This window comes from Ambystoma mexicanum, chromosome 3q (genome assembly GCF_040938575.1).
Source record: "Ambystoma mexicanum isolate Mex_15411 chromosome 3q, UKY_AmexF1_1, whole genome shotgun sequence".
Classification (NCBI taxonomy): domain Eukaryota; kingdom Metazoa; phylum Chordata; class Amphibia; order Caudata; family Ambystomatidae; genus Ambystoma; species Ambystoma mexicanum.
The window spans coordinates 1217666587-1217910379 of NC_090926.1; the positions used below are offsets into that span (position 1 = coordinate 1217666587).

Here is a 243793-nt window from a genome sequence, read left to right on the forward strand (position 1 = left end):
ATTTTCTAATAGTAATCGCATCTGAAATGACAGCGCCTATGCCCGCTGGCACTGAGGTCAGGTCGGCCCGGGCTGCGCTGCACCTGCTCATGTGATACGCGCACAGCAGAGGGCACGTGCAGTTGATTCTCCTCACAAATGCACAGGCGCGACCCACAGGGCCGACTCGGCGGGTCGGCCCGGGCCGAAAAGAAATTCTGCAGCCAGCGGATAGCGAACTCCCCAGGCTGGACTTGGTGTTCGTTACCAATCATTTATTTATGTACCCTTCCCCCAAGAGAGTCCCTATGTCCCCAAGGCCCACTAGAAAGTCTTGGTGTCCTGGTAGGCCAGTCCTGGACTGATAGAAGCTCAGGGGCTACAATCAAAAGGCTAGTTTGCCCGAGGTCCCGATATTAGCATAGCCCCGAATCTTTTCCAGACCTAGCAACACTGAGTCCCACAGAGATCAAAACCCCTGCACCTCAAGTTATCTTCAATCTCTGTATATGAAGCCACATGGGTCACTTCTCAATGATTCAAATATGTCACTTCACCAAAACTCAGACCATACTCAGTTATACCTCAAAGTGAACTGTATTCAAGTTATTTCACACCTTAGGAAATTCCTGACCTCCAACCAAGCGTGGAGGATAAGCAGCTTCATGAAACTTAACCCCACCAAAATGCAATGTATCCTACAAGGCATTTCAGGTCTAGGCCCTGGTAATCGCATACCTCGATGGAAGGAATGCCCAGCTCACTAATGTTCCGGGCCACACACATGCCCCCTTACCCTCTTAGAGCCATTCAGTACACTGCCACATGCCTCATAATGGGAACTAAGAATTGTGACCTTCTCCCCCATCCTAAGAGAATTGCACTGGGTACCCATCAAAGCCAGGAAACTTCAGCACATGAAAGGCAACTGCTTCCCGAACACGAGCCTACCTCGCCACAAAACACGTGAGCTCAGGTGGAGCATGCTCCTTTAGGATCCAGAGCATTACGAAGCTTGACACTAAACCTGCACGCACGCTTACTGGAAGACTATCCCGGTGGCAATCAGGATCACTCCAATGCTCCTGCAGCTCAGCACGGAGCTCCAGACCCTATTTTTCAGTGAATAACTAGGGGTCACTTAGGCCCTGCTATTCCTAGGTATGTGTTTCACCCTTGTAGTAAGGAATTTCCAAAACTACCATAACCTGTAATCTTCCCTTCCACTGATCTCTATTAGCCCCACATTACTGTACAGTGATCTGTTGCTTGCTAACTATGTGTTCGCTATGTAAACCCAAATTCAAATACAGTCTGGCAAAGCAGCTGTCCGTTATCCATGTACTCCTGATGTCTCACCTCATTTATGGCTAAGATCTATATATATATATAAAAGGCTTAGGTATGTTTCCGTACTCAGCTGGTGCAATTTATCAGTGTTAGGTTACCCTCTGATGTCCAAATGGCAAAGTACACCTCTGTGTGCCCTTCCAATTCAACAACAGCTATCATTTTAACAAACAGAATAAGCGTGATTCTACGCGGCCACCTTCACCTTCACCTTCCACTATCGCAAACATTCAGAATAATTTAAAGTTACTACTTTCCACCTCCACTTCTCTTCATACAGGGCATTGTGGTTCCATTGTCAATGAGCAGTTAATTACCGCTCAGCATTTCAGTCTCTAAGGAGCAAAAAACTGTAGGGCGAATGCCTCCTCACGTGTTAAAACTGAAAGTAGGTGCTGCAATTATGCTACTATGCAATCTTATGCCATCACAGGGACTCTGCAATGGAATAGGGTTGACAATTACGTATCTACAAAGACACATTATAGAGGCATGTGTGATTGATGGAACTTAGATACTGTTCTTACGCCGCGCATAACTCTCATTCCATCTGATACAAATATGCCTTTCACATTCAAAAGAAGACAGTTACCTACACGTTTAGCTTTTTCAATGACCATTAATAAGTCCTTCCTGGAAGCGATCGGTGGTGACCATTAATAAGTCACAGGGACCTATCCTGGAAGCGATCAATGGTAATCCCACTCAGTTTAGGGCCCTTAACAGGTAGCGTGTCATGCAGCGGATGGGATGCAGAGTAACTCTTACACCAAATAATCAAACCAATTCAGGCAGATGGCAAAGTTGTTTTACTTTTTTAATATCTATTGTCTAAAACAGGGAGTTACAACGGACATCAACGGACGTCACACAGCAATTCTTGCATATTCCGCTCAACCCAACTTTTTGCATGCAAATCATATACTTTTATAGTGAAAATTCATCATACGTGATGTCATACAACATGGCAAATAAGAAAAACCTACGTGGGGTTGTGGTCGGCTCAAGGGGCACATCTAAGTACACTTTCTATAAGGAGTCGGGTTGTGATTGGGTCTCTACAGTCAGGTGGACAACTCGTGCCCACCTCTAGTACAAGTCAACTTCATATTTATTAGATACACAGTACATCATTGGCTCTCAAATTATAAGGCCTTTTGTTATATGGCCCTCTACAATTGGTGGCACGCGTGTTCCCTTCTGGATCATTTAGCTCACTAGTAACACGTAAGCGAAACCCCAGGTGCCAGGAGGTGGACATGATGTTACCTCCCCACCAAATTAGCCCATCATCTCTCATCACCCATGCCTTCTGCCATGAAGATTGTCTTTGAATTTGGCCTTGCAAAGTATCCTTGCCTCTGAGAATATAAGGGAGTGTGAGCATGCGTCTGGAACTTCATGCCCAACTTCTATTTCACATCCATAGCTCACGTGACAGGAGACCGTAATTTGGCCCATTTTGTAGTATTTAATTGTCTCAAATGAATAAACTTGGCAGTCCTGGTGTTCTTTCTTTGCACCGCAACAAGGGATGATTCAGCTTCTCACGATTACTACCTTCAGGAACAGATAACCAGTTCTTGGCTGCTCCAGCCTTTGACACCAGGCCAGGCAGCCCGTGTCGGTTCTTCCACGATCCCGGCTGCTTCTTTGCTGCTACACAGCCTCAGCTTTTCTCTTCATGGGTTTAAGCGTACTAAAGTTGTGACACTGATGTCCAGCTTCTATATAATGCCGGCTTCGCCTGCAGTCTATTCGCTATGTATAGTTAGCTTCTATGATCACTTAATTTACTTGCGTGGCTGAATCTGTACAGTTATTGAAAGGCTTGCATCTTCTGCAGTGCTCTTCACACGTGCAATCTTCATTTTGCACATGAAAGTTTACTCGATTCTTTACTTCGTCATCAGATTCTTAAGGTCCATACATTCTCACCTTCAGGCGTTCTTCTCAGTGTGTCACGCGCATCTCTTGTGATGTCACCAACTTCTTTTTCTTCCATTCTTCGGGGATACATCAGATAGGGTTTTCTTAGTGGATACCTTTTCTCGTAGACTCTCTGCGGAATAGTCACAGCCACTGTTGTCAAGCATGGCACGACCTCTGGCTTCCAGCATATAGGCGTGAATGGTCAGGACTTTCTGCAGGGCCTCTCGGCTGCTCCTCTACACCACTATTTAAGAAAGGGGACAGAAGTGACCCTATAAATTACTGACCAATATCGACCATTAAGATATGCTAGTACGGCGTATGTTAGGCCGGGAACGGCTAGTTTATGTATAAATGTCTTCCCTGTCACCCGCCTTTCCACAGGAGAAATTGCTTTCACATTTGCCATGGCTGCAGGCAGCCACTCGGCTCCCAGGTGGCTATATAAGGGGGTGCAGAACAACACTGCCGACTTGTGAATATGCAATATGATGTATCGCATATTAGGACTTTTAATAAAGAGCAAGTTGTATATTACCCTATAAAGGCATGATCCATCATTGTATTGCAATTCTGCTCAGCACCGTGAGTGCTTTTTAAGATTGTTCCTCTCTTGTAGAATTCCACCCCCTAAGCTTCTGTGTTCACAGTGAGGGGACTGCAACAAGCATGTAACCCCACCCAAAAACCAAACATGTGCAGTATAGAATAAAAGACTAAGGGCCTCATTACACGGATGGCGGTAAGGATTTACCGGTACCGGTAAATCCTTACCGCCTTACTACGAGGTCCCTTTGCGGGTTGGGGGATTTAACGCCTGCTTTCTGCAGGCGTTAAAAACCAACCCACAAAGGGACCCAGGGAGCTAATTACGGTACCGCAATTTGCGGTACCGTAATTAGCGCCTTCCCCATTCCCATTGAGCCCTATGGGGCAAAAATGGGAATGGGGAAGGGCAATGGTGGAAGGGGGAATTACTGCCCCGCCAACCTTGGAATGGGGCGGTAATTCCCCTTTCAGCCAGGACAGTGCAGTGCTTCGAGCACTTGCCGTTTTGGATGGTGTGCAGCGACTATAACGAATAACAAAATAACGAATCCCGTTACAACAAACCGAGAATAACGAATTCCAAAATAACGAATTTGGGGAAAAAAGGGGTTGGGAGTGGAAATAATGGTTTTGGGTTTGGGGGGAAAGTATTGGAACAAATAAAAGGGGGCTTGGGAGGGGAACCCCCTCCAAAAACAACAAAAAATAAATGTGTTATTTTGGAATTCCTTATTATGGTATTAGTTGTAATGGGATTAGTTATTTTGGATTTGTTAAAATCACATGTAACCGTTTTGGACTACAAGCATTGATGCGCTGAAAGTCTGGAACACAGAAGGTTTATGAATAAACATAACACGATCACACTCCATCATGTTTTATGCTTAAATCCCTCGGGAATCATTTTCAAATATTTTGGAAATACAATACAGATGAAATGAAACAAACTTAAACAAAAAAGGCAAATCTTTACAGCACGCATATTCGGATAATATAACACTAAGTAGCAGCACTTGAGTTTAGATTTAAAGATGCATACAGTAGTTTACCACTGTGATGAGCACATAACGCCAACCAGAGCATTGGCAATAGCAGACCTAGTCGAACAAGGTCAGGAAAGCCTCATATTCCTGAAAGCAATGCATTCACGCCAGGGGCGTAGGAGACATAAAATCTGGGGGGGACAGGGGACTTCTTGGGGACTTTGCTTTATTTATTTATTGCGTTTTAGTCAAAGAACTCGACTTTTTACAAAATTAGAATTAAAATAGCAGTACGTATTAAATTACAAATATCACTGTATAAAACAAGAGAAAAGAAGAAAGGAAAACAGAAGAAAATTAAAGGATGCAGCAGCAAAGAACATGTCTTCGTATGTTGCATTTCTGGATTTTTCATCTGGCTATGAGCTCATGGTAAGAGAGAGTAAATAACTATTACTTCCAGTGGGCCACAGCTAGGACGCCAGCTCTTTAAGAGGCAGATCACCTGTAAGTGGACTCCTGCCAAATAAATGGAAGATTTTAGCGTAAAAGGCAAGTGAAATCACATTGCTTTTCCACTTTGGAAGAGTGTAAATACTTCACGCAATTAGCGATTGCTGGCGGAATTGACAATGGCTTCCTCTGGAGTCCGCCTGCTTTTACCAGGTTTCATTTCCAAGCAGATCCCAGAGGAATTCCTTTCCTTATTTCCAGCATGAGAATCCATGCTGACAGTAAGGCCGCATTTGTCTGGTGGAGCGGGTAATACAGTGAGTCCTGGTGTCTCCACTCGGCTCCCGAACTCCACCCAGAAAATGCACGAAAATCTGGCCAATTAGAAAAAGCGACAGCAATAGTGTTTTCCACCACTTTTTCTGAACCAATTGACCTGGAAAATGCAGTGTTGCATCGGAAGCTGAATGCAGTCACTCTGCCTATTATCCGACCAGAAGATTAAGCTCGTGCATGTAGTACCACAGGAAGAAACTGCTATTGTAAACATATATTTTAATGTGTATGCATAACCAGGTGCAAAGAAAAAATTATTACAAAACATTTCCACTTTCCAGTCAAAACATAGGTACTCGCTTATAAAATACTCCCATTGAGAATTGGACTTACATTTTTGCTCCCTAAAAAATCATTTTACTCCGAACTTTGAAAAAGTAAGGAGTAAAATACTCCCACTTCAACATTTTATATGGAGAACTGAGGGCAGGTAATGGGATACAGAAACATGGGAAACTGACAATATTACAAACACAGTTAGGACACTAAATATGGGCTTAGGGCTATGATATATTTATTTATATGCAGGAGAAGCAATGCTCTTTTGATCACAAAAGAACTTTAAATAGATAAGAAATTATCAGCGAGCTTCTTACAGTGGGGTGATTCTGTAGGATATTCTGACCAGGTTTTGGAGGGGAGTTAATGGAACAGTCACCGGGGACAATACACAAGTTGACATGCATAGATTAAGGAAAACGCGCATTGGACATTTTTAAGTGTAGTGTGACCATGATGGGTGAAGTTCTAGAGTAGAGGCAGAGGAAGTGAGGAGCAGAGGCAGGTTAGAGGCGAGGGAAACATGTTAGCTAGCAGGCAGATAAGAGGTAGGTTAAGAGGGTAACTTGGGGCAGAGGAGGTAGGCTTTCAGTTTTCTGTTGAACAAATCCGTGTGGACTGTTTCTCGGATGTCCGGGGGAAGTGAATTCAATGCAAGTGGAGCAAGAAGAGAGAACGAGCAGAAGTGAGAGGAAGCACAGGGAGGATGAGGAACCACAAGGGTAGTCGAGGAGGCAGAGCAGAGATTACGAGAAGGCTTGTAGAGTTAGGGGAGGGTAGATACAGTGCTGCCTTACCATGGATAGATTTGTGAACCAGGAGAAGATATTTTGTGAATTGAGGGAGTTCAAAGACAGTCCTGGTAGCAAAGTTAATGATCTTGCTGAGGGGACAGAAGGCATAGTTGGGGAGACCAAAGAGGATGCTGGCACAGTAGTCCAGTTTAGAAAAGACAGGAGTGGGTAAGAGCTGATTGGCGGTGTTTAAAGGAAGGAGGTGCCTGATTTTCCTAATATTTAGGAGGTTGGGGCGAGCTGCTGTTCCAGTTTTGAAGATGAAAGTAGAGAAGGTGTGAGAAGGGTCATAAATGATGCTGAGGTTTCTAGCTGAAGAAGAGTAGGGGAGAGTGTCAGGTGGGAACTAGATGGACAGAGAAAGAGATGAGAGAGAGAGAGCTTCTGGCATTGAAGAAGAGCACCTCTGTTTTGTTGGAGTTTAAAACCTGAGAGTGCAAAGCCATCCAATATTTAATGGCAGAGAGACACTTTGAAATGTTGATAGAGAGATCAGAGGAGAGTTCAGGAAAAGAGAAGAAGATTTTGGTGTCATCCAGAAGAAGTTGGTGTGAGAACCCAAAGGAGGAGCTAAGTGCCCCAAGAGCAGAGGAGTGGATTGTAAAGAGGAGCGGACCCAGGACAGAGTTTTGTGGAACACCAACAGAGGAGTGAGTTGAGAGGGTTTGTTGCAGGAGGCAGATAATTGGTGATGTACAAGGTAGGATTAAATCCAGGCAAGGGCTTGATTGCGAATCCCAAGAAGAAAGTGAGTATTAAGTAGATCAGAGTGATCGAAAGTGTCAAAGGCAGCAGACAGGTCAAGGAGGATTAGGATGGAGGATAGGTTGGAGGGCTTAGCAGAGGTGATGAAGTTGGACACATTCATGACAGCAGTTTCCATGCGTTGACAGGAGCAGAAACCTACTTGTAGGGTTTCTCGAAGGTTGTGGATGTCTACGAAATGGTAAGACGGTTGAACCCTTTTGAGCTCTTAAGAGTAGTACGGAAGGAGAGACACAGGGAGAAAGTTAGCCGGTAGGTTCAGGTCAGCCACTTGCTATTTTAGGAGAGGGATGACCGTGGCTGTTTTGGAAAACAGAGGGAAAGCAAGCAGAGTGGAAGGACAGGTTGAAGAGTGCAGCGAGGCCAGAGGCCACTAAAGGGGAAACAGGCTTGACTAGCTGAGGAGCAAGAGGGTCTGATGGGGCACAAAAGGGGTTAGCCTTCATCAGTAGAGATAGCACTTTCTCAGCATTAGTGTGACTAAAGTAGGAGATAGAGGAAGAGGATGATGGTAGGGTAGGCAGAGAGTACAATGTAGTGCAAGGGGTTGTGGGAAAGGTCAGGAGATAATATGTTTAATGATATATTAGAGACTGACAGCTGAACGTAGGAATGGAGTACTGTGGCCGAATGAGACTTGAGTCAGTTGTGGGAGTGGAGGGAAACTCTCTGAAGAGAGAACGGGTTACTGTCCCTTGACGTGTCAGCTGGACTCTATATCCCTGGGAGATTATAATTGTTCTTTTATAACCCGCTTAATATCAGCAAGTAGTTGCTAGGCGCGGGACCATGATTCGGACCTGGTTGCGCTGCATTCTCTTGCTTCTGTTAGAGTACCTACCTGGGGGTCTGCTGGTGGACGTTCCCGGGCCTGGCAGCTATATTCACGGTTCCGGCTGGCCAGGAGGGTTGTTCCTCAACGGGCGATCATGCTCTCTAATCGGAGGAATATGCACACGCCGCGGAGAGCTGCCATCGGCTGCGCAGGCTTGCGTGTCAAGCCTCGTTCTGCCTCGACATGGCCACGGCGCATGCGTGGGTCGGCCTGCGCTTCAAGCCTCGGTTTCATAGCGAGTGCTTCATATAGCGTCCGAGTGCAGGAACAGATCGTGTCTTAACGCGGTTTGTTCCTGACTCGCCGCTGCGCTCTACCTTGTGGTTTTGCTCCAGTTCCTGCTTGTTTTCTTCTTCCCCGTTGGACCTGACCCTCCCTGGTCTGTCCCATCCTTTTGGGTCCGGGATCCCTGTTTGCCTTGGGGTCCTTCCCTGGATTCCTGCCTTGCCTTGGATTCCCTCTGGGTACCATTTTCTCCCTTGGGCTTTTGTCACTCCCTTGGGTCCCTGTTTCTCCCCTGGGCTCCAGTCTCTCCCTTGGGTCCCTGCTTCTCCCTTTGGGTACACGTCACACCCTTGGGTTACAATTGCTCCTTGGGTACCTGCTTCCCCACAGGCCCTTGTCACTCCCTGAGGTCTCTTGTTTGCTGTCTGGCCTGCGACCCCTTATCCTGGCTTGCCAAGCCGGGGTATCAGCTCCTGGTCTGCTGTACCTGCTTCTACCTGTGCCATTTGGATACCAACTACGGGGGGTCATCCCTGCAACTCTTACATGAACTGTGTTTACAACCTGCAAGTTCTGTACAGCGTTCCTACCACTGCCTTCTGAGTGTGTACTAGGAGTCGTCTATTCCTTCAGTCAGCTTCCTTAGACATTTTGGGACCATATACCTTCCTTGTCAGTGCTTGCACTGTCTTGACGTCACGAAAATCCGTAGGGACGTGTTTACTTGGCGTCAGGAGTTGGTCCCCATCCATACCTGTTTTATCAGGACTGGGTGGAGATCGCTTCCTTGCGTCACCTTCTCTTCATTCGACTTCCTGATCAAACAGCCTGGCTTCTCCAGTTCGAACATACAGGTACGCAGCGTTCACGTGACGCCCACCTTAACAGCTTCCAAGACAAATGTGTTGCCCCTGAGCTATCCTTCTGAAAGAATTAAGTCAGGTACTATAACCCTAGACACAAGACTGCCTCTACATGGGGGCCCGAGGAGGGGGGCTGCACCTTACAACAGCCTAGGGAAAAGGTCGACAAAGACTGAGAGATACGTTGATCTGATTGGCGCGTGTTCCTTTGAACATTCACCCAGGATCAATAGCTTGTATAGGCTATCATCCTTGAATTGTACATAAGAGATGTTGTAAGTGCCCAACTACATGGTACTCATTTTATCAGCTGTCTACAGATGAAAGGTATAAAGAGCCCTGCCAGAACTAAAATATATGTTTGTAGGGTCCACAGAGCTCTCTGGAGCTCTACATATATATGAAACCTGAACACATGGATTGGACCCTCTTCATTGGCCCCTAACCTGGTTCTCCCCGACATTCTCTCCTTGCTTGTACAGCGCTCAGTTGCCTGCTCACTAGACTTGCATTATATAAATCCTGTATCTGCATACGTGCATACACACATATGTCAGTGTTCTCTATTGTGTCCCACAGCAGTAATCTGCATGCGAAATACCTGAAGCGCATAACATTTCTAAGCGAGTAATGTAATTGTAATTGGTTATTTATAACGTGCTTAATACCCAGAGGTTTCTAACCGCGGACCCGGGGATCGAACCTGTGTTGCTCCATGTCGTCTTGCTTCCAAGACGAGGCTGTTGCCCCTGAGCTATCCTCCCGAAACCTGGCACACCACTGCCCAGTTTCCTCACCCAACTTCCTCAGCTACACTCTTGTATCATAAAGGTGTGCGGATGCTGAAACAGAGCTCTCACATCCTGTTTGGTCAGTCCTGTTGTTGTTATCAAATGCCATTTTTAATTCATGTGCAGTTTATACATATAGCTAGGCCTACAAGTGCTACAATTTGGCGTTAAGCCCCCGTTCCAAGGGCTGGACGGCAGCGTGAGGGCCGCTAACAAGTGCTCCGTTAGTCCCTGGAACGGAGGCTTAACATCATTAGCATCTCGGGTAACCAAAGCGGTACCCCGGGGTGCTAACAAAAAAACCTGTTTTCAGTCATTGAACGGAATACTGTGCTAAAATGGCCGCCATGGAAAGGGAAGGCGGGTTCCATACGGAGCCCCTCTTCCCTTTCCATAGAGGCCGGTGCTGCTTGTTGTTATACATAATGTCAATAAAATGTGCAGAGCCATAAAAACAAGAACATGTTGTTGAGCCTCAAACAAGAAAATAAGCGCGGTCATCAGCAGACAGGGACAGGTCTGAGCACAGCTCAGATGGGCTCAGAATGGCAAGTTGGGCCCTGCGGAAAATAGGGGGCCGGGGGCCTCATACAACATTCTGTCTACGTTTCTGTAGAGTGCAGTTATTCCACAGAGAGTTGGAAGTGCATAACGCATGTTGTAAGTGCGTGCTGGCCCATGCCAGTCTGACTGAAACAACAGATGCTTCCTTGACGGGAAAGACCAAGTGTTGGAAATAGGTCTAGTTTTCCCGCCGTTGTGCACATGACTCAGCCTGGAATGTTCGGTGACTACGCCACCACCCAACGCCCTGGACTTTCCTTTCGCAGAAGCCACTGGGTCTGGCTGCCCATGTCTTAAGTTCTGGAGGGAGCCGGTTCTCTGGAAATGTTAGCTGGTGATCAGGTTTCCATGGCGTCCTTGTGTACAACAGGATTTCCCCTCATTGGCAGTGCTTCCTTCGTGGGATGCTGGAATTCGGCCACAGGAAAGGACCATGGGCGCAACGCCATTGGGCAAATTGTGCTCCAGCTGCCCCCTAGGGGCTCCCTCCAAAATTCCGGCCCATTTCTGAGGGACCTACTGACTTATGTGCCGTCATGAGCTGAACTAAATGCAGACAATGAGCTGAGTCGAGTCTGCGCAATGACATTCCTTTTCTTATCAGCATTGCCTTTCTGAGGCGTGAATATTTTTTAGACAATAAAACCAGCAATAACACCCAATCTGGTAGGGCGGTTCCGGTGGAAACAGCCCAGAGCCTAAGTTGTGCTCAGGCCTACATGATGGGCCCCGGCGCCGTTACCACCTGAAGCGGCTCGCCGGATTGGGTGTGATTGCTATTAGCACCCCAGGTTTCTGGAAACCTGGGGTGCAGACAGCAATGTAATTTGTATGAATAAACGGGACACACTCAAGGCGTCCTGTTCATTCATACAAAATACTTACCTAAGATGGCCGCTGTGGATCTAGAAGATGGGGGTGGGGAGGGAAGTGAAGAGTTACTGGAGGGGAGTGCATCCTTGCCAACCCTACAGATTTAGGCAGTAGGCTACTGCTTTTTAAGCAGTCCTACTGCGTACAGATTTCAGTGACAGATCCTACTGCTTTTTACAGTGGCAAGTGATTTGTGACGGCATGCAACACATGAATTAGTCTGTCTGTACAGTGGGCTGTTAGGTGATTACTTTGATTTGGCTCAGCCCAATCCACTGACCTGTCAGCTACGTGACTCTGTCCTGCACTCTTGCCAGGACAACCCTTAGGTGAACTACCAGTGAAGGAAAGTGGCAGAGCGTACCACCATCACACAGCATCTGCCTATCAGACTGGGGGGGGTATCGGTCTCCATGTTGCTCAGTTATTCATCTTGCACTGCAGGAATAAATATGTATTGCCCAGGCTGCTGCTACAGAGCAGTGGCCAACGTTGCCTGCCAGCTCTGTGCGATTACCTTCTGTGAAGTTAGGTAACTGAATTTGGTGGTAACTTACCATTCAGAATTATACATTTTTAACATTTGAACATCTTTCCATGATGTGCTGTTTGATAGGTTGTGTATTTTAGAATGCTTCAATGGTGCCAACAATGTATGTTTTGTATTTCCCTGTATGTAATGTCATTGTTATGTGAATTATTATTATTGAAACTTGAAAAATCCTACATCTTTTTGGTCACAGAATTTTGGCAAGTATGGGAGTGTGGGGCGAAGGTGACTAAGCGGGATGCAGACATCAGGTTGCTTGGATGATCGTGTGATTAAGTCCGCATTCCAAGATTGGTTGAACCCCCAGCCCCCGGTTGATAATTAGGCAATAGGCACTGCAATAGGGCATTTCCAACTGACGGGCTCCTGTGCATCTCCAATTAAGTACCACATCTGTATCTGCTTTCAAGTCTATTAAAGTTTGTAAAACAAGAAAGCTGCCTTTTAAACATTAGTTTATACCTATGATGTCCACTTTCTTGACATGTGAAACAAGCATTGGCAAATCCAACAGATTTGGTTTTATGTAAGCATTGGAGAGACATTTTCCGGGCACTACCATGATGGTGCTATTTGGACATATGATGGCAAATGTTGTGAGCTCTTGGGCATATTATGACAGTCCCTGGCAAATGCCTATACAAGAGGTCTAGAGCGTGATCTAAACACACTATTGTGTCATCCTACTCTGCACAACGTAAGAAGCACAGACACCAAAAGGTCTGGAAACTGTGCAGAGGGCAGGGGATCATCCTGAAGCCAGACGGTAGCCCAACGAATGAAAAACCTCCAGGAAGAAACAAGGAGGCAACAACGTAGGAAGAAAACACGCCACATGGACCGGGTTGCTAACAGATCTAAAGGCAATATTGCGTCATCCGACTCTGCAAAACGTAAGAAGCACAGGCACCAAAAGGTGACTGCCCCAGAAATGCAACAAGAGTGATTGTTTGATTCTCTGGACTATCGCGGTGAAAAGCTTCATTGTTGCATTTTTCATTTGTGCTCTGAATTTGGAAAAGGTTAATTGAAAAGGCTCCTCTTAAGAGAAGGCACCTGACAAAATAAACTGGCAAGACACGTTACACGTGCACAAAATTACTGCCCACACGAGGACATAGGTGAAAAACCTTATCAGTGCCCTGAATTTGATAATAACGTCCATTATCAGCCACCAGCAAATGAATAAAGGCATCTTGCACGCCTGAGACAAGGGTTTTCTCCACCAACTGGCGGGTAGAACTGAGAAACACGAGTTCACCAAACTTTGAGGGTTTTCTTACGCCTCACCTCCACTACACTTAAGGTTTTGCAGTCCAAACCCAATAGGCTCAAGAAGAAGGGATGAATATCCCGAAACGCAACAGCCACGAATTGTATAAATGGACTATCATTGTTTACTGTTTTCATGTTTTTTTGTAGACAGTCATTTTGGCTTTTTCACTTCAGATCTGTATGGTGAATTTACTGTGACATTAATTAAAAACTTCCCCCTGTTTTTGGGTTTTTTACAAAATCACTGAGTGTTCAGTCTTACTACTAACTTGATCAGAATATTATTAATTAACTACAACAAATGCATTTAAAATTGCTGAACCATCAATTGATGGACTTATGATAGAGTGCAGGGGACGGGAGGGTTCCTAATTTTGGATCCTCGTCTTTTGTTTCTACTTAAAATGCCTATACAAGACCCAAGCGTACTGACTGTGCCAATGTTTGTTAACAGGATTTCAGGGGAAGGAACAGATGCAAGGAGACACATATTGATTATAAATCAAGTGCCTGAATGGACACGTGGTTGATACATTGATATTATACTGGCAGCTAGTCTATAGTTGCAAATATGCCAATACCTTACAGAAGACTGATTAGAAATAACATAAGCTTTCCCTTAAAAGCACAGAGCAAGCTCATGGAGATCCGAGGGTATGTGTGTTTTAGATGGGGGTGGGTGGCAGGTAGTGGCTGAGAATGGTCATAGGGGACAGAGCATGGCTATGAGTGGTCAATGGGTGGATGAAAATCTAGCAATACCCACAGCATGTGTAACCCCACCTCACATTCCACCTCCATCCAAGCTTCACTTCCTATGGCAATAGTGCCAGTGTATAGGCAATGCCTAAAGGGCCACTTAATTGGCAAATTCTGATTCAGAGCTCTCGGGTTTCCGGGGGCCGTGTGTGAGAAGGCCACCCAGCCTTGTTTGTTCCCTTTGCATTCTGGAACTTGTAGTTTTTCCTTTCCAATTTGAAATTTAGGAAAACTAAAAGTCCCCGAATTCCCAGTAAGAACAGGACTGGTTGGCCTTCTCACACATGCCTACGGGAAACTTGGGAGCTCTGTGATTTGACCTCCTTGCCACTTTAAGAGAGTTAAACATTTGAGCTTGGACTGCAATATGAGTGAGCTAAAACGTGCTTCAAAAGAGCATTTTGATTTACGTTCATCTGCGAAAGAATGGTTAGGGTGATATATTGTGGGTTTTCCACTAACCATTATCCCCTCCCACCCCCATTCCCTTACCTAAAACAGGGCAAAGGCACAATAAAAAAAGTTGCATTAAATATTTAAGGAAAGGTTAGCGGGACTGCAAGGATATGACTTGTGGCCACTCAAAAAGCAGTCCCACAGAAAGGTGTGGGTAGGCCACAGAACGGTGCGCATAGGCCACAGAAAGGTGCGCATAGGCCACAGAAAGGAGCACGTAGGCCACAGAAAGGAGCACGTAGGCTTAGTCAAGCTAGGAATGGAGCGCAAAACACGCAGAAAACACATGTGCATTAAACCATGAAACATACTTGCTAACATGAATCATTCCAATCTGTAGGTGCTTATCCAGTCCTGTTTTTTTCTCTCTGCATTCTGGGGCTTGTAGTTCCACTTCTCCCATTATTAAACCCGGACCACAAGTCCCAGAATGCAAAGAAAACACCAGGGCTGAATAAGCCCCCACAGATTGGAACGGGTCAAGCTGGCAACTATGCTTTTAATAATCAAGGATGTGGAAGGATCTATCTTTTGAAAGCTGCCACGGTGCAATTGTCCCAGTCAGCACAGTAACAACACTGGTTACTAATGAATAATATCTGTCGAAAATCAGTATTGTTTTTTTTTCTACCCAAATGTTTTGACCAGTAAATACAAAATATATTCAGGTAGAAGGTCAGGCGTGAAGATGACATTTTTATATTTCATTTGATACAGCTTATTAATTGAGAAACAAAAAGGGCCACTTAATACATTGTTATTGTCAATAAAGCGTTATGATGGTCTGCCATAGGCACTGGTACTTTAAAGGTTGTTATAGGCAATCACAAATGACAACCTGTTATTATACCCAGGAAACATATCGGGATCAGCACATTCTAAGGTGGGGGATCGCCTTATAAATAGTTACAACTCTCATACTTCCCCGTGCAGGGCCAACTTAAGGGATGTGGTGGCCTGGGCACAGATGCCTTTCGGAACGCCCCCTCCCAGCCATCCCAAAAAATGAAGGGGAAATGTTCTGATGAGACTCTTCAGGCGGTAGCTTCAGCGACTCTGGCAAGATGAATGAGTTGGGTAATGAGTCAAGCAGACCTTGATAATACGCGTTATGGCGTTCGCTCAGAGAGAGGCGCGGTGGCGTCTAAGGCAGTTTGGTTGGGCGCTCGACTGAAGGAGATCATAAAACAAATTAGTCCACATTCAAAACATTTTATTTCAAACCAGTCGAAAAGGTAACAGCGTTGGTGGTAAGCTTGAAACAAGCATAATCCGGGCCTCCGGGTCTTGACATAGAATTCAGATTTTCAACACTATAGAAAGTCATAATTCTATTAAAGATATAGAGGCAAAAGATTATCCCACCCTGATGATCGTGAACAATGACAAAATGTTATATCTTATGATATGATGCAATTATGTTATACAAATGTTTGTTGTAACACGATAAGCCATCCAATGTGAGAAGATGTCTGAGATGTTTATCTTTCAGGTTCCATGGGGGATAACAGACGGGAACGTAATTTACAGTTTGGAGTTGGATAACAGTTAAGCGTTTACCAGTTGGGACGTAAATGTTGGGAAGACCAGCGATGGAGGACAGTATTCATGGAGGTGGTTATGGAGTATTGGTGTGAAAAGGTCACTTGTTTATTTTAAGGTCCAGTAGCAATGAGAACTACTAAAGACTCTATCTACATTGGGATTTGTAGTTTTTGATGGCTTCATTGTTCGGTTTCTTGGTTATTGCTATGCTGCTTGAGGAGGTTTTGAGAAAGCATAATCCTTTGCCTCTGTGTCTTTAACAGAATTATGCCATTCTATAACATATGTGTTGAAAATCTGAATTTTCTTCGACAGGTGAACGGGCTCACACAATGCACGTGGAACCCTTTCCCCATCATTAAAAATAATGTTGCTCTGATTGCAATAATCGCCTATCCTTCTTAATGTATCAATATTATTGTCCCTTTGACTGTAACCCACCATACAGTGCTCTTTTGCTTCACAGCTAGGTCTGTGCTTTATAAAAACCAGCACAGGAGATGTTAAAGGATAAAGACCAGCGCAGGAGATGTTAAAGGATAAAAACCAGCACAGGAGATGTTAAAGGATAAAGACCAGCGCAGGAGATGTTAAAGGATAACACGGTGAACCGTATAACTGACTCTGGAAGTTTTTCCCTTTACAGTTTGCCTGTGTCACACTACATCCTTCGGTATTTTTGGGTGAAAGTAAGAATGGCACATTTTTTTAAAGCATTTACATATTTTGCACATTAACTCACCAATCTTCCTTACCAGCATATGGTAGTGTGGTTTGAGCTTGAAAAAGCTGCCCTCCTTTGTTGTCAAATAGCAGGGAATTGTTAATCCTGGAAGAGTTTGTGATGTTGGGTCTGCCGTGCCCTCATTTGAAATGAAATGTATAAACTTCTACACTGGTAGGTTTCTTGGTGCCTGCCTCTGGACAGGGAAGCAAAGAGCGGTCAAGAATCAGGAAAAGGCAGCAGCAGAGAAGACAGCGCAAAGAAACACAAAGAACCAAGGGACGGCGCTGAAGGCGAAGACTATCCTGGTTACAGGGGCATCAGAAATGGGAGTCCAGTAAAGGAAGTGTTGAGAGGCCCCGAGATAACAGAGTGGGGAACATTTCACAATGCGTTTGTCCAGAGATCTGGGAGCAAGGTTGTAGAGACGTCAGTGGCATTCAAACGGGAAGCCACTGGAAGGTGAGGGGAATATGCGGCGCGTCACGCAGAGGCGGAAGTGTGATATAAATCATGGGCACATCCTACCACTAGTTCAGTTTGCTTTTTATAGAGCGTACCTTTAGTTCAAAGGCTCAAGACAAGCTGAGCGCTTCTTTCTCCTGAGCCAAATATAGAATCAGTTCGGATGGGACATTTAAACTCAGGTCAAGGCCGGGCATAGACACACACACAGCATCCGGTCTGTGGCTCTGCAGCCTGAGCACCTGAACGACCTGCACACACGTTACTCTTATCAGTGGCAGAGCCTTTCATATGCAGGATGGCACATGTCGCAAAGCACCAGCTACCTCGCAAATCTACGATAGTGAAAGTGAGCAGCACAAAGCGTCCATTTAAAGATTGGTTTATATCCATGGTGTCTACTAGTTTGACATGCAAAAGAAATGAAGTCGCTTTATGTCACTAATTAAAAGTTCTCAACATCAGGAATAACAACGAGCTGGAGGTTGAAAACCAAGAATCTCCATATCTATCTTTGTTTATTACACAACTCCTTTTATTACCTGTCTTAAATCACCGAAAGTAACGTGGCGTTAACTAGATTTGTCAGGTTGGCATTATCTTGCATTCTGGGACTTATAGTTTACCATTCAGGATGTGAAAATGAAAGCCACGGTGATATTCTTTTGGTTTAACATGATGCTATAAGGATTTGCATGTTGTCATGTGGCTTTACTATACAAGTTGTGTGTTTCACAAAGTAAACTCAGTGTGCAGTGTTATTGTAGGCCTTGAAATCCATAATTTAAATATGTGTCCCAGGAAAAGCTTGGAAGGAGTGTGGTCACATTTTCAGAGTAGGTTAAAATCCCATCGTCACTGTGTAGCCAAAATCCTAGTCAATTATTTTATCACACCCTGGCTTCACTGCAAAAATGTGAGTCCTTATTTCAAGTCGTGTGAACTTAATCACATTATTTCAGGAAACAACACCCTTGCAATGGACCAGATGTAATGAGTGGGAAGAAAATAGTGTACACTCGTGCTCCTCTGTTAGTAGACCCCAAATCCGTGGCCTAGAATTTCACTATCGGTGCTTTGGTCCTGCCTCAGTCCTGTAATATAGTCTCAGCACCCAATCAGTCTGCCACACTAATATCGTTGGTACACTAACTGTGGCACAGCCAACATTAATGCTCTCTGCGGTTGCTGCAAGTCACAGAAGTAGCGTGGGCCATGCAGAGTACTACCTCAAAGGATAATGAGGGAAACTCTTTGCTATGTCCTGGCTTAATTGCAGCTGTGAATGTGCTCCAGGTTTAATACACATTTCTTAACCAAGTGTGCCTTCTACACTTTGATTTATATATGTTCCTTGCACTGAGGTCCTGCCTAAACACACATTGCCAAAGTCAGCGTTTTGGCTTGTGCATAGGTATTAGAAAGGCACATGCCAGACACTCCTATGCGTAGATAATCACACCATGTTCCAGCTGCTGCATTTTATGGTCGGGTAGTACCATTATGACAGTGCCTGGCAAATGCATATCCCATGCCTAGACAAAAGCCAAAACTGCTGTCTTTGGCAATGATTGGATTCAATAGAAGTGACTGCAGCAGGTGATTACTGACAACTACAAAGTGCATTGAATTTAAAGGTACAGGTATGGGCTTTCTCAAAGTACCGAATTTCAGTTTTGCTGAATTTCTGTTAGTTACAAATAAAAGTATTAATTAAAAGAAAAGATACAGGGCCTCAACAGGAGTTGGGCGGTACCCCTGCGGTATTACTGCCGGGATACCGCTGGGGCTAATAGCGTTACCGCTAATCACGGGTTTTGCGGAACGGTAATTCCCCATTCCCCATTGGGCCCATTCGGGAATTCCCCATTCCCCCTTGGGCCCAATGGGAAATGTTCGGCGCAACTACCGTCGGCGGTATTACTGCACAGTAATTGTGCCAAAAATCTGCAAATTCCCGGCACATTTACCCCCAGCTAACAGCTGGGGGTAAATGCAGCCAAACCCATGATTTGGCTGACCCTTAAATGTAGTGGTAATAGCATTACCACCGCATTTAAGGGTTACCACCAAACTCGTGATGAGGCTGACAGTAATTAAAAATTAACATTAAACTCTCACCTGTCATAAAAGGATGGAATTCCTGTACTATTCATGTAAGAAAATTAAATGTTTACCTACTGACAATGTATAGAGCCATACACAGATCTCATAATATTATTGTGTTGCCAATCAAAATGTTTAAACTATGTTTGTAATTGAGTGTTTTAGTTTAAATGATGATTCACCGATAACTAGAAACATGTTCTAAAGACATGCGTATCAAAAATTATCTTGCTAAATTTGCATGCCCAGTTGCATCAAAGATTTCCATTTATGAATATATTGTTTTGATATTTATGTCAGGGATGAATCTAATGCCATTAGTTTATTATTCCAGCCAATGCCTAGTCTGGCCAGTATAGAAAAAGATCAATTGAACATTGCAAACCAGAGGACAAGCCCTGACCTGCCCCACCCTGTCCCTCCGTGAAAGGTAGAAAACAGATACTCAGAGAACCGGGTATTAGTCTTACAAGGATTCTTGAACTAGCAATGTCAACCAGGATGGAGTCAGCATTGAAAGCAATTTAAGGTGAAGAAGCCTATGTGGTTGCCAGAGATCAACCAAGATCCTCCCCTAAGGGGGGAGCAGCGAGAGCTGAGAGACCATCTGATTCAAGTAGAATATGTACATACTGCAGTCACACCGCAACTCACACAGGAGATGAGATTACCCTGTGAAGGGTCACACATGTGGAAGATGTGGGCAGATAAACCATTTTGCGAAAGTAGCTAGAGCGCAACTCCTGCCACTTGCATCACGTGGAAAGGATAAACAATGGTAAGCATTCTCAAAATGATGCCAGAAGGTTGTCTTCTTCAGTAAATGTCACAGCTTTGTTGCATGACCAGAGAAAGTGAAGACCTTCTCCACTGGTACACACCCAAGTACGCATTTTCAAATTTGGAGATGTGAAGCCAACATTAAAACATGGATCACAGCCGATAAAAGTGACATTTTAGGTCACGGCAGTGTGTGAAGATACTTTGATAAGCTGTGAAGCAACAGAAGCATTACACATCGTGAACTTTGCATATGTTTTGCATGTTGAAGATGTGAGCCCCCTGATAGAAAGATTCAGCTCGCTCTCTAAAGGGTCTCAAAGGTGAGACAATTCATCTAGATATCAATGAACCTATTCAATCAACTGCCCTTAAACACAGGAGGGGGCCATTGTAATTGAAATTGTTTATTTATACAGCGCTTATACACAGGTGGAGTGCTTCAAATCGCTTCAAGGTGGGAAGGGCTCAGGGAATACAATAATAATTCTTAGGCTTTGAAGTTTCCGAATAATCAGAACGTAAAACAGAAAAACTAGCATACTAGGCCTTACGCCATTTCACCTGCGCAGGATAAAGATCTACCCTTAAATCTCTGTTTGTGAAAGCAGCTCACCCGCAGAGAGTTGGAGGTGGACGAGCTGAGGACTCTAGTTTCAACTGAGAGGAAAGGTGGAAGAGGAAAAAGACATATTGGTAGCCCAAAACATAATAGAGTGGAATGTCCCACACGTTGGGTTTCACCAATAGTGGTGGCCCAAAAATCGAAACAGCCAGGATCAGTGAGGATCTGTGTTGATATGCAACTACCTAACAAGTCAATAAAAAGAGAAAGGCATATAACTCCCACCATAGATGACAATGAGGCAGACTTGCAAGGTATTGCATTCTTCTCAAAAACCTGATCCAAGACCAGGGTTCAAACAATACTATATGGTCAGGATAGACAATGTGCTGAGCAACGCCTTTTATTGTTTTTTTTAATCTTATTTCACATTATTTTCTCAAGAAATTCAAAAATTAGTTTGAGGTCAAAACATTATTTTTTATTAAGTGTTATGATTAAATACGCTGTTTACACTATACACAATTGGAATGCAAAACAATACATTACAGCAATACAATGAATTCATAAAATAATTAAACATTACTTTTCCACAAAATACAGAAGAATTTAAAAAGCTTTAAAGAAATATATGAGTCTGTTATCCAATCCAGTCGATTCACTTAGTAACCCTTTGCAAGATACACATTGCAAAGATCAATTTAAAATTATTCTCTGAATATATAGTTGTCCAAAATTGATCAGAGTTCAAATAATTAAGATCATGAAAAAAACCTTTACTATCAAACCCTATCAAATTCCAAAACCCAGTAAATAAATGTTGCAAAGTTTCTACTTCCGTTTTGCAAATACGACAAAGTCGCTCATCGTAGGAAATCTGTTGCCAGGCATGAGAACATTTGAGAAAATGTAGGTAATTGATCAAACCGTAATTGCATTAATCATCTTCTCACCTTGGGACTGCTAATCATAAAAATGTGTCTAGTATATACAATACAGGAGGATCTCTTGACCAATATCAGCCTATTGTTATTTGTGTCGCATGAATGAGCTTTCTCCTTAATTTCCTTTGATGCACAACCAATATTAATCAGAAAATCAATAGTATATCCAATATTCTCAAAGAAATTCTTTATTTCACCAATTGAAGGTTTTAAAATCCCTATTGGATGATCCAAACTCAATACACTACTAAAACCTGAATACATGGAAGCATCATTATCTTTTTCTGTAAGCATTTTTAAAAGAAATATACTATTGGCTATTTTCTTTTGCATAAGTGTAGTAGTAATCGCTATTTCACTGCAAATTGCTTCTACAGGTGTGGAATTAGATAGCCCATGAGCCATTTTCCATAGTTTGCCCTCCGGTTTATGGAGCCAAGACGTTTCTTTATTTAGACAAAATGTCTAAGCCATATAGGTTACACAGCACTAGGCTAGATTTACACATTTATATCCAACCCTCTACAGAGTAACCAACTCTCTGAGATACAAAACGTTTAATAGCATTCAATTTCCGTAGGAACTTGCAAGTTACTTCTTTAGCCATCTTGGTAGATCCAAGCGAATCAAAAACAGTGACACCCAAAAACGTATATTTTCTTACCACCTCAATCGATTCTGAATTAATCTGCCAATAGAAGTGATGAGCACTTTTTTTTCCAGCTTTAATAATCATAACTTTTGTTTGTTGTTCATCAACGTTTACAAAACTCACAACTGTGCTAACACCCACAGATATAGTGACACTTCCCACAATATTAAAACGCATTTTTCATTATATTGATAACCAGTATACAAAATGTTGACAAATGACACAGGAAAAAACAAAGACATACTTTCTGAGTACTGTGACGAATCGAGAGTATTTGACCTTTCTCCACGGGGGGAGGTGAGCCCGGGCTGCATGTACTAGGACAAGGATCTGTCTCTTTAAGGAGAGGCATACATATGACTGAGATGAGTAGACTGAAAACGGAGAGCATGCCAATGAGAGGCGAATCACATATGTATATATATATATAGAAAAGAGAGAGAGAGAGAGAGAGAGAGAGAGAGAAAGAGAGAGAGAAAGAGAGAGAAAGAGAGAGAGAGAGAGAGAAAGAGAGAGAGAGAGAGAGAGAGAGAGAGAGAGAGAGAGAGAGAGAGAGAGAGAGAGAGAGAGAGAGAGAGAGAGCAGAGCGTTCTCACTGTTAGTATTGTATCACAAGGCTCGGCCAATTTAGAAGCAGCGTTCCAGGAAACTACTTTGGAATTAATCTTTGTGTGCGCTTGTGTTTAAAAAATCTTTTTGTATGGCTGAAGTTCATTAAACTAAATGGACTCAATTTCCCAGCCTCCTTAGCGAGTAGCCATTTAACCCTGAAACAGGCGCATCAGCGCCAGTGCGTCAGGGCCCAGCCGATCTTTGCCAACCTGTGCTGGACCGCTGGTTACTCATCAAGCTCTCCAGCCCTGTCTGCCATCACCTAACAATTAACGTGTTCGTGTAAGTACCTGGCACTCTAATCTGCCTCTATTTTTACTATCCGGGCTCACTGCTTACTCAGACAGTAGAGTATATTGAGACAGACATCTTAACCAGTGCTACACACATACTCTGATCAAACAAGAACCCCTTCTGATTAAGAATATCTTTGCCATGGCTTTAACCGATTTAATTTAGTGTCTAGGTTCACTCTGCACTGCTGCTCTACACCTATTATCTGCCACCGTTCTGGGACTGGCGTGGGGGTGCTAATGATAGACCTTTGTGTTACCATCCCAAGCAATTGCTTTTCCACCTACTTCGGGGGCCTAGGTATGATGCCCCACCTGCTGGGGACACGCAGGCACTAGTACCCACTAAAGCCAATAGGTCAGCCGAGATTCTGAGACGCTACCTAGCAGTGGCATTAGATCCATGCTGCGACAACTCCCCCCGATGGCTGTCCCGAGAGCGCTGCTATAACTATAGCACCACTAGAACCCATACGTGAGGGCTCCCGCAAGATTGAAATGGAGGCTACCTCCAACCCACGCATGATTATACCAGCCAGGACACTGAATCCCCTTTGACGTTTCTAAATGTTGCTCTATTAAAAGGACAGGGTTATACACAGGATGACCCATATCGCTGAGATACCGCCCGACACATCTCAAACACCCACCTCCACCCAACAGAGGAAGATGACTAACAACTGTGTAAATACTGAAAAAAACACCTATGCCAGCAAATATCACAGCTGAGCATGGTCAGGACACTCAATTAAAAAGGGACGAGACTCCAAGGCCCCAGAGGCATAGACAGGGTAGGGCCTGAGCGGGCAAGGCCCACCCAAAATCTAATTGCCCACCCAGCAACGCTGTGTGAGCATTTACAGATGTTAATGTCCTTGCGGTGGGCTCAACTACATGAGCTCCAGGCCCCACTAGTTAGGCAATCCTGGCTACACCTCTCCAAGGCCCAAGACCCCCAAGACTGATAGATCCAATGTCATAAGGGTTGAGAGCACACCAGCCATTAGTCAGGGACACCCCAAATTTCTGAACGACCTACTACTCAACACACGCTCCCTGATGAAACATGCCATGGAAGTGGCAGACTGCGTTTTAAGCAAAACAATTGATATGATGTTTGTCACAGAAACATGGTTACACGAGGTGGCCAGTCCAGGACTGGCCCTGGCAATTCCATCCGGATATCTTATCCTTAGGACAGACTGTAAAACTTGGCAGTGTGAAGGTGTTGCTATTATATACAAGGCCTCAATGAAGATATGTGAAGTGGCCGTCCGGCTTCAAGATCTTGCATATTGAATGGTTGAACAATTATAATACTATGATCAATTTCATTTCGGCCAATCGCCCCGCGCCCCCTTCTACAATACCCGAGTTCCACGTATAATTCTGTGATATGCTGATGTCCCTGCTCAGACCACTATCTAAATGTTTCATCCTGGGCGATCTGAATGTGGGTCTGGGGGACGACTCTGACTCCTCCGCAGCAGCCATTGAGGCTGCTTTAATTGATTTAGGTTTCTCTGAGCAGGTCTGAGGCAGGGCACTGGACTGGATCAAATGCCATCAAGTTGCAGTAAAAAAATGTAGAACCTATTGCATGCCCATGGTCCGATCACTCCTTACTCCACACATTGGTGTTATGTGCACTGCACACCAGAAAAATAAAGTCAAAGCAGAAAGGCTCTGTATCCAGTCAAGAAACACGTGCAGGCGACTGCGGAAGTATAAGCGCCCATTTATTTTAAAACACTGGACAATCTGGCTCAGTTTGAGTCGGCGGTGGAGCTCTCCAAGTTACACCAGAACATGATGCTCCAGGCAGCCGACACTCTCGCTGCAGAGAAAACTAGGCTAGTCAGGGAAAAGAACTCCATCGCCTGGAATTCTCCCGAAATCCATAACCTTCAGATCATTATGCGTAAAGCATTCAATATTTGGAAAAAAAGACAACACAGAGAGGAACAGAAGCAGCTACAATCACGCAGCTGAGGAACATAAGACAGCCATCATGCTGGCCAAGAAAACGATGTGCAACCATAGGCTCGAAAATGGCACCTCTAACATTATAAAGAGCTCTTTAAAGTTCTTAAGAACTAGAAAAGCCATGCCCGGCAGCACCATTTGTCAATAAAAGAAAAGTGAGCGCACATCCATTCAGGATGCGATGGCCATTAAAATTGAAAATATCCAGAAGGATATTGCTAATAAACGTGCTGCATGCATAATACCACGGTTAGACTCGGAGGCGATTGGGACAGGCTGCAACATTCCCGCATTTCAGTTCGGTCAGGTCTCAGAAGTAGAAGTATCAGTAATACTCCAACAACCTAAACCTACTCACAGGGGAGAGGCCTGCCCTGCCATGACCGTGAAGGCATGTACGAAACAGCTCATTCCTATGTGCACCGAATGTATTAATGCCTCGTTCAGGGAAAGCATTGTGCCGCCAGGCATTAAGCAGGCGTGGATTTCGCCGCCCATCAAGGAACCTTCACTAGGTCCTAATGTCCCTTCGAATTACATGCCATTAACAACTCCCCGTTTTTGCTATAAATCCCGGACAAAACAGCCTACATTCACATGCAGGATTTCTTACCCAAATATAACATCTTGGGCCAGAGGCAATCCGGGTTTTGTGTTGCTCATGCTACTGAGTCAGCACTATTGGAGCTGAAAGCTAGCATTCTGCGGAAGTCTGAGAAAGGCGGACCAGCTCTACTGATGCTTCAGAACTTATCAGCGGCTTTCGGCCTGGTTGAACATGAGCAGCTGGCCCCTAGGCTATTACACTCTGCCACTTTAAATCCTTTCTTGCTGGATGCTCAGCCAGAGTATTCAGTGGTAATGTTGAGGCTGAGGATTTCCTGATGGCATGTGGAGTCCCCCAGGGAGCCAGCTTATCCCCTACACTGTTTAATCTCTTCACCAGGCCCCTATTCGAGCTGCTTGATGGGAATAGGGTATCTTACACTAATTAATGACGATATTCAATGCCTTATACCTTTGTCAGGGGGCTACTGCAAAGACTCCAAAACCATCAACTCAGCCTACTCCCTCATCCAGATCTCCAGGATGGAGAACGGCCTTGCTCTGAATGACTCAAAAACAGATTTTATGATTATGGCATAAGGCCAGAGCTGAATAAGCTTAACCCAGACCTTTGCTAATTTCAAGTTTCTGGCTGTTCCTTCAACACCCTCCCCAAAGTCAAGACTCTAGGGTTTTTCCTGGATCAGGAACTAAAAATGAAAGCGCATACCAGTTACCTGATTTCTTCCACCTCATGTTATCTAAAACTCTTATCCCAACTCAGACGATTCCTTACTCATAGTAACTGAGCAACCATTGCCAGAGCTATCAAAGGCGCAAAACTGGATTAGTGTCCAGTTTGTTACAAGGCATTGGCATAGGAGAGCTGGTTTGTCTGCAGACCGTCCAAAATAACACAGTCCGGGTCATAGGGAGCCTACAAAAAAAAAAGGTTGCGTCGCAGATGTCAAGAAGGGCCTACACTGGCTCCCGGTGGCTTCTAGAATTACATTCCGTGTGCTGCCCATCACGCACAAGTGCCTCTATGGAACTAGCCTGGCATACTTATCGGGCAGCCTCCTCTGGCAACCAGCACGCAGAGTGCTTAGATCTAACAACGCCTGTTTTTTGCATGCCTGCAGAACTAAACTGAGTCAGGGGGCCTCATCACGACCCTGGCGCTAAGTGAAAAACGATGGCGGTAAATGGTTACCGCCATCTTTTTCCGCCAGGTCCGATCATGACATGTGACCGTTAACTACGATGCCATTAGCGGCATCGTAGTCAACGCTGCCGCTAACTGCGACAAGGGTCCGCGCCCGCGCCCGCCCACACCGTACTTAGCGCCATGGCGGAAAGTTACGCAAATCCCGACCCAAGCGGACATGCACCTAACGCCATCACCCAGCCCGTTAAGTACCTTACCACCATGGTGCTAACAACGCCATCGCGAACCAACCGTAAAGGGCCATGTTAAGTGAATGCAGCTGCCACAGGTGCACTGAAACAGCACAGGTGAAGGCAATACAGACTCAGGAAGTACAAAAAGAGCCCACCCCACCCCTTCCCACACCCAGACACACTCCACAATGATACCAATTCGAATGGCAATGTTGGGGCTGGAGGACCTGATAGCAATGCATGTGCTACAACAGCAACAACAACAACTACTACAACAGCAACAACACCAGGCAGCACAGAGGAGACGCAGGAGGAGAAGGAGGGCAAGGCAGGCCCAGCAAGCCCCACCTGCACAGCCAGTGCCACCACGCAGGCAGCCCCCAATCCCACGCATCAGAGCCAATCCATTCAACCTCACTGCTGAGCAGATCCACACCCTGTACCGTTTGGACCGGGACACCATCACCGCCATCGTAGACATGACACACAACGACATCGTCAGCATGATAGAAAGTCCAACCGCCATCCCCCCCCTACTGAAGGTAGTGGCTGTACTCCACTTCCTGGCCACAGGCAGCTACCAGCACACAGTGGGGCACCTGCATGGCATATCACAACCATTATTCTCGCAAACACTCATCCAAGTGCTCGATGCCCTCCTCAAGCACACAGACAACCACATCTCATTACCACGGACTGCACAGGAGAGAGCTAACACCAAAGTGGGTTTCCATGCACTAGCCGGCATACCCGGTTGCATTGGTGCCATCGACTGCACCCATGTGGAATTGGTGGTTCCACGTGCCGTGGAGGTACCGTACCGCAACCGGAAACAGTTCCACTCAATCAACGTGCAAATGGTCTGTGACTCCAACAAGATCATCACACATTGCTGTGCCCGATTCCCCGGATCAACCCATGATTCCATGGTCCTGAGGAACTCCACAATACCACGCTACATGGAGCAACATGCAGGCCCAAGATCCTGGCTACTCGGTGAGTCCAATGTAATGGAAGTGGGCAGGTGAATGACGTACCGATGCATACTCCACCTGGCAGAAAGGGGGGGGGGATGCATACTCCACCTGGCAGAAAAGGGGGGGGGGAATGCATACTCCACCTGGATGAAAGGGGGGGGGGATGCATACTCCACCTGGCAGAAAAGGGGGGGGGGAATGCATACTCCACCTGGATGAAAGGGGGGGGGGATGCATACTCCACCTGGCAGAAAAGGGGGGGGGATGCATACTCCACCTGGATGAAAGGGGGGGGGATGCATACTCCACCTGGCAGAAAAGGGGGGGGGGGGATGCATACTCCACCTGGATGAAAGGGGGGGGGATGCATACTCCACCTGGCAGAAAAGGGGGGGGGAATGCATACTCCACCTGGATGAAAGGGGGGGGGATGCATACTCCACCTGGCAGAAAAGGGGGGGGGATGCATACTCCACCTGGATGAAAGGGGGGGGGGGGATGCATACTCCACCTGGCTGAAAGGGGGGGGGGATGCATACTCCACCTGTCTGTGAGTAACACGGAGATCGGAGACAGAGGATGGGCACTTACAATGCACACAACCCCTCTGCATACATTGGGTGATGGCATGCAAAACAGGCCATGGAAGCCATGAGCATATACAGGTAGCATTGTGTGAATAAATTAGGTCATGTAGATGTGAGCCAAATAAACAGTTGGAAGCAAGCCATGATGGAACATCATGTTCCTGATCAGACAACATGACTGACACATACATTCTCGCCTACATACAGGTGATGCTGGCTATCCCCTGAAGAGTTGGCTCCTTACACCAGTCCGGAACCCGCAGAACCAGCACGAGGAGGACTTCAACCGTGCACATACACGTACTCGTGTGGTCATAGAGCAGACATTCGGCCTATTGAAGGCACGGTTCCGAAGCCTCAGTAGGTCTGGTGGGGCACTCCTGTATGGCCATGAGAAGGTGGCAAAGATCGTCATGGCATGTGTAATGCTACACAATATGTGCGTCAGGCAGAATGTGCCCCTGCCCCCTGACGCAGAACTACAACCACCTGACGATGAGGATGAGGAGGGAGCAGATGGGGCGGCACCCCATGGAGGAGGCGATGCACAGGAGGGGCGTGCAATGCGCCAAACTATCATCGACCACTGCTTCTAGCACACATGGCTGGTGTGTGTCATATGGTGACTGCACTTGGGGCACTGTGTGGCACCGGGACATGCACACTGTGGACTGTACACCAATAAAGCACACATGCGCAAAGAAAAAATCAACACACTCTGGGTTTTTTTTCAAGGTAAAAGTGTATTCAAGACATGGAACGTTGTGACCCACCACCTCCCACCTCCCCCCTGCACACACACCCCCCCCCCAACTCCCCCCTTAACTCCCCAACACACCTCCCCGCCACCCCCCTGCACACCCCAACACACCCACTCCCCCCTCCACCCTCCCCCCCCCCTGGAATCCCAACAAAGGTGTGAGTTAGTCTGTGCAGCAGTGTCAGAAGTAGGATTCCTACACTGTCCGGCCACTATTGGCAGCCCCCTCCACTGGCCCCCAGGGCACCCCTGCCTGTGCTGCGGAGGTTCCTCCCCGATCGGCGGATGGGGCTGCTCGGTGTCGAGCTGGCAACCGAGGAGGATCCTGCCTGCTCATTTGGACGCATGGCGCGTATTGTCTGCACAAGGTCAGTGATGGCGTGCCGCACAGCAGCTAGTTCCGCGCAGATGTCCTTTGTGGACGACTCTATAGCTGCCTTCACTGTCTCTGCACATTTCTCCATTGCTGCACATGACCCCCCACATTCAGCAACATGTTCTTCGAGCAGCGAGGAAAGTTGCTGCTGCCGGGTGGCAATCGCCTCCAGAGAATGGTTGGTATTCTGGCCCATGGCTAATGGCAGTGGTATTCCCATTGGGCTGATCTGCCCCTGCAGCGGGGATGGAGTGGCTGGCCAATCGTCATCCTCTGGCTGACCCTGTGTGGCATCCGCATGCGGGCTGCTTAGGGACAGGTAGGGGGAATGAGGGTGGCCTGTGGGGCTTCTGACATCACTCTCCTCAAAGATCCCTGCTTCGCTGTCGGAGGAGGCAGCAATGGCAGCAGTTTCCCCAATTGTGCTGCTTGCAGCAGAGGCTGTGGCTTCTGTGGGCATGATTTGTGTGATGTCTGCTGCTGCTGCTGCTGTACTGCCTGCTGGGGTGGCTGTCTGTGCCCTGTCCTGTTTCCCTTGCATGGATTTTGGCTGCTGTGGGGTTTTCCTCGGGAGGGCAGAGGTGGAGGGTTGTGGTGTTGGCACAGTTGGCCTGGCCCTCTTGGTGGGTGTGGAGGCAGTGGTGTCCTCTTCCTCAAGGTCGGAATTTGAGCCTGTGGTGGGACAGAGGAGGGAGAGTGTTATTGATGGGTCTGCGGACATTGGCCGGGCATTGTGGCGACTGGCATCTTATCAGTTAGTACATGTGGCACATTTCATGCAGGGGAAAAAAGTTGTCTTCCTTTTGTGTGGAAGTAGCATGGAGGTATGTGGGTGGCTGCAGTTAGGGTGTGCATACTGCATGTGTACAGGGTGCAGATCGGATGTATCTGTGGGCAGTCTCCGGCTGATGTGTTGCATTTACACTATGGGCCAACATTGTACTTCACATGAATGGACTTAGGTGAGATTTGCATGCCTTGATTTGAGCCACTTACCTGCATCGCCCGATGTCGGGGCTCCTCTCTCCATTCCTCCTACTCCTTCAATGCTCTGCATTCCGATTGTGGAGGCACAGATTTCCTCCCATGGCTGCAATTTTATAGGGGACTCCGATCCTCCCCCAGTTGCCATTGCCAGGTTCATGTTAGCTGATAGTATGCTCCTGACTCTGAGCCGGAGATCGTCCCACCGCTTGCGGCACTGTTTGACATTGCGGGGTGTTGTTCCCACGGCACTGACCCGCTGAGCTACCAATGCCCATATGGCCTTCTTCTTGGATATGGCCGGTCTTGTCAGTTGGTTGGAGAATACCACTGCAGCGTTCTCCTGGAGGGTCTCCGCTAGCATGGTAAGCTCCTCTCTGGAGAAGCGGTCTTGCCGCTGGCGGTCACAGGCTTTTTTCACAACTTTAGGCATCTTCCTGCAGGTAGAAGGTTGAAGCCGGTATTTGCGGGGTCTCAGGCTCGGATGTCCAGTGGTTTCGGAGGATGGCAATGGATTGTGTTTTTAAAGATGGCCGCCGTGCTCTTTCCCGTTCCGCCGCGGTGACGCTACTTCCGGTTCCGCTTATCTACGGTCAACGCTAATTGCGGTGACCGCTAACTACGGTCACCGCTAGGTACGGCGGTGGTGCACCTTGCCCCGCATACGATGCCGGTAGGTGCCGTTTTGGGGGCACTACCGCCATGGCGCAGTTTACATTACCGCCATGGCGTAATGCTCGTGCGCGATGGGTCGTAATGTGGCGCCCTTTACGCCATCGACCGACGGCGTTAACGTTCATTACGCCATGGCGGTAATGACGGCGGATTACCGCCCGGGTCGTAATGAGGCCCAGGATGTCCCGGGGTCCTTTCCCTGTGCCACACCTGAATGTAGGAATGCCCTGCCACCTGACCTGAGGTCTTGCCGCACCATTACCAAGTTTAAGCGTAGCTTAAAAACACTGCTATTCAAGTAACTACTCTTGCTTCCCGCTGGATACCCGCTTGCATCCCCCAATCTGATCAGTTTGATGGTTTCTGTTTAATGTAGTATGTCTAGTCAGTGCTCCTATATATTTGGGTCTTGTTTCAGCGCTCTATAAATAACAAATAAAATAGAAAATAAAGCGTAAGCAGGGAAAGCCCCATGACAACATGATGCCTGGAGGAGGTGGAGCCGAGGAGAGCCACGGAGCTCGTGACTTTTTTGAGAGAAGTCCTGAACGCCACATAGAAACGCTGGATGCCCGGCGTTTCTGAGCAAAGAGAAACAGAGGAGAAGGGAATCCTCATACCGGTAGTGGCGTGAGCAAAACAACTTAATGGTGGGCTGTGCGCTCATCAAGCAGTGCCGAAACCACCCAGCCGGGGAGTCAACGAGACGTCCTGCTACCTGCACGGATAGTTGGTCAAAACAAGTAAGAGGACCGAGGGCGGGACACAGACAACATTGAGAAGCACGAAATACAGAGCGGAGGAGGAGAACCTGAGTGAGCGCCGAGCCCGGTAAAGTTCCCCTGCAGATACAGAGGTAACGGGGAGAGCGGCAGAACCGGGAGGCCAATGGGGTACTCGTCCCAGGGTAGTTGGCGAGATACTGAATATGCAGCCATTCAAGTGGAACTGTGTTAATGCCATTCAGAGAATAATGAATAAGGCAGAAAGAGAAGACATTAAGAATTGGGCACAAATACCCTGGAAAGAGGGGGGAGTACCCCATGGTTTGAAGTATAGAGTGGAGCAAACCAGAGAAAGAGTTCAATAAAAATTGATGTAAAGTAAAATCAAGTGAACCAAATAAGAGGAGAGATCATCCAGCTGAGCAACCCCAAGAGAGGGGGAAGGTCAAGTCACAAGAAAGCATACTCAACTTAAGAAGGATTGGGGTACAAGAGTCAGGAAGGGATAAAAGCCTACATGAAAGTATAAGAAAGAGGGCTAAAAATGAGTGTAAAAACTGTCTTTAAAGAGGGGATACACAAGTGCATTGTGAGTTGCATGAAATTATACAGAAGGTGGAAAGAGACTGTTTAAAGATATCATACGTAAGTGAACTTTGGAGTAAAGAAGCGAGATTACCATAAGAGACAACCAGCAGAGGGGAGATATTCTCCTGATCTAATTTAGGTTAGTTAAGATAGTGGTCGGGTCAGTTAGGACTAGTGTTGAACCATGGACATATTCCTTTGGGACTTCCTGATGAATGACAAGCACCTTTCATTATTTACATAGGCAGGGATACCCCTCTAGCCATAGGGAAAGATAGGCCTTAACCTTATTATTTTAATACACACCAGTAAAAATCAAGTTTTTCTGGGACTGGTTAAATTTCTGTTCTCTCTCCTATGACATCCCTAATATTGATAGCAGCCTATTTGACAATGTTTTAGACATTGTAAGAGTAGTGTTGATACGCAGTGTTTCGACCTTTATGAGCTACTGGTAGTGTGCTTATTCTCATAGTGTTTCGGACTTCATCAGGACGGTCAAGTTATGAACTCTCCCATAAATGGATTCCTGTTTTTCAATACCTATACAAAAATATGTATAGAGTATGTTTCGACTGCCTACTATAATTCAGTATGAGAAGTCTATCCGAAAGTTATTTAAAATATTTGCTATGTTAATAGCATCCAATCATTTATGAAAATCACTTGTGTGGTATAAGAAAATACCTTTGGCTGTATTCATGAATAGGTATCTATGAATGAGTATTCTCAAATGAATTCTCCAAAACTTTTCATCACTATATGATTCCTACAACAGGGATGAAAGATGTAGTTTAGGTGAAGCGCTCTGAACTGAATACGCAAGTGTTGTGCATTAGTCTGGTTTACGGTGCATCTCTTACGTATTCCCGCTAAGGGTTGTAATTCCCTTAAGTCGTAGAGCTCAAGTTTGCAGATTATTATCAAACCATTTATCAAAGTCATGCCGTAAATGTGTAAAAAATTCTACTGACATGATACGTATCATTCGGGAATATGCAAAACATATTGTTGTTTACTGTTGTGAAAATAAAAAAGGTTTGAAGGGAATATGCAAAACAAACAACGGTTATTCCCGTCACACTAGACGTAGAAGCATTGTATTATTTGTATTTGTATATTAGGTTTATATAGCGCTTTACACCAAAGCGCTGCACATTTTAACAACAGGATACATTTAACAATAACAAAAATAACAGTAACAGTTGAAGCAAATACAATTTTGAATCAGACCAACAAAACAGTATGTAGAGCAATTAGACAGAAGGGAAGGGAGTGGTGGAGTAGAACTGGGAGGAGGAGGGAGGGATGGGAAGGAAGAGGAGGGAGATGGAAGGGGTAAAGGGATGAGGATAGAGTGGAGGGGGAAGTGGAGGGAAATGAATATGGGGGGAAGAGGGTGGGAGGGGGAGGGGAATCATGGCGGGGAATGGAGAAGGAGAGATTTAAGGGACGTGCGGAATGAGAAAAAGGTATAAATAGAGCGGATTGAGAGAGGTAAGGAGTTCTAGTTAAAGTGGAGCTAGGAGTTGGAAAGAGCGGAAACGGGAGGAGGCACAAGGGGAAGGAGGAACAGTGAGGAGGAAGTGGTCAGCAGAGCGAAGAGAGCGAGAGGGAGTGTAGAAAGAGAGAAGGGAAGAGAGATAAGGGGGAGCGAGATCATGGAGAGATTTGAAGACTAAGCAGAGAAAATGAAATTTAAGTTGGGAGTGAAAGGGAAGCCAGCCAAGGGAGGATAGGGAGGCAGAGATGGAGAGAGAAGACGAGAGAGAGTTTGGAAGATGAGGCGGGGGTGGGAGGCCTGGGCTTGAAGAAGGTTAGAGTAGTAGGCGCGTTTAGCCGAGGAGAGGCAAGAGTCATAAAGGGAGTGGTAAGAGAAGTAGGAGGTTTGGTTGGATAGTGAAGGAGATTTGAACCAGAGTCTCTCAAGACGTCGGAGGAGACGTCGCATGGAGAGGAGTTGAGTAGAGAGACACGGTTGAGAGGGTTTCCGGGTTGGACGGAAGAAGGAAATGGGGTGGAGTAGATCGAGTGAGGAGGAGATAGAATAGGAGAGAGTAGAAAGTGCGTCATTGGCCGATAGAGAAGATAAATCTTTGAGAGAGGGGAGAGAGGAAGAGCTAGTTTCGAAAAAGAGGGAGGGATCAAAGCTACAAAGGTCATGTCGTGAGAAGATGGAAGGGGAAGGCTTAGGGGAAGAAGGAAGGGGAAGGGGAGCAAGGGAGATAGACAGGAAGTGTAGAGACTGAAGAGGAGGGTTAGGAAGAGTTAAAGATAAGGTCAAGAGTGGAGCCAGAGGAGTCAGTAGGAGAGGAAGGAAGAGGGGAAAGAAGGTATGAGTCGAGGATGGATGAAAGGGGAGTGGAGTGAGGGGGAGAAGGGATGTGAAGATTAAAGTCGCTGAGGACAGTTAGAGGAGAGGGAGAGATGAGAGAAAGGAGGTGATCAAGGTCATCATAGAAGGAAGAGAGAGGGCCAGGGGGTCGATATATAATTATAAAGGAGATTGGGTGTGGAGAGGAGAAGGATTTGTAAAGAAACTCAAAAGAGGGGAAAGAAGGAAGAGATAGAGAGGAGGGAGGGGAAAGGTATTTGGGGTGGAAAGGGAGACCAATACCTCTGCCACGGCCAGTAGCACGGGGGGATATGAGAGAAGGAGGAAGCATGGACAGTAGTGTTGTGAGGAGGGATCCAGGTTTCAGTAAGGCAAAGGAAATGAAGGTTGAGACAGAGGAACATGTCAAGAACTGCTGCGGTCTTATTGCAGAGGGATCTAGCATTCCAGAGAGCAATGTTGATGAGGGAGGAGGGTTGGACAGTGGGGGGGTAGAGAAGATTAGGACGGTGAGAGGGGGAAGGTGTAGTACTGGAAGAGTGGGGGAGGGGATTAAAGAGGGGAATGGACATGAGGAGGAGGGAGAAGGAGAGTAGGAGAGGACAGGGGAGGCGGAGAGAAGGAAGAGGGAGGGGGGAAGGGTAGAGAGGACGGAGGGGAAGAGATGTGGCCGAAAGCATAACAGGGGGAGAGAAGGCAATGTGGGCCCTTAGTGAAGGCAGAGACCAGGATGGCGGAGGGGTCAATGGATAATCTGCCTGTGGAGGAGGGCAGGGGGTGACCCTGTGGAACTGAGAGGGCTGGTAGGTGCAGGGACCCGGGGTCAGGGAGGCGGACAGATTCAGTGAGGACCGAGGAGCCAACTGTTGAGGGCTGGTTGGCACAGAGGACTGGAGGCCACACTGGGGGGGCCAAGTTGGGATTAGCTGAGGAGGGCACTCTGTGGAGTGGACGCTCAGGGCCGTGGTGGCGGGTGGGCAGTGAGTCAGAGGACCGGAGAGTCGGCAAATGTGGAGGGCTGAGGTAGGCAGAGAGGACCAGAGTGCCCGCAAAGGAACTGTAGAGGACAGCCGAGAAGGGGCCCTCGGTGGCAAGGATGCCCCGGTGCATGGAGGAGGGCGGGCAGAGACTTGGTAGTTTGGAGAGCTGGATGTAGAGGAAGGCTGGAAGGATCAGCTGGAGAGGTGCTTCCTGGGGCTCTCAGTGGAAAGGACACTGCAGCCCGAGGAGAAGGGTGGGCGGTGACTCTGTGGGTAGGGGGGACAGCAGATAAGGAGAGCTGGTGGGAACTGAGGTCAGAGTGCCAGCACAGGAACTGTGCGGGAAGAGTCTGCGATGGGGGATGAGCTGAGATACAGCCGATGAGGGGTCATCAGTAGCAAGCAGCAGATGAGGAGAGCAGGAGGGCACTGAAGTCCAGAGGCCAGCGCAGTTTCAAGCAGTAGAAGTGGAGAGCTGTAGGGCACAGAAGGTAAAGTGTCAGTGCAGGAACTGCGCGGGAGGAGGCTGCGATGGGGTGCAGCTGGTATACAGCCGATGAGGGGCTCTCAGTAGCAAGCAGCAGATGAGGAGAGCAGGAGGGCACTGAAGTCCAGAGTGCAGCGCAGTAGCGAGTGGTAGATGAGGAGAGCTGGTAGGCATTGAAGTCTGGGTGACAGCGCAGGATCTGCGTGGGAAGAGGCTGCGGTGGGTGCTGAGCTGGGGTTCCGCCGATTAGGGGCCCTCAGTGGGAAGGACAACACAGCCGTGAAGAAGGGTGGGTTGTGATGTCTAAGAGCGGGTAATCAGACGTTGAGGAGGACTGGAGGGCTCAGAGGACTGGGGTGCCCGCGTCGGAGCAGAGCGGGAAGAGGCCGCACAGGGGTCCAACTGGTGCCAGCCTTAGTGGAATAGGCTGGCAGAGGCACAGCAGCAGAGACCCGACTGGGTCATGAGGAAGAGGCGGCAGCAGCTCTCGCTGCGGAACGAAGGAGCCACAGACAAGGCAAGATGCACGGCACCGGCCGTAGCATGCAGGGAGCAACAAGCACCGGTCCAAGGTGGAGGGCGGGCTAGCGCCATGGCGGACTCAGAGAACTGAGGCCGAGGAGGTCGCTGTGGGGGGCCGAGCAGCAACCGCAGATGGATCAGACAATCTAGGCAGCAAAACCCAGTCAGGGTTGATGCAGAACATTGAGGTCCGGCTCGAGCAAGGCACACAGTGCGCGCAGCAGCACAGAGGAAGTCCCGGTCCAAGGTGGGGGGCGGGCTGGTGCCACGGCAGACAAGAGGACCAAGGCAGAAGAGGCCGGAGTGCGGGACCAAGCTGGGAACCACAGATGAGAAGTCCGTGAAGGAATGGAGGCGAGGAGCACAGGGGGGGTCCAGGGAAAGTTGTCCAGCACAGTGGTCCATCTGGAGCCAGCCTTAGTGGAATAGGCTGGCAGAGGCACAGCAGCAGAGAACCGACTGGGTCGTGAGGAAGAGGCAGCGGCAGCTCCCGCTGCGTAATGAAGGAGCCACAGACCACGCAAGATGCAGGCAAGATCGTATAAATCCATACCGAAACTGGACTGTTTACATATAATGGGGGATTTCCTAAATCAACGTAGACATTCACACATAGTCCCCAGAGACTTCATTTTGGAGTACATACGATTGGCTATGATAGAAAATGTATTCTTGTTAAAAAAGCAGATATACAACAAGTTAAAGGGGCAAGCATGGGGGCGACCTTTTCCCCAGATGTAACCAACCTCTATATGGCCCACTTTGAAAAAATGTTAATCTATTCTGAAACCAATCCACACAAGAAGTATGTTTCACTGTGGAGGCGTTATATAGACAATGTTTTCATGATATAGCTGGGAGATCAAGCCCAACTAGATGATTTTGACACCATACTGGTGTTGGTGATGTCAGAGGCAAAGCACTTTGAATGATTGGAAAAAGTCCTGGAGAGAATCCAAGTGTTGGGCCTGATGCCTGCTTCACACAGTTTCTACAGAGAAGATTGGAGTTCTTTGGTTTTATTTTTCAAGCAGAGGGCATATCTGCTGATCCCAAATAAAGTGCAGGATACTCATAACTCCCTGGTTCCTACAAATGTATTGGAAGTGAGAAGCTTCCTTGGAATGGCCACTTATTACTACATTTGTCGACCATATCAGAGCTTTTCCGAAATTTGACTAAGAGGTAGAGCCTACGGCAATGAACTCTGATGGAGGAGTCAGCGTTTCAGGAGATAAATGGTGCCCTCGCGCCTGAGGTTACCATTGCATTCTTTACCCAGAGAGACGTTCTGATCTGCTGGTGGATGCTAGTGTTTTTGGACTTGGGCTGGTACTTCTACAAGCTGACCTGAATGGTGACATGACACTGATGGCGCTCAATCGTCTCTGTGATAACCTGGGTATCACCGATCAGGCCCTGGGCTGGCTGACCTCGGTCCTCTCTGATCGACCCTACCAGGTCCTACTTAGGTCCTTCCTTTCCTCTATCTCACTCTCTAGCTCTGGTGTTCCCCAGGGGTCTAACCTCTCTCCCTGGCTGTTCAACCAATACCTGTCATCTCTCGCCCACCACATTGCTGCTCTCAGCTGCAAATTTCAATGCTTTGCGGATGACACTCAGCTTGTTTTCAGGCTCCCCTCTGCCACCTCTTCTCCTTCCCTCATCTCTGACTGTCTGTCTGCTATCCAGGACTGGTGTAACACCAACAATTTCTGCCTTAATGCCAGTAAGACAGATATTCTCCTCATCTGCACACCTGCACCCCCCTTTCCTGTCAATCTCTGGCCAGCCTCCCCTGGCCCTCTTCCTGCTCCCACCTGTGAGGCTAAGAACCTCAGGGTCATCTTCGACCCCACACTCTCCTTTTCTACTCACATATCTGACATCTCTAAGTAGTCAAACTACCAATTGCACCTCCTTAGAGGTATTCTTCCTTTCCTCTCCTTCCCCCAGATGCTCACTGTCTGTAGAGTTCAGGTTCTCTCTAGGCTGGACTACTGGAACAGCCTCTTTCTAAATCTGCCTGGTTCTACTTTCCGCCCACTGCACCTCGTCCAGAACAGGACAGCGAGACTTGTTCTTGGCCTCAAGCCCAGGGTTCGTATCTCTCCAGCACTGAAATCTCTGCATTGGCTCCTAGTGGCTGCAAGGATTAGGTTCAAGGCCTCTGCACTGTCCACAAGGCCTTCTGGTGCCTGGGTCCTCAATACCTCCAACGCTCTCTTCATAAATACATTCCTACTCGAGCTCTTCGCTCCTCCAACTCCCTCAGGGTCAGTCGCTTCTCCAAGCAACGAGTTGGCGGTAGTTTTCGCTCTTCGGCTGAGGCCTCCCTCTGGAACAGACTCCCTGCCTCTTTGAAACTTGAGGATATCCATCTCCAGTTCCGGAAGCACCTCAAGACCTTCCTCTTTGCTTTTGCCTTCTCTCTTCCTCTCCCCTGCTGATTTCTTGTTTGATACTGCACTGGTCACCGGGCTTCCCTCTGATTTCGGGCTCAGGTCCCTGCCCGCCCAGTTGCACACCCGCACTGCCTCCTGGCAACCCTTGCACTTGGGTCTGTATCTGTAACCCTACAGTCGCCCTACCTGCACTTTTGGACACCTGCTGTCTGCACTTACCCTTGCACCTGCCACCTGCACTTCTTGTTATTGTTTTGATCCCATGTACAGTACTGCCCCATCCCCTTTCCACTCGCACCTTTCCCCTCCGCTGAACTTGCACAATCTCAATGTCACTTGGCCTAGTAAGAGCGTTATCTGTCTTCCCACTGGTCCCCCTTCCTTGCCTCACCACGCCTTGAAACACTTGTGTATAGGCGCGTTACAAATGCCATATCATATCATATCATATCATATCCTATCATATCATATCATGTGAACTGGCATTATTGGCTACAGAACAGCTATACTCACACATTGAATGCAAAGCATTGGCTGTTCTGTGGTGTTGTTGCCATTAACATTTAAGAGGAGACCGATCGCGGTGGTTACGAATCACACGCCTCTACTTCCAATCATGTTGGGTGCATAGTTGCCCCCCCATAGCAAGAACGGAGAGGTTGATGCTCGAGCTGCAACACTATGATGAGACACTTTCTTTTCCAGCCTTTGGTGATAATCCTGCAGATTACCCTTCAAGACATCCATCGTCTCACAATGCAGCGTTCAAAATGCGTAAAAAGAGGTTTAGAATGACGTATGCAGAAAATGACATTCCATGTTGTTGGAAGAAATGTCAGCATCCTATTGGGAAGATGAGTGTTTCCAGATCATTGGCCAGGCAATTCGCAGCAGGGATTGGAAAGAAGTCCTTCACTCCGTTGACAAAAGGACACAGGAGGCCAGAGAGACAGGTTTTGACAGAAAGTTTGGTTTCCAAGGCTGGAGGAAAAGGTAGACACCTATGTAAATAAATCCCTGTGGTGTCAGGCAGCGACACTAGAGACGTGGGTGCCTCCTATTCTATCAATAAATAAATTACCAAGGGGGGGTCCTGGGAGTCCCTCTGCCAGATATTAGTCCTGGTTATGAGAGACTTACCCAGAGTCTTTAGCTCACTATCTTTCACAGAGAAGAAATATCCCAACTATATCCGTCTTTGTCCTGCCCTGGGGCAGTCCAGCACCGAAATGCTAGGCAATTCTCCTCTGAACAAGAGTACTAACAGCATCCCCAGACACGTGTTTCAGCCTTGTTGGGCCTCATCACTGAGGTGAAGCTGCGCCTCTCTAAGAACAGTGAGCAAGGGGTCCACGTCTGGATTCCCCTAGTAACCTAGTAAACATGTGTATGGGGTTGCTGTTGGTACTCTTGTTCAGAGGAGAATTGCCTAGCATTTCGGTGCTGGACTGCCCCAGGGCAGGATAAAGACTGATATGTTTTGGAAATCTCTCCTCTGTGAAAGATAGTGAGCTAAAGAATCTGGGTAAGGCTCTCGCAACCAGGACTAATGTCTGGCAGAGAGACTCCCAGGACCCCCCTTGTTAATTTCCTATTCAATCAATGCCAAGAAGCGTTGCTCCTTGGGATCAAGTGAGTGTTGAGTTTGGGTCCACGAGTGTACATAGTCACTTTCTGGTGGTTGACAACCAGTGGTCAAGGTACCCTGGGTTTGAATGAGTATCCTCCACAGTAGCTTATGAGGTTATCCCAGCCCTGGAGAAGATATTAGCGACTTATGGCTATCCTGCAGAGCTACTGTTGGACAATGGTTCCAGATTTCGGTGTGAGAATTTCTGTCAATTTCTAATGGAGAAAAATGACTCCGGTTAGGGCATGAGGAAATGGCGACACTGAGCATTTTATGAGAACCTTGACCAAGGTTATCAGGGTTTCCAAGGGACAGAATCCTAGTCTTGATTGGGCCCTGCACCAGTTCTTGTTGGCCTATCTTTTGACACCTTACTCATCTATGGGAGTTGCACCTGCCAAGGCGATGTTTTGGAGATACCTCCCGAGGCCTCATTCGACCTCATGTTTCTGAAGAAACCAGGAAGATTGATAATGATTTGACTAGGGATGAAAGAGAGCAGGACAACAGGTGTCGGAGGCTGTGCAATCAGAACTTGATACTTGGTGATACCGTGCTGGTGCAGACACGCAGAAAGACATGAAAGTTGACTTTCATGTATGAGCCTTTCCCATTTCGAGTAGGGGACCCAAAAGGGTCCATGATTACTGCATCAGATGGGCAGGATACTGTAACAATGAATTCAGGTTTCTTCAAGAAGCTCCGTGGATCAATCATGTATCTGAAGGCATGGCAATGTCTGATGGAGATGATGACGCAAGCATTGATACGAAGTGCATACGGGCAGAGGGTTCCCCTCTAAGCCTGGCTGGTATTATTATTATTATTATTATTATGGTATTTATTGAGCGCGGACCTAGCTCCGAGAAGCAGCGAAGTGCTTTACAGAGGTACGCAACAATACAGATGCACAACGGAGCGCTTTAAAGAGGTCACAACAGTACAGATATTCAGCTGGGAGTAGGATACAGAGGGACACAGAGGAGGGGTACAGCTGTACAGGGTGGTGGGAAGGAGAGGGGTGGAGTCAGTGAGTTAGGTAGGTAACGTGGGGGGTCACATGATGGCGGTGAGACTCCTTGAAGAGGTGGGTCTCGATTTCTTTTCTGAATTGTAGGAGCATGGGGGCGATTCAGACGCTGATGGGGAGGAGGTTCCATAGTCAGTGTACCACTCCCCGAGGACCACCAAGCCAGGTGATCCTCCCTCACTGGTCCACCCCCAGGAACTGGATCCAATAGCGATGGCGTGTCATGGCCACCTGGATGACAGATCCCCAGGGACTAGCTAGGGAGACACCTTTCTAGTGCATTGGGTCTTTCATGCACAGTGTGAGGCTGAGGGCATCGAGAAGGCTGAAGAGAGCTTCCTTAATCAATTTGGTGGCCTTGTTGTACGGGAGGATGAAGTTGCCTAGGAAGATGATGTTGGCGTGCGTGAGGGACAAGGTGGCTGTTGGACAAAGAATGGCTAAAAATGTCATCCGCGGACAAAAAGAAGAAGGGGGGATGCCTGTATTGGGTAATCTCAGGCCCCGATCTCCTCAAAGAATGTCCAGGCGGACATTTGGGGGATTATGTGTTGGGCCAATAGTTGGCATGAATGGGCGATGGGTCTGTATCACTAATTTGCAAAACTGTAACATGGTGTATTGCTTGTTGTTTTGTTCATTGTTATAGTAAAGCAGGAATGTTATGAGGCATGTGCCTTAAACAGTACGTTGGGGTGTATGTCACCACGCATGTTAGATAAATAGGGGCCGCGCGACTTGCAAGAGCAGTAGTTACCCATTAGCAGGCCCAGCAGACTCTAACAGAGAGGAGAGAATATGACAGAATTTACTGACGATGCTTACAGGACAGGAAGCCATGTTCTGAATAAATTCAAGATGGCGGAGGTGACGAGAGCAGCGACAGCCAGAACATGAGCAAGGAGAGAAAGATAACGAACTGTTCGCCGAAGAATAAGAATTGAAAAAAGAAAGACGAAGTTAGGTAATTAATGTGAGGACTAAGGGAAAGAGAAGGGTGAGTTGGAATCCAAACGTGTTAACAGGGGAGACAGCAGAAGGGGAAGAAGCAGCGAAACAGGACACCTGTAACGGTGCAAACTTTGATAATTCGGCAATACCGAGATCCATTTGAGCCCTTAATTTACCTTAGTTTGTTTGTGCTGCCGCCGGGACTCGAACCGATGCCGTTAGACCCAGGGCAGAGCCAGATACCCGTAACACTACTTCGACATCTGACCAGGGACTCTGGTTAAGATTGCACTCTGCAGGTGCAGCTTTTTAGGTTTAAAGGTCGCATCTTTCATATGTTGCTTGCAACATCATAGGAAGCGCATCTTCCAGGTGTTCAACCACCCTCTCCGCCCACAGTGCTGGTGGGATCCCACAGTAATCCCTTTCCATTTCCAGCCCTGGATTCCTCAGGGATTAACTTCAGGGAGCTGGTGCTCCTCAAAGCGCAAAGAGCTAGCATGCAGGTTTGGAACAAAAAGTCGTGACCTGTGAGGGAATGTGATTAAGGCGAGCCAAAAACTGTCTATGCTCAGCCGAGATCAAGACAGGTACACCATGTAATGTGACTGACTGAGAGGCGCACGTTATTGAAAAGAAAAGGGGGTGGGAGGAGATCTCTGGGGGACAGCACAAAAGAGTGTCAAAAAGATAAGTCGGAGGGGTGGGGGGAGAAACTGAAGTGAGAAGAGCCAGTCGAAAGCACAGTCTTCATTTCCAGAAGGGTAAAACGAGAAAGGCGAATAGAGTGCTGAAGAGTGGCGAAAGCTGGGAGTTGGCCCAGAAGGACGACAACGCCCACAGCTTCGCCGTGATCAGAAACTGTGCGAAGGCAACTCTGTGCAGGGGAGGTGTAACCCTGGAATAAACAAATGATGTGCACAGAAGTGGGGCTGGCTGATGCCATGCACAGCAAGATACCAAGACGATGCCATCAAGGGCTTTACTTCAATACAAATATACAAGCTTGAAAACACATGTGTTTTACAGTCATTACACTCATATTTTTCAGTGTTACCTTCGTGGGAAAATGAGATCGTATGCGCGATGACGTCGTTATGACAAGCTGCATGACATCATGCAGACGCTAATTCCACTCAATGATATTGCGGTCTCTGTCTGCGTAAATTCAGTTTGTGTGAGCATCACCTCTTACCATTGCTTGAAATGGAAACAGAGAGGTACAGGTACTGCGGATCCCAGAGTACCTGCTTACTGTTGACAGGTGCCTGCACTCCTACATTAAAAGTATTGCCCTCCTGCTGAGAAGGGCTGGCACTACGGGGTCATGAGAAGTTTGCTGGTCTGGAATGAACGTGCCACTAATTCCGCTTATCGCAACTTTACTGGTGGGGGTTACCTGACCTACCTCCAGCCAAGAGCTGGAGGTAAATCGGGGCTCCAACCACAAAAAAAACAGCCGTAATACCAGCAATCCCCTCCATGGACTCCTATGGGAAGAAATGGAATGGGGGATTTACCGCCCTTTCTGCCACCTGTAATATCCCGGTAATACCAGTTTATCAGGTGGTGGGAACGGTAATACTGTTTACTCCTAATGGCCCCCTATACCATTCAAATAAAAGAAGTGCAAGAACTCAGGGTGGGCAAGTACCTGCCCACTTAAAGCACTGCCTATTGCAGAGGCTAAACTCCCTTTGACATCCACAGCAAATGCAAGGGAACACGATCACCAGCTGTGTTTATGACAGAAGCCCTCAGCGTTTCATAAAACTCTTTGTTCTACTCAAATTGCGGCAATTTCCGTTTCCCAAAAGCTATCGGCACCTGCCAAACATGAAGAAATATTTTCCCCTTGCACAAGAGGCTGTCACGTGGAATCTCGTGTGATATTGACTCTGGGGGTTCTTATCCCTCTGGCATCCTCATGTCTTCCTGATCACAGTGGAGTACCCCTCCAGTGGAAATACAGGATAGACCGCCGTGCGAAATCTCACCCTTACTTCCACCTTCCACCACACTTGAAGACTAGGCCGCGGTAGCCCCTGGGTTTCCCCAGGTGCGGCTTTGCCGGCCCCTGAATTGTTGTGTTCGACTGTCCTCTACTGAGACTGGTGAAGGTATGAACTGGTTTCCTGCAACTCCGTGAGTGCATAGGATGGACTCCATAGACATTCTCATGAAGGCTGGGAGCCTGCAAACCTGGACTTGCTTAAAATGGCCCAGTCAATGGGCGATGTGAAGTTGTGAACATCCGTACGTGTGGAGTGCTTTATGCGGTGCCAGGAGTTCTCATTGGTGTCTTTCAATGGTCTTAGACCTCACTCACCCAGGTTAATAAAGGGTCCTTTGACAATGCGGGGAATCCCCCTTTGATAATGTGGTGAAACCCCCAACGTGCCACCAACCCTGTCAACCCCAAATATATGCACATGCTAAATGCATGTTTTATGGTTGCAACTGCCAAAGCATAAATGTATGCGAGTGTTGTTTGCACCCATAATCAAAAGTGGTGCTTGTCTTTTGTTTGCCCTTATTGAAAAGGAGGAGTGTAGTGTGTCACCCCTCCTGGGAGCATGGTATCTCCCAGGACTCGAGCTGTCAGTGACCACGTGATGAAAGTAATAAAAGCAATGAGCCACTTCCCGCTCATCAGTCTTGGAAGTAAGTGAACACTGTGTGCTGTGTCGTTATTAGGGCCACGCAGGGCCCTCCGCGAAGACAGTGCCCCGGCCGGGCAGCACTGTCCCTAACTGCGGTCATCCTTGAGGGTAGAGTCCCTGCTGGGCAACTCTGCCGGCAAGTTGCTGGTGGTGGCCTGGGCGCCACCAGGCCATGGAGGAGCCTGTGTGACCATGGGCTGACAGGGTGCCACCCGACCCAATATGTGGGCTGGGTGCCCCCAGCGCTGTCAGCGATCCGGTGATCGGATACCATAGCGTGCCCCCTACGGTCTGCCCCGCTGCATGCCGGGTGATCCCGGCAACTCGGTGTCCTGCTCCGGTACCCCGCAGCAGGACATAACAACCTGCTGCTCTCTCCGTGCCACGTGAAGCAGGTTCAGCAAAAATGGCAAAGGCGTGCTGTGTAAGAAAATGCCCTTGCATCAAACAGGAATACCAAGATTACACGACACATGGAACCTGAAGGCATGGTAGTCGCTTGCGGTAGACGACAGGTCGTCGGGAGACTGTGGGAGTTATAAAATTAGAAGAAGTGAAATTCATGGCTTTTATGGTTTTGTTAAGGTAACGCCCCTCTGGTAAATTATCTTCATGAAATAATACACTTTCATTTAGCTTTATTGGCCACCATCGCCATCTACTGGCGAATCAGGCGCAAAACATGGAGAAAAACACTCGGGAGTCACAGAGACACACACCAAGTGCAGATGGAAAAAGTCATGGGCCGCTGCAGCACTGGTTATAAAACTCAATCATTCCACGGCTCGCAAAATACCTACAATAAACGAGAGTAGGGGTCATCCAAAAAAGGTGAGGCCTGCAAGATCCCGTGCTATAGTGTCCATATTGGGCGAGATGTTAAAGTCAAGTACAACAAAAGCACAAGACGATTTAACAACAACGATGAGCCCAAATCTAACATGGCGGACAGCCACTCCCGCAAAATGGCAGCAAAGACTGTCAGCTCATTATACACAAAAGCGAAAAATACCTCAACCCGAATAACTCCTACGGTATCTCCACAGGGGCAAACTAGACCCCTTAATGGAAAGATGCAGACATTCCTCGAGGAGAAGGAGATTCCTTCCCTACAAGCAGTGCATATCACAATTAAGCACACCTTACCTTACATCAAAGCTCTGTTACCTTTGGCTTTGGCCTCTGGCTCTCCAGAAGCTTTGGACTACATCTCCCATCAACCCGAGTCAGCAAAGTCCACGCCTGAGGGATCGGGGAGTTGCGGCCCAGAACATCTGGATAGATACATGTTGCAGGCCCTTGCCTTACACACACCAAAAGTCAAACAACCTCATTACGAGTGGGAAAGTTGGCAGAAACTTGTTACCGCCAGCTTTACCACTATGCCAAATTACGAGTTGGGGCGCTGCAGTGGAGGATTTGCATCCAGGAAAACCCTGGAGGTAAATCCTCCAACTCACAGCCGAAAAATCGGAGGAATTACCGCAGCAGAAATTCTGCCACAGTAATTCTGGCAAGAAGCCCCATTGGGTCCATTGGACCCAAAATAAATGTGGAATTACACCGCCACCAGCACTTGTAATCCGGCGGATTTACCGCTGCGATACCACCCAACTCTTAATGAGGCCCAAAGATTTCAGAAAGGAAACGCGTTTGCCTGGTTCATGTACTTCCTGAAAGCTTTTGACTCACAGGGCTGTGTCTGAGATGCCTTTCACCTAGAAGGCCTCATCGGATATAGGCCTTTCACAAGGATTTATGATTATGCTACTTATTGAGCGCTGACCTTGCGTCCAGAAGCAACAGAGCGCTCTACAGAGGTACACAACAATACAGATACATAACAGAGCTCTCTAGAGAGGTAACAATAGAACAGATATACAGCGGGGGTAGGATACAGTGGAGCACAAAGGAGGGGTACAGCCGTACTTGGTGGCGGGGAGGAGACGGGAAGGGCGTCTAGCAAGTCAGGTGGCGCGACATGATGGCATAGGTGTTGAGGAGAGATTCCCTGAAGAGGTGGGTCTTGAGTTCTTTTCTGAATTGTAGGAGCGTGGGGGCGAGTCTGATGCTGACAGGGAGGAAGCTCCATAGTCTTTGTTTTTCGGTCCTTTCCTGGTTGCAGCAGCGGATTTCAAGTCTGCAAACATAAACTGCATCCTACGTGCGGATGATCCGGGTCACTGGCACAAGAAGGACCACATTCTTCATTTGAGAAAAACGAACCTTTTTTCAGGCATTTCTCGACCATTGGGAGCTGTTGGACGCTGTGCCTGTGCCGGGAGTAAGCGCTGGGAGTCGTCATCACTCGCGCACCCACAGGCAGCCACAGATTAGCATTCGCTTCCTGGAGGAGGCGGAGCTTTGTGGATCACGTGACCGATCACGTGACATCCTCTGCCACAAAAGCAGAGACAGCGCTGCCGAGCGGCGCATTCTTCATTTGAGAAAAACGAACCTTTTTTCAGGCATTTCTCGACCATTGGGAGCTGTTGGACGCTGTGCCTGTGCCGGGAGTAAGCGCTGGGAGTCGTCATCACTCGCGCACCCACAGGCAGCCACAGATTAGCATTCGCTTCCTGGAGGAGGCGGAGCTTTGTGGATCACGTGACCGATCACGTGACATCCTCTGCCACAAAAGCAGAGACAGCGCTGCCGAGCGGCGCATTCTTCATTTGAGAAAAACGAACCTTTTTTCAGGCATTTCTCGACCATTGGGAGCTGTTGGACGCTGTGCCTGTGCCGGGAGTAAGCGCTGGGAGTCGTCATCACTCGCGCACCCACAGGCAGCCACAGATTAGCATTCGCTTCCTGGAGGAGGCGGAGCTTTGTGGATCACGTGACCGATCACGTGACATCCTCTGCCACAAAAGCAGAGACAGCGCTGCCGAGCGGCGCATTCTTCATTTGAGAAAAACGAACCTTTTTTCAGGCATTTCTCGACCATTGGGAGCTGTTGGACGCTGTGCCTGTGCCGGGAGTAAGCGCTGGGAGTCGTCATCACTCGCGCACCCACAGGCAGCCACAGATTAGCATTCGCTTCCTGGAGGAGGCGGAGCTTTGTGGATCACGTGACCGATCACGTGACATCCTCTGCCACAAAAGCAGAGACAGCGCACCCTCGCGGCGTTGAGCCCGATAGGAGTAGAGGGCGCCGGCTGTTGTGTGGCTGTTCGGTGGCGTGGTGCGCATACCCCTACACCTGACCCCCACTCAAAACAGCTGCCGGGATGAAATCATTCCTTGCGGCTCAAAATAAGTCGGAGACGGGGTTGAGAACAAGGCTGCAGGTAAGGCAAAGACTGGCGTCACTCCCAGGGGTGACTGAGAGTAATGATTATCCCCAAAAATCGCAAATGATGAAACAGACTCGCTTACCATTCTGTAAAAAGCGAAAAAGCGGTTCTGTGGGGGATATTACAGACATGGGGAGTTTTAGCCCCCCTATGAGATCAAAATTAGACACTCTCTTATTAGTACCAAATACGCCGACTCAACCAATGGCCTGTACGGTTCCTTCACTTGATGAGCCAACACCCCAGACAATCGGAGGTCAAGCTCAACCAACAAAACTCAAAAGATCATTAGATCAGGTAAAGGGATGTTCGCACCTTAGTGGGGAGCCAGATGGAAACCACCATTGTGAGAGGGGCACTCCTCCTAATGATTATACTATGAACCCAGCTGAGCCCCATCTCCCACTGGAAGATCGACCAGGGGAGACTTGGGATAATCTAGACAATATGGGACTTGAGGAAATAATCGAAGGACAGATTCCTGAAAGTAACCTAGAGGTGAGAGAGGCGATACTGGGGTCTCCTAGTGAAGAGACCCGCTCTTCGGACGAACTAGGTGAAGACCCGATACAAAGATCAAATCAAACAGGCATTGAACTTGAGGTAAGTATGGAAGGCTCACAAGAGTTTGGGGAAAAGCCATGTATAAGTACTTCCCCTAAACTACCGAGAGAAACAGCAAATAATCTGGAGGTGGAGAGGGAAACACCCAATTACATGAGCAAGGATCCTCAAGTGCTAGAGGACCCTGGAGGTCACTGGGAAGACCATGAAATGGCCCAATGGGAAAAAGCCATCGTCGATCCTACAACTGTCAAGGAGGGGAAAATATCACTACTGAACCCAAGGGGGTCAAATTTAGAAACTTTTGACATTTTTCAACCCTATAGAGAAGATAACTATGCTCCTTTAACTAAGGTCAAAAGCATTCAGAAAACACAAGAGGGAAACCAGGTTGCCCACCAAGACCCAAAACGAAAAAAAGTCACCGAGAGTGGTTGTACATACGGGCACTTTGAAAAGTTATCATTTGAAGTGCCCGTTTGTAATGAGAACTACCCTCCACAAAATTGCCTAGTTAAGCAAGGTCCAATGGAAACGGAAGGGATGACCCCCCCAGGTACTCCAGAGACTAGCAGAAACTTGATGCAATCACCTATAAAATTGACTAACTTAAGCCTGGCAAATAAAATCAAGCATGATATCATGATACTGACGGGGAAAATCGAAAGGGAAAAAAGGAGAAGCTTTTCCCTAATAAATGAGAGGATGGCCGCTCTGGACAGGGATCAAACCAAAGGGGGACCCTGTATGATGGATGACGCGAAGACTACTTTGAACTCCCAGTCACCCACCAATCAACTGCTAGAGACCAACTTCGAGAAAATCAAATCCATTTCAGATAAGAGACATCAAGACCCTAAGGGACAACAAATGGCCAACGATCACAATAGGGCATCGGAAATGACACAGACCTCGATAATGGATGAGATAATGACACCGCCAGCTTTCCTTCAAAAAGATCAAATAATACAACTTATCAGTGAGGCCTGTGCAATCGAGAGAGCTAAGGACAGTGAACATATTCAAAAAGTGGTGATGACCTCATTGAATATTTCGCTGGCTCCTTTTCTGAAACTATATGAAGTCATTAAAGATTCAGTCCAAGAGGTAACCACGACGATTCTGCAAATTAAGGAAACAAATCGGCAAACGGGCCTCTCTCTACAGAATTTAAACTCAAGAGTAGATAAAGAAGCAGAACAAACTCAGACTTGGCAAAATCGTCTGGGTGACTTGGCCAGAAGGGACGCTAGTGATAAATCACTCCTTATGGAAGCAGTATTAGAAGACTGTAAATGGATGAGATCCCAGCACAAACAAAGTAAATTGGACCAGCAAGTTGCAGAACAGCCAAACCGAGGTAACGGGCCAATGAAATTGAAACAAGGAAAAGTCACTAAGCCCATCGAACCAGAACAGCGATGTGGAGATGTAATTCTCATCTCACCGAGCAGTAAGGAGGGCCAAAAACAAGACAAGCCACCCATAAAAGAGCAATTGAACTTTGCTATCTTTGCAGGTACGGATAATAAATCCAAGGAACACCAACCTGAAACCTTGCCTGCAAATAATTTCAAAGAAAAGGGGAAAAAAACCAAAAACGAAACACTTAAACGAAAGGTGAATGGATCAAGAGCTTTCCTGAGGAATCCAAGAACACCACCAAGAAGGGAAAACCCACAGTGTACCAAGAAGCCAAGAAGAGAACTCGTGATGGGTGTCTTGGATTGCATAGAAGCCGAGGGGGAAATTGCGTCGAAAACATCTGTGGGATCAGTAGATGAAAAAATGGAGGACTTGGAACAATCAGCCGTTTTGAGTGATTTAATCGAACTTCTCTCAAATAACAGTGATGAAGAGGGGTGGGGAAACATCACGCCGTCAGAATGGAAAACAATTGACAACTGGGATAGGGACGAGCTAAACTGCCACTTGAAGGACAAGCAGACTGAGAAAAAGGATCGATCTAGTAAACCTAGGGAAGAAACAGAAAAAAGTATGATTTCGCCTTGGTATGATTATGACATGGAAATAGAATATTCGAGGTTTAAAACACTAGAAGAAAAAAGAGAGAGTTGGCGCATAAGGGAAAAACCGTCCACTTTGAACCAAGGAAGCATAATCTAAAACAAAGAAGACAGTAGAGAAAAAGATCGTATGGGCAGTAAGACCAGTAGAAAGTTATTAACTGATAAGCAAACACCCTCCACCAAAGACCACCTTGTGAAACTGGGAACTACATCGAAGGGGCCGAGGAAGGCCCTTTTGAATAGATGCTACGTGATGTCTCTATGCAAACAAACTCCAGCGCTCAGAGCGATTTCAGCTGACGATATAAGAATTGTGGAATTCCCAAAAGAAGGAAGGATGGATCAAGTAATATTACATCTCGTCTCAAAGGAAGTAAAACAAACATTTCTAAAGGCTGAAGATTGCCTTAAACTAAAGGGCTATCGACTGGAGGACGTAGATTGCAGTAGTCAACTGAAGAACCCAAAAGAAACAACAAGGGGCAAAGGGAGACCCAGGGAAGTGGAGAGGGAGGACGGCAATAATAAAAAATATATGGTGAAGGACTATAATAATAAAGGACGAGATATGGAGGAATTGGGGAAAAGGTCCAGAAAACTAAGTGACAAAGTGAAGGTGGTGGAAATAAAGAGTGATACTAAATCTCAGAAAGCAAATTCCACCTTGATGAAGTTCTCAGATGAGAATTTGAAAAACCTGAGATTTACGGTGGACAACTCGGATAACCCAAAGAAGGGTAATTCTACATTGAATAAAAAAGGCCTGAAAGCGAATGAGCGGCCTGAACCAAAGAACACGAGCACCACTAAGAAGAAGCAATAGAGTGAGGAGGCCCGGCAAAGATCGGTCTCTTGTGCCTCATGGAATACCCGAGGCTTTCAACACTTATTTTCTAAGGAAAGTGATTTCCTGGCTGCCTACGATCTAATTTCAATCCAGGAGTCGTGGCTGCGTGAAGCACCTATGTGTGAAGGCTATGAAGTCTACTTTAATCCGGCTAAGAAAGGCCCTAGAGGTAGACCTTATGCAGGCCTCATGGTATTAAAGAAATTGGACTCGTCACTACAAGTTTTGGAACATGTGATCCCAAATCCCTATGTGCAGATATTAACAATCAACCTAAAAGAAGACACTAAGGAGAACTTTGAGAACATGACAAATAAACAACAAAAGAAAAAAATGGCGACGATGACTCTAATCAATACCTATTGGAGTGAAAATATGCCGAACCAGGAAAATTATCTAAAAACCATCATGAATGCAATAGATAAATCTATGATGGAAGACAAAGAACGGCTAATTCTACTGAACGGGGATCTGAATATCAAACTCCTTGACAAGAATGGTAAAATAAGAGATATAGAAAATCTACGAGGTAAAGAAAGTCTCTGGACAAAGGAAATGTCTACTCGTGATATGAGGATGTTAAACAGTCAGACGCAAGGTGATCTAATGGGTGCGAATACATGGCATAGCGGTAAAACAGGGGCCTGTTTAGATTACTGCTTTGTCGGAAACAACACGCTACCCTGGATCAAAACATTTACAATAATCAAACAAGCAAATAGCGATCATAGCCTCTTGAGAACTGAACTAGTATGGAATACTACATTACCACCATCGATGAAAAAATGGAAGGAAACAGAAGTATCCTGGGGAAGAAACCGACGGAGACTTAAAAATCAAGTTATACCGAAGCTGGTAAAAGACTTTAAAGAAGCAGGTAACAAAGGCGATGAGACAGTAGAATATAAATGGCTCCTGGAAGCTTTTGTAGTTAAGTATGATCCAGCAAAAGTGAATAAAATTGAAAGAAAACATGCGTACGATGATTCTGTGGTCACTAAAAGGAAGCAATATAGAGCAGAACTTAAACGTATTAAAAAAGAAAATTCCCCGGTGAAAGAGATTCTCCTGCGGAAATGCCGGCAAACTTATAAAAACTGGCTGCGCTCGACCCGCTTCTTAAGAACTCAAAGAGACGCGGAAAAAATGCTGGCGGCACTATCTACCAACAACTCAAGAAGTACCTGGGACTTAATTAATAATAGAGATCTAAATCAGTCGGCAATTGGTGTAAATCAAGTCTCAGAGGAAGACTGGTATCGGCACTATAATGAACTGTTTAAGGGGAAAACCATGGGTACACCAGCAGAAAAAAGTAATACGAGTTCAGCATGGGATTTCGAGTTTGACAAAGAAGATATACGGATGCTTATTAAAAAGCTCAGCAGCTCCAGGGCAACCGGTCCGGATGGCATTTCCAACAAAAAACTAAAAGAGAACTGCGGAGATTGGACTGATTTGATCTATGCCCTTTTCAAAAGAATAGCAAAAAAAAAGCAAATTCCAACAACATGGACGGAGGCATATATAGTTCCCATCTTCAAAAAAGGGGATCGATCTAACCCCAAAAATTATAGGCCAATAGCCTTGTTAGACTCTATTGGGAAACTCTTTGCGGCCATCCTATTAATGAACCTAAAAAAATGGGCCCCAAGAATCAACATCCTAGATGAAAGACAAACCGCCTTTATAAGCGGGGTGGGGACATCTCTAAACCTGTTCTTGTTAAACCTTTTGAAAGCTAAGGCCTTGAAAGACAATGTAACAACTTATCTGGCTTTCATTGATCTTCAACAGGCATTTGACAGTATCAACAGAGAGCGACTATGGTCGAAATTGAGAAACTGGGGATGCCCGAACGCCCTGTTGGCAGCAATCCAAGCGCTATATACCAATACCTCAATCCAGGTCCAAATTACTACTAATGGAGGGCTATCTAGAAAAATCTATACCACTCGGGGAATCAAACAAGGATGTGCTCTGGCTCCCTTTCTATTTGTTCTCTACATGGCGGATATGAAGACATCCCAAGAAAGGATCCGTGCGTTCCCTCCAAAAGTGAACGGTATGGATGTCCCGTGGATGTTATACGCAGATGATGCAGTATTTGCAGATCAGACCCCTATTGGTCTGCAATGGAGAATTGAAGCTTTCAACAAATATCTGAAAGAAAATGACATGCAAATCAATGTAAAGAAATCAATGATACTGTGCATGAAATCGAGTCGTGGAAAAAAACCTGCAGGGAAACGACAGATATGGATGCTGGATCAAGAGAAACTTGAAGAAGTGGATACTTCCATCTACCTGGGTATTAGGATAAATAAAAATTGCAATGAACAAGCACAATACACCCTTATTCGAGAGAAACTCGCAGCGTTAACTAATCAAGGAATTCTACTGCACTATAAATATGGAAAATTTTCGCTGCAGCCAATTATCACATTTTATAAGCAAAAGGTGGTTGCAGTGTTAACATATGGAGCAGAGGCACTTTTGTCTTTGGGATGGGAAAGTTGGAATCTGTGCGAGGCCTACTTTTGGCGAAGGATCCTACATCTTCCGAATTCATTGCCCTTAGTCCTGATAAGATCGGAACTCAGACTTCAATCTATGGTTTCAATCACGGTGTGGAAATCTCTTTCATTATTTCGGAAGTGTATTTTGGACAATCCGGCACAGCCATTTAATGTTTTAGCAAGACCTGGGCTGCCCAATGAAGATATAATTTTCCAGGAATGGAAGAAGAGATGTGAGGATACCTTAGAACAACTAGGTATCTCACTGGAAATTCTAAAGTGCAATCCTGACAAGGCCAAAAGAATCCTGCGGGAAAAAGACTGGGAGGAAACCCAGGTCACTAAATTAGCAGGAAACTGGGCTCACAACATCGTCTGGGAACGCAAAGCATTAAATATTCTCCCACCATATCTTCAGAAATTTCCATCTAAACATTACAGAGATCTGCTATTACGATGTAGATTAAATATCTGGCATTCCCGAGAGGTTAAGCTGAGAAGAAGGCTCATTGGAAAAGCATCAGCAATCTGCAGGTTCTGCAAAATGAAGGACCAACTTGAATCAGTGCGACACGTGATGCTAACATGCCCGGTTCTGATACCAAAGCGATTAGCGTTTTTGGGCAACTATATAAACAACATCACGATGGAAACAGAAGAAGAATACTGGGAACGCCTTCTAACAGCAGATAAGGTGGGTCGTACTATTGACGCACTAAAGTTTGTCGAATCCCTAAATCTGGACCAGGAAGAAACGGAATTGGAGGAGAAAATAGGAGCCCAAAAGACTACTGGATGCATCTGTTACGATAAAGGGCTTCCATTGGAAGGATAACTAAACCGATTGGAACTCAAATAATACTTTAGAAGAGGAACTTTGAACTCTTGTTTCTCGGACTCCTATTTGAGGCTATTTGAGGCCTGTTAAAGGTTTACCTACGATTAACCAATAAAACAATAAAAAAATAAAAAATAAAAAATAAAAAAAAATAAAAAAATAGGTGTTGAGGAGAGATTCCCTGAAGAGGTGGGTCTTGAGTTCTTTTCTGAATTGTAGGAGCGTGGGGGCGAGTCTGATGCTGACAGGGAGGAAGCTCCATAGTCTTTGTTTTTCGGTCCTTTCCTGGTTGCAGCAGCGGATTTCAAGTCTGCAAACATAAACTGCATCCTACGTGCGGATGATCCGGGTCACTGGCACAAGAAGGACCACAAAGGGTTTGCATCTTGTGGAAATATACAGCAGTTTATGGTGCCTACAAATGAACATAACAAAAAAGTTTGGATTTTGCAACGCCGAAAGCCAGTCGCTTAAACAATAGAATTGCTGTTTGAATGAAGAAATCTACATGGGTAGGAAACATGTGGCTCTCCAGAATATTTGGCATACAACACCCATGACCTCTCAGCATTGACTAGTCTGACTAGGGCTGATGGGAGTTGTATGCCAAAACATCTGGAGAGCCGCTAGTTGCCACAGATCTTCCCATAACTGAGAATCGTTTTAGTGCCTCTGGAAGCTGCCCTTATGCCCTGAAAGCACTGCATGAAAAGGGCCATATTAGGCTATTACAGTATTCTGAGTAACCCATATGCAAGATTCTGGCTAACATCGTTTAACTCGATTATTAAGCTAATTCTCATGAAGTGAGGTCTGAGAATCAGTTCTCAACCTAAACCACAAGTTGGGAAAAAGTATCCAGAGATTATATATTGACTAGCTGTTTAAAGGCATAGAAACTGCTCTCCTGAACTCCCGTGAAGATTTGCTCTCTACCCTTGACTCCAACTCTCCCCCTGTCCTCATTCTCTAATGTAATGTAACAACAACAGCACACAAAACAGTCAGCAGGAAGCCTGTGGCCTGGAGATCAACACGCACCCCCATAAAGAGCAACCAGGGGGATATACGAGGAAAAGAAGACATGACAGTGGGACACCTTTAAAAGCGGAGGCCCAAACAGCACTGGAGGAGGACCCGCAGGAACACTCAGAGCAGGGACGTCATTTCACCAAAATGCCAGGGGTAGCGGAAGTGACATCACAGTGCCACGCCCCCAAGAGTGACATCACATGAAGTGATGTCATTTGACCACACCCCCCACTCATCACAGGAAGTGATGTCATTTGACCATGCCCCACAGGAAGTGATGTCATTTGATCACACCCCCACTCGACATCAAAGGAAGTGGTGTCATTTGACCACGCCCCACAGGAAGTGATGTCATTTGACCACACCCCCACATGACTTCACAGGAACTGGCCTCATAAAGCATTATCCCTCAGTACACTAAGAAAAATATAGTTACGATATCTGTGTGTATAGATCCATACTGTCAAATTACTGTGAATGCAAGCAGACGCCTAAGGCCAAATGACAATATGTTATTGTTTAGCACTTATGCTTAAGCGCTTTTTTATAGAACAAATATTCTTACAATATCACCCAACCTGTGTTGGTACTCATTTATTGACCTCAGAAGGATGAAAGGCTGAGATGGCCTTGCTGGGATTCCAACCTGCAGTTCACACACACATTGCAGCAGCGAGCACTCAACCCACGACATCCCATACTCTGAGCACTTGTTACCTTATACATGCAAACATCCCGAACAGCATACCAGGGAGATGGGAAAGATAGAAACATTACAACAAAGCATTCATTGTGGCACAATGAAGTCAATGGTCACTTGATGTGCTATGGAAGAGGCACACTGCTGTTGACGAGTAACCTCTCTAAAACATAGCAGAAGGACACCCAAGTGCACCTGTATGTGCAGCAGCCAACCCTCTCATTGTGTAATCAAGCACACGAGAGCAATGTAATTACATTTCTGTGCCTTGAAGCTATAGAAATAAATGTGACAAAGCAGGTATACATGCATATGCTTGCACCTTGCCTGTCCAGTAGGATGTGCGTTTCAAATTAGAAATGGAAATTATCGACTAAAAACGAGAGAAGCCGAGCGGAAGATGAGCGCAACAGAAGATATGTTAATCTAGAGATCCTTCTGGCGGCTGCCATGTTGGCTCCGATGGGGATTCATGAGAACAATGCATCAACAGATCAGTTCCTTCAGTCCTCTGTTTATGTTCTCTTTATGAAGAATTACCTTTAGTGGCATAGTTATTTTGTAATTTGGCATGGGAAATGTATGTGTGCACCCCTTTTATCATGCGAAAATCATGGCTTAGAACCTATGTAAACAGTTGTACATGTGATTTTTAATGTGTGTTCTTTTTTTCACACAAAATCGCTTCAGTGAGCTAATGTTGACACTTAAACACCTTTTATTAATTCACCCGCATCCAGAATAGTGGATTACAACTATTAAGTTATTGAATGGCTGAGATGGGTAATGCAACTACGAGCAGAGGAGCCCAGGACATGGTTCAGGGTCCACAATGAATCACAACAAAAGGAGCGGCTCCAGGCCCAGGAGCCGCTCCTTTTGTTGCGATCATTGCATTTGCAACAACTGGCGCCACGCTGGCGCCACAACGTCACTGGATGGGTCCAGGGCCAAAGGCACTGCCAGGTCAGCACGCCCACGTGATTCATTCATCAAAGAAAGGTAACACTTTTGTTTTACCTTTCTTTAATGAATGTATCCGCTGTTTGTCGTGAGGCACGAGCTGGCTGCTGAGCGGGCTGCAGGCTGCAGCCCGCAGGCAAGCCAGCCAGACCTGAGCACACCCGCCCACTTATAGCAGATGGCGGCACTGGCCCCAGGGGCCTTGAATTCTGCCTACAAGCCAGTACGGCCCTGCCTCAAACTGAACATGCCCCCACCCAAGCAAACCCTCACAGGCACCCTGTCTTTTCTCTGGCTTGTGGTGGGAATATTGTAATGCGTTCAGGCCCACAGCACCCAGGTATTATGAAGGGAGGTGCCACTTTGCACGCAGCCTGGATCATTATCCGTTTCACCTGCATTATACCAACTCCACCTATGGGAGGAGAGGATGCCCCATTTATTTTAATAACTAAAGACCACTGCCGCCCCTGACACTTCTAATCGTTTAAGTGGCTTTTCACCTCAATACAAGTGACTTGGTAACTACCCCCTGCCAACATCTTGCAAAGCGTCTTAGGCATGTTGGAATATAGACCGTAGTGTCTAAGCAGTATTGCCTACTTTACAAGCATGTTTACATTGTAATGTCTCAAGCCCTTAAACGTTGTACGTTAGGGTATTAAATGGCACTTGCCCGCTTTTAGGTTCCCGTAGTACTATGCATACTTGGTCATGCATAGTACTATGCATACTTGGTCATGTTTACAGTAGTTTCCATGCTCTTTGTAATGCCATCTTAACACCCGTAAATTAATATGTGACGTGCAGTACCACATGGATATTTTTGTATTATAACGTTCACGTCACTAATGGCACTCGTTCCACCCTAAACTGCCTGTCCGATACTGGTTTCCTGCTTTGTGCGTAGATTTGAATCAGAAAGCGAACACAAAAACGAGTTATTTCGAATTGCATTTAAAACCGGATCCACCAGAAAACAGAGACTCCACTCCAGAAGATTAGCATGGCCCTGACTGTGCAAGGATGACACGCAAATTTGTGAAACGTTCCATATTTTTGGACACATGCACGGACAGAAATTCCCTTTGCTCTGCCTCTGACAGTATCATAGCTGTTTAAAGCAGGTTGCAAGGGCACGGCACCAGCGCTGACCACGTCGCAGACATCCTGCCGGAGCAGCAGCAGGCAACCAGGCTGGGTAAGCGAAGCCTGGCTGCCTACTGCTGCTCCAGCGCGTGTGCGACGTGGTCAGCAGTGCCGGTGGCCGTGTGCCCTCGCCTGCGGCGTCACCGCCAGGTCCCTGGCTGCGCTGCTGGCTTTCAATAACGGTGCAGTGCACCCACACACCTGACACCCGCCTCGACCCACCCACCAGTAGTACTACTCACGTTCTTCAGTGGAGTGCTGGATGGACTGGACACAGAGTAGCAGGAGCAGCGAGCACGCGTTGACACATGCAACTACTAAATAAAAATGGAGGACCACAGAAGCGTTGCAGCACGCTGTGGCCACGCCCCCTCCTCCTTTGATTGGTAGACGGCCAGAGGTCACAAGAGATTGACAGAGGTCGCTGGCCAATCGGCAGCGGTCGCTCTTGCGACCTCTGGCGACCCCCAAATGACGTCCCTGACTCAGAGAGGGACAACACACCAGAAAGGAGCACGGAGGGCAATGCCAGGGAGAGCCCTCCACCCCCATGAACTATAAGAGCTGACCAAGGAGAGAAAGTTAAAGTGGGGGACAATCCACAGCTAGAGGGAGAGAAGTGGATAAAGGCGTCTGAAAGAAAGGATTAGGGAAATGTAGATGTGACCTAAAAAGAATAACAGAGCAACACTACTTTCTCTAATAAACTTTTTGCGAACGAAAAAGTAAATCTGGGCTCAAGCAAAGCTGAGAAACCTGCTACAGGAGGCACTTGACTCATTATCTGTTCATGATAAATGACTATGTCTCAGGACTGCCAACGAAAGAGGAGGGATGGAGGGAGGGAAGAATGTTATTTTGTTGTCTTTTAAAGGTTTGAACAAACCATAAAAAACAAAAAAAACATAACACCACACCAGGCGTGCGAGCGCACAAGGGGCGCCAAAAGGGACCCATGCAAACAAAGCTTCCTTCAGGAAATCTGACGGGGCAGAGGGACGGGGAGATGGCACTTACGCAGGAAGACCTGCTTGCCGCACTGGCCAATTGGAAAGAGGAGCTAACAGAGACAGTCAAGGCAGAAAGAGCCAGCAGAAGGGAAAAGCTCTTGCAGGCAATTACAGCCAACCGCAGAGACATCGACACACTATGTGACCGAGTGATGGAGATAGAGGGTCACATAACTGAGCTGGACAAAAAGGTACCCAAATGGACACAGCAGACAAAGGAGGCGGATGAGAGGATAAGGCGCCCCTGCCTGTGCCGGGTAGACTGATGAGACATCCAGGAGAGTACCATGGGTTTTATTTGGAATGGGAAAAAGCAGAGGATAGGGAGGAAAATCCTATTTGGGAATAAGACCCAGGGGGAGTGGGCTGCCCCAATATATTAAAATATTTCCAGGCGGCGCAATTGAGAGTTATGGCGGAGTGGGGGAAGGCAGAGAATCAAAAACACTGGGTGAATATGGAACAAGCAGTGGTGGGAGAGCATCTTTGGAAAATACCGGGGATGAGAAAGGAGGACATGCCAGAAGGGTTAATGGAAAGCCAGATCTCAAGGAACACCCCGACGATCTGGGATCACTTAAATAGGAAGTTTAATTTGGCTCAGTGGCTGTCGCCCGAACACATCGGTTTAAATGATAGGTAGCGGGAGGGTTAAGAGAGGTTTGAGATCTCTATGAAGGAAATCAGTTTAGGTTATTTGAAAGCTACTGTAGGGAACTAGACCTGAAGAAGAGAGACCTATTTGCTTATCAACAAATAAGACATTGGGCGCGAGCCCCTGCAATAATGGAAGGGGACACAAGAGAACAGACAGAATGGGAGAAGCTAATGTCCTCGACAAAAAGCAGCAGGGCGCTGATCTCATCCATCTATAGCATCTTGTCAAGCGTGGAGGAGAGGAGAGACTGGGCATTGAGGAGCAAATGGGAGAAGATACAGGGAAGGGTGCTTACGGATAAGGCATGGAATAAAGCTTTAAAGGACTGGCATCAGTCCTGGACTTGCCCTGATTATCTGTTTTATGGAAGTTCGTCAGGTTCACCCAAAGATATCTAACTGGTCCCGTTGACCACCTGAACGGATTATTGTTTTCTAGTTGTTTCCTTTCCCTCTCGCCGACTGATAGGTTTAGGATCTCTGACTTTGCATAGGTCGCTTTGAAACCAGACACCTCAGAGAAGGCCCTTATCTCTTCCATTATTGCTGGCAGGGATGTCTCCCGTTTGGTGACTATCAGGACCACGTTGTCAGCAAACAAGCCAATTTTATGGAGCACCTCCGCCCACCTAACCCTTCACACCTCTCTATTCTTCCTTATCCGCTGCACAAAGGGTTCCATCACCAGAGCGAAAAGCAGCGGGGAGAGTGGCCACTGTTGCTTTAATCCTCTTCTTATCAAGAACGGACGGGCATCACCCATATACCTTGGTACAGCCTTGTGTACTACAGTACAAGCTGCTGTATCAATAGCACTACACCCCAGAGAGACTCCATAAAATGTACACTTCAGTGTCGGCAGCGTGCTGGAAGGGGTGCAGGGAAGTGGGAACGGTGGAACATATTTGGTGGGGATGCACGCAGCTTAAGCACTTCTGGCAGGAGGTGAAGTCAATAGTGGTGGGATATTAGGAGTGGATATGGAACTGGATGGAGTGATGGTGCTTCTGAGCATCTTGCCCGACGGGGAACAGAGATTGGGAGGGAGTGCTGAAACACTATGGGCAAACTTAATTATGGCCGCAAAGCGTTGCATAGCAAAGCAAAGCAATGGAAACAGAAGGAACCGCCATCCATTATACAATAGCACCATGCAATCTGGGACATTGTGGATGTGGAGAGGAGGACAGCGATAACACGTGGGTCATTGAGGACATTTAGTAAAGTTTGGTCACCCTTTCTTACCTATGAGAGGAGGAAGAGAACTGAGACGAAGGAAACTGGATATAAGGAGCTGCTCTCATAAGACTGGTTGGGGAGGAGGGAAGGGGGTTGGGAGGGGAGGTGTTGGAGTTACTACAGTATGTAATGTTGATTGGTAATGAGCTGTGCAAAATTATTATATGGAAATGCACAACCAATTGTATATGTGAACAATAATGAGAGAATAAAGTTTGGTTAAAAAATAAAAGGTTGACAGGGTGACATTTGTAGGATGGCGAGTGGAATGAAGGGCCACTGCCAGGACGGCCATACCTCACCTCGTAACTTGTTGCATTTTGGAGTTTTGGGAATGAGGAACAGAGAGGACCTTAAGTCCATAGTTCAGGGGTCTGCAACCTTTGGCTCTCTAGACTTTTTGGACTACAACATCAGTCCTAGGCAGCATAGTCAATGGAAAGGGATCATGAGAGTCGTAGTCCAAAACATCTGGAGAGCCACAAGTTGCAGTCTCCTGCCCTAGTTGGAGGATGATGTTGGAATTGCTTAATTGGTAAAGCTCAGGAAACATCCTTGGAAGACTTGATGGACGATGCAAAAAATCTTGTGACAGGCAGTGTAAAGTGTGAAGGGCAGCAGTAATGTGGGTTCTCCCCTGTTCCTCTTCCACCTCACCGAGTCCCGCAGCCAATCGCCTCCATCACAGTGGCACGGTCACGCGACGGTTCACATGACAAACTCCACACTAGTATTTTCCCAGGGTGTCATCGCCCCGGGAATCCATGAAACGGCGACACGTCTAAGGGCGCTGTATATCCGTTTGCCCCGTTGGCAAAGGACGCGCCCAATATTTGACATCTGTCACCTTTCCTGTCCTAACTGTTACCTATTATTTTTCGCTTATTATTTTAACTCTGAATTATGGCTGTATCACTTGTTGTTTTGTATCTTTCTTGCCTCCTTTGCGTCCTCATGTTTACTCGTTCCTCTTTACACTTGCCCCTACCTTAATGCAACCTGCTCTCCCTAGTGACCTCATACCTCTACTTTCCTACAGTCCCTTAAAACACCCAATCTTGGCTACCCTATCTATCTATCTCCTTTTCTCCTTCCTCTGTCGCCTGCTCTCGAGGCAAGAGATCACATGCTTGTCTTGACCTCCATCTTAACTTGCATTTCCTTTTTCTCACTGAAACATGGATCACCCATCCAATACACCCACCCCTTCCCCCCCCTCTGGTCTTCCCTTACTAAAGTCCCCCACTCTCCTCACCTGTGCCGGAAAGGTGGTGGTGTTGGTTTTACCCCCTCATTCAGCCCGCTCTGCTTTCCCCTCATTTGAGTATCATTTTTCCTCCTTCTCTAAACCTATTCCTCTTTCCTTTCTCATTCTCTACCGACCTCCTGACACTCTTCTCAGCTTCTATGATGATCTACACTCCCTTCTTTCTCTACTTCTCCCCATCTCTTCGCGTCTTATTCTTCCTGTGAACCCCATTCCTCTTTATTCGGATCACCTTTCTGGGATTCCCTCTCTCCCTTTCCGCATCCTCTCTTGACACTATTTTTTCATCTCTTCCCTTTTATGCAGCTGTCACCGCCCCCCTTTGCTCATCTGATCACTTTCTTCTCTCTTTTTCCCCATTAGCCCTCCCTCTTTCCTCCCCTTTCTCTCTCCTCCACAGCTATATTCTCCCGACACAACTTAACATCTTTGTCGTCCCCTTCATTGCTTTCTTCACTCTTATCCTCTCTACCTCCTGATAGTTCATCCTCTCTGTCCATTGATCAAGCTGCCAACCTGTTTACTACCCTGGATCTCTCTCTATCACTCCACCCCTTTCCTACTGTCCTGGAGACCACCTCCACAGTGGCTCGCCCCTTTGCTTCTTCACCTCAGATCATCTCTCCATGAAGCAGAACAGTGTTGGAGGTGCAGGCAAGGTGATTTTGGCAGGTGGGTAGGGGGATTGTGCAACAAAGGCATTTTCAAAATGGCTTTGTTGTACACCCTCCTTCCCCTCTCTATCCCCACTCGCCAAAAGTAGCTCAACGGACCAAAACAAGCACACACACACACACACACACATTCACACAGCAATCAATCTATCATTCATACGAGCACCCATCACCATACACTCACTCATAACACAAGCATACACATATTTAAATAAAAAATAAATGGACATAAATGTACATTCTGCAGGGGCCTGCGTGTGGGTGCTAAAATGCTCCGTTCCAGGCTGCTCTGTCCGTATGTGCGAGGAGGCACAGGAGCTCCCCCTCGCACATACAGACATGCAGTGCCCCAGCCAGCATTCCCAATGAGCTATGCAAGGCTGGCGAAGCAAAACACCCCCAGCCTTGCATGGCTCAGTGAGCATGTGCCGCTGGGGAACTGAACTGTCAAAGGGAAACACTGTTTCCCTTTGACAGTTCAGCCAGGCCAGAAGCACTCCCTGAGCTGGGTAGATGCCCCCTCGCCCATTATGGATGAGCAATAGGGCGATGCCCGTACCAGAAATGCAAAATGCTAGTGTAGGCTAGTCAAAATGGGCAATTTTCTGGGCCAATTGTGGGCCAGTTTGATGAGTTACTTCACTATGCAGCTAGTAGTTTTGACCATTGTTGCTGAATAAATATTCTTTAAATATCACAATTTACTTACATTTTCACAAAAAACACCCCATTGGGTACTATTCAAACAATCTGTGACTAAAGGAATGCATATCCATTTGCAACTGTGGCCCACTTTTTCATTGGTGCCTAAGACAGTGTTATGGTCCAGTCCAACCATGTGAGCCACCTCTCCAATCTAAACAAAATGTAGAAAATAAAATAAATATCTTTTTTTTTTTACATTTCATGGTGAGCTTTCGCACCCCCCATAGGATGCAGCCGTTCCCCCGCCCCAACGTTTGAAGACCTCTGCCATAAAACCACATGACACTTTTAGCCAATCACCTCACACTATGTCCCTTATCTTCCTCTACATTCCGGTGTCCTTCTTCTTTCTTTGCTGCTCGGGCAGCCAGATAAGTGTTTTACATTTAATACGATCTTACTTGTTTTGTGATGGAAAACTGATTAGAGAAATATATTGTTAGAACAGCGCGCAACACATAGGAGTTGTTGGCGGAACATATCCGCAGTCAGGAAAAGAGTTTAATTCATTTTGAAAGGTATTCACGACAGAGATCAGGGCTCCGGCGAGCGCAACATCCTCATATTCTGAGAGAGGGCACTGCAGGCACAGAAACGATGCTGAGCGCATCAGGACCAATTGAGGTTCTGGCGCTCAGTGATCGCAATCCGGAGCCAGGAATCAACACTCCGGGCAAGGCATTAATAAAAGCAAGATCAAAGAAAGCATGACAGCGCAACAGAACATAATCTGCTCAACAGCTGATACGAAGAGTAAGCAGAGATATATAAGAACGGCACCTGGTGGCCAATGAAGTTACCGATAAGTAACAAGTTGGTGGAAGGAAATTCTTCTGTAATCAGACAAAAGAGGCAGCAGCTGTCATCTGGAAAGTGCTAAGCACGGTATAAGGGCGATCCAAGATAAACGATATATTAATTAACCCAGACCCACTTAGCTGCAAATCTGAGATGGTGACAGGCCCAAGAACCCTGCAAAGAACCCACCAGCATAAAAATGCACAGCTCCAGTGAGGAACTTGAGGGACTACATACTACCAAGCAGTGGATAGCATCCAACAGAGGCCGAGCAGTACAATGTGTACTGGGAGCAGATTTAGGGGTATTAGCACAAAGTAGGAGCTTGGTGGAGGATCTTATTACGTTCTCCCAAGGGATGTTAGCCCTGAGGAGAGAAGCCCCAGAGGAATATCGAGAGGGGCACTGGGGAAGGAATAAAGCCAGAAAGGTCTGCATCAGCCGAACCCCCTGGGCACACCACGCAAAGGAAAGGTGGTGAAAAGTGAGTGAGGTCCTGGGAGAGGAGAGGCAAGGGGTACACAGAGGATGATTCTTACTCAGAGGACGTAGAATAAGAGGAATGGGATGAAGCGTCTGAAGAGAGATCAGAAGAGCGCAATACATCCTCCCCAAGCCCTCGTGACAAGCGTAAGGCTGCGAAGAAAAGTAAAAGACAGACAGGGGAAGAGGAAATGGGCGAGGTATTCAACCCAGACTCTCTCATACATCCCAGGTCGGTGGAGTGGGAGCCTCCTGCCAAGATTGCCAATTACAAAAAAAAGAGAATCCGTAGCACCCTGTCTAAAGAAGCCATGAGCAAACTACGGGCAGAATGCCCCAGGTGCCGGAGAGCATGGCGCAAACGCCAGAAATTGATGAGAAGATGCTATCATTCATGAGTCACTACTGCAGGGACATCAAGAAGGGGATTCATAGATCCTGGATATCGTGCCAGGATAAACTCCTAGATGTCCTGGGCCTGTTGACAAAAATGTGGCAGAAGAAGCAAGACAGCCGGAATAGAAAGTAGACCCAGAGTTTTTTGCAGGCTGGGCGCAGAGAGCAATATGCCTGCTCGGCAATGCTAACAACGCCCTAACAACTGAACGACGAAGGTCCATCATCATCAAGATAGACCCCAAGATGAGCGAGCTAGCTACTGCAGAATCAACAGCCAGCAGTAGAGGAAAACTGTTCAGGGATGCATTTATTAAAGTAACAGCAAAGTTAGCAAACCCTTACGGTGCGATAGACAAGGTGCAGGCATTACTGAAGAGAGTCCTTGACCATAAGGTTTTCGGTAGGGCTGGCAGAGGAAGGGGCCACTTGGCCATCGGGTTCTCATCTTACACGCCCAACTTCAATACCAGAAATGACTGGAGAAATCAAGAAGAGCGCTGTCCCAATTCTTTCTTCCAGACGAGGGGAAGGGGTGTAGGCAGAGGCTGGAGAGGCAAACACAGGTGAGACTGAACACAGATTTACACAGACACCTGGCGGTAGCAGGGATCCCGGCAGGAGGGGGGAGAACAGCATAATTCTTAGAACGATGGAAAGAGTTTTCAGAGATGCATGGGTAGAGCAAACGGTACAGGGTTTCCACCTAGAATTCTGGCAGGAACCAGTACAAACAGAATGCCTGAGGCCCATAAGGTTCACCCAAGAGGACAAAGAGTTGTTAAGGAAAGAAATAGCAGAACTAGAAAAGAAAGGTGCCATTGCTCGGGTGTCCGACTCCTTGAACGAACGGGGTTGTCAGCAATATGCCCTTAGTCAAGGGCAAAAAGAAACACAGACCAGTGATAAACTTGAGATGTTTGAATAAATTCATAGTCTACAGGCACTTCAAGATAGAGGGCATACATCTGCTAAGGGACGTATTACAGAGGGAAGACTGGGTAGTCAGGATAGACCTCAAAGATGCTTACCTGATGATCCATGTACCGAAGCATGATCAGAGATTCCTACAGTTTTGGTGGGGAGGCCAGTTTTGGTGGGGAGGCCAGAAGTAGGCTCCTTGGGCCTATACGAAGTTAATGTGGACAGTAGTGGGCCACCTCAGAGAACAAGGCATCAGACCGATAATATATTTAGATGGCTTTTGTCTGATGGCACAGGACAAGAAGAGACTGATAGAATAATCAGATAACACGATCCAGCTATTTCAGGAGCTGGGCTTTTTAATAATTTGGAATAAAATCAGTGTTCGAACCGGTACAGCCAATAGAGTTCCTAGGCTTCGTAATAGACACAAAGACAGCCACACTCAGTCTACCGATGGACAAAGTGAATGCGTTCAAGAAAGAGATCAGCTCGATAATAAGGAAGGAAGAGTTGTCCCTCAGTGAGGTAGTCAGACTAGTGTGAAGAGTAGCATCATCTATTCAGACGATCTTCCCCTGGCCGCTGCATTACAGGGCTCTTCAACACCTGAAGATCCAACACCTGAGAACAGGGTTATCGTACAAAGGTTGCCGATATCCACTGAGGCGAGAGCGGAGCTATGGTGGTGGTTCAGACACATGGAGGCCTGAAACGGGAGAGCGATATTTGGCTCAACTCCCCGACCTCCTCATAGAATAGGATGCCAGTCGCTGAGGCTGGGGAGCTCATTGCTGGAGATGACAACAGGAGGCAGGTGTTCAGGAAAGGAGCTGGAGATCCACATCAATTGTCTACAGCTACTGGTGGGGTCCTTTGCAGGAGATGCTGGACCCAGGACAGGGTGAACTGTTGCATTCTACTAAAGATGGACAACGTCTTCGCAGTACGGTACATAAACAGGCTAGGCGGGATGAGGTCCAGGATGCTAGCAGAGCTGGCAAAAGATTTCTGGCACATGTGCCTGGAGAACACGATCAGCATCACAGCAGAGTATCTCCCAGGTCTGCAGAACGAAGTGGCAGACTGGAACTCGAGACACCTGAGAGATGCCAGCAATTGGCAACTGGACAGGACAGTATTTGCGTCCCTAATAGAAATTAGAGGTCCGTGCAGGACAGATCTGTTTGCATCCAGGCTGAACACTCACCTGAAGCAATTTTTCAGCTAGAGGCCTGATCTAGCTGCAAAGGCAACAGACGCACTCCTACAGGTGTGGAGGCCAGACAGGGAATACGCGTTTCCCCCTTTTGCAATGATTCAGAGAACAATATCACAGGTCAGGAGACAGCAGGTGACAGTAATTTAGTGACACCAGACTGAAGGAGTCAAGTATGGTTCCTGGACCTTGAACTGTCAATTGACAATCCACTGATGTTACCTCAGTTCAGGGAATTGATTCAGAATCCAGTAGAGGGGTATTGCCCACTGAACCACTGAAGGGGAATTAAGACTGATCACATGGGCGATTTCAGGACAATCTGGCAGAAGCCACGACTTTTGAGAGATGCTGCAAAATTCATCGAGGAAGCGTGGGCACCAGGTACCAGAAAGGCTTACAGAATGGCCTGGACAAGGTGGACTAGCTGGCGTGTGGAACAGTATAAACATCCCAATAGAGCGGATGTAACTCAGATAGTAAATTTCTTAGCGGAATTTACAGCTCGGGGTAAGGCATACAGAACAGTAAACACATGTAGATCAGCCACATCTGCCGGCCACCTGAAGATGGAGAATGTGGCGGTGATAGAACACCCACTCGTATGTAGACTCCTTAGAGGAATGAGATCTCTAAGACCACCGTTACCCAAATACACACAGACATGGGACATGAACACAGTCCTGAATATGTTTATCAACTGGCCAGACAACCATCACTTGACAAGGAAAGCTATATAGTCAAAGCTCACCACACTGCTCTGCCTCATATCCTGCAAAAGATTGTCAGATGTAAGAGCACTTGAAATAGACAGGAAGTCATTTGGGGGTCACGTTTCACATTAGCAAGAGAACTAAGACTGGTATCAAAACAGTTTAATACTCAGCCTTTCCAGACCAACCTAAATTATGCCCAGTCCGGTGTCTAAAACAATACGAAGAGATGATGAGTACGCTTAGGGCCCCAGGAGGGGCACAACTGTTTATATCAATTAGGAAACCATTCAAAAAAGTAGCAGGGGCAATCCTAGCCAGATGGGTGAGATGGTGTAGGATACAGGCAGGCATCGACATTGGACCGTATGGGGCGCATTCCATTAGGGGAGAGATGGCGTCTAAAGCCTATAACGCAGGAGCTAGATGATATGATATGATAATGATATGATAAGGCATTTGTAACGCGCCTATACACAAGTGTTTCAAGGCGCGACGAGGCAGGGGGGGGGAACAAGGGGAGACAGACAATGATCTTACTAGGCCACGTGTCATTCAGATCACGCAAGGGTAGAGGGGAAGGGAAAAGTGCATGGGGGAAAGTGCAGTACAGGGTTATTAGCATACAGGATAAATAACAAGGGCCAGCTGGTGGCAAGTGCGAGGTAAGTGCAGACAAGTGCTGGGAAGGGGGGGCTGTATGGATACAGACACAGTCCCGTAGTGCAGGGGTTGCCGTGGAGGCAGTGCAGGGGAGAGTGGCTGGGCCGAGAACGGTGAATGGCCCAGTTGCAGATTCAGTGCAGTTTCAGTAGTATTAGCAGGGGAGAGGGAGAGAGAAAGCGGAGGCAAAGAGGAAGGTTTTGAGGTGCTTCCGGAACCAGAGGTGGTTCTCCTCAAGTTTCAGGGAGGCAGGAAGGCTGTTCCAGAGGGAGGCCCCTGCAGTGGAAAGAGATCTGCCCCCAACACGTTGTTTGGAGAAGCGGCTGACCCTGAGGGAGTTGGAGGCGGATGAGCGAAGAGCTCGAGAAGGAAGATATTTAGGAAGAGAGAGTTGAAGGTATTTTGGCCCAAGGCCCCAGACGGCCTTGTGGACAATGCAGAGGGTTTTGAACTTGATCCTCGCAGTCACTGGGAGCCAGTGTAGTGATTTCAGTCCTGGAGAGATACGGTCCCTGGGCTTGAGGCCAAGGACAAGTCTTGAAGTCCTGTTCTGGATGAGTTGCAGAGGGCGGAGAGTAGAGGCGGGCAGATTTAGATAGAGGCTGTTACAGTAGTCCAGCTTAGAGAGAACCAGGGCTCTAGAGACAGTGAGCTTCTGGGGGAAGGAGAGGAAAGGAAGGATACCTCTGAGGAGGTGTAGCTGGTAGTGTGACTTCTTAGATACGTCAGATATGTGAGGAGAGAAGGAGAGTGTGGAGTCGAAGATGACCCCAAGGTTTTTTGCCTTGCAGGTAGGAGCAGGAAGAGGGCCCAGAGAGGCCGGCCAGAGAGCTGCTGGGAAGGAGGGAGTGGGTGTGCCAATGAGTAGAATCTCAGACTTACTGGCATTAAGGCAGAGGTCATTGGCGGCACACCATTCCCGGATAGCAGACAGACAGTCAGAGATGAGGGAAGGAGAAGAGGAGGCCGAGGGTAGCCTGAAAATGAGCTGGGTATCATCCGCATAGCACTGAAAGTTTGGGCAGAGAGCGGCGATGCGGTGGGCGAGAAGTGCCAGAGATGAGGGAAGGAGAAGAGGAGGCCGAGGGTAGCCTGAAAATGAGCTGGGTATCATCCGCATAGCACTGAAAGTAGGGGCAGAAATCGGCGATGTGGTGGGCGAGAGGTGCCAGATACTGGTTGAACAGCCAGGGCAAGAGGTTAGATCCCTGGGGGACACCACTGGTAGAGAAGAAGATGTCAGAGAGGAAAGACCCCAGTTTGACCTGGGAGGGTCGATTTGAGAGGAAAGAGGTCAGCCACGCCAGACCCTGACCAGTGATACCGAGGTTATCACGGAGACGGTTGAGCAGGATGGTATGGTTGACAGTATCAAAGGCAGAAGAGAGATCAAGCAAAATGAGAACACATGGAATGTTAGAGTCAAGGTTCGAGAGCAGGTCCTCACGGATGTTCAGGAGAGCAGTTTCCGTGCTTCTGGCAGCTCTGAAGGATTGGAGGACATCTTAACGACAGCACCTGGTCCAAGGAGTCGACATTTAATATTTCAGAGCAATAGAGAAGATGTCTGCGTTGGTGATGGGTAAGCTTTGAACAAGCATAATATGAGCCTCCGGTCTTGAATACTGATTTTCCATACTTAAGTTATACAAAGTCAAGATTATATTAAAGACACAGAGGCGAAGGATTATCCCACTCGTACAATCGTTATATGGAAATGCAGTTTGCTATTTGTTATTGAGAATTTGTGGCAGACTTGTAAAACATATGAGCTAAGAGATGCTAAAGTGGAGCAGTTTGATGGTGACTTAATGATTACCCACCCTTTTACAGCTAGACTCAAATCGTTTTTCGATTACTTTACAGGAACGGAGGTGAAGAATACAGGAGCTTAAGTAGGAACAAAAAGCCAAGGCTAAAGGCAGCATTTACTGTTTGGGGTGCAGAAGATAAAGTTGGACACAAAGAAAGAAGAAGTACACAGGAATGTAGAGGATGATAAGGGACAGTGTGATGTGATTGGCTAGAAGTGTCACGTGTTTTTATGGACATTAAAAAATGGACTACACAAAAAAGACTATTTCTGGGAAATGTAGTTTTTGGATGTGTAATTTTGTATATGAGTTGTATTTGTTATATGCTGCTCGAGTTTTAAACAAAGAGAGAAAGCATAAGTCGAGCCTGTGTCTTTAATAGAATCTTGACTTTCTATAACGTTAGTATAAAAAAAAAATCAGTATTTTTAATGGTAAAGGTCAACCACACTCACATAAAAAAATCAAAAAAAGAGTTAATGGGCTGCAGCTGTGTGACATGTGGCAAGGCAAGAGCCTGAGTTACCCAGGCAGGGATCCGCAAGACATGTACTAACCAAAGAGAACCTAAATCCTGGTGTTCAAGAGAGGAAGTGGAAGGCGCATGAGGGACCGAAGCAGGTGCACCCAAACTGCCGGCAGGACACAAACCCGAGCAGCCAAAAAAACACTGCTGAAGGAACTAAACTTCTGACCACACAGATTACAATGGAGTTCCTGGTCAAAATATAACGTTTGCATGTTTACTAAGTGGCTGGTTTTGATGGGAATTAGGGATTCCAGATCACAGACAAACATCCTATTCTTTAACTGATCCATCATTTTTTTTGCACATCACTTTGCAATGGGGGGAATAGATGTGCCTTTCATTGAACCATTTCCCCAAAGTAACTTGAATGGATGTGTGTAGGATGGAGTATCTTCGGAAGACAAGGCAGCATTTCATCATTGGACCTTCTCTGACAAGTCGCTAACTGATTTTTTTCAGCCTTGCAGCTTCAGGAATGCTATAATGAACTCCACATTTCTACTTAAAAAAAAATACAAGGCCCACACAATATGAAATTATTAAGGGTAACTTGTATGACTTATTTCTGTTTAAGATATTCCGTATGAGTGTTTGAAAATGTCCACTAGATGGCAGTGCTGATCTTGCTTTTAATTTGAACTTGAATACAGTAATATATGTTTAGAAAGGTCATTGCTGCCATCTAGTGGCCATGCTTTTGATAAACCCCTAAAATGGGAAAATATTTTGCAGGGCGAGGGAGAGCAGAAATCGGATTTTACTGAAAACTAAAAAGCATATTAATTCAAGTAATGAAATAATTTAGAATACAAGAGCTCAGGTTTCATTATGGCACAAATCTGCCACAGAGAAAGCCTTGCAGTGCTGAAGGCTTGTCTAGGTCTGCACTGCTCCACGGTCGACATTTTTGACTGCATGCTTTGTTCGCTTGAGAGTGTATAATGTGAGGTGTTGTGCGCGAGGGCCAGAGAGAAGCTCCGATTGCTGGACTGTCTACTTGCAGCACCACCTTAACTATCAGCAGCCTGTAGCAATTGGAATCAGCCTGAGCTTTCTTTATTCAGGTCACGCAGGACAGGTAAAATGTGTTAGTGCCTGGATGAAAAGGTGTGTGGCTGGCATATGCAAACCTACCGAGATGTAAGGGACATGCGAAAGGGCTAGGAACATAGTACCGTTAAGGTGTTGCGTTTTCACTGCACGCACGCATGCATGCATGCATGCATGTGTAACCGTGGTGAAAGTCAGGAGCAAATATTGGGCATACATGTCATTTAAAAAGCATACACTCAAGACGCAAAACTCTGTTCTCTTGTATTCTGTTAAGATACTGCCTCTCAAGCTCTACGAGGCAAGTTTAGAATACCCTGCGAGTACAGCAGGACTTTCGGTGTATCGCTCAAGGCTCTGCTCCGATTGGTGGTTGCCATGGCTATGGCCTAGTCCAGCTCATGCTTAGGGCCACGGTGGCCAAGAGAGAGTAATAATGGCTTTTGGGACATAAACTGTGTCTCTATCCTGGTGTTACATAGTTCAGAGGGCATTATTTCCATTTTAAAGATGATACTTTAAAACTCCATCACAAGTGTGGAGAGCGGAGTAGAGAGGTGTCTACAGCGGTCCTGGGTTTACCAAATTGCCTTCAAAGCACGTTCCAAAGAGTACAAGAAGGCCATCATCCTTGCCAAAGCTAAATCCTTCCAATCAAGAATCGCTGATGCCAACTCCAATACCAAAGAAATCCTCTCCATCTTCTGAGAACTAGAGGCCCCTACGCCCACCCCCCCTAAACCTCACCAAAGATAAGACATGGTGTGACCAAATCCAGACAGCCATGCGCAACAAACTTAGCACACTCCAAACCAAAATCCAGTCCACTAAGCACCTGCTCCCAAACACCACCACCCCACCCCCAACCCTTTTGACTATACCCCCATCTTTTCATTCTAAGCCATTCAGGAACAAAACATGATCAACCTCATGAGGACCCTAAAACCATCCAACTGTAAGGGTGACTCCTGCCCCGCCTCTATTATTAAAGACTGTGCCAAGACACTCGCACCATTACAGGCTGCTTTTGTCAATGCCTCATTTGCCACTGGGAAAGGAAGCTTGGGGCCGCCCCCTCTTGGAAAAACCCTTGCTCGACCCTACCTCCCCAAATAATTACAGGCCCATCACCACCGTCCCCTTCCTGCTCAAGATACTGGACAAAGCAGCCTACCTGCAGGTGCAGCACTTCATTGAAGAAAAAAAGTTCCTAGGGTTATGCCAATCTGGTTTTCGCCCAATACACGGGACAGAAACCGCCTTACTTGACTTAAAGAATCAGATGGACAATGCCAGAGACTTAGGCAAACCAGCCCTACTCCTACTCCTCGACCTCTCCGCAGCATTCTACCTAGTAGACCACGATGTCCTCTGTCATCACCTCTCCACCACAGCCAGATTCTCCCCCGGCGCCACAACCTGGATCACCTCCTTCCAACAAGACAGAACCATGCAAGTATTCTCTGACCTAGCCTCCGCTTCACCCACCATCATGCTCTGTGGAGTTCCTCAAGGCTCCTGCCTCTCCCCACCCCCTACAACATCTTTACTCGCCCACTCTTTCTCATCCTCGACGCTATGGGTATCTCCTACACAAACTACACGGAAGATACCCAGACCCTCCTCACCCTCTCGGGCAACTATGACACAGACTCCGCTATGCTTAATGACATTTACAACACCATCTAGGCCTGGATGGCAGCAAACGGACTGTGCCTCAACTTTGACAAGACAGAACTCCTTCTGGTAGTTTCGCCCGACACATTAAAAAACCTAGACTCACAATTTAGCCACTTCACTATTGACTCCATCAAAATTCCTGTATCAGACTCAGTGAAAACCCTTGGAGACTATTTAGACTTCAATCTATCCATGAGTTAACAAGTTAGTGATATCGCCTCTTCGGCAGCCTACCACACCAAACTAATCAACACAGTTAGGCCATTTCTCTCCAAAGAGAACTGCACCAACATAGCCAGAGCCATCACAGGCTCAAGGCTAGACTACTGCAACATCCACTTCCTTGGCACCTCCACCAAAAACCTGGACAAACTACAAATCATCCAGAACAACCTACTCTGCGCAGATCAAGGCATCGCAAAAAGAGAGCACATTACCACCAGGAAAGCAGCCCACTGGCTTCCAATAAAAGAGAGACTCTTATTCAAAACCCTGACACTGACCCACAAGTTCATCTACCACTATGCACCCGAATACCTCTCACAAAGGATTCACCCCTGCTCTTCCACAAGGCCAATTAGGACACCCTACACCAACATGTTCTGTGTGCTGATGGTAAGAATTAGAGCAGGTGGCTCCTGCTTCCCCTACCTAGCACCATCACATTGGAATGCCCTACCTCTATATGAGGAGAGGCCTCCTTCATGACCTTTAGCAAAGCCATGAAAACAGTGCCCTTCACCTGAAACACGCCACTATCTACAGCCATAATCTACCTGTTCACCACATAAATGTGACTCCACATATATGTTACTCAACAATGTTCATATGTAGATTATATGTATCCTAATGTATACTTGCTCTTTTTGCTCAATGTACAACTGCTTCTCCCCATGTGCCCTCTCCCTGTAACTAAGCTCCCCTCAAGTAAAAGTGCCTCAATGCCCAAGGGCTTCTATGCGCTATACAAATGTAATAAATAAGAGTCTTTCATCTAGCTTAATTGGTGAGATCGGGAGCATTACTCCTGTTTGAAAGATGATACTTTAAAACTCAATTACAAGTGCAGAGCAGAGAGTGGTCCACGGTGGCAGAGTGCAGCAGGAATTGTGATGAGATCCTTGCCCTTTACCATTTTCAACGCCATCCCCGCCTCTAGAGCGGCAGACAGAAGTTCATTCTCGCACCTGCCGTGGGGCCAATTAAATACTCCTGAATTGCCTTCCATTGGTGAGATACTCGAGTGTAATGACTAAGTATTGTGCTCTTGGAGTATAACAAATATTTTAATTGCTTCGCGGTTCTCGTGTTGAAATTGGACTACACCAAAAAGCTGAGGAGTTATTCTGACCGGACTGGCTCTGGGCTCATGCTTCTGATTAATCGGGATAGTCGTTTGTTTTCAGCAAGAAAAATGCCCAATTTAGAGCATCAAGGACTATTATTTGGAACATTGGAAATGAGGAGTCTGCCGGTGAGAGCATCGAAAGTTGGAATCACCTACTTACCTTGTACACCAGTGCATGTGCATAGTGCAAGTAATTAATCGTGCAAGTAATTAATCGTGATCAAGGTTTATCGGGGGATACGTCAAATAAAAATTTCAATACTCAAGCGGCAACTGCTGTAAGCAATGTTTATATATCGACTACATCAGCATTCATATCTGCAACAATGTTAAAAAGGTCATGGGGTGGGAAGTGCTGATGCCAGCGCATCGCATCATAGCTCTGACCTTATGGGCGTGGCTAGAGTATGCTCATCACCCGTGGCTGGCCAGAACATGACTGACTTTCCTCTGTGTAGGCTCGAGCACGGAGATAAGATGTGCTGAGCCTTTAAGAGCATGCCTTCTAAATGGCCAGGCCAACCCGACTGATCAGAGTAGGCTTGAAGGAGAGGGAACTACCAGAGTCTGTGGAGATAAGTAATCAAGAGGCCCACGAGATGGTGGCAGGCGCAGCCGAATGAACCCACAGAGGAAGAAAGGAGCGCGATTTTGATGCCGCCCCTTTCAGCTATTACTCAAGAGACCGTTCCAGACTCACCTTCTCAGCTGACAGAGCTACTTTCTTCTAGTAATTGGCACAATGACCAGAGGTTACTGGGAACATAGTACTGCATCATGCACTAAGAGAAAAAGAGGATCTGATTAAGCTAAGATCCCCTTTTATCTCCGCGTTGAATTCCATATTGAGTGCCTCAGTTGAACTCTACAACAATATAAGGATTGAATTGAAAGCTCACACTCTAATCTTAAGCGAATTAAATGCAAAGATTGACATTTTAAGTGATTGGGCACACACCGTGAAAATGAATAGAGCTATAATGGTGAGTAAGCAGGGAGGGGACATATGGAAATTAACTAATAGGGACCCAATGCCCCAGGTGGAAAATTTAGATAGTGATCTGGGTGAGGGATCGAAAGAACTGATCAATGAGGAGGGTGCTCGGTGCAGTAGAACATCTAAAAAAGCACTCAAGAAATAAGAAAATGGGAGGAAAAATCAATGAACGTCTGTTTCTAGAACATTCCTTAGGAATGTGCATTTGACAGAGGGCGAGGCTGAATGTGCCGAGTCTCCTGCTCCTTCAGGTAGCATATCTTAAAATCCTGAAATATACAAAGATGTTATGACTATGCCAGCTAAAGGTAAAATGGCTCTGTATACAAATTGTGCCAGTCAAACTGAAGGGCGTGGGGAGAAATGCATTGTCGAAAAAAGTAGTAGACCAGATGGACAAGACATAAGAGACGGTCTTTAAAAAGCATAAATGCGACTAGTGATTCCGTGTGCGTGATGAACCTCCCATAGCGGCTTAAACCGTAAACAAGGTTGTGCAGACCGAGGCGATGCGGGCCATATAGGATGTCCCAGAGGGTTGCGAGGGTCATTCTTCACAAGAACAGGGGCGGGGGCAATTTTGTTTGACTTGTCAGACAAGTGAAACCACCATGAGCACAAGGGAAGCTCGTGCCCTACTCCAAAATTATAAGAATGTGGGGAACATCACTAAATCCTTAGATAGTCAGCATTGGGCAGATATATTTACAAACCTTTAGAAACGTAGCATTAAACCTAATGTAACAGGAGGCCAGCCTCAAATTGAAATCTTGAGTTATAAGGATAAAGTCAATTCACATGTGATAGAAGTTGGAAATTGTGTTGAATTGTGCAGGTGTTTTGAAACTGTCAAGGGAAATAGCCGCATTAAATGCGATCTCATCTCTGGATATAGATCACATTGGCTTTCCAAGTGAGACGTGTGTGGATCTAGTGGAAGTATTCATGAGATCTTCATTTGTTGCAAAATCTATTTTGGATGAAAAGGAGGAATTATTCAAACTAGGATGTTTAGTCTATAGTGATAGAATATGCCTCATGCAGATATTCACCAATGGGGCGGTAGGGGTGTTCCGAGTTTCCAAGTGGGGGAGGTGGAATCGAAAGGAGTCTCAGAAGATAAGGGAATTGGGAATTTCATTGAATGGATTACTACTGCAAAAGAGGATGAGATTCAGTTATCTTGGGCTTGGTTATTGGGGATGTTTAGGCAAGAATGCACAAAAAGAAGTCAAGTTGGAAAGGAACTTTAGTCTCAGATGAAATTCATGTTCTAATTTGCTAAACTCAAGGTTTTAATAGTTTTATGAGGAATAAAGAATAACATCAGATATTTTGTAAGAATGACAATCTTATTCCGAGAAACATGGCTCTCCACTAATATTGATTTTGACGGTTTCTCCATAGTTCAACAAATAGCAACAAACCTCAATAGGGGCAGACCGTCTGGTGGGCTCTTTATTGCCATGAGGAACTCTAAGATTACAAACGTGGATGTAATTTCGCATAGCATGCCAGGTATTCTGGTGGTGGCAATAAGTGGAAATATGAATGGGGTCATATCCTGAATACTCGTAGTGAATCTATATTGGAATGTGGCAATCATGACGATTGATTTCTTGAGGGAAGTGTCAGAAATTGTGGGTGATTGGCTGTTAAAAAATGAAGTAAATATGATATTGGCTGGTGATCTGAATTCCCATTGTTACTCGAGTCCGATCGCAAACCTTAATCGTAGTGCCTTTTTGGTAAGAAATGTAGAGCCTTGTTCGAAGAATGGGATTTGGTCATCGTAAATGGGAATGTGCCAGGAGATCTGAAACCGCACGTAACATGGAAAAGTGGCCTCAAATCATCAATTATTGACTATTTGATTTTGTCTCAAGCCATTGTTTGAAGTTTGCAAATCATTCACACTTAAGAAGACATCAACTGGTGATCATAACATGTTAACAGCTGTACTGAAGTTGCATTCAAGAGTCATCAAGTCCAAGAATGATATGAACTTGGATATTAACCTTGGTTGTAATCACCTAATGAAATTTAAGAAGGGGGTGACTCTTTCTTGAGAGAGGAATCATTTAAATTGGTGTTTACCAGCAAGTTATTTAAGGATTTTCTGTGCGACAGAGAGGAGCATACGTATCGGAGTATTAATAAAATTAGCCACATACATGTATTTGATAAAGTGGCTTGGTTAAGGAAGAAGCACTATCGTAAGCAGCTTCGAATACTAAGGTTAGGCCATGTTCGTAACAAATCCTATAACCACGAAAAAGGAATTATTGAGGAATTATAAAAATTGGTATCGCAATTGGTATTCGATGGTACAATCAGATGGGGAGGCAATGCTCCACACTCTGATTCAAAAGAATACACGTAGCTTCTGGTCTTTGGTTATGTAAGGAACTCATGGTGGCAACAGTAAAGACAGACGATTCAAGGGTGTTTATATAAACAGTATGCAGGTTGGAAAACGCCTAATCTAAACCTAAATCTAACATGGGCGCAAGCTTCAACCATCAAATGAAAAATAAGGTAGTCCTTGTGGCGTCTTGTCAAAATAAAGGGCCTATACTAAGAAATAACCTATTGCCAAATCCTTACAACTAAATATAGAAAGAGTGTGGGATAAGGGTATCAATAAAGAAAGAAGTGTTTACAAATAATAAGTCAGGATGCGATTGCCAGGGGTCACTCTTCCCCACGGTTTTCAGCACTGGACAAGGTGGGTCTCCTGGGCACGGCACACACTCGAGCTTTCCCAGCACAAGCCGACAGTTCCGTACCAGCTTTCAGGTTCTTCAATGGTTAATGTTAGGGAGAATCCTCCAGAATAGCTCATTTCCCTTACCTACCGATTTCCCCAGCAGCTTTGCTGGATTTCTAGGATTTCTTTTTTTCACCTGGTAAGAGTGCAAGCCTTTTTCCCACTCTTACATGTGTTTTGCTGTGTGTGTTTAACATTTTCTTGTGTTCAGACACTGTGGAGCCTCACCTACTCCATAGGCATCATCTTTTTAATGTGTGTTACACAGCACCTTCAGTGCAGTGACACAGGGTTGTCTTTCTCAGACTTCCCAACTCTGACTCCATTTTCTGAGACTGACTACTGTCTCTCAGAACATGTAAAGTTGCCATTGACTTTATTAGTCTCTTTTAAATCTCACAGACCCAGTACAAACTATCTTACATAGAGTTCTGGAATGGGTTAATACATACCCCTTGTTGTCTGTTTCTCTTGGAACATTGTTTCGTTCCCTTTTCATTAAGACTTGGGTGGTGGCAGTGGTAACTGCCCTATTTTTTCTACTGCGGTTATCTTAAATAGCCGTGGTATTGTTTTAGGCTATCTTGGTAGCCTCGAACTTAAACCAGTTGGACCATATATGTTTTTATACGGTTCCGCTGGGTTTATTCACCATTTCTTTTTATAAAACTCTTTCTCGTGTTTTACTCTGCGCACCAAACCAGATTGGGTTCCTTTGTTTGCTGTCCTTTCACGGGCTTCTGCACAGAAGCCCTCCTTAGGCGCCTGTATGTCTGAGAGGGACAGGATGTGAGGGAGGGGTTTAGGACTCCCTGCAGTGGGTCTCCTTGGAGACCCATGTCACACTTTGATATGATTGGCTGAGGTGAATGTCCCTGCGGGACAGCTACCCTGCTGTGTGATTGACAGCTAGGCTGTGTGGATGGGGGAAAACCGCATAAAAAGCAGGTCTCTGGGTCGGGAAAGGCAGAGGCGCCACTGGATCGAGAGAGCCGAGGAGAAGCTGACAGAAGATGACCTCTACCACGACTGAACCGCCCAGTGAAGCCCTGCTGCCGGTCCAAATCTTCAAACTACAACAACAGGGAAGATCTGCAAGGAATTTTCTCCCCCTGAGCTGGTGGGATCCACCAGTTCACCAAACTGCTCACCAGGCCTCCCTTCTCTGGTCGAATTTGCTGTACAGAGCTACAGTGAACCGGATAGCCAGGAGGAACAGATCCTGCTCGTGTTTTAAGGAGCGCACCTTTTATTCGTCGCTTTGCTCTGCTGCTGGTTTCTTCCCTGGGCAGTGCAGGACCCTCCAGTCTTCCTCCTCCTTGTCAGTCCGACAGTCGCTTCAGGAACCGTGAGGCTGCAGGACCTGCCAGGAACGTCTGCCTCAGCTACAGCATTCCTCTGCTTTAAAGGTACTATGCTAACCCGGTTGTACGTTTCGTCTGAAATCTTTCGCCAATCCGAGGGCTTGTCCTTCTCCATCCTTTAAAGTCTCCTTTCATCCGACCAACTTCGTTTTGAACTCTTGGCAAAGACTTAACCACAAACTACTCTGAACTGTGTGATCCTCTGCAAAGACTTTGGTCCATTGACTTTGGACCAGGCCCCTTTAATTTGATTTCCTCACTGTAGTTCCTTTTTCTACTTACTTACTTGTTGGTGCTGCTCAATTTCTGTCTAACTTTGTCTTTCCCTCCCTTTTAAATTGCTGGAGTGCCATTTTGCTCACACTTCATTTTGAGCCTAACTTGTCCAGAATCTATTGGGTGCGGTGTAGTGTATTAGAATCGTGATTTTTCAACTGCTTGATAATAGCGAAATGTTTAATAACAGATGTGTAAATAAATTATTTTCTTTTACTCAGAAACCTTGTGTCAGTGTTTGTTTGAATGATAGTAATGGCTGTCCTTTGTGTAACTATTGATACTGCTCACTTTGCTCTCGAGATAAGTCTGGCTGCTCAGCCATCACTACCAGTTTACTGTGTAGTACGGGCTTGTACCAAAGGTGAATTTGTACTGTCACTTGTAGTCCTAATTGTGTGTAGTGTTCCCAAAGGGTACTGCATATCATTCTGCCTAACAGTCAAGTCTCTCAACAAAAGCCTCTTGCCTTAAAGGGCCTTGTGTATTCAACAGACAAACAGTTCTGTTCTATTTATACATCGGGTGATGGCTTCACGCCTGGGTACCCCCCTTCCGTGCGCAGAACCCCTCAAGAATCATATTCAACAAAACAAATAAACAGTTCCTTTCTCACTGGGCTTTGGGTGATGACTTTCCAGGCCTGGATCTCCCTCTTTCGGGCTTGGACCCCTTTCAGACGCCAGCCTCCCTCAGTGTCATACCAGCTATCAGGTTCCTCGATGGTTACGCCTCTTTTCAATAAAAGTCTCTTGCCTTTGAAGACCTGATACTTTCCAATTAACAGAATAAAGGTTTGTTTCCTTGTAGCACTTAGGGTGATGATTTCTCACCCCTGGGTCCCCCATTTTCCAGGTGCCCACCCCTCTCGAATCTCAGCCTCTCTCCACCGGGTTCACTATGGCTTTCCTAGCATTCACAAATATTAATGTTTTTTTAACAGTTCTCTGTGAACATCTCGCTGCTGGTGTAGAGGAGGTCCCATATATAGCCTGCACTCCAGTTGCCCATTTTGAAGTACCAGGAATGTTCACACCAAGATATGTGACGTATGATGAGCAAATAAACCAGTAGAGAGCCACAGTGGGGCTCTGCCCAGTACCTATTAGAAGAACAATACCTATTGAAGTACCAATAACCAGACAACCATGGGCAGTAAGGTACCCATTGAGAAAACCCTACCAGCAAATGAAACGAAATGAAGATTGTTTAAGTACTGTACAGGAAGAAACCAGAAAATCCTTAATGGAGAGTGAATGGTGATGTCACGAGAGCCCGGACGGACTCACAGATAAAACAAAGGATGAACCAAGAATGACACAAAGAGACGAAACGCCCTGAGAAAAGAGATTGCGAGCTTAAGGTGATAGAAAGCTATCAAAGCGTAAGAGAGTTGAGCTGTAAGCAAAATAAAGACAGTCAATCAGTTTACGCCTGTACATATGCTTGGAACCACATAGAAGAACTGTGCGGCTTGCTATGCTAAGTAGAAGAATAGAGCTTAAAACGCCATTGTATATAATCTACCTCAAAATGAAGCACAATATTATAAGTGCAGGTCCACTTTGCATAAGAAGCAGAACCAATTTAGGTTATTACAGGCCAAGCTCAAGAAGTTCCATATTCTAGCATCAAGAGGAAAAAGGCTGAATCGAAACTCAGGAGAGGCAGCTCGTGCCAGGGAAGCCGAGGTCACATAGAAGCTGTAGACAGTAGCTACTTTAATTAAAGCAAAGAACAGAATATCCTGCCTCTGAAGAATCGAGATAAGAAAGCGAAGACAGGTGGCAGGGTGAAACGAAAATCAAATGCACAAATGGAGAGAAACGAGGCATATCCATGGTGTACTAACACGTGACCAGCCGAGCGAGAGGAGGCACGAGTTCACACCTACGCTTGGCATCCGCCCAGACAGAGATATCTAAACTTTCCAGTCAGAAGATGCAGTTTCGAGGCCAACCACAGTAACATAATTGACACATTGTTGTTGAAGTGATGATTGATTGTAACCTTAATTGGAGGAGGCCGGGTAGCTGAGGGGGCACTCTGCACCTGGTTGACCATTCTGCGTGCTGCTAGGCAAAGTGGAGAGTTATGCATGGGGTTGATGCCAACCCAATCACAGTGCATCAAATAATCTAGGGTCCTATAGTTAGTAGAACCAATGAGACGTCGTACTTTTAGTGACGTTTACAGTAGTCATTTATGAAGGAAGGGCTTAGATGACCACCTGACAGTATTTACCCAATCCCCTTACTCCGTTAACATATACAGATATAGCACCTATATTAAAGTTACCTTTTTCCAACCAATAGAATTGCATGTTAACTTTTGAGTATTACACGTCAGATTATGACGTGTTTTGAGTATAAAAGTTATGTTTTGTATGAAATTCGAGGGAGTTGAAGCAAGGCGGGCTGTCGCACTGCTGTCGATTTCCATGTTTCTCCATTTTTTGTACCGGTCATTAAACTGACTCCCCTTTGCCAAACCATTGAATTGTCCTTATTGATTGGTGTTTGAGTAAGAGACCATGCACCCCCATCCATCTTGAGGTGCAGCGATCTCATCTTAAAGTGCTGAAGAGCAAACGCCGACTATCGTCCGGCCGATGGTCTCTCGGTACACCCAGTTCACTTTTGTCAACACACTGGGCCTCATTACAAGTTTGGCGGTAGCCTTGCCGGTAAAACCGCAGGCTGCCGCCAAACTTGCAATTTGTTCTGGCACCCACGAATGGGCAATTACCGGGTCATTACGGCCCAGTTAGACCCGGCAATTGCCTAATCGCGGGCGCCGGAATTAAATGCTCCCCATTCCCCTTTGAGCCCCATAGGTCAGACCTGGCAGGAGAAAAGGCACCCGCGAGCAGAACTCGTAGTTTGCTGGTCCGGTAACAACGGTACCGGCAAGCTTACCGGTAGCGTAGTTACCAGACCAGCAAACTTGTAATGAGGCCCCCTGTTTCTCAGGACTTTGGACTATGCCCCTCTTTATTAGCATCTCTCCGGCAGGTTCACTCTTGCCACTTTACAATTCCTTTTCCTTTATCTTGATGTGGGATTCACTTTCCTTGTGTTTCAATGGTTTGTCTGTCAAAGACTTTCGACTGTACAGGGATTTGGCTCGATCCCTGTATAACCACTTTGACCTGTGTTAGCGGCTCTCCTACTGCCTTCTGGTATTAGCAGTTTCATTAAAAACGGGAAGAACTAGAGTCCCTGGAGTGAGCACACATGTGGTGCCTCTCCCCTCTGCAGATGGTCTTCCCTTAATAATTCACAGTTCTTTGAACTTTGCCACTTTCATTCAACACAGTTCGGTTTCTTTATTGGTTTGCCCCTCGACTCACCAGCTGTGATGAACCACTTGGCCTTCTTCGTATCTCAAGTCAAGTCTGGTAGCACGGTAGCAGGAGTCTCCCTCGGTCCTGCTCATCGGAGTAGGCATGCTCACTGTACTGTCGATATCTGCTGCGACACACTTGAGCTATTGTTCGTGACCTTACGATTCCTTTTACGGAGGTCTCACGGGCCTGTCTCGGGAAGGGCAAGGTCACTTCTCTCCTTGTCACCCTCTCGGTTAGCGCCGCTTTTCTCATCCTCTTGAACTGTTGCGCCCTGATAGCTGTCTCGTCGTGCGGTCTGCCTTGCTCGTACTGTGCACTCGTGCTCAACCTTTTATCCCTGTGGGGAAAAGTAAAGGGCCGTCAGGTGCATGTGAGTCTGGTCAATTGCCTGACCTTGCCTGACCCTTGTGTCAGGACCCGTCAGGTAAACTGCTTTAGAATTAGTCTATTGTCTTCTTCGGGGTAAGAAAGTCTTTGTGTGAAAAGGGGGGTTGGTAGATTCAGAAGGATCACGGGAGGATAGCTCAGGGGCAACGCGTTCGCCTTCGAAGCAAGATGACGCAGAGCAACACAGGTTCGATCCCCGGGTCGGCGCTTTGAAACCTCTGTGTATTAAGCTAGTAATGAATAACCCATTACAATTAGAAAAGGATGAGATTGATAGGGTTTGTGAAGCAAAAGGGAATGACCAGGATTAATATCATGAAAGAAACAGGGGGAATTGTGGAAACAGTAGTGTTTTATCTGAGCAGGTTGGGAATGCAGGAAATAATAATTAGGGCAATAGGGAGGTGGAGAATGATGGGGAAATACAGGCTATGCAGGACTTGTGCACTAGTGACGGTTCTAAACGCTGAAGAAAATCAACAAAGAAAACTAGCTTGCTATTTGGGAACAGTTAATCTCTCCATCCAACCCTGCACCCCATTGCAGGGATTTCTTTAAAGTAACAGGTGTTCATTCTGTAACTAAGCCTGTTTCTGTTAGAGGGTTTGCAACTTCAGACATACACACATGAATGATTTAAATGATCCGAGTCTGATTGAGCACTCGGACTCAATGGCACTAGATGATGCCAGACGCAATTGTAATAGTGTGGTACAACATACATTTGCTTCATTTTTTTGGTGCTCCCCAACGGATCTTACAAATTTTATTGAAAACTGTACAGATGCTAATTCTCCATCTAAATCTACGAGGGGGAGGGTGGAGGGGGGTGACTCATGCAGCAGACTCTATTCACCACACACTAAGGGAGGTGGATGATCGCATTCGCCTTACCTCACCCACTGTATATGCACTTAATATGGTTTTAAGTTCCTTTGTACGACATCTGCGAAGAGGTAAAAGCTCATACTATGATGCTTGGCAATATCGATGTCAAATTAGAAGAGTTATCCACGTTTGAACGTCCTTTTATTCCAACATGCCATGTCTGTATACCTGAAATTCCTACTCCGACAGGGTTGAATATTCTAAATAAAACCCCAATTGTTATTACGACGGAATCTGATGAAGTTGTGATGCTTAAATCTAATAATGAAATCAATGCTGAAATGGGGGGCAACCTCGTCTAATGTGGGTGCCTGTAATATTGGTCCACCATTTAATCATGATAGCCCCGATAGGCGTAGAAGTCATCCTAAGAAAGGTAGGAGGTTGCTGGCAAAAGAAAACAAAAGAAGAGGTTACTAAAAAAGAAAAATGTATGTTCTCGAACATTTCCAAAAAACATAACCATAATGGAGTCATTAGGGGGAAAGCGGAACGGGTCCTCTGAGGGCTCAGCATCTGGTGAATTAACTCCAATGATTGAAGAAAAAGGTAATGATTTTGCTGAAAATGAAGGCCTCGTTAATAATACTATTTCTTCAGATGTAATAAGTGCAGGACAGGTTTTGTCTGTTGTTCAAGCAGATACATTACATCCTTCTGGGGGACACCAAGCTACAGTGTGTAGCACTTCAGAGGTAGTGAATGGGTCCAAAAATGTCTCCACTCAGTCCTACGGTGAACGGTTTGTTACTATCCAAAGATTAGGGAATGCCGACATAAAAGTATGTATTGTGAACTCCGGTTCACAGACTGATATTGGGTAAATGGTGAACAGTAACCCTTTAAAACCAGTGCCTTAAGGGTTAACTTCTTCAAATTGTCCAAGTGCATGTAGTATTAATACCCCTCTACAAATGGACTTAGGACCCACAGTGAATCAAGGCAAAGGTGATCCAAGGTCGGACGCTCACTTGACAAGTTGACTCAAGGCCGAATTTTCGCCCGCTGAGGGGCCCTGATTTTCTGCAATGCTCTAATAGGAATTCCATGTCGGGTGATTTGTTACAGCAAATTGGGGAAGTGATGCCCTAAATAATAAAATAAAGGGGGATACATTGGTACTTACTAGCATTCTGAGGGATAGTTGTAATGTGTGCCTGAATAGAAGCAACGTGATGCTGATTCTTGCTGAAATCCCCTCTTTAAGGGCTCTGTCAACAGTTGAACAGGAGAGAGTGGAACTCCCCGATAGAAAGAATACAGATGTATTCACCACTCTGAATTGCAAAAACAAAAAGAAACTTGTTTTCTCTGTGGATTACTTGGAACGCTTGATTGATGAGGGCATAAGGTGAAGGAGTAGCAGTGGGTGCAAGGGTCATATGCTCTCTGGTGGGGACCACATTCGAGAGGCTGTAAATCTTGCACCCCAGCCTTCTGTACACAAGATTGACTGGCCTGCAATCACATCTACTCTATGGCGAACAACGAATTGGTGATATAACCAGTGTAGTGGGGCTAGTTGTTGAAGAGGGAGATACAACCAGTGAAGTAGGGCTACTTTTTGAAGTGGAAGATCATTTCACATTAATATCTTGGAAATTAAGGATACCATGTGTACCATAGTACAAGAAACATGGCTGTGTTCTCCCCCTATATTGGATGGTTTTCAGGTTTTCGCTCAAGTTGCTAAACCAAATGGAGGGGAGGGGGGGGGGCGACCGGCTGGGGGTTTTATCATAGCTATCCGTTCTGGTAGTGGTTTGGTTGCGGAAATGATCCAGGAACTTCCCTATTGTCTGCTAGCAGTTGCTCCATCAAGGTCCTCGGCACATATTCATTTTATTAATGATCAATGTTAATTGGCATAGAGAAGTGGGTGACTTGAATGAATTTCTGACAATCGTCACAGTCTGTATAATGGCCTGGCGAACGAAGGAACCTAATGGATTAATTCTCCTAGCACGGGATCTGAATGCAAACTGTATTCCTCCAGATTTAAAATTATAAATGGTTATTTATGAATACCCAGAGGTTTCTAAGCACGGACCCGGGAGTCGAACCTGTGTTGCTCTGCGTCGTCTTGCTTTCAAGACGAGAGCGTTGCCACTGAGCTATACTACCGTGCCTGCGGATTTGAAGGGAGAACTCTGGGACTATGTCGCGGATAGGTGGCCCGCCGATTTTAAAGTAGTGGCAGGACGGAAATGAGTTACCTCGTTAGCATAATTTGGTTTACATTTATTGAATGGACATGTACAAGGAGCAGTTGGGTCAATTCACATGGCATCAGGGACACAGTAAGTCTACGTTGGACTATCATTTTGCGGACCATGGTTTATTTGAAACCTGTACCGATTTCAAAATTACGGAAAATAAATTGAGTGACCACTGCATTCTAAAGGCATTTTTTAATGTAGCTCTATTTGCACACATTAAGGGAGGCCCAATTAGACTGAAAGTATATGTGGCGGGGGAATTTGATGGACCCTGCAGAATATCGAGCTTTTTAATGCTGGTCTAGGGAATATGATGAACAATTCTACATTGGAATGGAAATTGGAACAATTTCATGTGGATTATTTTGACTCTTCTGTGGGTTACATAATGAGTAAATTGGAAAGAACTTCTGGTGTTAAAACAGGTTATGCAAGAAACCGGCATTAATCCATCTATGAGGATCACCTAGCATCTCGAAAACATAATATGAGGAAGCTGATTAGAGACATTGTGTGTTCTATTGAGGGTTCTAATGAGGGTTCTGAAGCCCAATTTAACAAGTGTAAAAAGATCAAGCAGTTATATAGGAATTCTATAAAGCACATGGTGCCTATCCGATGCTGCAAATATGCTATATTCACTTATCAAGAGGATTCTGCTTCCTTCTGGGCTTTGGTGAATGCACAAGATGCTTCTACCGCAATTGTACAACTGAAGGCTGTTTCAGAGTGTGCCTGGATAAAACATTTTATATGCCCCAAATGAGATTCTTAACTTTGTTACTATCACTTTCTCTGAGAGAATCTGAGTTATATGTTGATCTCGAGGAGGTCCATGAGACTATTTGAAAGAGAGCTCCTGGACTTAATGGTCTTACTAACAATGCCCTCAAAGCGGATGTGATTAATTGGGCTACCAGATTGACTATTCTTTTTCGTAGTATTGCTAAATGTTCACAGTTCCCTCGCTCGTGGCACACAGAGTTTGGGGTCCCTATTTATAAGAGGGGTCCAAGGACAAAAGCAACAAGCTAGCGCCCAATATCAATTGATGCGGATAGCAAGGTTTTTGCAGCTCAACTACTAAAACATTTGGAGAATTGTGCACATTCTACAGGTAGGTTAAGTAAACTACAGACAGGTTTTCGATGCGGACATTCCACAAATTTGAACGGCTTCATTTTTTTTGTTATTGTTAATCGGTTAAACAAGTTAACCTTCAACAATTACAAAAATGAATAATTTCCATGTTATGATAGTTTATATAGTGCCTATACACATTCAAAGCGCTTCAAGGCAAGGGGGGGGGGGTGTTAGGCAGAAACCTGTGCAGTTCCCTCTGGGACCACTGCAAAAGCTTTAAGTCTACAGGTGTTGGCAGTAAACCCACTTGGTAGCAGTCTGCACCGCACAGATTCACTGTGGTAGCTGTGGCTGAGCAGTCAGACTTCCCTCAAGAAGAGTTAGGCAGTATACAGAGGATACATAATAGGTACAGAGGTACAATAGCACAAGCAAACACTGACCAGAGCTAGGTGTAAAAGTATAAACTTATTTATTAAAGGTACACTCATAAATTACACTAGCACAATAGAAAAGATAAGAAAGTCAAACACAGTTACTATTACTCATATGTACATCCCTAATCATTTGTTGGACAATTCTATGTTAACCCCACATATTTCCAACCAGAGGTGAGAGCTTAACTTTAGATGACACTCCAACAAGTATTACCAAAAGGGAGGGAAAAGGCAGAAATAAAGAGAGCAGTAAGGTAAAACACTTTTCACATAAGGTTAGCAAAGACAGTCAATGGTGGAACAAGGAGAATTAGTTCGGGGCCCGCTTTAGAGGGAGCCAGGCGAAAAATGTGCCCAAGATCACACAATGTCATCAGTCTTTGCAGGTGAGAGAACAAGGTTTTACTATGGTTCTGAAAAGTTTAGTTAGGGTGTCCCAGGCCTACCCAGGTTCGAGAGCCGAGGGCTAAATCTACCCCGTACAATCGGTGGCAAGGGAGGCCGGGCGGAACACAGTACCTTTAAAAGTGGAAAGGATCCTCCAGCGGTGGTAGTTGTTCCTGGTAGTGGGTGAAAGTCGCGGCGACGTCCAGGGGAAGAGGTGATCCCGATGTGGAGGAAAGCTGCAGATCGTTGCACTACCAGGGAAGAGACCAGCCGTGGAGTTTTCCGGTCACAAAGGAGTTTTACCCCTCTTTCGCGGTTGAGGTAAAAAGTGGTATCCCGGTTGCCGGGGTGCTTGGCACAGGCAAGGCGGCCACGAGATGCTTCGGGACGGCGAAAAGAAGGCAGCAACTGGTTGTCCCCACCAGTTAAGGGAAGAAGACTCTCCGGCGGGAGATCTCCTCCGTCGTCGGGAAAAGTGGTGAGACGGTTCTGCAGGGCTTCACCGGTGGTGTCGTCTTGGCAGGTCGGCTCGGCTTCTCCCTCTTCGGCTTCTTAGGTCCTGTGGCGACTTCTGATGAACCAGTCCCAAAAACCCTGCTTTTATGCAGCAAACCCCCATTCATACAGCCTAGCTGTCACTCAAACATGCTAAGTGGTGAGCGGGGTGGCTCACCACTTGGGCCAATCACACTAGAGTGCGACATGAGTTGGCAAGGCAACTCAGTCCAGGGTGCCTAAACCCCCTCCCACACCCCCTGTGGTACCCAGACAGAATGGCACCACTTTGGAGGGCTTCTGTGCAGAAGCCCGCCAAAAGTGGAACAAAGGCTCGACTCGGGTTCAGGGTTACTGAAGTGAACCTAGACGCCATTTTGGCGGCGAGTTCTGGCAAAAAATCCCAACCGGTGAATTTATATTAAATAAATAACCCGGCGGTATCTTTAACATTGCACCAAAAAGTGGTGCATTAAAAACAAATTGGGAAATATTCTGGTGGAATATTTCCGTGGTATCCACTGCCACCAGCCAGAACTCGGCGAGGGGGGACGGGACAGTACCCCCTCGACAACAGACCCAGGGGCAATCTAATTGCCCCTACCAGTACTTCCACAGTAAGATGGTTTGTACTGGTTAAGTTCCTAAGTTAAGACTAGTAAAGTCAATGGTAACTTTACAGACCCAGGGAGACAGTAGTCAGTCCCAGGGTGTGGATTCTATGTTTGGGGGTCTCTAGGACACCCCTATGCTACTGCACTGAGGGTGCTGTGTAACACACATTCAAAAACCAATGATGGCCTATGGGGAAAATTACCCCCTAGCCCATAAGCACATAGCAAGTCACAGAAACACTCAAGTCATGTCCAAGAGTGAGGGTAAAAGAGTCTCACTCTTGGCAGGAGAAAAAAATAAACCCCAAAAATCCAGCAAAGCTGCTGGGGGACTCACTAGGTTAGGAAATTCAGCCTAAACAGAGAATTCTTCCTAACACTCGCCCCCCCCAGACTAAGGGACAGGAGGATTTAATCCACTCCTGGATGAACCTCATACCTCTAGTCGATGACATACATCCTAGAGAGTCCATCAGCATTTTGATGGTGACACCCTGACCTGTGCTCAATGGTGAAATCAAACCCTTGGAGGCAGATTGACCATCTCAATAGTTTTGGATTTTCCCTTTCATTTGCATTAACCATCTCAAGGGTTGGTGGTCAGTCTGAATGACAAAAGTAGAACCATACAAGTATGGCCTAAACTTCTTCAGTGCCCACACAATAGCAAAGCATTCTCTTTCGATTGTTGCCCACCTTGTTTCAGGATCCTTCAGTTTTCTACTGATGAAGCAAATGGGGTGTTCCCTACCCTTCTCATCCAGTTGGCTAAGAACTGCACCTATACCTACATTGGAAGCATCAGTTTGTACAATGAAAGTTTGGTGGTAGTCAGGAGCTCTGAGTACTGGAGCTTGGCAGAGAGCTTTCTTCAGGTTTTCAAAGGCGTGATTGCATTCCTCATTCCATTTGACCTTCTTAGGGAATTTTGGAGAGGAGATCACATTCAGGGGAGAAGCTATGGTCCCATAGTTCTCAATGAAATTCCTGTAGTACCCAGTGAGGCCTAAGAAGGCTCTCACCTGGGTCTGAGTAGTAGGTGTTGTCCAATTTTGCACAGCTTCAATCTTGCTGAGCAAAGGCCTTATTTCTCCACCTCCTACCTCATGTCCAAGGTAGACCACTTTACTCTGACCAATTTGGCACTTGCTTGCCTTTATGGTCAGATTGGCCTGCTCAAGAGCCTGCAAAACATGTCCTAAGTGGGTCACATGTTCTTCCCAGGAGTGGCTGAAGACTGCAATGTCATCCAAGTATGCCATGCAGAAGTCCTCCATCCCAGCTAGAACTTGGTTCACCATCCTCTGGAATGTTGCAGGTGCATTTTTCAGTCCAAAAGGCATAACCTTGAATTGGTATAGGCCAACTGGGGTAGAAAATGCAGTTTTCTCCTTGGCATGGTCTGTCAGGGCTATTTGCCAGTAGCCTGACGTAAGGTCCAGTGTGCTGAGGTACTTGGCTGCACCAAGTTTATCCACCAACTCATCTGTCCTTGGCAAAGGGTGGGCATCAGTCTTGGTGACTGCATTAAGAGCTCTATAGTCCACACAGAATCTCAACTCTTTGGATCCTGCCTTTGGTACTAACACTACTGGGCTAGACCATGGACTAGTAGAGGGCTCTATTACCCCGAGATCAAGCATCTTCTTGACCTCCCCTTTGATGTGGGTTCTGACATGTTCTGACATTCTATATCCCCTGCTTTTGACTGGCAGACAGTCACCAGTGAGTATCTCATGCTGTCCCCAAGGGGTCAAGCCTGGTGAAAGTGAGAACAGGGGGGCAAACTGATTTAACATAGCTTTGCACTCCTCCTGTTGCTCAGGGGTCAGATCTGAAGAGAGATTAACTCCTTCAACCTTTTCGTCCAAAGGTAAGCCTCTCAGGAGGTCAGGTAGAGCTTCACTCTCCTCCTCCTCTTCTGATGAAGCTAGAAGCAATGCTCCTACTTCTGGTCTAGAGACATAGGCTTTGAGGCGGTTGGTGTGGAAGACTCTGGGAGCTTCCCTGGGTTTGCCCAGATCCACCAGATAGTTGACCTCTCCAAGTTTTCCCACAACCTTGAAGGGTCCCATCCATTTGTCTTGCAAGGCCCTCTGCCTTGTTGGAAGCATAACTAGAACTAGCTGGTCTTGAGTAAACTCAACCATGTTAGCCTTCTGATAATGTTTGATCAGAGCTTGGCCAGCTTTCAAGTTGTCATTTGCTTCTGCCATCATGTGTGACATTCTCCTTCGGAGACATATCACATAGTCAGTCACTCTGACTGGCTTGGGGGAAGGAGCACTCTCCAACCCCTCCTTAATCAGGGCCAAGGGGCCTCTGACGGGATGGCCATAGAGAAGTTCAAAGGGAGAATAACCCACTCCCTCCTGAGGGACTTCCCTATAAGCAAATAGAAGGCATGGCAGTAGAAGGTCCCACTTCTTCTTAAGGGGTTCTTCTAAGGCACCTATCATGCTCTTCATGGTTCTGTTAAATCTTTCTACCAACCCGTTTGTCTGAGGGTGGTAGGCGGTTGAGAACTTGTAGGCGACTCTGCAGGTTTTCCACATGGCCTTCATGTAGTTGGACATAAAATGTGTCCCCCTGTCAGAGATCACCTCCTTAGGAAACCCAACCCTGGTAAAGATACCAAGGAGGGCCTTAGCCACAGCCTGAGCTGTAACAGTTCTCATAGGAATTGCCTCAGGGTACCTAGTAGCATGGTCTACTACAACAAGGATAAACCTGTTGCCTGAGGAGGTTGGGGGGATCAAGGGGACCAACAATGTCAATCCCTACCCTCTCAAATGGGACTCCCACAACTGGGAGAGGCACTAAAGGTGCCACATTCTTGGAACCAACGTTACCAGAAGTCTGGCAGGTATGGCAGCTCCTGCAATATCTATCTACTTCAGCCCCCATCTTTGGCCAATAAAAGTAGAGAGAGAGCCTTTCCTTGGTCTTCTTGAAACTCAAGTGACCGGCCAAAGGAATCTCGTGGGCTAGTTGCAAGAACTGTTGTCTGTTCTCTTGGGGCACTACCAGGCGTTGGTAGGCTCCAGGTTCAGATTCAGTTGGTTCACTGTAGAAGAGGCCATCTTCCCAGTGTAACCTATACTTCCCAGGCTCTTGTCCATCAGCCTGAGAAGCTGCCTGCTGGCGAAGGCCCTCCAGAGTTGGACATTCTCTTTGCCCCTTAAGAAAAGCTGTCCTGCTGGGTCCACCTTCTGCCAGTAAAGACTGCAGTTCAGGATGGTCAGCCGGGTCCAGGTCTCCAATAGGTTCTGGGCCTCCTACTAGCTCTTCTTCAGAGTCTAGTTCAACCAAACAGGGTTGTACCTCCCTCTCAGCCTCAGCTGGAGGTGGAGTTACAGGTGTAACTTTGGACAACCTCGGGGAAGTCCTTGTTGGAAGCACTGGAGTGCTTGCTGTAGGCTTTTTCCTAGGAGTCTTGGGTGGCCCCTTTGCTCCTGATCTGGTAGTTACTGCAGTAAGTTGTTCCAGTGGGAGAGGAGTGATTTCTGTCATCATCTCCTGAGATAAACCTCGCAGGGTTTTCTCTCTTGCAGATTTGGTGAGCTCCTGTAACCTTTTACTAGGAGGTCTGGGGGTATGTGACAACTCCCAGAGCTTTCAGGTCATTTCCTAGCAGAACTCTTCCTGGCACTTCACATTGTATACTGACCGGTATCTTCACAGCCATATCATTACACTGGATGAGAACTGGTAACTGGGGACACATCTGCACAGGCCCTCCAGCTAACTTGGTGAGGCATTTGGGTGCCTTAGCAACATCCTCTGCCTTGAAAAATGATTCATCCACCACAGTTATGCTGGCCCCAGTGTCCCTGATGGCAGGAGTCTCCTGACCATTCACGTGGACACTGTCCTTATAATACTCTTTAGTATTATCTGGGATAGAATTATACACATCTAAATTTTGTTGTTCCCACAACCCCAGAGAGACTAAAGAAACACTGGCTGAGACTCCAGTGGGTTCATCAGCCAGTAGTAGAAAGTTTCCACTTGCCATAGTGACTTCCTCCTCTGGAGCGAAGGCTAAGGAGACAAGTTGGACCCCTGAAGGTTTACCCTTACATCTCGGATCTCCTTTCACATGGTCAGTAGCCTTACAAACATAACAGGCCCCAAAGGTCCTTTGGAATGGAGGCTTGTTCTGACCTCCTTCTGGTTTAGCACCAGAAGGTATACTACTCTGCTGTGGTTTCCCAGGTGGCTTACCCTTATGGTTTTGTTTGGGCCCTCTTTGGAATTAGGATTATTAGAATTCTCTTTGGAGTCTTTCTTAGGCTGTCTTCCCTCATCCTTCTTCTGAGTTACCCCAGAATCCTTGTGAGTAGCCCTGTTGGCAACCCACAAGTCAGCAGCCTTAGCTAGTTTCCTAGGATCTAATTCCCGTGAATCAGCCAAGTGCTGTCTGAGCTCAGGAGAGCAGGCATCATAAATTGACTCCATCATTACCAGATTTCTCATTCCTTCATAAGTGTTCACCTTGTAACCCTTAATCCATCCCTCTAAGTTTTTCAACCCTTCACACACCCAGGTAGCCCAAGGGGTACCATCATGCTTTTTGAGGCTCCTAAACCTCTTAAGATACTGGGAAGGGGTCTTCCCAAACCTAGCTATCAAAGCTAGTTTCACACATTCATACTCTTTCCTATCCTCCTCCCCCAACTCCATTACCACATCAGTTGCAACAGGGGGAAGCCTAGAGAACAACCAGGTGAGTAACTCATTACCTGTGAAGTTCTGGAGCCCATGATTATACTCAAACATAGACAACCAATCCAACACATCCAACCTAGGCTCATACATACCAATCAATTCCTTAGGCATCCGGGGTCTTTTAGGACTGGAACTTCTAGAGGAGCCAGAGAGAGAAGCATTCTCAACAGACAATTTCTTCATTTCTAGCTCATACTTGAGCTCCATTTCCCTTAGCCTTAGTTCTTTGTCAGTTTGAGCATTAAGTTTCTTGTACTCTAATTCAAGTTTCATTTTCTCTAGTTCAAAGTATTGAGGGCTAAATGTGGGACCTGGCAAAGGTCCAGTAGGTACAGCTGGTAGAGCAGACAGAGGCCTAGAGGGACTATCTACAACAGTTTCATCCTCCTCTTCTGGTTCTGACCCAAGATCATCAATACTTTGTGCCATATCAATATCATTGCTGCTTTCTACATTTGCTGGAGTGATAGGTTCCTCTGGACCATCCTCCAGACTTTGGTTTTCTAACAACCTTTCTATTAGCTCTATTTTCTTTCCTTTAGTCATGAGATTCTTATGCTTACAGAGAAGTCTTAGACAATCAGCAGTTTTTGTAGCAAGGGACTCTTGACTATAACTTTCCATAGTAGACCGGTTAAAAATGACTTTCTTTCTTGTGCTTAAGCTTTGTGGTTAGTTGCACTAAGGTATCTCAAAAGTACTCTAAAGTGTATACTCAATACAGATCCCACCGCTGTACACCAGTGTTAGGCAGAAACCTGTGCAGTTCCCTCTGGGACCACTGCAAAAGATTTAAGTCTACAGGTGTTGGCAGTAAACCCACTTGGTAGCAGTCTGTACCACACAGATTCACTGTGGTAGCTGTGGCTGAGCAGTCAGACTTCCCTCAAGAAGAGTTAGGCAGTATACAGAGAATACATAATAGATACAGAGGCACAGTAGCACAAGCAAACACTGACCAGAGTTGGGTGTAAAAGTATAAACTTATTTATTAAAAGGTACACTCATAAATTACACTAGCACAATAGAAAAGATAAGCAAGTCAAACACAGTTACTATTACTCATATGTACATCCCTAATCATTTGTTGGACAATTCTAAGTTAACCCCACTTATTTCCAACCAGAGGTGAGCGCTTAACGTTAGACGACACTCCAACAAGTATTACCAAAAGGGAGGGAAAAGGCAGAAATAAAGAGAGCAGTAAGGTAAAACACTTTTCACATAAGGTTAGCAAAGACAGTCAATGGTGGAACAAGGAGAATTAGTTCGGGGCCCGCTTTAGAGGGAGCGAGGCGAAAAATGTGCCCAAGATCACACAATGTCATCAGTCTTTGCAGGTGAGAGAAAAAGGTTTTACTACGGTTCTGAAAAGTTTAGTTAGGGTGTCCCAGGCCTACCCAGGTTCGAGAGCCGAGGGCTAAATCTACCCCGTACAATCGGTGGCAAGGGAGGCCGGGCGGAACACAGTACCTTTAAAAGTGGAAAGGATCCTCCAGCTGTGGTAGTTGTTCCTGGTAGTGGGTGTAAGTCACTGCGTCGTCCAGGGGAAGAGGTGATCCCGACGTGGAGGAAAGCTGCAGATCGTTGCACTACCAGGGAAGAGACCAGCCGTGGAGTTTTCCGGTCACAAAGGAGTTTTACCCCTCTTTCGCGGTTGAGGTAAAAAGTGGTATCGCGGTTGCCGGGGTGCTTGGCACAGGCAAGGCGGCCACGAGATGCTTCGGGACGGCGAAAAGAAGGCAGCAACTGGTTGTCCCCACCAGTTAAGGGAAGAAGACTCTCCGGCGGGAGATCTCCTCTGTCGTCGGGAAAAGTGGTGAGACGGTTCTGCAGGGCTTCACCGGTGGTGTCGTCTTGGCAGGTCGGCTCGGCTTCTCCCTCTTCGGCTTCTTAGGTCCTGTGGCGACTTCTGAAGAACCAGTGCCAAAAACCCTGCTTTTATGCAGCAAACCCCCATTCATACAGCCTAGCTGTCACTCAAACATGCTAAGTGGTGAGCGGGGTGGCTCACCACTTGGGCCAATCACACTAGAGTGCGACATGAGTTGGCAAGGCAACTCAGTCCAGGGTGCCTAAACCCCCTCCCACACCCCCTGTGGTACCCAGACAGAATGGCACCACTTTGGAGGGCTTCTGTGCAGAAGCCCGCCAAAAGTGGAACAAAGGCTCGACTCGGGTTCAGGGTTACTGAAGTGAACCTAGATGCCATTTTGGCGGCGAGTTCTGGCAAAAAATCCCAACCGGTGAATTTATATTAAATAAATAACCCGGCGGTATCTTTAACATTGCACCAAAAAGTGGTACATTAAAAACAATGGGAAATCCCATTGGGAAATATTCTGGTGGAATATTTCTGTGGTATCCACTGCCACCAGCCAGAACTCGGCGAGGGGGGACGGGACAGTACCCCCTCGACAACAGACCCAGGGGCAATCTAATTGCCCCTACCAGTACTTCCACAGTAAGATGGTTTGTACTGGTTAAGTTCCTAAGTTAAGACTAGTAAAGTCAATGGTAACTTTACAGACCCAGGGAGACAGTAGTCAGTCCCAGGGTGTGGAGTCTATGTTTGGGGGTCTCTAGGACACCCCTGTGCTACTGCACTGAGTGTGCTGTGTAACACACATTCAAAAACCAATGATGGCCTATGGGGAAAATTACCCCCTAGCCCATAAGCACATAGCAAGTCACAGAAACACTCAAGTCATGTCCAAGAGTGAGGGTAAAAGAGTCTCACTCTTGGCAGGAGAAAAAAATAAACCCCAAAAATCCAGCAAAGCTGCTGGGGGACTCACTAGGTTAGGAAATTCAGCCTAAACAGAGAATTCTTCCTAACAGGGGGGAACAAGGGAAAATACAATGGCACTCTTACAGGCCATGAACAACAAGAATGTGAAATTAACTATCGTACTCAGCCTAGCGACATTTCAGATACACAGATAGGAAGGAAATGGGAAACAAACAGGCGACTACCGTACTAGGCCTGACAACGTTTCTGGTACAACCAGAATATAACAAGAGGTGAGGGAGCAACCTCATCCACTTAACCATATACAGATTTTTGTTTTAATTAACAAATAGTAAAAAGAATCAAATAGTAAAATCAATTCAGCATAAAAAATAAAACCTTTTTGACATTTCTGTTTAGACCTAAAATCATATCGCAAACAAATACTTGCCACCTACAGAAGTGCAGGCACAAGCCCCTAAATGATTATTTGGTGACCTCGTCTTCTATTCTTAGGGCTTTTACAAATTTAACGACAGCTATTATCATCAAGATGGAAAGGCCAGACAAACAAGTAGCCCAAGAATTTTCCATGAGATCATTGTCCACCTCTCTCAAGAACATTCATAGATGTTTCTTCCTTATTTCAGATACAGTTGGACAAGCAACAAAAAGATGTTTCATGGTTTCTAGGATGGATACATTTCCACAATAGCGACAGCCCCCAAGTGTCGAGCCCAGCAATCCTCTTCTCACCATGATTTGCTTGGCTGGAATAAGATTCCATCTGAATCACAGAAAAGCTCTAGGAACCCATTTGGCTGGATACAGGGCTAAACATGGTGCCAGACATCCTGGTTGTTTGTGGTCAAATCTAAGGCGATCTAAAGAAGGGAAGGAGTGCATTTATTCAACAGTCGAGATCCAATCCAACAGGGACAAACTTTTTTCACCTTTTCTGGATTTTCACACAATTCACCAAGGAAGGAATTCATATTTATTTTCGAATTTCACAGGCGTGTTCAAATACATTATTCAGCCACAAGCTCTGTTTCTCCTCCAGAATGAATTTCAAATCAAGGAGCAGAGAGCCACCCAGAGGGCATAAGATGTTCCTTATCAGTAGGGTACATTTCCAATGTGCCCGGGTCTGAAGGGAGATTATGCCTAGATCATACCTAATGGCCTCTATGAGAATCGCATTCAGCACTCCCAACACTCGCCGCCAGACCAAAGCTTCCAGACGTGGCAAGGAATCAAGAAGTAGAATCTCGGGCACCAGCTTCCCTTTGTAGTATTTAAGTGCTGGTTTAAGCGAGTAGTTCCATAATGCCATCCACTCTCACAAGTTGGTTAATTGATAGCATGGTTCGATCCTTCACCCAGTTTAGAAGCCCTGGTCAGCTAGGGGATGCCTGGATCAAAACCCCCAAGTACACCAAAGACTTAACATTCGTAATCTGTTCTTTACCAATATGCCATTTGGTATACACCTTTCTTTCACTTTTGGAGCAGCACATTACTTTCGATTTAGAGGCGTTTATATGGAGCGGCTGTTTCCTCAGGTACACTTCAAATTCTGTTAGTAAGCGCTACATCCCCACTGGGGTACAGTCAAAAAGGATAAAATCGTCCGCATATGATAGCCAGCAAGGTCTTAGCTGGCCTATCACGGGACTAACCAGTACTAAAGGGGTTAGGTATTCACCAGCATCCGACAGGTAGAGGTTAAAGAATCAGGGTGCGAAGGTGCAACCCTGCCTAACGTCCCTACCTGTCAGAATGCTTTGGGAAAGACCTCCCATACCATTCAGATGCACTTGGATTTCGGTCTTCTCATGGAGACCTACCAGGAGTCTTAATAGCCCCTCTGGGATCCCCCACCTCTTTAACTCGATCCACAAAAGTTGTCGATCTTCTGCATCGAATGCAGCACTAAGGTCGATTGATGCTGCTTATACTGTCCCATATTTACCATCCCAAAATAGTTGTTGAATCATGCTAATCATCGCACCATTTAAGGATGTTTCTCGACCTCTCTGAAAGCCTGTCTGCCATTTTGTCAATCTCCCAGCAGACACGGCCCACTCCTCTAGGTGTGACAGCAGGATGGATGCAAATACCTTGCTGTCAACCTCCAAGAAAGTAATAGGACGATAGTCCAGAGGGTTCGTTCTTACTCCCTTCTTAAATATGGGAACAATATGCTCCTTGGACCATGATGATGATATTAACTGTTCTCGAAACAACACCTCTTTAAATAGGGCACTTAAGACCTTTACCCAAAGAATGGGATCGTCTTTCAGGAGATACATTGAAAGTCCATTGGGGCGGGGGGCCCTAGATGGACAAATTCTTATCACTTCCAGGACAATATCTGGTTCGAACTCTACTGGGCTCATCTTTTCCCCAATAATAGGTAAATGGCCGATTAGGGTTCCCTCGGGTGGAGGAGGGGATGCATACAAGGTAGAAAAATTAGTATGCCAATCCTTCTCAGAAACAGCATTCATCAGTTTTTCAGCCCGACAGGAATCGATAGAATTCATAAATTGCCAAAATGCCCTGGTGTTTTTGTCCCTCGTGGATCGCAAGAGCTCCTCAGCGTCTTCCTGCAGTCACCTGGCCCTTGTGCTCTTCACCCAATTTCGGTAAATCTGGTGCAAACACTTACACTGTATGTCAATAGCCTCTAGGGTCGTATCGGGAGAAGATCTCAATACTCGACTCCTTTCCGAGTAGTTTCTTTTTAGCAGCGAGAATTCTCTCATAAGTATGTACGTGCTTGTTATGCATCTTAACACCCCCACCCCTTTTCCTGTAGCTCAACTGAGATATAATCAGGTTTTCCACAAACTCCTCAAAGTTTGCAGGGCACAATGCCCAAAATGTCCATTCTAATGTTGAGAACTGTAAGAAATCTTCCAAAGAGCCGTTCACTCTTTTAGCTAAAACTTAATTCCAAAATAAGCGGGTACCAGAAGGATTAATAGATGATTAGTCAGGTTTGGATTTACCAAACTAGAATGGGAGTAACTCATTGAAAAGTTAGCCCCCAGACTATAATGGTCGCTCAATTCGGATTGGGAACTCATGAGACGAGTGCATTTCTCAAATAACCAATCAGACACAAACATATAGTCAATTGTTGACCAGGAGGAGCCATTAGACCATGCCGGGCTGTGTGGAATATCGCCATGTATTTTCCCATGAAGGCAATGCAAACCCATCCCACCCAAACATTTCATTCATTTTATTCCATTCTGTATTTTGGGGTCAGTCTTAGGTGCTCCTAAAGTGCCCTTGCTACCCCCTAGTAGCATACAATTGGAATTCAGATGCCCGACCAGTATTATTTGTCCCCCCTGGTTCAGTATACGCCACTCGGTTATTACGGAGGATAAGTGTTAAAGAAAGAAGGATAAATCCCGTACTTTTTCTCGTGCCAGTAAACATTGAAGATTAGTAAATGGATGGATGACCCTTCAACCAACTCCACATGGGTTTGCAGGTTCCCACAGAAATCATACACTAAGTTAATCACCCACATAGCCATCCTTAACAGGAGGGGTTACAAACCAGGTTTCTTGTAGGCAGACCACCTCTTGTATCCTGAATATATGCCCATGTTCCTAGTTGTGAAGAATACCCCTGTGGCACGAGTATTCCATAATATGGAAAAAGTGTCAGTATTGTTTGCCCTATGGGAAAAACCTATTGCTGGTTAGTGCTGGATGTTGTTAATCAGCCAGGACCAATTGTTTGAGTTTTCCGAGGCCTTCATTTTTGTTTTCAATGCACTGATATTTCTTCTTAATTGCTCGTCCAGATCTATGGGCCTCTGACCATTCTCTGCTGTATAATTATTTCGGTTACATTCACATCAAACCAAAACATTCTAAATGCCCTCTCTTTCATGCATCACCATCTCAGAGATCAACCTCGAATTGAAGTAGACCACCGAGCGGACTGTGCGCTGTCTTACAAGAAATTTAACTCTTTTAATGTCGGAGGTTGAAATGCCATTTAGTTTGGCAACCTCATAGAGTAATCATAATACATTAGAACAATTTAAGTTGATTGCCATGTTTTCTGGAATAACACTTTTGAAAAACACAGCCATACCCTTGTTTACTGCAGATTGGGTTGGTATCTTTTTCAATCCCAAGGGTCTCAGGTTATTAGATATGCTTGCTCCCGGCGGGACCCGATCAACCTCCCTCCTACCCCTCGTCCTCCAATCCTGTGGTGGTCTCCTCGGATTGATGACAAGAACCAGTACAAGACCTGCCCACCAGAGGTTCCATGGAGGTGCCCACACTTCCCACCGCGGCGGGGGGGTTTGACTGGAGTAATCCAGAATTGCCCGACCAGCCTTTTTACACGCCAGAACCTCAGCTTACTCCCCCTGCCCTAGAAGGGGGGGAGGGGTGCTAAGAGGCTGCACAGCTGAGACAGATATAACATCAAGCTTTGGGGCTTATACAGGTTGGGTCTCTAGTTTGTGTGGATCCAGTTCAGTGCGCGCAATCAATTGAGGAAACAAGGATTTAAGGAAGATGCCTGGGAGTTCAAATTGACTGCGGGTTGCTTTTTTGGTTTCTTCTAAGTCCTATCTCCTCTTTTCCGAGCTTTCCGTCCAGGGGGTTTGGCGAGCATCTTTTTCTTAGGTTCTGGGACCATAATGGTTGCCTGAGACGCAGTAGATGTTCGAGGATCACTATTTTCTGGATAAAGGTAGTTTCCCTCTGGAAATAAGAGTTAGATTAAACAAGGAAGGAAATATGCCTGGAAGGATTGAAACTAACACTGGGTTGAGGAAGGGGTGTGTTTTGGCCCCTGCCCTCTTTAATCTATATGTTTCAGACATTGCAGAACGTCTCTCCTCATGCATTAGTTTCCACGAAATTGGGTCGCTATGCGATTCCGTGGATAGCGCAGGCAGATGATTTTCTGTTATTGGACAACACCAAGATAGGGTGGCAGAGGCTATCTGCAATGTCTTGTTATGCTGAGGTCAATGGCCTTATAATTAATCCAGACAAGACCACAATTCTGGAAATTTCTAAAAGTAAAAAACCAGGAACAACTCCATGGGATTTTGAACGAACAATAATATAATGCAGTTTGAACGCTGTGTATTTTTGATTTCGTATTACATAGCAGCCCATAAATGCAAACATCACTCTCGTCCTCATGCAGAAGGCTAGATGTCTTTCTAACCAGATTTTAAAATTAGATCGAAAATTTGGCTGCATTGCTGTTAAGCCCGCCATTATTTTTTAGGAGGGAAAATGAGGGAAAAGTGGTACCCAAACAAATCTACGGAATGGAACTATGGTCTAATGTTGTTTCATTGCAGTTAGATAGATTGGAAGCTGCATCCTGGAGGCGTATTTTATATGTTCCAAATGCTGTCCCTTTGGCAGCAATCCCATTTGAGTTTGGCTTATCTTCCTAACTGGTGAGAGTACTTTGGAGACAGCTTTCCCTGTTTAGGGACATTGTTTCACTAATGATGGACACATCATATGCATAATTAAATAAATGTATGGTTAATATGCCACTATTTTGAATGAAGTAAACATGAATACGGAAGATCTGGTTAAGACCACCATGAAAGTGAAGGCCTTGTTCGATGCAGACTAGGTAATTACGGCAGAAAGCTTCCGTGGTTATACATCACTAAAGCATCTTGCATATGAACATAAGAAAAAGAGGATCAATTGAACCGTACCTAACTTTGTTACCAAACCGTTATTACCATTTACGTTTTCGTTGGGATTACCAACGAGGGATGTCTTTTTAAGAAGGGGGCTGATCACCACTGAGGCTGCAATTTGTAGGTATTGCAAAATTAAAGACTGCATTGAAACAACATCTAATCATGCACTGCATTGCGCTTGATTGCTTAAGAATGAAATACCCTTCAAAAGCATTCTCTTTGGTAAAATGGTCAGAAGATGACAATCTGTGGAGATGCTGTCTCAGTGGTGTAACGAATTATGGTCGGCTGGTGGTTGCTGCCTTATTTAACTTGTTGCACTTAGGCAATTCATGACTTTGTAATCACATTTTTAGAATTAATTTTATTATTGCATTTTAAATAGGATGTTGAATTTGAGGGTTTTATGTAATGATTTTATTGACCTTTAAATAGGATGAGAAATGTATGTATTTTTCTTAAAAACTGCTATTGTGTACATTTTAGAAATTTTGGGAAATTTGTACTTTTAATGTGATGTATTATGATGTTTCTTTGTAAAGGATTTTCTTAACCATATAGAATAAAAAAATTTTTAAAAAATGGAAATGTTATTTTATTTATTTGTGGTTCTTATAAAGCGTTATTCGCACGTGGGCCTCAAAGAGCACAAAAGAAACAAGACAAAACAAAATGGATTATCAAGAACGGATACAGGGAATACTGGTCTGAGCAGATATGATTAATTATAATATAGGCTAATCTGGGACCATGTTGAACAAATGAGTTAAGACTTTTCTCAAACTCAAAGAAGGCTTGTGTCGTAATGTGCACGGGCTCGTGCAGGGGCACTCGTGGAATGTTATGAGGGTTCGGAGTGGAGATTCCACGGTGGCCGTTGGCTGGAGGAGGCTGGGTAGCAGGCTGGTGGGGTCTCGTAAATAAATACTTATAATACACTTACATGTGTACGGTGAGATTTTATCAGTGGCGACGAGGATTTTACGTGACCCCGTTCCACGTGTGTGCTGGCCGGCTGTTTGATCCTGCTGCCTGCCTGCCTGCCCCGGCGAAGCCGCTGAGGACGCGGATTGAGGCTGGAATTCATCGGAGTTGCCTGCCGTCTACCCCTTGGGCGGGGCGGAGGTGGCCACAGGTGGGTTCCGCTGGTGGGCGTGCGGTTTCCCGTGGCGAGTGGCTGCCAGGAGCTCACCAGGGGCATCGCGAGTCGATTCTGGAGGCGGTTACTGGCCATCGTGTGAACTGAGGGGAAGAAGCCGTGGCAGCAGGGCGACATCGTGGGCTGACTAGTCGCCACCAAGTATCGCTGTTTGGGGGTCCTGCCGGCGCCTCGGAGGAGGAGCAGTCAGCGAGCTATACGCCGTACGCAGGTTTGCATCCCTGCGTTGGGTTCGGCGTAATCCACCGTGTGTCAGCTGACAGCTCCGCCCCCGGCAGCGCATGAGCATCGCGCTGTTCACCGCTGCCGCTTGACGGAGGAAGGAGGGGCTGCGGTGGCGCTGCGAGGCGTATCCTAGAATCAGCAGTCAGGGATGAGGTGTACATACGAAATCCCAGGATGGTTCAAAAAGGTTACAGCAAGTTTTTGCCCTCAAGGAGAGTGGTTAAGGTTGGAAAGGGCCATGTGCAATTGGAGGATGGTTCTGTTTGGAGTAAGAAACGGGTGGTGGTGGATGGTTGCAAACGCGGGGAGAGGGCAGAGGTGGAGTCTGATTGGGAATGTCACGGTACTGGGCTGGATTATGATCCTGTGAGTTCACAAGTGATCAACCTTGAACAGGAAGAGGTTGTTCCACTTCCACGTCCTGTGGGTGCAGAAAGGAATGTGGAGGGTCAAAATGTTTCTGATCAACAACATCATGTGGGACAAGAAGGGGGTCGTCTGGCCAGGAGGTGTGGCCCCCCTATAAGGTTGAGAGATTATATTTGTTAAACATGAAATTTACATTTTATGGTGCAGTGCATCCTGCTGGTCAATATTTATTTATCCATGAATGCAATTGGTATTAATGATAAGCTATATATGTATATAATTTATGTTCATGTTTTTATAGTACAAAATGTGTGCGATGTATTTGTCACAGGTTATTAACAATTGTGTTATGTAAGGGAAGAGGATATGTCGTAATGTGCACGGGCTCGTGCATGGGCACTCGTGGAATGTTATGAGGGTTCGGAGTGGAGATTCCACGGTGGCCGTTGGCTGGAGGAGGCTGGGTAGCAGGCTGGTGGGGTCTCGTAAATAAATACTTCTAATACACTTACATGTGTACGGTGAGATTTTATCAGCTTGCATTGCCTAAGTTCGAGAAGGAGTTTTGTTCCAGTATGACGGAGCCTAAACATCAAAGGTAGAACCACCAAAGGTTTTGACATTATACCTAGGTTGGATGAATTTAAGGGGGTCATAAGACCGTAGATTGCGACCTGATGGGAGGGAGGTAAGACGATTAAGTACTGAGCTTCATTGTGACAACACTTATAGGTCAGAGATAGTAACTTTCGCAACACACGTTGCTTGACAGGGAGCCAGTGGAGAATAGGTCTGGCACTTGTGGTATGTTCCCTGAGGGAGAGGCCATGGAAGGCTCTGACTGCTTTGTTCTGAGCAACTTGCAGGCCCTGAAGATTTGCCTTGGATGACAGGCCGTTACAATAATCAAGGCGTGAATTAGAGCAGTAGCTAAGATGGCTCTGTTTTCGAATGAAATATTTGGACGAATATGATTTAGCAATTTCGATATGCATCCACAGGAGGCCCGTACAGAGACATGGGTTTTCATAGAAAGTTCTGCATCCAAAACCACACCAAGTGTTTTTACCTTCCTGAATACTTGAATTTGATTTCCTGCTATAGGAAAACCGTTATGGTCTGGAAGCAGAGTGTTTAGTCTTTGTCCTGATGCTAAGATCAGGAGTTCAGTCTTTTCAGGGTTGAGGGCAAGAGAGTTCATAATCATCCAGTCCAGAATAGCATTATAGATGTGATTAATAGCATTGTATGAACAGCCAGTTAGCTCTATGATGATCTGTGTGTCATACGCGTAATTCGCAAACTGAACGCAGAGACCATCCAATAGAGCAAGCAGACATGATATAAACATTAAATAGTAACAGAAAAATACATGACCCCTCCGGAACGTCACAGGTGGTGAGCATAGGTACTGAACTGGCATTATGTACTGCAACTCTGGCGCTCCTTGGACCGAGGAAAGAGAGACTCCATTGAGCAGCCATATCGGAGCAATGAGTGACCAACCAGAGCAAAGGCTGCAGAGATCGAGCAACAAAAGGAGAGAAGGTTTACCTTCATCTACAATATTTGCAATGTTAGATTTAAGGTCATCAGAGCCGTTTCCGTCCCATACATATGCCTGAAACCTGGTTGAAGATGTTATTTTCAATAAACTCCTGGAGTTGTGAATATGCGACATAATCCAAAACGTTTAAGTGGAAAGGAACATTTGTGATCGGTCGATAATATTTAGAAATATTGGGGTCCAGGTTGTTTTTCTTAAGAAGAGGGGTGATCCGCGACACCTTTAGGATAAGAGGAATGGAGGATTCAGAAAAAGACAAATTGACTATTATTGTTACCCAGGGAGCAAGGGTTTCAATGCAGGCTTTGAAAATCAGGCGGGGGGGGGTGGGGGAGGCAGCTATCTCCTAAGCACGATGTTGGTTTCATGCCAGCTAATATTTTACAGATCTGAGCCTCTGTGCATGGCTGAAATTGGAAGACCACATGGGGATGATTACTAAAATGTGGGGGACGCAATTGGATCAACGGAGCATGAGGGACTAGTACTCATTTCCCCGAGATTCTTTTGCTGGGTCGCAATGGAATGAGGGTGAGCTGCGAATTTGGTGTTGAACTTAGCGTGAATAGATTTGCACCAGGAAAACTAGGGCTGTTGCCTTAGGTATATTCCCCTCAAACTCTTTAAGGATAGCAAATAGCTCACACGGGTTAGAGTGAGCCAATTAAATCGTGTCATTGTAACTATCTGACTTGGCTGCAAAGACTGCTTACTTAGGGGATTTAACAGAATTTTTATAGAGGTCCAATAGTGGGGGGGCGGGGGGGTAATTTGTCCTCCAAGCTCTTTTGGCTTTACGCTAGATGCGGCGCAAAGCAGTAAACGAGTCTCCAAACCAGTCACTCTTATTAACCTTGGTCTAAATAGTTTTTTTTTTGTTGGGGCCAACACATCTTTAATATCATTAATGGTATTGGTTATGTGAGTAGCAAACTTGTCGGTGCAAGTAAAAGTGTCGACTGGGGATAATTTGGCCAGTATCTGCGGGGCTAAGATAGAGGGAGTGACCTTTTTTAAATTCCTGGTGATAACAGTGTTTAGGGTGTGATTCAGAAGACAGAGGACAGGCAGGCATTATAAGTAGACCATGCACTAGAAAATGGTCTGACTAGGGACAGGGATCAATGTTAATACTACTCGTAGTTAACTGGTGGGTAAGAACCCAGTCCATTGTATGCCCATCTCTGTGGGTCGGTGCAAATAGCATCTGGGGAAAAACCAATGGTGTTCAGTGCCGAAAGCAAGGAGACTGCTAACTTACCATTTGAATCATTGGCCCACAAATTAAAATCACAGAGGACAATAACTGGGGTGGTTGCCCTAACAAGGCTAGTAAACAGGTTGGTAAATTGCTCTCCAAAGAGAGGAGTACTAGAAAGTGGCAGATAAATAACCACAATGGTAAGGGACCCATTTGCATCAAGCTTGATTTTGGCGACGAGACTTTCACAGCCTTCAGGGGATGAATGAGTATTGTCATGGACATCAAGACACTTTCTGCCAATAATGGCCACCCCTCCACATATACGACTAAGGCAATCTGTTGTAAAAAAAATGCAGTAATCGGGAGGAATAGCAGTGGTGGTGGCTGTTGGAGTCGTGTCCGTTAGCCATGATTCAGAAATGGCCATGAAGTCACATGGTCAAGTGACGAGATAATCGTATATTTCAACCCCATGTTTTAGTAAGGAACGGGTATTGTATCATGTCTTGGGGAAGCAGTTTTCTGTGAAGAATTAGAGAGTGTGGAATCTGTCGTGGCTTGCATGATTTTAAAATAGGAAGGGAGAAATAAATAAAGCACGTACCTATTGATCAGTGCAGGGACAGAGAGGGTCACCAAACAACCCGGACACAAAACCAGCACTAACCGGCTTGCCCCTAACTCGCTGGTGCTAACGCGCCTGAAGACTATAACGCTTAGAACTACAATACAGATGGGAATTGTAGTCCTGTAGTACTAGGAAAGGTTTAATACAATGTGGCAGCAAGTGGAGCAGTTTAAAACAAAGGACAGCACACACCCCATATGGAGTTGATAGAGGTGAGATAAATGCAATTTTAAAACTATTTTTAAAAATAAAATATAAACAATCAACACGACTTAAAAAAATATAAGAAGGCTGCCAATAAGAGGAGCTAACGTGCGGCGCAGAGTAAAGAGGTTAAGATGATGACAGAGTCACAACATCGTTAGTAACTATGCTAGGCCATTTGTGTTTACATCATGGGAGATAGACTTTGAAGTTGCAGATATTGAACTATTAATTTTGAAAGCCACCTCCTCGAACGCAGCAGGTTAAAATGGTTTAACTAATGTTATTCTGAAGTTGAATAAAGAAATGTGGGCAGTTTTGTTGCATATGCTTTTGAAAATAATTCCAATTTATAAAGCTATGCCTGAGAGCTGGAAACAATCCATTATGGTACCTATTTTTAAGAGGGGGGCTCGTTAGGACCTCACAAACTACAGACCCATTGCAATAATAGACACATAGCAAGAATTTTGCTGCCTTGAACCTTGAGAAATTGGAGGCTTGGGCCTTGGGAAATAGAATACTCAATTGAGTACAAATTTATTTTAGGAAAGGCATGGCGACTAATTTGAATGGTTTAGTTGTTTCAGTGTTCAGAGATAAAGTATGGTTAAGAAGGACTCTTCAATGTATGCAGCAATTATTGATTTTTCAAGGCTTTGGATGCAGTCAATAGTCAGTTACTGTGGCAGAAACTTAGTAGGTGGGAGAATACCAAGTTCGCTCTGGGCAATCATACTGCATTTTCATGAAGATACCAGTGGGCAAGTCAAAATAGATATCGATGGTAATTTAACTGAGCCAGTAAATACAACAAGAGGACTTAGGCAGGGCTACACATTAGCACCCTGCCTTTCTAATTTGCAAATGGCAGATTTGAATGAAGCACTGTATAAGGTGGCATTTGTTAGCCCTAAACTAGGAAATCAATGTATATGCTAGATGGCATATGCTGACAATATTGTATTGTAAGATGCAAGGCCTATAGGGCTCCAGCGGCTTCTTAGGGCATTGGGTGAATATGCCAAAACTAATCACTTGATAATGAATCAAAAAAGGTCAAATGCGATTCATTTTGCAAAACATTATAGGAGGTGGGTAAAAATATAAGTGGTCAATTGATAATATTAAAATTACTCCAGTGAGAGAAGTCACTTATTTAGGTTTTATGAAAATGGCTAGATAGAATGATGCAATATTTTTAAAAGGATGCAATATTTTTAAAAGGATTGGAGAAAACAAAATCAGTCAGTATATCAAAAGAGGAAAATGTATAATACATATTGTAAGTTTACAATTAAACCACTCATTAGATTTGATATTGGTAGAGTGATCCCAAAGAGTCTATATGGAACTGAGATCAAACCATCTGCCTACGGATTTCCATAGGAGAGACTGGAGGGCAGAATCTGGAGAAAAAAAACATGAAATCTTCCTCTTTCAATCCCAAAGTCGTCCGTGCATTATGAACTTGGGTCTGTTATCACTTCAAGGATGTTTTAATTGGCGTACGATATCCTTATTTGGTAAAATAAGGTCACACAATGTCTCGTTGTATGAAGATTTGCATTTAATGATGAAGGAAAATGCATCTTAATTTCAAAATCATATGAAATTGAGTGCAGAGTCACTGTTAGCTAGCTGTGGAAGAAAGGAGGTTGATCTTAAGGACAATCCTGTGTAAATAATGAAATGTCTACAAGAAATGGATTAGATCTGCACAGTAGATATAACTAGATCATATAACCTGCATTCTATGTTCTCGCATAAAAGCATCGGGAGTCTTACCAAACAAAATATTTAGTCCAGTTTCCTTACTCCTACTCTCATGAACAATTTTTAGATTTCGATTAAATCTTGTAATTATGGGGGAAATGTCATCAGCACAATCTAAAAAGCAAGATTTTTATAAAGTCACTTGTGAATACTGCATGAATTCAGAAGTTATACAAACTCTAAAGCATGTAATGTTGGAATGTCCTTGCCTCCTAAGTATAAGAACCCACACTAATGTTATTTTAGAGGATATGTGGAAATGACTGAATTCTGGAAATTAGGTTTTTTAACCATGAAGTGATTGAAATGTTGAAGGATATAGGTCTTTTATATAAGTGGCTTATTTAATTGTTTTCTTAGAGCATGCAAGTTATTTATTAATTGTGGTTAAATACTTGGATTGCAAAAGCCTATCTAGGTTTATGTATATGAATATTTATGATATGTACATGTTGAAATAGATTTTTATTTTTATATATCTTACACATTTGTGAAAGGTCATATTTTTGATCAGTGAACAACAACAAAAATAGTTCAGCAGTCTGTTGTCAGAAGGTCATCGGTGGATCCAAGCCAGGTGTATAACTGTAAACTGTTGATAATCTGGGCAAAAGCTGCATTTTCTCAGTTAAAAATGTAGGAAACCAGGGTCAAAAGATCACACTGTGCCGGGTGTGATGCAGAAGGCATTCAAGGCTATGTATTTAGTGACTGGTGGCCAGTACAGAACATGAAGGCCTGGGGAGATGCAGTCCTAGGAGCCATGCTGGAGAACGAGCATAGCTGTTGTGTTATATAGGTGCTGGACAGTCGGCCACAACCACAAACACTCCTGATAAAGCGGTCAGTAGATCCTAGCAAACGTACTAAATGTATTTTCCTGAACCTTCATTACGCACCTGCTAGTAACATCAATTAAGGCAACAATTGTGTGTGGACACACCTGCTGTCATAAAAATGGTTATTAGGAGGAATTGGGGTCTGTATACTTATGTAGTTGTGGCCACAGTAGTGTAGGGGCTCTAATGTGCAGGGGCAACAGGTGAAACCTTAACACAGGCCCTGTAGCCACTTCAAGATGAGTCCTCAGTGGGTTGCCTCCATGTGGCAGAACAATTGCAGCAGGATTGAAAAAACAGGGCCGGCCCTTTACACTGTACCAAAACTACACTAAAGATTTCAGGCTTGGTACTCAAATGTTGAATTTACAGAGTGCCTGCTCTTAAAGCACCCGTGCCACATAAAAGTAGCTCAGCAGTTAAGTGGTGTTAGGTTATGTTAAAATGAATTATAAAGTGCAGCTATCGCCACAAGTGAGGTCTTGGAAGTGCTGGTTCTTCAAGTGGGGGGTTAAGACCAGGGGAAGCACAACCGCCGGCCTGGCAGTAGACGAACCGTGGGCCCACCAGCCGTCTCATGGAGGTGGACCAGCGAGCCATTAATTGAGGCAGTATTTTAAGTTTCACTTTTAAATAAAAGTTAAGTTAATGTTTATAATATGATTAACCCACCGGACAGAAATATTGGACATGGCTACACTTTTCCACTGGAAGCCAAGCCAGCAGAAACTTTATTGAATGCAGTCGGCTCCTCAAAACACCAAGGTAAACACCAGCAGATTTCTGCAAGAGGATACCAGGTATACAACCGTATCCCTCCTTCATTCCCCTCTAACCCCTTCACCTCATGGCAGTCAGTGGGTCCAGTGAGATCCTGGTCAATGAGGACCACCAGATTGTTCACTTTTTAAGCGGGAGTGGAGTATATACCACATTGTGAAAACCAGAATGATTTGAGATCAGGGCAGCAGGAGCCACTGCTAGGATCATCCAACAGCTAAGGGCAACCAGGCGTCACCAATGATAATCGGTAAGCAGTAGGAAGAGCAGGGCAGCAATATTTACACCAAAGACTCTCCTTGCAGTCACAACTGCTCAACTGAGCTTCTATCATGTCTCTGAATGCACATCCTCAAGCTATCCATGACCTCCTCCCCCAAAACGAAAAAACCTCCTTTCATCTCTCTCAGCTGACAATCTTGCCTCCTATTTCTTCTCCTAATATATCTATATATATATCCTAATATATCACACTATCTGTACTTTACCCGGCCTCTCCCTTTTTTCTCTATTCCACTTTCCTCCCGCTTGCCCAGTGAACTCATAACCATCATCCACTCAGCCAAGCCGTCCTCTGCTCCTTTGGATTCCAAACAATCAAAACGTTTCAACTAGTCACCCGGTGCTACCGCTTCTCCCTCATCAGGCTCATTCAGTCGTTATCGTCCCGGCCTGCTGCAATTTAGCCACAGGCAATCATAAAACAAAAACATTGTACACCCTAACAATCCGCCCATTCTACAGGCGAGTCTACCTTCTGTACCACCACTTCCAAATCCTGTAGAGGTGTCCTTGAAAGCATTCGTCAACTACCTAGGAGGCACATGCACCATGCAACCGCATCTAGATCTTGAAGCAAACATTCAGCTGAAACTGTGCTCACCCATGTCGTCAGCTTTCTGGCTTTTGCACACCACTTCTACCTCTCCACCACCCCAACCTAAACATCCTGCCAATGCCACTGCAGAGCAACCCTCCTTTAAACTCTTTCCTTCCTTGGCTTAAAGTTGGGTAGCCTCCCATCTCTCCGAGAGCACCACCCCACACCATTCTGAGTGAGTGCCACTCCAGGATCAGTTGTGGGCCCACTCCTAATCTCCCCTCTACACCTCCCCCTGAATAAACTAATTTCATCTTCGTGACCACCTCTTTGCTGACCATAACCAGATACTTTTTGCCTTCCTCTTATTCACCCCAGAGATCACAAAATGGCTCAATGGCTGCCTCTGTGCATCCGGCACAGAATGCTTATAGCCTGCCCGATGTTAAATTCCTTCAAGGGGGGGGGGGGTCCTCTTTATCTCGGCCTCCAATGCTAATCCCTCCAGATCCTTAACTTACATCCACCACAGCTTGCATTCTTAGCACTCTTCGACATCGATCTATCAGTTCATCATGGCTACTGCAGCCCAGATTAACCTTCTCAACATAAGGAACATCTGCCCACACATCATTCCACCCCGGCAAAAACTCATCTCCCTCTTGGAGCCCAGCAAAGTGGACTAAAGCTCCAGTCTATTCCTTCACCCTTTCCTCTACTCATTTGAACCCCTAAATGAAGTAATGTACCTAGCTTTCCCCCACCTCTATGTACTGTCACCATGCTGTCTGGGCCTCCATGCAAAGATCGATCCTCCTTTAAATCCGCCATGGTCACCCCCCCCCCCACACATTACCTTGCTCACTGCATATCCCTATACCTTTCCTCTCAGACCCAGATCATCATCTCTCATCACGCTATATCCCCTCCAGGTACGTGTGCGCGGCATCATAAGAAAGATTAATACTCAACCTGACAGGCAACGATGCCGCTCCCTGTCGGACACCACGCAGGGCCTGAGAACATTCCGAGGAGAAACTGGGTAGGGAGATGCTCGCAGTAGGGTGGGTCAGAGAGAAGAGATACAGGTCAGCCCTTTGATACAAATGATATCATAATATCATGACGATCTGAAAATGTGGAAGGTGAAGTAGCATGAAGATTACCACAACTTCTGTGTCCTGGATCACTTAAGAGACTCGCAGCCCCGTCACCGGCTGCTCGAATCTGGACCCCGCTGTGTGCTGTGGACTCAGGGTCCGGAGTGAATGGGTAGAAGGTGCACCACATTTAAGTGCAGAAAAAGGGGTCGATAAAGCAAACCTTCACCCACCCCATGTTCCCACTTATGGATGTAAAAGAATGAAGGAGAAGTGGGGGATGGAGGGAACGTACAAATGCAGGTTTTTTTGTTTCTCGGTAATTAAACCATTAAGAATGAAACACTTTACCAGAATTTCATTTAATGGGGAGGGACGGAGAGAGGGTGTCAATAGTCTTTGCATTCTGCTTTCAAAATAAAACTAGTTCACAAGCAGAAGGAAAGCGAGAACAAAACACCTATTAACAGGAGGATAGTGAATGTGCTGCAGCGATTGAGCTCTTACAATTCCTGTTGATATTTAAAAAAAATAATAACAGAGCTGGAAATTCAGACAATATTTTTTATCTATAAAACTCAATAAAATAATACTTTATTACAGTATTGCTCATCCAGCTGCCCTGTTGCCACCGATCATTACAAAAGGCGGGTCTTCGTTTCAGTGTGCTTTGAGGGTTGGTTTCCAAGCATCACAGAGGTCATGTGCTGCCATAACAAGTAAACACATTAAAAGGATTATTTCTGAAGCCAGAAACAGGGCACAACACAGTTTTATGATGAATTACATGCACCGCTTTCTGTCTTTGTGCTCCAACTGATTGGCGCACACAGAACTCCACCACAGGCAACATCTATCAAATAAATTCCCACCAATCAGTGGCCCAGCTAAACAATAAAAACATACCCTGGTCAGAAAATGTGTATCCTATACTTGCTGGAGTTGTTTTGACTTGTGGGATCATTACCCCAAATTATCTTGAACTTCAAAATCCCACACCTCGCTCTGGGAACTGAGTGTAGATGTTTAATTCAAAATCTCTTAGGATGATAGTAGGAAGATGTACCATGTGTCCAACATACACTTCCCTCCCCAAACACCTAGCATGGCTGGAATGCTAGCACATGACTGACTGTGGAGCACAGAGGTATCTGCCGGCATGGTTCAAAGCATACACCAATCAACAGAGTAGCCTTGCTATTTACACTCTAGTTTTCTCTCCCCCGTCCCGAACTTCCCCTTCTGCCTGGGCACCAGGTACATCATCTTGGATGAAAGCAGATATTTCACCATGGCGGCGACATGGGCTGTGGGTTCTGTAGATATGACATGACGACTGCAGAGATTGACAACCTGAGTGGAGGGAAAAGGGTGGGGGAGGGGGGAGAGAGAAGGGCATTTAGTAACCATAGCAAAGAGCATGTGACTTTGCTACCAAAAACATAACAAAAAGAAAAAAGGCTGAATTTTTAAACTATTGCAAAAAGAAAAATGTTAACCCAACCTCTAATCTTGGTTTCATTTTTTAGGTGTTGCATATATACTTTTTTCCTGAGCCGGAGCCTAACAGTTCAACGTATGTTGACTGTTATGTGATCAGGCAAGGTGAAGACACAAGTCTAGTTGTGAGCTCCACATTTAGACAAGGGACAGCTTAAGATTTGTGTCCATTTCAGAAGTATACACAGAATTAAGCCTTGCCTATCTCCTTAAGTTTTCCTTTCAGGAGTCAGACCTGTGACTAGGACCCCAGCAGCCTCCACCAGTGCTCCATGCCGCCAATAGATGAGGCCCAGCTTTCGGATTCATTGCCTCAAAATGGTTGCTATACATGTCAATGATGCACAAAGTTGTACTCCCATCATGGCTACCTTACAATGCCTCTGAAAATCCAAATAGATTTACCCAATGCATACTGAAAAAGCGGCACCCACATTTAGAATCCCACTCCCACAGGCCAATAATCATACATGCCAGATATCCAACTGCCCCAGCCACAAGATTAAGCTCAGTGCATACCCACATTCTTGAAATCTGCGGATATGTGATCCAATTTGTCATTCACCCAGGATCCTCATTATATACACCCAGCAGCACACACATCCGGAATCCCACGGCCTACACAGTTTAACACAATCTGTTAGGATTCTGTGTCTAAGATTTCCAGGGTCAGGACATTCTAAGCCCCACCCTCTTTCAATCTATGCACTTTTACCTAGGTGTTTGGTCTGTGAAGCCATGTATCTCTATGTCTTTATATCCATTCAGCAGCTCAGCCCATCTATACGGCCTTATCTACCGACCCATGTTTCGATTGATAAACTGATTAATGGGTAGAAGGATCAATCTGTCTGCCTATGTTCGTATATCTATCGTTCGGCTGCCACGCTGTGTCTATTGTACAGTATCTGCATCGCTCCATTCCCACTTGACCAGGCTCTGCACTTGTAGGATCAACAGCGGCAGCCAACCAGTGCCAGCCCCTAGTTAACCAGTGCCCTGTGTCCGATTTTTGGGCACCCCAACATCGGGTAACAGCCAAAAGACTTGACTTAAATTAACTTGATGGACGGCCGGGAGGATAGCTTAGGTACAACGCGCTTGTCTAGGATGCGAGACAGCGCAGAACATAGATTTGGATCCCGGGGACTACAGCCCGAGCTGATCAATAATTGAACTTCAATCAAGAAAAACTGAATTGTTGCAAGCCCCCTGCTGTTCTAGATAGTGTGGTTGTGGTGCAGCGCGTTTCCTGAATAGGGGTTTACGCCACGCTGCTGCCCAAATAGGCCATGGCACTGCTGCCCCGCCAGACTGGAGCTTTTAGTCGGCTAATCAAAAAAGTAATTGCGCGAGCTGGCGGCACCCTTTCTTTGTAGCGCCCCTGTGCCACCACACCACTTGATCGCCCCTTGAGCTGGCTTTGCAGCCCACCCACCTCCTCCCCTTTGCAACCAAACCAGTCCCCCCCTTCTTGTTTCCTTCAAACCTGAGGCTCTAAAAATTTGTTTTTTCACCTGCTGCAATGGTTCATGACGCGTGCAGATTAAGCCCCATCCTTTCCCCACCTGCCTCAATCATGTGTGATTTGCACCGAGTGCCATTGATTCGTTTGTGCAAAAGAACACAATAGCCATTATGTTGTTTAAAGCTGTAATCGAGACAGGCAGGCTACTGTGTTATGCTATAGAGCGCAACTACACCCTACCCAGGGTCCTCAGGTGAGTCGTGTTTCACCGCACCAAGCGTTTCGCCCAGCGCTAGAGGCAGCGCCTTCTCACATATGGCGTTAAAAGTCTGAAATGCTGCGATGAAACCCAGTCCCCAGCATGCATGCCCTTTATTCGGTTTGGCTTTCCCTTGGCTTTTATTTTTTCGCAGTTATACATTGTACAGTGTTTGGTTGTCCCCAAATGCTTTTTTTGTATTACTAAAGAAAGGAAATGCAAGATGGTGCATTTCAGTAAAAGCACTCACATGAAGCTGCTCATCATCTGCTTGGTGTCCTCGGAGCTGCGGGAGTTGGCAAAGCTGATGAACGAGCAGTAGACGGCGATCCAAGCGCACCACTTGAGCTGCGGAGAGAGAAAAGGGAACCGGTCAAGTGCATCCAGAGACCACATCTGTGCAATGTCTTGAGAAATTAGGATTCATTCTCTGTAAAGCCCTATGCAATCGTATGCTTTGATAACGTTATAGAAGACGTCAAAAGAAAAACTATAGGTCAAGAGCTCTCGAGCGGTGATGAGGTTACAAATGGGATTCCGGTTTTGCATTCTGTGGGTGGGTGCACGGAAACTGAACTAGCCTGGTTAGGGGGTGTCTGAGAATCTCAGATGCCGTGGGGTTGTGTGTGCGTGACACTACACTGGTTTGACCACTTAGACGATCTGGGTGTGACCTACACTAACTATGCGGATGACACCCAAATCCTCATCACCATCAAAGGCTACTATGACAGAGACACCAAACTTCTTAACAAAATATACCTACAGATCCAGGCGTGGATGGCTATGCCTGAATGATGATATTGACCAAACAAAAAAATAAGGAGAGTTTGGAAGTGGACACCAAAACAGTTGGTGCTGGGCAGAGCAGAAATCGAAATATTAAGGGATGCCAAATCCAGTTGCCATATATTTCTTTCCCCTTAGGGTGGGGGTCAGTGTGGCAGTAGGAGACCAGAAGTTATGTGAGAAAATACTAGAGCGCAGCATCTCCTTACATGTGTTGGTCTTTCATGTGGACTATCGGTTATTTCGTGCTGTTCATTATTCTTCCTGGATTCCCTTTGGAGTGAAAAATTTCACATTACAGCTGAGCCCCAATGGGGGGCTGTTGGACCCCTTCTGCCATATGACTGACTGAAATGAGCACTCCTACTCCCCATCTGCACCCAACCATTACTGCATTTTGCACTGCAGGGGAGTGTGATCCGTAATGAGACAAAATATTCAACATGTTATGTAATATCTTAAGCTGTACACAGCACTTTTTATTACCAAAGATTCTAGTTCAGTGGTGGAGTAATTCCTTTCTCGGAGGTGGAGTTCTTGGCGGATATACATGATGGGTTTTTCATCTCCATTGTCTACTTTGGATATGACAGTGCCTAATTCTACTGAAGAGGCATCGGTCTGGAGAATGAATTACTTTGAAAAGTCATGCAAACAGGTTCTTTGCATAACGCATCCTTGGGCTGTTCAAAAGACTTTTGTGCTGCCTGGACACAGGATATTTTCTTAGGACAATTTTTCTTTAGTCAACCAATCAACATACTTGCTAGTTCTGAAAATGTCATTACAAACCAGCGGTAATAGAAGGCACATATATCCGTCTGTAATGCACTACGTTCTGCTCTGATTTGGCTTTTTGGTGTCGCAATTATAGTAATTTGCTTTTGTTGTTGTGCTTCATGCATTCCTAATTTGTGGAGAATGATTTGAAAGTTTTGGGTGTTCCCTTCACGCCCGTCGGTTTATGGTAGTTGATTGTCCAAGGGGTGGAGTGTAATGCTTGTGCAAAATGCGAGCTAAAACAATATGGCGTGTGCAGCCATTTTGGACACTCATCTCCCATCACTGTAATAAAAGCCTGCGTCTCCGCGGGTCACGTAAAATAAATGAGCATTTCAGTAGCGAAGGCAGAGCAAGGTCATGTAACTACATAAATGCTGTTGCAGAGTGGACTTGCTCCAGAGAATAGTTATTTTATTGTCCACTGACGGACGAACACGGGGAGGGAATCGGAGCCTCCTGGAGGTTCATGATAAGGGGTTCTGGGATTAAATGCAAGGAGAGGGGCGATGGGATTTTCCACTCCCGATGGCTTTTCAAAGGTTATGTTGAAGCATATGTGTTGTGTTCCGTATGCACGGCTTGGAACAATCCGATCTGGCTGTCAAAAAACGAAACGGTAGCTTTAGAATGACAATTGATTATCGCAAGTTGAATAAATACCCTGCTCTGCTAGTACCGGATGCAATAACTTTGGTAGAAAACGTACAGAAATTTGAGGGTACTTGGTACGCAGTGTTGGTCGTGGAATGGGAGGCAGTGTACATTCAATCGTTTGCCAATGGGCTACATGCATAGTCCAACAATCTGTCACCAGCTGGTGGCAGAACAATTGGATAAAATTCCATGCAAACCGATTGTGCATTACATCGATGACATTGATGACATATTGATTCAAGGCAACAACGAACACAGTGTGCAATTACACTAGATCTCATCAGAGAAGGATTGCTCAAAGAGGGATGAAAGATTAATGATGCTAAAACCCAAGGTCCAGCTGAAACGGCGATTTTTCCTGGGGATACAATGGCATAATGGGCACCGCGAGATGGTGCCAAAAGCGAAACAGAAGATCCTAGAGTTTTTAACTCCAAAGACCAAAAAACAAGCACAACAGTCTATTGGGCTGTTCTGATTTTGGAGGCAGCACATTCCACATTTGGCGCAGATGTTGTCACCCCTTTACAAAGATACTTGCAAAAAGTTTAATTTCGAGGAAAAGTTTAATTTTGAGGAACAAGAAACGGCGTTCCAATTAGCGAAAGACACCATTCAAAAAGTGCTTGATTTGTGGCTATTAAGGGATGGTGAAGTGGAATTGAACGTGTCCACACAAGATAGCTCTGCCAAATGGAGCCTATTGCAGAAAAAGAACAGAAAATGAGTACCATTGGGATTTTGGAGTAGAAAGTTGCCCGATGCGGGGACAGATATACTCCCTTTGATACAACTATTAGCGCGTTACTGGGCGCTCATAGATACAGAAAAAATGACGGTGAGCCATTAAATAGTGATTCAACTGGAAATACCTATTATGCAATGGGTACGGAGCTCCCCTAAAACACACCGCAGTGGTCATGCACCAAAGGCTAGTGTCATTAAATGGAAATGGTACATTCAAGATCGCACCAAAACCGGTAAGAGTTGAGTGGCAAAATTACAGGGGCAAGTGGAGGGAGTCCTGCTGATGAACAATGAACCAGAGAGAGGAGTGTTGAGGAGTCTGCAGTTAAATGGGGGATCCCATATGGTGAATTATCAAATGTACAAGTTGAACATGCTTGGTTGACTGATGGCGCAGCCAAATATGTGGGAATTGAGCGACATTGGAAGGCGGTAGCGTACAATCCAAAACTGCAAAGAGTGCTCACCACCTCTGGTAATGGGACGAGTAGCCAATTCACAGAGTTATATGCTGTGTACCAGGCGTTTAAGCAACAAAGAAAAGCCTGGAAGTTGTTATATTTACACCGATTCATGGTCTGTTGCAAATGGGTTGGTAGTATGGCTGCCACCTTGGAAAAAGAACTGATGGAAAAATTATGCAAAAGAAGTGTGGGGAAAAGAAGTATGGCAAGACATTGCCGAGATGCTAATGCATACTACTATGACTGTTTACCAGGATGATGCACATTGCGCAACAGACTCATTAGAACGTTGGTTCAATTCTGTTGCAGACGAACATGCTAAAATTGCAGTCATGGACGCGAGGGTTGAGGAGGATGATTTGAAGGGTATTGCCAAATGGGCACACCAGAAGAGTGGGCATGTCGGAGAGAAGGCTACTATCAGGTGGGCGCAAGACAGGGGAATTAGCATTCCGTTAGAAGTTGTGAAAACAATCTTACAATGTCCTGTGTGTCAACATCAAAATCTCGATCTATTCCTCACATAATTCATGGTACATCGAAAAAAGATAAATTAGATGGACAGATTTGGCAGACTGATTAGATCGGTCCTATGCCCACTAGTAAGGGATGTCAATATGCACGCACTATTGTAGACACATATTCTGGCTACCTGATGGTTTTACCATGTAAGAGAGCTACTCAATTGAATACGATTAAATTATTGGACCAGGTAGTCGTATACTATGGTAGCCATTTGCAAATTCAAAATGATAATGGGTCCCACTTCAAAGGGAAAATGGTCCTCGATTATTGTCAAGAAAAGGGAATTGAATGGATTTTTCATGTCCCTTATCAACCGGAAGCATCTAGACTGAGAGAATTAATGGTTTGTTGAAAGAACAAATGCGCAAAGTAGGAGATGGTACTTTGAAAGGTTGGCGAGAACATATTTGAAGCTGTTCACATTTTAAATAACCGTCCCATTGCCGTCCCATTGCGAACGGTGAGACTCCATTAATACGCATGTTAACGCCAGCCTTACAAATCAAACCAAATAGAGCCATGGAAACTGATGTATTAGGAAGTCTCTCCTGGTGCTTTAGCCCCTTATCGTGCCACTCCTGAGTCTGCTGGGGTGGATTTGCATGCAAGGGAGAAAATTCGACTTGAACCAAGGAGGTATTACAGTGATTGATACAGGAATTGGAGTACAAACTACATCTGCACATATGGCATTAATTGCCCCGAGATCAGGTTTGGCCCTAACGGGTATTCAAGTGTTGGGAGGGATTGTGGATGCTGACTATCAAAGTGTGATTAAGGTCATTCTCATGAACAGTGGTGAGAATATGCTGCCGATCCATAACGGAGATCGAGTGGCTCAATTGAGATTAGTACCTGTAAAACTATCCTTGGTTAAGAATGACGGTATTGACAGTTCGTGGGGACAAGGGTTGTGGCTCATCAGATACAATGGTTCCATGTGCCAAGGTATGGGTTGAGAAACTTACTGGTCCGCCTGTTCCGGCAGATGTGATTGTTGCTGGGGAAGATCCATTAGTTTTGGTGATGGTGCCAGGGAAAAGAAAATTGACTCGTATCCCTGCTGACAAAAGTTATTTGCGTGTATGATGTACTCCACTGAAATCTTGTTTTTGAATTCTGATATTTCTTAGATCCCGATTATGCAGAGTGCCTGTGTATGGCATGTTGGAGTGTATTCGGGAGGGTCCGAGAACATGTCGGGGATGTGGCAGATGACACTATTCACCAAGTGGAACGGGGGATCTGGATGCACATGGATACTCCCCCTACCAGTGTTGTGCCGGAGGATGCGTCTATGGCAGCTTATTGTGGTGCATTGAGAAAACGACGGGGCAGCGAAATAATGCCTTGCTTTTGACCCCTTCTATTATTTCAACATCCTTTTCACATCATGGTTATTCGGCCCTTGTCAGACAACCCGAAAACGTGTGGGTCTATTTGGAGTATTGCATAATGATTCTGTGGTTGAGAATTCAGATGTCTGGAAATCTATATATATATATCAGTACTGTAAATGTTGTGCTGACACTATCCACAAATGGAAAAACATTACCTGTATCATTACAAATGACATCACTCCTGCAGGTGAGTGTGCCTGCCCATCCGCGCCCCCATTTCCGTTGTTTGATTGTTTAACTGCTCCCCAGGCCCCGCGTTGCCCCGTGTTTCCCGGACTCCCCTTCCTGATTCTCCCTCGCTCAGTCCGCCCTCCACCCCTTCCTTGTCCCGCCATCTCCCACCTCCCGAACCGCCCTTCATCACTGGTCCTCCCAGGGCAGCCCTCTGCCCGGCAGCCCCCAGCGGCTAAGGGCCCCAAGGCCAAGGGCGGCTCCAACAGAAGCGGCTCCAGGAAGTGTCAGCAGGTGTCCGCAGGGGAAGCCAAGGAAGCCACCAGACACCGACAAAACTGTAAGTGCTGGCTTGGGTGGGGGGTAGAGCAATTACTCTACTCCAGAAAGCTCCTGCCACTCTAACCTACCTTTCAATGGCCTGCAGTCTAATGTTAACCAGTACCATAGCCCGAGAGAACCACACAGATTAGCCTGCGCCGCCTCTGGGCAGAAGTGTGATTCTTAGCATATGACACACCTAGATGGAACCTCTAATAGCCTCTCTGAGAAAAGTTGAATTTAGAAGTGCACCCAATTGCATTTAGAAGTTGTGACCAATAGCCTCTCTGAGAAAAGTGTACAATCTTAAACGCCTGAAATGAACAAAAATGCATAGAACGGACCTGTCCGCACGGAATTGCGTGACGTACATAATATGCTTTGGAATGCAGGGAAGATTTGAAAGAGCATACATCATACCACACCCCACGCTTACTCTCTCCTTTACACCACCACTCAACTAGAACACAGAGATACTATGACACCATTCGGTATAACTGTTCTCATATCAACATCTCCCGCTCACTCCACATCACTCTAAGTAAGCATTGCTGATTTCACACCCCCCAGCCAGGCGCTCTCCTCAGGCCTAACGCAGCCACACTCGGTCTGGATAATTCCGGCCAGAGCGAACACATACACCTGATCTCTCAACCACCACACCTACCGCTAAGAAGCAGCTACCACATGAATTCCAGACCAGCTGCACACATACCTGGTGCGCACTCGCACTTTTTGGACTCTCTCTACTGACCGGAACTTCGGTTCCCAAGGGCGTTCAACCTACCAGCGCCTTCAGACCATACCAATGGTATATAAGGCGCTATTTAAATGCAAAATAACATTACATAACATGTCTGCTATCAAATGACTTGTGATCGGTCCTACATTGGCAAGTGTCAACAATTGAAATTGATGCGAAAGGGACCACTTTTGAGCAACGATTGTGTACAAGATCTATAAATGCTTGTGTTGATGTTTCAAATAATAGGATATGTAATTTTACTGTTTCTACTGCTAGCCACCTGAACCATGCAACACATCCACCTGGTTGGTTATTCTCCTGTGGGAATTTCACTTATTCCTATATTCCTGCTAATATTTCATGTGGCCCATGTACTTTGACACGCCTTGGTTTGATGATGTACCCTTTAAAATCTGCAATTGGACGTTCTATACATGATGCTTCATATACTGCTTTATCACCAGACTGTAATACTGAAGTACATTTACTCTCGGAAGCAGAAGTATTAGCATTAGCTATTATAGGGATTTGGGGCTTAGCTGCTGGGGGATATAAAACCATGATCAAATTAGCCTGTCTGGTGGTTAAAGGGCTTAACGAAACTTCACAAGCTTTGACTGAATTGATGCTAGACAATAGAAATTTTAGGAAAGCTATTTTGCAAAACGGAACAGATATAGATTATTGGTTGTTAAAGCATAATTTAGGTTGTGAAACTATGGAAGGTATGTGTTGTTTCGAACTGGGAGACCATTCCCGTTCTATTGAAAAACATATTCAGAGTACGAAAGATGTGGTTGCCAGAGTAACGCAAGATCAGGACAGTGATTGGTGGGAAAACTTATTTTCATGGATTCCTGAAGCACTACGTTCGGCTCTGATTTGGCTTTTTGGTGTTGCAATTATAGTAATTTGCTTTTGTTGTGCTTCATGCATTCCTAATTTGTGGAGAATGTTTTAAAGGTTTTGGATGTTCCCTTCACACCCATCGGGTTATGGTAGTTGATTGTCCAAGGGGTGGAGTGTAATGCTTGTGCGAAATGTGAGCTAAAGCTATATGGTGTCGGTGTGCAGCCATTTTGGACACTCATCTCCCATCACTGTAATAAAAGCCTGCATCTCTGCGGGCCTCGTAAAACAAATGAGCTTTTCAGAAGCAAAGGCAGAGCAAGGTCATGTAACTACATAAATACTGTTGCCAAGTTGACTTGCTGCGGAAAATAGTTATTGTATTGTCCACTGAAGGATGAACATGGGGAGGGAGGTAGAGCGTCCTGCAGTTGCATGATAAGGGGTTCTGGGAATAAATGCGAGAAGAGGGGTGCTGGGTTTTTCCACTCCTGGCTGTTTTTTTCCACTCTCTGACCCTTCCACTTGTGATCTGCTCTTCGGGCGAGGCTAGACCCAACTGAATCTGTGGCAAAGTTAGTTAGAACTTAAACCCCCGAATGATGCAGTCTCGCTGAGTGGGAGGATGCTCCGCCTCAGACCCAGTTAGCACGAGTGATGTCTTTGCCTACCTGCTCTGGGACTAAGCAGTGTCGTAGTGGCCAAGATGAAGGTGTCTTCTGCATCCTTGTTAATGGTGAAGCCATTTATATCTATGTTTTTACATAGATACATTGCATGTTTGTAGATTTATACTATACATGTATTTTGTATGAATAAAGAGCCTATAACAAGGCATTTTCAGTTTTATTACAACGATTAGTCTAAGTGGGATTTTGTGCCAATCAGAGTCCAATAAATTGTTTTGCCGGTGGCCGGGGAAAAGTTTAGGTAAGTGTTCCCCTCACGTGGCCAAGCAAAAACAAAACAGTCTTAGTATGGGGTCTATGGGGTATGCCGATTACTGCGATTGGCAGTCAAGTTGGCCTCACTTAATTGGGTGCAAACCAAGTCAAGGTGAGATAGATGCTGCTCCCATATCCCCATGTCATTGAGAGATGCCTTCGCTTAAGGATAACAGGGCTAAAACCTGATCCATAGGTTGCAGGTGCTCTGTGTAGCCTGAAGGGTAGTACTGTAAATTGAGAAGGCTGTTTTGGGCTTTGTTTCTTCGTCTAGCGGGACCTGCCAGTACCCTTTAGTGAGATCAAGAGTGGAGATGAATCTGGCCGACCCCAGCCGGTCTACCAACTCGTCAATCTGCAGCATTGGATAAGCGTCAAACCGGGAGATCTCGTTAGACCGGTGGAAGTCAATGCAAAATCTCCAGGACGGATTGGGTTTCAGGACCAGCACAACTAGGAATGACCATTCACTGTGAGACTGGTCTAGAACACCTAGCTCAAGCATCTTTCCTGGCTTCGGGTAGTCAATATAGGGCTTAAGGATTGTCCTTCCTGGCGGGGTACGTATATAATGGACAACCCCTTGTACCCAGCCAGGCTTGGATGAGAACACATCAGAATAATGGTGGTTGAGCTGGGCGAGTTCTTGGTGGAGTTTGATGCGTAAACTCGTAGGGATAGAGACTCCACGCATTTTATTTTTCTAAAGGTTTAGTCCTGATGTTATTGACAAATAGCAACAAGAGTTGCAGACTGCCATGCTCCTTCCATGCTTTCAATTTATTCATATTTTAAAGTTGGGATGGTTTCAGTCTATCTGCCTGTTGTACTTTATAGGTTAAGGCAGATACCTTATCCATGACAGTATACAGACTGTGCCATTGAGCTTGCAACTTATTTTGGGCAGTCCACTATAGTACTATTAACTGGTTGCCCACTTGGAATGTGCGGACTGGACTGTCCCTCCCTCAAACCCTGGTTGTGAGCTTGTTTCCTGTCAATCTTGGTCCTTCTGCATGTTTGACCTTACCAGCTCCCGTTCCTAGCTTAAGGTAGTCTATATAGGGCGTAAGGCAGATTGTCCTTCCTGGTGGGGTGTGTATATGATGAACAACCAATTGTACCTAGCCAGGCTGTTCCATATACCCCTGTGAGCTCTGAATATGTTTTATTTTACTGTTTTCTCTTCCATTATTGCCTTCTGAATCTTCCCAGAGAATATAAAGGATGCCTCGTGGGATCCGCCCATACACACAACCTTGAAGGGAGTGAATCCGTCGAGGCCCGAGGGGGTTCTTCCTGACTGCAAACAGGGCCCAAATTATGATGTCATGCCAATTTCCATCCTGTTGTACCCATTTTCAAAGGATGCGCTTTAAGGTTTGGTTAAACCGTTCAACAAGGCCATATGTTTGTGGATGGTACGCAGATGTTTTGAGGGCTTTAATATTTATAATGTTGGCCATTAGCATACAACACGTACCTTGATCCGTTACAATTTTAGATGGGAGGCCAACTCGGCACTAGGAAATCTTCTGGATATCTGGTTGCATATTCCACCAGCACCAAGATATATCTGTGCCCAGATTGACCAATGACCATCCCACTGGGATGAAATGGTAGCTCTATAAAAGGTAGAGATTGGAGCAGGGCATTTGGAAGGTGTCTGGAGAGACGTTTTGACATATCGGGCAGCAAGCACAAAACCTCTTGGTCTCCGCGTATACCCCGGGCAAATAGAATCCACTGAGAATAGATGTTCCAGTCCCAAATGTCCTGCAGTGATGCTAGAATGTCCCAGTTCCAGAACAGCTTAACGGTAAAGGTTGAGGTACTAAAAGCTGGTGATGGGGAACAACATTCCCTTTTGGATTCAAACTGACTCTGTATAGGAGTACATTCTTAAAGTGAGCAGTCGACATCTTCTGATGAGTTTTCCAGGCATGCTCCAACAAAGGATCGGTTATTTGGGCCACTGCAAATTCCACAGAAACTGGGTCCTCTTATCGTTCAACCTTGGGATATTCTCTCGGCGGTCTGTAATAGTTCTGAATTTGGCTTCCGCTCACTCTGTGTGAAGTGCCATCCTCCTCTATTTCTGGAAGAACCATACACTCTTAAATAAATTGAGCAATGGGTTTGCCTTGCTTTACTGTAACAGGAAGGTTATGATGGTTCAATAGGATTACCTTGATTTCACCTCAATAATCACGGTCAATCAACCCAGCTCCAACACCCAGGGAGCATTTCTGGGTCAACCCGACTTCGGAGATACTCTTCCATAAGTACCCTCCAGAAGCTCCAGCTTCAATATGGTCCACGCTACGGTTTGGCTTCAGGGTGTAATCGTCACCACCTCATCTCCATATGGATCCCATCTGGTGGCCTCTGTAGTAACTCAGTGGGAAGTCTGGGTTCTTTAGGGAAGTTGGCGCTACAGCTGTTCTTCTCTCACTACTTCCCTCAGTTTTCCCCTAACCTAGCACAGGCATCCTTAATGGGTATGCTAGTCGCTATTGGATCGGGGACACCTGTCTGGAGTCTACCTTGATCTATTGGTGGTTTCCCAAAAGCATTAACCGACTGTCTCCCTAGGGATCTTCTAACTATCCCTAAACTATCCCAGCTTAGTGTTCTAGGATGTTAGGGCCTTCTTCCACACTGCTCTACCGAATTGATTTTCACACACTTTCTCAACTGCCCCTTCTCTACCCTAAGATGTTCTCCTCCCGCTATACTTCTGTCCTTCCACCCTCACAATGTGCCTTCGTCACTTCAACCGTTAGAGTTCACCACTCTTCAAACTCCTCTACTTCAACTACTTCTACCGCCTCTACTACTACTACTACTTACTTGCCTCTCCTTACTATTACTCCACCTTCTATTCCCACTCGACCATTACCACTACTATTCTTGCTACCTTGCCTACTACCCTCACTATCACCCTCTAACACTCACTAGCATCCACTAGTCATAACTACCACTTCCTATCAATCTACTTCTTCCACAGCTACAACTATCTCTGCTACCACTACTCCAAACTACTACAACCATGACCTCCTACTCTGTCACTATTCCACAGACTCCTTATTGCACAGACCCCCTTTTCACCAAAAACCTCAACACTCCTTTTGCTCTTACCTCCTCTGGTCTCTCGGAGGTCCTCCTCACCAAACTAACCCACACTGACAAGGCTTCCCTTAAAATAGCCCAACCCTCTCCCCTGATTGGCAACTCACCCCGGCCAATAACTTATCTTCCTTGAGAGGGTGTGACTAGAGGTGGGCGAACCTGGCGAGGCCCTGGCTGGCCTGGGCTCCAACAGGGGCTCCAGCCTGACCCTCCTTTCAGGCTGGTACCCCCGGATGCCACTGGACTGCCACAGGCCCCACCGTAGCTGCCAGGCGCACACGAGGAGTACAGATACACACCACCCTCTGAGCCATGACTTCCTGCCCCGACCCCAGGCAACACGATTGGCTGTGGGCAGAACAGGGCGTCACTGGAGCAGCCTTAAACAGGCTGATGGGATAGACATTTGCACCTTTATCCCATCAGCTCTCTCTCTCTTTAAGGCTGCTTCCGGTGTGACGAGGCTCAGGCTGGGCGGTATAGGATACCGGTGTGCAGCAGCTATGCTGGATTAAGGAAGGCCCAACTCCCCACCCTATCTTCCTTTTTTGGGCATTTGTTTCCATTTTGTCAGTGCGCAGCACATGCAAAATGGGAAGAAATGCTCATATACAAAAAATAAATAAAACACGTCCCTGATGGTGGCTTGCCAGGGCCGCGTTTAATGGTTTTCCTTTTTCTGGAGGAGCAATGGATTTCATGGGTTCGGCCCGTGGTGCGCTCCTAGAGCCAGGCCTGACCCCCTCCTAGCTCGGCTCTACTCATAAAATTCCTGGCTCCGCCAGCTCTAGGTGTGACGGGATGCCTTGTAAGCCCCGCCCTCTTTCCATGTGGTCTTGGCATAAAGACTAACATCATTAGCAGGGTAGTGGCTCCTGCTCCCTGGAGGAATAATGACTAGTCTTCCTTTTGCCGACTCCTGCAGACAGCTTACACCCTTGGTTGCGTTGGCTTTCTGCCTTCTACACATCTGTGACTGATGTGGTCATGCTCGTCCCTTCCAAATGCATTGTGCAGACTGCCACTCGGCAGTCCAGGCGTTCACGTCTTCTTCGAGGCCTCGCCCCGCTGCTCACTGCAGCAGCATTCACGCCACCACACCAGAAGGTGACAAGAAGGCCTGCCCCCGCTCAGGCACCTTAGAAGGGAGTCGGGGTCCTGGATGCCTCCTTCCCCTGACTAAGCCTGGTCCAAAGCCTTGTCACAATACACAATTTTATTTGAAATTAAAAACTTACCTAGGCCTCACAGTCTGATGATATAGTCCTTTTGCTGTGCAAATATCCTCCATTATAATGTCCACACAGCAGGCTAGCAGTTAAGAGCCTCTTCATCCCTCCCTTTTCATGTTGTAGAATCAGGCCTGGGACAGGGCCAGTGCCAGCATGTCGACTATTCTTCCAGCCCGAGTCAGGCAAGAAGAGTGACGGTTGAGGAGGCATCATCTCTTCGATGCGCCATATTTTCCAGCGCCCATTGAAGAGGTGAAGTTGGTGACAAGAAACGCAGAACTCCCTAAAGCTCTCATCAGGTTGTCCATGAATCAGTGCCTGGGAGTCTATGTCGCCAGCCCTGTATCATGGACAACGTGGGACAGCTCATTAGAACACCACCAGTCTTTGTATTTGCAAAGAATGGAAATATTTTTAGATTCTCTATAAAAGCAAAGACTGCATCTGCGTTAAGGAATGATAGAAAATATAACTCAGTCCATAACGCAAATTAATTTGTCTTGTGCCACCACCAGAAAACATTCCAGCACCCATAGAGGCCCACAAGTAGATGTGCAGCATCATAGAGCCCCCTACTGGAGAGGATCCATTAGGTTTTGGTACAACTCTGAAAACGCCTGGTGCAAGTGTGCCATTGGGAATCATCTAGAGCAAAGTTGCTCAGGCTGCCAGCCAACAGAAACCAGAAACCTAAGCAGACAAGTGCAAGGAAAGTTCAGGCTCCACGCTTATTCAATCATTGATCGGCTTGATGCGACTGCCAACAGGGGTGACACAAGGGAGTGTGGTGTGGGCGATGGGTGCTGAAGAACAGGACATTTGTAGAACTTGAAGAAAGAAAATAAAGTGTTGTTTAGATATGGGAATTAGTACCATCTTCCTGGTTTGGCTGCGACAAGGAGGTCCTCGAACGAACACGACAGCACGCAATAAATTCCTGCATGTTCAAATACTATTCATTAATATTGAAAATATACTATCTTATGACAAAATGAAAATAAAGAAATAATGGCAGCATACTTACAACCATCTAGACTCTGCTATGAGAATGCAGCAGGTCGATCTTGGTCTGTACAAGAAACTGGTCCATTGAATACAATTGGGAGAAAATATGGCTGAAACATGGGTGGCCATATTACATCTGCCTTGCAGCCCCATCACAACCTACCCAGTAGAACAAGCGTTGGTACACTCACTTCTACCATGTCAGCACTTAAGCTCATCTCATCCTTGCCCAACCTGGAGACCATGGGTAACTAAACCAGGGAGATGCTCTGTAAAAGGACCAGTGATATGGAATGTGCACCAAAGAGGGAACAATCGGATGCTACTAAAAGCTGAAAGATCACATACTTTTTTCACTTGCCTAATCCTAACGGGACTCAGCCACTGGCGGGCATCATTCTGATCTACGTTTTGATGTTCATGGAGGGGTGAAACTATTTATTTTCACAAAGCAACATAAATGTCAAAGGAGAGGCACTGATCAAAGTCTAAATGTTGATTAAGGATGAGAGTAATCAAAAGTCAACCTTTTTTTTACCCCCAGTGAACCCCAGAAAAATAAAGACCGCACCCTGGTGCACTTACCTTCAGCATCAAGCCACACATACTGAAGATCATGCCCAGGAGGTTCATGTAGTCTGGCGTTGGATCTTCCAGTGTTGGGTTATTTTCTGTTGTAGGTGGTTTGTAGCTGTGAAGACAAAAATCATATGAGAGGCAGGAGAGGGTGCACCCACCCGGGCATTTCCGCTCTGTCCAAGCTCACAAACCAGGAGAGCATCCATTGATTTGAACAAGTGAGCCAAACTGTCACAAAAAGACTTTTTTTTAAAGTTGAATGTATTGTATGGCATAAGAAAATTGATACAAGTCACATACCATAAAGTTAAGCATAACAATAGCAAAGCCAATTGATGTGTTTCTAAGCAGAGAAATAAGGAATACCTGACCCCTTTACATTGTCAGGTCGCGGCTTCAACTCCAGGGCGGTACCGTACGTCTGTGTACCATGCCCCTAAGGGACTGGCGAGATGCTTGGCGGCTCGCACAACAAGCCTCCGGGAGGACTTCAACTCCCAGAGGCCCACGTGCATGTTATGATGTCATCATGCCCAAAAATGCAACCTGGAACCGACAGGATCCCATACTCACTTTCCCCACCATTAGAGAGATGGCATCTCGCGGTGCAGGCCTCCTCAACTGCAATTCTCTATTGTGACAAGTAGCTGTGTTAGTTTCCTGGATTTTGGGGTCCTGTTGGCTGGTCGACATCTGGTCCCGCTTTTGACTTGCCTCGTTTACTTTGTACATGTTTTTGGAACTTTGATCTACTGGTTTTGGACTCTGCTTGGCGTTATTGGATTGTGAATTGAATCTTCCCTAGAATTGATGTTTTTGGAACTTTGTGATAGTTCTTATTGTTTGTTCTGCTTGGTCCCTCCCTTGGACTTTTGTGATTTTCATTATCCTTTAGTATGCGTCCGCATGGTGCCCAGGTATAGCTCCCTGCGCCCCTTACTTTGTGTGCCTGTTGGTCTATGGATACTTTCAATCTCTGGTAAGAGGTGGAATTTAGGTTCTACCTCATGTGCGATCAATACTACAGGTAGGAGAGGGGGATCTTCCATAAAAGCATTATGTTAATGACATCTTTTTGTCTTTTTCCTCCCCTGTAGTTGGTGTGTGCTTCCTGTGAGGGTTCAGTAATGAGAGGCAGACAAGTGTTTGATGATTTATCAAAGTATGCCATTGTATTCTTTAAATAATATTCAAAAAAGCCGACTCTGCTGAGGAATTCCTTGCCTGACCAAAGCTAAGGGAACACACTAACACAGAATAACAAATATACAAAGAAAATATATGGCAATACCACATGACATGACAATATTCACAGTTTCTAAATGACCTTTGAATGTCCTGGGTAAATTCCCTTCCCCAGGATTCAAGGTCACGTCTGCAAATGTTCAACCAAAGAAATAAATGTCTTGAATCAGTTCTTGAGGTCTCAAAGTACGGACAACAAATCTCTTCTCCTGTGTGAAAGATCCACTTCCTACTTCCAGAAATAGTACCAATGGTAATCCTGGCCACGATGCTTTGTCACCTCTTCAAGAAGATTTGCCACAGTTAAAACAAAAATGCAATATCTACACTCTTAGTAACATACAGTTCTTGGTCAGCATTTAGGAATTCTTTAGGTAGACTTTAGCATTCATAATGGTACATTTGTCAGGATGACTTCTCAGTGCTGCTGCTTCCACTTCAACAACCACACTTCTACTTGATTTACCACGAGAACAGTAACCTTTGTATCACAGTACTAACCCTTGTTTAGACTACTGCAATGTTGCATCTACTGACAACTAGATATACAACCACTGTTTTAGTACTTTGGTCTATTATCTCAGCTTCGGCGATTTGGTCTTTTAGACAGGCTTCGACAAAGTACTTCAACACCCTTTGGTAGGCAAGGCACTCTTCCTCTGAATATGTCAATTCAAAAGGGGCAGCCTCTTTGCCTCTCTTGTCTGTCTGCCACAATAATAACTAGGGTTTGCCTATTGGACTCGCTTCTCTATGTCTTCCACAGTTTTTGTCACTACAGATTGTGTCCATTTCAAACTAGTCTTTATAAGCAATCTGTTTCATTTTCCCAGCTTTACCTCTACCTTTTGCCAACTATCAGCCCAAGTAATTACTCAGAAGCCCTGGTGCCACTCTTAGCTTCAGGTAATGCTTTTACACTCGTATCTTAGGTCAATTGACTGTTAGTATCTTCACAGTACAGATAGATTGGTTTTCAACTTCGAGAAAGGCTGGTATTGCTGTTATATGGGGAGACACTTGGCTTGGGCAATGCCTGTTCGCTCCTTCAGTAATATATACACACTTTAATTTCTTATCGTGAAAGGTATGCCTTGTTAAAGTAAACCGTAGAATGCAGTGTGTCTTCAGAAATCACAATTAGGCACACAAGACCACTTCTTGATGTTGTACTCATACATTAAAGGTTTCAAAAATGGGTTTAACAAGGTTAGGTATTCGGTAATGATCTTCACAGCGTTCACCCTCATTAATTGGTGACATGCTGAGATTTACTCACAGGCTTCTTCAGCACTTGCTCAGTGGGTTGCACTGCTTCTACGACCTCTACCACACCTTCTGCTGCTTCTGGCTGTTTAGGTACCCACACCCCTCCCCCGTGAAGGTGTCTCCGGAGACCACCTCACTCCAAGACCCACGAGTGGGTAACTGCTCCTCGCCTCAGTCTCCAGCACCTTCAGTATGCGGCAACCACTGCAATCAGGCTCCCATGAGGGAAGACAGCTCTCCTGCACGCCTTACACTGCGCAGTCTCTCACTTCAGAGATTGTAGGAACAGGGCCCTCTCAGAACACGCAGGTGAAATCTGCTGTTTCCATGTTCCGGCCTCCCTCTTGTTCTCCCATTTCCCCTTGGGTAGCCAGCCACATACCTTCTTCCTCCTGCTACAGCTTGCATTCCAGTCACAGTTCCAGCTCCCTCCTCTCCTCCTAATTTATGCATCCCAGGTTCCTTCAGGTCCACCAACCATTCAACAACTCTTCTATTATCCTAGATATAAATCCCAATTAAGGACAGTGTCTGTGGACTGCTCATTATTAACCCAATATTGAGACTCCTCAACCGACTGAATACATATGGCTAGATTAAAGGCTAAGAAAGCCTTCATAACAGCATCTCACATTCACACGGCAAGAAGCATCAGTCTCTGGGCTATCTTCTGGATTTTTAGGGATAATAATGTTTTTGTTTCCACATAGCAGCTCTTTCAACAGACCGCAAAACGTCACATAAAGTAGTACTTTAAATCTTCACCACTAGTAATGCTGTTGATAGGAGATAGTACATTTGGGAGTCCTTCTTACCAGGTTTACTTTCCCTAAATGCCCAAATTAAGGTAGGATCCCTTTCCTAGGTCAGCACGGAGGATTTTGACCGGTGAATTGAGAATTCACAGTGATCATCATCAGGGAAGACAGACTGTATTGTGCACATGCCCAAGATGGCACACCTAGGCTGGTCAGTTTGAATAACTGCAATCCAAAACCGTCCAAGGAGCCTAGGAAGGCAAACCATGGCCAGGGGGAGTTAATGAGCAAAGGAGAAGAAGCCAATAAAGAAGTATACTCGGGTGCTTTTAACACTCTGAGACAGAGTGACTTGAAGATAATCAAGCAGGGCACTGTGGCCATGATGTACGCTTGTTTCGACTACAGAAATTGGACTGGGCCTCTAGGCCTTATTACAACAGGTCTTTGCACTTGTTTTGTTAAACTACCATACTCTCACTGCAAATCAGAGTTAATCCAGCTGGTCTTAATTTACATTCCCATAGTTCCACCAATAGTGGGTGCAGCCCATATGCTAAAAGAGGTAAATTCAGGGCTGAGGGTGACCCATAGGACAAAGTATTTGGGCTCCTGGCTCGGGAAGAATGGGATAAGCCTGGAGTCTTTAAATACTATTCCCTCTCATTTGTTTCAGCCCTTCCTACCTTCCTATTCACTGTAGGTATAACCGAGGCAAGTAGGTGATTACATGTTGTCATTGCACTACACTACTCCCATTCATGTTAGTCCAGGTGTTGAACCAATAACCGTTGTATATCAGCTCAGACCACGACTGTGGATATGGAGCTAGCAGCTGCCATCTTCTCTTTGGAATTAACACTATTTAATATGAGCATGTTAATTTCCAAGTCTGACCCCGTTTGAAGATTAGGAATATGTCAATCTTCCTCGTGATTTCACTTGTCACTTCGTTTTTCACAATTAAATTGCAGGAGTCCTGTGCAAAGGACAGTCACTGGAGTGCATACCACAAGTACATAGGCAATGTCGAGGTCACAATGATATTAGACAATTCTTTTGACACTAAGAAAAATTGTGCTCTGTAGTAGGAGTTTCATTCCTTGGTGCTGAAGGCCATAGTTTCTTGTCACTGGTTTTACAAATATCCATCAGATCATTATTTCTGAATCCCTCTGAAGGCTACGGAGGGCATTTGGTCAGTTTTGTTTGCCAACCTCGATAGTTCTGTTTCTAGCCATCTTACGATAAAAAATGTTTCCCCTCAGATACTTTACAATAGGTCAAAAGGTATGTGTGCTGTTGCCTACTTGAGATAATAAACTTGTGTCCAAGTGGCATTGACCATACGAAGTAATAGAGCAAACAGGTTAATTTAATTTTAAGATCTGACAACTTGACAGCCGCCTTAAAAACACAAATCTATCATGTCAATTTACCAAAGGAGTGGAAAGAAAAAATTCCACAGACTCTCCTGCCATAATATTATCTTGTCTAATTCCAAATGACCTCAATAACATTCAGAAACAAGATCTATATGAGCTTATAAAGCAGTATACTGATTTATTTCGAGAAGAACCAGAGAGAGTGAAGGGTATTTATCATCATAGCCATACTCCCGTAGGTAAAGTAGTACACCCAAAACTGTATTTGTTACCTGAGGTTAGAAAATAAACCATCATTCAGGAAGTCAAAACCATGCTCATTGAACCTTCCAACAGCCCTTGGTCCTCCGCCATGGTGTTGGTGGCCAAAAACCCAATGGTGTGTGTGTTTGTGTTTGTATTTGTGTGTGGGTGGCAGGGACGAAGGAAGGGGGGGTTTGGAAATGGAAAATCCCCAACCCCCTATTTGTAGCACATCCTGGCCGAGAGGGTGGGGGTCAAAGCTATGTCATGTTTTTGCGGGCCGCCTAAAATCGGTCGAACAAAATAGGTCTTTTCGTTAGGAGACATATAAAAAACGAAAATATGAGCTATAACCCCTGGATACACCCCCTCCAAAAACAAAGAAAGATCTAAGGGCTTTCTTGGGACTAATCGGGTATTACTGCAGGTATATTGCAAACTTTTCTAGCAAGACATCCAGACTGACCGACAAAGTGAAAAATTCTGAACCCCAAAAGATCAGGTGGAAGAGGATGAAATCTGTTATACAACTTTGAAACAGGCCCTATGCCAGAACCCATCTTAGGCATGGCTGATTTATCGAAAAAAATAATTCTTGATATATGACATTTATTGCACACCTAAGTGTTTCAAGGCGCAACGAGGCAAGGGAGGGGAAGAAAGGGAGGCTAGGACATCGATCTTACTAGGCCCAGTGACATTGAGAGTGCGCAAGTACAGGGGAGAGGGAAGGAGAAAAGTGCCAGGAGAAGGTGAGGAGGAGCAAGTGCAAGACATGGGACCAAAACATTGAAAGGCAAGAAGTGCAGGGTTATCAGGAGGCAGTGCAGGAGTGCAACTGGGAGGGTAGAGACCTGGGCCCATGGGACAGAGGGTATCCAGGTAACCAGTGCCGTATCAGACAGGAGATCAGCAGGGAAGAGGAAGAGAAAAGGCAGAAGCAAAGAGGAAAGTATTGAGCTGCTTCTGGAACCAGAGATGGTTCTGCTCAAGTTTCATAGAGGCAGGGAGGCTGTTCCAGAGGGAGGCGCCAGCCGAAGAGAGATCTGCCCCTAACTCGCAGCTTGGAAAAGCGTCTGACCCTCAAGGAGTTGGAGGTGGAGGAGCGAAGAGCTCGAGTAGGAAGATACTTCAGAAGAGAAAGCTGGAGATTTGTTGGTTCCAGGCCCCAGAGGCCTTGTGGACAATGCAAATGGTCTTGAACTTGATCCTTGCAGATACTAGGAGCCGATGGAGAGTTCAGTGCTGGAGAGATGGAATCCCTGGGCTTGAGGCCAATGACAAGTCTCACAGTCATGTTCTGGATGAGTTGCAGAGGACAGAGAGTAGAGGTGGGCAGATTTAAAAAGAGGCTGTTACAGTAGTCAAGCCTAGAGAGAACCGGAGCTCTGGAGACACTGAGCTTGTGTGGGAATGAGAGGAAAGGAAGAATACCTCTGGGGAGGTGCAGTTGGTAGTTTGACTTCTTGGAGACGTCGGAAACGTGAGGAGAGAAGGAGAGTGTCTAGTCGAAGAATACCCCAAGGTTTTTGGCCTCACAGGTGGGAGCAGGAAGAGGCCAAGACAGGCAGGCCACAGAGTGGCGGGAAAGAGAGGTGCAGGTGTGCCGACGAGGAGGAACTCCGTCTTACTAGCATTCAGGAAGAGAACATTGGCGGCACACCACTCCTGGATTGCAGACAGACAATCCGGGATGAGAGAAGGAGAAGAGGAGGCAGAAGGGAGCCTGCAAGCAAGCTTGGTGTCTTCTGTATAGCACTGAAAGTTGGAGCAGAGAGCAGCAATGCAGTGGGCGAGAGGTGCCAGATATTGGTTGAACAGCCAGGGAGAAAGGTTAGACCATTGGGGAACATCACAAGTATAAGGAGAGGAAGGACCCAAGTTGGACCTGGGAGGGCCAGTCATAGAGGAAAGAAGTCAGCCTGATGTTTCCTTAATGGAATAAGGAGCTGTTCCGTCACAAAACTATGATGGGGCTGAACATCCCATCTTATACATCAGCAGAAAGCTCTTGCTTGCCTAGAGGGAAAACTATCAGCCATTGAGCTAGAGGCGCTGGCAATTAAATGGGCCTTCATTCACCTAAAGTATACATCTTAGGTTGCAGGTTTTGCTTAGTGACAGACCACTCTACTAGTCTGGATTATTCAGAGGAATTGATCCAACCCTCGGGTAATGCAGTGATTCTTGGCCCGTCAGCCATATTGTTTCACAGTTGAACACCAGAAGGGCCGAGAGCAAAAGGAACATAGACTTCCTTTCCCAATGCGGGAAACCGGGAGACAGTACATGAGAAACCTGAGGGCATTCTCAATCCTAAACCCCTTGGATCCTCCACGCAGGTGGCCAGGGAAAGGCCATCACTTTTGGATCCCGACACTGGGGGTGGAGAAGCGAGGGAGGATCACCTGAGTGGAGAGTCCTTGGGCGAGACATGGTATCCCCCTTTCCCTAGTAACGACCAACCCAACCCTTCCCCGACCTTTATGGGTTATTGTAGGTCAGCTCCCATGGTTTCCCCTGTGAGAAATTTGAGGGCGTTCTCACATTTAACCCGCTTAAGACCCCCTTCCTCGGGTAACCAAGAGAAGGGTAAGACTGACACATTCTGACAACGGGAGTGAGGCTGCAAAGGGGTACTATTAGGATGGAAGGTCTTTGAAGAACAGAAGTGGGATGCCCGAAGAGGAGATCTGGCATCCCCCTTTTCCTATTCCTGATCAATCCTACCTTCCTCAGAAAAAGGAAAAGAGAAATCTATATTAGGATAAGGCATCTGGTTGCGCGACCATTAATGGATGAATCGTGTGGTCTGCAACTGTGCCATGAACACGACAGCCCAATTGCAAGCAGGAACTGCGTGATCTTGTAAAGGTTTGTTACCCTGATCACAGGAGCTGCAGCCACAAGTGTTTTTTCAATATTTACACCAAGGGAAGAGTCCACATCATAAAACCTTGCACCCAGAGGCGGAATGCGAGGAGTGTTCCTGGTGTTGGTGGTGTGATGGTGTATGGTAGGCTAGTACCGAATCTAATAAAGCTTATCACCAAGACTAGCGTACAATCGGTCCCGAATCTAGCCACCATTCAGCCTCCAGCTATGCCGCACGCCCAACCCCCAGACTCGCCTGCAGTTTCTGCAATGTAAATCAGCTGTGTCACGACCGCTCCGGTCTGACAGGCTAGACAGCGGAAGCAGAGCTGCACATCGAGACAACCAATTAAGTGAAGACATGCGAGGGGGAATCTTGGGTGGAGTGCTGGCCGCGGACAAAGTGAATAACTCGATAAGGGCGAAGAAACAGGTTGGTAGAGGCACCGCTTATAACATAGGTGCTCAAATTAATGACTCCTCGAACAACGCAAGCAGCAATGCGTACCTCCTCCCCAGCTTATCCTCGGAGGAAATAGCGTTCACTCATAGGTGCTCGCAAACGTTGATTGTAACACACGCCCCGTGGCACCACTCTGTGCATCATTAATGCACACATCTGTGCCCCGGCAAGACCCGCCCTTGGCAGAACGTGAGAAAGCATTTGACTTGGAGCAATGCTGGGTGTTGTGGGCATCACGAAGCTGTGAGTATTGGTTTGGCGTCGCTTGGAACAATACAAGAATGAGTGCCTTGCCTCAGTCAGCTGCATGGTACCGGGAACCCCCCAAGAAGTCAGTTGGAGGTGATTCTGTCACTATGCCTCTGGGAACATCGCCCCCCCCCCCACACTGGATTCTTTTCACTGGATTCCAAATATCCGCTAACAGAGGAGGAGGCGGAGAATAGAATTGTCCACCCGGAACAAGTGAACAGCATATGACCTAATGAACCACGTACCTCAGGTTCCTCATGATCCGTACACGAAGAGAGGTGCACTAAAAGCAGTGTTAGCACTCTCCCACAACACACTAAGCAAGGAGACTGGGAGGAGGTATTTGAAGACTCTACAGACCATGTCTCAATGCACCTTAAATCGCAGACAGCAATAACAGAAGAGTGGACAACGTGTGTGCTCCATGAGGAGCCCGAGGCGAGCACAGCTAACAACCAAAGTAACTCGCTAGCTGTTGCTGTCCAGCTCCTTAAAGATCTCATTACTCTGAATGAAAAAGTAAATCGAAACTGCATGAGCGAAATGCGCATGAGATGCCAGGGGAATGGGTTTGCCCATCTTAAAACTCCTGATCCTGTGAATAATGGACTGTTAACTCGACATAGAGAGTTTAGGAGAAAAGCAAATCACAAAAACGAAGACGGATAGACTCCGGTCCCACAGCCCTAATTCTAAGTTCACAAAATCGACCAAGATTCGAAATTCGGCGAAAGGGAACTCTCTCGAGCTGACTCGGTCTGAAACACCCTGCTCGAATTACCTCAGGAGAATCTGTATAATCATCCGATGACCCAACATCAGATTCGTCCTTGGTGGAAAGGGAATACCCAAAGATAAGATCTTTACTCGAGGAACTCAAAATCGAATGAGTCTGGTAAGCAATTTAGGAAGATGGCTGAAAAGGTGCTTCTTGAGTTAAGGCCAAACATAACGTCTGCTTTATCAATTGCTGTGGCTCCATTCACAAAAATGTATGAGCAGTTCAATGATAATTATAAGGACCAGAACACACTAATTGCTCTAATGAACTCCAAAATGGTGAACATGGAAATGGAGTTACGAGAAATGAGAGTACAAGTCCATAATGACTGGCAAAAAGCAGAAATATCAACTACGCTGTTAAAAGAGCAGTTAAAAAATAATGCTGATGACCAAAGACTTCTTGCTGAAGCCGCGCGTGAAGCATTGATGATTCTTAAAAAGGCACACCTTAAACGGAGTAATTGTGAGTTGGGCGCAGTTGAAACCTCCAGAGGTGCTGTTAACCAAAATAAGCAGCAAAGCATGGGTGCAATCCTGGACGTGACCCAGACAGTAAGGGAAACCGAAGATAACAGAATCATAAACCTGACCATGCTGGAAGAAACACAGTGGGCCACTCAAAAAAGATCTGAAAAATGTCCAGAATCAAACATAAGTAAGCAAATAAAAAACATAGAAACCGAACAGAGGATGGAATTGCCTGCAACATATCCATCTACTTCGGCTAACGCAGATGGCTTGGTAGGCAACCCAGACAACCACAAATAGGAGAATAATAAAAAGAACAAAGAAACCTACGCAATTTTTGAAAAACAAAAAAGTGTTACAACCCTAAAAGGTAGGGGAGCCAACGTCAACCAAGGCAAATGCAAAAAAAAAAATAAAAAAAAAAAAAAAAATCAACTGGCAAAAAATTTCGGAGAAATCTAAAATCTTCCATTCAAGCGGCAGGACCTCAAATAATTCATGAGATAAAAAGAACATCAACATTGACACTCAAGAATGATGATAAAAATACAATGGATCAAAAAGAGGCATGTCCTGGGTGTAACCCAGTGCAGAGAAGACAAGATCATGGCCGAAATGCTAAATTTGTCTACATCTAAAACAGATTTAGAGGAAGAGCTTCAGGTAGGAGATCAATCACCAGAAAACAGGATTATATTATGCAGTGACTCAGAAGAGGAGATCGAGTCTGTGGCTCCTGACAATTCTCAGGTTGGAGCTGTAAAAAAAAAAAAAAAAAAAAGAAAGAAGTGTGCATTATTCCTCCTTCACCCAAACCGAATTCAAAGTTGACATCCTCAAACACGGCTGGCAACGGCCGGAACCCGGTCCACTTCCAAACAATTGCAGAACGAAGAGCAGCCATTGAAGCGAAGAACCTGAACACTAAGGGGATTCTGACACAACCTCGAACCTTGGGACATCCCCCCCCCAATAAATTTGGGTTTTCGTCTGAAACAGTAATAACCAACTTATTACGTAGACAAAATAAACGTAAACTGGACCGCCAATACGAGAGGGAGGATGACTAGAGAACCGATAATCGGACCCCAGTCCAGTCACAGAAATAATCACAAACGACAAAAGATAGATTCCAACTATTGTATTAGGCTGGAAAGAATCTTCCTAACGTACGATGGACTTATCCTAAATAGGAATAAGATCCTCTGCCTCTTTCATCATATACCATTGTCTAGAGACATCAAAACAGTTGAATTCATTAAAGACTAGATTTTTGATTGTGTGCTGCTTCATATCTATTCAAGATACAATACTAAACAGCACTATGGACATAAACTCATTGGGTTTTGGCTTAGAGGAAATTAATCCTAAAACAGCTTGGGACCAAACTATCATTCGATCGAAAACAGGAAGCCCAAGGACTCCTCGTAAAAACAGTTGGCTCTAAAGGAACTCAATTAGCTGTCCGCGAACGACCTAACTGAGATTGAAAGGCAGCAGCAAGAGTTATACAGTAGGTCAGGGGATGATGCCTCAAAAACAAAACAAATGAAAATCACATTTGTATGTAGCAGCAATGATGTGAACACGGATAAAGAAACCAAAACTCAGCTAATTACATTAGAAGAGAGACTGAAAACTGGAGCTGGGTGGCTGAAGCTCTAAATAAGAACAAAGCCAGCTAATGCCTAACCAGTGCTGACCGTGGCTTGATACAAATGGGTTCTTGGAATATGCAGGGGTTTGCCCATTTGTTTCAGAACACTTCTACGGCCCTGAGGGACCTAGACATACTATGCGTTCAAGAGACGTGGCTTGTCACTCCCTCATGTGTGGAAGGCTACGAAATTACAAAAAATCCTGCTATAAAACACTCAAAGGGTCGCACGATGTCTGACCAAATCACCCTGATCAAAATAAAAAGTGGCCTCTGTATTCTGAACTCCTACAATCAGTTTCCCTATATCCAAATTTCCATCACAGAACTACCACAGTACAAAGATGAAAATAGACAAATCTTACATATTGTAAACGTATACTGGCAACATCAAGCAACCGGAACATGGACCTTCCTGGATGAGATATGTGACATAATTGACAACATAATGTCCATAGAGAGGAACCCTTCCAGTATAATATGTGGCGATCTAAACATGGAATGCGTTGGGATGGAAACAGGTGGAAAGAAAAAGGGGGGAAAAAAAAACAGAGCACCTCAACAAAATCAAAATAGCATGGTTGAGTGAAATGGAATCCAGGGAGATCAGGTTGTTAAATGGGAACATCATGGGAGATATGCCCCCCAAGCAACCTGGCGAAGAGCCCATCAACAATAAATCTTGGACCGTTTCCTCGCCTCAGAATCATTCACCATGAAAATTTGCCTTAAAATAGTTGAAATGGCACATAGAGATCACAATCTAGTAAAAATTACCTTCACACAATCTAAGCCCTCAATATGGCGTCAAAGAATTAGTACTGAACCGGGCCAAAATAGTTTGAGACTGAATAGCACAAAAATAATAAACATCACAAATGCATTAAAAAAAACACGAGCAAGGAAGGCAATGATAAGGTTGATTACAGTGCTATACAACAACAATATAAAGAAGTGAGGCACAATACCGGAAAAGGGAGATTTAAGCATTTGCATGTTTTTGATCCAGCATTATCACAGAAAAAAGGGAACTTTGCAAGAATATTAGAGCAATCATGCAAATCGACCATGCAAACCTCTTTAGAGAAAAAAAGAAAACCAAAATGAGATACAACAATTGGCTGAAGTCACATAAGATAATCGTGGAACAAAGAGACTGAAATAATGCTGTAGAGGATAGCCAGGAAGGCTACACAGAATGTTGGTCCATCATCAACAACAAAGAGGCTCCACAGCAAGCCCTGTTATGCAATATGGTAACAGAGGAACAGTGGATTAACCACTACACCACCCTATTTAAGAAACAGGGCCCAATCATTGAACAACGGTTTGAACGCATGAAGTCCTGGAACATCGAGATTACTAGAGAGGACATCATGGAGATCATCAGGCACATTAGCTCTTCCAGAGCCCCGGGCGCAGACGGCCTAAAAAAATGACATGCTAAAGCAAAACCCCAAAGAGTGGGCAGATTTTTGTGAAAAGCTATTCCAGATCATATTAAGAGAATGTACGATACCAATGTCCTGGAAAAGCGCCGTCATAGTACCAAAATTTTAAAAAGGCATAAGAACTGAGCCCAAAAACTATCGGCCGATAGTGCTCTCAGACGTGGTAGGAAATATCTTTGCAACTCATTTACAACACCATCTAATAGCCTCGATCAATCTTGCTGGATCTTTTGACCCTAGACAGACCGATATGGTCAAGGATATGGGCTTTGGTCTGAACCTATTGAACCTTAATTTGCTCAAAATGGAGGCAATCAGGAAAAATACTAAAATCTATCTTGCCTTCATCAATCTGGCTCACGCCTTTGACGGAATTGGATCGAGATCTTCTATGGTGTAAGGTGAGGAACTGGAATTGCCCAGCAGGTCTACTCATGGCAATCAAGGAACTCTTTTCAGGCAGAGATAAAAATGTGCATTTACCAAAATGGAACACTGTCTGCACTGATAAGAACATCTCGTGGAGTAAAGCAAGGCTGCCCGTTGGGCTCAATACTGTTCAACTGTTTCATAGCCGACATCGGAAGCTCTTTGAGTGAAGTACAACCCTTCTCTCCGAAGATAAATGGAAACCACCTGAGCTGGATGTTATACGCCGATGATATCGTCCTCCTGGACTGGACCCCAGTGGGACTCCAGCACAAACCAACAGCCCTACAGAATTACATTACCAACAATGGCTTGAAGATTAACGCTTCGAAAACAGAGATACTGGAGCTAAAAAAACTCAAAAGGACCGAAAAGGACCTTGAAGAAGAAAAATGTTATTGGAAGCTTGGCTAAGAAACATTAAAGGGATACTCTAGTAAAAAAATTTATTTCAAAAATAGATAGGCCACATTAAAAAAAAAATACTAGCATCCTCCGTTTTAAAACTTCCTATGTAAAATTTTGAGATATTTAAGCTCAAAAGCAAGCACAAGGGCGCCGCCATTTTGTGAAATGGAGGCCCTCCTGTGCTGGCTTTTGCGGCACTAATGAAGGAAAAGCCAGCCAGCTGTAGTAAACAAAGTCTACCGCTGGGTGGCTTTCCCTTCATTAGTGCCGGGACTCGGAGGACGCGGACCGGAGACCAGAGCAGGAAAGCTGCAGCTGAATCTCGGTAGGTGCTATTTATTTTTTTTACAAAAAATAAGCACTAGCTGCGTTTTTTTTTCTAAGTTTTCCGGGCTGGAGGAGCCCGGAAAACTTGGAAATAAAACCGCAGCTTTAAAAACGTTGTATTTATGTTTGCGGTCGCTTTTGAAGCGACCGCAAACATAAATACAACGTTATTGTGTTGGAAAACGCTGCTGTTTTAAAACCGCAGCGTTTTCCAACACAACCGCGTTGTGTCTGCCTGAATCTGCTTTTCCATTTGGGGCTCTCGGGCTCCCCACGGGGAGCCGGAGAGCCCCAAATGGGAAATCAGCTGCAGGTAGAAACACTACGCGGCATGTAAACATAACCGCGTGTGTTTCTGCCTGCTGTGGCTTTCACTTTGGGTCTCCGGTGCACCGGAGACCCAAAGTGATAGCCACAGCAGGCAGAAACACACGCGGTTGTGTTGGAAAACGCTGCGGTTTTTCGTTCCAAGTTTCTCAGGCTCCTCCGAGCCGGAGGAGCCCGAGAAACTTGGAACGAAAAACCGCAGCGTTTTCCAACACAATAACGTTGTATTTATGTTTGCGGTCGCTTCAAAAGCGACCGCAAACATAAATACAACATTTTTAAAGCTGCGGTTTTATTTCTAAGTTTTCCGGGCTCCTCCAGCCTGGAAAACATAGAAAAAAAACCGCAGCTAGTGCTTATTTTTTGTAAAAAAAATAAATAGCACTTACCGAGATTCAGCTGCAGCTTTCCTGCTCTGGTCTCCGGTCCGCGTCCTCCGAGTCCCGGCACTAATGAAGGAAAAGCCACCCAGCGGTAGACTTTGTTTACTACAGCTGGCTGGCTTTTCCTTCATTAGTGCCGCAAAAGCAAAAGCCAGCACAGGAGGGCCTCCATTTCACAAAATGGCGGCCCCCCTGTGCTTGCTTTTTCGAATTTTGAGCTTGAATAGCTCAAAATTTTACATAGGAAGTTTTAAAACGGAGGATGCTAGTATTTTTTTTTTAATGTGGCCTATCTATTTTTGAAATAAAATTTTTTACTAGAGTATCCCTTTAAAATGCGTAACCCAATCTGAATACTTGGGAGTCGTGATAAACTCTAGCATCAACGATGAACCGATGACTCGGAAAATTAAAATGAAGTGTAAACAGCTAGCCGCGCAAGGTGCTATGATTAACAAAAAATATGGCAAGTTTATTCTAAAACCGATTGTCAACTTCTACAAAACAAAAGTGGTACCAGCCCTAATTCATGGTGCAGTAGCAATGTTGGGATGCTCGTATACGACGTGGACGACCTGTGAACACATGCTCTGGAAATAAATATTGCAACTTCCGCCAGGAACACCAACAGGATGCATCCGGTATGAGTTATGCCTCACTTCAATTTGACTTCGAACACTATTAAGTTGGCCAAATCCCATTCACCCTATTATTCTGTAGAAGTGAGGACAAGCATAGGTTTTGACACAGCATTTTTGTTTTGTACTGACAGACTTACACTTCCCTTAGTTTTCTTTCCATTAGGTAACATTCCCATCTTAGAGTTAAGGCATGTTAGCCGTAACACCATCGAGACCATTGAGAAATAAAGGTTTTCAAAGTGTGTTTCACTTGTCTGTGTCGTCTCTTGATACCACGTCTCGCACCCCAAATGTAGACCCCGACAGTACTGGGACGACCGTACTGACACTCTTTTACCACTCTGGTACTGGGACGAGGAAGAGGTCTGCCAGAAGCAGTGAAGGTCAGGCATGTCCCTTTAATTGTGGTCAGGCAGGGCCGATTGTCCATCCACTCCTGCAGCTTGTCAAGGGACTGTAGGTGTATAAAAAGGAGACCAGCCCACCAACAAAAAGAGCAACAGGAGAAGCAGCAGGAAGGACGCTAAGATCTGAAGGGAGAGGTGGTCTATGCAAGTGTGGCGTAGGAGCTGGGGCTTTGTGGAACAGACCGAACATTGTGAAGGGAGCCGAGTGGTGAGGCTGTCCCTTTTCCTTGTGGGCAAGATGCTCGTTCCCCTGTGTCAGGTGGTCGCCACAGGAGTGCCCGAGGGGCAGAAGCTGGACCCCTGGCATCACATGCAGACGGCCGCACGATCCAGCTGCAGGTAAAGCTGTGAACGTGACCGTTTTCGAAGGTCTCCAGTATGAAACACCTTTTCAAAAGGTCTCCAGTATGAACCGTTGTTATCCAGTGAATTACCTGGAATGCTTTGTATTGGAGTGGTCGCATGTTGAAGGAAACACGTTTTCGAATGTCTCCGAGGGCTGGGCTCTACAATTAAAGCAAACTGAAGCGTTAATAAACAACGGGTAGAATTAAAGTGTGTTAGGTGTGCAACCCAAAAAGTGTTTGTTTTGAATTCTAAATCGGTTGTCTGTGTCTTGCTTCATGATGCCTTCACAGTACAGAACTGAGGTGGCAAGTGACTTTTAATGTCTGGCTAGTATCTTACAACTTGAAATGTTTAACCCAGATAAGCACATGCCTGCCTATTTAACTCCCTATTTGAATTATCCCTAAAGTCAGGCCAATACCTCCAACAAAGAGAGAAGGGGAGTAACATGTAGAATGTACCCCACCTGTGCTGTTCAGGTGATGCATTCAGACCGGTGACATACTCAGCACCTTCCACAAAAAGGACCTCTGCTATAATACTGCCTGAAGCGAAGATGGCCTACATTATAAACCGGGCTAGCAGGATGGTTGAGAGTGGTAAGCCCAAGATGGCCAGACCCAACTTACCCAATCTGCAAGTAAATACCAGAGCCAACCCAACATTTACCCCCGTTTGTGCCAGAGAATGCAGACTCATTGCCCTTCCAAGCTCTCATGCACTGTGGTAGCTTTGGCCTTGGCTTTCCAGTACCGAAGACTGTAGGCAGAGAGGAAGAGACCAGACAACAAAGTACTAACTGAACATAATGGAACCTGGCTAGGATGTGGGGATATGGAGATATAAGCTACTGGGTTGAACCGTCCAGCAGCCAACCATCTTGAGGTAATAGTCCAGAATCAGCAAGGGCCATTACCATGGGTGGTGAGCCATTACAGCAATAATTAATATTAGCACCCTCTGTGTGAGAAGGGGGGTGAGTGGGGGCATGTACACACACACAAAAGTCGATGCGACAAGCGCATGCCATCTAACGTGGGCGTTTATGAACACTTGATCACATGGGCTGCGCTGCCTGCTGGAAGTTCCTTCCTAGCATTGCTTGCTGCAATGAAATGGCACAGTATAGCATGTCAAGGAGGAACGAGGGGCCGAGAATAAAAACAGTCAGTGAAGCCGTGGGAAGGGCACTGGTGCAAGCCAAACCTGCTAGGATGGCCTAGTAGGTGGAGAGGCAGAATGGAGGCCAACACGAAAGTGGGCTTCGATCCCCACCTGCAGCCTTTATTCGCCATGCAATAGACGTTCTGCTCGCACCCTCAGAATGTATCATGGCCTAACCGTTTATGTAGGAATTATGCACCTACTGGGCATACTGACAACTGCAATCGGCCGAATTTGTATTGGCGAGGATGTGCTAAATAGGCATGACAGTAAACTTTACCCACTGTGCCCCTACTGTAATGTGGCTCTTTTTACAATCACTTGCCTCTTGCTTGGTTGATCCATCTCTACTGAGCCCACCAACTGCCATCTGGTGCCCATCAACTCCTGCTGGATTGTCTTTCCTATATACACTGTCATCTTCTGTTTTATGAAACCTTTTATAATCACTATGCCCACCTGTCTTGTCCATTTCTATACATGATGTAACCTACTGCACTGTTCACTGCATACCCATTGTAAACCGCTGCCTAGCCACCCCTCCTATGCCATTCTTGTCCCAAGGTTTCTTATGGTCCACCATTCCCCATGACTATTCCGATATCAATACACTTTTGCCTCTTCATATACTCTGCATGTCCTCTGCCATTCGATATACCCTGTGCACTCTGCACTAATGTTGTTAACTCATGTTCTACCCGAGGGCCAGTACCGTTATCCTTTCTATATGTCCTGTGCCGGCATGTCTAACGTGTTAAGGTGGTTGTGCTTTCCTATGTACGGACTTCCTGGGCACATTTCTTACCCCTTGTTCTGACTACTGCACATCAGTTGAAGCCATTTCTCCAGCATGCCCTTTTGCCATGCTTTACAATCTTCATCAACTGCACTAAAAGCTTTATTTAGGTTTTACTTAAGCATGTTAATAGGTGTCCTACCTTAAATCCTATGGCGTAGATTGAGATTGAGGAGCCCTTTCCACCGCAGTTGGAGGCAAGCCTTAGTTTGGTTGCTGATTTAGGGAGTGAAATAGTGGTTTGGGGGTCAACTGTTATTTCGAAGTTCCTGACCTTAATCTACTAAGACATGGGGATGTCCTAGAATGGGAGACCAAGAGAAAGGACCCGAAGACCCTTCCTCTGCCAGGCCCCACAGCAAAATCTGTTTAGAACCTACAGGGCTAATTTGCATTCAGTTATGAGCGATCGAGGCATCTTGTAAGATTTCTTTGATTGATAGTCCTACCATCGATTTAGCCGATACAAGGCATAAAATAAGCAGTGTCGCATAGCATTTTGATGTGCAATTCTGTGGGTTGGCTAATTAAATTGACACTAGTGTAGAAAAGTTAGCTATTTAAGTTGCGGTGTTCAATAAAAGCACTGCTCAGCCTGAATTCCTCTGGTTATCAAGGCTCACCACCCTCTTCAATGTCCACTGCAAGTTCAAAAGGGCTAATGGGGAGAGAGAGTGTAATAGTTATCCTCTCCTTCACTCTTAGTGCCAAAGGCCTGTGTGGGAGTGCTAGGCAATATTTTTTTTTCTTTTGCAAATAATTGATAAACAGAAGTAATCTGGATGATATTATATTAAGCTAACTATATCCTCTGTGGTAAAGACCACTATGTGTAACTTTATTAAAAAGTCACACCATTCCAAACATAACAATTTTAACTTGTTGCATAATGCATAACTAAGTATTGCTTCTGAAAAAAAAAAAAATACATTGTCTCCATGGCTTACAGTAAAGTTTAGGTTGGTTTGTCTAAATCTCATAGTGTCAACTAGATTTTTGTTGTTGTGGAAGATGCATCACATTGATGAGTGAACACTTTTGAAAATGTACATGATCACACGGCCACCTGCTTTTAATGGCAAATGTAGTTATGCGACATGCTGGTTGCATTTATCTGTGCAACTGGAGCTCAACGCATAAGCGGTTTTATACCAGTTACCCTGAAAGTGAGATTGCAGCAAACTACAATATTCAACCTAGTTTGACCAGTTCTCTGCCTGCCTTGCCATCGAGTCTGCTTAGTCTTACATTTTCTTTCCTCTTACATAATTAATACACAAAGCTAACTGGATGTTTATGGAAAAGAATGGTCAATAGTTCCATCCAGACTGTACATTGACACATCTACTGCAATACCACACCCTGTGGTTGGTCTCCAGAGCTCACTGTGCTCTGTGATATTATAATTGCATTATATATTAGCATCTGTGGGATAGAGCTGACCAAACTGTTTTCAGAGCCTTTTTATCCACTTTGTATATATATTCCCCTAATTATTGTACACATGTTTGTAAATATGCATTCCCTGTATATAATTTTTACATGTATGTATCTATATATCTATGTAACCAAGCTTCGCATATACTTGTAACTGCTGCGCCCTGTTACCCCCGGTTATCTTGCGCATTATAAATAATAAACAATCATATCTATTTATTTCGTGTCCATTTGTGCGACTAACCATGTACATTTTACAGACACTAAGCCAAAGCCCCTAAAGTCCAATTGCCCACTAAAGTAGATTTTATGATGAGCGAGTACCATTTGTAGGGGATGTTTGGAACTTGTATATAAAATTTACTTGTTTGCAGTAAATGTCAAATACCTTTCACTGTGCATAGCACGCAGCAATGTGCCAAACATAAAGTGGGTTTGAGGTGACATGCACTATTTTACAGAAAGAGCATTTACATTTTCAGCCACCCGTTGCTATGGGTAGTGTGCATTTCCTTTAGGTCGATAAGGTAAACTAAACTTGGTAAACTAAAATTACTTAACATTCAGGTCTAGTGAAATTTTAAAGAATTTGCAAGGCCTGATAATATCTTCAGCGGTACACAATGCTGTATTGATGCTAATTTTATATTTTGGATACAAATACCTTCTGGTGACAAGAAATATTAGTACAACATTGCTAATCAAATGGGTGTGCTTGCTAATCAAAAAAATAATTAAACTCTGCTAATCAATTTTTGAAAACTAATTTATGCCCTTCGATATCAACCGAAAATATTGTAAATAAAAAAACGAATGGTTGAAATGTTCGTGTTTCGGCTGTAACAAATTGACATACAGTTGAAAATGGCGAGCATTTCAACCATTCCATTTTCATTATAGCGAAAAAAGGGAATCAGGGGTGGCATGGGTGTCCCTTGCATCCAAAACAACAAAGTTTAAGGGGGTGGGGGTGGAAGGAAAAGGACCATGCAGCGCCGGTTCCCATCCACGGAAGTGAAGGGAACTGGCGCTGCAGAGACTTGGTGGCACACCACAAAGTGTGCTGTCAAAAGGTAAGAAAGGGGGTGGGGGGAGCGGGGTGTAGAAAGGCCATTTAGCAGTTGGGTGCTTATTTTGAATACTAACATTTAGAATTCGACATTTAATCTTCGAAATGTTTGTATTCAAAATAATCACGTACATCCCGATTGGCCATCATATGGGAAATGTTATCGTATCTCTTTCAATGAGGGAAGCCAAGGGCTTCGTATAGGCTCGGAGATCAAGGTCTCTGTCTGCTCGTTCAGCAGAGCTCCATCCTGGGACATGAGAATCGCGTGGTCCAGGTACATGATCAAACAAATGCCCCACACACAGTGAGATGGCCACGGGCTTCAGAGAATTAGTGAAGCACCACAGTGGGAGGAAAGACCAAAAGGGAGAACAATGAATTTCCTCCAACCATGAAAGTCATAGGAACTCCTGGTGGGCTTGCCAGAACAGTACAGTCAAATAAGCATCCCCGAGATTGAAACAGATCAACCAATCACCCTCCTGAATGATGTCCCTGCCATGTGAATGCCATCCATGTTGCTAGGCCACCTAGTTGTTATAACTCTTTCAGACTGATCACAGTAAAGAACACAATCCGTCCAGCGAACTAGGAACATACTGCTCACAAACCCTTCAGGATGTTGGAGCGTCTGCACTTTAGCACCTTTTTGGCTAGAGCTTGCACTTCTTTTCAGAGGAAGAGAGCACCATGATGGACAAAGAACGACTTCCTTGGAAACCTCCACTTCCACTGGGACCCATAACAAGTGAAGGCACAATCCTGACACTGTCTGCATAAGCCATTCATGGCCCAATATCAGTGTCCGATCTGAACAAAGTAAGCTATCTGACCACCCATCCCCCAATCGGGTCATCCTACCTGACCAGAACTCTCTCTGTGGCGATGGCGGGATGCCTGATGTTCCTCCAGTGACGACCCCTGATGCCTCATTCCCTGGGATTGAAAAAACGTATACTGTTAGCGGGACTCTCAGTAGGCCGCTGCTCCACTACCTCCTTGGGACATCCGAGAGTTATTGGCAGGGCCACCTGAACAGACCCTTCCTCAACCGGTCCTCCCGACAACCAGGGAGGTGGAGAAAAAAAAATACATGCTGTACATATGGAGGTTTCTGCCTTGTAGAAGACTGTAAAGGAAGTCCCGGGTTTGCAGAGCTCTTTGTTAAAAGGGGTCTCTAAACAGAATCCGCTTCAAAGCGTGCAAATTCCCAGAGCTTATTGTCAACTGTAACTAGCATGCCTCTGTAGTGCTCCACAGAAATTGCACAGTGAATATTACTCAAGAGGCACGCTCTCCTCTGGGTACAAGCAGCGGGGAGGGCAGTTTCCACTGGCACTCCACTCTCTGCGGCATGCTGTGAGAAAGCCAATTATTTTGGCCAATGAACCTGCAAGTTCCAATTTTTGACAGGAGTGGTACAAGCAAGTATTTCGTAGTCAATTTCCAGATTGATAGCTAGTTTTCGCTTCAAAGATTCAATGGGCCTACCACTTTGCCAGCCATCCTTGTTAAGGGCCTTACTCAATCTGAAGGCCATACACTCTGCTTCTCTGGGCAAGGGCACCCATTCAGAAGATGTTGGATGATTGATATTCTCTGGGTAAAACATCACTGGGCCCAATGGCAGTACTTTGGCCGCTTTGGGGTGTGAAGCGGACACTAAACGTCTCCTGTGTTTATGGTTTTGCCACTCCGCTTGCGAGCCATCCACATCAGAGGTGGACTCTGCATTCTTGCCCACTTACACCGCGTTGTTCACCTATAATTTCATGCTCCAGGCAGCAGCACAACTGAGAGTCCCTCAGATCTGCTAGGTCCGCTTCCTGGTGCCTTTTCTTGAGGATAAGATAAACATGAAGTAAAAGACAACACACAGAATCAGCAGAGAAGCATTGAACAACGTCTTCTAGGGCTTGACGGCCTGCCCTAGAAGACGCTGTTGTCGCATGCTTCTAATGTGCTTATGCTGTGTGTTTTCCTTTTATTTACAGACTTGGGGCCAGCAGGAGTCCACATGTGGTAGGAGGTTTGGGAGAACGCTGGTCAATGCTGGACCCAGAGGATTCTTCAAAGTCCCCAACCCATACCTAGCCTTGTGTACAGGGAACCTTCCTGCCCTCCCTAAGACACTAGCAGGGTAAGCAGGTCAAGTCTCCTCCAGCTCACAAGCACCCTAAAGTAACATGGAAAATGGATCCATGACTTTAAAGTCCAGAGTTTGAGAAGTTAAGGAGCCTTGTTCACAGACCCGCAATCACAGGGCACCGCGGACTACATGTTTTTAGTAGTCAGTAAAAAACAGATGAAGTCAACCGGGTTTGAAGCTGCAGCTCGAAAGAAAAACCACGACCTCATTTCAGACCAGAGAGGCTGCTGACATTTAAGAGGGAACATCTATTCTAGCATTTTTTTCAGCACCCTAATGCCTATGGGTCCAAGGTTTTGCGCTTAATAAAGGATGTAAAGTAAATTAACAAATCTAGTGTCTCAGCGATAGTTAAGAGGTCGATAGTGGTGCAAGCTTCAGAGAACAATGTGCTGAATAATTCGAAGATACCAGCTGGCCCTGAAAGAACCGTGGTGCTCAGAAACATAGGAGGGATGTAAAATGAATCAGGAGAATATGAAGGACGGAAGGATTTAGGAATGGACGTGAAGAGAGAGAGGAGCACGCAAGAAGAAAAAAAGGCATGCACAAGGAAAGAAAGAAAGTACATGTACTTATGAAAGGTTATTTCACAATTGGTGGTTAGGTAGCTAAGCAAAATCTTGAGATATGCAATATCTTGGGTTGCAAAATTGGTATTTTATTTATTGGTGTTCATAGAACAGCCGACATGTGTTCAACCGGGTTGGTCGTTATCAAGGTGAAAAACTGGATAGGCTTATCTCAATTACCGGGGACCAATCCGTTCCACTTCTGTGTTATTGTGTTATCACTGCATACTCCAAAAGTTCAAGGGGAAAAACCTCTTCATGTAAAAGTATAATAGTGGCAGGTAATGTATCCCGGTGGATATATAGTCGAAAAAACTTCAGGGAGTTGGTGTCTCCATTTGAAATATTTGGTCCCCGAGAATTGAGATAAGCCTATCCAGTTTTTCTCCTTGATAACAACCAAGCAGGTCGAAATACGTGTCAGCTGTTCTTAGAACACCAAGAATAAAATACCAATTTTGAAACTCAAGATATTGCATATCTCAAGATTTTGCTTAGTTAGCTAACCACCAATTGTGAAATAACCTTTCATTTGTTTTGACTTTTTTTTTTTAACCTAATATACATGTACTGAGCGTGAATATTGTCTCGAAATTACCACTTACATACTAATATCATTTTGGAACCTCAGTGGGAGGCAACCATTTTTCGAGATTTTCGCAGCTGGTTTTTGCTTAGTGCACAACTTAGTTTGGAGAATAGCGCACAGTAGTACGCATCTAACCCACTAAACATGGAGTAATGAGAAGAGGGGTGTTAAGGTATACCGGTATGAATGTATTTAAACTGTGAAGGTCTATTTACTTTATACCCGTTTACAGTCCGTTATATCTCTTTGCTATTACAGGACAGTGATTTGTAATAAACCAATAATGCCAAGCAAGACAGCAAGCCTAGTGCACTGCAGGAAAAATGTGTCCTCTAGAATAGAAAACATTGCTGGGCCTTCTCAAACAGTGAATTTGTAATAAATCTGTTTCAGGTACTAATCGTATAATTGCACCTTTTGAAAATGCAGAAACAAAAACACTGTAATGTTTTCAATTTATATTTTAAGTGTGCTTCCTGGATTATCCAATTCCAAAAGTGTTAGTAATAGCATTTAACAGAAAGCTTTAGAAATATTCAAACCATAGGAATTCAATTCACACTATTTCACTATTCGCTCTGCTCTTTTTATTACAGTCTGAAGAAAAAAGTTCGATGTGTTGGTTATTCCTTTGAAATGCATTACTACTCTATAAAGTTCGAAAGTGTTTATTAAAACAATTTTAGAGGGACTTAAAATATATATATTGTTTTTCTTGCCACACCCCATATATAGGAAATGGCAAGGTTACAGTTTACTTAAGTTAATTCACAAGACGAGAGCACAATCAAATCAATCTTTCTTGGACTTTTCTCAAATTTGCTGAAGCCATTAAGTGACTGAAACATGCAGCACAAAAACAAACACCACTTGGAAAAGCTCCATCTGATGCAAAACGAAAATCGATAAAGAGCTTCTGAAACACAACAAACAGCAGCACGACTTGCCGACCAGAGGATAAGAGCAACTTTCTCCAGGGCAAATGAGATGCCAGAGCAAACTGAAGCAAGGCTTGCCGACAAGGGGACAAGCACAACATCCTCCAGGGAACATGAGACACCACTCGATCAGGAAACGGGCAACGTCGGGTACCCCAGCTAGATGTAAAATAAGTTTGCAAATTAAATATAAAATAATTTCAGCCACAATGTCTGTATAACATTAGGGATTATTTATTGGTTTTTGTTTGGTGCTATTTTACTACTGTTTCAAAATTGGGGCGAGTCAAGTAATCTCAAGTAGACCACGAACTTGAGCAAAATGTTAGTGGCGTGCGGTGGGGAATTTGATCAAAATAATCTGGCATTTTCTCGGGTTAAATTAGCAATAATTATGAATATTTAGAAAACCTTAAAACATATGTAATTTTCGATTTTGTAATTATACACAGGGAGCAAAAAGTTGTAAGCTGGTATTCAGCCATGAAAAGTGAGTCGCACTGCAATGCTATATATACAAACAGCACACGATTTATTATTTGCCAAGAGTTAAATATCACTAACCAATGGCCAGTGCTGAGTGCACATTTTGACATGGAACATGACAACGGCCAAGTAAACATGCAATGCAAAGAAGATCAATGTTCCCTTCATTTAAGAAACCTTCAAAAATATGTATGATCAAATTGTAACTGTTGATCTAGGGAGGAGTACAATACCCCTCAGGCATCAACTTTGAACTTCTAACAAAAAGTTTTCATTTTAAATACAAGGGTTAGGATAGTGCCAGGATGGGTGGTTGCATTTTTCTTAACTGAACAAGTAGAATATTGCACGTCTTGGAACCACAATATATTCTTGGCTCGTATGTTTAGGAGGAGGAAGGCAATCAAAGCGGTTAAGTAGGAGTCACTGTAGTGCAGCTTTGTGATGCTTTCCTTCAGAAAGAGGTCACCTGATGTACATAGGAAGAAATCATATATGCCTTCCGCAGGTTATGCAACAAAAAGCTTAATTAAAGGAACATAATTGGTCAGTACCTTTACTGTTCCAGACTGTCCTTTGCACAAAGGTAGTTGTAAGTTGTTTAGTAGGAAGATCGGATATTTATAGTGCAACAAAGCTGTAGTACAAGACCTGGGAAAAGAGGCTACACCAATAATGTTACAGTGGCATGTCCAATCAGTGCTGGTAAAGAGTCAGTCTAATTGATACTTGTTACTGAAATGAGTGAATACTTAGTACTGTCAACATTGATGTAAAAGTATTTGAGACCCCAAAATAAACCTATTGTTGTGTGGATCAGGCCTTATACTTTATAGCTAAAGCAAAACAAAGTAAACATAGTGAATAGGACCCAACATCTTGGTGGTCTGTGTTTCTTACAGAATTCCTGACATTGTAGGGCTGATTTGACCAAACTGATGCTACCTTAAGGGGAATTTTGAATGCTTGCACAATACCATGATAACAGCAGTGTACCAGCACATTTTTATAAAGTTATCATACCACTGAAAAATCAATAACATGATGGCCCTTAATGAGAAGATGGAATAACTAAGGCGAAGGAAAGAAAAGGTGGGTAAAGAAGCAAAAGATGGAGAACTGAGGAGATGAAGATACAAGCTGGAGGAAGACAGGGCAGAGAGTAAAGCAAAAGGAACAAGCCGGGTGTATGGAAAATAAAAAAGGTAAAGAACGTGGAGGGGGAATAGTGAGAACACCAAAGAGGGAGTAAAATGGAGTCGAGACTCAAGAAATTGACAATACGCTCATTACTAAGCTATTGGAGAAATGTCAAGGCAGGGGACAATGTAGACAAAGACCAACCTATACCAGCCTTTCTATATGCTCATGCCCACCAGTAGCAGGCCCCTTGATACCCCAGGGATCAAAATTAAGATTTCATGAGCAGGAGCTTAAACTAGCTCCAGAGTATCTGCCATCAACTAGTAGGCAGGAGCTTCCTCTATATAGCGTGACACAAATCTAACTTTTACGCGAGATGCATCTTCAAGATGTCTCCAATGAATCTTTACCACATTCGCAGACACAGAAAGTTTACGGCACATAGGTATGTTTGTATGGCTCCATTTTGCCCCTGGAGCCAAACGTAGCTCCTGGTAGCTGTTGGTGTCATGCTAACCAGGCTCTCCTGGCCTCGAAGCAGGAGCTAAATAGCTCCCAGCAATTTCGAAACCTGCTATCCTATAACCGCTATGCCCCCCTACTACACACCTGATGCCTTCGAGCACGATCTCACTTTGTATAATCATGCCCTCCTCTCAGATACCGCTTTCCATATGCCACCTCTAGTCACATGTCCTTTTTACACCTATATGACCACCTGGACTGTGACCCTTACTATATCCTGCATGACTAGCTGTACTGTACTACCTCTTGTACCCTACTGTGCTACACGCTTCATGTCCTGATACACTACACACTTTACAACAAATATCATCTGACAGGCCCCACTCCCAATACCCCCTTTAAACTGTGATTATTCCTACACACTCCATGGAAGCTGAAATGTCCCCATAAACGAGTTGTGCCTGCAGGTTGTGCATGGCACACCACCAATTAATGTGCAAATAATTCTCAAGTAATGTCCGTCTTGACTTCATGCGCCACTCATGAGATCAGGTCGTATTATGTGCTTTGACCTCCCCTCCCCCCCAATCCAACCCTGCCTGTCCTCTACCAACTGTCGCCATTCGGTTCTCCTACCCCTCCCTCCTCTTACTCCTCTTCCTCACCGAAGTATCTTGTTGGCCCTGCGCGGGTCCGAAGAATTATTCACGGCCATGGCGACTGCAGAGAGGGAGACACTAGACTCTGGCAAGCCGCAAATCCCCTGCCCCAGCCGGCAGAGATCAGCACAGCTTCCGCTTCGGAGAGAACAGCTGACGGACCGGAACCACTACACAAACGGATCCTGTACCAAGGGGAAGGAGAAGCGTGTGACACTTATCATAGACATAGAAAAGAGACTAGCCGCTGTTGGGCCTGTACCAGGAAGACTGTCTGTGTCACACCCAATAACAGAATAATACATTCCGCGTTTTCGGAATGGAGAAAAGCGTGGTGTCATAGACAGAGAAAGAAGACTAACCACAGTTGGGGTTTGTATCAGGAAGACTGTGTCACACTCAATAACAGAATAACATTCCGCGTTTTGGGAATGGAGAGAGAGAAGCTACCTGTGCCGCCTGTTGCTCTGTACGACTGAAGCGTTCAAGTACATGGAAGTTCACTAGAGGATGAAATGAACACCCCGTTTATTAGTGGCCTTAAAACGCACGGAACTGCCGGGCGGCAGTATCTGCAGCCGGGGGGGCTTAGAAACAAGTTGCACAAGGGTTAGTTTTAAAATGTGGTTGCAGTAGCTATAGTTCATATCTCTATTTTAAAAGAGGGAGCTCCACTGGCGGCAAGGCGTTAGTTTAAATAGATGAAGTATGTATTACCTTGTGACTGTCCTCCTTTCAGGGCGTCAAACTTTACATGTAGATTGTTTATATTAAGAGTTAATTCCTCATTGAGCTTCATATGGGCTGGTAATTTGGTTTCATATTGTGGTGATGTCCACAGTGAAAAGCTGGAGACCGCCATAGTTGAATTTGCATTATTTTAAAAATAAATTTCGATTTTTGAATACCAAAATAAACTTTACACAATGTTTTTGCAAGACACTAGATGTGGAGGCGCACCAGAAGCACATTGCATAGATGCCAACTTTTCACAGTGTTATGTTATGTAAAGGTACTTATATAGCACACCGTCACCAATGGAATTGGAAGTGGTCCCCAGGCGCTCTGGAGGATCTGTAAACGAGAAGTTGGGATGGGTTAGTAAGGTGAAGCGGGAGAAGGATAGTGAGAGGGGTGGTGTACTGTTGGCAGCTTCAACTCTGTAGACACCGTGTGCTGAGCTTTGGTGCGAGTATCGGAGTCAGTCCGCGTGTGCTGTAGGTGCAGCATATGTGTTGTTGTGGTGTGGTGAAGTGTGTGCGGCTTGTGCAAAAGATGGTTTATGAGTTTTTTTGAGAGAGATACGTATGCAGAGAGTTTGAGCTTATATTGGTTAGTGGGTTATGACATTTAACATGCTAGCATTCACAGTTCTTTCTAATTGTAGTACTTTCTAATCTACATATTCTGTTCGAGTGTGACACTCGCTAACCTTCCCAATCATTGTCTAGATGTGGGGCAGGATAGTTTCCTCAATTCTAGGTGTGGCAGTTTCCAACACTCAATTTCCTTCAGCTATCCCTCTGCAAATACCTCCCCTCTCGAGCTCTTCGCTCCTCTACCTCCAACTCACTCAGGGTCAGTCGTTTTTCTAAGAAACGAGCTATGGGTAGATCTCTGTCTTTGGCTGGGGCCTCCCTCTGGAACAGCCTCCCTGCCACTCTAAAACTTGAGGAGAAACATCTCCGGTTCCGGAAGCACCTCAAGACCTTCCTCTTTTCTTCTGCCTGTGCTCCCCCTCTCCCCTGCTGATCTGTTCTCTCTCGGCACTGTGCACCTGGCCACCCTCTGTCTTTTGGGCCCAAGTACCTGCTCATCCTGCCACCCTCCCGCACTGCCTCCGGGTCACTCCTTGCACTGGGTCTGTATCTGTACCCATACAGCCCCCCTTTTTCTTCCTGCACTTATCAGACCTACCCTGTCTGCTGCCTTAAAGCTAGCACTTGCAAATTGCTGGCTGCATTACCACTGTTTTGTTGCCTTTATTATTTATTTATTGTTATTTATCTGTTTCTCCTCTGCTTCGCACTTTCTACCTCTTCCCCCCCTTCCAGGCACTTTTCCCCTCCCCCCTCTCCCATGCACTTGCGCGTTCTCAATGTCACTGGGCCTAGTAAGATCGCTGTTTTGTTCTCCCCTGATCCCCTCCCTTGCCTTGTCGCGCTCTGAAACACTTGTGTACAAGCGCGATAGAAATAAAATATCAATCAATCAAAGTGTGGCATGTGCTGAAATTCACTGTCCCATCTAGGTGCGACGCAGGCTAAAGTTAAGAAAACCATCTAAGTGTGGCAGTGTGGCACATGCTAACATTCATATTCTATCTCTATGCGATGCAGGCTGAGGCTAAGAAATTCCACCTAGGTATGGCACATGCTAATATTCAGGTTCCATCAAAGTGTGGCATGTGCCGACATTAACAATCCTATCTAGATGCGAGGCAGGCCTGAGCTAGGGAATCTGACTAAGTGTGACGCAGGCTACAGTTAAGAAATCCATCTAAGTGTGGCGCATGCTAACATTCAAGTTCCGTCTAGGTGTGGTGCATGCTAACATTCAAAATTCTGTCTAGATGCGACGTAGGCTAAAGTAAAGAATTCCAGCTACGTGTGGTACATGCTAACATTGTTACACCTGTCTAAAGGTGATGTAGGCTAATCTTGACAGTTCTCTATTGTTGTGGCACTAGTTAACATTGGCTAGTGTGTTAGTGCGTAATACAAAACAACATTTACAGTCAGGCCAAGAATGGATTTAGGCTGGTGATGACAAATCTCTCTAAGCATGCATGGTGTAATTCTATGGTAGTCTGCGCTTTTGAGAAGTAAGGTAGAGTGTCAAGGGCTTTCTGGAGTAGAGTAATTGCTCTACTCCCCACCCATGCCACACTTACAGTTTTGTTGGTGTCTGTTGGCTAATGGCTTCTTTTGCTCCCCCTGCGGACACCTGCAGACACTTCGTGTAGCCGTCCTTAGCCGCAGGGGCTGCTGGGCAGGGCGCTGCTCTGGGAAGGTGGCTTAAGAGCCTTGATAGACCAATAGGGGTGAGGGGGTGGGCAGGGAGGAGGGAGGGAAGGGGAGCCACAATCAAGGGACGCTTCGGGGCATGGTGGCAACAGGCTGGGGCCACTATAGGCCAAAATGGAGGCAGTTCATGCCAAGTCTCACTGGAGCGCCACGCTCACCTGCAACGCCGAGTGGGCGTGAGTGTCACTTCTGTGTTGCCCACACATCCTCATGGAATGAATTTAGAGCAATGTCAACATTTTTGCCTTAGTGGTATTAATCTACCATCAGTGGTAGCAGTTGCAAACTGCTGGCTTTGCCAATGCTTGTTTTTAACAGGACTTTAGTGGAGGATACGCATAGTGCTTATAAAAATGGAGTGGCTGAAGACAGACCTGGTAAAGCAGGGACGGTGATGGGGCTTTTCAAATGAATGGGGCCTCAAGGTGGCTCCTAGCAACTGCCCCCGTGTTTCCAGTCAGCAGTCTTGTAAAACAGCAATATATAACTTTCTCTGTTTCCGTTCTGGGGCATAAAATGTGTGCTTTGCAGCGCTCGTATTCCAAGCTGGTTTTACCGGAGACCTTCCGGCCACTACTTACCACGGGATATACAGAAGTGTTATCACCTCTTTGCCTTATAACCCTGGTTAATCCACATAAGCCATTTTCTGGCAAAGACTGGTTTATGGCTCTTCATTGGGCATTTAGCGTTTAAGATCCCTGCTGGCTGGCCGTCTTGTGATAATCAGCAGCAATTAACCTTAACTTTATCACCATTGCAATGTATGCACCCCTGAGGTGCCTCCGATGGTTTTTCCTCTAAGCAGGGGGGCGCCCCAACCTTCATCTTCAGTTGGGCCTGTGGTAAAGACATTTTCCCACGGGTAACTGCACCATTTTGCACCCGTTGCCGTTTTATGGCCAGGTAGTACCTTTTATGGCAGTGCCTGGCAAGTGCATATGCCATTCCTACACAAAATGGGGCTGAGCTTTTTTGGTTGCGGCTCTAGCTTTGTGGAACTTACTTCCCATGAACCTGCAAGGCCACTGTTGATCGTCTTGTCTTCAGGAAAGTAACAAAAAACGTATCTATTTAGCTGAGCCTCTTCTCTGCTTTCCTTTGGTGGTTACTCTTTCTGGCTGAGGAACATATCGCTCCAAGATACCCTCAGGTATTAGCCGCGCTTAAGAAGCCTTGCTAACATAAAACATAAAAGCCAAAATTGGTGGCTTTGACAATGCTTGTGTAGGTGGTGTCAGCAAAAATCTCATCAATCATTAATGACGAAAATCTGAGATGATAATGAAAATACAGAAGTATGTGTTTTAAAAACCATTTAACGACTACGTTTAAATCTTACGATACATGGAAGGTTAGTTAATTTTTTGAGATGAAATTGAAGAGCAGATATCATGAGCTAATGCAAGTATACAGAAGCAAAACGGGAAGCATTGTTTTTTAAGCTAGGATATGTGTAGACATTTTTACATCTCTGTTTAACTTCTTCCAAATGCCACCAAAGCTCACTAAATGTATAGTGATGATATTAAAAGACAGTAAAAAAAAGAATATAAAAGAAATGCATTTATATAACAGTAACCGAGGTGAATCTCAGCTCAGAGTTCTTCAGTATCATTGCTTGATCTTGGTTGCATAGTCGTTTTAAAGAAATATATGTTCCGTAGGGTTTGTCGTTTCGCTCTGTGTGGGGTTTGTCTCTGGAATGGTGAGTGGCTTAGGGTCAAACGGTGGGGCCTGTTTGTATTTGGCGGATTGGCATATTAAGACTATGTCCCCTTGCTTTAAACGGGAACGTTTTGCTCTCCATTTAATGTCTGTGCACTCCTTCTTTCGACTTTGTATCTTGCTCTCGCATCAATATCTGATTTGGTGTTCTGTTGACCCTTGAGATGTTCTGCGGTAATCTTGCCCTCTGAACATTATATCGACATGGTATTGTTCTATCATACTGTGTGGTGTGTTATGGTAGTCCCATAGTATTCGATATGTAATTTGTCCCATGAGATTGTTGGTGATGTTAGATATTCTGTCAGCACACTTCAAATTTGGTATGAACCGTTCCGCTGTCCCATTTGCTTGAGGCCATAATGGAGTCCTACACCTGTGATGGAAACCATGCATTCTGCAAAATGAAGAAATTGACTAGTGAATGATGGTCCATTGTCTGACTTCACTGTTTTAGGTACGATATATAATATTTAGTCTAGAACTGGTATTACCGCAGATGCTGCTGATGAGTGCAATGTTTGAATGTCGGGATTCCTGGAATATTCGTCCATTACCAACAATTTGTACGTTCCCGATTGTAAGGGACGAAAGAAATCCATCGGGACCTCTTCCCACACATTTTCTAGTAGCTGTATCATGCACAGGGGTTCCGAGTTTGTATGAGGCTGTCTGCCAGAAAAAGGCTTTGTTAAAAGTTGATCCGCCAGGCGACTCCTTTCAATCCTTAATTGACTCTTTTGTGTTGGGTTGGTTTGTAGTGAATCCAAATAGATTGTGTCGCAGTTCGCTGGAGTGTAACAGTAAAAAGCCTAAATCGTCATAAGATGCTTAACTTTGAAGGAAAAAACTCCCGGACTCTGCGCCATTAAGTATAGTTGTACTTTAATGGTTAGTCAAAGTAAGACGCTCTCTTCATGATTACACGTGTTTCGGCTCGGCTGAGCCTTTCTCAAATCACGGCTGTAACTGCACACATATTTACCCCATTTGCAAATAAACCCACAATTAATTCAAGAGTCAAACAATTCATTCAAATAAATCCCATAGCCCAACATGATTCCACAGTTCCCAACACAATGGAAACCAAAAAGAAATTAAATTCAGCGACAGAGATTGTGGGTTGGTGATGGGGAGGATTGCAAGGGGATGGAGAAAACAAGGTAGCAAGAAACCAGAAAGAAAGAAAACATCCAGTATTCAAAAATGAAAAAGACAAATAATAATATTGCGTTAGTCAAATTGTAAATCCATTATCTTCATATATTACAAGCTTGATCTGATGTTGGCCAAACATATGTCAACACCCCTAAAACTATGGGGTTGCTTACCAGAAATAGTTTAAACGAAGGTTCCACGTGGCGATTATCAGATAAGTTATATAAGGGTTTAATCCCAAAGTCCAAGTCTCTGTCGAGAAATGTAATACAATTGCCCATATTATATACAAAGCTTTACCATCATTTGTTGATATGTACACTAAATTAATATTGGGTACCTAATTATCAATAGATTAGAATTCATTGACCTGCTCTTTTTTTATTATATAAACCTGTATATCTTATTTAGCAAGCAATAAGCTTGTATCTCGTTAATGCCGATGGGTCCAAGTTATAATAAAAAATTCTAAATGTTATCATGGTAGTTTCGCGTAATTCGTTACTCATTTTTTTCATCAGGTCATCCCCAAATATTAATTGTATGTTAATTGCTATTATCATAGACTCATCAAATAGTCTTCCTGTGATCCAATTATTCACAGAATACGGTGAAATAAGCTTATCATGCAGCTTCTGTCTCTTGCTTCGGCTGGAACGGAGTTCCGTGAGCCGGCGCCATTTTAGATATAATGTTGATATACTGTAACCATGGCAACATTGTACATACGTTGCCATGGTGCATGCGCTCCCTGCCCCAGCACAGACTATTTCCCCAAGTTCTGGGCGCCATCTTGAAAAGGAGCCTCGTAACTTGTTGATTAGTACAATGAAATGGCCTTATTTATTATGAATAGATTTCAAGCATGGAATTGTTCATATTTTCAGCGTGGAATGAAAAAATAGATAAAGTCCTCCCATGAAAGACAGTGTTAAAATGAGATTGAATGGCGCGTCTGTTCGCTTTATTATTTTGCACAAGCGTAATTTACTTAAACACTGCTCCGTCTTACATTCATAAATACTTGGCGCAGGGCCAATTGTCAATCAAATTGTTATCCATTCTAATTACGATTTGAATATGTAGTTAATGTTATCTTGCTGATAAACACAATTAATCATTACACTAGGTGAGGTGACGAATTTCGCAATGATAAGTGTTTAGTTACAAACGTAACTATTGGGTATCACTTATACGGTATTATAATACGTGTTAAATGTGCAAAGTAGTAACTACACAATGTTTCATCTTCTCCAAGCCCGCTCTAAGTGGCATCCCATGTCTTGTTAACTCCTGTAAATGCTTGTTACGCTCACTGGATTCATTTTATGATTATCTTACAATTGCCCATTAGCAACCCTTACCTGCAAAGTAATCAAATGCCAATTCAGCATGTTAGAGACTAATTGAGTCTGGAGAGCATTAGTAATGGAGCCTAATTACATCATTGGATTATGGTTAGATTTAAGAATTGTATAACAGCTAGCTCAGTAGTAAATTTTACTTCATACAACTTCAGGAATAATACCAACTCATTGTCACTGTTGAAACCTGTCGCTGTTGTATTTAGGAGACAAATTATACGTGCTTCAGCCTGACGCAGCGCTTTTACCCTGTCACCACCTCTCTTATTCAAGTTTACATGCTGAAGCCCTATAAATCTAATCTCAGATTTATTATGCATTTGGTGAAAAGTTTGCCAATGATGTGCTAGTGGCAGATAATCCCATATATAACAAGTGATATCCAATAATCAATGTCCACTTATTAATGGTTAATGGATTGAAACAATGTAAACTGTCCACAGATAAGTTCCACAAATCAATGTCCATACTTCAACGTTGATATTCAAGAAGATAATTTAGTCAATACAGCCGACACGTGTTTCGACCTATGGGTCGTTCTCAAGACTGTTATAATATAATACCAAACATAAATATAACACAAAAGGCATAACATGGTAATTGCCAAAAACAAAATATATAAATAAGTTACATACCAAAGTGTATCCATGGCAGTGACGTTGGGGAAAATGGAAGGATATGCATTAATATCAGCCATAGTGGTAACCTTGATCAATCGGTGATAATAATTAAATAAAGAAACTCATTTGAAAGTGAGGGCCCGTGCGTTGCCACCTCCAAACAGAACACCACAAAGCGTGTTTACAGACTGCTTATCTAGCATCCAAGTGTTTTAAAACACCATAATAAGTGTACCCTAGGCCTTAGCAAAATAATGTTTTGAGTGTGCATGAAATATTGGGATATGCGAAATACGTGAAAAACAAAATAGTATGGTTAAAATGGGGACTTAGCCAATTTGAACCAATCTGTTTAACAAATGAATAAAGATACAAAGAAATGAGCACAAATGCCTCTTGTTACCAAATAGGGTGTCCAATATAATGTATAGAACAAGAAAGCAACTATCCCTATTGTATATGGAAAGACTGGTAAATACTCACAGCATGCGCATTGTGTTAACCTTCCCATAAATATCCAGGGTTTGAATGCTCATATTAATGTGGAACAATCCATGGGTCCTAATACCTAGAAAGGCATATTTATAATAGTTACAAGCACATCCGTTTCGTGTGCAACAGCTGAGATTCTATTCTAAATGGCTGCAAAGCCATTCTAGATGCATGTGACATGACGAAATTCTTAATAATAGCACTTACCCAATACAGTTTCTACACGGGAGAATTCCCGACGTGCGGTCCTGATGAGCGTGCGAGCGGCCGTGTACCGTTTGTGAGCATAAATCTGTAGGAGCACGTGAATTCCCGTAACGTGATCACGTTGAAGCTACTCACATGATCTACATGCATTGCTGCTATACTGCAAGTAACCTTGGGAGTAGTAGTGCACTAAAGTACCGCCGTATTTAAGTTCCAAAATGGATTGACATTGACATTATTTTTACAATATTAAGGTCGTGTGTTAATAAAAGAAGTAACTATTACTGAGAATCTCAATGTAAATGGAGAAATTCCTCCTAATGGGCTAATGTATGTTTCTAATGGATAACAGTAATTAAATCGGTTGCCGAAAAGCAACATGACTGAGTAAGGAGCCTATTTTGTTGGGTTCCCTTCCAGGTGGACCTCAGCGCCCTTTCCTTAATAATTGCTGACTGACAAGTCACGGTCGCAAGATAATGTGGTAGGTTACCAGTCAAATGGTCGAAAACATTTGGTCGACAGACAATTTGGTCGACACCATTTGGTCAAATGCCAAATGGTCGAATTTATTATTTTTTTTTTTTTACCCATTTTTTGGTTTTTTTGGGGGGGGTCCCCCCCCAACCCCCTTTTTTTTCTTTTTTATTTTTTTTCCCCACACGAAAACCCACAAAACACATATATATATAAAAAAAAAAAAAAGAATTCGACCATTTGGCATTCGACCAAATGGTGTCGACCAAATTGCAGTCGACCAGTTTGTCGTCGACCAGTTGACTGGACACCAATGTGGTATTATGGAAAAGATTTATTGATGATATCTTGATGATATGAAAACGAACTGAACAAGATCTATTGATATTTATGGAACATCTGAACAACAGTAATTTTGGAATTAAGATGACGGGTGGTATCATGCATTTTAGTACAATATGTATAGAGCCTATCACCTATTATGAAAAACTTAGTGACCTTTCACTGTTTACTCTTATGCTGACTGTCTATTATGGGATTTGTTGGGTTGAGAATTATAAATTTGTACCATTGTTTGTAAGTAATACATGGTAACTTGTTATAGGTTGCTTCAGTGACGGTGCGTTTACATGTCCTAGTGAGACGCAACCATTTTTGGGTTGAGAATTTTAGTTTGTGCAATCATTTGCAAGCAATTTGGTATAGGTTGCTTTTGTGTTATATTTATGTTTGGTATTATATTATAACAGCCTTGAGAACGACCCATAGGTCGAAACACGTGTCGGCTGTATTGACTAAATTATCTTCTTGAATATCAACGTTGAAGTGTGGACATTGATTTGTGGAACTTATCTGTGGACAGTTTACATTGTTTCAATCGATTAACCATTAATAGGTGGACATTGATTATTGGATATCACTTGTGGATAGCAGCTGCTCTGATACATTCACACTGCTGCAACACATATAAATGGTCTTGGCGCAGGACAGCACTTCCATTCCAAGTTTAATTTGAGGGTGTTTGTTCAAGGGAACCCCTCGTGCTGTAAACTAGCGGCCAGCAGACAAGGTGTTTGTAACTTACAGGACTAGCGCACACTGCACAGTTACTCCTTGAAATTTAGTATTCCCATATATAACAAATTTGATTCTGCGGTTGATGCCTTGTTTAATTTTTAAAGTTCTTCCATTGATATCTTTAAATTCTTTGGTCCAAGTTACCAAGAGACCAAGTTATTAAGCTGTTCACTAAATGATCTATGCTTTTGCCCCACAGCCAGATGCCAACCATTGCGGAGGACATACATTTGAACACAAAGCCTCTGCCCTTCTGTGGATCTCTCGAGATGTGTGACCGCCATTTTGCCTGCTGGCCTCTGTAAGGGGGTCTTTATCCACTTGTCCCCCACTGCCTTTGGTACGAGAGAAGTCTTTGTGAGCCACTGCAATGGCATTCCCAGCACCCCTACCACAGAAACCAGAGCTTCCAGGGAAGTTGGTCCAAACCCTTGAATGCAAGCAGGGTGCAGTCCGTGCTGTGCGCTTTAACGGTATGTGTAACAACATTATACAGACACTGCGATGCAATACATTCTTCTAATGGCTACGCATATTGCACTTTGAAGACTGTGGTATTTCTCCCCTCTTCCCCACATCTGCCTTTCTCTGTTTTGGGGTTAAACTGTAAGCAAAATGATGTCAATTGTGCTTGCAAATATGAATTTGCTGCTAGAACTAGCCAAGAAGGGACCTTGCTTGCCCAATAGCACAGACTATTCTGAAATAGAAAGGCTCAAATTGGCTACAGGGTTCTGTGCCGATTACTTTTTTAAGAATACTGTGAGGTGTCAGAGCCAGGCACAATGTTGTAACTTTTTGTCTAAGTTATTTATTAAATGAAAAGGGTTGGGAAAATGCCTCTCTGGCCCTATGCTAAAGAATCGTTTCTCTACTTATCAACCAAAAACTAAGGATCTGTCTGTATCAGGATGTCAATAACTGAAAAGCCATCCTTGTGTCCAAACCATCCTGTCCAGACCCTCACACTACAAAAACAATACAAATGTGTAAGGAAACATCTTCAACTTGAAACTGGAAACAAGTGTTCACAACTGAAGTAAGAATAACTCCCCCCCAAAAATGTTCTCTTTATTAGTAAAGTGTTCATAGTTAAAATCAAACCTTGGAACACAAAAGTATTTCATACATAATGCATACAATATATGTATATACAAGATTTGTAACTATACTCAGTAGCCCAAGCCAACATGGCCACTAGTTATGGTGTTAATCGTGCAAGTCACCTTTTCTATGTTTATCACTGTGGTGTTTTTAAACAAACTTCCTCTTGGGGAGGAGTAACTGTGAACAAGCCACTAGGTTGTGGCGAAACGCATCAGGCTGCCGTCTGGCAAAAGATTTTACTGGGACAACTTGATTTTTAAACTGCTTAATATGAAAATAAAGGTGTTGATTCCTGCCCGTTATGAGACATTTGGAAAACCTCGTGTTTGGAACTATTATGTGTGGAGTGCTGCTCGCTGGAACAGCGTCTTGTATGCTGTTTATCATTGATTTTATATATATATATATATCAATCTAATATAGGACCATGCTTGATCTTCAATAAAATTATCATTGGGCCTCATTACAAATGTGCTGGTCCGGTAACAATGGTGCCCTGCGCCGTTGTTACCGGACCGGCACACTACGAGTCTGCGGGCAGGTGCTGTTCCACCCACCAGGGGCAGAACGGCACCCGCCCGCAGAGTTCACGACTGCACCAGCACCGTTGTTAACGGTGCCGGTGCTTCTGTGGTCCCCATTCCCATTGAGTCCATAGGACTCAAATGGGAATGCAGATTTACATTTACCGGCTCCTGACTTGCCGGGCTGCAATCCCTGGTGTTTCCGGCAAGTCAGTAGCCAGTAAAATTTGCAAGTCTGGCGGCAACCTGCCGGTTTTATCGGCACGGTTACCGCTGGACTTGTAATGAGGCCCATTGTCTATTTAACCTTTATATCCTCTATTATAGAGGTTCTTCAATTAATGACCGCTGGTCAACAGGTGTCTAGACGTTTCTATTTCTAGATTACAAATTCTACAAAAACACTCAGATAGAGGAACTAGATTCCAGGCACCTACTTTGGCATACATTGGCAATTGTTCTCCACGCAACTGGAGAATAAATCTCCTCACGTATTACTGATCTGGGGCATCAGCATTAAAACTCTGCATTATATAGTTATAAAAGGATAGCTTTTTACTTAATTCATGCATATTCCGATTTCTCTCCTATACCACAGACTTCTGCTTGATTTCTTTTTCTACAATATCAATATTAAGAGTATATGTAATCTCAAAATCAATCTCCTTCAGGAAATCATATATTTCCATCATCCAACATTTTAAAATATTTTGTGAAACTTTATCATCCCATATTTTCGAAAAATTGGAAAACATAGGCATATTATCTTGCTCTGAAATCATTTTTTCTATTATACTACTCTTATATACCCTTAACGCTTCCAACGAAAGGCCACATTTCTGAAGGACACACATGTTTTTATTACATTGTATTTTCTTTCAACTTTGCCCATTATGTACTGAGAGTGATTTTACTCATATAGTATCTGTAATCGGTATCTCTAGGTAAATTTTCTTTTTGATTTCTACCTGTTTACCTGTAATCTTCCAGTGGAAGCTATTCATTTTTTTTTCTTCCCATCTTTGTGGCTTTAATAGACATTTTGCGTTTTTTTTCCTATTAATCAAATAATTTCTGTCTGCATGTTACTCTAAGGCCCTCATACAGTGTTGTAACCCAATCAGGGATTTATCAAAGAGGACAATTTTGTCTGTGTACGACTGCACGTACAATAGGATGTGGTCCAATAAGTGGAGGGAATTTGTTACAACTTAATATTTCTACCTCTAAGTCTGCGGTGTGTATATATTAAATGATATCGGGGACATAGTACAGCCCTGTTTCAAGCCAACATTTGTTTTTACATTTGGGTTAAGAAGGCCTTCTAAATTAAGTCAGAGCTAAACGGTTGTATCTGACTAAAATTGTTTAATCTTAGTCCACAAGCATTAAAGGCCTTTTTGCAGTCAATGAAGCACATGTAAAGTGGGGTATCTTTCTGAAATTGGGCAGATCGAATCAAGTACATCCGGGACCACAAATTGGCCAAGGTGCCGATCCTCAGTCTGAACCCTGTCCATTGTTTACTCAGGATATTATTCTCTTTTATCCTAGAGTCAACCCTCTGTAGAAGGAAAGAATAAAATATCTTTGCTGTGCTGTCTACCATAGCTAGGATGCTACTCGCGGGATCCCTTTTTGAATACTGGTATGAGTGTTGATTTGTTTCCAACTATTTGGAATTTTTCCTGATTTCATGATGATTCGAAATAGATTGGTCCTAATAAGGGACCAACCCACCGGGTGATTTTTAATCACTGTATTGGCCAAACTGTCTGGGCACAGTGCTATAGATGGTTTAATCCTAGCTATGGCTTCCTCGATTTCTTCTGCAGAAATCATCGTGTTCCTCAAAACCCTCCAGGATTCCTGGAGGGTCAGACTTGTGTGTATCATCGTAATAATAAGATTTCCCAATATATTCCATCCAGGTACTTTCTGGAATGGGATTCACCTCTTGGTTAGAAATTCGAGGTTTGGAGTGACGTTCACGGTCACCCAACATTTTAGGGGTCTTATTATTGCCCAATTTTATAACTGTTCGTTAAAAGAGTATATTGATTTCCTTAATTTCTCTTTAACTTTTTAAAACTATATTCCGATCAATAATTCTGTCCGTCTCCCTCTCACACTATAAACTTGTTTTCCTTGGGCCACCAATGTCAATTGAAGGGCTTCTTCGAGCCACTCTTCATATTTGCTAATTTCGCTGAAGTCAGGGAAGTTCTTAATATTGTAATTAGTAAGTATTCTTTCATTCAAAGCTAAAACAGTCTTTTCTCACCATAATATGCAGTTTCCCATGGAGTTAACTTCCCCATAGTCTCCTGCGTCTTATCTTTATCACTTCTTAGGGAGAATTGTAACGCCACATGGTCGCTCAGGTCTGTCTTACTAAGACTGAAATCTAAACCTATTTCAAACAGATGCTTAGATACCAAAACTGTGAAGCCATCCCGAAGTAAGACACAGACAACAGGTTTATTTTTCTTCAATGTCAGGATGGAGTATGGCCTAACTTGCCCAAGGCTAAGGTGGGGATTTCCCTACTGTAAGGAACTCCTGGTGGCAACAGTAAAGACGGACACAAGTGATCACAGTTCAAGGGTGTTTATTGAACTGTATAATTCCTAATCTAAATCTAAGATGGGAGCAAACCACGAACATCAAAGGCAGTCCTAGTGTTATCTTGCCAAATAAAAAGGGCCTATACTTAAAAAACCATGTTGCTAATCCTTAAAATGAAGTTACAAAATAGTGTAATGCTTACAAGAAAAGAAAGAAGTGTTCACCAAATGATATATCGGGATGGTATGGCTGGGGTCTCCCTCCCCCACGTTTTTAGCACGGGACAAGGCAGGACCTTTGAGCACAGCACACTCTTGGGCCTCGCAGTAAAAGGTTACAGTTCCGTTCAACGATGCCAGGACCTTCTGGGGCCAAGTCTCTTACATGTAAAGTCTCTGCTGTACCATACAAAAATCAAACGTTCCTTTGATAATCTTTCACGTTGGGAGATTGCTCTTTGCCCCTTGGATCCCCCTCAGTCGGGCTCTGATCCTTCTTGCAACTTTAGCCTCCCTCAGTCGGGTCCACTATGGCCTTTCACTCATACCATTCAACAGTCACAATGTCTTTTTAAACAACTATCCATTGAGCACATCCTTCAGCTGAGTTCACACTTGTCAAAATGTTCATGGGTATAAACACTGTTTAACTCATTTGCAGGCATCCCTCTGTCGGGTACACATTTGACAGTTTCACAGTTCAGTCAGTTTTCTTCAATGTGTTCAAGACTTTCGAGTGTACGAGGGGTTTTGCTCGACCCTCGTAGGACACTTCACTCCAGCTTTTCTTATGCCTCTTGGTTCTCGTAGTTTCAACAAAACACAACCCAAAAAGGCTTCAGTCAGAGTGCTTCGAATAAGCTTCCCCACAACGCCAGACCACTATGCTTCTGAACCTTTTACTAGGGTTTCTTTAAAGTTCAATTACACAAGTTCTGTGTTAAACAAGGTTGCTGCCTGCAACCTTGGGACCCGCACAGTTTGGGTCCCTATCTGTCTTCTCCGACGCACTGTCTGTGCTGAACTGTTGGAGTTTCTTGTCTCGGGAGTCAAGGATGGAAAGGGCTGTCGGGTGCGCCTAGTTATTGTCAATTGCCTGACTCTGCCTGACCCTTTTGTTGGGACATGTCAGGTAAATGGCTCTGGGGTTAGTCTGTTGCCTGTCACAGTGTATGAAAGTGTCCGTGTCGGATAGGGGGGGGGGGTTTAGCTTCGAAGTATCCTACACGGTAGGATGGGTAAAAGGGGTTAGATGAAAGGTGGTAATGCGTCTCGCCCGTCGGTGTCCCACTTCCACTCCCCGAAGACACCCCCCCCCCCCAATCCAGGTGATCCTCCCCTACTGGTCCACCCCCAGGAACTGGATCCAATAGCAATGGCCGTGTTCTAGCCACCTAGATGACAGATCTCTGGTGACTAACGGGTGAGACACTGTCAGGTTTCTCACATTACCTAAAGAAAACTAAGGATAGTCTGTGTCAGTAAGTTCAACGCAAATGCCTGTCTGTGTAAAAACCTATACTTGCCCTCATAACTAAATTTTTATATACATATATATATATGTGTTGGGATGCAAGCAACAAAAGAAATAGTGGTCAAAATAAAGTTCTGAGCTTCGTCCAGCTCTTGGCTTATTTTCAGCTTCTCCTTTCCCAAGGTCCAAAAAGGCCTTGTGGTTTCCCTTCCCCCAAGAGTTCAGCACAGTTCTCAATGTCCTGGGTTCCTTTCACCAATAATTCCGCTCTTCCATGTTCAAAACAATCGGTTCAAATCTCTTGACTTTCAAAACCGTTCCAGTTTAACTCCTTAATTGTTTCAATAGTTCAAAAAGGTTGCTTTGTTTTATTTCTCATTCCCAAGCAACTGTGGCAACATGCAAGCTTCTTTGCGTTTGCTTTCCTTGGTTTTTTTCAAATGGTGTTCACTCGGATTAGGCGCAGTTGTCGGACCACATGGTCCACCCATTACAGGTCACACAACCGATACCCATTGGCACTTTCTTATGCTTCTGTATTCTTCAGATATCTGCTCAACGCTTATTTCAGATTCTCCCTGGCATTCTCTTGGCTTTGCCACAATGTGAATCTCGCATAACTCTTTCCGTGGTGTTCACCCTTTTCCACCACCTTACTTTCACTTCATTCCTAAGTGCTGATCACTTGCTTTGATCTTGTGCTGTATTCACAAAGGCTCATAACATCTTTTAGTTACTTGGGTATTCAACAATGCTTGCAGCACTCTCAAAAGTACTTATAACCATTTGCAGCTTGTTCTACATTCAACAACACTGGATTTAGTCTCCATACAATTGCAATGGTTTTCAGTTTGTTCAGCATTCAGATAGGCTTGTTTCCAGCCTGGTACGAGTGTTCCCTTTTTTACACTGACTCGTCGGCGCCCCTCCTCCGGGCGTCTCAATTCTGCACCAGTGAGAAGCACTCAGCGTCCTCAAATTCTGCTGCACATAGTTGTGCTCTTCCTTAGCGGAAACTACTAGCGGCCTGCGGTGATCGGGAGGCTTCGGTGTTGCACAGCTCCTACTGTGGACACTGGACAAAGGGGACAGCAGGCTTCTTGACCCTCACAGCCTGCTTTGGCCCTAGCATCCGTTTTGAACTCCTGCTCAGCGTGGCTTCCCTCCAGCCTGCTCTGCTTCTGCACAATGCATCCTTCTTTCCAGGCAGTTTCTCCTCTGGCCTGGTCTCCTCTGGCCCCTTCTCCTCCGCAGGTTCATGTTTTAAACAGTAAGTTCTGTGACTGTCTTTCTTTACTGCAACTTTCTCCTTGATACAAACACCAAACTTTCCTTGGTTCAGCTGATATGGTGTTTATTTTTACATTTCAGGAGCTCGAAAATGGCCTGGTGTACTCTCCTTTTTTTTGTTTTTTTTGTTTTTGTTTTTTTATTGTGATATAACCACATTTGGTTTTTTTTACACATTCAAATTCATAAAGAAAATAAGGAAGAAAAAAAAAAGGTATATACATACAAACATCACATTATAAGTTATATCTAGATAACATTTAAAACTAATTCATCACAATCTTATGAATTTAACATATTAAAATTGAATTCATCACATCAATATCTAATTTTCCTATAAAACAGTTTTCCCCCTTACTTCAACAATCAATTAACAGTATTCTGACGATATAAAACCTGTCAATTGCAAAACCCTTAAAATGTTTAGGGTCAATTTTGTTTCATGGCCCGCGATCATTCTTTCCCAAAAAGCGTCGGAGGATAGTCTATCCAATGACCCAACTGAATTCCCTAAATGTTGCACCCTAATTTCCGAAGTGCCTTTACAGAATTTTAGCAGGTGCTCTAAGGTTTGTTTGCTTAAATCTGAGCATTCCGTGCATAGACTCCGGGCCCCTTCAGTGACTCCCCATTTGGTTAATACTGATCCAGTTTTAATCAAGTTTAACCGTACCCTCATAAAGTTTTGTCTTCCTTTTGGGTTTGGGAACTTCATCAAGTATCTTGGTACAATACCCTGTTTTTTCCCGTACTTAAAAAACCCTTCAGGAATAGAGGATGATCTCACCATATCCCCTGTTGAGATCCAATCTCTCAAAGATAAGGACTTCTTGACTTTCAGCGGGTTTGAGCTTAGTATTAATTTATCTGATTCACAATAAGTCAGCAGGTTTTCTGCCGTCTTTTTGAGTTCTATCAAAGTTAATGAGGAATCAATATTCATATTTTCTAGGAGATTTCCGTATAGTGTATTAGTCATTGGCACAATAATTGATCTATACAGGGAAAGAAGTTTCCAATCAACTGCGTATTTTAAAGATTTTAATCCTAGCTCATATCTGAGTGTTATCGTATGTAATCCTTTAGGAAATCCTAATACCTGTTTCCAGATATAACCTTCTATTTTTTGCCAGTCTATTGACCACAGCAAAGGTTTGGCCTCAATTCCGTACAATAGTACAGGGATTACTTTGGCCACATAGAAGTTTATAACTGGCATAATGGAGAATTTACCATAAAGGCTAACAATCTTCTTCATCTGGGCTATTAGTTATGTCCCTTTAGCCAGGATTTCACCATACGGCATCCCAACTGTAGGGGTCGCATACACAGTAATGCCCAGATACGTTACTTCTTTTACCACCGGTATCTGGTTACTGCCAATTGACCACCGATATTTTGTTTCTTTGAGGCCTTTCCGCTCAAAAATTACAATCTTAGATTTATCAGGGTTTACCACCAGGTCATTTAATTTCATATACTTGTCGAGGGCATTCAACAATCTTTGTAGACCGATGGGAGTCCTGTCAAGAAGGACTATGTCGTCCGCATACATAAGCCATTTTTCGGCCAAGGACCCCACCTTTGGGCTTATTAATGATGAGGATTCTAGGGCGGCTCCAAAATCTCCCAGATAAAACTTAAAGAGAAATGGAGCCACCATACAACCCTGTCTGACCCCCCTATCTATACTTATATATTCTGACAAATGTCCGTCCATATCTAATCTTACCCTGGCTGTATTTCCTTCGTGAAGTTTTACTAGTATATTAATTAGAGTTTTCGGTGCCCCTTTCTGTTCCAATTTGCCCCAAAGTTTATCTCGATTTACCATGTCAAAAGCACTTGACAGATCGATAAATGCTCCATAAAGTCTTCCTTTATTATTTTTATCTTTCAGATTTGTTAATGAGGCTAATATTATACCATTCAGAGAGGTTGAATGACCTCTTCTGAATCCGGTCTGCTGTTTAGGGATTATGTTGTTTTGTTTCGCCCATGTTTCGAGTTCTCTTAATATCAGACTGGTAAACAACTTACTCTCCACGTCAAGCAATGTAATTGGCCTCTAACTAATAGGGTTTTTGCGATCCCCCTTCTTGAAAATCGGGATTATAATTGCGGTCTTCCAAGATGATGGAATTATTCTATTTACAATCACTTTCTTGTACAAGGTATATAGGATTTCAGCACACAATGTCCCATTTCCTTTGAGGACTTGATAAGTTAGACCATTTGGGCCCGCAGATCTCAACGCCGAGGATTTTATGATCAGATTCAAAATATCCTCTTTGTCAAAGTTTAAACCCCAATTTCCGTTGTCGCCTATATATTTTTGTCCTCCCACTGGTTCCTGATATTTTACGCCGAAATAGGTTAGCCAACTTACTTCCGACACATTATTCGTCTGAGCAATGGTTTGATGTATTTGGGAAGCGTTTACTAGTGACCAGAAGTTTCGCGAGGAATTATTTTGTAATGCACGCAGCATCTCTTCCCCATCCTTCTGCCATAATTCTTCTCTATGTTGTCTAGACCAGCTCTTCAGATCGTTCTTAATTTTTTTTTGATTCTATCTTTAATTCTAGTGAGTTTTTAGCCCGTTTCTTAGCAAGTCTTAACTGTATTTGCGTCTCGCGTTTTTTTACCCAAACTGCTTCATCGAAAAAGTGTTTGTGTACTCGCTGAAAACCCTTCTGGGTACTTAACGGGGGGTCAATTGACCACAGAAATTCATGGAACCGTGATGGGTCACAATGCTGATGCAAAATATTTGGATCTCCCCAGTTGGAAAGTCCATCCAGGGCTTTATTTAACCGCTCCCCTTCCCTCTTTTATTTTACCAACCGATTTCTCTGTGCATTAACTTCTACTCGCTGGTCCCAAATCTCTATTATTTCCTCACTACACCAGTTTAAATGTGCAACTAATCGCTTATGGTCACTTGTTCCACCATCTGCCACTGAAAAATGTATACAAGAATCAAAACACTCTGTTGATAAAAGCATATAATCCAATGTCGACTCTGATGAACCCCTCTCCCACGTTGTAACCGATGGAACATCACCTTCTATGGAGCCGTTTAGGAATTTTAAGTCCCAATCCTCAAAGAAGTTCGACCACTTTCTCCCGTTATTTGTTACTTCTTTCATTTTCCCTGTGTGGCATTTGCAATTGATACATTGCGAATTTAAGTCTCGTGCGACCAATATGTGTGCCCCAGGGTACGTTATATTAATATCACTAAGGGCTACCGCAATTGTTTCTAGAAACTTTGAGAGTTTTTCCCTCACGGGGTTCCAGTACAAATTCACAATTATTATCTCTTTAGCTGGAAAGCTTTTGAGGGGAGTGACCACTCTCACCACCAGAATTCCTTCCTGTTTACAGGATAACATTGATATTTCTTTGAATAAAATCTTTCTACAGGCGATCAGCAAACCTCCCGTCGGTTAGCTGATTGTGCTATCAATTTAAAGCCTTCGAGTTCCGGGGTGTTTACTAACCATGTTTCCTGTAACAGGATCCAATCATTCCCCCCAAATAACAACGCACTCATTTTATTATTTTTAAATGAACTGGATCCCCGAGAGTTCCAACTAGTGATCCTCAATTTGTCACTATTAAAGAGACCTCTGCGATACACCCAGCTTCTGGCAGACTTGCATAATTATCTCTGGTAACATTGACCAAGATGGTGGTTGTGACCCTTCATTGATATTTTTATTTTTTCCCCGATGGGTCTCATGCAGTGAGGAGACATTTCCCTGAGTTAACTCGTATTCCTCAATTTCGGCCGTTTCTATTGCATGAGATGGCAATTGCTCATACACTTCCAAACCCAGCTCCCTTAATCTTTCTTGTAAGTTTAGAAAAGCTTTTACCCCCAATTTAGAAACAAATCCTACTTCAACTAAACGGATACACTCTGGTTTAGGGAAACAAACATATTCAATGTCTTTTGTTGAGAATAAATATAGTTCTGGAAGTTTTTTAACCAGTGATAGAATCGAACTCCTATTCAGTGGTATACCAGACTTTCGATTTTCCTCATTAGTAAACCAAAGTCTCGGGATTGCATATGGATTCGGATCATCTTGGGGATTTGTTATTCTTTCAGTTGCCATTTCAGAGGATGAGTTTCCCACCGGAACATTAATAGTCTCTTCTCTTCCAACCTCTTCGGATTGATCTTGGTAGTCCGTATTCGATATAGATGTTTGAATACGTATTGTGTCCTCTACATGACCCATCCTAGAACTTTGGGTGGCCACCAAACCTCCAGTCTTTGTTTTTGTTTGATTGAATATTGGCGCAATTCTTAAACCAATCTGGGTCTGCATTGGTACTTTAAAAGCATTTTTCTGTTTGTGAAGGAATATAGGAGCTATTTTTTAGCAACTTCCCTGTAATCTCTGATCTAATCAAGTTGTTGTTGATTTCTGTCCAAGTCTGTAATTTTTCCTTCTGTTTGAGTACTCATAGATTTCTTTACCATATGTACATCTCCCTCTGCTTCGGGAATTCTATCAGTCTCAAGTCTTTTCCTTTGTTGTTTTTTGGATTTATTTACCCTGACAATTCTTTCTTGTTGTGGAGAATCATTACCCATACTCCTACCATCTTTGTCTGAGATATTTTGATTCTCAGGGATTTTCTCAGGATCTGAAATCCCCTTGACAAAGCTGTTTACCTTTGATTTTTTTGATCTAATATTCTTCACATTTTTTGTTTTCTTTACTTGTCGACCTCGTGATTTTGAATCTGTATTATTTTGCTTTTGGTTCTTCCGCCTTTCTCTTCTCCGTCTCTTATAGGTTTGTTGTGAACTCTTCTTCCACATATAGCTGTTTTCTGCCTCTTCTTCATGATTCTCAATAACTTCCCGTCGGTCTTCCGCCAGCTGTTCCACCATTGACTCAGCAATCTGTGCCAATCGGCAGAATTCTTCCATTACTGATTCTGATAAGGGAGTGTCATCCGCAAAAGTATTCAATTCAGGAACTAAGTCTTTTGTTTTAATTGCTAGATATTGGTTTAATGGAGAAGTCGATACATTTCTTGCATTCATTTGTAATAACAAATCCTTGATCTCCTTATTCTCCCTCAGTAGAGAAGTCATTTGGTGCTTAATTTCCATTAGGTCTCCACTATACTTTGTAAAGCCATCTTCCATCTTTACCATCATGGGCAGAACTGAACAATTTATTACATTATTTTGACCTACCACTGAAAATTCAAGTTGTTCAATATCCTTTGTCATTTCCATTAAAATCCCTGTGTGGGTCTGCACATCTCTTTTTAGAAGGTCAAAAACCTTCACAAGGAGTTTAAAACAAAATTTAAAGCCGAGAGAGAGGAATCACCATCATTAGGGTCATGATTCTTGTTTCCCTGTGTCATGTTTGGTATTTGCACCGGTTGGTCTAATAAAATTCCATCAGACACAACCGTGTCCTCTCTCGATACCGCTGTTGAGTTTAATCTATCTTCATGTGGTTATAAATTCTGAACCAAACTCAACAGATGATTTGGGGTCCTTGAAAACTCCATAACTGGGATGAGTAGTTCAGACCCGCTGTTCTCCGTTTGTGTTAATATTTTGATTTAAAAATTTTAAGGAATGTGGCATAGGTCCATTTAAATTTTCTTGTGCAGATTTCTGGAAATAATAATCAATAGTCCCTTTTATATTAGTTGATGTCAAAGTAAAGTCTTTCGACTGTCTAAATGGGGTTTTTCTTGTTGAGTCCCTTAAAATTTCTCCCTCCGTTGATTTATTCACTTGAAGTTCTTGATGAATTTGTGCCTCTATTATGTTGTTATTTCTTGTCGAGGCAATCAGAGTTTGAGAACTTACGGTGTTCACATCCTCATGCAGGGACTTTTCAGTGTAAGAACCATCCCACTCTGGAGCTCTTAGATCACCAACGTATTGTCCACTCCTTAAGTTGTAGCGGGCCATTTCTTGCCCCTTCGTTGTCTGTGAGAATTAGGCAAAAGAGAAATGAGGGATCAAAGGAGTAAAATCTCCCACAGTCTCCCCCCTTTTTAACTTTTTACTGCCTAAACGGGGCCCCAGCCGCTCCCTTTCCACTGTCCACTCCAAATTGCCCAGACTCCAAAATTCCTGTCAGCGAGCTACGAGCTGTCTCAGATTAATCTCAGAGGCTCTTGTTTAAGGGGGCTTACAGAGGGGCTTGCGGCCAGTAGCCACTGCTGTCTAATGCTAGATTGCAACAGCCCACCACATGCAGGATAGGAATTTCTATTCTGCAACCTTTCAAATCCTCAACCCACTACCCTTTATCAATACCGGTGTCAATGTGTTTACACAGGCCCGAGCCCCGGTTCAATCACCGTCTCTCCGGCAAGCTCAGGCTCGAGCTCAGGTACTGAAGGAGGAGGAAATTGGCTCTAGCTTGGGCTCGAACTCAGGCAGTGACCATGATCAATAGTCCATGAAATGGCACAAAAAATGCAGAAGGTACCGATAGTGCAAATAATACAGACCTCACTGTCGGTGTCTGTAGAGCAGATCAAAGCGGCTGCCGCAAATCGGCTACGCGGCTGAAGACCCACCGGCACTGATACGGGGCCTCCAAGCGTCTCACCGCGCCTCCGCCTCCGCGGGATCGCTAGGCTAGCAGCCGCAGGCTGCCTCGGGCCTCCGCGGCCACCCACCTCTGTGCCTCGCGGGTACGCCTCAATATCAGTGATATCAAAGCTCAGTGCTGGTCCGGTCTGAGCTCGTTCTCCTCCTTAAACGCCGTCGCCGCCGTCTGCTCACCGTCTGCTCGCAAAAGGAAACATTTCTTGGGACTTCCTGGGACTTCCTACTAGAGGAAAGGACCCATACACGAACACTTGCACGTCACCGGCAGTCAAGCCGCACTGAGGATTTGTACGATCAAGCCCCGAGAGTGTCAGCCGCTTCCGACCGCAGATTAGGTCTGGTGTACTCTCCTGCCAGGCCTCTTTCTGCAATGTTAACTGCTTGGTGTACTCACCTGCCAGGACTTGTGTGTATGTATGTATGTATATATATATATATATGTATATATATATATATATATATATTTCTGTTTTTCCCCTTTCAGCAATATGCTAAATACATTTAAAGTGTTTAGTGGATTTTTGGAGTGCTGCCCTTTTTTGAATGTGCTAAAGAAGATTCTATTCTCTGGCTGCTCTGGGAGTGCAGTCCGTCATGGCTTCATGTACCTGTTACAAGTGGTTTTTGTTTTTTATATATATATATTCTCTCAGTTGCCCGATATCTTGCTTGCCAGGACTTCCCATGCGCTTTACAGTTCTCAGTGCCACCAATACTGAATGTATTGTTCTTGTTTTTTTTTAGGTAGGTTTATTCAAGGTGTGCCCCACATTTGCACTTTAGGTATTCATAGTTCATTTGGGGTTGTACTGTGCCTTTTCTGCTTTCAAACAATTCTTCACACAATTCTTCAATGATATTAGATTTAAACTGCTGCCGTTGTGGTTGCCGGAACGCCCCAGGGTTCTGCCCGGCTTTTTCCAGCCTCTCCGGTATGGTTTGCACTTCTGCAGCAGGCTGCTTACTCCCGCTTTGCAAATTGGAGGCTGTAGACATTCTGCTTGCTTTCCTCGCGGCTCCGCAGTCACACGTCTGCTTTTCTGCATCTCCCGGAATGGACTACGCCACCTTCTTGACTTGACGAATGCCCAGGGCCTTTCTCGTGGCTCCCAGCATCTCCACGGCACGTCTGTCTGTGGTAAGGGGTCTCTCCCTCTTATGTGGTGGCCTCCTCTGCTCTGCCACACCGGTACGTGATATTTGCATCTCTGAGCCTGGGGACTGGAGCCAACGTCTCCTTGTGCACTGCTTCATAGAAAAGTGCGCTCGCCAGGTTTAAATGTCCCATGCACAGGTGCTTTAGAAAAACTAGACTGCACCTTCGGTTTCAGGCTTTTGGTATTTTGTTCAATCGCTTGCATCCTCCTCATCTTGAGTACTTGGGAAATTTTGGGTGTTGAAGTCCAAAGGCGTTATTGAACAGCTCTTACTGATTTTACAAAAAGGTACTCTAGAAGAAAAAGATGTTGAGCTGGCTTTGTATGTTTGTGTCATAGTTAGGCACTTGGGCAGAAAGATATGGAGATAAGGTTTCTGTACTCCTGCAAGGGAGAACAAGCAATTAGCAGTATGCCATGAGGGTCTTTGGTATAGAGGGCCTTCCTCATGGAAACAGGTCCTGGGTATTAATGGAATTACCTCAGGGGAAAGTGGGAGATACCACGTCTCATACAGGGAAGTCATGACATCTCCCCAGTAGTTGTAACCTCCCATATGATCCTACCTCATAATCAGCCCTCAGGGTCAAGATATTGATATTTTATTTCTATCGCGCTCGTACACAAGTGTTTCAGAGCGCAACAAGGCAAGGGAGGGGAACAGGGGAGAACAAAACAACGATCTTACTAGGCCCAGTGACATTGAGAACGCGCAAGTGCATGGGAGAGGGGGAGGGGAAAAGTGCATGGAAGGGGGGAGAAGTGGAAAGTGCGAAGCAAAGGAGAAACAGATAAAAAAAAATAATAATAAAGGCAACAAACGGTGGTAGTGCAGCAACCAATTGGCAAGTGGTAGGTTTAAGGCAGCAGACAGGGTAGGTCTGATAAGTGCAGGAAGAAAAAGGAGGGGGGCTGTATGGGTACAGATACAGACCCCAGTGCAAGGGGTGGCCCGGAGGCAGTGCGGGAGGGTGGCAGGGTGAGCAGGTACCTGGGCCAGGAGGACAGAGGGTGGGCAGGTGTACGGTGCCAATAGAGAACAGATCAGCAAGGGAGAGGGGGAGCGAAGGCAGAAGAAAAGAGGCAGGTCTTGAGGTGCTTCCGGAACCGGAGATGGTTCTCCTCAAGTTTTAGAGTGGCAGGGAGGCTGTTCCAGAGGGAGGCCCCCAGGTAGCGGCTGTCGTCCCTTGGCCACATGGGAGGAAGCCACTGCCGGGGAATATGTGATGACTGCACTGGATTCATGGACCATAGTACACTCTGCCCTCTGCGTCCAACCTAAATATACTAGACGGACGTCATCATGAACACAAGTACGACACAGTTGAACCAGATACTTCTATCCCTACTTTCCCTCTACCTAATAATGGCCCTGATTAAGGTATCACCATGCCCCCTACAAATTAGAAATAACAGACTCCGATCAAGACTGCCTCGACTCTATGAACCTAAGACTAACCGTAATTTCACCCAAAATACTACTCTACCTCATGAACTGACGCCCAGGTCAGAACAGGAGGCCAGATATTAAAACCCCAATTCTTTGCATGCCCGCTCCATTAAAACCCACTCGAACTAACCTACCTAAAACTAAACACACCTCCCTTCACAAACCAAACAGCACCACTACCATGTCTGGAGCTCTTATTAATGCTAGATCTATCGTGGCACATGCCACTGAAATCACAGATACTCTATCTAATGGGTACTTGGACATCCTAGCGATAACCGAATCCTAGCTACATGGCGCAGCAGGCCCAGCCCTCATGCTAGCTATTCCAGATAGCTACCAAATACTTAGAGTAGACAGACCTAATGCCAGAGGAGGCGGCCTAGCTATTATATCCAAAACGAACCTTGCCGTCAGACTCCCTACTCCACCCCACTGTAAATCATGTGGAGTGCTCACAGCTAGACTACCCATATCCTGCAACAGGACCCTAACCATACTTCTGGTCTACAGACCCCCACAGAACCTTCAAGGAGGACTTATCTAGCCTCCTGGCCAACAATATAAAAGACTCCATACAGCTACTATTAATGGGAGACTTCAACCAGGGCTTCAATGACCCTGAAACAAATATGCCCATTCAGTAGCAGCTATCCTGGCTGATCGTGGCCTCACACAAAAAGTTCTCATCCCTACCCATACCAAAGGAAGGACCCTCGACTGGGTGGCCGATTTGAACTGCAGTATCTCAATCACCAACATTGTTCCACAATCATGGTCGGACCACTACCTAGTCAGTTTCTCCTCCACCCTAGAACTCCACAGTCCTAAAACTATTGCCATGGCACCCCCACTCCTCACAAGGATATCACAGCTGAAAAATTACTACCGCACCTGCTCCGACCCATTAATGCCTTTGCAATTAATACAGACCCCAACCTCCTAGTGGAGGTTTTCAACAACTTAATGGCCAGGCCCCTTGATAATATTGCACCCATTAAACTCTGCAAAAGCAGACAGAAATCACAGCTTAATGCCTGGTTTATTCTAAAAGAAAGGGGGTGTTACCATTGGGGGTGTGTTTGCACCCTTTGATCAGTCCCTTGTTGTCAGAAAAGTAAATATAATAAATGAAGGTCGCACGTGGTGTACTTCACATAGAATTGATTTATTTAGTTAAAGGAAAAATGGTGCTCTTTAGTGATGGCACGTGTTTCGACGTTTGAAACGTCTTTCTCAAATCAGGGCTATCAAAAAGAAATTGTGCATTTACATGAACATTGTCAAACAAAATTAACAAAAATTATAAACATTCGGAGCATAAATATGATTGTTCCGTTCATTCCCACGTGTTTTTTTAAAAAAAACACAAAGTGATTAGAAGCACGTTTTTGAAAACACATGGGTGGTTATTTGTTCATTCAAAGGAAAAAGACATGGCCATGTTTTAAGGGGGGGGTTAGTTACGTAAAATTATTCCATATTTGATCAGATATCGATAGCTAGTCTAAATTTGATGATAATTACAACCAACACATTCATCTATCCGTAAACAACGGAGCATACATTGACCAATGAACGTTTTAGCCCAAAATATGGCGGCTGTAATAGAAATAGTCAAAGCACTATGATTACCTAGCAACCCAGGCACGCAATAAACCAGCACCGGAGGACACAGTTGTACGAGGATTGAAAGGTACTACGTGAGTTGCAGAGGTGAGATTTACTTCTTATTTAGCCCACCTAACAATCATATAGGGACTATAGGCCTGTGGTCCCTTGTGATCTCTGCCAGAATATAGCGAGACTGTTTGTCGGAACATCTTAGAAAAGAAAATACTTGCAACGCAGCGCAGCAATACGGCAATCTAGATTTGTAATAAACAAGTGAATCCACGCATTAATTTACCTACACAGGCGCAGAGACAAAATTATGTTTACATTAGGTACGCAACGCAGCGCAGGAATACAGCAATCTAGATTTGTAATAAACAAGTGAATCCGCGCAGCAATTTAACAACATGGGCGCGGAGACAAAATCATGTTTACATTAGGTACGCGACCCTCACCGGTCACGGTCACCAATGACTAGTCAGCGCACAGTTTGCCCGTGTTTTTTGAACTCACCGAAGATGAAGGATGAGACCCCCACCACCAATGTCCATTATTACATATTACAAAAACTAGCGCACAATGCTGTGTGAACTCACGGGAAGGTGACAACACATATACCAATGCATGTTGATAATAGATACACATTCAGATATACATACAACTTTCTAAACATACTGTTACAATAGTGTACACTGCCACCAGAGGAGTGAATGACTTAGTACATGGGTACATATGTATTTTCTTTTCATAGGACAGGGATTATCCCATGACTTAATGAAGAGACTGTGAGGACATTTCATAGAAAAAAAACATTGGGTAAGGATCACATTTCAAAACGAGTACCAGATAATATATGATTTTGAAAGCATACAATATACTTACCAATGATGTAATGTTATTTTTCGTTTCTCTTCCATTTCTTTTGTTGACTTCCCATAAACCTCCTACCTTTCCCCCCTCCCTTAAAACATGGCCATGTCTTTTTCCTTTGAATGAACAAATAACCACCCATGTGTTTTCGAAAATGTGCTTCTAATCACTTTGTGTTTTTTAAAAAAAACATGTGGGAATGAACGGAACAATCATATTTATGCTCCAAATGTTTATAATTTTTGTTAATTTTGTTTGACAATGTTCATGTAAATGCACAATTTCTTTTTGATAGCCCTGATTTGAGAAAGACGTTTCAAGCGTCGAAACACGTGTCATCACTAAAGGGCACCATTTTTCCTTTGACTAAATAAATCAATTCTGTGTGAAGTACACCACGTGCGACCTTCATTTATTATATTTACTTTTCTGACAACAAGGGACTGATCAAAGTGCGCAAACACACCCCCCAAGGGTAACGCCCCCTTTCTTTTAGAATTGCCCTTTCCCAATGGAGTAGAGGAATCAAGGACTCCATTGTTACCCGTGTGAATGCGACCATGAAACTAAAGTGTTTGAATTAATACAGAGAGCGCAGAGTTCTACCACACATGTACCCTGAATAGATTCCTCACTTTTTCACTAATGCCTGGTTTACACCACATCATAAAGAATTAAGACTCCAAAAGAGAAATCTCCAAGCCATCTGGCGTCACTTCCCCACGGATGAGATCAAAGCTAAATTAACTAACTTTGCCAACATGTATAAAAAAAAACAATTCTCACCAAAAAAACACGTTCAATGATAGAATCTCAAAGGCCAATTCCAATACTAAGTAACTATTCGCTATCCTACGGGAAATGGAAGCCCCCATTCCACCCACAGACAATGTCCCCAAAGACAGGCAATGGTGTACTGACGTTCAAAATGCCCTATCAAACAAAATCACATCACTCCAAATTAAAATAGCAAATAAAAAGGCTTTACTGCCCCTCGACTGAGCCTCTACCCACCCCACCTCCCACAAAACTATCACGCCCTATAGATTCACAAAAATCTCCATTCTTGAAACTGAGAAAATGTTACTCTCAGTGAAGCCATCAAACTGCCAAGGAGACAATTGCCCAGCGCAAATTATAAAGGACGCAGCTAGAGACCTAGTGCCATTCATCTTTAAGCTCATCAACTCATCCTTCAGCACCAACACTGTGCCGAATAACTTCAAAAATTCCTGGGTTCTCCATCGGCTGAAAAAACAAACTTTAGACCCTTCTATCCCAACGAACTATAGACCGATTACCACAGTCCCCTTCCTCCACAAAATAATTGGTAGAGTAGCCTACCTTCAAATTCAGGATTACCTTGAAGTTAACCACCTACTAGGATCACGTCAATCTGGCTTTCGCCCTCAACATGGTACGGAAAAAGCATTGACCTTAAGACCCAAATTGATGAGCTGAAGGACGATGGGAAAACAGCTATGCTACTCCTCCTTGACATATCGGCGGCCATCGACTTGGTGGATCACGCAGTCTTATGCAAACACCTCAAGTCTGCTGCCTATTTCTCAAGTGATGCCATAACCTGGGTCCAGTCCTTTCTAGCTAACCGCACGATGAGTCTTTTCCCCTTCAGCCTCTGCAGACCCAATCCAAATTACCTGTGGTGTACCGCAGGGATCTTGCGTTTCTCCTACATATAACATATTTACCAAGTCGGTCTTCGACAATTTGGACAGACTGGGTGTCACCTACACAAATTATGCACGACACCCAGATCCTCATTCCCCTCTCTGGCAATTTTGTCGAGGATACGGCCTTGGTAAACAAGTTATACCTCCTCATTCAGGCGACGATAAAACCAAGATACTGATCCTTGGCTCAGAAGCAAACCGAAAAAAACTCAGTCCCAGCTATGCCACTTTTAACATTGACGGCAACACAATTAAGGTGATGTCCGAAGTAAAAACGTTTTGTTTTCACCTAGACTCTATCTTAACATTCAAGAAACAAGTCAACACTTAAGTCTGCAGGTATAGGCCGTAGAGGAGACTAAACAGAGCCTGCAGACCTTTTCTTTCTGAAACTAGTTGCATCACTCTCGCCAATGCACTAATAATGGCCAAACTGGAATACTGCAATGCTCTATACCTATGCGCCAATAAATACATCCTGGACAAAATGCAAAGGTTACAAAATAACACCCTAAGAGCGGCTTTGAACATCCCCTTGAGAGAACACATGTCAAACTTCAGAAGAGTTCACCACTGGCTAAAAATGAACTACAGGATTCTTCTTAAAACAATATCATTAACCTCCAAGTGTCTGAACAACATAGCACCCCCATACCTCATAGAAAGAATAACTGGGAGAACTTCAACACGCCCAACTAGATCAACCAATACCCACCTTCTAGAGATTCAAACAAACCAAAGCAGGTGGATCCAGTTTCCCGGTCAAAGCGCCCACATCGTGGAATGCACTTCCTCCAGCCCTGAGATTTGAACAACCTTACCTAAAATTCAGACGCAATATGTCTCACTGGCTTCGTACTAACGACATCTAATAACGGACTCCAATCCGGTACCGAGCTCTCCTCTGCTCATGGACCCCCTATCTCTGCCTCTCCTTAAAGTACTAATTAACCTTAGTATCACTGCTTCATTTTAACTTTCAGGTGGTAACTCTGGCTTATGGCTTTACCACATTTTGTATCTACTGTAACCTAGTCAATAAGCCCCACTGTACTATGTAACCACTCTTTGTGACCTAGAGCACCATGGCATCTGTGTAACCCGCACGTGGTAACGAAGGTCAATGTCCATGTGTGTAATCATTGTATATGTTGGTATATGTTGTAACTAAGCCTTAAGTATACTTATTTCTGCTGTGCCCAGCTACCTAAGGGTTTGGTGCGTATTATCTAATAAATAAACAATACCCTTATATTTCTGATTTTTAATGGTAAATTGTATTTAGTACATAAATACCTGTTGACCTAGAGAGGTATCTCATCGGTTACATAAACCAGGTAATGATTCCAAGGCCACTGAAACTGGTTTTCTGTAACCAATGTTTTGAGTTATCCAAAAGCATAATTGCCAACGTGATGTTCTTCAATCTCTAGGTTCTCATATATTCCAGATTTTTTCTTTTCATTGTGGGACTTGTAGTCTGCGTTTTAAAATGGAAATGCAGTACTACAAGTCTTAAAAATCAAAGAAGAAAACAGGACTGGATGAGCACCCTGTGATGATTCACTAGGTGTTGTTACTTCTCCCCAGGAGGAAGCCCTTTCCCATGAGGCTGGGGAGATAAAGCATTAAACTTAGGGGTGTTTTTAATGCAGAAGGAACTCATGGGTCCTGCTAATTGAATCTCCCTGTTAATTGCCTGCACGTTTTGGGCCCCACTGCCGTATGTAAACCAAGGTGTCTCAGAAGGATAGCTCTGGGGCTACGCGCTCACCTTGGGAGTAAGACGATGCAGAGCAACACACGTTCGATCCCTGGGTCCGCAATTAGAAGCCTCTGGGTATTAAGCGCATTATAAACAACCAATTGTTATTATGGATGTAAAGACTGGATGGGGGATATCTGTACTCCTCTCTATATGGCAGAGTCAAAGCACAGAACACCCCAGCCAAGATTCTCTATTTGGTATACATGGATGAGCAATCAAGGCTTAAGCTCTCAGGAGGTGATGCAGGCTGGTTCTTAAGTATAATGTAGTCCCCGAGCACCCACAAAGTAATGTCCATACACTGTTAGTGAAAACACTGTTCTTTATATAAATATGGTTCACATTATGTACACAATCACAATAACGCACTTTGCGCTCCGACAATTCTAAAATGGTAAATATATACAGTCTTAATGTGGTACCACAATTACTCTTGATTCCATTAAAATGCACCAACTGCTGACAGTCTCAAATGGCATACAAATCAAAATAGCAAAAGGTATCAACAGTAGACTTCAGGAGGAAAACAAGTTGGTTAGACACTTGGCAAAATACTGTACCTCTACCGTCTGGCACAGTTCTGTGTGAGGATCCCCCCACCTAAGCATCCTGTAAATAAGATATTAAACAAGCCCAGTCCATATATTGTCTATAAGAGTCTTCTCTCCTTCTATAAATGTTCTACTACACCAATGTACCTGGTTTAGTAGAGTTCGAGATTGGGTCATCGACAGATCCTTCTTGAGTGAACTCACTTTAAGGCAGGAGCCACAGAACGTCGAGATCCTCGAAGAAAAGGTGAACAAAGGCGTAGCGGCAGCAGCTTCGGTCCTGGCGGTGCTCATCGATGATCGGTCGTGGACGTCCTGTGAAGATGAGGCGTGCGGTGCACCTCGACGACGATAATTGGTTGCTGCAAAGAGTCACTGAAGAACTTTGGCCCAGCAAGGACGTCGGGTCATCGGTGTCTGTGGTGGGAAACCCCTCGGCGGATTCTCTTCTCGGTTTGCGGCGACCTTGACTTTCTCCAGCGGGACAAAGCAGTCGACGACGATGAGCAAGGTAGCCCTTGATTCAAATGTCTAAGGCAATGGAGCGTTGCAGGTCCGGTCATTGAGCAGCACGACGTCAAGCTGTCCCCGCTTCTGGGCTTCCAGCAGTTATAGCAAATCTGCAAACCCTGGTAAACGACGATGGACTTGGATGTCCGGGTGCTTCACTTCGGAATCCTCGGCAGTCCCCTTCTCCGATCGGCAGCCTTTCGAGGGTCTGACGTCCAGGGATCTTTGGCAAAGATCAGCTGGTGTACGATGGTCCCTCGTAGCTCGGGAAGAGGTCTCCTAGCCAGGTCCTCTCTTGGATCATTTCTTGAAGACACGACAGCTTTCAGTTGGTGAAGGAATGCGTCAGCAGATCTTCTCGTACAGCTGGGCTTCAAGGTTAAGCATCAAGTTTCAACTTCAGCTTCTGAACAATTTCGATCATTGAGAGGTCCCCAGATATACTGTTTGGTCACTCATTCACTCTGCTAGGTCACACTCGGGCAACCAATCCATCAGAAGGGCATTCAGGCAGGCAGGTAGCCAATCGGGCTCACAGTGCATTCAGGCCATTCTCCTCCATCCAGACACTGAATGTGGATTCGGACGAGAACTCAGCCATTCAGCACTCCACACTGCATTCACACCAGTTCCGGGCAGGGCTGTCTCCGTCATTGTGTCAACCACCATTGTGTGAAATGCGTATTCTTCACACACTCCATTCACCCAGATCCCACCCCACAGGCGTACCTACAACATGCAGTCATTGGGAAGGCTCCAGCCAGTCTGGTCTGGACTTCCCCACAATACCATATAAGGAACTTCCACCCAATAGCCTGTCAGGGGAAGGGACAGAGTCAGCGCTTCCCGGGACTTCGGGAAAACATGGTAGCAGGCAATGGAAAACAAGAGGCCACCTAGGGCCAGTTTGTCGTCTATCAGGAATCAACTGATTCCAATGGCAGGCCCTTGGTATCCCAAAATGGAGGATACTCTGAGTACCTGTCAAACTTGGCATGGAGCTGCCACCAGCCCATACCCTACTCCGCGGGCACTCACAAGTGCCCAATAACATACTCTAGAGGTACAGGGTTGTACCCCCCACCCATGGGTGCTATAACAGTATCCCAAGGGTCTGTTCACCAAACCAAAAAGAGGAAGAGCAGCACCGCCAGGAGTCCCACATGAAAGCCTGTGTGGAAAACAAGACAGAACATACAAGATAAAAAGGACTACAGGACAAGGAATAAAGGAATACAGGACATGGACATGGAGGCCCTTTCCCTCCAATGCATTCCCAGCATCACAGTCGCCCACCCCTTCCCCCCCGACTGAGGTTAGGGTGGTCTAATCTCCCACGAGATTGACACCCTCATCCAGACGGTCAACATACCATCTGGAAAGGCCATCTGCATTATCATAACTCTTCCCTGGTATATGCTCAATGGTGAAGTGTAGCCCTTGCAGGCTAATGGACCACCTGAGCAGTTTTGGGGTTTCACCCTTCATCTGCAAAAGCCGTTTTAAGGACTTATTGTCTGTTTGGACCTTGAAGGTAGACCCCGTAAGGTAGGGCCTAAAACACCTAAGGCTCCAAACTATACTGAAAGATTCCTTTTCAACAGTAGCCTACGGAGGTTCTCCACCCTTGTTGTCTACTGATGAATATGATCGGATGTTCCCTCCCTCTGTCATCTAACTGGGACAAGACGGCTCCAATTCCGGTGTCGCAGGCATCAGTTTGAACGATAAAGGGTTTGCTGTAGTCGGGCGCACACAATACAGGTACCCTACACAGACTTTCTTTCAAGCCAACAAAGGCCCTCTGACAGTCTTCTGTCCAATTAACCTTCCTTGGTTGGTTGGGCAAAGTAAGAGCAGACAGGGGCAGCTATGGTTCCATAGTCAGCCATGAAGTTACCGTAATACCCAGTGAGACCCAAAAAGGCTCTCACCTGGGTTTGAGTAGTGGGAGTCTCCCATTCGTGTACATCCTGTACTTTACTGGGGAGAGGTTGGATTCAACCTCCTCCTACCTCATGACCAAGATAAGTGACTTTCCCCTGAGATATCTGGCACTTGGTTGCCCTGATAGTGAGGGTTAGCCCTTTTTAAGGCCTGCAATACCTTATCCAGGTGAGTCAAATGCTCTCCCCATGTGGAACTGTAGACGGCAATGCCGTCTAGGTAGGCCATACAAAAGGCCTCCAGCCCTCTGAGCGCATGGTTGACTAATCTTTGGAAGGTGGCAGGTGCATTTTTTGAACCCAAAAGGCATGAATCTAAACTGGTAGAGCCCCTTAGGTGTTGAGAATGCAGTTTTTTCCTTGGCATTGTCCATCAGAGCCATTTGCCAATAGCCTGAGCTAAGGTCAAAGGTGCTCAGAAATTTGACAGCACCTATGATGTCCACAAACTCATCAGCCCTGGGCAATGGGTGTCAGTTTTGGTGATGGCATTGACCCCCTCGGTAATCCACACAAAACCGCCAATCCTTGGTACCTGACTGGGAAATTGGCTTGGGGACAAGGACCACTGAACTGGATCAGGGACTGGTTGAGGGTTCAATAACGCCCAGATCCAGCATCTTGGCGACCTCAGCCTGGATGTGGTTCTTCAGTGTCCGACATCCTGTAGCATCTGCTTTAACAGGTACACTGTCACCAGTGTCAATTTTGTGCTTGCACCACAGGGAGGGGCCTGGTGTCGGCGAGAACAGAGGCGCATTCTGCTGGAGCAAACCTCTGCAGGCCCTCTGCTGTTCTAGTGTCCGATCTGGAGAGAGATGCACTCCATCCACTGAGCCATCCTGAGGGTTGCTATGCAGAAAATCAGGAAGGGACTCGCACTTCTCCTCCTCTTGCTTTGAAGCTTGCAGAGGACATGAGACTTCCTCTTGCCTGTGGGAAGACTTAAGCCTATTAACGTGAAATACCTGAGGGGCTACCCCAGAGACTCCCATGTCAACCAGATAATTGACTTCACCCATCTTGGAGATGATCCTGAAGGGTACAGTCCACTTATCTGCAAAAGCTCGAGTATGGTAGGCTCCATCACAAGGGTCTCCTGTCCTGGAGTTCAATCCACTTGCGAGGATTTAAGGTCACATCAGTATTTTGTTCAATTCCTGGCTTGCCTTCCGGTTCACTGTCACCTGGCCCATCATCTGTGTCATCCTCTGCCTGACGCCTAACACATAGTCCCCCACTTGCTTGGCAGGACCTGGAGGGGTGGCTTTCAAACCTTCTCTGTTCAAGGCAAGGCCCCTCCCCCCCCTCACGGGATGTCCAAAGAGCAACTCCAAGGGGCTGAAACCAACACCCTCTTGAGGTACCTCTCTGTAAGCGAACAGCAGGCATGGTAGGAGGCGATCCCATTTCCTCCTTGGGGGCTCTTCCAAAGCACCCTGCATGCCCTTGAGAGTTTTATTAAATCTCTCAACCAGACAATTGGAATGGGGATGGTTAGAGGTGGAGCACTTGTAGGTTACTCTGCACTCTTTCTACATCGTTTTCATGTAACTCAACATGAAGTTGGTTCCTCACTCAGAGACTACCACCTTAAGGAATCCAACTCTGGTGAAAATGCCCAGCAGAGCCCTGGCAACCACCTTGGCAGTAACGGTGCAAAGGGGGTATAGCCTCAGTGTACCTGGTGGCATGATCTACCAAGACCTACATGAAGCGATGTCCAGCTGAAGTGGAAGGGTCAAGTGGACCGGCAATATCGATGCCCACCCTCTCAAATGGTGTGGCCAATCACTGGCAACTGCTGCAGTGGGGCAATGAAACTGCCTCCAGTCCTGCCAGACAACTGACAATTGGGGCAGGTCCTGCAGCGGGACTCCACTTCTACTTCCATCTGGGTCAGTAGAAATGTGCAGAGAGCCCCTGCTTAGTCTTCTTGGTTCCAAGAGGACCAGTTAAGGGCACCTCCTGCGCCAACTGCAGCAGGAAGGGCATGTAAACCTGAGGTACCACCAACCTCTTGCGGGCACGAGGTTCAGGCTTAGTGGGCTCACTGCAAAGGAGCTCACCCTCCCAATAAATCCGTAATGACCTAGGCACTTCTCCTTGTGTCTGGGCCAGAGCCTGTTTCCTCCGACTCTCGAAAGAGTGGCACTCTCTCTGACCCTTACAGAAGTCTCCCCTAGAGGGTCCCCCTTCAGCCAGCAGGCATTAAAGGTCGGGGCAGTCCTCTGGGTTGAGCACCTTTCCCGCAGGAGAGTCTTCTGGCTCTTCTCCCTCAGGAGTTGTTTGGTTTTACCACTTGACACAGCCCATAGGAGCATGAATTCCAGTGGGTGCTGCTGAAGCAGCAGGAAGAGAAGGGGTCCCCATCACAGAGGTGGCCTTCTTCCTCTTCCTTCTTCTTGCCTTGGGTTTCCCCTTTGGCTTGGATACTGGACTTTTAGTCAGACCCGGTGCGACCTGTGATCGTGTGACTGCCGCAGCAGTCATGGGTAGACCGTCCGCGATCATCCCCAATTCCACAAAATCATTGCCTAACAAAATGCTAGCATGTACGTTGTCTTGAACCAGGACTGGAAACTTTGCGGTCTTGTCTCCAATCGTTATATTGACTAAGGCTACAGGTGATAATTTGGAAGGCCCACCAGCTAACTGGATAGTTTTCAGAGGAGCACCTATATAGTGCTCTGGCTTGAGCAGGGTCCTGTCCACCACTGTCATGCTTGCCTAAGTATCTCTCAACTCAAGCCAGTAGAAGGCTGGCTATTCAGGAGGACACTGCTCAAAAACCTACGGGTGTTCTGTGGGATTGTAGCCAGTACTTCCGCGTACTGGTCCCAGGCCGCAAGGGACACTAGGGAAATCTCTACAGGAGCACCAAAGGGGATCCCTGTTGAGGAGGGGGGGACCGTGGCCTCCACCTCAGATATGGGGTAAGGGTAGGTCAGGCTGACAGCCTGGACTCCAGTGCCTTACCTTTACACTTGGGGTCACCCTTCTTGTGGTCCAGAGCCCCACAGTCCCAACAAGTGCCAGGAATGCGGGGCATGGTACTGGAGCCACTGGGAACCTGGAGGACCACTACTCTTACTCCCATCCACATAGAATTTATCCCCACTACAATTTTGGGTCTTAGGATAGGACGGTTTTGGTTTACCCGACTGTGACTGCTTTTGGGACTCCTCAGACTTCTGAGAGGCCCCCTTTTCTTTGCCCTTGTCCTTCCCACTGGGTTACTTAGGGGATACCCAATGGCAGAACCCACTTGCAGCCTGGAAATGTTCTGGTCAGCAACATACTGACGCAGCTCTGGTGAACAGGCTTTAGAAAAATGCTCAAAAAACAGAAGGTGGAGCAATTCAACAAACGTTTTCACTTTGTAACCTTCAATCCACCCCATAATGTTCATATGTGCAGCACTCACCCAGTCAACCTGAGATACATTCTCTCTTTTCTTATATTCCCTGAACCTTTTAAGGTATTGCATAGGTGTCTTACCAAACTTGTCAATCAAAGCAGACTTCATGCACTCGTACTGACACCTTTCTTCCACACTCAGTTTCAGAATACATTCATAACCAGTCTGAGGCACTCTGCTTAGCAAACACTTAGTCCAATATCTTTTATCAACATCATTGATTCCACAAGCCATTTCAAACACTTCAATCCATTGGAGGATATCAGAACCCACCACATACACACCAATCAAATCTTTCATAAACCTGGTGGCAGAGGACCTGACACTCTCAACTGGTTTCGCTGAAGTCTCCACTCTAGCTTTTTCTAGCTGGATTTTCTGACATTGTGTCCTTGTCTTTGAGTTCAAGATCCCTATTGTTGAGTATCACTTGCTGTGCCAACTCCTCTTTCTTAAGTTCAGCTTCAGTTTCCAACTTTTTATATTCAAAGGACAATTTCATCCTCAATAATTCGAGTTCTAAGGCATTCCCTGAAGAAATATGGCTTGGTTTTGGAATTGAGGCAGCAGGAGTGTTTGCACGCCCAGAAACCGATTCAGTGGCAACCCCTGGGGCAGGGACCTCAATGGTTGCATCTCCCTCCCACCCCCTTCATCAGGAGCTTCACAATCAGTCTGGTAGTCCACCAGGGCAGCTATCAACTCAGCCCTAGACTTATCCTCAAAGTCCAACTCTCTGGCTTCAGAAGCACTCTGGAGAGCTTCAAAGCTCATCCTAGTCCATTTACTTTTTGCAATAGTTTACATTGCTTGTAATGTGGTTATCTAATACACAACTAAACCTCAGTTTAACAAGTGTGGATATTTTGTAAGTGGCAAGATTACACACAGATTCTTAAAACCATAAGCATCCCACCAGTCTAAAGACTGGAGGGGGGTATCTGTACTCCTCCTCTCTATATGGCAGAGTCAAAGCACAGAACACCCCAGCCAAGATTCTCTATTTGGTATACGTGGACGAGCGATCAAGGCTTAAGCTCTCAGGAGGTGATGCAGGCTGGTACTTAAGTACAGTGTAGTCCCCGAGCACCCACTAAGGAATGTCCACACACGGTTAGTGAAAACACTGTTCTTTATATAAATAAGGTTCACGTTATGTACACAATCACAATAACCCACTCTGTGCTCTGACATTTCTAAAATGGTAAATATATACAGTCTCAATGTGGTACTACAATTACTCTTGATTCCATTAAAGTGCACCAACTGCTGACTCTCAAATGGCATACAAATCAAAATCGCAAAAGATATCAACAGTAGACTTTAGGAGGAAAACAAGTTGCTTATACAATTGGCAGGATACTGGGCCCCTACCGTCAGGCACAGTCCTGTGTGAGGGTCTCCCCCTCCCCCTCGTCCACCTGTAAAAGAGATATTCTCCAGCATGGGGTCTGGCATGGATTCACATGCTTATGAATATTCCCCGTCGTCAGGCTTGGAATCCTCGGTAAAGAAAAATCAGTATCAGTTTCGTTTCTGATCTGTCTTTCGTAGTAGTAACCAATCACTGATCTCTGCGTCATACTGACCACAGCCAATGACTGCCATCTCCCTAAGCCCCGCCTCTGGCAGCCATCTTCAGATTTTTACAGCACGTTCAAGTGTTGGGATCCTCGTGCTATTGTTCTCGAGCTTTAGTGCGTTTTTGCGCTTTTTCATAGGAAAATTCTCTTTTTTCGGTCAAAAGAGCCTCAAGATCCACCGTTTCTTTATCCGATCAACGGGGACCTGTGTCGGATTCTTCTACGCCCCTCAAGGGTGAAGATTTCGTCGAGCCACGCTTTTGGAGGACTCCAGAAGTTTCTCAGGCCCATCTCGGACATGGCCCAGGAGAAGGGAAGCTCGACGCCCAGAAAGCTGTTCAGGGTCTGCCCTGGATGCCAGCTTCAGAATGTCTTTAAGCAGGACGAACACTCCCTTTGCCTCTACTGCCTGCATGAGGACAAGACGCACGTGGAGAAGGACTGTGCGTTTTGGGGCAATATGTCGGAGCGGACCATGAAGGACCGCCATCTGCGTCTCGCCATCTGGCTGGAAGGGAAGAGCCCGTTGGGCGAGAAAAAGAAGAAGAAGTCCGAGCGGTCTTCTAAGACCTTTGAGGGCACCCCGGCGACGGCCAGAAGGGCAAGCACTGCGAGTCCGCTGGCACCGGGAGCGCCGAACGGTCAGGCTCTACGGTTGCCAGGCAGGGCGCATCCTCCCTGGCGCCATCGACCACGAGCCAACGCTCTGGCTCGGGTAAGAGGAAGGCCGAGCACCCGGCAAAGCTCCTGGAGAGACCCCGGTCGAGCTCGAAGGCCCCATCGGAGGGGGAGCGAGGCGGTGACCCTCCCCCCAAGGAGAAGGCGGTGAGCGCATCTAAGGTGGTGAAAGCCTTGATCCACCCTGCCAAGGCCTCTATCGAGACAGTCGCGGCGGGCCTGGCTCAGCCTGTGGAGGCTACACCAGTGGAGGCGACCTCGGGGCCCAGAGTCTCCCTGCCACCGCGGAGGGAGTCCTCTTTCAAGCCCATCGACAGGACCCCCGTGAAACCTCCGACGGAGAAGAAAAAGGGGGGGCAGGAGGTCGTCGTGGATTCGGCCTCAACCTCTGAAGAGGAGCTGATCGAAGTCTTAAGCCACGGCATTGGGTGGAAGAAGACCAGCCCGTCGGGAGGGACCCCGACATAGACGACGAGAACGTCGAGGGTGCCGACGAGGCTCCTGACCGCCCGTCGGAATCCCCTCAACCAGTGCCGCAAGACAACTCGGCGGCCATTTTGTTGGCTATACAGTCCTTATGCTCGGAGATGAGGACGAGATTGCCGTTACCACCAACGGAGGAACCGCTCCCGACGGGGGACCCGGAGCCAGGCCCTTCTGGGAGCCCTCCTCCTAAGAGAAGAAGGATTCATCCTCCACCTCCTTTTCAACCATCACGCCCTGCTCAGCCCTCCTCCCCGTCCACGACCCGTGGGGATGATATGGGGACGGACACGGCCGCAACGGGTACAGACGACAAGGTTTACGATGAGGATCTTCCATCGTCACCTCCTCCCCGGGCTTCCCCGCCCGACGAGATTGGATCGTTTCATGCCATGATCGCCAGGGCATCCGAGCTTTTCCAGCTCTGCCCAGAAGAAAAGAAGAAGGAAGGTTTCCTTTATCAACGGCGCGAGACCAAGAGGAAGACGGTCCTCGCTGTACCTCTACTGGACGATATCTGGGATGAGGGTCTCGCCCTCCTCAAGAACCCATCCACAACGCCTGCGAGAAGGGATCGGTACGAGAAGAAGTACCGGGTCCCGGACGCGGCCCCCTTGTGCCTTCGGGCACAGCCGACCCCGGACTCGGCCGTCTCCGCGGCAGCCAGGAAGAAAGCAGGGGGGGCTTCGGCCTCTATGTCAACCCCCCCCCCCGGACAGCGAGGGAAAGAAATTGGACATGATGGGACGCAGAGTCATCTCATCGGCAGCGACGACGATTAAGGATGCCAACGCCTTGGCTATCGTAGCCCGCTGCGACAGGGAGTTGTGGTACAAGATCGCCCCCCCTGCTGGACTTCCTACCGGACGACAAGAGGGCGGAGGCCCTAGAGATCTTGCAGGAAGGAGAAGTGGCGTCGGACCACGCCATTACGATAGCGACGGACATCGCTGACACTGGATTTCGCCAGTTGGGCAACGGCGTGTGCCTTTGACGGCGTGGATGGCTCAAGGCAACGGACTTCCGGCAGGACATGCAGACCAGAGTTTTGGACATGCCGTTCGACGGGAGCAACCTGTTTGGGAAAACAGTGGACGATTCCCTACAAGCCATCAAGACGGACACGGAGATGGCCCGGGCTCTTGGTGTTCTCCAGCAACGACGGCCGCCCTTTCGGAGCACCAGTGGCAAGCAGAGTGCCTCCAAAGGTTCCGGCGGCGGATATTCCACCTACCGTCAAGCGGCCCGTTCGTCGTCGCAGGAAGCCTACAGGGGACGAGGCAAGTCGGGCGGACCCCGCCGTCGTCGCCAGGGAGGACAAGGCGGCAAAGCCTCGTCGAAGCAGGACTGAACCGGCCGTGGGGTCTGGCCCCCACCGAAGCATCCCGGTGGGAGGCCGGCTGGCGAACTTCGTCAGCGTGTGGGAGTCCATCTCCACCGACCGTTGGGTGCTGGACGCCCTGGCCCAGGGTCACGCGCTAGAGTTTCTAAAGAAGTGCCCGCGCGTCCCCCCCGTGGCCAGGAAGGAACATCACGTCCCTCAACTTCTCTTGGAGGTAAAGGCGATGCTCAAGAAAGGCGCCATCGAGCTCGTCCCAAAGAGGCTTCGGGGCTCCGGAGTTTACTCAAGATACTTCCTCGTGAAGAAGACAGGAGGATGGCGTCCCATCCTGGACCTACGACGATTGAACAAATTCATCAAGGCACAGAACTTCCGGATGGTCACCCTCCAGCACGTCCTGGGTCAGCTGAAGGAGGGCGATTTCCTGTCGTCGTTGGATTTGGAGGATGCTTACTTCCATATCCCCATCCTAAAGGGACACCGAAAGTTTCTCAGATTCGTGGTCCAAGGGAGTCACTACCAGTTCAGAGCCCTTCCCTTCGGATTGAGGTCGGCACCCAGGGTGTTCACCAAGTGCCTCGCACCGATGGCGGTGCGGCTGCGCCTGGAGGGGATCCACGTCTACCCCTACCTGGACGACTGGCTCATCCGAGCAAAGATAAGGGAGCTCGCAGCGGAGCACACGGCGAGGACCGTCCAACTACTCACGGACCTGGGATTCTCCATAAACTATGCCAAGTCCCACCTGGTGCCCACGCAAGACGCACTGTTTCTGGGAGAGAAACTCGACACAGTGGCGCTTCTGGCCTCTCCGTCGGAAGAAAGGACGAGGGCCATCTTGGGCAAGGTGCAGCGGATGCTGGTTGCGGACGCGGCAAGGGTGAGGTCCATCAAATCCCTCCTCGGAATGATGTCTTCTTGCATTTATCTCATCCGCCTGTGCAGGCTTCGGATGCGCCCGTTACAGGAGTTCCTGGACGCTCGCTGGATCCAGACGATGGGCAGCTTCGAGGACAGGATCACACTCGACGAGAGCTTCCGACGAGCGATCCGGTGGTGGGGCACCCGCGAGCATCTGACGGCGGGCATGGACTTCCAGACCCCGGGCCACCAGAAGACAGTGATCACGGATACCTCCCTGGAAGGGTGGGGAGCGCACACCGAAAATCTGCACGCGAGAGGCCTTTGGCTTCCGACGGAGAAGTCCCTCCATATCAACGTCCTGGAGCTCCGTGCAGTGTTTTTGGCCCTCAGGGCCTTTCTTCCGTCCCTCAAGGGTAAGGTGGTGAGGATCTTCACCGACAAAACCACCACCATGTTCTACATCAGGAAGCAGGGCGGTACCAGATCCCCAGCCCTGTCCAAGGAGGCGCAGGATCTGTGGCATTGGGCCGTCACCCAAGGGATGTTTCTGGTGCCGTTTCATCTGGCAGGGATAAAAAACGCCATCGCCGACTCGCTCAGCAGAGAGCTGCGCTCGTGCCACGAGTGGGAACTACGACAGGATCTAGTGGACCGCCTCTTCCGACGGTGGGGCACACCCCAGATCGATCTGTTCGCGACGGCGACGAACTCCAAGTGCCGGAGGGTCGCCAGCAGGTTTCCCCAGCCGAGGAGCATGGGCGATGCTTTCTCGTTCCCCTAGGAGGGCCTGTTTCTATACGCTCCATTGCCGTTACTGATCCGGCTCATCAACCAGCTCAAGAGGTGACGGTGCAGGATGATCCTCGTCACACCTGCGTGGCCGAGGCAGATATGGTTCCCGGACCTTCTGGACTTGTCAGCGTCCCCGTCAATCAAGCTGCCAGTGGACGCGGATCTTCTCTCCAGGGAAGGAGGCGCCATCCTCCATCACGACCCGAAGTCGCTAAACTTGCAGGCCTGGCTCCTGCAGCGTTAGAGTTTGGAGGTTACGACATACCGGCCGACTGCAGAGAGGTTCTTGCAAAGGCCAGGGCGTCCTCAACTCTTAAATGCTACGGACACAAATGGAAGAGGTTCTCTGTCTGGTGCCCACAGAAGATTAACCCTCTACGAATTACGGCTCCTCAAGTACTGTCGTACCTACTGTCGCTGGCCAAGGCTGGACTGGCGCACGCTTCCATCAAGATTCATCTTGCTGCGATCTCCCTATACAACAGAACCACGGGACGGACGTCTTTGTGGTCTCATCATCTGGTGAAAGAATTCATGAAGGGACTGTTCAGGTCGTTCCCGCCGGTGAAGGCTCCGGCCCCGGCGTGGGAGCTCAACGTGGTGCTGACCAAGCTCATGGGACCTCCGTTCAAGCCTCTGCACTCAGCTCCGTTGAAGTTCTTGTCGTGGAAAACAGCGTTTCTTGTGGCCATCACCTCCGCACGACGGGTGGGAGAGATCCAGGCCCTTTCCTGCAAGCCCCCGTACTTGACTTTTCACGACACAAGTGTGGTGCTCAGGACGCACCCCTCCTTCATGCCCAAGGTGCCGTCGGACTTCCACCTCAATGAACCCTTGGTGTTGCCTGTTTTCTTCCCGTCGCCTTCGTCGCCGGCTGAAAGGACTTTGCACTCGCTGGATGTGGCTGGAGCGCTGAAGTACTACGTGGACCGCACGAAGGGTTTTCGGAAGACGTCACAACTTTTTGTGAACTTTGGACCTGTCAATCAGGGGAAGGCTCTCTCAAAGGCTTCCATTTCCAGATGGCTCTCCGGCTGTATCATGTACTGTCATCGGTTGGCAAACCGACCTCTGCCCGGCTGTCCGAGAGCCCATTCCATCAGAGCGATCGCAGCTACCACGGCGTTCCTATCTGGTGTGCCCCTGCTGGACATCTGCAGGGCTGCTACTTGGAGGTCGACGCACACCTTCACGAAATTCTACTGCGTCGACCGGGATTCCAGGGAGGAGTCCAGGGTCGGCCAAGCAGTGCTCCGCAACCTGTTCGCCTAAGGTGAGCCTGGTGAGAAGGTAAGAGATGCTTAATTTTGAATTGTTGTATTGCTTAATGTTGAGCCTGTTGCCACCTCCCGTGGTTGTGCATGTGTGTACTGCTATGTATTATTTTATTCATGAGCATGTGAATCCATGCCAGACCCCATGCTGGAGAAGGAACAAGTTACTTACCTGTAACTGTTGTTCTCCAGCATGGGTCTGGCATGGATTCACATGTGAACCCTCCCGCCTACCCCTCTGCGGCTCTTCACTTGGTCATACTGCCACTTCAAGTGCTATCAAATCTGAAGATGGCTGCCAGAGGCGGGGCTTAGGGAGATGGCAGTCATCGGCTGTGGTCAGTATGACGCAGAGATCAGTGATTGTTTACTACTACGAAAGACAGATCAGAAACGAAACTGATACTGATTTTTCTTTACCGAGGATTCCTAGCCTAACGACGGGGAATATTCATGAGCATGTGAATCCATGCCAGACCCATGCTGGAGAACAACAGTTACAGGTAAGTAACTTGTTCCTTAAGCAAGCCCAGTCCATATATTGCCTATAACAGTCTTATCTCCTTCTATAAATGTTCTACTACCCCAATTTACCTGGTTTAGCAGAGTTCAATGTCCGGTCGTAGACCGATCCTTTTTGAGTGAACTCCCTTTAAGGCAGGAGCCATAGATTGTCGAGATCCCTCGAAGAAAGGGTGAACAATGGCGTTGAGGCAGCAGCTTCGGTGCTGGCGGTGCTCGTCGAAATTCGGTCGGGGACGTCCTGCGAAGATGAGGCTTGTAGTGCACCTTGACGACGATAGTTTGTTGCTGCAAAGAGTCATTGAAGAACTTTGGACCAGCAATGGCGTCTGGTCATCAGTGTCTCTGTGGTCTTTGGGTGACTGGAAAAACCCCCGGCAGATTCTCCTCGGTTCGTCGGCGACCTTGACGTTCTCTGGCAGGACAAAGCGGTCGACGATGAGCAATGGAACCCTTGATTCAAATGTCTTAGGGAATGGAGCGTTGCGGGTCTGGTCGTTGAGCAGCACAACGTCAAGCTAGCCCCGCTTCTGGGCAACAAGACTGAACGCGCTTCCAGCGGATATAGCAAACCTGCAAACCCTGGTCAACGATGATGGACTTGGCTGTCCGGGTGCTTCACTTCAGATTCCTCTGCAGTCCCCTTCTCCGGTCGGCAGCCTTTCGAGGGTCTGACGTCCAGGGAGCTTTAGCAAAGATCAGCTGGTGCATGATGGTCCCTCGTAGCTCTGTAAGAAGTCTCCTAACCAGGTCCTCTCTTGGATCCGTTCTTGAAGACGCAACAGCTTTCAGTTGGTGAAGGAATGCGGCAGCAGATCTTCTCGTGCGGCTGGGCTTCAGAGTTGAGCATCAAGTTTCAACTTCAGCTTCTGAACGATTTCCATCAGTGAGAGGTCCCCAGATATACTGTTTGGTCTCTCATTCACTCTGCTGGGTCACACTCGGGCAACCAATCTTTCAGAAGGGCATTCAGGCAGGCAGGCAGACAATCAGGCTCACAGTGCATTTAGGCCATTCTTCTCCATCCAGACACTCACAACACGGAATGTGGATTCGGACAAGCACCCAGCCATCCAGTACTCCACACTGCATTCATACCAGTTTCAGGCAGGGCTGTCTCAGTCATTGTGTCAACCACCAGAAACGAGAGCACCCATAACATGAAATGCGTATTCGTCACCCACTTCATTCACACAGGTCCCATCCCACGGGCGTACCCACAACATACAGTCATTGAGAAGGCTCCAGCCAGTCAGGCCAGCATTTTGCCACAATACCATATATGGAACTTCACCCAACAGCCAGTCAGGGGAAGGGCTTGAGTCAAGGCTTCCCGGGACTTCAGGAAAACAAGGTAACCGGCAATAGAAAGCAAGAGGCCACCGGGGCCGTTTTGTCTTCTAACAGGAATCGCCTGATTCCAATGGGAGGGCATCCCAAAATGTAGGATACTCGGAGCACCTGTCAAAATCAGCATGGAGCTGCCCCTAGCCCATACCCTGCTCTGTGGGCCACACACAGGTGCCCAAAAACATACACTACTATGGGTGCCATAAGGGTATCCCAAGGGTCTGTTCACCACAACAAAAAAGAGGAAGAGTCCCACCGCCAGGAGTCCCACATGAACTCCTACGCTGAAAACAAGACAGAACATACATGATAAAAGGACTACAGGACAAGGACATGTAGGCCCTGTCCCTCCAATGCATTTCCAGCATCACAATGTGGAGGGGCTCCCACCTGGAGACAAAGACGACCACTTGGGGTACAGGCCCTCCAATGCCATCGTACCCCAACATTCCCTAACCCTTCCTTCCATAACACCTTCCCTGAGAGTAAATCCATGTATTATTGTAATGTATTAAGTATCACCAACCTAGAAAACACTGGGACGAAGCATAGCATAGGAGACATGAAGATTACTCCCAGTGCAATTACTGAGACGAGGTGGCCACAAGGAGCCATGAAGAGTGGTCCAGGGTACTTTGAGGAACCATTCTAGTGCTCTGCAGGGGAGTGTACATTTGAGCAACATACAAACAAGGGACTCACTGAATGAAAGTACAGTCCTGGGAACAGACCAGCCTATGAGAGCAGCATTGTAAGCAGTGCAGCGCAGGAGAATCGAATGAGCTGTGGAGAATGCTGTCAGGAAGATGAGGTCTGTCCGGTGACAGAAGCTGAAGGCAGACAGCAGAACTCCTTTCACCTGGCGGCCTGGAGATGATCCACTTCATGGCTGGAGCCCGGGAGGTGGTGGCGGCATGACCTCGGGGAAGTGGTGTTGGGTAAGATTTTCATTTCTATAACTAATCTTCCTTACCTGTGTCAACCCCAGAACAGTTTGCTGGACTTGGTGATTATTTGTCCTTGTTCATGGGTGAGTGGGAATTTACCCCCCCCCCCACCCTTTATTTTACTCTTTTTATAGGTGACCTTTTTATGTCTCTCCGTCATGTATGTTTTGATTTTTATTTCCCTATAACTTTGGGTCTGACTGCATTTTACTATGGCAGCTCACAGCATCTTAAGTGCTGTGTTGCTGGGTTGCCGTTGGACATCCCTTTTTAATTGCTCTTAATATACCTTGGGTGAACTACTGTTCCCAAGGGTAGAGAGGGATTTTCATTACCTTTTACATTTTATATGTGAGACTAGCACACCCCACCTTATGTACAGTGGTGGGGAGATGCATGGTATCCCATTTCTCACTGACCTAGTAACACGTGGCAAGCTAACTCCAATGGCTGGTGACAGTGGTTATACCTTAATGACTTTTTCGGCAATATTACTCGCAGGCTGTCCAATCAGCCGCAGTAATGCACAGGAGTGATCACCATTCTGCTAGAATGGGGACTTGCATCTTTTCTCGCCATTTCGAGTATGCTTGTTCTTTCCTGGGTCTTCCTCTGCTGTCCTAGCTGGGGAAGTTCTGTTTGAAGTTTTGCCTTCGGCGGGAACCCTTTGAGTTTCCTGCCGAGGCTCTAGAGTTTCTGTGATGGCAGGAAGCGAGGGAGGAGACTGAACCTCTGCAGCCCTTTGTCGTCTAGACTGCCCGAAAAGGAACCAGTTAAAAGTCTGCTAGAGTTCTTACTCAACTTAAAATTGTATTCTACACGTCTGAAAGTTTCATTGGTAAACTGCCTATTCCTGTATTAAAATGGAGTTAAAGTTTATATACCAATAAGGTTATTTACTTTGAATAGCTGCTGCTCTTCTAAACTGTAACATTGGGTTATGTTTACTTTGACTTGCTTAGTGCAGTTCTAAAACAGTTTGACAATATTAAATAATTCTGCAACAGTTCATACAACACTTGTTTCAGTGATATTAATTTGTCAGGATGATTCTGTATTGATCCACAAAAACACTGTAGTGGTTCGTCAACTGCTTCAAGAAATGTAACCACACCACAGTACTCCAATGACATCCACCTGGTCTACTTGCCTGCCAGGCCTACTACTACAAAATTCTCTGTTCTGGTATGCTCTCCTGCCAGAACAAAGTGTTACAAAATCCTCTGACTTGGTGTACTCTCCTTCCAGGCCAGAATAAACTACTAACTACAAGTACTATTTTGGTAACGGCCAGCTTCCAACAAATTAGCAATGTCTCTTGCTTTACAACATCAAGTTTAAGAATTTCTTTAGGGGAAATAAGAACCACAGTGGTGCTATTTGTCACATATTTGTGATTACCATACATAATAGAGGATATGCTGCACTCCTCCTGAATACCTTTTATCAGAAAGGCAGCTCTCCAGCCACATTTATCTTCCCACTTTTGCTCCACAACTTCAAATATTACTTCTGGGAGAACAAGACACACATTTGGTGCTGTTTGGTACACCCTTGTGATTGTCCCACGCAATGCAGGTTAAGCTCCACTCCTCCTGAATATCATCTTCTCTCAGAAGGGCAGCCTTCCTGCCTCTCTTGTTTCTCCCATTCCTCACTAACCAAATATTGATGATTCTGTTTCACTTTCACATTCCTTTAGCTTTGGCAACATAGGTTTAAGGCATCTCCTCTTATGACTTCCTTTGCATATGGCAATAGTCTTCACAAACACTGAAATTCTCATTTTCTTTGTTTTGGCTTGGGCAATACTGGTTGTTAATAAATTGCCTTGGTATGATTCTCTTTTGGTTTTGGCAATAGCAGTTTGTATTTTCCTCTCCGGTTATTGCTTTTTCTTGTAGTTGGCTTTAATAATTATAATTGCTCTTTTATAACGCGCTTAATACCAGCGAGTGGTTTCTAAGAGCGGGATAGGGATTCAAACCTGTGTTGCGCTGCATTGTCTTGCTTCCAAGACAAACAAGTTGCCCCGAGCTATCCTTCCTCACTATGTTATAATCACATCCTTCTGTTTTGATTATTACGTATTTTGGCCACCGTCTGCTCCTTTTTAAATGAGCTTGGTCTGCAACAGAATAATTAGCTTTCTTTACATTAGTGTGGTTTTCAAAAAGTTGCCTCTTCTCTAACGTTACTCTGTTTATCTAATATCTGAGGTTCAGATCCCTGGACTTGGCCAGTGGTCAGTTATGGAGCGCTCTGAGTCACAATACAACCGGGAACTCACTGCGCGCGCGTCTGTTTGCCTCACTGCCTCCAGGTCTTCTGCTTTGGTTTCCCTGCCCAGCCTGGCAACGTCTCAGTTGCGACTTCCCATGGCTTTCAATATCTGAGCTCTCCTGGCTCCCGCAGCTATACGGTGCTCGCCTGCCACCGCTGCTCATCTGATAGTGTAGAAAACGGTTAAATGGTGCACTTTCAGATGTGTGACCTCTGCAGCTGCAAAGTTGAGCACAGCCCCTCTTTTATGCCTCCCAGTCTCCCTCAGGTGTGGGTCATTATTCCTAATGGTCTGCAACTTGAAGACTTGTGCCTCTTCAGTCCTCTTCGTCATCTCACTACTTTGGGAATTGAAGTCCACAACATAAAAATCAGAATTTTCAATGAAATGATCACCACTAAGTTCTTTTCCTTATACATATTCCTGGTATCTAGTCAATTCATTTAAATGCATTCCATCTAATACCATTCCATCGAAATGTTTCCATATAAAAAATCTAATGCATGTTTTTTGGGGGTTAAAGGGTTAATTTTTGTTCTCGTGTATTTTAAAGGGTCAAAACCGGGTTTGTGGGGGGAACCCCCCGCCCCAAAAAAAAGAAATGCATTAGATGACAATTTATTAGATGGAAACCTTTCGATGGAATGGCTTTAGATGCAATGGTTGTAGATTAAATGACCACAAACCCATATTCCTCAATGGAGTACCATATGGATTCCATTAAGTATTTGGCTTTGCAGAAGAATGTTATTTTCAGGGTTTGAATTGGTAACATTTAAAGACTCCTCTTCCTTATTTCCCTGGGACTCCTACCGGCTTTCATTTCTATGGCTGTCCGTAAGCTTAAAAAGGGGTTTTCCCACTCTGGTTATAATTATCTTCACTCACATTCCGACAGTTGGTTTGAGAAAATAAAAGCTCTTTTTGACAACAAACCATTACATATCCCAGTACCAATGATATTCGCTTCCTTGAGGAAGACATATACTGCGTCTCATCCCATGAGTTCCCCTTGGGGCCCTTCTCATCACAGGTGTTCTTCCCGGCTAATAGCTCACCCCCTCCCCCCAGGATCAGGAGACTTTAGGTAGGGTTTTTGTGATAACTCTGCATGATTCATCATAGGTGGTACAGCCTTATATTAAGAGTTGGACATTTGTCCTGCTTCGGGTAAAGTAGTTTTATGAAGCCCTTTGTTAGACTTTAGAAAATCTGTCCTAACAGGTGGTCCAAGCAGTCAGACAATGACGCCTACAACGCCTGCCAAGGAAACACGAGAGACCCTTGCGGAACGAGAGAAGCGGAAGACTCAAAGTACTGTGGAACCAAGACAGTAGAAGCAAGACACCAGGAAGAACCAGAGGAGCCTCCCGTAAAAAACAAAGGTAACAGGAAAGCTGGAACCGGTAGGTGATTAAAGAATGGTTGAATCGGTAGTCATCTCCCTCGTGACAGTGCTTGGCAGGAGAGTGAACCAAGTAAAAACAAGGAGGGTCTGGGATCCTAACGGAAATGCAAGCAATTCCAGAAGGAGTTGTCCGCACCTCACTGGACAAGAGAAACCCACTGTCTACCAGAGAAGGGTCTGGGACCCAAACTGAAGGGAAGCTGATATCGGAGGGAGTCACCCTCACCATAGTGGCTGAGCAAAACCCACTAACCCAAAGAGAAGGGTCTGGGACCCTAAACAACGTGAAAAGAACATTTGAGAAAGTCTTCTTCACATTGGTGGCAAGTGTAAGACCACTAATTCCCAGAGAAGGATTTGGGACTTGGGAAGTTGGTGAAGCAAACTGTACACGAGATGCATGTCCAAAACTAAGGGAAGGGAGTGATTTTCCACCCCTGGTCTAAGTTGAGAGAATCTTTTAGAGGACTTGCGGATATCGGAAGAAAGGCTTTCCAATCCTTATGAGGGGTACTGTTTTGAGACGCCAAGTGAGGGGAGTCCTTCACTCTGGCCTACACCGGCAGAAAAGGACAATGTTTGAACTGAAATACACACACCAGGCGAAGAGAGTAATTTTCCTGGTGAAGGACCGTTTTGCTGAAGTATATATACACTTTAGTTCTAGTTCTAGTGCAAGGGATAGAAGTAGGGTTTTGGCATAGGACAGCACAGTTTATTTTCGACAGACATAGTGACAGATCCTTTAGATTTTAGTTTGAGGCCGGGAATCCCCGCCCCCCCCCCCCTCAAAGAACCATGCATAGACAGGTTTTTGGTGAGAAATAAGTCTTTGCCAACCACTTTGCATATGGTCTTTCCCCTTTTGTAATGGCTTGGCAGGCGAAGAACGATGGTCTGAAGGGTTGCCCAGAGCAATGCCAGAAGTTAAGATTAATTCTAAACCTTCCAGTCATCACCTATTTGGTTTTACTTTGCCAACCACTATGCCACCTTCTGGCCTGTTGCCGCCTTCTGGACCCTTACAACCCACAGATTGGAACAGATCATGTTAACATAGCAATAGCACCAATCCATCAACTAACCAGTCAACCTATCCATGCATCCATTTGCACCCATCCACTAATCCACAAGTCACAGCCATTTATTCATCAAAATGATCACATTTATCCATCTAGCTACACACATACACTGCAAATCCACACATAAATCGCTCCACAAAATCCCATCCACACACATCCATCTTATCCCCGGGGACAAATCCATGTATCCTCTCAATCACCTTCACACGTATTCACCCTTCCACACATAAGCAAACCTATATATATATATATATATATATATATATATATATATATATATATATATATACACACACTGACCTATTGGCTTTGCCAATGAATGTTTGTTTGTTCAAAGGCACTAACTCAACAGCAGCGCCCTATAATCCTATTCCTGATCCCTCACTTCTTTCCTGCTCACATTCTTGTTCAGCTTTCCTCTTTCATGCACCAATGTGCCTGACTCTTAAACACACTGTCAACATCCCACATCTTCGCTCTTTCAACAGATTTCTCTTCTTCCATTGCTCTTTACGGTTCTTGATCTGGTTACGTGCTTTCGAATCTCACTGGCTGCTCCCACCTCCTCCGTCTGGATTCCCTTCAGCCTGTTTCACAGAATCCAAGCTCCTTTCTGCTTCTGATCATCATACTTCATACACAATTGTAGCTCATCTATTTTTATCCTACTGCTTTTGACTCATTGGATCACTCCTTCCTTCTTGAATCTCTTTCTATGCTCTGTTGGGATCTGTGCTCTCTTGGTCAGCATCCCATCTTGCTTCTTCTATTCTATCTGTTATGCTTACCTCCTGTCTTCTGCTTTTCACTTTCAATATGGCGTTACCCCAGTTTTTCTCTGGGTAGCCACCACAATTTTCTTTTCCTACTATATTCCACATTCTCTAGCATACAGAAATTCTTTGTGTGTGTGCGCGTTTTCACTCCTGCTCCTCGTAGTACAGTCAGTGGTGTACTGGCCTGCAAGGATCTCTGCACTAGAGGTCTCTACTGTGTGGGTACCCTGATTTTCTGCTACTCTAATCCGCTCTTCCTTGCACACCACCCTGTCCCTTCCATCTCACCTCACCCCTGCATCCCTTTTGAAGTCTTAAAAAGCTTCCGGTATGTTTATTTTATTTATTGAGCATTTATAAGGCGCACTGTACAACAAAGTATTTCTAGGTGCCACAAAGCACCGATGGGTGGGAAAAGGGGGATTATAAAACAGCTGTAACGGTCCTACTAGGCCTTGTGACATTCAGATTGTGCAAGTGCAGGAAGAAGTGCTGGCGAGAAGAGTAGGGGGGAGTGCATAATACACAGAAATAAGATGCAAGGGGGGTGGGAGTGGGGACATAATGCACAGAAATAAGATGCAGGTGGGGGATGGGCCCGTCCCAGGGGACAGCCCGGATCAGGGGCCAGACAAGTGCTCAAGGGAGGTGAGAGGGCCACTGTCAAGTGCACCGGGGGCAGGGAGGGAGTGGTGATTAGGACTCGGCGGGGTGGGTGGGGGTATGTGCCCATTCCATCAGGCTGGTCAGGGAAGAGACCAGGGAGGGTAGTGCTGGTTCAGGGGTGCTGCTGGAGACTGGTCAGGGAATGGCCTGGTACACTGTGTGACTCATAAGTGCACCAGGCCGCCAGTCACAGTGGCAGGAGGGGGCATTTAGCAGGGAAGGGGAAAGTAGGTAGAGAAGAGCAGTGTCTTGAGAAGATCCCAGGACTCAAGGAGGTCGGGTCAAGTCCAGGAAGCACCTTCCAAAGAGAGAGATCTAACCCCCACTCTCTGCTTGGAAAAACATCTGTTCTGAAGAGAGTTGGAGGTAGAGGACCAAAGGGCTCTAGCAGGGAGGTATTTAAGGAGAGCGAGTTGGATGTAGCAGGGTCTCTGGCCCCAGAAGGCCTTGTGGATAATGCAGAGGGTCTTGAATTTGATCCTTGCAACCACCGGGAGCAAGTGGAGAGATGTAAGAACTGGAGCGATGCAGTCCCTGGGCTTGAGGCCATGGATAAGTCTTGCAGCCATATTCTCAATAAGTTGAAGGAGGCGAAGAGTGAAAAGAGGCAGACTGAGGAAGAGGCCATTGCTGTAGTCCAGCATGGAGAGTACCAGAGCTCTGGAGACATTGAGTTTCTGAAGGAATATAAGGAAGGGGGTGCTTCTGAAGAGGTGAAGCTGTACGGGCGCCTTCTTGGCAAGGTCTATAATGTGAGGGGAGAAGGAGAGAGTGGAGTGAAAGATGACACCAAGATTTTTCGCTTCACTAGATGGTGAGGGGTCCCAAGGGCAGAGGGAGAGATGGGGAGGAAAAAAAAGCAGGGAGCAGGGGACCCTGTTCTAATGAGAAGGATCTCTGTCTTACTGGCATTAAGACAGAGATCATTAGCTGTTCCTGAATAGCAGCCAGGAATGAGAGAGGAGGTGGGGGGTAGCTTGAGGGAGAGCTGAGTCATCAGCATACCACTGGAAGTGAGGAGAGCAGGAGGAATTCAAGTGGGCAAAAGGAGCCAGTTAGATATTGAAGAGCCACAGCGATAGAGCCCTGAGGGACGCCTATCTTCTTCACTCTTAATGAATATGCACACATTTGTGGGTAGTGATCAAGGCCTTAAAGAGGATTTGCTCTTTGACATGGAGCCAGTGAACTTCTGTTCTAATGTGAGGAATAAGGTTGTTGCATTTTAGGCCAAGAGCGGCACGTAGTGATTTATTCTGGAGCAGTTGTAGTTTGGAAAGGTATGATGAAGAGGTGCCCAGTAGCAAGATGTTGCAATAGTTTCATTTTGAAAGGATTGGGGCATGCACTAGGGCGAGGCAGTTCTTAGGTGATAGAAACTGATGGTTGAGGGCAATGAGTTTAGTGGTTTAAGCGGTGGAGGAGGAGAGTGCATGCATTTGCCTTGTCATGGAAAGATCAGCTTCGAGATAAGACACCTAGTATTTTCACCTGTTTGGAAACTGGGATGGAGGTGCTGTCAATGTTTATGGCTGAGCACGTGGCGTCTAGAGATATATTATGTATATTTACTTTCTACCTTGACCGCTTTTTCATCAGTTTGCAATTGGCACGTCCTCTCAGTAATTTCATTAGGTCGTGACCCAACTGTTAGGACTCATTTTCTATACTTTGGCCTGGTGAACTATATAAGGCCAACCTAGTTTAGTGACGGGGACAACTCTGCAAACCGTAGCCAGACCAGTTCAAGGTAGCAAGTGGAGTGGTGAAGGCTATGTCTGAAGAGGTGGTGACCCTGATAAGGGGTCCTCAATGAGTACACACAGTGAAAAGTTAAGGAACACACTTAGACAATTAGTTATAAAAAATAATTATTTTTTTATGGCCATATAATACTTTGAAAAATGACTACTAGCATGCCATATTATCACAGAAAACTAAATAAAAGAGCTCTTCCATACTGTCTGCATGTCTTTGCAACTCCCTAAGCAATCCTTGATTGATTCATGTGTCTGACCCATGCAGACACGAACATCCTGATTTATTTTGCCTTCCAAAAGAAAACACTCGACCCTGCATTTGATAGGAAGAACTCCTGCAGTATCTACCTCTCCTGTCCCCTCCCAGGCCCTCTGCATGGCCCGGGCTTCTTAATTCATCTCTAAAACTCAGGACATCCTGTCCTTTCTCTCTTCCCCCTCTACTCCCTGTTCTTCCTTTGGCCACCTTTCCTCCTTCCGTCTCTGCCTTTCCCCTGTTCTCCTCAGATGAGGTTTCCAGACAAGTCTGATCTATGAAAGTCTCGTCAAAACAGGTTCACTCCTGTTCCTCCAAAGCCATCAAGGACTACATTGACACCCTGACTCCAGTTCTGGCTGAATTCTGCAACCACTCCTTCGCCATTGGAGTCTTCCCTGCCCCCTGAAGCACTCTCTTGTGCATCCTCTTCTTAAAAACCCCTCTGCCAACCCTTCCTGCCCAGCTAACTATCGCCCAAACTCCATCACTCCTTTCCTGGGCAAACTCCTGGAAAAGCTGGCCATCTCCCGGCTTAATCTTCACACTGAATCTGTTGGTTGTCTCCATGACCATCAGTCTGGCTTCATAGCTGCCAGAAGCACGGAAACTACTCTCCTGAACATCCGTGAAGACCTGCTCTCCAACCTTGAATCCAACAACCCCTGTGTCCTCATCTTACTGGATCTCTCTTCTGCCTTTGACACAGTCAACAATGCCATCCTGCTCAACCGTCTCTGTGATAACCTGGATATCACTGATCAGACCCTGGCTTGGCTGACTTCTTTCCTCTCCGATCGACCCTCCCAGGTCCAACTTGGGTCCCTCCTCTTCTCCATCTCTACCTGTGGTGTTCCCCAGGGGTCTAACCTCTCTCCCTGGCTGTTCAACCAATACCTGGCACTTCTTGCCCACCGCATTGCCGCTCTCTGCCCCAACCTTCAGTGCTATGCGGATGACACTCGACTCATTTTCAGGCTCCTGTCTGCCACCTCTTCTCCTTCTCTCATCTCTGACTGTCTGCCTGCTATCCAGGAGTGGTGTGCCGCTAATGAACTCTGCCTTAATGCCAGTAAGACCGAGATTCTCCTCATCGGCACACCTGCTCCCTTCTTTCCTGTCACTCTCTGGCTGGCCTCGCTTGGCCCTCTTCCCGCTCCTGTGAGGCTAAAAACCTTGGGGTCCTCTTCGACTCCACACTCTCCCTCTCTCCTCGCATCTCGGACGTCTCTAAGAAGTCACAGTACCAGCTGCACCTCCCCAGAGGTATTCTTCCTTTCCTCTTCCCCCCAGAAGCTCACTGTCTCCAGAGCTCTGGTTCTCTCTAGGCTGGACTACTGCAACAGCCTCTATCTAAATCTGCCTGCCTCTACTCTCTGCCCTGTGCAACTCATCCAAAACAGGACTGCAATTCTTGTGCTTGGCCTCAAGCCCAGGGATTGGATCTCTCCAGGACTGAAATCTCTGCACTGGCTCCCAGTGGCGGCGAGGATTAAGTTCAAAACCCTCTGCATTGTCCATAAGTCCTTCTGGGGCCTCAATACCTTCAACTCTCTCTCCCTAAATATCTTCCTTCTCGAGCTCTTCGCTCATCCGCCTCCAACTCCCTCAGGGTCAGTTGCTTTTCCAAGCAACGAGTTGGTGGTAGATCTTTCTTCTGCTGGGGCCTCCCTCTGGAACAGCCCCCCTGGCTCTCTGAAACTTGGAGAAACATCTCCAGTTCCGGAAGCACCTGTAGAACTTCCTCTTTGCTTCTGCTTTCTCTCCTCTGCTCACCTGCTGAAATCCTGGTTGAAACTGAAACTGCACTGGTTTACCTGGCTACCCTGTGATCTCGGGCCCAGGTCCCCTCCCTGCCAGTTGCACACCTGCACTGCCCCCCTGGCAACCCTTGCATGCGCGGATTGTTTCTGTATCCCTACAGCCGCCTACCAGCACTTGACACCGGCTGTCTGCCCTTACCTTGGCACTTGCCACCAGCTGGTCCGCACTTCTTATTTATTGATGTATTTTAAATAGTTTTTACATTTTTCTTATGTACTGCACTGCCCCCTGTGCTTCTCCCCTTTCCCTCCTCCCCCGCACTTTCGCGATCTCAATGTCTCCTGGCCTAGTAGGATCGCTCTCTGTCTTCCCTCCCCTGCCTCATCACGCCTTGAAACACTTGTTTATAGGCGTGTTATAAATGCCATATCATATCTATACAATCACTGGAGTAAGGCAAAATACATAACCAACCCTTGCAAAGAAGGTAAGTATTAGTATCCTGCACTACTGGTCCACAGAGATACAACACTAACTTTAAAAAGTCCATTCCTAAGATGTATGGGGGCTTGTGCCCAAAAGTTCACCAAAATTCTACACGGTTTTATGAGATGGGACCAAGTTACTGGAGGGCTTCTGGGGTTCAATGAAGAGTTCCAAAGGGTAGAGGACAAGTTATCCATCCTAGCTAATAAGTGTCCCCCACTTTCGGAATGCTTGCGCGAACAAGCAATTGCAAAGCCAAATTGTTATGAAAGTTTCTAAAAGTGAACCTTTTAAAGAGGAGTTAGGGGTTCAGGAAAGTACTGTTACAACTCCCCCATGCCCTCTTACTACGAGTCTTCTTAGTCCTTGGCAGGTCTTCAGAAGACGGTCCAAATGTGCTTTTCTTGCCGACCGCTATGGTCCTTGATGCCCAGGGGTTGCAGGTTCGAGCACTTCTCCAGTTGGCGACAAATGCTGGTACAAGCTCTTCAGATTGGCGAATGCAGAAGAACTCGATGCAGGGCCCCACTCGGCACAGGACTGGTTGCAGGAAAGCTCTTTTGGACGACAGCCAATGATGCACGGTGGCGCAAGGGGACATACTTGTCATGATCGGACTTTGCATCATATCTCGGGTCCCCTTGATGCTGGGACCACAATATTTGGCAGAGCTGATTCCTGCAGCACAATCTGTCAATCCCTAAACTGCCAGGCCTCAACACGGCACGATAGCCCAAACTCTGCACTGGGCAGGCACTGAGTGATCCAGGGGCACTTTTGAGGGCTCTTCTTTGCAGGACTCAATTTGAAGAATGGATGTTCCCTCCAGCTCCCTCGCAGGACTGTTGATCATCTACAAGACAGGGCAATTCCAGGACAGCAGCAGAAGTTGGTTGGCATGCCTTCTCCCAACGGGTCCACGGTCTCCTTATACATCTTGCAGCTGGACAGGTTACTTGACTTGTTCATGTTTCTTCCAGGATCTTGGGTGCAGCAGTCCTCTTCTTATTCAAAAATCAGGCAAAGAGCTGAACTTCCCACTAGAGACACAGACACGCAGAGAGAGACACACGCACACCCCCCTCCTCTCCCGTGGCACACCTAAAGTATTCGACAACACCTAGAGTGTTATTCGACGACAAAACAAAAAGTGTACCGCATTGCGCAATGATAGCCTGAAAGACCTGTCCATTTCCCAGGGACAAATGAACAAAAGTCAGTGTAGTGAAGCTGAAAGCTTCACTGCACTGCAAAAAGAACAGAACAGGTCAGATTGAAAAGACAAAGCAAAACGTTTGGGGGTCCATACAAATTGAGGGAAAGTGCTGTGAAGAGAAAATCATTCCTAACACCAGCCAGTTTTTACCGGAAGTGTTCAGTGTCAGCCAGGGCCCCTGGGAACTAAGGTTGATCAGGTGTGGGTTAGAAAGAACAGGTTAGAAGGATCCCTGAGTCCAGTTTATTCTAACGGGAATACACTTCCCCCTATAATGTTATAAAGCTAGTATATCTTAACAGTTGGGGCAAATGAACCGTAAGCTGTCAAGACGTTCTGAATACTTTCAAAAGTGAAGTTCAACAGGTGTAGAAACAACAATCTCCAGTTTAGGATTCTTGTGGCAAAAAAAAGGCTTCTATGCAGGCAAGTTCACTTTGGAGCCACTGGAGATGTGGCAGGGCCTGAGGCAAGGCGATCCTCCCTTGAGCTGACAGGCCCACCAGAACCATCTTGCTCTTCCAATCTGAGAGATGGCGCACCTTTTTCACGTTGGTCCTTCCTTCGCCACCTGATGTTCTTTTCTTCCTCTTTTTCCACCTCACTGGATGTTACCACCTTGTCTGCTCAGTTCCGTCTGCCTTCTGTTGCTACTTCTAGCCCTCTTTCTCCTCTGGGCTTTGTCTCTTGCAGGGTATTTCCCCTTAATGTCATACTTCTATCCTCCACTGTACCACCTTCACTATTATCCACAACACATGGTGTTCCTTCTGCCACATATCCACTATCACTCCACCTTCTCTGTGTCACATCCAGCCTCTGATGTTGTCAAATCCTTCTCCTTGGGTTTCACCACCTCCTGTACCCTGATTCCACCAACTCTTCTTTACTTCCACTAAAGTATCCTGCTGTTCTCATTTCCTCTTGCAACTGTTCTCATGTGAGTGCGCTCTCCTGCATCACTCCAGGCTCTGCTCCTACCACCACTCTCCAGTCTCCTGCCATCTCTAACAAAGGCCCCTTCTTCTTTCACCCAAACTGAGTGACTGGGACTGGGTGTTTTTATGCTATTTTCCCTCCTTATCTGGTTAGGACTTTTAATTGGGGTATACACCTTGTTAGGCAAAGTTTGAATGCAGTACCCTCTGGGAACACTAAAACCAACTATGACTACAGGTATAGGCAACCCAACCTTTGGTATAAGCTTGTACTACACAGTTGTGGTAGCATGTTGAGCAGCCAGGCTTATCTCAAGTGGGGAAATGTGAGCTGTAGTGGAGTTACACACAGATTCACAGTTACAGGTATTCAAATAAACTTACACTCAAGGTTTCTTGCATAAACAATTAATAATTTATTTATCAGTCGGTTATAAAGCCCTCTTCAGAAGGGAGCAAATAGAATAGTAACACACAAATATACTTCAATACTGTACACTCTGAGTTTCTGAATCAGACAAGGCCCTTTTGGAATGGCCCACAGACACCCCCTACACCCACAGATGACTTCAGTAACAAGGATGCTGTGGACCTTAATACCTTACTGTTGGCATTCAGAACACCCTTAAAAAAGTAAGTAAAAGGCAAGTTATTTGAACACAATAATTACAAATAGTCATAAGCAAGGCAAATACTTTCAGATAGCACTTAGAAGAGTCATTAAATTCAATAGGCTTAGCCAAAGTCAATAGGCCTTTGTATAGGATGACGCACTTCAGGTAAGTAAATGGAAAAGTCTTTGCACAAGTTCTTAGGAGTCTTTGAGAACAAGAAGAATCAAATGTAGGGCCACAAGCTGATTAGACTTGTGAGTTGCAGAAGTTACAAGCACTTCCACAGTAAGAGGTAAGTTCTCTTAGGCTAGTTTTACAGTACCTTAGTAAAGAAGAAAAAGGTGCAGCTGAAGACTTCTGCTCCTGTACAGCTCTGCAGATCTCAATGTTCCTGGGCTACGGTCTTGGGGACAAGAGGGAGGGTGTTGGGGGACTCCTTCACTGTACTGGCACAGTCAAAATTGGCAACGGCAAACTTTATTTTCTGTGGCTGTTATACGTTTTAGCTCCTTGCGGTACAACAAAAAGCAATAAGCTGGGTTCCTGGCTGTCAAGGTGGACTTTCCTCACATCTGAGGTCCCACACTCGATTGAGGGGGAAGGAGAGGAAGGGGGAATAGGCTTGGTCAGCCCTGCTTTGTGGGAGTCCAGAGGATCTTCCAAAAGCTTTAGGCCAGCTTACAAGCAATGCGCACAATCTGGTGTCCCTCTCCCTGGCTGTATGGTTTTCTGCAGCAACTCTGAGGAAATTCAACCAGCTCCGAGATGGGTGCCCAGGTGGCTTACTTGGGAGTAGATTGATCCTATCAACTCAATGAGAGAAGATGTCCTTGAAGGGCTTCTCTGTCAATGCGAACTTGGTGATTCGGACCTGCAGCTGGGCTTCATCGGCAAAACATTGGTCCAAGAGTTGCAGCAGCCGTCTTCTTCAAACTCTTCTTCGGTTCCTTCCTCCAGTGGCCGGCTCTGCCTTCCAAGCCAAAAGACTTGCCTTTTATTCAGTTCTCTCCCATTCATTCCAGCCTAGCTGCCACTCACCCAGCAGGGTGGCTGTCCTTGCCAGACAGTCAGCCAGCCAATCACCACAAAGTGCATTTGGGTCTCCTAGGAGACTAAGCACAGGTAGTTTCGGGCACCTCCCTCACTTCCTGCCTACCCCAGACACTCTGGAGCCAGAGGCGGGTTTCACTCCTGAAGCCCGCCAAAGGCGAATGAACAAAGAGACCAAACCTGGTTTGGCGCGCAGGGAAAAACTCTAGAAGGACCTTTCCGCAAAGGCATGACGAAAAAAGAAGACCGGGACCATTTTAACAAAGGAGGGTTATGCGCCATTTTGAAAAACATGGCTCCTGCGATTTAACGTTACAACTTTGTGGTCAGGGTAAATCATGGTGGTTCATTGCAAAACCACTGCCACCAGCCATTCTGAGAGGAAAGGGTAACATGTGAATGCTACATGAGTAACTAGACACAGGGGATACTAAGTAACCCCTGCAGCACTCTATAGCAAGATGGGGTGTGCTGGATCTAGAATTTTATAGGGGTAAGTGAAGTCATTTTCACTCCACTGTTCTGGGAAACAGTAGTTAATCCCAGAGAAGGCATTTAAACCTTAGGAAAACTGAAAGACTTTCCTGTGTCACTGCACTGAAGGTGCTTTATGACACAATTGTAAAAGATGCCTATGGAGTTGGTTAGACTCCATAACCAAAAAGAAACACACACAGAAAACAAATAGAATTAAAAGTTCAAAGCCCCAAAGTTCAGCAAAAGAGCTAGGGGTCTCTAAGGTAGAGAGGAATTAGCACATTTATGAGAATTCTCCCCAACACACCTGTCTTGTAATTGGGTGATCAATTGGATTGGTTGCTGTCCCTCGGTGCACTAGGCTGTTTTGGGCTCACAGGGCTGCGCCAAGCCAATGACTGGCCTGTCCACCGCCATAGATATTTGTTTTCCTCACCTGATCCTTCCTGGTGCTGACTGTGCTGATCTGGGTGTCTCCATGTTTCCAGCGTGTGAATTAGCGGATGGAAAAGACTGGTAAGCACTTTGTTTCTGTCTTCGTATTGTCCGCGTGGTGAAATGGAAGCACTTTATCTATCCCCTGCATGAGAAACTCTTGATGGGGAACAATGGTTCTAGATGCTTGTTTGCTTCCCAGTTGAAATCTGTGTTCTGGAAGTCACTGATTGTTGTCTGGTGAAGGTGCAGCGGTGTCTAAACATAAACTATCACTGTCAAGTGATGGGAAATTGTGTTCCCTTTAAAGGAAAGTTGTCTTTTTCTATGTTGAAGATGTGGGTCTGCTCTGAGAGAACACTGGCTTCATAGTGAGTTTGGGGCACAGTAAAACTTTTTAGGGCTGACATGTGATGAGGTACTGTGATTGTACCCTCCCACGTGACTGGGACCAAAGTAGGGTATCGGTTGATGCTCCACACACTGCCCCCGGTCAAAGCATCCAGTGGCTTAGTGTGGCATCTGGCCTCCTGAGTCTACTTCATTACACCTTGCAGATGCATTAAGCTACTTTGCTGCAAGTGAGTAAAAGACATATACCATAACACCGTTAAATACAATACTGTCACAAGTGGGAAAGTGGGGTGAAAATATGCAGGATTAATTATCAACAGGCCTTATAGAAATGATGAGGCCACTCCAGCACATTGAAACTAAACTTGACAAATGTATCCCTAACCTAAAGACAAGTGTCTAAAAGAGTTTTAGGTAAGAAAACAGTGTTGTGTACGTTGTGGTAGTTTTAAAAGTTGTTCCAAGCTCGCCCATTGGACTCAATGGACTCACTGTAGTAGTGAGTTGCTTTAGATAATGACACTATGCATACTGTAGAATGAGTAGGTTTCCTGTAAAGGGGGAAACTGCCAATCATGGATTCTGTTGGTACCACAGACCGGATTCTTACAGCCAGGTTCCAACAGCAGAGATCAGGAAAGGGTACCTGTATAATAAAACTTTATGCCCAATAGAAGGATGGGGGCAGGCAGAAACAGCTATAGAAACAAGACCCTTGGACCCTGTTGGACGTGACCTTGTCGGCCCAGGGGTTACGGGTGGAGCACTGTCTTCCAGTGACAATTTTGACATCTGGGTCCAGTGGCTCTAGTGTCCGCCAGCAAACTTGGTTATGTTGACCACCAGACTGGACTTGGGCTAAAGATGAAAAGGACCTCTGCTTTCAATCCCAAGACCATGGAAGACCCACAGGATCCCGCGGACAATATGATCAGCTTGTGAAACACTTGTGCACAGGCTCGTTATAAATGCCATATCCTATCATAACACAGGGTCTGCAAAAATATGACAAGTTCCCAGTTTCATTATGATGATGAGGCCACGCTACTTACAAGGAACGAGGGATTGAGCCCCTTTATTCCATACACACTGGTATCAGGACCTGTTACTTTGGACTCTAATAACTTGCAGCACACACCAATTTATATGAGAAGTTACCATCAAGTAATGTTCATTAAGGACTTAATTGCAGTTGTTGGTTTACGGAACCACCTTGAGGATGGACCCTCACCTTAGGAGGTCTCCTCTCAGCATCTCCCGAACACCGGTGGATTATTAGCAACATTAGGAGCGTTTATTCGGACCAATTTGCCTTGAGGACGACCGAATGGTCAAAACGTGCGTCAGCTGTAAACAGCAATAAAATACTATTAAACTGTTTGGAAGAACATTGGACTCTTAATAGACTCGGGAATCCTGTTGATTTTCTATTATTGAACTTTTGACCTAGGAGTCTACTGCGTTGTTTTGCAACATACATTAATTTTCTAAAGATATTCCTATAAAGAGGCCTAGGGGAACCTTGTATGTTGCTTCTGCTGCGGCTGACCATTCGATTTATTGCTGGAGAGCGAGCGCACCCCAGTTTTGTTACTCCCAACAGCGCTTGCTTTTTTGTTCTATCCATTATGAGGATGCACTGTAGGATTCACAGCCCCAAGCTGTGTGCAAGATCCAATCAAAAGGAGTCTCCCTCTGGACGCTACAGGCCCACAACTCTTCAAAGCTCCAGGGGGACGATCACCGAGATGCAGAGTTCACAACTGGTTAGAAAAAACACTTCGAGCCTGGGATGCATTGTGGAAGGTCTCCTCTGGCAAATGGTTGTCCCAGCAGCAGCCTTCCAGCGTCCCTCTGGGGCCCCTCATGTGTCATACTTGGCTCCAGCGGTCGTCTAAAGCAATGGTCCCAGGTCCTCTCCTGATATACAGACTATTGGGCTGGGAGTACCCCAGGCCGTTTATTGGGGACCTGCAACATTCAAACTCTGGGCAGCTGGGCAAAGGTGGACAGCCAGCCCAGGTTCGGTCACAACCTGAAATGTGTTTAGAATATGTAGTGAGCTCTCTGCAGATCCTTACCCAGACAAACCAGTTTCACACGCACAAAGGCTCTCTGTCCAGAGCCTGCAAAGAAAATTACCATATATGTCTATTCCCTACCCCTCCTCTGGAGGAAGATGGCAAAAAGGACAATGCACCACAAAGACAAGGCTTAAACAACACGGTCAACCATTTTAAGCGCTGTAGTGAGCAAAAGTCTAAGACGCAATAAAAAAAGGAGTTTCTCCAGAGTGCACCCAAAAACGATTAAACTAAGGTACCACTGCCACCAGTCTGGTTCTGCTGTATATATGGGGAAAATGCCCTGTGACAAATTGAGGGAATTTGTCCCTTCTCCCCAACGGGGAGGCCACCCCCAACCCGCCTCACCAGGAGAGACTCCCTCATGTGGACAAGGACACCCATTCCTGTGAGGGACTCCCTAAAGGCTATCCCGAAATAACATCCTTAGGAATACCATACAGAGACTTGAATGAAGAGAGAACCACCATAAACGCCCATCTAATCCTAAATCTACAGATGGGAGCAAGTTACGACCATCAAATAATAATGCATTCCTAGTGGAGTCTCGTCAAAATAAAAGGGCCTATACTAAAAAAGAACTATTGCCAATCCTTACTCCAAAATACATATAGTGTGGGATAGTGTTTATGAAAAAGAAAGAAGTGTTCACAAAAATATGTCAGGATGTTCAGGCCGTTTGCCTCCCTTCCCCATGTTTTCAGCTTGGGACACATCGGTTCACTCTAGCATAGTACACTCTGGCTTCTTCGGCACGAGGATACAGTTCAACTACTAGCATCAGGGTCTTCTGTGCCCAAGTCTCTGTACTTATCAAAGTCTCTTGATTCAGAGGGCCTGATGTACCAAAACGAACAAAGTTCCTTTCCTCTCACGTACTAAGTTCAGGTGACTCACTCTTCACCCTGGCCCTCCCTCAGCCAGGCACAGATCCCTTTTATACAAGGATTATGACTTTGGATACCCCTCTTCCGGGCTCAGATCCTCTTTTCCAATGTTCAGAGAATATTGTTTCTCAGGTGACTCGTGGTTCACCCGGATCCCCCTCAGCCAGGTTTAGACCCTTCCTCTCCCTTAGCCAGGCTTGTACCAATTTCATTTTGACTTAACTATCGAATACTTTCGAATGTGCACAGGGTTTAGCTTGACCCATTGCAGGACCACTTCGATTTCACAATTCCTTTTTACATTTGCCACCTCTTAGATACCTAACAGAGACATTCGAATGAGCACCCACCTGGCGCTGGACCACTCTGAATACTGTATCTATCTAGGTTTCAGAAGTTCTTCTGCTGAGCTGTGTGTGAAAAAGTGTTTTTGTCAGAGAAAGGGAGGGGATTGAGCACCTAAATATCCTACCTGGTAGGATGGGGAAAAGGTGTTAAAGGGAAGGTGATACCACATCTCACCATCTGCGTCTCCCACTCCCCTAAATCTCCCCCGCTCCATCCAGGTGTTCCTCCCGCATTGGTCCATCCGCAGGAACTGGATCCAAGAGCGATGGCCGTTTCCTGGCCACTGGAATGACAGATCCCCGGGGACTAGTGGGTGAGACACAAAAAGAGAGACAGAACGTAGGCTGGAGAAGCAACACAGTGATGTAGTACCTGAGAGGGGAGGGGGATTGTGAGACCAAAGAAGCCCGCAAGTTTGGAAAATGCTTGCATACCAAAAGCAGAGCGCTTGACACACAGTGTCCTGTAACCCGGAGAGGGCGAGAAGCCGATGCTGGTGGCGTGACCACAGAGATTTTGTGTCAGACCGGCGGTCAACAAAACTGAAACCCCACCTGGTCAAAACCGTTTAGCGTCCCGATATCGGAGGAACCGGACATCTGTCCAGAAAGAGTGTACGGAACATCGAAATAACGAGAAAAGCAGACAAAGGGTAGAACAGAACAAACACTGAGCGAACCAAGGCCCCGGCGACGTTAGCCCTGAGAATACAAGTTAACTGGGAAAACGGAAGACCTGGGAGGCCACCATGGGATCATTATGGGCCTGCTCATACTCATCCCAGTCAAGTTAACAAGTACAACATGGATAGTACGAGAATGAAATGATGGGAATGAGAGAAGCCTGAAATCCATTGAGAGAGAAACTAAAATGACAGGACTAACGCCTGCTGAGAAAGGCAGAGTGATGGGTCCAAAGACAGAGACTATAAACAGAATATTGAGAAGTAAGCAGAAGAGAATCTCAAGAGGGAGAGTTGTAAAGGCTGGATATCAGTACTCTGGGAAAAGGGAAAAATACCACTTAGAAAGGGGGGGAACAACATGTATGCAAAAAACATGACTACAGGTCAAGATACATGCACAAGGTCAAAGAGACCAGCTTATGAGAAAGAACAAAAGGATAGTATCCTGAAAGCATTACACGAACTGATTAAAGTAGTCACAAAAGAATATTTAAAAATCACCTATTAAGAAGAACCGGGAAGAAGTTATCAAAAATCAAACCCCAGGAGCACCTTTAGTAACTTTGTTAGGTAGGGAGCACCCCATAGCAATGGGGAAAGATAGGCCTTATTCTTATTCCTTAATAAATTCAGTTTTGAAATGTCAGTACGCGTTCTTCTTCTGACCTGCCACAACCCACAAAGAAGGGGAACAGCTCTTCATATGGAGGGTAGTAGTGCTATGCAATAGACATCAAGGGGGGGGGACGGAGCCCCCTTAGCCATAATGGCTTAACAGTGCTCTAAAACAAAATGAGTTCCGCGAGTAAGGCGAAAAAATATTTCACTCAGAATCATTGTGTCAGGATCAGAAGATCTGCGGGGATCCCCATTGGAAAACACTGGGAAGGCTGTAGTAAGAAAAATCTGTCCTAACAGACTTTACAACCATTTAATTCTCCTGAAATTCTTAGTCCACATTTTGCTTGCCCCATATTCTGAGGTGGACTCCTTTTGTCTGTTAGCTCTGCCCCTACCCTTTCATTTTTTTAATGGTGTGCTAGAAATATAATTCTCTTGCGCCTATACCTTTTCCTGCCACCATTCCTTCAGCATAAACCCATCTGGTCTTTTTCATCATTATGCAATTGTACCTTTTGGCTATGTTTTCCAGTGTAGATTCGAGATGTACCTTTCTTTGGCATTAAGCCCTCTGTAGGTGTGAAATTGATACATCTTCGTACCTTACACCCCTGAGAAGCCCGCACATTGGTCCGACTACAGCATGTCGGTACAGTGAGGGTAACACTCCTCTGGTAATGTAAAGTAATGCAGGCACTACAGGAGAGTATTTTTTTAGTTGCCCTTATTGGCGATCTGCACTAGATACTGTAATCGCAATCCACTATGCATACAAAGGGGTGTCCAGTTATACAAAGGTTGGGATTCTCTCAATTGTGCTCTAACCTGTAAGTTGTGATTCCAAATGGCAATCGATGAGGTGCACAACCCCAACCCCCCCCCCCCCCCACCGCCCTCTTCCCTAGCCCAACAAAGGCAATAGGTTTGTACTCAATCTTAGAATTGGTTTCCTGGTAAATGCTTGCTTGGGAATAGCAAAAAGCCCACTTTGCCTCTGATGTCAGCAGAGGGGAAATCACTGGTCTGGTTCCACTACAGGTGCTCGGCTACCATTAGGCAAGGCACACTCCCAACTCATGAACGCGCACTGGCAGTGCCTATAGATTTTCCTTTGTGTGGACATAGTTGCCAAGCACTGCCAAAACGGTTCTGCCGGGCATATGGCCATCTAATATAGAGAAGGCAAAAGTGATGGCTTCGCCACCGCTTGTGTTTAACAGGATGTCGGCGCACACGCAAAGACACACACATTGCAATGTCTTAAGCAAGTGAGCTGGCGGCACGCTTGCTTAAGTCATTGGAGCCGATTTACAGTGGAACTCAATTACCTCTCAGAAGACTGCTTAGAAATAACAACACTGGCAGATGCCATAACGTACAAAGTTTGATGTTACTGTAGAGCTGGTTCAAAGAGATCCCAGGAGAGGGTGTGTGTTGGGTGGGGTAGGGGCATGTAGTTGGTGGGAATGTCCATAAGCATTAACCTGGTCAGTGGGTGGGTGTATAGCCAAACAATGTCACCTCTCTCCTAGCAGTACCCCACGCTAATGGTGAAACTAGAAATGTAATAGAATGAGTGTTTGGAGCCTGCCTACAAGCAGTGTTCTTAGACTTCTGGTAGGTTAATCCGAATCCAGGGCAGAAAAAGAATCTCCTCCAGAGAAGGGAGTTGAAAAGTCCACTGTAGGGAAGACCTTTCGGCGATATTCCTGGAAGAGAAGTCTAAACAGCTTAAAACGCTGTCCTCAATCTCATTATCTTTCTGGTTTTATGACCTAGCGGATGGGAATTACTGCTTGACTTGTGGAAGTGACAAGTCTCTGAAGCTGTGGAACCCCCATAGAGGCACCCACCTGAAAACCTACAGCGGCCATGGATACGAAGTGCTGGACGCTGCCGGGTAAGTGCTCGCCGATGAGTAAAAGCCAGTGGTGCGCGAGAGCGGCCGGGAATAATTGTGAACTTGTTTGGTAGAATTTAAGTACATCTGGAGAAATGTCTCTTTGCTTTGAAAAAGAAAAGAGGCATAAAACATGCTCACGTGCCTCCGATAGATCAGGCGGACTGTCATCATGACTGAATTGTTGGCCTACATCCAGCGTTTGTGTGCCATGTCCAAAAACGAACTTATCGTGAATGTCCAGCTTTCTCTATCCGTGCTTGATACAATGGTTGGCCAGTTTAGGAGCTCGGCCCCACAATGTTTTTCCCTTAAATCAGTGAGGGCAGCTGGGAGCTATTTAGCTCCTGCTTCTAGCCTAGGCAAACCTGGTTTGCTTGAAACCAACTGTTCCCAGGAGCTACTTTTGGCTCCTCGGGCCACCTGGTGCCTTACAAACACGTATGTGATACATTTACTTTAGAATGTTAACAAAGAATTACAACACATCTAATACACCTTTGGATCATACATAATGGGGGAAAAGTGAAAGTACCAGGTTGCTCCTAGTTCCCCAGTAGTAGCAAAAATCAAGGGGGCGGTGGGGTCCTAGGTGTCCCTCTGCTGGCCAATAAGACCTTGTTTCGCGGGTGTTACCCAGATTCTTTAGTTCATTGTCTCCTTCACAGAGGAGAAATATCCATAGCATAACAGTCTTTGTCCTGCCCTGGGGCATTCCAGTATCGAAATGCCAGGCAATTCTCCTCTGAACAAGAGTACCAACAGCAACCCCAGACATGTGCTTCTGCCTCATTGAGCCTCATCAGTATGGTGGAGCTGTGCCTCTCTAAGTGCAGCGAGTCCACATCGGGATTACCCTAAAGTTACTTTAATTATGCAAAAACAAGTGGGGGTTGTGGGAGTCCCTCTGCCGGCCAATAAGTCCCGGTTTCGAGAGTCTTACACTAATTCTTTAGCTCACTATCTCTTTCACGGAGGGGAAATATCCCCAGTGGTAGATCCCGCCTGTAGGGTGATGCCTGACACCCAGGAGCTGGTTTTAGCCCCTGCCCATGGAATATTTAATTTCGAACCCAGCAAGACTGTACTACTAGAGCGCATGGGCTGACAGCGATGTGTAATTTGAGGGGCAGCATTTACAACCACAACGCACTCGTTCCGAATGAGTGTTTCTTTCATTTCTGATCTTGCGGGGAGGGCACTTAATAACCCGTTGAGCTGCTGGCATACACCTCCCCTTTGGTCAGAAACTGGTCAGGTTTCAGCATCTCATTGATGTTCAGGCTCACACTGGCCCATGGGGCATTCGGGCAATGCCTTAAGTGAAGGCCAAACATGCTAGTGTGGGCACGGTTTTTCTTTTGGTCAGAAGGACCGTTGCTGCACAGATATCCCCAAATATCCTTTAAAATGCACAATATGCAACACATTTTACCAAAATCTCCCTCTGGTGTGCTACTCAAACGGTTGCCAAGGCATGCTTTAGGCTGTGGGCCACTTTTTCTTTGGTGCGAGAGGCAATTTTATTTCGCAGTCTGACTGTTGATTATTCTTTTCTCCTCAGGTCCTTCGATAACAGCCAGCTGTGCTCCTGCGGATCGGATAAAACGGTGGTGCTCTGGGACGTTGCCAAAGGGCAAGTGATCAGGAAGTTCCGTGGGCACGCCGGGGTAAGGTGGCTAATGCACTGCGAATTCTAGTGGACATTTCCCCAAAACTGGTCTGCGGCACCAACTGCTATTCTAACACTCTTGCGCTCTCCTAACAAAGCACCACTTCTAGTACTTGGACTCAGTCGGCTCAATCTTTACCTGCAGAACCCCTGCTTTTCCAACACTGACATTACTTTCATGTCTACCAGCATACCTAATCTTGCCCTGCAGCACCTTTTCCTTTGCCACCAAGTTCAGAAGAGACACCTCAATCCTGCTTCCCAGCTGCTATTTCGTCACTGCACTCCACAGAGCTCTACCAATGCTTTCCAATTCTACCATTGTACAACACTGTCAAATTACCAGAATGCTAACATGTTGCCCCTGTGTTTTAGAACCAACCCTAATTCTTGCAATGCACATTATTCTGGCGGCAGAACATGTGAGATATTTGATCGCCTGGCCTCCCCATTAGGGGGTATATATTGACACGTAGCCACTGTGCTTTTGGAGGACTCTTCTTTACCTTTTGAGTCGATTTGCCCAACCATGCCGAAGGGTCTTATGATTTATCTTGACCAAATTGTGAAATGATCACCAATAGCTACAAGACTTCCTAGTCCCACCTACCAGACCTTTATCCAATACCAACTTTGCCTAGTCCCACCTACCAGACCTTTATCCAATACCAACTTTGCCTTGACAAAGACAAATTTGTCGAAACACTTGTAGGCTGGAAGGTTCAACTTTGTGATGCACACTGAATTAAAATTACATTTGTTTGAGCACATCAAGACACTTGTGTTGACTTGTATTGAATAAGAATTGGAGTCTAATCACTTACTTTTGTTAAGAGTATACTACTTAACAGGCCAGCGCAATTACCCAGAGCCTTCCCTGTTTATACTTACCCAGTTTTTGAGGTTTGGAGCAGAGCCACATGGCTCTGCGGATGCAGAAAGCCTTTACACATTTGAGGACACCTACCGTACTAAGAGCTGGCTCTACTGATACTATTTAACTCACGTTATTCTTTACCTGTACTCCCTCTGCTATTCCATTACCGGATCCGCACAAAGCTCAGTGAGCAAACTTGGATCCCTATTCACTGAACCCCAATGCTGTCCTAGCACCGGGGCCTAATCACACCGCCGTCATTGCACCTAGGTCCTGACCTCTTACTTGCACTGCTTATCCTTTACATGAGCATACGCTGCTGTGCGGCTGCACCTCAACCCAGACGAGCAACATGTACTGTTATTCCAGCTTTGCAACACGTACCCATCCAGCTCCATTACTGACCCCACTCCCCAGTTAGATCCTGCCATTGCACTTCACTCCTAACATGCAGCAGCCATGCTGTTAATTTACTGAAGTGTACTCTATCCATGTCCGTCTTATCCTGCAACACCCTCTCCTGTTCCAGCACTGGGATCCACTAAGGCCGTGGGAGTGTACCTTAGTCTTGTCCTGTACTATGCCTTCTGTTTGTTATTTCTAGACTGGAATCGGTCCACAGCTTTTCCAGAGCACTTTCATTGTGACCTGCTGCTCCCCATCATTTCTTTCGTAGAATAGTGCCTCAACTCGTCTAGTGTCTCTCCATCCTGTCACTGCTATTTTACTACTGGTAACAACACACAGCTCTCCCAGTGCTCCTCAATTCCAATACTTCAGACCCTAGATGGATGAGCTTGTGTCAGAAAAGTGTCCACCGCACCCCTACCCACACCCAAAAGTAAATACCCTAGCATATTTGTTAAAAAGACATACCATAGAAAATCAGGGAAGGGACTTTGGGGCCACTTGGATGACATGGCATTTTCCACATGGAAGAAATTGGAGCAATGTTTGTGCTATTGTGGCTTCTGCAACTCCTCTTTCTGAAATCATGTTTTCCTCCTACAGAAAGTGAACTGTGTACAATTTAACGAGGAGGCTACAGTGATACTGTCAGGTAATTAACTCCATGAACAAAAATTGAATTACTGTGAAGTCTTGTTCAGTGAACTATGATCGAACATCTGTCCCTTTCCAACCATGGCCACATCTCACTACTTTTCCTGGCTTCCTGTCCCCACCACACCTCTACTGCTGTGCTCCCCTCATGGCCGACTCCCCACTCCTGGGGGGAAAGATGTTGGACTTTCATCACTGCGTTTTACATGTTCTAGTCGTCCTCCTCCACACACAGTGTGGTGGGGACAGCAGGGACTATATGACTACCTAGCTGCGACTCTTACCTTGCGTTCCTCTTCCACCAGAGACCAGGCTTGTGTCCCTGCTTCTCCCCAGTGTCATTGTTTGTGTTTGGAGGGATTCCCAGAAGCAGCATTGTGTGAGTGTTCCGAGAGGCCAACCTAGATGATGAGCACAGGCTTTTCACACCTGGTCTTAGCAAATGTTCTCAAGTGGGACCTGGACATCTAAGACAGTATTCATGTCACACAAAAGCCCTCATCAAGCAAAACTGATCGCTCTGCATTTGGGGGGGGGGGTGGGAAGGAAGCCATATCAGCACAGCCATAATTTATTATTGTGTTATATATTCAGTGCAGACATAGCTTCAGGAAGCAACGGAACGCTTTACAATCCGAGAGGACCGGGACCCATTGCTTTGCTAGTGGACCATTAACTCTTGTCTGCGGGTTGGGTGTTGTGTGGTGTGGGCTAGTCACGATCTGGGACAAGCCCTTCACCGAAGTTCCAACATTTTTCCTCCAGGATCCATTGATTCCACCATACGGTGCTGGGACTGCCGCTCACGGAGGCCGGACCCCATCCAGATATTGGATGAAGCCAAGGATGGCGTATCCAGCATAAAGGTGTCTGACCACGAGATCCTGTCTGGGTGAGTGTTTTACTGCAGCGGGCTCGGTCTTTTAATTTTGGTACCACACCACACGAGAGATTAACCTTTCTGTGGCTCTGTGAGTTACTGAAGGGAGCCACAGGCATTCTGATAAAAGGGGCACCCCTTTCTGGTACCAGACTATTCTGCAACTATTCCTGCATCTGCAATGAGCCATTGTTTACTGCTTCTGCTGATGGGTTGTTTCTTTCGTTGTAAAATTACCTTCCGCTTGTTCAAGGAACATACTGTGTCCAGTTGTTATATTTCGTAGCCTGTAATTCTGGTGCCCACACTATTTATAGGTTTTGAGGAGAACTCTTTGGATTTTAGGGCTCTGCTCACATAGACAGGAAAGGAGGTTTTGAGTTTTCTTCTGCGCCTTTTGGAGATTAATATGGATGGGCATGCAAAATCTCATATTTATTAGAAACATCTCTATCTCGTGCAGGATAGGCCAAGTGTAGATTGCGAAGCTACATCAGAGTCATTCTGGGACGATGCAAGCTCATTCTGGATGGAACAATGTCTGGAATTGAGTAGGTTGTACTATGGTCTAGCCTTTGCACTGCTAAAAATCTTAATGTCAAAAATCTGACACAAAGCTAAGATCTTGAACTTGGAACAATCATTTCTCGAGAATAGTGGGCAAGGAGGGAAGGCTACTTGTGTCCCAGCAATTCATTCAACACCTAATTAACCACCTTCTTTTGGTAGATCTGTAGACGGGCAGATCCGGCGATATGACCTGCGTACGGGCGAGATGTGTGCAGACTTTGTTGGAAGTAAGTGCTTGGTTCAGTGTAAACAAGGTCGATCCCTGTTACTGGGTGGGAGCGACGTGGGTCAGCTTATCTTATTGGGATTTATTTAGGGTCTTTTGAGGTAACTCGGCACAAAGAATTCTGCTGCTGAACCCTGCTCACAGGTTTATTCACGTGTGACTGGTGTCTCTCGTCCCAGGTCCGATCACCTGTGTGAGTTTCAGTAAGGATGGACAGTGCTCACTGGCCGCAAGCCTGGACTCCACTCTTCGGCTCTTGGATAAGGACACTGGCGAGCTGCTGGGAGGGTAAGAACTTGACTGACCATGTTTCTCTTTATATCCCTGGAGGTTAGATCACCAAAAATACACAATGGTGAATGTCCAACATCTCTTCTCTTACTACAAATCTCTCAAACACACAGGATAGGGGGCATGATGGACACAATGGCTGCACCTCCTAAGTGATCAGGACTGATCTTTATTATGCTGCTATTCTAAATGTTCAGCTGTCGTGTGACCTTGTTTGACCCATCCAAAAGTAGCATGTTCAAGTATTCAATGTTTTTGTACAAGTAGTATGGAGGGTTTGGGGCAGGAGTGCCTGCATGCGTTTCATTCGCTCAGTGTGGTGGTGCCACCCTTCATGGATATTAAACAGGAATTCGCCCCCCCCCCCACCCCCCAGAGAATGATCACCGACTTGCATTTCGGAGGGAAGGAGGAACACAACACATTTTTGCAGTTTATCTGTCAAAGATCTGAAGGAGGCCGAGACACATTTGCAACCCAGAGAACAGAGTTGAAAGTGGATATTGACAAAAGGGACCATGCACTCTGCCCTCTACCCCACATAGTGGCTTCGGGTTAGTGATAACGTGGGAGCTTTGATTGAAATCTGTCTAAACCGATGTCGCCGGGACCACTGAACAAGAGCGCCCACGAGGTTCCGATCATCTTTCCACCCACCTTTCCATTATGAGGATGTTGAGAAGATCACATCTACATTTTCAAGCAACATTAATCTATAAAACTAGTTTTCCAAGTAAACAGTTTCGTTTTGTGGCAGCACGCGTGTGGTTAACGGGTCCATGCCAGACCTGGAGTGGTATCCCATTGTTTTTACAAAAGCAAGTACTTTGAAATTACTTTGATAAATACATATAGTTGTGGGTTAAAAGGAGGTGGGGAGGGGTTTGGGTAGTCGTGAAGGGAAAGTAGGGGTATGGGGGAACTCCCCAAAATAAAAAATATTGAAGTAAACATTTGAAGTAATTACTTGGAAGTAAAATACAACGAAGTAATTTGGGTGGTTTAAATAACATAGAACCACTGGAGTACTTATGTCTAGCAAACAGCTGACTAGTCCTTTTGTATATAGACACTACACAGCCACTATCAAAATATCCGCTTCCTACAGCAGTTAATGCATTTTGATAATCGCCCTCATACCGGGCAAATGTCTGAATGGGTGCTGGGAAGTTGAGTTCTGGGAAGGGGTGTCGATCTGGCGTAGCCGACATGTGATTTCTTGGTGCTTTAGGTACACTGGGCATAAGAACCAGGACTATAAGCTGGACTGCTGCTTGACGGAGAAAGATACACATGTGGTGAGCTGTTCAGAGGATGGAAAGGTGTACTTCTGGGACCTGGTGGAGGTGAGAGATGGTGTTGATCTCGGCATGAAGCATATAAACTAAGCAGCATCTCTAGCCTAAACTTTCATAAGGGATAGGCATGTAGAAGGGCAACCCAAAGACCTTAAATCAGGTGTTCAGCAACAACCACTTTGGAAAGGGCATAGGAAAAGGATCTGCAACTGTTGGTTCTCCATAGATTTTGGACTTCAACTACCATCAGCTCCAGCCAGCATAGTCAATGGTTAGGGATCATGGCAGCCATGGTCCAGAACACCTGGAGAGCCACAGGTTTTGGTCCACTGGCATAGGATCTGCGAGTGAGGTACAAAGGGAGGGGAGATGGGATCAAAAACTGTGACAGCGGGAACTACTCGGGTTAGAAAAGGACATACAAATTAGAGGGAGCAGGAACTTCTGGAAAGAGAAGCAGGAAAAGTGGGAACGCAAGGGATATTAAGAACTGCTTTAGTCGGAACATCACATAGCGAGAAGAATGGAAAATAATTAACTGCTGAAAGAGCAGAAAGGTCTGAAGATTAAGTCTGATGAGAGAGTATGTGGAATAAGCGTGGATAGGGTAGGCAAGAGACTATGGAATAGGAACAGCTGAGGAGTGGGTTAACCAACATGTACAAGTGAGAGTTAGCCAACTAATGACTGCAGTAAATCACAGAGGGGTAAACCACATAGGAAGAATTGGGGTGGAGGGATCATGTGCTGTAAGAAATGCTGTGAAGAGGAAGAATTTTTAAGAAATAGATTGCTTGCAAGGCAGTCAGAAATGCTACAGAGATAATGAAACGGAAGAAGAACTGGGTCTGCTAAGCCAGGGAGCTGAGAGGGGAAAACCAGGTAAAGAGGGCAATTGAGCGAGGCAGCAGACCAGGTAATTGTTAAAAGCAGCGGAGAGGGGAAAAGCAGAGAGAGTGGAACTATTGAACGGTGAGGGGACACAATGAGCAGAAGCCATAAGTGCAAGAACTGCTGAAAATGGGTGGAACAGGGCGAGAGCAGGAAATACTGAGAGTACAATTTAGCATAGTTTAAAAATTGCTGAAGTGAGTGGAGTAGCCAGAAATGTTTAGGTATGGACAGGTGGCAGACCGGTTTAAGAGTGGGACTAGAAGCTGATCAAAGTGTGTGTGACTTACACTAGAAAAGTAGACATTGCTATAGAGAGAGAGAAGGCAGAAGAGGTTAGCAAGGACTACTGAGTAGAAAGCTGACCCATGGGAAATGTTTACAAGGATCTATGTACTGCTGAAGTGGCAGTCCTCCATTCACGCATTGTCTTTTCATCCTGATCTCTTTAGGGATCCCTGTCGCTGAGCCTACCAGTTGGGAAAGGTGTGGTGCAGTCTTTGTCCTATCACCCAAAAGAGACCTGTATGCTGACTGCCACAGAGGGCTGTGTCCAGCTCTGGAGGGAAGCATCATACACAGCAGAGGCATAAGGACAAGCATATACCGAAGAGATCAAAGTGAGGCACGACCAGCTCATCTGGAGAAGTGGAGGCATACGAGGTCAGGCCAGAGGACCAGGAACTGCATCTTGGTGGCTGATGCGCCATGGTTCTGGCAATGCAAGAGACTTTACAAATGCTTCCCTGGAGCCTGATGCTACCTGTAGGTCTTTGTTTCTTTGCACCTCTTGCGCGTATACAATAAAAAATGCTTTTGTAAAAATGGTGAGTAATTCCCTATAGAATTCCTCATAACGGCCTACTGTATTTTCAAGGATGCCACTGCCCGACCACTATGGCACCCTTGAAGTAAGAAATCTAGAATGCTCTTGCTTCTCAACATCCAGACTGAGAGTGAAATAACTTCCAAAACACCAAACTCTGTTGCCTGAGTTGAGATCGAACCATCTTCAACTTGTCCTTCCGTTGGAACTTGCATGTCAAGTCCAAGATGGGTCACAGTCCTCAGTCGTCTTGGGGATTAGAAAATAAGGAAAGTACCAACCTTGATTCCTCTCTGCCACAGGTACTGTCTCTATCGCACCTTTTTCCAATAGGGTGAGAATCTCCTGTAAGAGGAACGGATATGGATCCTTTAAGGTTCTTGGAGGACAATTCGGGGGTCTTTTTTATGAAAGGGAGGCAGTAGCCATCAGCCACTGTCTGCAGTGCCCAAGCTTTGGAGGTAATGCCCCGCCAACTCTCCAAATGCTGAGTCAGTCTTCCCCTCCCACCACAGTCCTGTGAGTCAAGGATTCAGAGGGGTTTAGGGGTTGATGCTGAAGCTGAGGGCAAAAAAGCAGAGGCTTAGAGGTTTTTTTTCGCCTCATCCTCATGAGTCATAGGGAGCTCTTCTTTGGCCCCTCTGGGCAAACTGGCCTCTTCCTCTTGCAATTGAGCAGTAGACACAAAAAGGCTGACCCCCTCCAACTGTGGGAAGACCTTTGAGATTGTTGAGGCTGGCATATTGCTGCTCCCAGCGAGTTAACTGCCGCCTTGGACACCTGCACATTTTCTAGGCTCTCGTCGGCCTTGGAGCCTTAAAGCTATGAGCCATTAAATGACATGTCCAATAGTCTTGATTGAACATCAGGTGCAAAACCTGACTTTCTCAACCACGTGAATCTTCAGGCGACAGTACTCCCCGCCATAGCTCTGCAGAGTTTAGTAAAGACTGGAGAGATTGGCATATGGCATCCTTCCTCTCCCTCTCCCTCTCCCTCAGTATAGCGCCTTTTACTATTGGTATGAGTCCAAAGCACTGTGGATTGAAGGCCCTCGGAGACCGTAATCCAGGTAAATGGAAAGAGTGATGTAGTAAAACGTGCCTGGATGTACTCTGTATGCGTGCAGCCAGGGAGGATTAAGTGTGGAGCTGCATTGTAGCGCTAGGCGTGGTGCGATAGTTGCGTGAGATCCGTAGAATGTGTGCACCAAGGCCAACTGGACTTGGGTAGCTGCATTCTGGCAGCGCTGGAGTTTGTGAATGGGATTATGTGTGCAGTTCGGCCTATTTTCGTAGGGTATAGCTGCGCTCTAAAGACTGTTGAGGTGATCACAGAGGCGTATAGGTGTGTGTGCAGCTAGGCCGAATTCATCTAGGGGTATAGCTGCATTCCATTGTTTGTTGGTGCAGAGGAAAGAGTGAGCATGTTGGTGTGTTTGAGTGTCTGTGTGCATTCCAGGCGGTCCCTAGTGTAGAGAAGGAGCCGAGTACCCCCACGTCACCCATATTACCTATATGTTGGGAGCCAGAGTGTGAGACACGTGCGGTACCACTAAGAATACCAGTACCAAAGAGAATCCTGGAAGCAAGGTTCCCATTGAGAAAACCATACCTGCATACAAGAAAATATGATGGCCATTTGAATGAAATCCCAGAAGAAGCAGAGCAAATGAATGACCAAGACGAATGGTGACGTCATGCAGAGTCGAGCTGACGTATATAGAAGAGATGCAGAGACAAGAGAATGCAGATATTCTATAAGGCATCAAGGATAATTGACCAAGGTGAAGAAGCTTATGCCACAGAAGTGATGAAGATGTCAAACTGTTTTACAAGTGTACAGGTGTAAAGAAACGCAAGCAGACAAAGTATTCTTGAGGCTAGCTTTATAATGAATAGATTGCGGCATGCGCCAACATATACATATATGCATAAAATGAGTAAAGGATGGATGTTTCAACTACGTATTATAGCAGAGTTGGGCTAGTAAAGGAAAGCCGCTTTTTTAGTGTGTCGCAGTAAGAAAACAAATGAATTACAAAGTGAATCTCAGAATGGCAAGGCTGGATGAGTCGCCAAGAGGCCAAGGTCTTATCAGGTTGGGGTGAGCTGACATTGGATACAAAATCATGTGAAAGAACAGCTCCTGTTCAGAAGGCATGTACAAAACAAGGAAGACGTCAGAGGCCTATTAGAAAATAGTTTTTTTTAATACACTGGAAGATTGAAATCATGGTCTTCAGTCACGTGGAAGGATGAAGTTGGACGAACAGGGCTATCACACCTACACATGAGGGCAGAGCGTGCCTTACCTCCCCTGAATTCTTCAGAGCTAAGAACACTCCCAAGGACAAGTGCAAAGTCTTAATTGCCAGCAGACCACTGAGGTGATGATGGATGTATATGCTAATTGGTGGGACGCTCTGTTTGAGACGAGCTCACCAGCACCTGGAGGTCCAGTCTACGTGCTGCTAGATGTAGGTGGAAAAGTACTGACGGAGGTTAGAGTGCCAACCAATTGTAGGGGACCACGTAATTAAAGGTCCTTTAGTGTGTAGGACCAATGGGACGTTGTGTATTTAGTGACGTTTATAGTGGCCATTTTGAAGAGCGGGCTTAGTTGCCCCACCTGATGCTAATAAACCAATTACTTTCCTGTCCCCTACTAGTATAGAACTTATACTTGGATATTCCCCTAGACCCTATCACTTTCTTCAATAGGTTTTTGTAGTTTGCCACGTAGGATGACGTTAGTAATACATAGGTTAACGTCATCAATGACAATTTCTTGCTATATAAAAACGCTTTATTCTAAGATGCATTGAGAAAATTTGCGCTTTGATGTCCATTGTACACCCTGTTTTAGATAATTGATATTAAAACAGTTATCCTTTTTGCCAACTACTAGTTGTTTCGATTATTAATATATGAATAAAGTCTGCATCCCCATCCATCTCAAGGGTATTGCGGTTTATAGTGAATATTTCGAATAACATTTTTTCGAATGCAAAAATGTCGAAAAAATTAAGTCGAAAAAAATGTTGAAAGTTTCTTTTTTGGGGGGGTCCCCCCAAACCCCCATTTTTTTCTTTAACACTTTATTTTTCTTACAAAAACCCCAAAAAATGTATTAAATAAAAAAATACATTCCCAAAAAAAATTTCTACTTTTTTTTTTTCGACATTTTTGCATTTCGAAAAAATGCATTCGACATATTGACTGGACACCGGGTATTGCTACTCATCTTAAAGCGCTGGAGATCACCCAGTTAAC

General features: G+C 45.6%; 2 protein-coding genes and 1 pseudogene across 4 annotated transcripts; 2 read left to right on the top strand and 1 right to left on the bottom strand.

The window, feature by feature from the left end:
- Positions 1-59688: 59688 nt before the first annotated feature.
- Positions 59689-59755, top strand: LOC138448216 (U6 spliceosomal RNA; annotated as a pseudogene).
- A 56931-nt stretch (positions 59756-116686) lies between these two features.
- On the bottom strand, positions 116687-161592 carry WDR83OS (WD repeat domain 83 opposite strand). Its single transcript, XM_069604107.1, has 4 exons — positions 161298-161592; positions 133710-133815; positions 119614-119711; positions 116687-117489 (listed from the first exon to the last, which is right to left on the bottom strand). Exons 1-4 carry the CDS (start codon positions 161345-161347, stop codon positions 117423-117425), a joined length of 321 nt encoding a protein of 106 aa, XP_069460208.1. The 5' UTR covers positions 161348-161592; the 3' UTR covers positions 116687-117422.
- Positions 161535-243421, top strand: WDR83 (WD repeat domain 83). Of its 3 annotated transcripts, none has more exons than XM_069604105.1 (10): positions 161535-161663; positions 171640-171913; positions 231805-231925; positions 233490-233595; positions 235486-235534; positions 236302-236428; positions 237146-237213; positions 237392-237500; positions 238735-238849; positions 240145-243421. In XM_069604105.1, the coding sequence occupies exons 2-10, from the start codon at positions 171811-171813 to the stop codon at positions 240283-240285; spliced, it is 939 nt and encodes a 312-aa protein (XP_069460206.1). In that variant the 5' UTR covers positions 161535-161663; positions 171640-171810; the 3' UTR covers positions 240286-243421. The 3 variants fall into 3 exon arrangements, with proteins under 3 accessions (XP_069460206.1, XP_069460205.1, XP_069460207.1); XM_069604104.1 differs by having other exon boundaries at positions 161645-161900; positions 240145-240517; XM_069604106.1 differs by lacking the exon at positions 161535-161663 and adding an exon at positions 161906-161997 and having other exon boundaries at positions 240145-240517.
- Positions 243422-243793: the final 372 nt, after the last annotated feature.

What these genes read in the sequence shown, in the direction of transcription:
- WDR83 (XM_069604105.1), top strand. Translation starts at nt 171,811, where the DNA reads ATGGCATTCCCAGCACCCCTACCACAGAAACCAGAGCTTCCAGGGAAG. An exon ending in GAAGTGCTGGACGCTGCCGG is followed by an intron (nt 231,926 to 233,489) that starts GTAAGTGCTCGC and finishes TTTTCTCCTCAG; the next exon opens with GTCCTTCGATAACAGCCAGC. An exon ending in GGCTACAGTGATACTGTCAG is followed by an intron (nt 235,535 to 236,301) that starts GTAATTAACTCC and finishes TTTTTCCTCCAG; the next exon opens with GATCCATTGATTCCACCATA.
- WDR83OS (XM_069604107.1), bottom strand. Translation starts at nt 161,347, where the DNA reads ATGGCCGTGAATAATTCTTCGGACCCGCGCAGGGCCAACAAGATACTT. An exon ending in AGGGCCAACAAGATACTTCG is followed by an intron (nt 133,816 to 161,297) that starts GTGAGGAAGAGG and finishes TTGTCTTCACAG; the next exon opens with CTACAAACCACCTACAACAG. An exon ending in CAGATGATGAGCAGCTTCAT is followed by an intron (nt 117,490 to 119,613) that starts GTGAGTGCTTTT and finishes CCCTCCACTCAG; the next exon opens with GTTGTCAATCTCTGCAGTCG.